The sequence below is a fragment of the Antechinus flavipes genome, chromosome 5, assembly GCF_016432865.1.
Source record: "Antechinus flavipes isolate AdamAnt ecotype Samford, QLD, Australia chromosome 5, AdamAnt_v2, whole genome shotgun sequence".
In the NCBI taxonomy this organism is placed as follows: domain Eukaryota; kingdom Metazoa; phylum Chordata; class Mammalia; order Dasyuromorphia; family Dasyuridae; genus Antechinus; species Antechinus flavipes.
In genome coordinates, this window is record NC_067402.1 from 290,606,618 (window position 1) to 290,839,836 (window position 233,219).

At 45.2% G+C, this 233,219-nt stretch overlaps 1 protein-coding gene and 1 pseudogene across 2 annotated transcripts; one reads left to right on the forward strand and one right to left on the reverse strand.

The window, feature by feature from the left end:
- Positions 1-6,890, reverse strand: part of LOC127538775 (rab GDP dissociation inhibitor beta-like) — a 10,352-nt pseudogene extending 3,462 nt beyond the window's left edge.
- An 8,314-nt stretch (positions 6,891-15,204) lies between these two features.
- Positions 15,205-213,211, forward strand: EFCAB6 (EF-hand calcium binding domain 6). 2 transcript variants are annotated; one of them, XM_051962249.1, is made up of 31 exons: positions 15,205-15,267; positions 48,304-48,452; positions 53,655-53,866; positions 59,891-59,979; positions 64,358-64,421; positions 87,000-87,136; positions 97,200-97,312; positions 103,858-103,973; positions 107,741-107,889; positions 111,726-111,836; positions 114,777-114,885; positions 116,939-117,109; positions 119,904-119,969; positions 120,568-120,728; positions 122,478-122,636; positions 125,293-125,461; positions 136,951-137,065; positions 139,780-139,928; positions 144,956-145,188; positions 149,828-149,924; positions 155,699-155,817; positions 163,991-164,185; positions 173,479-173,634; positions 179,775-179,970; positions 184,014-184,205; positions 199,235-199,462; positions 204,102-204,353; positions 205,949-206,126; positions 207,384-207,568; positions 211,419-211,568; positions 212,985-213,211. In XM_051962249.1, the coding sequence occupies exons 1-31, from the start codon at positions 15,242-15,244 to the stop codon at positions 213,105-213,107; spliced, it is 4,569 nt and encodes a 1,522-aa protein (XP_051818209.1). In that variant the 5' UTR covers positions 15,205-15,241; the 3' UTR covers positions 213,108-213,211. The 2 variants fall into 2 exon arrangements, with proteins under 2 accessions (XP_051818209.1, XP_051818211.1); XM_051962251.1 differs by lacking the exon at positions 163,991-164,185.
- Positions 213,212-233,219: the final 20,008 nt, after the last annotated feature.

The window sequence follows — 233,219 nt, forward strand, 5'->3', positions numbered from 1 at the left end:
GGGTGGCTAAACATTGCCATCCCTGTCTTCAGAGGCAATTCACAGGACCACAGCCATCTACCCCAAAGTCATTTTACAGAGGAGGAAGACTGAGGCCCAGAGAATCACCAAGGTAGCAAGTGTCTGAGGCGGGAGCCTCCTGGGAGGTCATAGGCCACTCCTAACAGTGAGCTGTGGTCATAACCTCCCCAAATAGCTGGCCTGGAGAGCCCAAGGCTATCTCGGAGGGCCAGAGACCTGAAGGGCGAGTGAGGAAGTGGACAATTTGTGCTCTAGTCTCCAAGTGTTTGCTTACTGGTCAGACTCAGAGCCTACAGTCCTGGCCTGATGTATAGCATTAAGTTGGGCAGGAGGGGTACTCCACTACCTGGCAGGGGCACCTGGAGGGGCTCACTTCGGGGCAGCCTCATTTGAAAGCCAACTATTCCCCAGCTGTTGTACTTTTTTTCCTCCTTAAAGACTCCTTTCCAGGACATTTTTGTTTTCATTTTTTGAATTGCAAATGAGAAGCAGCCTGGCACAGGGGATCAAGAGCTGGCCTTGGAGTCAAGGCTCATTCTTGTCTCTGATACCTACTGGTCCGTCACAGTCCATCTCAGGACCTCAGGCAGTTCTTTAAGACTATTAGGTCCAGGGGAAAAATCGAAACATAAGTGAGTGCAAGGGATAATGTTGTAAAAAATTACCCTGGCATGGATTCTGTCAATATAAAGTTATTATTAAAATAAAATTAAAAAAAAAGACTATTAGGTCCAGAAAAGTTGCTAAGCTGCACTAGGAAGGGGGAAGGCAGAGAAAGGAGCAGGCACTGTGTTAAGCACTTTTTACAAATAACTTTCTCTTCTGATCCTCATGACAATCCTATGAGATAGGCACTATTCCCATTTTACAGGTGAGGAAACTGAGGCTGAACTCAAACTCAGGTTTTCCTGACTCCAGGCCCAGGTGCCAAGAGTTAGCTCATTCAAAAAGGGAGTTACCTTATCTGGGAGTTCCCTTAATCATAGGTTCAAGAGTCATGAGGCTCTTTCCAAAATCAAGTTTTTTATTCTGATCCTAACACCAATAAAATGAGCATCATCCACACATGTAATGGAGGGCACAGAAGGAAGAGGGCTGTGTGTGAAATTCGTCTCTGTTGCATGCTGTTTGCACAGAATCAGTGCAACATGTAACTTTCTAAGCAGTCCTGCTTCCTGCCTCCTCCTCCTCCTCCTCTTCTTCCTCCTCCTCCGCTTCTTCCTCCTCCTCTTCCTCCTTTTTCTCCTCTTCCTCCTCCTCCTCCTCCTCCTCCATTCCCTGTGTGAGCCTCAGTTTGCTCATCTGAGTTGAACTAGATGAGTTCTACTGTTCCTTGTGGTTTTTGTCTCTCACGAGGCTCTATCCATACTAGCAAGCATGATTTGAGGAAGAGGAGCCAAAGGTCCATTATGGCTTCTGCCTTTAACTGTGGTCCTGGCAATGCAGACCTCGGTCACTTTCAAAGGATGCCTTGCTTTAGTCTTCCTTCAGTTTACAAACAGCTGGTCAGCACCTGATCTGAGGCCAGGTCCCCTTTAAGGGATGCCATCCATCAGCACAGGCAGGGGTCTCTTTTCCTTTTCTCTCTCTCCCTGCTTCTGTTCTTTGTCTAAGAAGCAGTGCCCTTTACTTTGGGCATAAGATCATGTTCCTTTGCCTAAGCAGAGATCCTCCCCACTCTTTTATATGAAACAAACTCTCTTTTTTATCCAAGTTTGTGAATCCCTTGAAATACAGAGGGGATCTGTAGTCTCCAGGTCAAGAAGCCCTTTCAGAACAGTGGGTAGCAGACAAAGCACGGCCTTGGGACAGGTTTGTAAAACTTCACACGGCTCAAATGAAAAACAAACAAAACAAGAGTTTTTGGCTACAGGGAATTGAAAAACTTTTCCATTAAAAAATAAGATGAGTCGAGTAAGAGATGTGATGATCTGTTGGGGGGAAAAACACTTTTTTTTTTTTTTTTTTTTGCTGAGGCAATTGAGGTTATGTGAGTTGCCCAGGGTCACATAGCTAGTAAATGTAAAAGTATTTGAGGTGAGATTTGAACTCAGGTCTTCCTGACGTCACACATAGCTGCCCCCAAAACACATCTTTGTGATAATATCTCTGATATGGGTCTGATACCCAAGAAATCTAGACAATAGAAATCTAACAGTAGTTAAGGGCCCAAATGAATAATTTTCAAAAGATTTGCAGACTTAATAGCTTTATGAAATAATGCTCCATCCACTGAGGAGAGAAATGCCATTTGAAACCACCCAGAGGTTTTACCTCTTAATCAACCAACTAATAAAGATGCCCAGAGATAAGACTAGACAATGTCATATGCATTGCGGAAGGATGGACACACTGATGCATTGTTAGCGGAGCTGAGGACTGGTCCAGCACTTCTGGAAAACAATCAGGATTATGAAAAAAAAGGCCTCTTCTTTTTTTAGGGCAAATGCCCTAAACTGGTGAATCTACTGGTGAATGACTAAATCCGATTTTGGCATTTTAATATATGAGGCCGACAGAACTTGGCAGAGCTGGATGGAATGAATGTGATTAATGCAGAGAAACATGGGATGACATGTAAACTGGTGCAAAAAAGAAGCGGAACCGTGGAAACAATATTCACGGTGATTTCAGTGCTATAATCAGCGCATAGAAAAACCAAAGAAAATGATCGAAACTGAATATAAAGTCACGAGATCTGAGAGAAGACAGACGCTTCTCTTGCTTCTTACAGAAGTGAAGGAACATGGGTGTGAAACAGTGAATTTAACAGTAGGCTTTTTTTTAAATTAGTTCAGTGAAACTTTTTTCTTCCTCTTTTTAATTCCTTATAATGGCTCTCTGGGAGGACGTTGGCAGAGAGATACATGGGAAACAAAAGGGAAACAATTTGAATTTATATTTAGAAAATTTGGAAAATAAATTATACATAGAAAATGTTGTCTAGTGGATGGAGAGCTGGGATCCGTCAAGCCTGTCTCTGCTCATTGTGGGCAGTGCTCTAGGCTTCTCTCAGCCTATTAAGTTACAGAGAAGGTGCCAGCCTGCACTGACAAAGGAGAGCTTTTTCTCCCTGAATGTGCCCCATGCTGGGGGAACTGCAGGTCCAGACCTGATCCCTCTTCAATTAAGTCCCAATGCTACAAAGGAGAGAGAGGGAGGTGCTAGGGAAGGAAAAGCGGATCCCTTGAAGAGCTGGGAGCAGTTCTTCCTGCCCCTGGTCTTTGTTCTTGTATTTATGGAATTCTGGGCTTTTTATGCTGATGGAACCCATCCCACTGACCACCTTTGTTGCTGATTCAATCTAGTAGCAGATAGTTTCAGGTGGTGGTGCAGGGGATAACCTGAGTTCAAATCCAGCCTCATATACTCCCCAGCTGTGTGATCCTGGGCAAGTTACTTGCCCAAGTCACCACATGATCCTGGTCTTAGTTTCCTCATCTGTAAAATGAGTTATAGAAGTCTAATTGATTACAGAGAATTGAATATTTATGTTAATAAAATGAATTCTTGGGGTAGACATCCCCCTCACTCACTAAGTTTGAAGCCTGTTGGTTACCGTGAAACTGGTTTAGCCCTTTTGCTCAGTTTCCTGGGATATGGCCGCTGTGTGTGCTACAGCTTCTTAAGAGCCACAGGTGAGAATTGGATGTATCAGGTGGACCCCAAGAGTGGAAGAGCAGCTCTGATAAGGGCTCGGCAGCCTTCCCAGAAGAGGTGCTTGTTCTGAACATCCCTCTCAGAGTAATTCTCTTTATATATAGCTCTTGCAAACAAAAGCTCTGGGGAAGGAGATGTCCTGTCATTGAAGAGAAGTCAGTTGGGCCATTTTGGTGAATCCATGGACTTTCAGGCCAGCACGTCCTAGTTCCTAGATCTGACCCCTTCTGGGGGCCCCCAGTTATATCCCACCAGCCCAGAAAGCTGTCCCTCATGACTCTGACTCCAAATGACCCCTCTAGACTTCCCCTCTCTCATTGCTCTCCCTCATGCTAATGTTCTGCTCCGCAGTGCTCTTGCTTCATCTGTGTTTGTCTCATTTCCCCAAGGAGATAAGCAGCCCTCTGACAGCCAAGGATGGGAGGCTGGAGGCTTCTCAGGGACTAGGTTAGAGAACAGCCCCTCCTGCCATGGGCTCCCAGGGCTGCCCACTGTCCCGCCTTCTGCGCTGCTGTCTTGTCTCTCTGCTTGCTTGGTGGTCTCTCTTCCCCCATCTCCCCCTTCCTTTGGCATGGTTCCCACAAGCTTTCTTCCAGGGGTGTTGAGGGGAGGACCAAGTTAGGGTCCAAGTAACTGTCTCTTCCGTAATCAAGAAGCTTCTCCAAGTCTCTGCTCTCCAAAGGTAGGTTGCAGAGAACAATAAGGAGTAAGAACGGTTTTGAAGCTAGGTCTTCTGAGTTTCAAATTAAACACTTCTCCTGGGGCAGAACTGGCCTGTATCAGCCTGCAGTTCCACTCTGGACTTGTGGCCTTGGGACTCATGCCAGGCTCACCAAGAGCCTCCTGGAGAGAAGGGATCACAGAACCAGCTCCATTTTCCTCCTCTTGCACCTGCCATTTTCAGGGCACTCATGAAGTGCCTCATGGGAGAAGCTGGCTGCTCTTTTGATATCCTCCGGGGGGCTGAGTGCGCTGTCCTTGCCAGATCTGGTTCGGTGACCTCTGCATTCCTGCCCCCAGCTCACAGCTGGGGTTTGTACTCCTGGCTTTCTGCCCTTGCCCATGCCCAACCCAGCCCCGTAAGTCCCCCCTGCTCACTGTGCCTGTAGTAGTAACGGCAGCTGCCATTTAGGGAGCTCCTATTATGTGTTCAGCAAAAGTGCTACCCACAGGATCTCATTTGGTTTTCCCAACAACCCTGGAAGGTAGTGCTGCCGTTATCCCCATTTTGAGGAATCTGATGTGGACAGAGAGAACTGACCTGCTGAGGGTCCCTGAGACCAGAAGTGACTCCATGTCTGGTGCTCTATCCACCGTGTCCTGTAGCTTCCTCAAGGCTCAGCCAACATGGCACCTCCTTAAGAAGCTTCCTTACCACCATCCCCGTCACTGCCACTTATCCTGTATGTATTCTCTACCTGCTTGTCTGTGACATGGTAGATCCCACCAGTAGACCCTAAGCTCCCAAAGACAGGGCCATTTTATTTTCATCCTTGTCTCCTAGCGTTGCGCCTAACACATAGTAGGCACTTAATGTTCCCAGTTTTATAATGCTATGATTCTTCTTCTTGGGCAAACTGCATATTGATTAGGCTATAAAATCAGTGTACCTTTATCCTTCCTGATGGATATGAGACTCTCAACATCTCCCTGCACTGGTGAATTAACTGGAAATACCTACCACATAGCTTGGGCCCAAAGTCCTCATCTTGGAGATTTAGGGGCTTTGCCAATTTTGAACATCAAATGACAACTTGGTTCTCACACTTGGATCTCTGTCAGCCAGTTGGCACTGAATCCCTGGAGCTTCAGCCCTTAAATCTGTTTCCTCACCATTGGGAAAGGGAATCTAGACTGTATGAAAAGTGTGGAGTGTTTTTTTTTTAAATGAGAGCTGAACCTGTGCACAAAAAAATTAAAAATCACCCAGTAAAGTCTTTCCTTGTGTTCACAATGTTGGGGAGCAGCAAGGGTTGCAGGGACCAAGTCATGAGAGCAAAGTGGTCTCTGGATGCCTTGAGTATTCCACCATCTCAGGACCAAGGAGATATGATCACAAGTCAGGCTCCACAGGTTCAGAGAAGCTGGAATACCCCTTTGTCTCCCCAAGCTGTCTGCTCTAGCCTCCTATTACCTATAAGGAAACGTGGCCAAGGTCACAAAGGTAACAGGTGAGGAAAAGGTCCCCATGAAGCTCCCCATTGGGGCAACCTGGAGGCAGTTTTCTAGCTGGCCTTTGCTTCCAGGCTCTCCCCTGTTCCAGTTTCTGGTAGAGTGGGAATGTCTGGACCTTTGGAGTCCAATGTTGGCTTGAGTCACTGATGCTCATGGGGAATCACTCAGTCTGTGGGAGCCTTGGTTCCTTTATCTGTAAAATGAGGGGCTGAAACATGACCATCTCCAGAGTGATCAGACAATAGGCCTGTGGAGTGCAAGAGCACTTTGGTATCTTTGCCAAGGAAACCCCAAAGTGGGTATGAAGAGTTGGACGGGTAATGATTCTTCTCTAATGGTCAAATGGCAGTGACTGGAAAAGGGGGGGGGATTAGTGAGTGTGCCCCCGGATCAGGAGAGGGGCACCCAGCCCATTGTTGTATTGGCATGGTAAAGCACCTGGGTGGGCAGGGGAGAGTCAGCCCTCTCATTTTACAGAGGAGGCAATTGAGGCCCAAGGAGCAAAGTCAGAGTTAGAGGAGGCCCAGCATGAGCCTGTTCATTCACTCAGCAGAGTGACCTTGGTACATCAGCATCTACTGCATACAGAGCTCTGCAATGACTCCTGGAGTCTGGTGGGGACTAGGATCACATGGGATCACACAGTAAAGTGCTGCGAACCATGATGGGGGAGGCTTTTACTTAGGGGGGATCAGGGAGCTGGGCTTTAAAGGACGGGTGGGAATTCAGTAGGTGAAAGAGGGGGCAGGAAGTCCTTTTGTGGACAGGGCTTCTGTCTCCCTGTTCCCAGGGCCCTGACTATTTGTTGTCCATGTGCCTTGGACTCTGGCCTCAGTTTCCTCGAAGGTATAAATGAGAACCTTGAAATGTATGGCTGACCATTCCTCAACATCTGTTTTCTAGCCTCTGGGCCTCTGTTGATTTGCAATGGACTCTTTACCTTGGCCAGAAACTCACCTTCTCCTATTGACCCGGAGGTGGGAGAGGGAATATCCACTTCAGGTCCAGTTCGGCTGAAATGCAGGGCCTGCAAAAGGGATTATGGGAAATAAGTCTGGAAAAAGATCATACTGTAAACGTCTCTAGAGGCCATCTACTCCAAGTCCCTCATTCACTGGAGACCAGAGACATAGAACCAAGATCTGGACAGAAGGAAGATCCTCTGGCCTTGGGATCACTAATCTTTCCATTGTATCCATTGCCACCAGGCTAGAGAGATCGGTCTGAGGTGAGGGGGCTTCTCAGATAAGGGAGATCTGTGCTCAGCCCTGTGCAGTTGTGTGGACCCTGGACTGGGAGAGAGACCCTGGGCACTCAGAGCCTGACTACCAATAGATCCGGTGAAGAGGTGAGGAGGAGCTGAGCCAGGGGGTGATCTGTTTACAGAACAACCATTCTAGGGGCTGGAGCTCAGGAAAATACCAAGTCTGGAAATGTATATTCCAGACGCTGTGAAGGTAGAAAGGAAGACATTGGATAGGATTGGATTTGGAGGTGGGAAGGACAGTCAGGAATGGAGGACGTCGCCTGGGTGGTGAGCCTGGTGACTGGAAGAATGGTGGTGATTTGAATATGTAGGAAGAAGGGACAGCACTGGGGGAAAGATACATGAATTTCGTTTTGGACTGGTTGGGTTTGAGACGCTAAGAGGGCACCTAGCTGGGAATGACCAAGGATATGTAGATTTGGGAATCATCTGTATAAGGACACTAATTAAATGCGTGAGAATTAGAAGTGCCTTCCCACACGTGTTTTCAGGTGTTTTCCCTCTCCAGACTTGTGCTCCTCGAGGGCAGGGGCTGTCTTTCCTCTCCTTGTATCCTCTATGGCACAGCACAGCGCCTGGCACACAGTAAGTGCTTAATAAATGCTGATTGATTGACTGATGAGATCATCCCGTGAGAGGATCTCCATTGAAGGGAATGGATCACTCATCAATAATCAATCAGTCCTGGGGTTGGGTGTAAATTTTTCCTAATTTATAGAGGACGCAGAGGAGGGGCTGCCCCTGTTAATCCCGCTTCCACGTCTGCGCTTTTGGCCCCCCGGCCGCCCCAACCAGACTCACAAGCTCCGCCGCCGTCTCCCGCTGCTTCTGTTGGTGTCTCTGTCTGCGTTTATGTCGCTCAGACGTTGGACCTCCTCGTGGGGAGACGGTTGGGGGCGGTGCTTCCAGCTCGGGACCTCGCCGGGACCCACCAATCCTGGCCCGCCCGCGTCAGGCCACTCCCCCTTTCTGGAGGATCGGACCAATCGGTGGGCGCTCCCGTCGCCTTGGCAACGGCAGCCAGGACGCGAGAACCAGGTCTCGGGACAGAGGGCTTCTAGCTTCCAAGGTGGGAGACGCTTTGGACTGGACTCGGACAGGCCGGGACTGGACAGCGCTCGGGCAGGTGGCAGCGAGAGCTAGCGCGGGGGCGTCGCGAGGCAGCGACCCCGCCCCCTCAGGAGACGGAGTGAGGTGGGTACGTGCGGGGCTGGTGGGGGAGTGGGGACGCAGCCAGTGCGGGGCGAGAGGGGGCGGGGCTGATGCCCAAGGGGGCGGGGCCTGGAAGGAAGGAGGGGGGGGAGGAAGAAAAAGGAGAAGAGGAAGAAAGAGCGTGGAAGAGGAGATGAGAAAAGAGAGAAGGATCCTCTGAGCTCCCTGGGGACCAGGGATTGAGCCCTGCAAACAGCATCTCCGAGTGCCAAGAGACCTCAGATGCTTCCAAGCTGATGCTTCGGCCGGGAGGAGGCTCCTCTACGAGGTCACCCACTGGCCCCTTGGACATTGCCAGGCGCTCCAAGGCAGCCCTGTGTCTTGTGCCAATGGCTAGCGCTTCGTGCATGGAATTGGAATAGCGCTCCCCACGGTGCCCTGTCCCTGGTCCTGCCTTCGGACAGCAGCCAGACAGCCGGACAAAGCCAGCTCTGTCTCAACACTAAGCTGTCTCTGCCAGAGCTTCAAATGTGGGTCAGCCGGGCCCCCTGGCCCTGGCCCCTTCCCCTGCAGGGAGGGTCAGAGCGGGCGGGCCGCGGCTCCGGTTCCCAGAGTCTGCAGGAGCTTTCCCGAAGGACTCGGTGGAGAAGGCCCTGAGATCAGTAAAGCTGAAAGTGCGGGAGAGACTTCCCTGCTGACACGAGGGCGCCATCTTCAGCGGGCCCTTTGCAGGCCACCCAAGCACGTGGCAGGGCTCCCCACTTTAAGCAGCGAGGCTCCGGGGTGTGACTCGGCCCTCGCTGCTGATGCTCCGGGAGCTGGGATTCCAATCCTCCTCCGACTCTAGCTCTCGGGCTCATTTCCCCCACTTTCATCGGGTGCTCTGGTATTTGCTTGCTTCTTGCTTGGAACCAAATACAACCCATGGATCGACTGTCCTCAATAAATTTGTGGTGCAATGAAAAAGAAGTCGGGCTTTGGAGCATTAACTATCCACAGGCCCAGCACTGTTATGGGGCCCTCCTCAGTTAGGGGGCTAAGGATCCTCCCCCAAGAGGGCTGTTTCTGAATATTATGCAGATCCGACAATACGCTTTTTGCTCCAGCTTCTCATTGAGCACCATGGTCAAGAATATGCATGAATACAGAACGGTATAGCTTTCCATCTGTTAAGGAATAAGTGGAGAGATAGGGTGGCCTTGCCCAGGTTAGAGAGAGACCTGGGGCTCAATGACTCTAAATCTGTGGTCTAGCCCCTGTGCTCTCCCACATTATCCCACCCCACATAGTCAGGAAGACCCTCCTCTGACGTTCCTTGGTTGTGTGATCCTCGGCTGCGAATGACTTCTCCAAGATTGGAGATTACTTTTTGAGCTGCATTGGTAGAGCGAATTCCCTACGCTCTGGTCAGAGGCCAGATCTCCTTTACCCTTCCCTTCTTTTCCCAAACATGAGTCACTAATGGTAACTCCCATTTCTTTGATCCTTTAAAGGCTGCAAAGCACTCTCCGCATGATGATGACAGTCAAAGAAAGTGTAGACATATTGATTTTAAGGGCAGGAAAGGCGAGACTTGGGGAGAGTTAAGAGATCTCCCTGACATTTTAGATCAAATTAGACCATTCTCCATTCATTGTAGGTGAGAGGAAGGATTGTGCAAATGCTCAGAGGGGGAGATGATGACATATCACGTTTGGGAAACAACTTGTTTGGAGTCTAAGAGAGTGGGCAAAGTTCAGTTTGGCTGGAATGTTAGCGAATAATGGCAAAACTGTAAAGAGAAGCTGGAACCAGGTTATGGGGAGCCATTTTTAAGTGCTAGGCTAAGGAATTGGACTAGGAGAACACCGAAGTTCTTTCTAACTTCTGGAATGGTGGAAACAGCCAGGGCTTTAAAGACAGTAGATACGGATTCTAATATTTACTCACTGGAAAATGCTGAGGATGACTTTTCCCTTCTGGACCTCAATTTACTCCTCTGTAAAATGGAGGCTTTGGACTTTAATCTTCTTTCAAGACACTTCTAGCTTTAATGTTCCATGGTTCTAGGTTCTAAGTTATCTTTCTGCTCCAAACCTTATGGTTCTGAGAGTCGGTGATTCATTAACCTATGGAGAGTGTGTTCCCTATAATATCTTCACTTTAAGTTCAATTCAACTCAGAACATTCTTGAGTTTTTCATCCATCTCATCTTTAACATTCCAAGGTTCTAGGTTCTAAGTTCTCTTTCTATTCTAAAGCTTATTATTCTAAGACTCTATGAATCATCAAACCCACAAAGAGTGAGTATTTTCTATGATGTTTGCCACTCTAAATGTTATTCATTTAAAACTTTCTTGCACTTTCCATCTATCTCTTCTTCCCTCATAGGAAGAATCTATTCTGGTGATGCTTTCAAAGTTTCTCACTTCCTGAACTTGGGAAGTCTCTCAGAGCCCCAGCATAGGCTTCCCAAAAGAAAGATTTCAACATTTGAGGGACATCAAAATACTCATGGCTACAACCTGGTACTGTGGGAAAGGCTTCATGGGTCCAGTCCTTGGGAGGGGGAAGGCTTGGCTGAACTGTCAGTGTTATTTATGCCTTCTATTCTGTGTTTTCATCTTCCTTTTGGTTGCCTTGTCTCTTTTGGACTCTCCATTAGGCTCTTGAGTTCTTTCTTACTTGGATTTGTCTTTTTAGCAGATGACCTTGCCCTCTGCTTTAATGAAACTGAAGCCACTCTAGGGGAGTTCCCTCTTCTCTCCATCTCATTTTCTGATATCTTCAGGGTTATCGCCCATTCTTGTTCTTTCTTCCCTTTGGCCACAGCAACTAGAGATCCTCACTCCTACTGTCTAGCACTGTATCTGGAACTTAGTCAATGTTTATTGAGTTTATGATTGATGAAGAAGTTTGGGGACTGGGTTCCTAGATGTGATTCTGCCTTGAACTCACTGTGTAATATTGGGAAAGTGATTTCTTCTCCATAGGACAGTTTCTCCATTTGGAAGATGAGTTAGTTGAACCAAGTCAAACTCTATGTTCTGGAATAACCTGAGATTTTTCTCAGGCTGTCAGAGTGAAATATCCATCCAAAGCCTTTTATATTACTTTTCATAGAGAAGTGACAGATGTTTCCCAATGAGACCAAGGTCCTCTGACTGACTTAATGGTGCCATTTTGGATTGAACTGGGCACATGTTAACTCTGACGTTTAGATTTGTGTATTTTTTGGATGCCGAGGCAGAGATGAGTGGAACTTTTGCTATGAGTCTGAGGGAAATGACATTGGTTAGAAACTGGAAATTGATATGCTTCTGGAACATCTATGAGTGGGCACCTGCTTGCTTATCCAGTCCTCATAAAGTACCTTCTCTAGGATAAGCTACCCAAACTTGGCTCTGGAGGAATACAGAGATAGGGAAGGCATGGATGCTACCCCCACTAGCTTCCCCTTCACACCTCTGACATGAATGCTGAGTAGAGTTCAGCATGATTAGGTATGGGGGTGTGTGGTATATTTGTTTCCATCTCAACCCCATTTGTGTTCCTGATTTGCGGCCATTGTCCTTGCCTAGATCCCTGTCCATTTTCTTTTGTAACTAATACAATTAAGTCATAGCTGTATCATAGCTATCTTTGTCTTATTGCTCAATCAGCCAGCCAGCCACAGCATGCAATTCCCTTTCTTCCCCCCCAACTAGTATCTTATTTATTTTTCCAAATACACATAAAGATAGTTTCCAACATTCATTTTTGTAAGATTTTATGTTCCAAATTTTTCTTCATCCCCAAGACAGCAAGCAATCTGATATGTATTAAACATGTACAATCCTTTTAAACTTATTTCCATATTTGTCATGTTGGGAAAGAAAATTCAGATCAAAAGGGAAAAAATCATGAGAAAGAAAAAGCAAACAAATACAAAAAGGTTGAAAATACTATTCAGCAGGCATTTCTTGTCTGTGTAGAGATAAAACCCAAATGATCCTTACCCTCCAGAAGAGGCCATAAACCAAACTACAACTCTTTGAGGGAGGGCTTATCTCACCTAAGTGTTGGGCTAAACAGTGCTTTTTGCCCATGGCACATGCTTAGGAAATGTTTATTGGGTGCTGATACTCTCTCTGTGTGTGTGTGTGTGTGTGTGTGTGTGTGTGTGTATGTGTGTGTGTGTCTTTGTATGTGTGTGTCTACTATGAGAACAGAGCCTGGAAAGTAATAGAAGGTACATAGTAAATTCTATTGAATTGATAAAATTGAAATGTAGAATAACTAGAGTGTAGAACTGAGAGGCAGAACAGAGACAGAATTACCCTGGAAGCCAGGAAGATCTGTGTAATGTCCAGGCTAGCTTTCGGGAGGTCCTCCGGAAGGGCCTTGGGCTCAGCAGGATAGACACCACGAGAATGGACAAGAATAGGGGCCCAAGTCTTTATTGCCTCTTACACAGTCTGTATCTGTCATAGTCTGACCCAGTCTCCTCCAGCAGTCTGCCAGTCTGCCAGTTTCAACCAGCCTCCTTCTGACTTTGTCCCCAGTTTATATACTCTGTTACAATTACATCATTAAAGTATACTGAGTATAAGCCAATCTAAAGTGATTATATCATTATATCATACTAAATATATGTGAACTAGAGAACCATTATCCCATCAATTCCACTGAGTTAAGTAATACCTTGTTTCAAGTATACTTCTCCAGAGTTCTGTATAAGTTGTGTTTCTGACCCATCCTGGCTGTGAGATCTTGGGCAGATCCCTTAATGTCTCAGGTCCCCAGGCAGAGGTGAGCTGACTCACACTGATAGACAAAAGATCTGGATTAAAATATTCTGGCTGTGAGATCCTGAACAGATCCCTTAATGTCTCAGGATCCAGGCAGAGTGTGAGCTGACCCACACTGATAAAAGGTCTGGATTAAAATATCCTGGCTGTGAGATCCTGGACAGATCCCTTAATGTCTCAGGATCCAGGCAGAGTGTGAGCTGACCCACACTGATAAAGGGTCTGGATTAAAATATTCTGGCTTTGAGATCCTGGACAGATCCCTTAATGTCTCAGGATCCAGGCAGAGTGTGAGCTGACCCACACTGATAAAAGGTCTGGATTAAAATATCCTGGCTGTGAGATCCTGGACAGATCCCTTAATGTCTCAGGACCCCAGGCTGAAGTGAGCTGACTCACACTGATAGACAAAAGGTCTGGATTAAAATATGTGTATGGGGATGTCCCCAAAATCACATGCAATTTTAAGCCTCAATAACTGGTACATCCTGTATATGTATATACATACATACATATGTATATGTGTGTGTCTTTGTATGTGTGTGTCTAGTATGAGGACAAAGCCTGGAAAGCAATAGAAAGTATATAGTAAATTCTATTGAATTGATAAAATTGAAATGTATAATAACTAGAGTGTAGAACTGAGAGGCAGAACAGAGACAGAATTACCCTGGAAGCCAGGAAGATCTGTGTAATTTCCGGGCTAGCTTTTGGGAGGTCCTCCAGAAGGGCCTTGGGCTCAGCAGGATAGACACCACGAGAATGGACAAGAATAGGGGCCCAAGTCTTTATTGCCTCTTACACAGTCTGTGTCTGTCTTAGTCTGACCCAGTCTCCTCCAGCAGTCTGCCAGTCTACCAATCTCTACAAGTCTTCTTCCAAGTCTGACTTTGTCCCCAGTTTATATACCCTGTTATAATTACATCATTAAAGTATACTGAGTATAAGCCAATCTAAAGTGATTATATCATTATATCATACTAGATATATGTGAACTAGAGAACCATTATCCCATCAATTCCACTGAGTTAACTAATACCTTGTTTCAAGTATACTTCTCCAGAGTTCCGGCTCTCTACACATCTTGCTATAAGTTGTGTTTCTGACCCATCCTGGCTGTGAGATCCTGGGCAGATCCCTTAATGTCTCAGGTCCCCAGGCAGAGTGTGAGCTGACCCACACTGATAGACAAAGGGTCTGGAAGACAAAAGGTCTGGATTAAAATGTGTATGGGGGTGTCCCAAAAATCACAACACAGTTTTAAGCTTCAAAAGCTGGAACATCCTGTATATTTATATATAGATATATAGATACATGTGTATGTGTCTATAAATATACATGTACATGTGTTTTGTTTCACAAATGTATGTGTGTGTGTGTATGTATGTTTATGTGTGTGTCAAGTATGAGGACAAAGCCTGGAAAGTAATAGAAGGTACATAGTAATAGAAAGTACATAGTAAATACATACATATATAAAAGTGTATGTGTTTGTGTCTACATGTACATATACATGTGTTTTATTTCACAAATGTGTGTGTGTGTGTGTGTGTGTGTGTGTGAGACAGAACACAGAGACTGAGACAGAAATCTATAGAAACTGACAGGTGGACATGGAACAAGAGCAAAAAGCAGACCCAAAATCCAATGCAAAGAGGAATAAGATCATTCATTTACCCAAAAGGGAGCTATCAGGGAAGGCTTCCCTGAAGGATGAGACATTGAAACTGGATTTTAAAGGAAGGCTTACTGGGTTTTACAAGTATGGCTTGGGGACGGGAGCAGCGGTCTTGGGGTTCCAGAAAAAGGAGAGACTCTGGAGAGATACAAGAGATAGCCACCTGGTCTGATACACTGTCAGGAGCAGTGTTGATGTTTTGGGAAAGAGATGGAATGGGATGTTCCTGTGACTTCATTAGCCTAGGGAAGCTCTCCTGTGAGGATGTGCCCTCCATCAATGCAGGTTGACACCTGTTTTCTAACTTAGTTTTAGAGTGTGGCCTGGGATACTGAGAGATTGACCCATCAGTATGTTTCAGAGGTGAGACTTGAACCTAGCTCCTTGACCCCCAATCTGGCTTTCTATTCTTTAAGCCATGCTGTCTTTCTGGGGCCTGGAATGGCAGATTAATACATCTATTCTGTTCCTTTTGTTTTTCAGAATTTTCAAATTTGGAATTATTAAGTTTTTTTGAAAATGAAAGGAGGAGAAAGGAAAGCTAGGTAAGTATTTCTGAACCTTGTTGGGCCCTTACATCTCCTTCCTTAAAGAAGTAATGACTTCATCCTTTCCTTCATCATATTCCTTCATCCATCCTCCATATCAATCATGAAAAGCCTACTGTGTGCACAGGGTCATAGAAAGATGACCAAATGATGATCTGGTTGTGGCCTAAAGCCAAGTTAGGTGGCCTGTGATAATCAGAGACATGCTACAAACATGTTTGTAGTTTGGGGGATGGGCTCTGGGCCTTTCATCTGTGTCAGATCTCTGGGTGTGGAAGCTCCCTCAGTCCCAGCAGCAGGTGATCTATCTGTCACTTATACTCTCAGAGAGGCTGAGTGACTTAGTCATGACCACTTAGCTAAGATAGCTCAGGCAGGACTTGGACAAGGTCTTCCTGATCCCTGTATCCACTGCATCCATTGCCTCTCATCCAGTAACTATTGTGTGGGTAAGAATATGAGACAAAAAGAAGGATAAAAAAATCGCACTTGGTCTCTGGGGAGGGCTAATTTACAACTCATCAGCTTAGGGAAGCTTCCTGGAGTAGGTGGCTTTTGGGCTTTGAAGGGTGAGCAGCCAGGCAACAAGCATTTATTAAGCACTTATTTTGTACCAGACATAGGCTAAGCCTCAGAGTTACAAATAGAAACAAATAGAAAGACAGTTCCTGCCCTCAAGGAACTTACAATCTAAAGATAGTAGATAACACATAAATAAGAGAGCTGAATAGTAGGGGGGAGAGATGGGGGAAGGAATATATTCCCCAAGGGTGAGGTCCAAAAGCCAGATACACATTTGGGAGGATGACTAGCCCGAGCTTGCCCCCAACAAAGAGATTTTGAAGGGAATGCTCAGGAAGAAGGGACCAGCATGGTGGAGGGATGCTCCAGGCTGAGAAGGCAAGAGTGAGCAAGATTTTAACAGTTAAAGGTGGCAAGGAATGATATTCCAAGTAGAAGGGATGTTGTGTGAGTGTAAGAATAGGAAAATAAGGAACAACAGAAATAGAAAAATACAATAGGTTTTTTGGGGACAGGGGAGATGACTTCTATTTTGGATAGGAGTTGTAGATTTTTTTTCGTGTATGGCCTGGATGAGAAGGCAACAGAGGTTCTTCTAAAGCTATCATTTTGTGATTCTTTGGGCAGGAGGTAATCCCTGGGTAGGAGGTGGTGGGAGGATAGAGCACTGAGGAGCCAGAGTGTGAGACAGTGAAGTTGGATTGTTCAGATTTCCTTTAAGATGATGAAGAAAGGAAAGAGAGGTCAGAGCATGAAGGATGGGCTAGGAGAGCAGCAGGGGTTGGAAGACCCTAGGGGTGGAGGAGAGGGCAAAAGAGTGAACTGCAAGACTAGGGTGTGACATTTATGGGGACATGGGAGGTAAAGAAGGAGAGCTTTATAGGCCTATGCAGACTTATGAAGACGGGAGAGGGAATGTTACAGGGAGTTCTCAGTTTGGCCCATATTTGGTAATATGGCAGGCATGATGGTGGGTACCATGCACCCATCAGAGGAAGGAGTGGTATGAGGTATCCCCAGCCCTAATCTCCCTTGCAAGATCATAGTTGACATTCTGGTTGTTTGAATAGGGGATAAGAACAACAAAAGAGCCTGATCCCCATTCTATTCTTGCTCATACAGAAATGTTCCTTAATGTGTCAGGAATTGAGAAGCAGTGTCCTCTTTATACAGCACTATGGAATCCAAGAAGGGACTGGATCTGTCCCTTAATGGGCCTTCAGTGCCTTTCTGACAAACTGATTTTCTTCCTCTGGCAGTTTCCAGGGTGGACAGAGCTAAAAGGGAACATGGGATTTGGTTTGTGACCTGGTCTGACCAGAAGTAGTGGTCAGGAATTCAGGAGCCTGGCTTGATCAATATGCCTCCTTCCTTTCTTCCTTCTCTCCCCAGTCTCATCCCCTTGTCCCTTCTGCTTCTCTTCCCTCTTTCCTCTTCTCTATTCCATCCCTCCTTCCCCCTCCTTCTGCTCCTCTTTCTCACCCCTCTTTTTCTTTTCATCCCTCCTTCCCCCTTCTTCTGTCTCTCTTCCTCTACTCTTCTTTTCCATTTTATCCCTCCTTCCCCTTCATTTTGCCCCTCTTCCCCTGCCCTTTTTGCCTCTTTCCCCCTCTTTCCATTCTCTCCCAATCTTATTCCTTTTCTCCCCATCCTTCTGTCCTTTTCTGCCACCCTTATGCCCTTTTCCCCTCCGCCTTCCTTTCCCTTCCCCCTCAAAGGGCTCATGAACCTGAAGATTTTTCTCTGACTTTTCCTATTTACTTTTTTTGTAAGCTACTGAAGGAATAAGAATGTGGAAGCTTGTGTTTCTAACTTCCTTCCCTTTCCTTTCAGTGGTCAAGGGGCAGTCTGGGTCTCTATCTTCCTTGTCTTGATTTCTGTCTTAGATCTCCAGCAAGTGGGCCTTGGACCTCCTTTAAATTTTTCTGTCTGCCTGTCTGTAATTGGTCTGTCTATATCAGTCTGTTTGGCTTTCTCTCTCCTTCAAAGGTCCTTGGGACCTTGGGACCAAAATGCTCTTGTGAATCTTAGAGAAATAATTCAGGGTCATCTGCATTATAGGAATACTTGTTTGCCTTATATTCCTGGGATTGTGTCTAAGGATTGTTAAACCAGTGATTCCCCTGATGGTCCTTATACACCAGATAGGTATATTCACTACTGAGCCAAGTTTCATTGTGGCCATGGAGACTGTTTATAGAAGATGAAAAGATTCTCTGCTAGACCACTATTGAAGAGAAAGGATTTTCAGAATATGGAAGTCCAATCCTCGTCAAATCTCTTTTCTCCTTTCACCAGCCATGACCTACTGTCTGGTTACTGCCCTCAACCCTACGTATACAGAAGCTTTGTTATGTGCATTCGTGGAGGAGAATGATGGGTTTGGGTCCCAGGATCACTACAATATAATTTCAGCCTATACCCAAAAAGCAGTAATTATCAGTTGGCCTCCAACTCGGGGGTAATCCTCAATTCATCTTTTACTTCACTTTTGGAAATTCATTTAAAAAAAGACCCATGAGATTCTCTTTCATATAGTTTAGGAGCCCCCATATGGGCAGAAGAACTTTTCTCTACATCTGCCCCAGACAATTCAGACAGAGAATCTGTGTGCCTATTTATTTCTGTCTTTCTGTCTGTCAGTCTCCCTGCATGACGTGCCTCATTGTCTCTTTATCTTTTTTACAACTCCCTGTTCACAAATAATAAAACACACCAACCATAAGCGGTTATGATCAATCAAAACTTTATCTAAGCCTGCAGTCAAACTAATTAAACAGAAAATGTAAACAACTTTAAAGAACAGGAAAACTTTGGAATTCACATCTGCTACTAGAGGAAGGGGGGTGAGTGGGTAAAGAGAGATAGATTTCACCTTCTTTTATCAGTTATTTCTGAGGGAAAAGACTCCCACATCATTATACTCCAGATATTGATTGATGATGTTCCTTGGGGCTGCTGTGCCCATCTGTGGTTCAAATGCCAGTTCTACTGTCCTCTTCCCTGCTCATTCCAACCATCCCATCAAGCCCTGGCACTAATTTCGTGCCCTTCATCCTTCCCCGATCCCTCATCCTATTTTGGACATTCCTCCTCAAAGGCAAGGGTAGGGGAGGAAGCAGAACCAGGTGTGTGCTGTTACTGTCTCTCTTCAGGGCTAAAGGATTTCTTTTATTCAGCAGGGACTTCCTCTATCTTAGAGACCAGTGTCTGGCCACTTGAAGATCACCTCAGAGTTCTCATTCTGATATTTCCATATTTTTTTTATAGAGCAAAAATTGGGAAATTATTATGTGGGGTCATTTTCACCAATATGTTGAGAAAGACCAAAGAATTCCAAAGAGATCTCAGGAGTTTTGGAAGCTGCCCCCAGTCCCCAGCCTCACTAACAAATGCTTGAGATTGACGGATAGGAGGCTGGGACCCAGAGCACTCTAGTGGGAGTAATAGATAACACTTCTGGGAAGAAAGGCTGGACCCATATGGTGGAAGGCTTTCAGAGCCACTTACAGCTGAGTCAGGAGGACCTGAATTCAAATTCTGCCCCAAATACTCATTAGGTGTTTGACCTGTGGCAAGTGTCTTCACCTCTTAGTTTCTCCAACTATAAAATGGAAACACCTGCCTCCCAAGGTTGTTGGAGGACACGTGAGAGCATGTAAAAAACTTAGCAAAGAGTAGGTGCTTAATACATGCTTGTTTCCTTCCTTTATTGTATTGTAGCCTAATTTTTGAGCAAATTAGCAATGTGGTCATATGAATACTTTAACATTATTTTGGGAACTCCTTGGGTTGGAGAAGATTGGAGATGGAATTGGAGAGGAGAGGAGGACAGAAAATGAGAAGGTAATTGGAAATTGGAGATGAAATGCAAATGTTGAGGAATAGCTTGTAGGACAATGTGGTTATCAAACAATGTGGATAGAGAATCCCTATTGTTCAGATGGAGGACCATACACAGAGCTGTTTCTTTAAGTGTATATTATACATATTCCACTTCCTCACCCCACTGGAAAATATACACTCACAATATGCACATACACAAATGCTTTTTTCCATTAGTGTATTTATAAATACAGCATTTATACATTTTGTATAAATACATTAATGGAAAAAAAAGCCTTGACAGTTTTGTAACACTTTAAAATTTACACTTTATGTCCCTTATGTCATTTGAACATCACAACAGCTCACCTATGTGGAATTGTCCCCATTTTTAAACTGAAGAAATTAATGCTTAAAGAATAACTTACTTACAGTCAGTTATTTTCTCTGTGATTTGTTCTTTAATTCACTTGTTATTTAAGATTGTTATTTAGTCTTCATTAAATTCTGCAACTTTAGTATATTAAGCCTTATTAGTTAGAATCTTATTGTTTTGAGAGCTATAAATAATATTTCTGCTTTTCTGGATTTATAAGTCCTTTGTATTCTGTCACATGATTGATTTTTGTAAATGGGTTAAGTGATTTGATATACTTCTTAACATTTCCATCCAGTCAATGCAAAATGATTATTATATTAAATTTTCTAGAATTTTGTTCAGATCCTTAGGTTTTTTTTTTTTTTTTTTTTGCTTAGCTTTCTGTTAGATTTGTCTAAATCTGAAAGAAATATGTTGCCATCACCTATAATTATTATTTTATTACCTGAGCCATTTTGCAATTCAGTTTTTTAAAAAGCTTTAAGCAAAAATGCCATTGCATACACAAATATTTAATTTTAATAGTTTCATTTTATATGGTCAAAACATCATATGTACTACATAAGAGACATTATATTTAAGCACAATGTAGTTTCTCTTTTTGTATCTCTTGACTGTATCCATTTCTAGTATTGTCTTAAATGACATGACTGTCCTTCCTACTTATATAGCTCCAACTGAAGCACAATAAATTCTATAATCCTTCATTTTATTTGTATGACTTTGTTATGTGTATTTCTTTTATATACCCAAATCTAATTCTATTTTTTACCTTCTTCTGTTTGGTGGACAAATTCAACTCATTAACGTTGATGAGTTTGATTTTTCTTTGTTTTTATTCTCTGACAAATTCTATTCTGTGCATTTCCCTTTGCCAGCATAACTGCAGTTTATTATGCTTGGAAGAGTTTGATACTAGTCTTCCTTCATCTCTCTGTTCTCCATCTTCCTTCATTTGCTAGGGCATTTCTTCTCAGAAATACATAAAGTTTTTTTTTTCTTATCTCATTGATTCTTGGACAATGTGGGACTCACAAGGGACAGCATTCTTGTCTCTCCTTTCAGTATTTAAGCCCTAAATCATCACCAACCTTTTTACTTTCTCAAGTTTTTTTTTCTTCTGTTTGCATTCCAAGGACTCAGTTCAACTCTGTTTTTTTCAAAAGGAATGCTTTGAACTTTTAATTTTGTTAGAAGACTATTCTCTCCTTCCTTCTCCCTCCTTCTTTCTAATGTTTGCAGGACAAATTATCCTCTGGGGAATCTATTTCCCTTTGCTTTTTAGTTTAGCATGTTCTAGCCTTTTCTTTTATTTCTCATTATTAATGATTAGTTCTGGGTGATAATGGATGAAATTCCTTGGCATATGAGCTGCCATTTCCTGGTCACTTTTAATGTTTTCTCTTTGACTGAGCCTGACTACTGAGTGTTGGCATCAGTTCAATAGGGTTACTCTCTGATGGCATCCTATGGATCTTGAAAATTTGCACCTAACCCTCTGGTTCCAATACTTTGGGGTAATTAAAAATGACTTCCTGAACTCTATTTTTATTTCATCACGTTTTATAGGAAAGGCAAAGTTTTTTTTGCTCTTTCTTCATGTTCTGTTTTTCAGCTTAATTTTCTTTGCTTGTAGAAAGCTCCCAAATTCCTCTAATTTTGTATCTTTTGATAAAGTGAAAAACTTGTTCTTTTATGGCATTTAGAGTGCCCTCAGTACAATTCTTTGATTCAGGATATTGACTGCTTTGTTAAGATTTTCTGGTTTCTATTCTAAACCATAAATCTCCCTTTTGAGTTTTTCATTAAAAGCTCTAATGTCACTTCTTAGCTCTTTTTTCAATTATTTTTTTAAAATGTTTTTTCCCTCACAAGTCTAGGAGTAAAGTGGTCATCTAATTATCTCTCCCTAGGGTTAATTTATTTTCATTCTTCTTATTTTATCGTGATTAGTGGAAGAGGCAGGATAAAAAAGTTATGGTTTTCAAAATTCAGAATCCTGGAGGTGCTACCATTGCATGGGACAGTCGGTCTAAGGTGTGACTGTGTTGGTTGATGGTGATGTGGGGTAATAAAGACCTGGGAGTGGAGAAGACTGAAGAATCATGAAGCATGCCAAACATGAAGTAGAAGGATAGACCATGGGATAGAGGTGACATTTTTTGCAATTATTTTACCTTTTAAATGAACAATTTATTTTTCTTTCTCTTACCCTGCCACTGAAAAAAGGAAGAAAAACAAAACCTTTGTGACAAATATGCATAGTCAAGCAGCCCCGATTTCCATGTCAGTCATGTTGGTCTGGCTCCTGAGTCCATCCTCTGTCGGGAAGGGTCCTGCCTCATCTGACCTGTTGGTCAGAGTTCTAGTCATTCATATATATGATTGCAGTGGAATACTTTTATGCTTTAAGAAATGACAAAAGGAACATGTTTAGAGAAACCCATGAATCTAGTTGTATGAACTGGTACAGAGTAAAAAGCCGAACCAGGAGAACTTCTTACATAGTCACCAGAAATCTGTGCTTAAAATCAGGGAGTAGGGGAAGAAAGTGGCTTGGAACTTGACAGAGAGTAGCAATGATGTGGAATAAAAGATAACTTGCAGCTGGAAAAGATTTCTTGGAGCAGGGGGCTGGGAAGGACGGCTGCCCAATGGGGCTCCCAGTCTAGGCATAGTGGGACACGAGTCTGCACGGGGTACAGGTGACAGAGGTGTGAAGGAAGGTCCTAAAGGTGGCTCCACCCTTGACCTTGTAGAGCCCGGGCCCTGGGCCCAGCTGGCTGGTGTCCAGCATCCACCACGCTGAGCTGCACAGTTGAGTCCATGGAAGGGGACAGACAGTAGGTGGCAGCAGCCGCAGCGACATTTTTACCTCTAAACAAGTTTAAAGATGGAAAAACTCTGGATGGGCGCTGTCCTTGGCGATCCCAACACCAGCTAGAAGAGATTCCTTGTCTCAGGAGACAGAAGGTTTCCCCCTTTGTCCTATGGAAAACAGCTCTAGTGGAGCTAGGCCAGGCAGGAGGGCGCTGTCCAGCGGCTGGTGCTGGAGTCAGGGATTCCTTCTGAGGGACCTGGGGCTCAGCCTCCTGGGTCAAGGGCTTGCTTTTTTTGTCTGTGTCCCCAGGGATACTTATTCAAGATCAACTGATTGATTCTTGTTCATTTTATATCATACTTAGAGGTGGTTGGATTCCCTTCTTCAACCATCCTATGGGTTCCTGGTTTTCTCTTGCAGCCTTGGGGTGTTGGGAAACTCACTGACTGCCAGGCTAGATGGCTCCATTCTGGAAAAGGGCTAACTATTGGACAATTGTCAGTCAACAAGCATTAACGAGTGCTTATTATGTGCCAGGCCCTGGGCTGAGTGCTGAAGAGCCAAAGAAAGGGAAAAACCCAACTCCTGCTTTCAAAGAAGTTACAGTCTTATAGGGCAGATGACATGCCAGTAACTGCATTGAAGATCTATACAGGGCAAATAGAAGGGGTGAGGAGGCAGGAAGTAGAGATGAGAGGAGAAGTAGCTCTCTTGGAGTGGGGAACAGGAACCACCAAGGCCTGGATTCAGGAAAAGAGCCCAAAGGCTGGGACAAAATGTATGGAGGGGAGTGAAAAGGGGGGGAGGGAAAAGGGAGGAGGCTGGAAAGATAGGAAGGCGTCTTGAGGTTAACTTCTCACATCCCATGTAGATGCTATGTTTCCCTTTTTTTGGTGAGGCAATTGGGGTTAAGTGGCTTACTTAGGATCACACAGCTAGGCTGAATTTAAACTTGAGGCTTCCTGACTCCAGGGGTGGTGCTCTATCCACTGCACTGCCTAGCTGCCCTTTCTTTTTTTAACTTGAAATATTTCTTGGTTGCCATCCCACAGGGTCTAGTACTGTGGTCTGAACTCCCCACAATCTTCACAAAACTCCAGAGACCAACATGTACCCTCAAACTATACCATTTTGAAATAATGTCATGATGTGTGCTAGTCTCTACATTATAATCCAAACTGATGGCTTTGGTTCAGGTGGATGGATGGGTTCATAATCTGGTCCATTAGGACCTATCCTAAACAAGTCCTTGGGCGGACAGTGAGTGGGACCAGAACAGAAGGAGAGAAGGCTGATTGGCCTTTGGAAACTTGCAGAATGCTTTTAAGGCCTCAAAGTTTTCTTCAGAGCAGATTATTAGAGCCAATTCTTTTTTATTTTAAAGACATTTTAAAACTAAGCTTTTTTCCCCCCTGGTGAGACAGTTGGGGTTAAATGGGTCACACAACTAGAAAGTGGTAAGTGTCTGAGGCTGGATTTGAACTCAGGTCCTCCTGACACCAGGATAGATGCTCTATCCATTGTGCCATCTAGCTGCCCCTTCTTAAAAATTTTTTTTAAAAAGTACTTTTTTTTGTTTGTTTTCATGTTGCCTAAAGTATATATCCTTCCATTTCCTCACCATTTTAAAAGAAAAAAGAAGCAAAAAAAAAGAGGAAAAAAATCACTAAAACTGATCAATATGTTGAAAAGAATTGGCTGTTCCTTGTCAGGTTCCCATATAAGGGTTCCATTCTCTATAAGGTGTGTATATGTGTGAGGGAGATGTCTTCTCTTTCTTGAGACCATTCTTTATGATTTCATCATTTTGTAGTGATTGCTCTTTCCATTTTTGCAGTCTTAGCCCTTATATCTAATGCAGATTTCTTGGTTCTGCCGACTCCACTTTGCTTCTGTTCATAGAGATCTTTGCAGGCTTCTTTGTGTTCATCATATGGCTGATTCTCAGAGCACAGTGCTGCTCTGTTCTCTCTGTGGGTCCCAGGCAATGGGCTTCGCCTTTGTTGCCGGTTCTTTGCTAGCCCAAAGAAGGTTGCTAGGGACTTGATGATCTCCTGGGATCTAGGCCAGTCAAAGGGTATGGACATTTGGGTTACTCAGTTTGCACACTAGAGACAGCTATTTGGCACAGTGAGCAAGAAGGCTGGGCCTGGAGTCAAGAGGACCTGAGTTTAAATCTGAGCACTGATTTGGGCAAGACATCTGTGTGTAAATGAGGATAAAAAAAGCCCTTCCTCCCAGGGTAATAATTATCAGGATCAAATGAGATGATATTTATAAAGTATCTATCCTAGTGCTTAGAATATAGTAAATGCTATATAAATGATACTATTATTAATTTCATATTGCATGTTTAGAATGACTGGACCCACTTCTAGCTCCTGTACAATATTCTTTGGAGGCTGTTGTTTGATTAGTAAGCACGGAATGCCATGGCTTACAAAGAATGAAAGATGAGGACCATTCACAGGACAATGGGGATGTAGAGGTGCTACTGGGCTGCAACACATTACTGGCTAGGAGGGTAAAGGATGTCACTAGAAAGATGGATGGCCAGGCTGGAAGGTAGGCCTTCCATGTGGCAAGAGGGCAGGATAACTGAGGGACGGTCCACACAGTCGATTGGGAGTCCTGTTGGCCAGGGCTCTCGAGGAAGTGGTGTGGGAGGACAAGGAGAAGACTTAATACAAATAAATTTCAGGGTATGTCTAGGCAGAGGACTCACACTGATGCCTTCACAGATCTGTGGAATTATCAGAGTAGCTCAGTTCCACCATCACACTGTGAAATCCTGCTCTCGCTCCATGTGGCAGATGCGTGGCTGCCCACAATGCAGATTGAAATCTTGGCTGGGATACAACTTAGCACTTGCTCATCCATTTGCTGACCATTCCATTAATAACATTGTTGATATGGAAAAAAGTCTCCCTGCCCCCATTCCATTGTCTCACCCGACATTGTGATTTTGTGGAACCAATTAATTGCATTTGGCGAGGTACGCTTATATTCATGAGCGAACGATATATCTTTGAGTCATTAGTTAAGATTTACTGAGTGTCTGTGCTATCACAAGCATCGAACAGAAAACACAACTTAATACTCCTACATGTTTCATCCTAAGGCAGCATGACACACAGGTCCTCCTGACTTTATGTATAATCAACATTTTAAAAAAAAGCCAAGCGAATGTACATTCCCTTTTTAAAGGTTTGTTTGGTATTTTGAGTTTGATCTTCGGTTTTCTCTCACAGTTTCTTTTAAGTGTATCTCATGGGAAAAGGTAATTGCTAAGTGGAGGTTTGGGAGGTAGGATTGGAGGAGGATTATGGATGAAGGGAGAGAGGAGGCTTGGCGCATGGAAGGTGGGCGGCTGTTCCAGGCATATGGGACTGAATACCATTGAAACAAAACTTCTCTGGCTTCTGAGATGGGTCAGTTTTTTACTCATTTAATTTTCTGCAGAACAGAATGTACAAGAATGCTTAACTAAAAGTTATGGCCATGTATAGTACATCACCATTTGGGTCATCTTGGAACTCGGCAGGCAGTTAACAAAATCATAGGCCCATACTGAATGCCTTCTGTGTACAAAATGGGAACGTCAGCAGTGTTGAGAGCCTGTTGCGGAAAGTCAGGATCTCAATGTGGACTGTATAGATTGTTCACATGAATATTCATGGAGTACTTAAGTGCCCCATTTGCAGGTATATTAGCTACCCTTTTGTATGCCAGAGACTTTCTCCTAGATATGTTCTCTTCCTTTCTTCCTTTTTAAACCAGAGTTGAAACTTGAATATTAGATTCAGGGCTTTTGGAGACTGAGTTTTTGGGCTTAAAGTATTTTATTTTCTGGCAAATTTAACAATTTTTCATGGTTTATCAGGGAAGTGAAGGGAAATGAAGTGTTCCTTGGGGGGAATGGAAAAAATGCTTTAAGAGTAAAACAAAGAAGGAAGTGGATCAGAGAAGTCAGAAGGAGACTTCAAACGATGATGGGAGGATGGAAGAAATTGGGAAGGATAGATGGAGGACCAGTCAACTGTTGGAGCAACATCCCCCATCTGAGGTTCTTCTCACAAAGGATGGAGCTGGATCTCTTGCCACTCCTCTGCTTCTCAGTTTCCAAGGAGGAGAAGAAGGAGGACAGTCACTAAGTTACATGAAATAAATGTGAAGTTCCATAAATGCCATTGGGAAGGAGGACCTTTGGGATGGGTCACAGGAAAAGGAGCTAAGTGCTGGAAAAGAGTAGCTTTCTGCAGAGAGAAATGGGCATGAACACTTACCAATTGGATGGGATCAGTTGAGATGCATGTTTCCTTCTTTGGGGAACAATCTAGAATGAAATTTGAGAGCTCCTCAGCCTTATGCAGCCTGATTACCAAATCCCACTTAAAAGATGACAGAAGAAACATAGAAAGCAGTGCATCTAAGGCTTCATTATCCCAGCATTCAAAAATACTGACAGTGTTTTGTGGGGACTAGCTTTGAGTTCCAAAATGCATTCCATCTGGGGCCTTACATTGTCTGATAATCCATGTGTGAGAGAGGCAATTGGAGTCAAGTGACTTGCCCAGAGTCACACAGCTAGGACATGTTAAGTGTCTGAGGCCACATTTGAACTGAGGTCCTCCTGCCTTTAGGGCCAGTGCTTTATCCACTATACCAGCTGCCTACCTTCCCATGCGTGATCCCCTGAGGTTCCTAGTGCTTCTACCTGGACACACCTGTGCTGAGTACTCATAATCATCCTGTCCCAAATGTTTAGGGGCCACCATTTTCACTCCACCCCCTACCAGCCACAAGACAATGACTACTTTCCTCCTAAAGCCTCCGGGTTGGGGCACCAATGTGTCTTTTTCCCTCTAGAGACACGTCTTGGTTGTTTGTACATTGGATATCCTCAAAATCTGACACTTAAAGATGTGCCTCCATCAGAGGGAAAAAGGAGGATGTGGGAATGAATAGTTGGTTGCCAAGAGAGGGGAGGGAAATGGACTTTGAATTTTGGGTCAGAGCTCAAGGAGCAAGACTGAAGAGGGTAGAGACGTGTATCAGGTTGTCAGGTTTGCGGGTTGTTTTCTATTGTCTTGCTGAAGCTTCACAATGAATGGCCTTGCCGCCATGGCTCGATGGCACACCTCTTCTTCTGTGTGTCCTGGAGCCCTTGGGCGGGCAAGCCCCTAGTCAGACTGGGGCAGCCTTTGTGTCCTATTTAGAGTCAGGTTGATCAATGCAGAACATGAAATACAGAGGATGACAAAGGGAACCAACCAGATTGAAAAATGATCATCCAAGTATGAAAGAGAAGATGGTATCTTTTAAGGGGTATACAAAACAATATGTTATTCATATCAGATAAAATAATATTTGTAAAATGCTTAGCACTGGCACATAGTGAGAGCTGTATAAATGCTTATTATCTTTCCTTTCCCTTCCTCTTCCTCTCCTCCCACCCCCACCCCCTGCCCCCCTGACTATTCTGGACCTGATTGTGATGAATAAGAAACTTTGAGAGGAAGTGACCATACCATCCTAGTACCTATGAGAAATGAGGAGGAGGAGGGTGGGCCCATCTGAGAGATGGGGCAGGTTTTGGGAAGACAGACTTTTAAGAGCCATGAGAAAGGACAAGTAGGTTTGCATGGCTGAAAATTCTACTGAATTATCTACTGAAGTCGATAGAAGATGCATAAGGTGGTCTCAAATTCAGGCTTCTGGTCTCCCCAAAACAAACACTTTTAGTAGTAAAGGAAAGGGACAATAATTCAAACATTTGTAGGCAAATACTTGAGTCTTCTTCAGATATTTTATCAGGCTACGTCCTGGGGCATAGAGTCATGGATTTTTGAGAGCTAATGATTGCTGTATGGCCTGGTTGGGGATCCTGCCAAGGTCCAGGTCTTCTTTCCTTGGACACGGTCCAGTTTGTCAGCGCCTCATCACTTGCCATTGTCCAGACAGAACTGGGCGTGTAATACTCCCTATGTGATCTGAGCAGGGCAGAGGGGGCTGGGCTGCCACCTTCTTCCCTGGGGGCTTCGGTCTTCTATGAAGGTGGGCTCATTGATGGGATTTTTCTTTAGTGAATCCATGCTGGCTCAGAGGAATCCTCACTTCCCTTCCTGAGTGCCCAAGAGTCACCTTTTTACAATTTGATGCTCTGGCAATGCCAAGCTCAGGAAGGGCACTGCAGAATCATGTTAACATTTAAATGTAGGGAGAGTTGGGTAGACATCCCTGACATGGCAGGAGGACTCTACCAAATGTTCACAGAGTGGCGCCATTTTGAGAGTCACCCGCTGTATTTATTTGGAACTCTCATTTTTCTAATCTGAGATGCGGTTCAATTCTATTCAGCTCAATAAGCAATTATGATCAGTTCCTTTTATGACCCCAGGACTAATAGATATTGAAATTAGAGACAACCAGCAGATGGATCCTCCTGGTCCTCCTCCTCCTGCTCCCGATGGTCCCACTGAGGTCTTCCTTCCTCATCTGTGCCCTTTCCAACTAAGTGCGCTCCGGTTTGTAACACTCTGTATCGGAGTAATAAAATACACAACAGGAAGTGCATTTCTGGTGATTATGCCTCTCCTTGGGTGGTGCAATAAGGCACGAGGCCAAAGCCCTGGAAGGCCTTGTTGCTATTAGGGAGAGAATTTATGGAGAAATTAAACAGTTACATTCTCCTCAGCAATAACCACAACAAGGTATGTAGTTATAGCCGAGACCCGCGCAGCTGAAAGACTCATTGTGCAGCAAAGGCCCGAGCGTTTTTAATCAGCAGTGGGTAGCAAGGAGGATCTTAGCAGCAGAGTAATGATAACAGCACAATATAATGCTCGGAGCTTTGCAGATTTTAGGATTTTAGAACTAGGAGGAACCTTAAGTGTCATTTAGTCCAATCCTGTCATTTACAGATGTGGCGGCCGAGTCTCACAAAGGGGCAGTGGTTGTTCAGGGTTGCACATTATTAAACAGCCGACTGGGCTTTGACTCCAATGCCTTGGTACCAGAAGGGATCTTAGAAGTTTACAGGGGGGAAAACTGAAACTTAGAGCATGTGGTAGTGAAGGAGAGGGCGACATCCGTCTCTTAGTTCTAAATGGGGTGTTCTCCCTGAACTGCTTGTTTAAGGCATTTGCGATTGACCTGGGCAGAGAAAGAAATACAACATGTTCAGTGTGCGAGGTACATGTCATGCACATGGGATGTTAGAGCTGGGAAGAATCCCGGAGATCTGGGGGGAAAGGAAAGTTGGCCTTTCCAGGCCAGGAAGCCAGGACTGGCTGTGGGAGACAGCTCCCCCTCCCAGCTTCTCAGCCGTCTCCAAACTGCCCAAAGCCACGTTTCCCTGAGTTACCTGAAGGAGTTCTACATATTAATGAAATCTCCTATTTGTACTGGACTTCAAGGACCACAGAGATTTATTTCACATAAGGAACCTGAGAGCTGGTGCAAATAAATAATGTACGTCCAGCGCCAGCTAGGTCAGATGCAGACAGCACTCACTTTCCTGATGATCAGGCAGCAGGTTCTTTCGTGTCTGTACTAGTGCTTTTGGCTATGAGACCTTGTTTTTAGTCCCTGTCCCTCCAAGGCTACAGTCTCCTCTGCACAAAATGAGGGCGTTGGAGCCCTGAAGTCCCTACAAGCTCTCCATCCTCTGTCAGCCTTTAGTGCTCTTCCCACTGTAATTCTGTTATTGGTACTTTGGCTTGATCAGGAAAGCTCCATGAGGCCAGGTGATTTCATTTTTGTCTTGTCTTAGCGTCCAGGACAGGGCCTGATACACAGGGATCGCTCAATCAATGCTTGATGATTAGTAATAGACTCAGAGTCATCATTGAGTTGGGTCCTTTTTCCTTTCAAATAGAGTTCAAATTCTTTAGTTTGACTCTTCAGTACAACTGTAAACTTCTTTCCTTCCCTCCCTCCCTCCCTTCCTCTCTCTCTCTCTCTCTCTCTCTCTCTCTCTCTCTCTCTCTCTCTCTCTTTCCCCTCTCTTCTCTCTCCTCTCTTCTCTCTCCTTTCTCTCTCTCTCTCTCCTCTCTTCTCTCTCTCTCTCTCTCTTTTCTCTCTTCTCTCTCTCTTTTCTCTCTCTCTTCTCTCTCTTTTCTCTCTCTCTTCTCTCTCTTTTCTCTCTCTCTCCCCTCTCTTATCTCTCTCTCTGTCTCTTTCTGTCTCTCTCTCCTCTCTTCTCTCTCTTTTCTCTCTTCTCTCTCTCCTCTCTCTCTTTTTTCTCTTCTCTCCTTCTCTTGCTCTCTCTCTCCTCTCTCCCTCCTCTCTTTTTTCTCCTCTCTCTTCTCTCCTCTCTCCCACCCCCTCTCTCTTTTCTCTCCTCTCTCCTCTCTCTCTCTCTCTCTTTCTCTTTCTGTCTCTCTATATCTTGTATATTAACTTTATGTTTAGCTATGTGAGCTCCAAATGGACATATAGCTAAATATAAAGTTCACACATACACACATAAACACATACTTTCCAGTTTTCTCAGCAGTTGTTAAATAGGGACTCTTGTTTTTAGCCCTCCCACCTAGTTTGTGTTTTTGAATGTTGCCTATGATGTCAGACATAGTGATTTTGTTGCTCAGTTTTGCTCAATTTTTTCTTTATTATAAGAGAGATTCAATGGGGGAGTGCATGTTAGGCACTGAGTTTGATGTAAAAAATGCATAATTAAAAATCTATGAATTGTAAATGTATTTAGCCACATCATATATTAAATAAAAGGTGTCAGAGGAGAGAGGCAGCACATTGTATTTGATTTAGGAATCAGGATTGGAATCATAGTTCCTTATAGCTTAAAAGTTATATAGGCTCAGGCAAATCATTTAACCTCAGCTTTCTTACCTATTAAATGGGGATAATATGCTCTTGCCTGATTACCTAACAGCCTTCCTGTGAGTACTCGATCAGTTGAAGTTATAGCACTGACATATCTCCCTCTAACCATAATATTTTGTCCTTTTATCTCCTTTCTCTCCCAATCCCTTATTCCCCTCGAACTTGCTCTTTTTCGTCTTCACAGTTTTAAAATCTCCCCATTCTTCTACTTCATTAATCCCTTTGTAGCTTTAACTTCCCTTCACGCATGGTCTTAGTTCATTATTCAGCCAGTTAAACCATGCCATCTTCTCTACTTTTGAAGAGAGTTGGAATTAAGTGACTTGTGCAGGATCCTATTGTTAGTATGTATCTGAGACTGGATTTGAATTCTGATCCTCCTGGTTCCAGGGCTGTTGCTTATTTTACCATTCCTTCCCTATTAACTTTTAAATCTAGGTAACCCTCACATTTTGCCTTTTCCTTTCATGAACCTGAGCTATCCATGTCTGTATGGACATATTTTATCCATATTTTTATAGAAATGCACAGAATCTGGGGAGTAAATAAAATGAGATCCTGTCCCAATGAGGTAAATTTGACCTAATAGTTATCATGAAACTTTACAAAATGTTGCTCCTGAGTGGAATATGGCAATGAAAATTTATATTTTATTGAAAAGGAAGCTATTAGATTAAAAAAAATCAGTGGAGTAATGTATATCAAGAAGACAAACAGAGGAAACCTTTAAACTCTAGGGGGACCATGATGAAGGACATTTGGGTAAGAATCATTGAAGAAAGAAATAGAAGTAATATTATGGAGGGAATATGTTATATACTATCTAGCCAGAAAGAGGAAATGGATATGCTTAAGAAATTAAACTGATACACAAGCATAGATTATGGGGAATTTGAACTATTTGGACATTAGTTGCAGCTCTTTCTCTCTCTCTCTTTCTCGCTAAAAACAGAGTAGTTGGAAACTTTTTAAAAATTGAATTTTATTTTATTTTCAGATATGCCTTTCTAAGTCCTTTTCTCACCCCACCCTCATTGAATAAAGTAGAAGAATACCTTCACCCATTAAAAATATAGTCAAGCAAAACAAATTCCTAGATGGACAATGTTAAAAATAATGTCCAAAGTGCAATCTGAGTCCTTCACTTTTCTTTCAGGAAATGATTAACATGTTTCATCATGAGTCCTTTGGAGTTATGGTTGGTCATTGTCTTGGTCAGAGTTCCCAAGTTTTTTGAAGTTGTTTGTTTTTATAGTATTGTTGTTATTTTATGCATTATTCTCTTGTTTCTGTTTACTTTACTGGGCATCAGACCATACAGATCTTCCCAGGTTTCTCTGACAGCATCTCCTTCATCCTTTCTTATAACACAATAGTGTTTCATTACATTCATATAGCATAACTTGTTCAGCTACCAACTGATGAGTACTTCTTTGGTTTCCAATTTTTTGCTATCACATAAAGAGTTGCTATAAATATTTTTATACATTTCTTTTCTCCTTTTCTTGATCTCTTTGGGATATAGACTTGGTATTGGTATTTCTGGGTCAAAGGTATGGATAATTTAATAACTTTGAAATTAGCAACTGTTATTTAATTTTTAAAAATAGCCTTTTATTTTCAAAATATATGCAAAGATAGTTTTCAACATTCACCCTTGCAAAATCTAAATTTTTCTCCCTACCTTCCCCTCACAAGTAATTCAATATAAGTTAAACATGTGCAATTCTATACATATTTCCACATTTATTATACTGCACAAGAAACAACAAAAAGGTGAAAATACTGCAAACCACATTAAAGTCCCCACAATCCTCTTTCTGGATGCAGATGGCTCTCTCCATTACAAGACCATTGGAACTAGCCTGAATTATCTATTTGTTGGAAAGAGTTAGTTAATCAGAATTGATCATCTGTAATCTTGTTATTGTCATGTACAATGATCTCCTGGTTTTGCTCATTTCACTTAGCATCAATTCATGCAAGTCTCTCCAGACCTTTCGGAAATGATCATCACATTCATATTCTATAACTTGTTTAGCCATTCCCCAACTGATGGACATCCACTCAGTTTCCAGTTCCTTGCCACCACAAAAAGGACTGAATAGCAACTATTATTGCCTAAAGTTGTCTTAATGCTGATTTAATTCTTCAAAAAAAGAAAAAAGTGGTAAAGGGAACTTGATTCTTTACCTGCTTCTGAACTAGTTGAAGAGAAGAACTTGTTGCTAATTTTGACATAATGGGAAGTTTGGGAGGAAGTGACTTATTAAAAGGTCATACTTGGTAAGGAAGGGAAAGTTCATGCCTTTCTTGAGAGCTGAGAGAATTCAGAGGAAGGACAGGTAGCATCGTGAGGCTCCAAATTGGTCAGGAGGAGATAGCCCAAGAAAAATGGGGTGCTTTTAATAATAAAAATTTGATGGCAAAGGGAAGAAGCAAAGAAGGCATTTTTCTGAGGAGACTAGTATGGATACACAGGGAACTAACTCATGGATGAACTTAGACTATAGAAAGACACATCCAGGGTGGAAAGCCAAGAATGATCAGCAGAAAGCACACATCTTCTCAGGATGGCGGCATCAGGTATGTTAATGAACTCTCTTAGTTATCCTGAGCGCAGAAGGAGGGTTGAGGAAGGGCTAGGACCTCTCCTCGGTAGACAGGACCACAATGGGGAGAAAGCAGAGTGACATAACTGCCTTTTCCACATTAAGAAGAGGAACCATCAGTTTGGGAAAGAGATTCATTTTTAAAAAAACCTAGCTATTCTCAGTGAATTCATTCATATCAACAGATCTGGATGGATATTGTCCAAGTATGACAAAAGAAGTGGTGTATGTGATTTCTGAGCTGCTGGTGATGATCCCTGAGCCAAGGTGGAAAATGAGAAGGGCTGAAAGACTGGAGATAGTCCAGTGTGACCCTAGTCTGCAGGAAGAGAGACACAGTGCCCTCTTCATAGAGTGTGGCTCTATGAGTGTGGCTCAGAACCTAGAACCTTGAACACTCCTTTCCCCTTCCCCTTCTTCTCTAAGTCTGTATAGGTTCTTAATGCATTTGGTTGTATTAATGTATTAATACTTCCTGTATTCAAGACATTATGGATATAGAAACAATTTTTAAAAATTCTCTTCTTTCAAGAAGTTTACAATCTCTTTATGTCTTCGGCTTTCCTTGAGTCTTTTCTCAGTTACTGTTGACTATTTTCTTCTCCCTGCTAGAGCCCAGAGCTGACATGGCTTACTGTTTTATTTTCCCAGTTACATGGGAAACAATTTTTTACATCTGTTTTTAAAATTTTGAGTTCTGGTTTCTCTCCCTTTCTTCCCATCCCCTTCCCTCTTGAGAAATTACATGTGAAGTCATGCAAAATATGAGCTCACATGTCTATTGCATAAAGTGAATACCTTATCATGATCCAATTGCTATGATCCTTGAGTTCTGATCTTCTGGGCTCCTGGAGCTGCTGACTCCTTCTTCAACTCTGAATGGGGTTCTCCAAATTTCTTTCCTGACTTTTTGGCTTTCTCTTTTTTCACTCTCTCCATTAAGAAGCTCATCTGCTCCCATAATTTCTTTTTTTCACTCCAATGACTTCAGTGATCCCTCCACATGGATGCATCCACCTTGGCCTGTTGTACTCTTTCCAGTTGTACTCTTTGTGTGGATGCTTTATTGGCTCCTGAAATTCATCATGAACCAAATTGAGCTTCTCATCTCCCCAAATCCTCTCTCTACATCCTTCTCTCCTCTGTTGATGACATGGCTATTCTAGTTATCCAGGCCTGGCAATTTTGGAATCATTTATTCTTCCTAACTTCAGTCTAATGACTTAGCAAATCCTGTCAATTTTTCTTCAATAGCATCTCTTGCATCCCTTTCCTCCTCTTCAGCTATCCTGCAAACACTTGGGTCCTCTTCTCATTCCCGGAAGCTCTGTATTATGGTGTCAAGACACTCTTAATCTGGCACCTTTTCAAATGCAATTTTTCAAGCTCAACACACTCTACTTTTGCCTCACATGTTATAATGTGGAAGTAGAGGGGGAGAGCCTTGAATCTTCCCTCTCCTATTTTAAGCAACTGAATTTTAAACCTAAGTACTATTTTTGGTGCCAAATGTCCCTCTTTCTTTTGATGGTTCCAACATTCTTCCAGTCTGTCAGGTTGGAAACTAGACTGTTCACTAGTTCCTGCTCTCTCCTATCTCTATACTTTTGCTTATGTTTCCCCTCATGCCTAGAATGGAATAATATGGAACAGTGGCATGGAAGATTGGGTTTTGAATTGGAGGCCCTGGTTTCAAATTCTGGGCAATCCTCTTGCTTCTCTACATGACCTTGGACATATTATATGGCTTCTCTGAACTTCTAATTTCTTTATCTTTAAAATAAGGGGGTTGTACTTGGCGGCCTCTGTGTACCTTCCATCTCTTAATCTAGAGTCCCATATTCTATCAGTCCCTCATGGCTGAAATCCCTTCATTCCTTTTAGTCCCAAATTAGATGCCATCTCTCCCTTGAAGCCTTCATCGAGTTATGCTAGCTTTCATTTCACTGGCTCTTTGGACATCTCTATTGCACTTAACCATATTCTGTCTTGTATCATAGTTCTTTCTACATATCTTTATTGCCTTCTTGAAGGCAGGATCTGTATCTTCATGGTTTTTTCCTCCCAAGCAAAATGCCTTACAAATAGTAAGTGCTTAATAAATGTCCATGTAATTGAAAGGAAGTAGTGTCTGTGACTGAACTCTCTTGCTCTATATTTATGGAAAGAGATCTCATCAATTGGTGAGGGTCATGTTTACTCAGATTGTAGTTGTGCATTGTAGGTTAAGAGGTGGGGTGACCTACCAGTCAATTCCTTTCATTCACACGAGTCATTTTGTCCCTGATTTTGTAACAAAATCAACTACTTCTTTGTACATAATTCTGGAGTTGCTTGCTACACATTTAAAATTTTTCATTATTTATTTATTTTAACATTTTTAAAAAAATTGTGCTCCAAATTCTTTCCCTCCTTCCCACACACTAAGAACATGAGCAACATGATATCAGTTATACATGTGAAATAGGTTAAAACATTTCCATATTAGCCATATTTTTAAAAAGCAACAAAATAAAGGAAATGGGAAATATTTATTTCAATTTGCACTCAGAATCCATCAATTCTTTCTCTGAAGGTGAGTAACATTGTTTTTAAAATCATGAGTCTTTTGGAATTATCTTGGATCTTTATATTGATCAGATTATCCAAGTCTTTCACAATTGATCATCATTATGACATTACTGTTAGTGTGCATAATGGTCTCCTGGTTCCTAACATTTCGCTTTGCATCCATTCATATGCATCTTCCCATGTTTTTTCTGAAATCGTTACCCTCATAATTTCTCATGGCACAATAATATTTCATTCAATCATATGCTATAACTTGTTCAGCTATTCTTCAATCGATGAGTATCTTCTTGATTTCTAATTCTTTGGCACACAAAAAAGATCTGCTATAAATATTTTAAACATATAGGTACTTTTCTTTGATCTCTTTGGGATACAGACTTAGGAGTGGATTTGCTGTATCAAAAGGTATATACAGTTTTATAGTCTTTTGTCAATAGTTCTAAATTGATCTCCAGGAAGGTTGGACAAGAACCCCATTAACAATGCATTAGTGTACCTATTTTCCTTTATTCCCTTCATCATTTGTTAGTGATAAGTATTTAGGTAATATCACAGATTTGTGATTAAGTATCACTTAATTTGCACTTCTCTAATAAATAGTGATTTAGAGCATTATTTCATATGACTAAATAGTTTTGATTTCTTCAAAATTCCTGTTCAGCTCCTTTGACCATTTATCAATTGGGGAATACTCTTTTTTTTTTTTTTTTTTTTTTTTAAAGAAATTCGATTTCATTTATATTTAAGAAATAGGGCCTTTATCAGAGAAACTTGTAAAACTTTTTGATATTACTATGGTACCTTTTAGCAAAATACAATTTCCCTGGTTATCCTTTTCAATTAGGTCAATTTGTACTTTTCCTTTGTCTGAGATCATGATTGCTACCCCTGCCTTTCCCTCCCAAATTTTCTGATGCATATGAGATTCGCTCCAGTCCTTTATTCCCTCCCAAATTTTCTGATGCATATGAGATTCGCTCCAGTCCTTTATTTTAACTCTGCATATCTTTCTATTTCAAGTGTGTTGCTTTTAAATAACATGGTTGAATTCTGGTTTCTAATTCATTCTTCTATCTGCTTCCCTTTTATGGGTGAATCATCTCATTCATATTTATGATTACTAATAGTGTTTTTTCAGACAATTTCCAGATGATGAAACTAGAGCCAGTTATACTTATGTGAAGAAATGCTCTAAATCATTATTGATCAGAGAAATGAAAATTAAGGCTATTCTGAGGTACTACTTCACACCTTTCAGATTGGCTAGAATAACAAGAAAAGATAATGATGAATGTTGGAAGGAATGTGAGAAAACTGGGACACAAATGCTTGTTGATGGAGTTGTGAAATGATTCAACCATTCTGGAAAGCAGTATGGTACTGTGCCCAAAGGGATATAAAATTATGTATACTCTTTCATCCAGAAATGTCTTTACTGGATCTCTATCCCAAAGACATCATAAAAGAGGGAAAAGGTCTCACATGTTCAAAAATGTTTGTAAGCAGTTTTTCTGTGGTGGTGGAAAGAAACTGGAAATTAAATGGATGGCCATCAGTTAAGGAATGGCTGAATAAGTTATGGTATATGAACGTAATGGAATATTATTGTTCGATAAGAAATGATCAACAGGCTGATTTCAGAAAAACTTGGATGTCTAGGCTCTTTCTTTGGCTTTAGATAGTCCAATAATTATTAAAATATTTCTTCTTGTCTATTTTCCAGGTCAGTTGTTTTTCCAGTGAAGTATTTTACTTTTTCTTCTATTTCTCATTCTTTTCATTTCATTGTTTCTTGAGGACTTATGGGGTCTGTAGCTTCCACTTTCCTAATTTTAATTTTTAAGGAATTTTTTCTTCATTGAGATTTTGTACTTCTTTCCCCATTTGTTCAATTTTGCTTTTTAAAGAAATTCTTTTCTTCTGTGAAGTTTTGTATCTTCTTTTTCATTTGGCCAATTATTTTAAAGTAGTTCTTTTTTCATTAATTTTTTGCACTACCTTTTCCATTTGACCTATTCTGCTTTTTAAGGAATTCTTTTCTTCAGTGAATTTTTGTACATTTTTTATCGTTAGGTTTTTTAAAGTATAATTTTCATTAATATTTTTTGATCTTCTTTTACTAAGCATTTAATTTTCTTTTTATTATTTTCTTGCACAACTGTAATTTCTTTCCCAATTATTCCCTCTACCATTCATATCTTTAAAAAAATTTCCCCCAGGAATTCTTGTTAGGCTAGGTTCCAATTAGTATTTTTTATTTGAGACCTTTTTTTTACATTGTAGTTCATTTAGGTTTATGTCTTGGTCTTACCTACCAACATAGTGCTTTAAAATCTTTATTATTATTATTATTTTTTTACTACATTTTGAGTTCAGATTTGCCTTCTTCTTTCCTCCTTCTTCCTCTTAAATGAGAGAAGATCAATGTTTAACATATATATTTGATAGATGTGGAACATACATTTCCATATGTCAGTTCTTTCTCTGAAAGTGGAGAGCATTTATCCTTCATAGGTGATTTGAATGTTCATATTACTCAGAATAGCTTAGGCATTTACAGTTACTCTTTGAACATTATTGCTTTTACTATATTTGATGTTCTCTTGTTTTTGCTTCATTCTTCCTTATTTTGCACAAATCTTTCCATTAAAAAAATCAATCTGCTTATTATTTCTTGCAGTATAGTAGTATTTCAGCACAATTATATATCACAGCTTATTCTTCTATTTCTCCAGTTGATGGGCATCCTTTAAATTTCCAGTTCTTTGCTACCACAAAGAGAGCTGCTATAAATATTTTAGAATGTGCAGGTTCTTTTCCTTTTTTCTTGATCAGATCTAATAGTGATGGCTGTTAGGCCTTCATTTTTGAAATGGACCAATGACATCATGATATTGGGGTTAGGGGACAGTGTGGAAAACTGTAGCTGATCAGTCCACTGAAAGTTCAGAAGACACTACTACAGCTTGGGCACAAATTGTCCCTTAGAACATTTAGATGGAGACTCGCACATCTGGATTTGCCCAACTCATATTAACTTTATGCTACGGTGCTCCTGCTTTGCCTGTGTTTGTCTCTTTGATGCAGACATGCCATGCTGTTCTGTGCCATTGTCTCCCATATCTCAAACTGATATTGAAGTTCTTTAGAGAGACCTTGACAGTGTATTTGTATTGCCTTTTGTGACCACTGTGTGAGCACTTACCTTTTGTGAGTTCTCCATAAAATAGTCTTTTAGGCAAATGTACTTTTGCCATTTGAATAATATGGCCAGCCCATTGGATTTGTACTCTCCGAAGTAGAATTGAATGCTTGGCAGTTCTGCTCGAGAAAGGACCTCAGTGTCTGGTATCTTATCTTCAGAAACTTCTTAAAGCAATGCAAATGGAAATGATTCAGTTTCCTGGCATGATGCTGGTACACTGTCCAGGTTTCACAGGCATACAACAATTAGACCAGCACTCTGTAGACCTTTAGTTTGGTAGGCAGCCTAATACCTCTTCTCTCCCATACTTTTCCTTTGTAGCCTCCTAAACTCCGATCTAGCTCTGGCAATACATGCATCAACCCCATCTAAATACACAGTCCTGGAAAGTATACTGCCAAGGTAAGTGAACTTATCCACAGCATTAAAATTTTCTCCATTTGCTGTAGCCAATAGTTCCATGTATGGATAGTGTGGAGAATCTCTGTTTTCTTGGTAGTGAGTTTCAAGCCATAATTAGCACAACTATCTGGCAGGGAATCGATCCATACTGTTCCTTATATCTCAACCTCAGAGGCTGCATTGAGTGCTCAGTCACCTGCAACAAATATACAAACTTTGGTAACTCTTTGGACGTAATTCCTATTTGCTCTCCAAAATCATTGAATCTGTTCAAAATTCTACCAACAGTATATTAAGTATTCCAAGTTTTCTGTATCCCCCTACTATTTGTCATTTTTCCTTTCTATCATTTTAGCCAGTCTGATAGGTGTAAGACAGTGTCTATGAGCTGTTTTAGCGGGCATTTTTCTAATGAAAAATATTTAGAGTATTTTTCATATGACTATATATAACTTTCATTTCTTCTTCTGAAAACTTCCTTATCATATCCTTTGACCAATTGAGAAATGACTCATATGCTTAAAATTTTGACTCAGTTCTCTATGTATTTGCAACATGAAACCTTTATCTGGAAACTAGCTATAAAATTCCACCCTCTTCTAACTCCATCCCATTTTCTGCTTTCCTTCTAATCATGGCTACATTGGTTTTATTTTTAATTACACTTTTAAAATTTAATATAACTAAAATTATCCATTTTATATCTTATAATGCATTTATTTCTTGTTTATTCATACATCCTCCTCTTTTTCATAAATCTGATCAGTAATATGTTCTGTGATCTTCTAATTTACTTGTGATAGCATCTTTTATGTTTCTCATGTATCCATTTTTCCTTCTTTGAAAATTGTGTAAGATATTGATTTATACATGGCTTGTGTTGGCCTACTTTTCAGATTTCCCAGCAGATTTTTACTGGATAGTGAGTTCTTGTCTCAAAAATTTAGATCTTTGTATTTATCAAATACTAGGGTATTATAACCAATTGCTACTGTGTGTTGCATGTATGTTACTCTATTCCACTCATCCATCATTCTGTTTCTTAACCAGTTCTAAGTAATTTTGACAATTAGTACTTTATAATAAGTTTAAGATCCAGTACTGCTAGACCTCCTGTCTTTACATTTTTTTTTCATAAATTCTTTTGATATTCTTGACCTTTTCTTCTTCCAAATGAATTTTGTAGTCAGGAAGTAGATTAGTTTAAGAAGAATTATCATTTTTATCATATTGACTTGGTCTACCCATAAACAATGAATATTTCTCTGATTATTTTTTTAATTTTAATTTAAAAAATGCTGGAAAAAAAGCAAAAAAAACAAAAAAACCAAAAACCAAAACCAAGGAAAGTGAGAAAAAAAAAAAAAAAAACCTCACGTATGCTTGAATCTATGTTCAGATTCCATCAATTTTTTTTTTTTTTTCTGGAAGTGAATAGCACTTTTTTTTCATCATAAATCCTTTATAATTATAGTTTTGAATCATTGTCTTAATCAAAGAAGCTAACTCAATCATAGTAAATTATATAATATTGCTCTTACTGTGTACAATATTCTCCTGGTTCTGCTCATTTCACTTTTCACTAGTTCATTCTCCAATTATTTAAATCTTTATTTGCATAAGAAATGTTTTATAATTATGTTCATATAGTTTTTGGATTGTCTTAGCAGATATATTCCCAGGTGTTTTATATTATCCATGGTTATTTAAAATGAAATAACTTCTTGAGAGGCTTGGTTGATAATATATAGAAATGCTTATGACTTATGTGGCCTTATTTTATATTCTGCTACTTTGTTAAAATAAATAATTCACTTTTTTAAGTTGAATCACTAGGATTTTCCAGGTATACTATCATATCATTTGCAAAAAGAGACAATTTTAATTTCTTCATTGCCCATGCTGTTTCCTTATTTCTTTTTCTTTTCATATTGCTATTGCTAGCATTTCTATTACAAAATTAAATGATATTAATGACAATGGGCATTCTTGCTTCACTCTTGATTTTACTGGAACGATTTCTGGCTTATTCCTATTACAGATAATGCTTGCTAATAGTTTTAGGTAAATGTTTCTTATTATTTTAAGAAAAACTCCTTTTAAACCTATGCTTTCAAATTTTAAAAATATGAATAAGTATAATATTTTGTCATAAGTTTTTCCCTCTGCATCTATTGATATAATCATGTGATTCCTCATTTTGTTATTGATATAATCAACTATGTTAATAGTTTAATTTATATTGAACCAGCCTTACATTCCTGATATGAATCTCACTTGCTTACTATGTAAATTCTTTATGATATATTGCTTCAATATTCATTAATGAAATTTGTCTACAATTTTCTTTCTACCTTTTTGCTTTTTCCTGGTTTAGGTATCAACATCATATTTATTTCATAGAAGGTGTTTAGTTATACACTTTTTTTGCCCATTATTTCAAATAATTTATTTAACATTGAATTAGTTAATCTTTAAAACTTTGGTAGAATTAATTTGTAAATGCTTCTGGTCCTGCCAATTTTTTCTTGGAAGTTCATTTATAGCCCGTTCAATTTATTTTTCTAAAGTAGGATTATTTAGATATTCTGTTTTTTCTTTTGTTAATCTTAGTAGTTTATATTTTTATAAGTATTCTTCCATTTCACTTAAATTATTACATTTATTGGCATATACTTGGGCAAAATAATTCCTTGTAATTGCTTTAATTGGATCTTCACCCTATTTCATTTTTGATAATAATGATTTAGTTTTTTCTCTTTTTAAAAAAGTCATATTAACATTTTAACATTAAGACATTAACAATTAACAAACCGTTATTTGTCTTATTTTATTGTTTTTCTTCATAAAACAAGTTAGTTTTGTTTACTAATTTGATGATTTTCTTACATTCAATTTTATTAATTTCACCTTTAATTTCCAGGAATTTTTATTTGGCGTTTATTTGGGGATTTTTAATTTGTTCTTTTTTTTGTTATTGTTATTGTATACTCAATTTATTGATCTGCTCTTTCTCTATTTTATTGATGTAAGCATTTAATAATATTTTTCCTTTGATTACTGATTTTGCTACATCCCATAAGTTTTTGTATGTTATCACATTATTGATATTCTCTTCAATAAGATTATTTTTATGTGATTTCTTCTTTGACCCACTCATTCTTTAAGAGTAGCTCATTTAGTTTCAAATTAATTTTTAATCTGTTTCTATGATCCTTTACTAAATATAATTTTTTATTGCATTATGATTTCAAAAAGATGCATTTAATATTTCTGCCTTCCTACATTTAACAAAAAGATTTTTATGTACTTCAGTTTTTGTAAAAGTGCATTTACCACTGAAAAAAATGATATTTTCCTTTCTATTCCCATTCATTTCTCTCCAGATGTCTATTTAATAGACTCAGTTATCTCTGTTTTATCTAAGATTCTATTAATCCTCTTGATTTTTTCTTACTTATTTTTTCATTAGATTTATTTAGTTCTGAGAGGAGCAAGTGAAAGTCTCCCACTATTATAGTTTTGCTATTTCTACCTCTAATTCATTTACCTTTTCCTTTATAAATTTGGGTGCTATAGCATTGGCACATAAATGTTTACTATATTTTTTCATTGTCTATAGAACCTTTGAGCAAAATGTAGTTTCCTTACTTTATCCTCTTAAATTAAATCTATTTTTTGCTTTGTCTGAAATCATGATTTCTACCCTGATTTATTTTTTAATTCAGCTATAGCATGATAAATTCTACTCCATCCCTTTATTTTTAGTCTATGTGCCCCTATTTTTTAATTGTATTTCTTGTAAACAATATATTGTCAAATTCTGTTTTTTGATGCATTCTGCTATTCATTTCTGTTTTCACCTGTATTCATCATCTGTTAGATGAGTTTATCTCATTTTCATTTAAAATTATATTGTCTAGTTGTATATTTTCCCTCACTGTTTATTTTCTTCTCTCCTCTTATCTTGTCTTTTCTCTTTTCTTTTCTTCCTTCTTCCTCTTCTTCCTCCTCCTCCTCTTCTTGTTTTTGTTCATCTTTTTCTTTCTCCTCCTCTTTCTCTTTCTGTCTCTTTCTCCTTTCCCTTATCAGAAAGTCTAATTTGCTTCTTACTACTGCCTCAGCGATTCATAAATCCTTTTGAATTGCTTCCCTTATTTTATCCCCTTATACGCTTTATTTCTTGACCTTCTAAGAGTTCTTCCCTTTTCCTATTTCCTTGCCTTCTTTTTTCTTTGTAAGTTAAGGAGAACCTTTATACCCAACTAAATGCGTATGTTATTCCTTCTTTAACCCAGTTTTGATGAGAATAAGTTTCTGCAAAAAAACATCATTCACTCCCTCCATTGAATTAGTCTGTCTATTTACTCCTCTTTCATATGAGATGATTTGCTTCATTTTACCTTTTTGTACTTTTGTATTTTTATAAAATATTAAAATTTAAGATTATCGCATCATAATCAACTTGACCCCAAGCCATCTTTCTATGTATATACACTTTTGAATGACCCTAATAATGATAACATTCTTTAAGAATTACAAATATTACTTTCCCAGTTAAGAAAGTAAATAGTTTAATCTTAATTAAATTCTTTATAATCTTGCATGTTTATCTTCTTATGTATCTCTTGATTCTTTTATTTTTAAATTTAGTTCTTTTCCTCAAGAATATCTAAAAGTTCTTTAATTCATTAAATATCTATTTTTCTTTTGCAGGATTACATTCAGCATGGGTTATTCTTAAATGCAAACCCAACTCCAATTCTCATACTCCATACCTTTTAGTATTTTAATGTAGAAGCTGCTGAATATTGTGTTATCCTGATTATAGTTCCACATTATTTGGGTCATTTCTTTCTAGTAGCCTGCAATATTTTTCTCCTTTACCTGGGAGTTTTGAAATTTAGCTATAATGTTCCTGTGAGTTTTTGTGTTGGGATTTCTTTCCAGATGTGATCGATGGATTCTTTCAATTAAATTTCAATTCAAATATTTAGCCCTTTAGTTCTAAAACTTGAGTACTTTTCCTTAATCACTTCTTGATGTATAATTTTTGATAATCATTTTAATATAATTAATGTATAATTAATTTAATATATAATTAATACAATTAATGTAACCATTTTTGATCATGACTTTCAGGTAGTTCAACAATTCTTGCATCATCTTTCCTCAATCTGGCAGTTGTTTTTCCAAAGAGATATTTTATGTTTTCAATTTTTTCATTCTTTTGATTTTGTGTTATTATTTCTTGATGTTTTATGAAATCATTGGCCTCCCCTTCCCCAATTCTAATTTTTAAGGAATTATTTACTTAAGTAAATTTTTTTGAATCTCTTTTTCCAATCAATTGACTTTCTTTTCATAATTTTATAATTTTCTTGCATTACTCTTATTTTCCGCCCCCCCCCCCTCCAATTTTCCCAATCTCTTATTTTTTTTTTTAACATCCTTTATAAACTCTTCCAAGAACTCTTTTTGGGCTTGTGAATATGTTATATTTTTATTTGAATCTTTATAAGTAGTTGTTATGACTATATTGTTTTCTGAGTTTGAACTCTGATTTTCTTTATCATTAGATAGTAACCATCTATGGTTGGATTCTTTTTCTATTATTTATTCCTTTTTCTTTTTTTTAAACAACATATTTCTTAGCTTTTTGGATTGGGTTTTGCTCCTGGGGAGTAGGGGAAGGTTTTTTACATTTTCATTTTCTGAGCTGTCCAAGAGCTTTTATCCTTTTGGTTTTTCCCATGTGCTACAATCCAAGTCCAAGTATGGTCATTGCTCTTCCAGGTTACACATTAGTTTATGAGTGATTTCATGTATTCTTTTACTCTCCTGAGCTGCAACCAAAGCCCTTACACCATTGTATGGCAAGTGTTCTCACTTCCCTAAGTCCCAGAAATGGCCCCATATCTGTTGCCAGCAGAAGCCAACCAATTTCTCCTGATGAGCTCCCCTACCCTAGTATTTCCCTTATTAGATCCTTACCTCAACATGCTCCAGGTCCTGAATCCTCTGGATGCAGCACTGCTACTTCCAGATCTTGTTGTTGGTGATCATGCACATTTCACTTTCAGCCAGACCACTAACCCCTAACATCCTCCCATCCCTTCTTAAAGAATGATGACTGCTTTTCTCTTAACTTTCTAACTGCCACTCTAAAATTCACTTTGAGGCATTATTTTAATAATTTTTTAATTTTAATTAATTTTTTTGGAGAGAGATTTCAGAAAGCCAGATAATCTTCTGCCTCATTTCATCATCTTTCCATAATTCTCTCTCATAGTGGTTTTTTAATGGTTGTTCTTTTATTGTTGTTGTTGTTTGCTCCCTTTTTAGCCTTTCTTTTTTTTTTTTTAATTCTACTTTTCAAAATGTGTTTTCTTCAGTGGATTTTTTTTTTTTTGGCATTTGACCTATTGTGTTTTCTGAAGGCATTGTTTTTTTCAATCAATTTTTGTATTTCCTTTTCCAAGATGTTGACTCTCTCACTTGCATACTTCTCATTTCTTTTCTCATATTTCTTTTATCTCTCTCTTTTAAAATATTCTATGAGCACTTCCAAGAAGCCTCTTTGGGCTTGAGACCAATTCATATCACTCTTTGAGATTTCCCTTGTGGGCATTTTGTCTTCATCTGAGTTGATAGTTTGGTTTTCCCTGTCATCATAGTTCTATAGTTAAGGTTCTTTTCTGTTTCTTGCTCATTTTCTTCTTTCCTTCCTTCCCTCCTTTCTTTTTTTCTTTCTTTCTCTCTTTATTCTTTCTCTCTCTCTCTTTCTCTTTCTTTCTTTTCTATTTTGTGATTTTTAAGATTGAACTCTGCTACTGGGGTGCAGGGAGTACTGTCCCACGCTTTTTGTGCAGCTGATCTTGCCTTTGAGCACAAGGCCCCTTGTGTTTGGTAACTTTCTCATAGCAGAGGAAAGTACTACCTGGTCAGTGGGTCTCTCTCTCTCTCTTTCTCTCTCTCTCTCTGTCTCTCTCTCTCTCTCTCTCTCTCTCTCTCCTCTCTCTCTCTCTCTCTCTTTCTCTCTCTCTCTTTCTCTCTCTCTCTTTCTCTCTCTCTCTCTCTCTCTCTCTCTCTCCTTCCCTCCCTCTTCCTCCCTCCCTCCAGCAAAAGCCTGATTTCCCACACTGGCAATTTGCCTTCTGTGCTAGGATTGGAGGCTACCCCTACCCCCCAGCCCCAAGTGTGCTCTGCTATTGAGCCAGGATTGATGGTCTCAGTTGCTAGTTTGCTGTGATTAAGACCCTCTTAGTGGTTTTGCTGGATACCATCTGAATTGGGCTGAAACACCCCTTTCACCCCAGTGAGACTGCCCTTTCTTGAAGTCCTTCTATCTATCTTTAGCTGGAGAGAGGTTTCATTATGTTATTCTGTTCATAGACTTGGTTTCATGTGGTTTTAGAGGGAAACTAGAAAAGCTTGAGCGACTTCTTGGCATTACTCCGCCATCTTGGCTCTGCCCTTGGAACCTTTTTCAGCCTATTTCTGGACTTTGAACTTTATATTAAAATTGGGCTCTGACCACTTGGAGGGGTGGAGGCAAAAAATTTCAGGATTTGTTGTGCTGCTCTTTTGAGAACTAATTCTGGGGGTCTGCAAGTTTTGGGTGCTTCCAAGGTGGTATGAAGCTGGGACAGATGCCATCATTGCGCTCTTAGTCTGTGAATGGGCCTGTTGAGGCTCCCCCAAATCTCAGTGTATAAAGGCCCCCACAGACCCTACAGGCAGATCACGAGTGGGCCATACCGTGGATCTTCCTGTTTCCATGCAGCAGAAGCCAGACCGTGGCCCAGGGACGCCCCACTCATGGATGCTATTTTCCTTTCTGTCCCAGGGAGGTGATACGAACAGTCGTGAATTCTGTGGATTTGGGGAATTTGAATTCCCCAACTACTGGGATCAAGGCAGATGTAAGGCCTCATTCTTCACCTCTTGGAATCACTACCCCTAACACTGGCAGAAGTCTTGTCAAGTCATCTTCATGTAAGTACCCAGGGCTGTTAGAAAAGCAGGGTCAGTGAGGTTTGGGTTTCAAATCGGTCACTGCTGGCTTGGTGGTCCTGGAAAGCCATGTTCCCTCTGGGACTCGGTTTCCTCATCTGGAAAATGGCACATTTGGGGAGACTTTTGTTGGAGGTGCCTTCCGTGCTGACATTCTGGGATTCCAGTCTTTGTATAGAATAGAACACATGGAGTCACGGTGGTATTGCTTTCATTGATGCCGGAAGGGGAAATTCCTTGTTCTCTCCTGTCCTCATTTTAGGTGACTGAATCTAACTGAATGGTTTTCCTCTCTGAGACCATCAGCAGTATTTTCTGGGACAACTTTTCCCTCTATGTGTCATACTGGTCTACAATGAGGGAGGAGAAGGAGGAGGAAGAAAAGGAGGAGAAAGAGGAGCACAAGTGTCCTTAGATCAATACATGGCTTTCCGCTGAAAAGAGGGAGAGCAGAACTAACGGGATTAATGGATGCCGGCAGGTTCATCCAGTGCTTGATGCCCAACTAGCCTCCTTTTCTACTTTCTTCTCAACTACCAGAGACTTTGCTTTGTCTCCCTCCCAAGAAGTGCTAGCAGGCTAATTGGATTTTTTTCTTTTACAAAGTATGTCCTGGTACCTTTTTAAAAAATGGTTTAACTTTCAAAGAAAGATAAATTAATTGATGGTGGCTTCAGGCCGGTCCCCCTAGAGGTTGAAACAGGGCCAAATCATTCAAAAGCAATTTTCAGCTTTTGGGAACTTGGGGAAAGAAAAAAGATTGGAGGCCTGGGAATGAAATCTTTCCCATCCCTCAATGCGAGGCTTCTGGTGACCTCCCCTTCCTTCCTGGCTGAGAATCTTTCTCCCCCTCCCCCTCCCAGACTCACCCCTGATGGCCCCGGGCCGGAGGGGACACGAAGGTTCATGTTACCTACCTGCGTGGCGGGACCGGATGACGCTAAGACGCGACACTCCCGAGACGAACCATTTGTCCCCAGTTTACAAATGAATCCCCACTGTCCCAGCACCCTCTGTGATTTTAGGCTAACAGTATTTTAGCTCAGTTAGTTTCCATGCTCCTGGCACCGGCCAGCATCGCTTGGATGGGGACCAGCTTGCCAACATCTCTATTCTGATATGGCGCCGGCCCCGGCCATGGCCCAGGTGGGAGCGGAAGGCTTGGCCTGCGCCCCCTGAGCCGATGCACCTCTTCTCCCGTAGGTATGGAGGCGCACGCGCTCTCTGTTTCAGTCTTAAAATGGGAAAGGGGCCCAGGCAAGTTAAATACAATATAGAATAAAACTGATGGACACAATACAAAGGAAAACGTACAACATACAGTAATGCACGTAGTAGCAACAGCACCATGCAAACCAAATAATGTCATATTATCGTATCAAATATTACATAAAATGTAACATATACAACATATGCACACATGCACAATGAACACTTCATTATGTACATACACGTCGTTGGATATGTGTCTATGCAATAATAAATTCGTACCATGTGACAGCCCATCTTAGCGACAATGTTTACCGGACACAGCGTGTATGTATGTGTAATATATGTGTGATAATACACGTTATTATATGCATAATGGCCCATATGCACACTATGCACCAATGTGAAGTGCACTCTGTACAACAATATTCACAACACACCATGCACACGGGACCATATTACCACCATCACCCTCACTGGGGGGTTGTGTAGCGTTCCGCGGTCCTGCGGCCGGGCCCTGAAGGAAGCTCTGAGTTCCAGCCTCTCCTGACCCCAGGCTTGCCCCCTTTCCTTCACCCACACGCGCCCAAGAGAGCTGGGTACCGCGGGTGCACGTAAGGATGTCCCCGGCAGCCGCTACAGAAAGCACTAGCTCAGTGTCACGATGACTGGTCTGCTTGGCTGGGACGTGTAACCTTCCTCTGGAGGTGCTCCGGGGAGGACCTTCTCCTGGGCAGGGATTTCATCACCCCCTCCCCGCAGATGCTCCATCGGGTGCTCCAGCCCAAGCCTCTCCCCGACCTCCGCTCCTCCTCGGGCTGTCTGGAGCCGCCTCCGACACTCTCCTCAGCTTCCCTGATGGCTGGGGGCGCCTCCAAGGCCCCGCTCCCACTCTTAGCCTTCCGCTCCCCTCTGCCTCCCCAGCATCCCTCCTGCGAGTCCTCGTCTCCGCTCTGTGCCCGGGACCAATCTGGCCCATCCTCATCACCCTTTCCCCGGCTGGGGCAGCGGCCCTCCGACTGGTCTCCCCCCATGGCCCCCTCGCCGCTCCAGGACTCCCGCTGCTCGGCTGTTAGAGGGTCTCCCAAAGCGCAGTCCCGGTTCACCCTCCTGCTCATCCACTTGCCTGGTCCCCATTGCTCCAGGATCAAAACCCAAGTCCCCCATTTGGCCCTGCCAGCCCCCCGGCCCGGCCGACCCCAGCCTGCTGAGCCTGGTCCCTTAGCTCCTCCCCTCCGAGCATCCCTGCTGGGTCTCCGGGCCTCCCTCCCAGGCTCGAGCCTCTGCTCCCCTGCTTACCGACTCTCTTCTCCTCCATCAGAATGGGTCCCACTGCTTCTGCATCCGTTTGTAGCCCAGCCCCTCCTAAATGCTGCTCTGGGGTCGGAGGCCGGAGTGAAGGCCGGCTTTCCTGGCCCAGAGAGGCCCCGCCGCTCTCATGGAACATGATGGGCCCACGAGGAGGCTCCGGGACCGCGAAGCTCGGTTCTGAGGCAGCTGCTGACATTCTAATGACACTGTAGCTAGCTACAGGCAGACACTGGGAATGGCCCGGGGACCGCCAGGCTTTGGGAAGCCTCTGCAAGCAGCCCTGGCCATAGCAGGCCCAGGAGTTGGGGAGCAGAAGGCCGTGGGGCGCCTGCCTCCTTCCTTCCCTCCCCTGCCAAAGAGGACCAAAGAAAGCTGTGTGATGACTGGTTGTCCACTGCGATAATCGAATAAACCCAAAGAGCTGCCACGCGGGCTCTCTTAGCTGGGATCCAGTGTCTGGCAGGGTTCTCGGCCCCAACCAGGCTGGACCTAGAGACCCGATTGGGGCAGGGGAGGGGGCGGGTCCAGAGGGGAGGGCCAGGCCCGGGAGGCCTCGTGGCGCTGATGGGCCGGGAAAGCTGGCGTGAGCTGCCTGAAGCACCAGGAGGAGCTTTCTTACAGAGCCAGCATCCAGCAGGGCCGGGATGTGTCCCCAGGGAATGAGCTCCCCCTGAAGGCCTTCGCCGGGGGCCACCAAGTCACTTGTTACAGATGACTGAAGCCAGACAAGATGGCGCCCAACTCCCTTCCATTTTGAGATTGGGGGAACAAGGGCTTCAGGGAGCGCTGGGAGGCTTGCCGAGGTCTCCCTCCTTCCCACCCAGTGAGGGGCGGGCTTTGGGGTACGGTTGCTATTATCCCCATTTTATAGAAAAAGGGACCAAGGCTTCGAGAGAGGGGGAACTGACTTGCCATCCAAAAATGGCAAGAGGATTCCTTGGAGCCAGGTCTTCCGACTCCCAGCGAGGAGACTTTGCACCCCCTTGAGAGGGATTCGTTCAGTCTCTTGTTTGGCCGTGTCTGAATCCATCTAAGATCCCAGGTGGCATCGCGTCTGTGCCCAGAGGGGTTCGGTGACTCGGAAGTGGGGGTGAGGCGTGGGGCCCAACAATCCCCCCTCCTTCTCTACTCGCCCTCGCATGGGTGTTCTAGGGGAGACGGAGCTTTCCTAAAATCCGTTTTATGTCTGCCCGGAGCTTAATAAGTGATGGACAGAGCTAATAAATAAACTGTAATCACAAAACCATTTACAGCCTTGTGTGTAAAAGCCCAAGATTTACCAGCCCACAAACATTCTTTCCCGCCTTCTCTTTCTCCCTGGTAGCTAATAAAATAAATGAAATTCCATGGTAAAAGAAAATTAAGTCATTTGTTACTAATTTGTGCCATCAGTGGGCACATGTGTATTTACCCGTAGTGTCCAGGCCCCCCTCTCTCCCATTTTTAGCCAGAAATGGAGCGTGTGCGTGTGCCCACAGACATGTAGCCTGTGGAGGGGCCTATGGGCCAGATTTATCCCCGGCCGGCTCTTCCCAGCCGACTCGCTTTGCTGGACCCCTGCCGGGGAGACCGTTAGCGGCTGCCGGGTGCTGTGTTTGAGGAGAGACTGTGGCAAGGGGAGGACACGGACAAGGACTGCCCTGTGTCAGCCTGGGGGAGACCGGGGCAGGTCACGTGGAGGAGGGGCCGGCTTTTCTGGGTGGCTTCAAGGCTGGCCTAGGGCAAGGGGGTGTCAACGATAGGAAACGATCTGCAGAACCAGGGATCAGAGCTTTCCCCAGCGACTTTTGTTTCTAGTGTTGTGCTCACAGGAGTTGCCTCATAAATGTCTGTCAGTTGTTGGTTGTGTGTGTAGCTGTTGTTTCCCTGGTAGAATGTAAGTTTCCTGAGCGCGGAGGGTACCTCCGGCCCCTAGCACTGCCCCGTGCACACAGTAGGCACTCACTGCGTGCTTGTGGGCCGGTCGGTCGCAGGGCAGCCAGCAGAGGCTGGGAGCCGTGGGAGACGTTCCCTCACGACCCGGCAGGAAGCCCAGCTTCGCTCAGGGAGGTCACCGACTTTAATGAGACCGAGTTCTGGATGAGCCTGTTGAGCTGTGGGGACCTCGGTTTCGTCTCCGTGCCCCAGAAGCGGGCAGGGGGCACTAGCAGAGCTCCAGGGACTCCCGCTCAGAATCCTAGAACCGTTACGGCCGAGCCTTTTCACTCCCCACGTGGGGGGGTGACCTCCCCCTCTTAGCCCTTCATTGCTCCCTGGTCTCCCGCCAAGGAGAGTGGACCCAGGGGGGACTCTGGAGAATGGGCGGAGAGGATCCCGAGGGGGGGAAATAAATGTCGTCATCATCTTTGTGTTTTCTGGGACCCTCAGGAACCCCCGAGTCATTTCTGGTTGTGCAGATTCCCCTCTCTCCGAAGTAGATGGACAGCTTGGGTTTTGTGCCTGGGGGTCCCCAGGGAGGGAATACCAAAGAGCAGCTGCTGTGGTCCTCGGCCCTCCGAGCCCCAGCGCTGTCTGGGGCCTCGGCCATGACCCACGGCCCCTCCACTGCTGGGACTCGGCCGCTACGGGGAGGCGCTGGGGAAGCTGAGCCGGCCGGGCCGCTCTGAGCGCGTCTCGGTTTTCTGTTGTAAACACGTTTATTAAGCGGCTGCTTCTGTTTTCCAGCTATAAGTGTTGTGAATCCTGTCTTGTCCTTTGCCGATCTTGACCGAATCTTCTTTCAAAAAATTCTCAAAAAAGAAGATGAACTGAAGAAGGCGTTCAGCATCATTGATTCCGAGCAAACACTGAGGGTGACCAAGAGTCAGCTGAGAAGGATAATCGAAGTTTACCTTCTGCCTCTCACTAGAAAGCAGTTTAATGAAGTGTTATCACAGGTAAGGACGGGGAGGTGGGGACCACCCCCTGCTGGGGCCCTAACCCTCCTTTCCTTCTTGTCCTGTGCATGCTGCCTGGTCCTTCAGGGTGTTGTCAGGGAAACGAGGGAGCAAGGGACCAGGATTGGGAGGGAGCTCCCCATAGGGCTTTCGTTGCCTCATCTGTAAGATTAAAGGGTTGGACCAAACTCCATCAAGCTCTGACATCCCCTGTTCTAAGTCCCTTCCCAGCTCTGACATCCCCTGTTCTAAGCTCCCTCCCAGCTCTGACATCCCCTGTTCTAAGTCCCTTCCCAGCTCTGACATCCCCTGTTCTAAGCTCCCTCCCAGCTCTGACATCCCCTGTTCTAAGTCCCTTCCCAGCTCTGACATCCCCCGTTCTAAGCTCCCTCCCAGCTCTGACATCCCCTGTTCTAAGCTCCCTCCCAGCTCTGACCTCCCCTGTTCTAAGCCCCCTCCCAGCTCTGACGTCCCCTGTTCTAAGCCCCCTCCCAGCCCTGACCTCCCCTGTTCTAAGCTCCCTCCCAGCTCTGACATCCCCTGTTCTAAGCCCCCTCCCAGCCCTGACATCCCCTGTTCCAAGGCCCCTCCCAAACTTGACCTTTTCTGTTCCAAGGTTCCCCTCCCTCAGATGTTCTCCGTTCTATAGGTTTGCCATCGCTTTAATATCTTGCTCCCCTTTGAGCTGACTTCCTGTGAGGAAGCTCTGGGAAGAAGCCCGCTGTCATGTGACACAACTGCTTCCGTAGCAGGGCCTTCGTGGAACCCGCCCTCACGGCCCTTACAATCTGGTCAAATAGAAAATAAATCTGGGTGATACAGTGAGAGCGGAGGGGCAGCCGGAGTCCCGGGGAGGGGGCGCTGGCTCTGGGAGTGGGAATCCCCCAGTTCAGATCCAGCCTCAGACACTTCTCAGCGCTGTGACCCTGAAAGAGCCCATGACCGATTTTTGCCTCAGTTTTCTCATAAGTAAAACAAGTGGAGAAGCAAATGGCAGATTACTCCTGTAACTGCCCAGAAAACCCCAAAGGGCGAAACCCCAAAGGGATCATGGAGGGTAGGATGTCACTGAGCAAGCGGTGGCAAGAACGTGCACTGGGTGGTTAGTGTGGTCAGAAAACACACACACACACACGTGCACACTGTACACACACATACACAACACACACTGTACACATGTACACACACATATACAACACATTGCACACATATACACAAACACACAACACACAATGCACATTCACAAAAAGCATGCAAGTGCACACACACCACATACATACACACATGCACACTACACACATACATATACACAACACACACACGCACACTCACGCGCACACACACACACACACACACACACACACACACACACACACAGACTCCCGTGGTTGTAGACGATACGGTAGCCGGTGTGTTAGCTGGGCTTTGGACCCTGGGACTCTGGATTCTTCCGAGGCTGTTCCACTTCTCTGAGACTTCCTAGGCGTCTCTGATGCGATCTTGCTCCACCTCCACTTGACCAGCAATCTGCTTGCACCCTCTTGGACAGGGGCTTGCCCAGCTGCTGTGTGCACCCTCTGGGGATGGGGAGCTCATTACCTCCTGCCTGAGGCCCCCCCTTCTCTTTCTGAGACAACTCTTGGCGAGAGGAAGTCTTTTCTGATCCAGAATCTCTGTGGGTGTCTCTGTCCTTCCTCCTCCTTCTCTCCCGGGTCACCAGAACCAGGCTAATCTCTGGGTGCTGTCAGTCCTCCCTGGGGCCCCTGATCTTCAGACTGGGGAGCCCTGTCTGCTCCAGATGCTCTCCTTCCCCCCATTTCTGGCTCCCCAGCCACCGGCCATCCCTTCTGAGCAGTTTATCACGGTCTGCAGAGATTGGAGCCGGGCCTGCCGCCCACAGAAGCAGCCCCCCTCAGCCAGGCTCTCACGCAGGGGACAGACCCCGCCAGCAGGATTCGGCGGCCATTCTCGAGTGGCTGAGTCACTTGCTATGAAAACAAACACGCAAAGACAGATTTCTGGCAGGCTTCATTTCACTCTTGACCCGGGGCCTTGCCGTTTCCTGTCCTGACTTCCCCAGCTTTTCCTAGCTGCTTCCACCCTCACAGCTCCTGTCTCTGAAAGCCCCCCTCATCATCCCAAAAAGGGAGCCGACTCCCCAGGGACACTGCAGGACTCCTCCGGCCCCGGTGGTCTGTCCGCTGGTGCTGATTGAGACCCCTCCCACTCTAGCAACTGGTCATCCTTTCAGCCCCTTCCAGCCCGGGCCTGCTGGGCTAGCTCCCCGAGCATTTGGGCTCCTTCTCCAGGCCTTCCCGGGTCAGTCGTGAGAGCCTGGGCTCTGCTGCAGAGCCTTGAGAAGGAGGAGGAGGGGAGGAGCTCTGCTCCGATGTAAGGAAAGTGGCAAATGTTCCCCCAACGTGCAGTCCCGGCCCGTCGGAAGAGACAGCCTGAGCTCGGCCTATCGGGCTTGTGCAGGCCGGCTTGCAACAGATGCTTTCTGGAAATAGAAATGTTCCCTGCAGGGCCTCAGGCCGGGGGGCTTCCGCTTGTGGATCGGGGCAATAGGAGCTAGATTTTCGGTCGGCATGTGCCCCTTGTAGACGACCCTCTGCTAGGGCTGGGGGGCAAAGCTGAAAGAAGTCCCACCACAGCCCCAGCCTTCCTCAGTGTGCGGCCTAGAGAGAGGCAGATACTGCAGTTGGACCAACCTGACATGTGGCGATTGAAATGCCGTTATTATTATTGATTATAACCAAACCCAGGTCCGGACTCCCAGTCCACGATCTACATCCTCTCACCTGGAGGAGGAGGGGCCAGTGGCTTCCTTAAATAAAGGAAGTTGCCGCTGCAGAGTGGCCTGTTGAGGGTTGGCCAGTTTCCCAGTGGGACCGGGCTAGTGGAGGGCCCGCCGCTATCCTTCCCGCCTATCGCCAAAGCAAGTACTGGGAAGGCCCCAGGGGCGCTCAGGGCTGTCTGTGAGAGGAGTGGCCCAAGGCTACAAATTCTGGGTCTCCTGTGGGGACCTGTTCAGCCGGGGAGACGGGCTTTGTCATTCTCTCGCCCATCGTAGTCGTCCCCAAGCCTGACGGCCACACGTGATGAGCAGAGATTGCACATGTTCTGTGCCTAGAGTCCGAGGGGCCGCTGAACCTGGAGGGAAGCAGTAGCAGTGTTTAGAAGGAATGGCTGAAAGAACTGGCACTATTTAAGACAGAGAAGAGAAGACTAGGGGGCTTCAATATCTGAAGGACTATCATCTTGAAAATGGATCAGATGGGTTCTGTCAGGAACTCTGGAGCATTGGGTGGAAGGCAGAGAATGAAGGCATTGTCCCAGATTGTGAGATGGCTAGGATGGGGACCCTCAGGCCAAGATCCAGTGGTCCCTGAGGGGGAATGGAGTAGTAGGGACTCATGTTTCTGATATCTCCTTCCTGTCCCTGCTGACTCCTTGTTTTAATTCTGCTCCTTCACTTGCTTTGTTATTACTTAACCTCCCTCCACTCATAGATCCCTCCCATGTCTTCTTCCCACACCCTTTGCTTCCCCCTCTGCCCATCCCTTCCCCTTATTTCTTTATAGATTTTGGAAGGTGCTATACCCTTCGTGACATATGTGTAGGTTTTCAGAACAATGAATCCTCCTCCTCCCTTTAATGCTTCTGTGTCTGTTCTTCTGCACTTCATTTGTATAAATCATTCTTTTGAACTATCCAATTGCTGATATCAATCTTAAACATATGCTATACATTTCCATGTAATAACCACAAATAAGTTATCCATGTTAAGTTCTTTGAAATTAATCTTGGATATTGGTTCTTATATGTTAAATTTTCTCTTGAATTTGGGTTTGGTTGAAAGAAAATCCAGAAAATCTGCAAGTTTGTTGAATGTCCTTTTTTTCATTCAATATTACAGATAGTTTGTTGGATATGATATTTTTCATCATGGACTTAGTTCTTTTGATTGCCAGCATATATGATTCTAGGACCCGTGGTCTTTTATTGTGGCTGCTGCAAAGTCCTGTACAATTCTAATTGTAGATCTGGTGTATTGGAGTAGTTTTTTCCTTGTTTCTTTTAGAATTTTCTCTTTGATCTGGGCTTTTTGAAATTTAGCAATAATATTCCTATGTGTTTTCCATAGAGGATCTCTTTGAGGTAGTGTTTGGTGGATTTTTTTTTTCTATTTCTACTTTCCCCATATGTTCCATTACTCCAGGACAATTTTCTTGAATTATTTCTTGCATTATTGTGTCAAGGTTCTTTTTTCTGGTCACAGATTTCAAGTAGTTTAACCACTCTTATTTATATTTTCTTTTCTTGATCTGTTCTCCAAATCTGTTGTTTTTCTTATAAGATGTTTCACATTCTGTTCTATCTTTTCATTCTTTTATTCTGTTTTGTTATTTCTTGGTCTCTTTCACTAGCTTTCCCTTGCCAAATTCTAATTATCAAAGAGTTATTTTAGTCTTTAAGACTCTTTTCTAATTGGATAACTTTTTCCATATCTTTTTGTTTTTCTTGGATGGTTTTTATTTATTTATTTTGGTTTTTCTTCAATATCTCTCATTTGATTTTAAAACACTTTTTAAAGTTCTTCTATGAATTCTCTCTGAGTAGGGAGCCATTTAATGTTACTCTTTGGGGTAAAAGAAACTTTCTTTTACTTCAGTGTCCTCCTCTGAAGATGAACCCTCGTCTTCCCTATTTCCATAGTATGTTTCAAGGGTTAGATTCTTTCTTCTTTGACAATTCACTTTTTTTTAAAATGAGAAATATTAGGGTAAGCAACTCTAATCTGGGGTGAGGGGATGAAGTTTCACTTCAGCTCTCCTCTGTGACCTGAAACTCTAAAGCAAGAGCTCACTACTCCTGCAAGTGCCCATAGCCATCAGTGTTCCGCTCCCCTGCTTCTGCACTCCTGGTGTGCTGGTTCCTTCTCTGCTTCTGCAGCACAGCTGGGCCTGGTGTTCTTAATCTTAAGAGAGACTTAGACCCCCGGCTCCTCATCTGTCCAGGAAGTAAAAGTTCCTGTGCTTCCTGCTGAGGCTCCAGCCAAACCCAGCTAGCCCCAGGGTCCCCACCCGATGTTTTTCTGGAGTCAGCCTGGAGGTGTGTGCACTTCACACTGGTCAATCCCTGGCCCAGGGTCTGTCTTCAGATATTCTTGGGTTGTACAGGAGGACCCTGTTCTGCCCCAAGTTTTTTGATTTTTCACCAGCTTATGTTCGCCTTGAGGCACAAGTTTGTTCTATGTATGGGGGAAATCTGGAGAGCTTGAAATTGACTGACCTGCTTCATCCATCTTCCCAGAATTCTCCTCCATGCTTCTGGCCTGGATGGGGCCAGGTGACTCTGAGTCCTCTCCCGACTGTGATTCTAGGAAGCTTCCCAGGTACTGTGGTTGGTAGAATCAGTGAATCCATCCCTGTCCTGCTTTTATTAGGCTAAAAAAGCCAATGGAGAGAAAAAACAAGCATTCAAAGATTGACTCGGGAGCAGAGCTAGGGAAAAGGATGCTGGCAGAAATGAATTGAATGGATTGATCTGTCTCTTCCAAATTTGCATCCATTTGGAGTGTGGGCTAATTGCTTGGACTTGTAAACCCTCCTTTCTACAGTAATGGAAATTGGAGTTCATAGATATGTTTGGATGGGAATCAAAACATATTTATACTCAGTTTATTGTTTTCAGAAACCAGTGACTATAATATAGATAAGGCAGAATCTTTTCTTGCTCCACATTTTTACTGGAGGACAGAGAGTCCCCTAGGCCCTCTGAGGTGCTGTTCTAGATTCTGCTGGGTCCTCAGCCCCTCAGGAGCTGCTGGACATCTAAACTAGCCATCTAAGAGAACATGCACACTTGGATTGCTGGGGATTTCTGGTCCACTTGATTGCTGAAAGGGATGGTGAGCCTCTGAGTCAGTGGTCTGCCATGCAAATCAGGAGTGTGAAGACTGGTTCTGGGTTTCCCTCTTTTGGCCACAGTCACTTTACTGTTGTTTATCTTGCATTGTAGATACCCCTTACCAGCAATGGGGAAGTGCCCTACTTGGAGTTCCTGGCCAGGTTTGGCAGACTGATTACGAACGTGAATTCCCTCAAAAGGTAAGGAATGGCTTGCTTTAATGGAATCCAGTGTTGGCCCTATGGCTTCTATGAACATATTGAGAATAGAGACAGGTGTAGATGGTCTCCTTGGATGCCTCTTGTTGGCTTGAAGTGTCCCTGGCTGTAGGAGTTGGACCAGAGAGGTTCAGAGTCATAGCTTCTCCCTCTGGTTCTGATGCCTCATCAGGTGCTGCCCAGCTGGCAAGGCTGTGAGTGCCAATCTAGTGGATGGATTGGTTCTGTCAGAGAACCAGCCCAGCTGGGGATGGGCAGGCCCAATCCCAGGGCAGCGGTCACTGACTCATGATGGCTTTTGGCCACGGCACTTCACATAGTCTCTGCTGAAGGGCCAGGTCCATGAGAATCTGTGAAATGCTTATTCTACCAGGTGAGGGGCAAGATGGCAGAGTACATGGAAGACAGCTTGGTCTCTGACTCAGACTGTGGGACCCTGAGCAAGTCATCTCCCCTCTGAGTTCCCTGAGTCTCTAGGATGCTAAGTTTTTCACGTTATGCAAGATTGAAAGTTGTCATTGTTAGTATTACAATTTATACTAATGCAGTAAAATATTCTGAAAAGTAACTCTAGGGCTAGTTCTCACTCTAAAGTCCAAGATTAGATGTCAGAAGATCCATAAACTTGGATGGGAAAATGACATCCTGATTTCACTCTACTTGGTCTATTTTGCAATCCTCCATATTTTATTTTATGATTTACATAAAGGGATGCATCTATGGGCTACTCCAAACCAACTGCCCATGGGGCACATGACACATGACCAAAGGGAAGAATCCTGTTTTAGAGCCAGAGAGCTGAGGTAAACAGAAGGCATATCAGTAATGAAGGACTTAAAAGAAGGAAGCAAAAAACAAATTTTAAATTCTTAAATTTGTATATGAGCCATCTGCTCTTTGTTTCCTCCTGAAAAGGCTTGGAGGGACGTGGTTTAAATCTAGGAGGAACTCACAAGGTGTTTTGTTCAATCTCTTTGTTTTTTGGTGAAGGAAACTGAGGGGAAAGTAATCCAAGGTCAGGAAGATCAAACATCAGAGAGAATTGGACTTGGAGGAGGCCCCCAAAGTTCTTTAGACCAATTTCACAGATGAGGAAACTTAGGTTTATATTGGGAAAGTCATTTGCCTAAAATCACACAAATGACAGAAATGGGATTTGAACCCAGGTCCTCTGAATTAAAATTCAGTGCTCTTTGGGGATTTCCTAGTTCTAAATGATCATGTGACAAATTCACAATTACCATTCTTTTTGCCAAAAGATAGGATTACTTAGGGGAGGAAGTTACAGACAAAATAAGAAGTAAAATAGGCGCAGGAATGGCAAATATGAAATAAGAGTTGGGAGAGCATATAGGTAGACTAACCAGTTAGCCAGAGTAGGGAGAAAGATATCATTAGAGGGAAGGCATTATGAGGATGGAGAGAGAGTAACCTCCTAGTAGGCTCAGCCCTGAGAAGGACTTAGCAAAGATCGTCATCATAAGCAGATCTTTTATAGGGGAAATATAGCCTTCAGGTTTTCCAAGTGTAAAAGTTTGAAATTAAGAGGGAGGGGAGACAGCTCAGAGATGGGGGAGTCAAGGAGCCAGATGGACTGCACCTGGCAGACCAGGTCCCAGACCCATCAAAGACACACTAGTCAATATCCCAAAGGTTACTTCAAGGTGTCCAGAGTTTTAAGGAATAGATCAACAGTCCCATCTTCACAGCACTCTCTTTAATCAGAATAGTCTGGGAACTGGTTCTATCTGATAATAGCTGGGGGGGCTTCTTCCTGATGGGGGAAGATAGCTAATTCACATCAGTGATCTTGGCTTTGTGGTTTTAAAATATGCCAACAAAGCAAAACAGAAGCACAGAGGCAGGCCTTCTGTAAATGGGTCTCATTTTCCTCTGAAATGAGTTACAGTTTTAGCGAGGAAAGGAGGCTGACAGGGTCCTTCTGTTCTGCTCCAAGGAGCCCTTTGCAACATGCAGAATCTGCTGGAGGACATTTTCACCCCAAATAGCCCATGACCCTTTTGGAAGTTGGGATTCTTTTTGCACTGAGCTTAAGTCTTTCTCTTGCAACTTGTGTTCCTGCTCCTCCTGCCTCCTGGCAACAGCCTTGTCCTGTCTCTCAGGATGGAGAGGCCCTGGGTTGGAATCCCAGCTCCTCTTGGCAAGTTATACTTTTCCTGGGCCTCATTTGTAAAATGGGAGGAATAGACTAGTTTAAAGCTTCTTAAACTGTGGGTCATGACCCCATATGGAGTCTTAAAACAATGTGGGGGGTACAAAATTATGATTTGTTATCAGTGAATGTTGGGTCTGTGTACCTATTTGCCTGGGGGCATAGAAAGATTTCTTGGGATCACCAGTGGAGACAACTTCATGGCCTCCTTGTGTCTTTGCTTCTCCAAGATAAATATCCCTGATGTAGTATCTTAGCCCAGCCTAGAGGCCCCTCTCCTTCCCGGCTGTCCATCCCCAAAGCATCAAAGTCCTTCCTGGACTGCGACACCCAGAAGTGAAGCCAGCACCCCGGATGGAGTAGGACTAGGGCAGAGAGCATCTGTTCCCTGTTCCTGGACCTAATCATGGATCTGTTCCTAGGTGCCCTGCTCTCCCTTTCAGATTCTGCTTCTTAGAGGTGACCCTAGGAAATTCATTCTTGTAGGAAATTACGGACTCGTTACACCCTTTAAAGTGCATGCACTTCCCCATTTGCCATTGGGAGCTGATAACTGGCCAAAATTCAAAGTTAGCTATTTAGTTTAAGAACATCTCCTTTCTTCAAGCGAGCTTTCTTTTCCTAGGTGTACCCACCGCAGAGACACTCCAGAGACCTTAGCATAAGAATGATTTCCTAATTCCCACAGAGCAGGGTCTCGCATTCTTCCCATTCATGGGCGGTGACTCACCATTCGCTTCTGGAAGAGTCTGATGATTTTTGCTTTAAAGGGCCCCATCTTAATCTCAGATTTCATTCGAAGGGATTTTTGTTTGTTTTGCAAACATCTAAGTGCTCATTTGAGAAACTCCTTTTGGGGGGAAATGGAAGCTACCATCTGAGCTGGGTTCTAAAAGGGGGCTAAGAAAAGGACCCGGATTTTTGGATTTTTCTTTGTTTTGTAATAGGACCCACTGACCCTTACTTCCTGGGAGGTGGAAGAGATAGAGATCCCTCCCCGCTCTTTTTTTAATTGGAAAAGTTACATATATTTTATTTCAGCTGAACCTAAATTGGGCCTGGGCTGTGCTGGAGGACAGGCTTGGGTGATTTGAGGGTAGTGATCTTCCGGGCCTGCAGCCAGATCATGACAAGGTTCTGATGGGTCCTGGAAAAATTCCTTCCATCTCGGGAGCCCTTTATACATTTCAAAGCAGTTCTGGCCCAGCTCTGTGACTCACCCTGATGGCTGCCCAAGGCAATGGGACTACTTGGGTCTAGAGACTCATCACTTGACTGCCATGGGCCTTCCTTTGCCTGTCTGTCGATTGAGGGGCTGACTGGCCCTGTCCATCTGAGGCGCCTGCTCAAGGGGACCATTCAGGAGAGACAGAGCTGCAGTGCCTGGGACCCAGGCAGAGGACCTGGGTTCTACCACACAGCCTCCTAGCTGGCTCTGGGCCAGTCACTGTCCAGTCCCAAGCCCTACTTCCTTATCTGTAAAATGAGGAGATTGTACAAGATGGCCTCAGAGCTCCCCCTCAGGAGCCCTGCATTGAGCCCGAGGACAGGACACATTATCCTGGAGTCAAATCATCTTAAGCCTCTCCTAGTGCTGGCTATGAAGCCAGAAGTCCTGGGTTTGAATCCTGCCCTTACTCCTGAGCCTGCAGTCTCTTCCCTTTCTTGGGACCTCTGTTCCAAGAATAATAAAAGCTTTATAAATTGTAAAGGGCTACTCAAGTTCAACTATTAAATAACTATTAAAAGTTGCCTAATGTTGGAGGGCCACCAACCTGTCAATGACTGAGGAGCTGTAATTCACACTTGTTTTGGTGGACAAGGTGAGGTTGGTGACTGGTGGGGAGCCTCCGGTGCCCCCGCCCGGGATGGCTTTTCTTGGTCTCCTGGGTCCCCAACGATTAGAATACAAAAAACACACGGGTTCTTGTCATCATGTCCCTGGTGTTCTCCTTCCTCTGATCCTTATATTTGATGACATTCTGATAGAAGCCATTATTTAATCATTAGAGTTGTCTGTGTCTGTTTGCTTTTATTTGGTTTTCGAGTTGCAGATTGAACTTAAGTGACAATTATAAGATGCAAATGGAGCTTAAGCGTAATTCTACTACAAGCGTTTTGTCTCTTCCCCCTCTGTTTTGTATCAGGTATTCATCTTCTTGTCTTTTTTTATTTTTTATTTTTCAGGACGCCTGGGAAACAGTTTACCAGCAAGTCATTGAATCAACTTGAATGCATGTTAGGAGAAAAGGTATAATCATATTAGAATGTTCTCTAAATGCTTCCCCTCCAATCTTGGCCCAAAGTAATAGCTACCAGAGGTAAATGCCAGGAAACAAACTACATGTTGTCACTAGTTCTCATGTCAGGCTCTTCTTGACTGAGAAGGTACTTTTGTCCCGATCTGATTGGAAGCCCATCTTCGGCTGCGTTTCTTGCCTTTTGATTGGGCTGAATGACAAACGGATGATTCAGAATCTTCGTGACATTGTGTTAACTCTTGCTGCGGTTCCCTCTGTGGTCTGGCAGGCCTGGCTTCTCGGAGGCCCCATCCCCGGAGTCCCTATCCCCGGGGAGGTGCATGGAGCCCCGGGAGTGCATGGAGCCCAGCATGCAGGGTTTAGTTTCTGCTTGTCTCCAGCCTGGCCCCCTGGAAGGAAGGCTGGCTTGGGCTCCAGCTTGAACACATCATTTTCTAGGGCTCTGTTTGCTCAGCTCTAAGATAAAGGCGTTGGGTAAGAGGCTCTCGGAAGTCCATCAGGCTGGGAGCCTCTCATCCCAGGGCCCGCTCCCTCTCATCTCTCTGCTCGCCAGCTCATCCTTTGTATAGTGTCACAATATATATAGTCAGAATCATCCTTGTTATCTGTCCATTGGGGCAATAGAATGGAAGCTCCTAGCGGGCAGGGACAGGCTTCCTTTGCTAGACATAGCTATTGAAACAGTGGCTGCTGTTGTCCCTTCTCTGCTCAAAAGTCTCACTGGCTCCCTGCTCTTGGGAGACAATGCAGATTGTGGTAGGTGCCCCAGGTGTTCCAGAAACAAGGCGAGCCCCAGCCTCTGCATCCTTGGCTCACACGGGCATTTCTCTGGTCCGATCGGACAGCTCCTGGTACCTGAAATGCCTTGCCTCCCTTATTTAAAGCTCCATTTCAGGGCTGTCTCCTTCATGGAGCTCTCTAGGCTTCCAACTCCTAATGTCCCACAGGGCTTGGTCTCACAAGAAGGCACTCAGCAGGTAAGCTTGTCTATAACTGGCAATGGGATTGGTTCCTTTCGTGGCCCCTGCTCAACAGGAAGCTCTTTGGTGGAGAGGGAACTAGGACCTCTCCCTCAGTACCCAAAGAATGGGCTCTGCAAACAGTGGGTGCTGAATCAGTGTTTCTGGCTCAGCATAGTGATCTCAAAATCGGGGTCTCTGGATGTTTGCTTCTCCACCAGAATGTGAATGAGGATCAGCCTCTCTCTGAGCCATAAAGCCGGTGAATTATATTAACAAAGTGGGGACTGTGGCTGCTGCAAGTGCTCCATTTAAAATGCCAATTTGAACAGTGCCTAATTGATTTTCCTCTGCTGAATTCTTCTGAGATTTTCAAGTATTTTTTAAAAAAACCCATAACAGTTCTGAAGTCCTCAAATTATCTGTGAAAGCCCCGCTCTCACTGGTCATCCCAATGATCAGTCGTAAGGGAGAGTTTGGGGGCCTCCCGAGACATTTAGCCTACTTTCCTGACTTCCTGACTAATTTTACACCACCAGAAACCCCTGGTTGGAGCCAGGCCCACTGCCCATGACTTTGGATAAGTCCCTTTAGGTGTCAGGGTCTCACCATCTCCTTGGCAGAATGAGGGGTTAACTTGGGTGGCTTTGGGGGCCTCTCTGAGCCCTGTGTCCACAGCTGCTCACTTTCTAGTCTGCAGGAAATCTGTTTGACATGAAGGCAAAAGTGTCTCTTGTGTCCTTCCCAAGCTGGCTTTGTCAGGGAATAAGTTAAGGCAAGGGGGAGTGGGCTGATACCCACCTTGGTCAGATAATGGGGATTCTCCACTGCGGTTGGGAGCACCCACTATTTACCCAGAGCTTTGAAGTCTGCCAAGCCCTTGGAGCCTCCTAGCATCCCCCGGGAATCAGGGACCACGCTGGGTGTCCCTGTTGTTCTATCAAGAGCTGAGATTTCCTCCGGGTGGGGAGTTCCCCAAGACGGAAACCCCCTCTGCCAGTCAGTCTGGGAGGCCTCTGCAACCTTGGCTTCCAAAGCTGGGAAATGAGGTTATGTGATGTTCCCAGAGACACAGTGGAAAGCCTTGAAGTTGAGTCTCCCTGATTGCCCCCACTTTCCTTTCTCTAGCTACCGTCATGCTGCCTCTCATGGCCAACCCCCTGATTCTGGACACAGAGATGTAGTCTTGGTCTTGGGGTCAGGAAGTCGGGAGTCTTCTCCTATCCCACCCACCCCCTGTCTGTGAGCCCTTTTTCCCTCTGAGTCTCTGTTTCCTCCTTTGGAAAATGATGGGGTGGGACTCAGTGGCTTCTAAGATCCCTTCAAGCTCAAACTCAATGCTTGCGTCTCACCTTGGACACTACCTGTGTGACCATGGTGCTGCATCTCAGCTGATTCAGTAAAATGGGGGAGGGGAAGCTTGGCAGATGGCCTTGGAGATCCCAGCTAACCCTGGCTGCTCGATAATCCCAAGTCATTTCCCTTTCTGTGCCATCATTTCCTCATCTGTCAAAGGAAGACGCTCCCTTAGATGTCTCAGAGAGCCCTTTCAGCTCTAGATCCGGAATCCTAGAACCTGGGGGTTCCTTTCCTTGCAGTGCAATTGGAGCCCCAAATAAAATTAATAGATATGGGTGAAGTGCCTACTTTGGAGAGGAAAGTACTACCTTAGGAGAAACGGGCCCTGCCCAGCGTCGAGGGCAGGGCAGAACAAACACCATTGAGACTCTGTTTCTCGTTCCATTGTCAAGACTCTTAGCTTTGAGGCAGAGGTCTGCCTTTCCTAGGGCCATTAGCGCTGGCGAAGGAAGGCGAGTGGGTTTGGATTTCCCTCCAAGCGTGTTTAAATTTCACACACCTTGCATTTTCCACCAGGGAGCCCAACCCTGCCAACAGTTTCATCTCTAATCAAGGCCTAATGTCTCACTTAAACTAACAAATGATTAGCCTTGAGAATAGAAATGTTAATTGAACCACAATTCACATGTTGGCTAATTGTTGTTTCCTGCTGTGCATGTTCAAGGGTGTTAATATTCCTACGTTACACAGACTCGCTCTTATGCTGACTCAAGACTGTCCCTATTGATCAGCAGACTAGGGCCATAGAACTTGTCGGAGGCGCCAACGGGAGAGCGCCCGAGCTCCAAGGTCATTCGGCGTCTCTGAGGAACACTCCAAGCCCGGGTCTGAACTGCTGGGACCGCGCCTCCCGCTTGGGGGTCCCAGAGCTCTGCCCCCTCTTCAGGACTGGGTGGGAGAGCTTAAAAATGTGCCCTTCAGTTAGGGAAGCTAAGACCCCCCGGGAGACCCCTGAACCGTGTTCGCAAAGCTTGTATGGGAGTCAGTAAGGGAAGAGAAGGAAATAAGCATTTGTACAGGGTCACACCGCCAGCCAGTGTCTGAATTTGAACTCGGGTCTTAACTCCAGGTCCAGCGCCATCTAGCTGCCATTTTGCAGAGGAATTAGCTATAGGCTAGAGAGGGAACGGGAGCTGTTCATCTGCCCAAGATCACCTGGGTAAGGTGCCAAGGTCAGGCTGTAAGGCAGGTACCCCCTGCATCCACCTGGCTCCCCCAGAGAATGGCTTCAGAGAGGGGGCCACGCAGCGCCAGCCCCCGCTCAGCTCCAGGCTAGCAGAGAGTTCTGCCGCTTTCTCAGAGCCCGAGTGACACAGCCGAGCCAGCCCGAGGGGATGCCAGAGATGAGGGCACTGGGGTCTAGAGGGCATGGATGGTGTCCGGCTGCCCCTGAAGCGCATGCAGGGTCAGCAGAAAGTGTACTCCTGGAGCTGGGCCCCCAGCTCTGCTGCTCATTCCTGGATAAGTCTGGGCCAATCAGGCTGGCAGCCAGCATTTATGAAGTGCCGACTGTGTGCCAGGCACAGTCTCTGGGCTAAAGTCTCTGCCTCTGGGAAATTAAGATTCCTCCGCTCCAAAACCGTGATCCTGCTCTGGAGACCCGTGGAGGGAGGCAAGTCCTAGCGAGTGGCCTGGAGCTCTGTGGACCCCCGGGGCCCCCAGGTGTGAGGGGCAGCACTCGAACCCAGACCTTTCTGATTCAAAGCATGTGCAGTTGCTGGCTTTTCTTCCTTGCAGCAATTAATGAAGGGACTCGTGCAAACTTCCTTGTCTATTATGCCCTTCTATTAAGTGCTGGGTCTGTGGTCAGGAAAACTTGAATTTTAATCCAGCCCTGGACACTTCTTAGCTGTCTCCCTAACTCTGTCTGCCTCTGTTTCCTTGTCTGTAAAAATAACTGTTTCTACCAACTTGGGTGGTTGTGAAGATCAAATGAAATGACATATATAAAGCACAATATACTTCCTTCTCCTCCTCCTTCTCCCTTTTTTCCCCTTCTCCTCCTCATTCCCCTTCCTCTTTTTCCTCCTCCTCTTCCTCTTTCTCCTCCTTTTTTTCCTTTCTCCTCATTCTCCTTCCTCCCCCCTTTTCCTCTTCCTCTTTTTCCTTTTCTTCCTCTTTCTCCTCCTTTTTTCCCATCTCCTCCTCATTCTCCTCTCTTCTCTCTTCCTCTTTCTCTTTCTCCTCCTTTTCCTCCTCCTCCTCCTTATTCCAGTGATGGCAACTCACATTTCAGTAGCATTTTAAGGTTTGTAAATGCTTTTCCTCAGGAACACCTGCAAGTTATGCAGCTGAGGATTCTTCCCCCCACCCCGTTATCGAGGGGGAATACAGAGGCTCTGAGAACTTGACCAACTCAAGGCCATGTGGCTCCACATCTAGAGGAGCTTCCCCTCTGCAGGATGCAGAATCATGGGCTCCTCAAGCTAGGGCTGGACAAAACTCCAGAGGTCCTTTACTTCAACTTTCTCATTACACAGAGGGAAATTGGATGAAGGCTCGGGGAAGTTTATGACCCATTTATGGTCCTAGAGGTAGCAAATGTTGGAGGCAGGGTTTGAACTCAAGTTTTCTGACTCTGGAGCCTGGGGCTCTTTCTCTACTTGAAAGAAGACATTCTGAGATCTTGTCCTGGACATGCAGCTGGAAGAATTAAGTCTTGGCTGACAGCTTAGAAGGATTAGACCATCAAGGGCTTTTGTAGAGGTGGTGGAATGCCCCCTGTTTCCATAACAGACTTTAGTTTCACAATGGGGCGATTGATGAAGCTCTAAGCTCTGGCTTTAGCCGCATCCCACTCTAATCCCACTTTCCTCAGCTCCCCGTTGGTTGGCGCACTTGGTAGTGACTGACTGCAGCAGATATTTGGACGCGGAGCTCCCCTCTCTCCTCCCCTCGTCTGAGGAAAAGATTAACATATCGCAGAGCTGTTAGGACAGATTGCATCCCGAGATTTTCTGCCTTTGCTGCAGAGAAGTCTATCAATCATAACTGAATATGGTGATTAATAATGTCACAGCTTTTATTCAGTTTGTCTGTGTGCAAAGGGAAGACTAGCATTTCCATTTTGATGTTGAACGTTTCACATCACAAAATAATCAGTTGCCATTTTATTTTTTAAAAATTGTTCTGGAAATGCCTCCGCCCCAAGGCTTACTTTTGGTTCCCCCATTATTAATTTTCTAAAGCCTTTGAAGGAAAGTGGTAATGAAACCTTATTCTTTGGGACCGGACTCATTTGAAATTTGAGATGGTTTCAGAAAGGAGTGTATTCTTGCTTAGCAAAAGCTTGCTGCCCCATGTTAGTAGTGCAATGAATCCTTCCCTCCTTCTTTCCTTCCTCCATTTATTCATTCAATCATTCGCAGCCATTGCTGAGTCTCTGATATTGGAACTTGGAGTGGGAAAGATAAGCCATGGGAAGATGGGAAGTTTCGTTCTTGTTCTCAGGGGGCTGAGAGTCTAGCAGGAGATCCTTGAGTCCAGAGCTCCAATGAATCCGTGTTCTCCCTCCAGTGATGGAGACCAAGGCTTTTCCATGCTGCCCATTCCCATGTATCTCTCCTCTAGTTCCTTCCTGGCCACAGGGGATCTGTCCAATGTGCTGACAGCCTTAAGCTCTCTTTGTCTTAGGGATGCCAAAAGCTTAGGAGGAAGGGGCCCATCAATTGCTTCGCTAAATGACCAGAGCCGGAGCCCTACTCCCCTTTTCCTGGTTATACATTTTCTGATGATATTATTTTCATTGTTTCCCTGGCAAATGTAATCTTCAAAAGAAACAATCCTCCCTAATTCTCCAGACAGAATCCACATGCCTCTGCATGGTCAGTTCCCCGCCTTAACTTTTGTTTTATGTCTTGGCTTTCCCTGTTAGATGTAAGCTCCTGAAAGGCAGGATTATAGTTTAAAAAATTTTATACTATTTTAATTTATTTAATCATTTAATTTAAATTCATTTAAATTCAATCTATTTAATAATTTATTTTATTTAATCTATTTAATTCCAGGCAGAGCACAATGTCTAACACATAATTAGTGCTTAATAGATGCTGGTTGACTTCCTGATTGAGAAACAACAGCACAGATACATCTGGTAGTACACGGAACTAAATATGAGGAGTAGGACAGTGAACTTGTTATTGCTGTGGTCTTGGGTAAAACATTTCAACTCTCCAGGCCTCAGTTTCCTGAGCTGTAAAGTTAAGGGGTTGGACTAGATTGTATTCTGCATTTTTGTGGACTCCTGTGGCAGGGAATATGGTAAATCTTCCCAGAATCTTGTTTTCAAGGGCAAATAAGAAAACATATAGATTACAAAAGAAATCAATGACATTGAAATGCAGGATTTTAAAAGCTAGGTTTCTGAACCCCTGGTTAAGAACTCCTGGGCTACAAAGGGCCATTTAACTGTGCATCTGTTTTGAACCAGCAGTGTTTCTACTGGGCCTTTATCCCAAAGGGATCATAAAGGAGGGAAAAGGACCCACATGTGCAAAAATGTTTGTGGCAGCCCTCTTTGTAGTGGCTAGAAACTGGAAACTGACTGGATGCCCATCCACTGGGAGAATGGCTGAATAAATTATGGTCTATGGATGTTATGGAATATAATCGTTCTGTAAGAAATGACCAACAGGATGATTTTGGGGAGCCTTGGAGAGACTTACAGGAGCTGATGCTGAGTGAAGTGAGTAGAACTGGGAGATCATTGTATACAGAAACAAGAAGATTATATGATAATCAATTTTGACAGACGTGGCTCTCTTCAATAATGAGATGATTCAGGCCAGTTCCAATGATCTTGTAATGAAGAGAGCTATATATATATATATATATATATATATATACACACACACAGAGGACTGTGGGAACTGAGTGTGGATTACAACATAGTATTTTCTTTTTGTTGTTCGCTTGCATTTTGTTTTCTTATTTTTTCCTTTTTGATCTGATTTTTCTTGTGGAGCATGATATGTGTGGAAATGTGTGTAGAAGAATTGCGCATGCTTAATATAAATTGGATTACTTGCTGTCTAGGGGTGAGGGTGGGAGGAAAGGGAGGGAGAAAAAAATTTGGAACACAAGGTTTTGCAAGGATAAATGTTGAAGATTATCCATGCATATATTTTGAAAAGAAAAGATTTTATTTAAAAAAAAAAAAGAAGTCCTAAGCTAGACAGCCTCTGAGCTCCCTTTCAGGACTATCTCCAATGAGCCCATAAGAACAGTGGTTCTGGAAGGGCAAGGATCCCATCAGGCTGGGGGCGGAGAAGTTTGGTTTATGAATCTCTGGACAGCCCTTCTCATCTGAGGGAATCCCCCTCCCCCCCAATGTCTCTCCAGACTCAGAACCCTCAGCTGCATAATGTGCATTTCCTACCTCAGCAGTAGTATGGAGCCCCCATCACTAAGGTCCTGAGAGCTGGCTGCTGGGGGCTTTGGGTGGGCAGATGGAGGAAGATGATCGGCATCAGGGAAAGCTATCTGAAGGAGGTGGTATTAAACCTGGGCATTAAAAGGTGGGTGAAGATGAGGGCAAAAAGGCTTGAAGATAAGATCCTTGTACTTCAGACTTAAGGGCAGGCAGAGAGCTGGGGGGCTTGCTGACTGTGAGTGTGTCCTACCTGTAAGGCACCAAGAGGACTTGGAGGAGAGCACTGATGTGAGCGTATTTGTGCCTAGAGAACATGAATCTGGAAACGGTTAAAGGAGCAGGGGAATTTCATGTCCTATACTAGTGCTCACTTTTGTTATTTTTGCCTTAAAATACTTGTAAAAAACAGTAGCTACAGGGATGTGGGCTAGATTCCGTGAGAGACATCAAGAAACAGCCGACCTGGCCCAAGACTGTCCTCTGGGAGTCAACTTGGCTCCTGTCAAGGAAGCCAGACACACATACACATATCTGCCTGTTTATGGCAAGACCAGAGGGATTGAAGGCCAGAAGAAGGGCCTTGACTAGGGCTTCCTTGACTATTTTGACCTTGAGAGTTGGGATTTTGCCTATTTTTTTTTTTTTTTTGTCTCTGTACGTCTAAGAATTAGCAGAACTTGGCCCACAGTAATAACCAGCACTTTAAGGTTTACAAAGCACTTTATTTGGGAGATAGGGGTTATTATTATTTATATTTTACAGATAAGGAAACTGAGATAGGCAGAGGTCAAATGACTTGTTCAGGGTCATTCTGAATTCCAAGTTGGCTCTTTTGTTACCCCAGGTCCAATGCTATTCACCGAGCCACTTAATTTTATGGACTGATCGTTTACCCCCTCAGTAAATATTTTTTGAGCACTCCCAATATACATATTTATATGTACAGAGTTCTTCCAGGTTATTTTGATACATGGTTAAAAGGAAGATGACTCAGAAATTTGCATGGATCCAAATGGAGGAAGTACCTTGATTGTACATATAAAATTAGAAGCTTAGGCTTTTTTTCCCCATCCGCCAATTATAGAATTAGGTTGTTGAAATTAGGAGAGTAAGTTTGCATCTTACCAGAGGTTTGCCAATTAGTCTCTGAAACCTTCCTTCCCCCCAGTGCCCTGGGTAGTTGATTGTTGGCCCCTGGAGTGCTCCCAGGACCTCTCAGTTGTACTGGGCCCTCTCTCCAGAGGCCACAGGTTTGGACGGTAAAGGTTGGAGGAGTGGAAATGTATGGTATTAGGTAGAGAAAGGCCCATGGAGGACTTTGGCCCTGACCTGTGACCCCTTGAAGGATTCGAGTTCACAGACATGCAGTGAGAGCTTTCTGCAGATCCTGGGATGGATTTTGAGAGGAGATGGACAATGACGGCAGCCCCCAGGCAGCCCAGGATGGTTTTCCATCTGCATCCCGAACCCGAGACCTTCGTTCCAATACAGCACTTCTGTGTATATGGCACTGGGAGAGGCCCTGGAGATGCCAAGATGTTTTTTAAAAAAAGGTAGTGGTCCCTGCTCTCAAGAGATTTCTGGAGAAATTCTCCTGAGGGCCTCAGTCCTCTCTCCAGATTTAGTTCAGCCTCTTCACCCAGCCCATTCTCCAGGCAAACCGGTTCTTTCAACAATCCATATCCCAGCTGCAGGCATTTGCACGGGATGACCAGGAACACACGTCTTGCTAGGTAAGGCTCAGGTGCCTCCTTCCACCTACCGAACCACTCAGAACTGCTCTTCCTTCTCTCCTCCAATTACTGGGACATGGATTGTTAGAGCACCTGCTCAATGCAGGGAGCTCAGAATTAGGGATAAGAAAGGATGGGCAGGATTGGGATTGAGAGTTGTCGCAGTGGAGGGTTGGGCAAAGGTATGGAGGTGGGAATGTTCAGGAGACAGAAGAGTCTGGCTCCTTGGGAGCAGGGGCTGTGTTTGCCTTCCTAGTACTTGTCTCAGAACCTGACACAGGAGGTATCTGTAAACATTTGGGGTTTGAGGGGAAATACATTTCAAAAGGAAAGGTGTTCAGAGCTGTTTCATCTGTGAAATGGGTGTACTTGTTTTTGCCCCTCTTGCTTCAGAGACTTCTGGTGAGGATTAAATGAAATGGAAAACCCTTTGGTCATTCTGGAAGTATAACCACAGTCTCCCTCAAAACATCTGTTCGAAACAGAATGCCGGGCTTGCCCAATTAAACTGACAGTTGGAAATAGGTCAACTAGAAGGAATTATGGCTATATGGTGGAACAAGGCAATTTATGAAAATTGCCTTATCATTTTTTTCAAAGTGGGTTGGAAAATACAAAGCGAATTGCAGGATAATAGAATGTCAGGGCTAGGAAGGTCTTAGAACAAGCAGGAGATGTCAGGGCTGGGAGGAGCTTTAGAACAGGGGATGTCAGGGCTGGGAGGAGCCTTAGAACAGGGGATGTCAGGGCTGGGAGGAGCCTTAGAACAGGGGATGTCAGAGCTGGGAGGAGCCTTAAAACGGGGGATGTCAGAGCTGGGAGGAGCCTTAGAACAGGGGATGTTAGAGCTGGGAGGGAGCTTAGGACAAGGGATGTCAGAGTTGAGAGGGGCCTTAGGGTTTTCCTAGACCACCTGATCTGCCACCTTTATTAAAAGATGTGGAAGGTCTGGCTCAGAGGGGGATGTCCTTTTGCTTTCAGGATCCTGCCCTCCTTACAGCATGTGACATCTCCCTCTATCCTGTAATCATGCCAGTTATTCTCAGAATATTTTTTTAATGTTTAATTTTAAACTCTTGTTATAACTAAAATAACCAGAAAACTTGTCTCACTTTGTACAGTGTATAGAGTGCTGGGTCTGGCATTAAGAAGACGTGATTTCAAATCCAGCCTCAGTCATTCACTAGCTGTATGGCTCTGGATAAGTCACTTTACCTCTTTCTTCCTCAGTTTCCTCATTTATAAAATGGGGATCAGAAGAACACCTGCCTCCCAGAATTTTTGTGAGGTTCCAATGAAATAATATGTTTGAGATACTTTGTAACCTTAGAAGGCCGTGCAAACATTATTCTTATTACTCTCGTCATTGATCACCGTGCCAGGGGATGGGTGATTTGTGTGAATCTAAGGTAATAATAGCCTCTGTTTACCTTCTCCTATTGTGTTTAGACTGGTTAAGCATGACCTGGTCCATCCTTGTAGACGTAGATCGTTGTAGAAACATAATCTCAATGAATGGCTCATGCTGTGAAATGGATGGGGAGGCCATTGAGGCTGATATTATGCCATGTTAGCAAGGGTAGTGTTAGGAGCTTCTCTCTGCGGTTGATGGGCTCTGTGTTCTGGGAGGGTCTTCAGAGGCAGGTGGAAAGCCGCTCATGATTGCTTTGGAGCATCCATTCAGGGATACGGCAGATGAATTTTACAGGTGGGGAAACTGAGACCCAGAAAGATTAAAATGCCTTCAATAAGAGTATTAGGATCACAGATTTAGACACAGGGGAAAGTCAAAAGCCATTTGGTCCAATGATGTCATTTAACAAATGAGGAAATTATGAGGAAAGGGAAGTTACACAAGAAATGTAGAAAAGCCAGGATCTGAACACAGATCTGGGGCTTCACACAGTGCCTGACACATAGTAGGTACTTAATAAATGTTTGTTGATTGATGGATAGTGATTCTCTGCCTTCCAGTCTCATGCTTTTTCATCCCAAAGGCTCCGGGTCTGTAGGAGACAAGAGCCTTCTTCCTATACCTTGTCCTGGGAAAAGACCAGCAGAGCTGGATAAGTAAGTCACCCCTGGGTACCCTCAGCTGGCAGAAGGAGGGCGAGCCCCAGGGACCGCTTTGTGCCCAGGTACCACCTGAGGCCAGACTAACAAGCTGGAGCGGGCCCGAGGAGGGTGATGTATCCCTTCAGTAATATTGGGCTCTTGCTCCTGGAGAAGAAAAGGTTGAGGGAGAGGCAGGATGAGATGGAACCTGCTTAAGTCCAGTGCCAGAATTAGGACCAGTGGAAGAGGGAAGCAGAGGTCGGCTTCACACAGGAGGAATCCAGGAATTATGGTTGTCAGATAATGGAGGGGGAGCTTGGGTTCCTCTGGGCTCAGCTCTAAGCCCGCCTTCTGCAGGAAGTCTTTGTATGCCCTTCTGCTGCCATCCATCTAGTCCCAAGTGCCTTGTAAGGACGGCGTAGTCTGCGTCTTGCCTCTTGTCCCCTTTAGAATCTGGGCTCTTCGAGGGCAGGTTCCGTGTTTGGGCTTGGCCCGGTGCCCCAGGGCTCAGGAAGGGCTTGCCGCTGCCCTTTGACCTGGGGGGTTGGCAGAGGGTGGGTGCCTGCTGCAGGCAGGGCTCGGGCTTCATGCCTTTGCGCTCCCCCCACTTTGGGGCTTCTCTGAGAAGCAGTGGCTGCTGGCCGCCCTCCTTGTTACGGTCCGGAGCTGACTTGGCCCCTTGAAGGCTTGGAGCCTGGATGGGGTGCCCCATGATTGGCACCTGCCGGGGGACCTTCTCTCTCTCCCACCCCCACTCCCTGCCCCCCAAATTCAGGCCCTCGCCACTGCTCGTCCCCATGATGGCAACAACCCACTGAAAAGTCTCCCGCTCCCACCCGCCATCCCCCAGTCATCTTCCTTTGTTTCAGGCACTTGCCCTCTCCTTCTGGCCACCGCCACCCACAGAATGGAGCCAGGACTCCTTGGGGAGATGACCCAAACCAGCAAGGGAGCCTGGGGTGGGGCCTGCTGCTTGGCCCTTTCCTGAAGCCGTGGGGGTGGTGATCAGAGCAAGAGGTGGAAGGGGAGGGACTGGGGGGGTCCCGAGGACAGATGGGATCACTAAGGCTCCAGTGATGTCTGGGTTTCCTCTTCTAGGAGCATTTGAAGCCCAAGTGGCAAACATTAAAAAAGTACAGAGGCCATTTGGAGGCCGGTTTGTTTGTCCTCTTGGTGACAGCCCAAGACTCGGGGCCAGACACGGAGGCCCCTTTCAAGGGGTGGCGCTGTCCGGGAGAAACTTTTTCCGAGTTCTTGTTCCCTGTCATCTCCCTCCCCTGACGTGTCCCCTGTTTGCAAGTTTGTGTTTATGGGGTTCTGAATGCAGTCTAATTTTTTCCGATCTGGTTTGGCCCATCTCTACCAGCTGGTGAATAGGAAATGTTCACTGTAGGAAGCCAGCGCTGGATAGAGTGTAAACAGATGGAATCAATATAAAGTGACAAGTCAGACTGCGCTGCTGAGAATACGGAGGCCGATCTCCCCACATAACCGTCACGATGCTTACTCGGTTCCAGTTCATTTAGTCCTGAATAGTGCTTCATCGCTGCACAGCTGTGTTTTTCTCTCATTTTTTTCTCTCTCTTTCTTCTGGGTTGATAATGACAATTTCAAAGAAAAACTTTAATTAAAGATTTTATACAAAATCGCCAAAAGTAGAATAATAAGGAAAATGAGCATTGATGCGTTTATTGTAAGAGCGATCCTTCTTCATGATTCCATGGGGGAGGGTTTGGGGGGAGGTGGGGTTTGTCCTTCGAAATGTATAGGGATTTAGTAGTTAGCAAAACAAGATATGCTCCATTGGCAGCAATGCAGTATCAGGGCTTCCATTTTGCTCTAGATCAGAGAGAGCTCGCAGAAGGAGCCGCCTCTCTTTGGGCAAAGCAGGGCTTTGCTCTCGCCCTCTGGGTCACAATCATAGAAATCCACGGCCACTCCAGGCCGTTCTCTTGGGAGCCATCATGGAACCCAAAAGTTACCTGGTTGGGGTAACCCACGATGGCATTGGGAAGGAGCTCAGTAGTCCAGAGGGCTCACTAAGATTCCCATCCCTGACAAATGACCAGCCAGCCCCCGCCAAAGACCCTCAAAAAGAGAGCGTGGAGGCTCTATTCTCTCAAGGAAGCCTGTTCTATTTTTAGATGTCTCTCAGTGGCAGGAAGTTTTCCCTTTGATCCAGTCTCTTTTGACTTCTCTGAAACTTTCTCCTGGTTCTTCCCCCTGGGGCAAAGACTGATCCAGCCTCCATGGAGGACCCTTCAGATAACCAAGGCGGCTAGCTTCCCTCCTGAGTCCTCTCCTGAACACTACCTGGCTCTTTCATCCTCGCATCTGAGGAGACTCGGGGCCCTTCACTCTCTCGGGTCATCCCTTCTTCCTGCCTTGCCTTCCGGGACACTTACCCTCGGAGACCATGCCCGCGGGCACTTGATCCAACTCTGGGGCTGAGCTGTCCTGATGGGTGAGTGTGAACAAGCACAACGAGCCTCCTCTCTCTGTCTGGTCCCGGCCATGCTTCCTTCCATCTGCTAATCAGCAAACCAGCAAACCAAGGCGGCGGAGCTTTTATTAAGTTCCTACAATGTGTTAGAGGTGCAAATGGAACGTTGGGGGAGGGATGACAAGCTCAGATATGTGTAGATAGGATAAATATCAAGAGAATAAATGCATATGAAGCCAAAGGGGCTGGATACGAGGGAGACAGGGAGGGCACCAGGAAACACTTCAGGTAGAGGACGGCATTTGGGCTGCACCTTGGATGAAAAGAGAGATTCTGTTCCAGCTGCCATCTTGCCCATGTCCCTGCCTGTGTATGCTCTGTGCTCTCTCTGCTCCCCAAACGTCACCTCTAGCTTTGGGAACTGTAACCCGGTCAACACTAGCGTTGCACCTGGAAAGGGCGTGCTAATTGACTCTGCTCCGTGCCATTCTTGCCCCCCCTTCGGGACGTCTTCAGTCAAAACACTCTGTCCTGCCTCCTCCCCTCCATGCCGTCTCCCTTTTTAAAACGTCAGGTCCTCTGTATGCCCAGGAGCTGGCACAGTGTTTGGCAAATTCTTTTTCTTTTCTGGACAGGAGGGGAGGATGGAGTGCGGGAAATCCTGTGATTTTATGAGCATGGGAAGCCCACCTCCCCTGTCCCGTCCCTGTGTGAGGACTCCCATCACCACTGCAGGCAGGCAAGGTACTTTTGATCATTTCTTTCTCCTGTGGATTTAACGATCATCAATGGAGGTGACTCCCAGGCCTTCCTAGAGCTTTAGCCCCAGCTCATCGACTGGATGTTTCAAGCTGGGTGATACAGGCATGTCTAGACAGAACTCATTATCTTTCTCTCCAAACCCTTCCCTCTTCCAAACTTTTCTAATTCTGGTGAAAGCCTCCCTATTCGTCTGGTCTCCCAGGTGTGGGGCTCCTCCCTTTCCTTCACCCCACACTGACTATCAGTGGTTAAAAAATCCCCACATTTCCTGACTCCTTCATGCCTAGAGACACCTTGGAAATTCAGACCCTGGTCAGCTCTCACCTAGATTATTGCTGTGGCTTCTAGTTGGTCTACGGGCCTGAGTCTTCTTCCTCTAGTCCACCTGCCAAAAGCTACCAAAGCCATATTTGTAAGTGCCCGTCTGACCATAGGGCTGCTCTACTCAGCCAGCCTGAGTGGCTTCCCATAATAGACTGGAAACCTCCCCAAATCAGTGATTCCTCTCTGTTAGTCATATTCTGTTCATCCTGTACCTAGCCTGCTTTGTGTTTATCTGCTTGCATATGGGGGTCTCTATCAGATTGTCTTATAGATGGGGGCTGTCTTGTGTTTGACCCATTGCAGGTGCTTGGTAAATACTCAGTGACTGATGGGTTGATATTTGTAGCTTAATTTTAGCGAGATGCCCAGAGCACTAAGGAGTTAAATGTCTAGGTGTACTAGAGCTAATATAATTAGGATTAGATTATCTGATTTTATCCTCACAACAACCCTGAGAGGTAGATGTTATTATCCTTTTAAAAAAATAATTGTTTTATTTAAAATAAAATAAATTTATTTTATTTATTTATAAATTTATAAAGTTTATATTTTAATTATATTAAATTTTATTTATTTATATTGGTTATACATGTATATTAACCTTCTAAATGCACATTTCTTTATGAATTATTTTAGGCAAGAAAAATCAAAACAAAAGGGAAAAATCATGAGAGGAAAAAAAAAGAAAAAAGTGAACATTGCATGTATTGATGTACATTCACTCTCCATAGTTCTCTTTCTGGATGCAGATGGCATTTTCCATCCAAAGTTTGTTGTGATTGCCTTGGATCATTGACCCATTGAGAAGAACCAAGTCTTTTGTAATTGATTATCACACAATCTCACTGTTGCTGTGTATTTCTGGTTCTCCTTGTTTCACTTAGCATCAGTTCATGTAAATCTTTCTAGGTCTTTTTAAAATCTGCTTGTTCACCATTTTAAATAGAATAATAATATTCCATTACTTTTATATACCACAACTTGTTTAGCCATTCCCCAAATGATGGGTATCTACTTATTTTTTAATTCTTTGTCACCACAAAAAGAGCTGCTACAAATATTTTAGCACATATGGGTTCTTTTCCCTCCTTTATAATTTCCGTGGGATGCAGACCTAGTAGTAATACTGCTAGATCAAAGGGCATGCAATTTTTGGTCACAGTTCCAAATTGCTCTCCAGAATGGTTAGATCATTTTACAACTCCAAACTCCACCAACAATACATTATTGTTCCAGTTATCCCACATCCCTCCAACATTTATCAGTATTTTTTCTTGTCATCTTAGCCAATCTGAGAGATATGAGTTGTTTTAATTTGCATTTCTCTAATCAATAATGATTTAAGGCATTTTTTCACATCACTATAAATGTATTTAATTTCATCATCTGAAAATTATCTTTTTCTATCCTTGGACCATTTATCAGTTGGGGAATGACTTGTATTCTTATAAATTTGACACAGTTTTTTATATATTTTAGAAATGAGGCCTTTTTCAGAAACACTGGCTATAAATTTTTCCCCGGCTTTGTATTTCCCTTTTCATCTTTTTTGCGTGGTTTTATTTGTACAAAAACTTTTTGATTTAATGTAATCGAAGTTGTCAATTTTGCATTTCATAATATTCTCTAGTTCTTCTTTGGTCACAAATTCCTCCCTTCTCCAAAGATCTGATAGGTAAGCTCTCCTAATTTGCTTATGGTATCACCCTTTATGCCCAAGTCATATACCTGTTTTGATCTTATTTTGGTACCCCATTTTACAGTTGAAGAAAATGAGGCAGACAGTTTTGAACTCAGATCTTCTTGACTCTGGAACCAGTGTTCTATCTACTGTACCACCTAACAGCTTGAAAAGTACTCTATTCTATTATTTCTGGACAATTTTCCTACATGGTTTCTTGTAGGATAATATCCTTAAATAAGATGACTTTGCATCTTGATTTTGTTCAGCGCCTTTTCCTTCTGCCTTTGCCTTTTTATTTTTTGTCTAGATTCCCTTTATCATTGTGTTCTGAAGCTGCCTCATGACTCATGTCTCTGTCTCTTGAGTTCATATATCTCTAGTTAAAGTTATGATGATTCCTACCTTAAGAGTGCAACTTTGGTCCTTAGCTCTGGGAGATTTCCCTTGGTCTTTGTCTCAAGTCATTCTGAAGGTTCCTAGAGCTGTTTCATTGTTATTTCATGGGATCCCCTGTGGGGTGCTGGGAGTACCAGCACCTGCAGATATGGAGCCACCCCTACTTTGTGACTTGCTTTCCTCTGCCAAGTGATCTAACACATTTCTTTCTAAAACTTCAGATTTGGGGATCTTTCTAGGGAACAACAGATAGACAGTGTGACAGATACGAAGATTGTTATTTCTATCACTTCTCTCTGGAATCTTCGATTCTCTTCTGGACCCACCCTAGGTGTTGGGTCCCCTTTACTTTGTCCTGCTCAGATCCAGCTCAATATCTTACCACATCACACTGTCCTGCCTGATTTCTACCCTCCCATGAACTCCCCTTTATGTGTTGTCCTTCTCCATTAGCGTATTTGTATCCCCCTCCCATCTCTATCTCATTCTCTCAGTTGTAAGAATCCCTTTTGGGAGTTTTATTGTTACTTTTTCTCCATTTCAAAATTACATTTGTTACATATGGATGCATTTTAAAAAGTATCTTTGAGGATGGAGGCAAGGTGGTAAAGAACTGTGGCATGGGTCGTGTTTCCCTCCACCATCTTCCCAGGATTCCTCCATGACGTTTTTGACTAATGTTTGATTGATGTCAGTGGTCACTGTTTCCCTTTCTGGATAACCACGAGCCATCCCTTTAATAATATGTTCTCTACACCTTGGGATGTAGAGAACACATTCTCTCCAGTCTTCCAAAGGTCAAGAACTCTCACATTTGCAATTCTTTCAGGACTCAAGGCTGTGTATGCTGGGTCTGAGCTCGCTAAACTGGTTTCTTACTCTGTCTGTATTTACTTTGGGTTTAATTTGTTGCGTCCTTTTTGTTCTGTTCTTTAAAGTGCAAGGAGAGGGAATGGACCAATAGTGCCAATGGCACAGGGAACTCCCAAGTGGGGAAAGTCCCGTGATCTATGTAAGTCAATACCTTGTCTGCAACTTTGAATTACCGGAGGCCCTTTGAAGGTCTGTGACTTAGCTGGGGTCACACAGTCAGCTTGGGTCTGACATGGTTCTGGAGCTCTATCCCCTCTGCTCCATCGTCCTTCTGGAAGAGAAAATGAGCAAAATTAAAGGGAGATTGTTCTGTCTCTTTTCTTTTCTCACTGTCCCATCAATTCTGAGCCATAGTCCATGCTTCCCTTTCCCAGTATCCTTCCCCCCACCTCTGGCTTTGCATTTCTTTTGCTTAGTGTACCTACAATGTCCTCCTTTCCTCTCCGTCTCCTAAATTCCTTCCTGTCCTTTAAAATCATTCAGGTGCCTCTTCCTCTGGGAAGTCTCTCTGATCTTTGTCCTCTTCCCCTGTCTGGGACAGCTTTTGCTCTCAGAGCTTGGGGGGCATTTTGCATTGTAATTTCTACTCTTTATGATTCTGTATATCATCGTTATTTGGGTTGTTGTCTTGTCTTCTCACTGAGCTTGTGGCCTTTGGAGAGAAGGGCATTTGTCACTCTGACCCTCGGTATCGCCCCTAGGACAGTTCTCTGTGAATTAGGGGAGCATGATAAGTGTTCTTCTTCAGGACTCTTTTTCTGGCTGGCCTGCAGAGCTGGACAGAACAACCCGCCTTCTCTTTCCCTGTTGAAATCCTTGTTTGCTCTTTCAGTCCAGCAAGTTCCCAGATTTCTCCACCTAATGGGTTGAGGGCTTATTAAGTATCTGGGGTATACAAGGTGCTGTGTTCTCCTCATCTTTGACTTTTTCTGTATCTCTTTGTCCAGATCTTTCTATTGCTCTTAACACCTTCTGTTGTGCCTTGAGCTTCTTCCCCTCCCTCATTGGTATTTTATTTTTCCAATGACATGTAAAGATAGTTTTCAACATTCATTTTGTAAGATTTTGAATTCCAATTTTCCCTCTCCCTCCCTTTCCTCTCCCTAAGACAGCAAACAATCTGGTATAAATTATACATGTACAATCATTTTAAATGTATTTCCGTATTTCTCATGTTGTGAAAGAAAAATCAGAACAAAAAAATTATGAGAAAGAAAAAGCAAGCAAACAACAAACAAACAAAAAAGTGAAAATAGTATGCTTTGATCCCCATTCAGTCTCCATAGTTCTTCCGCTGGATATGGAGACATTTTCCATGCCAAGTCTCTCGGAATTGTCTTGGATCACTGCATTGCCAAAAAGATCCTAGTCCATCATGGTCGATTCTTACATCATCTTGCTGTTATTGTGTACATTGTTCTTCTGGTTTTGCTGACTTCACTTAGCATCAGTTCACGTAAATCTTTCCAAGCCTCTCTGAAATCATCCTGCTCATCATTTCTTAGAGAACAATAATATTCCATAACATTCATATACCATAACTTATTCAGCCATTCAGCATCCATTCAGTTTCCAGTTTCTTGCCACAACAAAGAGCCGCTACAACATTTTTGCATATGTGCATCTTTTCCCCTCTTTTATGATCTCTTTGGGATTACCGATCTAATAGAGATAGTTCTGGATTACAGAGGATGCACAGTTTAACAGCCCTTTGGGCACAGTTCCAATTGCGCTCTCTCAGTTCACAACTCCACCAACAATGTATGTGTCCCAGTATTCCCACATCCCTTCCAACATTTATCATTATTTTTCTTTTCATTTTAGCTAATCTAATAATGCCTTGAGCTTCTCTCCTGCTCATCAGAATGTAAGTTCCTGAAAGGCAGAGGCCAGACTGGTTTTCTGTTTTGCTCCAACCCACCCATGTTTTGTTTTCTCCTACTTTTTTCTCCCTCTGAAGTGGCTGTGGTTAGAGGCCCTGGTCTGTTAGGCAGAGATTATAGGAACCTCTCCATCTTTTTCCTTCTCTATTTCATCCCACCTCCTGCCTATGGTCACTGTGAGGGACCAGGGGCTTAATGTTGCTGCGATTGTCTAATTCTTACCATTTTCAGTTGCCATGCTGTCAGGCTTCCTAAGCAGACTTGAAGACTGACCTCAAGCAGATGCTCCACCAAGTCCTATCCTCTTAGAGAGGGAAAGGAGAGAGAACTTGGTGGGAGAGAGGAAATAAGATTAGCCCAAGTCTCTGTAAGCTTGGAGGATGAAGCAGTACTCTCATGGGGTCCACCAGCATTTCCTTTCCCTTCTGAGAATAGTTAGCTGTGGACAAAGGAGAACAGATTCCCACACTGATTATGTCCCAAAATGTAGGTCCCATTCTGCACCTTCTGTCCATCATTCCTTTGCCAAGAGGTGGGTAACCTGCTTCAACATGTGCCCCCTGGTATTGTGGTTGGTCGTTGCATTCATCAGAATTATCTTGGTTCTTTCACTTTGTGTCTATTTACACTTGTCTTCCAGGCTTCTCTGAAGCTGTCCCTTTCTTACTACACAGTAGTATTCCATCCTATTCAAATACAGGAAACACTTGAGCTCTGATTAACACTATGACTAGTCACAATTCCAGAGTATGGATAATGAGATGGGTGACTCACTTCCTGACTGAGAGAGGATGGATCAAGATGCATAAGAATGCATTTGGGGTCTCTTGGACATGGCCAATGTGGAAATTTGTTTACAAAGAAGTAGATAATGCCTGTAGCAATGCTACTTTATAAGGTTGTTTGTGAGGCTCAGATAATGCTAGAGATTCACAATTGTAAATGCTTATAAAAATGCCAATTTTTATTTGCTTCCCTATCTTTCCATCCATCTATATTTACCATCTACCTATCTATCCATCTCTCATTTCTGTCTGCCTATTCCTTTTAATCTCTCTCTCTCATTTTGATCTCTCTCTCTGTCTCTTTTTTTCTCTGCCTCTCTGTCTGTCTTTGTCTCTCTGTCTTTCTCTCCCTTTCTGTCTCTGTCTTTGTGTGTCGCTGTCTCTCTTTGTCTCTCTCTGTGTATATCTCTTTTTCTGTCTCTCTCTGTCTCTTCCTCTTTCTCTCTGCCTCTCTCCATCTCTCTGTCTTTCTCTCCATCTCTGTCTCTGTTTCTGTCTATCTCTCTTCCTCTCTGTCTCTGTGTGTCTCTCTCTCTGTCTGTGTTTGTGTGTTTCTGTCTCTGTCTCTTCCTCTTTCTCTCTGCTTCTCTCCATCTCCCTGTCTTTCTCTCCATCTCTGTCTCTGTTTCTGTCTATTTCTCTTCCTCTCTGTGTCTCTCTCTCTGTCTCTTTCTGTCCCTCTCTACCTTTCTCTTTCTGTGACTTTTTATCTCTCTCTTCTTTCTTCTCTCTGTCTCTCTGACTCTGTGTCTCTGTTTCTGTCTCTGTCTGTTTCTCTCTGTGTGTCTCTGTTTCTGTCTCCCTCTTTCCCTCTCTCTGCCTCTCTGTCTGTCTCTCTGTCTCTGTGTCTCTCTCAGAAAATTCCCACAAAGAACCTGCCCTAAAACATAATCTAGAGGTTTCCAGTCCTGTATCTGCCATGCCCCATTGTGTCATCTTTATTATATTATTATTCATGTATATATCTCCCCAATATCATAAAGTGCATTGTATGTGGTAGATGCTACATAAATATTTACTGGAATGAATGAATGAATGCCCTCAGCAGCCTATGTTAAAACCAATTTATGGAGAAGAGACACAGCAGCTGTTTCTGTTTCTAAAAATTAGCTATGTGGCCTTGGGCAATGTCTCAGTTACCTACTCTGTTAAATGAGGGAATTTGGACCCAGTGACTTCCCAGGTCCCTGAATCTTTCCTCCCATGAGCCTCTGATGGCTCATGGGTGGCGGGTCAGGAGACTTGGGCTCTCTCTTCTGGGCCCTCAATTGCTCCTTGAACTTGAGCAATTTGGCCTGATATTTGGAGCCTGGGTGTGGGTGCCCACAGAACTGAGCTGACCCTTAAGGTTCTCCCTTCTATGAGAAGTGTGACCCCCCCCCCCCAGGGTGGTTGGGAAAGTGAAAGAAAAGCATGTGTGGGACATCCTCTGTCGACTCTAAAGTGCCATAGAACACAAATGGTTATGATGGTTCTCTTGTTTAGCCCAGCTTACAAATGGGCTGTTGTTATTTAGCACATGCACATGCCCGTGAAAAATCGCTATTTACTAAAATTGAAATACTTTTAAGTTTCAATTAGCACGAAAGGTTTTTCATGTATCTCTAAAAAGGATTGAATTGTAGATGAAATGTATTGCTTTACATCAAAGGGAGTTGTTTTTTTTTTTTCTTTTTTAAACTCACCAATACCATTTACCGAGAAAATTGCCTTGAAAACATTCAATAAATGCAAAGCGGTGCTTCTCCACTGATGGCTCCCTTTGCAGCTTCTCGCTTTGGCAGAAAGCATTCTCCTGTCTGGAGCAGACATATTAAAAAATAATACTAAACCACACCCGGCGCACTTCCTTTTTGACGCTTTTATTTGTGGCGCTCGGGCCATAACGTGATCTCCTTTGGTTTTGTCCTGAAATTGTCCAAATCGTTTGTTTAATCCTAGATTTTCAAGAATGTAAAAAGCATCACCAAGGCCTTTAAGCTCTTTGATTGCACTCAGAGTGGCCAGATTCACCCAAGCGGGCTGAGACAAGTGCTGGAGAACTACTGCTTCAAGATGAGGGATGAAGAATTTGAAAAGTAAGTGCTGGGATGACCACGAGCAGGCCCCCAAGGCCAGAGTCGGGGGATGGGGCTTCTGAGAGGGCGGGCTCAACACGAGCTCGTGGGTCGTCATGGGACTGCCGGACACCTTGAAGCACGGGGCTGATTGAGAGGCAGCCACTCCATGGCATTTGTCTGGGATTCATGCGTCTCCCCATGAATTCTCAGAAATGATTGCTGATGTCTCTGCTGTGGCATCCGCCAATTCCTTAAGTACCCTCGGGTACGAGTCATCTGGCTCGCAGATTTGAGCGGATCGCGTTTATTTAAGTCATCCATCACCAATCTTCTCCCCCTTTCCTGCCTGGCTTCCTGCAGCATGTCCCCTGTGTTTCTGCTCACATTTGACTTTTCCCATGAAGCCCAGGGTTAGGAAGAGACTGGAAAATGTTTCCAGTGTCAGAAGGTGGGCTCCTGGCCCCGGATGATCAGGGAACCAGTCAGCACATGTTTACTAAGGCCCTACTATGTGTCAGCCACTAATTTTCTTTGAGGCTTTTTTTTTTTTTGTGGGGGGGAGTGTGTGTCAGAATTCTTCTTAGTGGCAGCTTACTGTGAAAGAGTTTGCCTTGAGTTTGGTATCAGAATTTGAATTCAGACGGCTGCTTTTGCTATTTCTGTGACAACAAATGGTAACTGCAGTTTTCTGACTGCACCTCAGTTTCCTTCTATGGAGGCCAATGGGGCCGATCTGTGATGTCTGAGGCTGTTTTCACATCCATAGCTGTAATTGTAGTAGAAACTGGCATCAGGGTCTCCACTGCGGGAGGCTCCGTGGAACCCACTTGGCCCACTGTGGGGGCCCGGTTCTGGCTAAACCACAAGTTTGGAGGTGGGGCCTCTGTAATGCGGGAGGAACTCTTCGGGCAGGCAGTGATTATTGGGTCTTTGCAATATCTTCATTTCCAGTGGGACAGTAGAAATCATTCTGGTTACAAAGGCCATCTCTTACATTTGCTACCTGTGTGACCCGGGACACCCATTTTCCCTCTCCTAAACCTCAGTTTCTACTTTTGTGATATGAAGGGACTAGTCTCTCTCTCTGACCTCTGAGGTCCCAGAATCCCAACCCTTAAGAGCTCTGACCTAGCTCCTGAGGATCCTTCCAGCTCCTGACCTTATCTAGGCTCCTTCCCTCTGTTTTTAAGGGAATTCATTTAAAAATGCATTATTGAAAATTATTTTTTAATTTAATGTCATATTTCGAAGACTCTCTTTCTCCCTGCTCTTTAGAACAATAGAATCGTCTCCTAAAACAAAAGAATTAGCAGCAAGGAAAGCAGAGATGTGTGATCTTGGATAAGTTCCTTAGTCCTCTGGGGACTGGGCTTTCTCATTTATAGAGTAAGAGGCTGGACAGAGTGAGGGGCTGAGACAGAGATTAAATCTCTTGTCTCACAAAATGTGAACAAGGTTAGAGAGGGCTGGGAGTCTGGACTGGTCTTTTGGTCCTCCTCCAATCTGTGAAGTTTTTACCTAGGAGGCATGGCGCTGGCCAGCTCCAAGGTAATCTGAACAATGAGAAAGGTCTTCTCTTTCTTATCCTCCCCCACCAGCAAGGTGACCAGAAGTTGTGGGATGCATCTGTGGATGATAGTTGGGCAGGCTGGGGGGAGGGGGAAAAGGAGAACCAGCTTTGGGATATTGCCCCCCAAATGCAGTCCTCCCTGATCCTTCAACAGCATCTTCCAACCCGCTTTTCTTTACAAGATGCCACAGTGGATGTTTTAATTTCTGCATCTATCTGGGATGGAAAGTGTCCAGGACAAAATGCAAACACAACAAATTAAATCCTGTTCTTGTGATGCCCAGGTGAGAGTGGGAGATGAGCTGAAGCCCCCTCCCTTCCTGCAGCCACCACAAAAAGACCCACAGACTCACAATAGATAATAAACCTTGTGTATGGCACTGTGGTACCAGACCTGAGCCTCTGATAACTAATGTTTCAACAGCCCTAAGTAATGAATAATAGAGAACATCACCCATTTTTACTGGAGGTTTTTTTATGCTGAAAAACAATGCTGTTTGTCTGATCCAACTTCAGAAGCTTAGCATAATGGACTGGCTTTCTCAGCATGAGAAAAACAGAGCATCAAAAGCTGAATCTTTCTTAATTTGATTTAAGGCTTTTCTTGTTGAATCTCAAGAAAATACTATCTTCCTGAGACGTCTTTACATTCATCTTGTTGCCTTTTTAGTTACTTAACAAGAAACACCATGAATTTTGAATTCCTTCCTTTGTACCATTACTTTATATTTAATGTCAGCGTTCATAGACTCACAGAATGTCAGAATTGAAAGAGACCTGAGATCATGAAATGTTGAATGGGAGGGAGTCTTAGAAGAGAGGAGGTCAAAGCTGAGGGATGGGAGAAGAAGCTTTGGAATACTGGCAGACACAAGTGGGAAGGACATGAAGCACAGGATATCTTCCAGGAAGGGGACCTTGAATACAAGATGTCGGACCTTGAAACATGGTATGATCGAGTTGGGAGAAGACTTAAAAATGGAATGACAGAACCCAAAATTGGAATACACATATCATAGAACATCAAAATTGGAAGAGATTTCAAGATGGAGAATGTCAGAACTTAGAAGAGCCTAGGAACATGGAAGGTGAAAGCTGGGAGGCAGACTTAGAACTGAGAATGACAGAGATGGAAAGGATCTTAAAATCAAGAATATGAGATGAGAGGGGCCTTAGAATGCAGGACACTAAATATTAGAGAGAAGAGGAATTGACTTAAATTATTAGAGCTTGACCTTGATTGCTAGAAAAATTCTAGAATGCATTAATAAAAGGATGGTTCTTGAGCATTTAGAAAAGGAAGCAGGGACCACAGAGATCCATTCTTTTACTGACAGGGTCACTAGATGGGTGGTGGGATGAGGGGACTGCTCATGGGTATCATTCACCCAGATTTCAGCAAAGGTCTGACAAAATTTCCCATGGTACCCGATGGAGAGATACAATAATACAGCTGTTTGGATTTGTAACTAGTTGTCACCAGACCCAGGTAGGAGTCATCAGGTCTGGGAGGAGTTGGTTGTAAGAGGCTCCTGGAGCTCTTGTGTTGCATGTTCCATGGCTGAGTATTTCACTTCTTGGAACTCAGGACTTGGTATTCAGCCAGAAGGGACCCGAGCAGTCAGTGTCCTGCTAAGTCATGGCGACATTTATTCTGATGTAATGGAGTAGGAGGCATCTTCATGACAAGCTACCATGACAATAGGGGATGCCCTCAAGAACCATAGTTCAAAGACAATCTAGTTTTTATTTGGTTTTTCTGAAAAGCATCTGAAGATTGTAGTGCCTTCAAGTGCAATTTGAGTTAACAATGTGATAAAGTTGCCAAGAAAGCTGGTGTGCTGTTAAACTGCATTCAGAGGGTCAGAAGGACGGTTGTGACTGCACTCATAGAATCCCTCCTAGAGACTCTCTCTTTCTTCCAGGCCTTCTACTCAAAGACTCCTGTTAGAGTCCTCCCTCCCTTTTTCACTCCCATGTATGTAACTGTAAAGGGCTGAAAACTCTTGAGTTCATGCACTGAGGTCGGACAACCGAGTACTTAAGGCTAACTACTGATTGGTCAATACTCTATAAGCATATGCTTGGGAAATGGCCCGCCCCACTATTCTGTGCTGGCTCGGTCTGTTAGTAGGGAGATTGTGAGGAGGGACTTGAGGGTGGAGCAAGACAAGCCAGAGTGACTCCTGGCCGGGAGAGGAAGAAGAGAGGGGTGGAGATTCCTGTGTCCATTGTCTCATTTCGACCAAGAATAAAGACCAAGGATTTTTGTTTATCCTGACTCTGGCTGATTCTAAAGTATCCAGGGTGTTAACTCGGTTCTCACATGTGATTACCTTGCATGTACTTTGTATTTATTCTGCATATAGTTATATGCACATTTTGCCTTCCACTGATATTTAAATGCGACAGTCCCTGTGCTCAGGGAGCTTACAGTTTTGGGTGACGGTACGCCTCCAAGTGTATTGTTCATGTGATTATATGCATTGAAATCCTTCTGTACATAAGGGAGATATCGTGTCCAGGGTTACATTGCTGGGAAGAGTCAGAGCTGAGCTTTGAACCCACGTCTTTCTGACTCGACTCCCTGAGACACATGGCCACTATAAAAGCGGCTTACAGACATCACTGTGAGCTGCATGGGTGGAGGGGCTGCCCATGGGCCCCCACCAAGAACCGTATCTCCTTCATGGACAGAAAAGATTTCAATACATGTAATCACATAAACATGACACTTGGGGGCATATTGTTACACAAAACTGTAAGCTCTCTGCGGACAGGGACTGTTACATTTAAACGGCCCCGGAAGATGATCTGTGTGTCCGGGGACTTCCCAGTTGGGCCCCAGTTGTGCTGAGAGATAGGTAGGGTGGTCTTTGCTAGAGCAGTGGTAGGTCCTTAGTTCCCTCCAGGAAGGATGTCAGTGATAGCAGAATACTTCCCATTTATCACCTCACTCGAGCTTGGCAACAATCTTGTGAGGAAGGTGCCCTGGCGATGGTTGTTCCCATTTCATAGAGGAGGAAATGGAGGCTGTGTTGGGACAGACCTCGAGCAGCTTTTACATTTTGAGATACAAAGAACTTTTTAAAAAGCCATTCTTGGTTCATTGGTCACACAAAGAGCAGGCAGGAGGTGAGGTTTGACCCTCCTCATATGTTTCAGCTGGCCCCATGCTCTCGTGCCTCCCTGAGCCTTCCCTCCATGGTCCCCTTTCTCCAGTGAGACTCAAAACTCAGCCTGGAGGCTCCTCAGGAACTGAGGCACTTACTGATCTTCTGGTCCATTGGAACCTAACCATGTGTAAGATACACCTGAGACCCAGGAGGTTCCACGACATGTCCTTGCTCAGTCACAGTGATAGTGAGTGACAGAACTGAGATTCGAACTTGGGTCCCGGGCCTTTACATTCAGGGTCCTTTCCCCTGCCCCGTGAGGGAGATGGTATAAGAATCAGTGATTGCAAATCGAGGCCATGTGGCAGAATATTGGGAGCTAGAACTACAGGGGAGGCCTTGTACTCTGACTTGCTCATTTTACACAAAGGAAACTTAACCCAGGCCCGGAGCTTAAGTGACTTCCTGACGTTGCCCAGGTGGTTAGGAGCAGAGTCTGGGTCTGCACTTGAACCCCACTAGACTGAGGCTTCAGAGACACTCTTCCAGCCTCCACATGTTGTGGGGGTCTGGGTCCTCAGCCCGTGGCTGCACCACCACAGCAATCAGTCAGCAGGCATTTATGGGCCTGTGGGGGACATGTAGCAATGGGGGGAACCACAGTGCGCAGTCAGGGAGACCTGAGTTTCCCTGTGGGCCAGGCACTGCTCTAAGCACGTTACCAACATCTCACTTTGTTCTCATAACAACCCTGTGAGGTAGGTGCTGCTGCTATTGCCATTTCACAGTTGAGGAAACTGAGGCAGACAGAGGTGAAATGATTCGCTAGGGAGCCTCCGAGCCTGCAGGAGACGCAGGTCTCCCTGACTGCGCACTGTGGTTCCCCCCATTGCCACATGTCCCCCTCAGGGTCCCACTTCTCAGTGGATTGTTTTTAAGGCTAGCAGCTCCCGCCCCCATTCTGACGAATGTTTCCCCAGTCGGGCTCCCAGGCCAGTTAACAGTCCTCCGTATAATCTCTAAGCAGTTCCTTCCCACCCGCTTTTGCACTGGGCTTTGTTTCTCACTGCGAAGCTAACGCAAGGCCAGCGCAGACCTGCTACCCACCCTTGCCCCCCTGAGCTCAGGGACGCCCCCTTGTGCCCAGCGAGAGGTGGACCGGGCCCCGTTGAGCTCGCTGCTGGGCGGGTCAGCTCGCTGCCTCAGGGTCGGCTCCTAAACCCCACTGATAGTCTCAGTGCCCGCCCGGGCTGGCCCTTATTAGCGGGTCAGGACCAAGGACAGAGGAGGGTTTGGGCCGTAGGCTTGCCCAGGACGCCTAGGGCTCGCGGGCTGGGTGGGTGAGAGGGGGACTCTTCCGGGCCCTGCGCTGATGGAGCTCTTCCATGAGATCCCATGAGATCCGGATCTGCCCCAGTAGCCCCTCTAAAGGCCGCACAGTAAACAGGCAGCCCCAGCACACCTGGCTTAGGGGCAGCGGCCTCTTCTGCAGGTTCATCCGCCCCGTCCTGCGAGAAGCGTGTCGCCTCCCGGTGCATGCTGGTCCAGACCCCCATCAGCTAAAGTAGTCCCTCTTTTTCTCCCCTGGCTAAGCAATCACTTCGAAAAGGGTGACACTGAATTAACATTTTCTGCCTTTGAAGAGGGAGGCTGATGCCACTTTTACATCTGGTGGCTCTTTTCTCTCAAGATTATTTTTTTTCTGGGCAGAACAATAGGCGAGCTCCATCCGAGGGGGAAAATAAAGTAGGTGTTTAAATGAATAAATGACATGACTATCGGTGGGGTTTAGAAAACAGAAAAATAACAAATACTTTAAGTGATAATTACTCCATTTTTAGAAAGCAGCAACAAATGTAGGTAATTTTAGAATCCAACATACGGAGGTAACGATGTGACGGGAACACTTAGGATGCTTCCATTTTCGGTGCAAATGTCGAAAAAAGACTGGGAGTGGCGGGTGCAGCTTTGATTTGGCAGGTTTGATAAAGAGATGACCCCTTTAAAATAAAAACAAAGTCTCTTGCTAGAGAAGCTTTCGAGTCACTTCTCTGATATTTTAAAGGCCGGTCATATCTTTGAGCATCTTCACTCTTTCTGAAATTTTTTTCTTGGAATGTCCAAGGAGTAGGATATTGTTTTTCTCTCTCCCCTTCCCTTCCTCTCCTCTCTGCCATTTGTGTGTTTTTCCTGCTTACGAGCCTCAAATTCGAATTCAGCAAACATTTTTTGAGCGTCTGTGTTGTTGAATCTTGAATCTATGAATTGCTAGCGGTGTGACTCTGAGCAAGTCCCTTGTCTGGGCCTCTGTTCCCCCTTATGTAAAATGAAGGGTTTTGACTGGGAAAACTCTGAGGTTCCTTCCAATTCTAAAGTCTGTGATCCATTAACCTTGCACAAAACACTGAACTGGGTAATAAGAATGGTGATGGAGATCAGAGAGATGTCAAAATATATTAAGATGGGGGCAGCTAGTTGGGGTAGTGGATAGAATGTTGCTGAGGCAATTTGGGTTAAGTGACTTGCCCTGGGTCACATAATTAGAAAGTGTTAAGTGGCTGAGGTCAAATTTGAACTCAGGTTCCCCTGACTTCAGGCTGATGTTCTATCCATAATGTCTTCCCTTTAATGTCTTCCCTTGACAGGACATAAACTCCTTGAGGGCAAGGACTCTTTCAGGCTTGCCTTGATACCTCCAGCAGGTTTGTCTTGACACCTCCAGCTCCTAACTTGGTTTCTGGCTAGCACCAGAGCAGAAGCTTGTTAGATGTGTGTTTAGTGATTGATTACATAAACTAGGAATGTGAGAGAATCGTGAGAATGGATCAGACTTGTGATTCTTTCTATTCTCCTCTTTTTTTTCTCAGTCAAAATATAATGGCACCAGATTCTCTCTTCAGTTAAATCTGCTAAATACTTGAGCAGAAGAACACTGGGCGAGATTCTTGGGGAAACACAAAATTTTGTTAAGACACAAGAAGCTTATCATCTAGATAAGAACCTTTGTTTTAGGGAGAAGTTTGAGCAATTAAGGAATGGCACAGTTTTCCAGAAGCTATCCATCCTGCCTTTCCCCTCTTGTACAACCCTGGGCCCTGTGTCTGCCTGAGCTCTGGGTGCTGTTGGACTCGACAGTCCCTTTGATTGCCCATTGGAACCTCCTGGGAGATGTTCTAGTCTATTTGCTTGGCAAAAAGTAGTTTCATAAATACCTATTCATGATTGCTAGGTCAAGCTTTTTGAAACAGTTTTTTTTTGAACTGGAACTTTAATTTTATCAGTCTAATGAAACTTTCTCCTAATAAAGATCAGCCCTTCCCAGTGGCTGAAATTCTTGGGGAGTTACCTTGATCACTGAAGAGTAAGGGGACCTGCCTGTTAAATAGTAGAACAGGATTTGAATGCAGGTCTTCCTGGTTCTGAATCTATCTTTCTACAACTTCCTGGTTGTCTGTTTTTCTGAATGGTTTTGACCCTCTCCAAAGACCTCCCCAATGCCATCAGCACGTGGAAGGCCCCTTTCCTTCCATGGGGACTCCAGGCTGTCCTGCTAGTGGCAGTCACCCTTGGTGTGCAACTGCTGTCCAACACCCAGAGCCAATGAGGAGCTGCATGGTGAGTGTCAACAGTGATGGATCAGGCAAGGAGATGTCCTCAGAGAGACGGGAGCCGTGGAGGGAGCGTGTGAGTTACTGGTGGACAGGCTATGACGCACTGGTATCCAGATAATGAGAGGCAGTTCTAGCACATCTGGTGGGCCATCCATCACTCCAAGGAGGATCAAGTCTCACCGGATGGGCTGCCTGTGACTTGCTTCTCTGGAGGCTATCTCTACATCAGTGTGATCATGGATCTGTTAAAATGTCTGGAAAGTGCCCCAGACACTCAGAGGGTAAAAGATGTGGAGGTGGCTGTGATTATAAGTGTGAAGACCTGAGTGTAGATCCAGCCTCAGACAATTCCTGGCTCTGTGGCCCTGAGTAAGTTACTTAAACCTTATGTCTCAGATTCATCATGTGTAAAGTGGGGATAATAAAAGCTCCTTCCTCCCAAGCACCTGTCTCCCAAGAAGAGAAAATTAAGTAAGATTTGTAAAGGTCTTTGCAGAGCTTAAAGCACATGATAAATGCTAGCTGTCCTTATTCTTATTAGTCACAGACTAGGAGGGTGGGAAGGGACCTCAGTGTCCAAGTCGCCAGGCCAGACCTGGAAGGTTTCCCTCTTCTGCCCCCAGTTTGCCAGGAGACCCCCAGAAGGATGACGCCCGGCCCCTCCAGAGACGGGCTGCTCCACTCTGGATGGAAACTCCTGATCTCATGGCCCAGTTTCCATTGGGCAGCTTCCCTACTCACTCCTACTTCTGCCCTCAGGAGGAACAGCACATGTCTGATCACTGATTGGGCCTCGGCCCTCAGCTGCCACCCCAAGCCTCTCCCCAAATTGTCGGTCTGTCAACTCTGTCACAAGGAAAATGGGGGCTCTTCAGGCCAGGGGGCCACTTCTTGCTAGTCAAATGACAGTGCTGATGCTTAGACACCAAGGTGGGCTGATCCACCAAGGGCTGGAAGATCCTAGACTAGTGAGGGGTGAATCTTGTGAGTGAACATTGGAGGGGGGGCCCGAGAGACCCTCTGGTCCAACTCCCTCATTTTACACATGAGAAAGAGGTAGGATTGGAACTCAGGTCCTCTGACTCCAGAGCCCATGCTTAACACATGGTAAGTGCTTAATAAATGCATCCCTCCCATCTGCCTCCCTCCTTCTCACCTTCCTATTTTCTCTCTTCCCCTTCCCTCCTTTCTGTCTCTCTGTCTCTGTCTCTACTTTCTCTCTTTCTTCCCCCACTCTTCCTCTTCTTCTCTCTCCTCCCTCTCCGGTGTGTCTCTCTGACTCTGTTTCTCTCTGTCTCTTCGTGGCTTTCTACCTTCCCCCTTTCCCCCTCTACTCCTTTCCCCTTTCTTTTCTCTCTTTGTCTCTCTTGTACCTCTATGCTACCCATGTTGCCCTCCCCCTCCTCACCACACGAACAAAGAAGAACAAGTAAATCACCCAACATGACTGTTTCTGATGGTGTGTGCCATATTTCACACCTGTGGTCCCCAAACTTTCTATTGAAAGGAAGTGAGAGGCAGAGTCCAAGTTTTAGAAGGGATCCCCATCCTCTACTTCCTCACCATTCCTCCCTCAGCCCCTTGCAGTCTGGCTTCCACTTCCTGTCCCTCCACTAAAGCCATTTTCTCTAAGATTGCCCATGTCCTCATTCGCCAAATCCAGTGGCCCTTTCTCCATCCTGCCCCTCCTCGGTAGCACCCCACCCCCTCCGTTGGCGGCCTTCTCCTGCCTTGGCTCGGAGCTCTCGGGCATCCCTCCCACCCAGACACCCCTTGTTTTTCAGGCTCTGGAATCGCTACAGTCTTGGGAAGGACACTGCCCTGGACTACAATGCATTCCTAAAGAACCTGGCCATGAACATTAACCTGAACCAGAAGTACAACTTTGTCAGCAAAGGTGGGTGCTGGGTCTCCAGGGCCCTAGGGAGGGCCCAGGCCCCCGGAGGCTGATCCGAGGCAAGCGTGGCACCTTTATCTGACAACAGCGGGGCGATCCCTTGGGCGGCATGTTGTCAGGGCCGATGGGCTGGTGGGCTGTGGGCTTTCTGTATCATGGGAAAGGGTGCCCGCCCTGCTGGAGGGGAAGGGGTGCTCGTTCCAAGTCCTGGCTCGTACCCTCAGACACATCATAGAGACAGTATAGACTGGACCACAAAAAGCGCATCAGATTCAGGTCGAGCACCGCCTGTGTGCCAGGCCCGTGCCAAGTGCTGGGGAGCCAAAGAAAGGCTGAGTTCATGGTCCAGTGGGGGAGAAGCAAGTGAACAACTGTGGCCAGAAAGCTGCATGCTGCTCGGGCCATTCACCACTTAATCCCCCAACCCCCAAAATCCTGTGGTCATGGTGAGCGACAGACCAGCAAGTGCGGATACCCTGGGAGCAGTGGCCCCCTCCTCACACATAGGTCAAAGCCCCCCACCCCAAGGCAGCAGCCATTGTCTGTGGCACCTGTGACAGAGTCTGAAGAGGAGATGAAAGGGAATCACTCAGGACAGAGGCGGTTAGGGAAGGCTTCATGGAGGAAGCACCAGAGCTACAGAGAGCTGCAGGACGGCCCTTTGGGAGGGCCGCTGCATGACTGCCTGCAGGACCAGAGCAGCATTGGGCCGGTGATGGCTTGAAAGAACTGAAGCCGTGGGCCCAAGGCAAGGTCAGATGCCCACGTGTGATCACTCAGAAGATGGCTTCAACCAGCCCTCGGATTGGATGGACGCAGACTTCCTTCATCCATCTAACAAAGGTGTCGGTGCAAAGGGAAATGAAAATGTGCAAATTGTGAGGTGCTGATCTGGCTCCGGCAGGGTGGACAACAGTGGCCAGAGGGAGAAGGACGGTCCAGAATCCCACATTCTGGGCTTCTCTCTCCATGGTCTGAGGCCGGGTTTGCATTTAAAGTCTGGTTCCTAGCCCAGGGAGGGAGGAGAGGGTCTCCAGAGTTCTGCTCAGTCACCCATCACCCAATAGAGGCTCCTCCGGGAGCAAGGTGGACATGGTGATGGTGTAATAGAGACAACGCCTGAGTTCAAATCCCATCTCTGACTCGGGGCAGTTACTTCCCCATATCTGCTATAAAATGAGGGAATTCTAGATGATCTCTAAGGCTTTGCTGAGCTCTGAGTTTGCTAATCGCCTGATTTATTAAAGCCAGAAGAGAAATCTGCAAGAAGAGGGTGAGGGGCTGCCCTTAGAAGCAATATCTCTACCCATGAGACCACAGATTCTCCTGAGGATGATGGATTGAGAAGCGCTCCTAATGGGCTTTGAGGAAGTTGCTTCCAAAAATCATCTTGAGATTGAAAGGGATTTTTTTTCTTCCTCTTCTGCTGAAATCATTAGGGAAAAAGAATGATTGAAACCACTTTCTCAGCCATATCCCTTGGTTCTTTACTTTTTATTTTTTATCTATGTCGTCAATGGCTGTGTGGGCTTGTAATTAGCATCATAACACCCACGGTTATGATGGAGAACATTGATGGATCTCTTCTAGAAAATAACATGAAGAATGACAGTCTCCTCTTTTCCCCATCCATGCAATGGGGAATGTGAAGTGGGAACAGATTTGTGTTTGTCAAGGATCCTTAGATAAGATCCATCAGCCACTTCTCCTTGAGCTCCTTCTGGGTGGTCAGTACTGAGCTAGGCACTGTGGGGGGGGACAGAAGTCTGAGACATGACTCCTGCTCTCAGGATGTTCCCCTGAAACACTAGGGGCAATAGGAAGCAACGTTCTGACTTGTGGGCCAGGGACTGTAACTGGACCCTGCAGCCGGGGGACTGGGATGGATGCTGCCTCTCAGAAGGTAATGGAGCTGCTGTGGTTTGGAGCAAAATGGCTCTGGGTGCAGACCAGGAGCTGCAAGGACCTCGGGGGCCATCTCTGGTCCTGCCCCCCTCATTGTCAGCGTCTTCTCCAGACTCCAAGGACTGCCATCATTGGGTAGCTTAGTTGTGAGCCAAGCTTCTACCTCTGGGGAGTTCCGTTGTGACGTAAAAAGAAATCCAGAATGTGAGCCAGAGGTTGAATAGCAAGGGTGAGTAGGAGCAAGAAAAGGTTTTATCAGGAGAGCAGCACTCAGAGTCGGAGCCAGTGAAAAATAACCCAAACCTCCCCCACACAGCTGTCTGGAGGAGTTGCCTTCACTGCCCCTTGCTTGATTGTGATGTTGAGCTGTCACTGCCTTTCTTGGGTTCACCTCTTTTTCTGGGTCTGGAGTCCGGAGTGCCTGAGTTCAAATCTCACCTCAGCTACTTACTAGTTCTATGAGACAGGGCAGGTCACCTCACCATTTCCCACCTCAGTTTTCTTAACTGAAGAATGGGCATAATGGCAGCTCTCACTTCCTAGGGTGGTTGTGAAGATCAAATGAGATGGGTGTAAAGTCCTTGGCTCAGTGTGTGACACACAGTAGGCCCTTAATAGATGCTTGTTCGCGTGTCCCCTTCGCTCTTGCTCTAGTAATACCAGAGTCCACTGCCTCAGGGCCTGTAATGAGCCTTAGGACTAAGAAGTGCGTTCTGAGAGCTGGCCATGGTCCTGAAGGCCTCCACCCGGTGGATGGCAGGGCAGGCTGTGAGGTAATGTGGGAGAGTGATTTATAACCAGAGAGCGCTGCAGAGATGCGGGCTATTATTATAATTAAGCACTAGTGCTCGTCACCGTCCTGCGCTCATGAAATATGGCATCACATTTTCACCCTAATGGAATGTGAAGGAACTTGTGATCTCATCCACAGCGTCCTCTCTCCACCAGCAATGGCTGTCCTTCTGCACCGTCTCATCCGTGTCCTCCCACAGGCCTGCCTGGGTGTCCTCCCGCTGTGCCGAGGACCTCCTCCATCCCTTGACATCTGGGGGTGAATGTCTACGGACCGCACAGTCTGCTTGTCTTGCTCTGTCACTTGATGATGGGCCCATTTTCTTTCTAGACTTTTTAATTTCCCCCTCCTATTTTTATACATTTCTTGTGCACTGTTCATTACTAGAAATATGAACTTGCCACAAAATACCTTAATGATTTAGAATGAGTTAAAATCCAGGTACGAAGTTCTTCCCAGATCTGACCTTCCCTGTCAGTTCTGATATCTCTTGTTCTAAGCTCCCTCCCAGCCTTGACATCCCCTGTTCTAAGCTCTCTCCTAGCCCTGATGGATATCCATATTCTAAGCCTTCTCTTAGCCCTGACATTCCTGTTCTAAGTCCCCTCCCAGCCCTGACATCCCCTGTTCTAAGCTTCCTCCCGGCTCTGACATCCCCTGTTCTAAGCTCCCTCCCAGCCCTGACATTCCTGTTCTAAGCCTCCTCCCAGCCCTGACATCTCATGTTCTAAAGTCTTCCTACTCTGCCATTTCCTGTTCTAAGGCCCTTGACTTTCTTTGTTCCCGGGACATTTCCAACCTAACATCATATGATTAAGTGACACTGAGTGCTCTCTGTAAAAGGGGAAGTATTCTTATCGAGACAGACTCTAGCATCCAATGTTGCCATGTTATGTCCCAGGACATGCTCCTAAATGGATTCTTTAGGGCTTTCTTAATTAAGGGCACAACAAAATGTCCTAATCAGGAAATCACCATCCAGGCAAATTCCTGAGACATAATGCCAGCTCGCAAAGTCAGGACCCGGATACGAATCTTGTCTCTAAAGTACTCAAAGTGAAAGGTGGCATCTGGCACGGAAGCTGCCCTAAACCTGAGGGGTGGAGGGGCGGGTGAAAGGCTGTTCCGCTGAGGGAGACGGTGGGGTCAGGTTGGACTGAGGGATCTCCACGTGTGCCCTCCCTTCAGCATCCTAGCTGCCCCCCCGCTGCCAGTCTCATTTGTCTTTATGCCCAAGGTTTGTCTCAGCAGCAGCAGGCAGAATCTCCAGGGCAGTAAATTGGTGACAGCCAGTTCATTTGTCACTTTTCAAGATGTCAAACAGTCGGCCCCCTTTTTTGTTTCTCTTTGATGATTGTGATTTTGCTGTCTAGCTCATCATGAACTGTCAGAGACATCTTTTTAGTCAGGTACCTGGGTGATATCAGTAAGGTCTGAGATCCTCCTCCCCTATTCCCGCCAGTACTTTCAGGCATCCTGGCAATCGGCCCCTCGATGTCCCCAGAATGGAGCCCCCTCAGACAGAGGGGTCTGCGTGCCCCGGGGTTAGTCCTGTTTCCTTCCGGATCCGGGTCCTGTTTCTTCCTCCTGCTCAGGGGCTGGGCTGAGAGAATCCAAATGTGGCGCCATCACTGTCCTTGACTGGGAAATCTTGATGGATCTTTTCCATTTTTCACCTTTGCTTTCTCCAGTGCTGAGGGCACAGCTTTGGTTGCTACATTGCACTGCAAAAGCCTCCAAGAGGTCTGCCTGTCTCTACTTTCCTGTGTCTCCAGAAAGTTGCCAAAATCAGCTTCCCAAATGTAAGGTCACTCCCTGATTCAAAATCTTGAGTGGCCCCTCTCATTCATAGGATAACATAAAACATCCTTAATTGCCATCTAGTCTTAATGGGCACTCACCGCAGCAAAGCAATCCATTCATCACTGCTCCCATTCCCTCCACTGGCTGTTCTGGATCATCTCTTCCCTCCTCTGTCCTTCCTCTCACGTACCAGGGGCAACGAGAAGCATGTTTTCCCCCTACATTCTGTAATTTCATCAAGTGGGCTGGGGGGCCTGGGGACTCCTGTTCAGCCCCCCTCTATAATTCTTAGCCACAGCTCCTCCAAAGCCTTTGTGGCTCCCTGTGGCTGCTTCAACTCCTCACCCTGGTGTTTCAGGCCTCCCTTGTGTACGTTCCTTAGTTTCCCTTCTCTCTGACTTTGGTTCTATCTATCCACAATTCCCCTCCGTCCCCCCTCTTCCACTCCTTGCCTTGTCCCATCTCTGCCTCTTCCTACCATCTTTTATAACCTAGATAGGTTCCTTCAGAAAATGTTTCTGCTTTCTTTGCCTAGCCCTTTCAGTAACAGTCCCACCGCCTCTTAACCGAGCGTCCCTGTATCCCAGCAGCCCCCCCAAACGTCTCTGAGGCCCTAAGTTGACTTATGTTCAGTGTGTGTGTGGGAGGGTTTTTGGATGGTCCTGATTATGGATTATTAGGACTCAATTCCATGGAGGCCAAATCAAATAGTCACTCACAGGACATAGTTACAGAGAATGATTATTCTCTTGCCCTTTTTTTCCTCCCTCTGCAGAATGATTATGTTCTCTGGGTACAGAAGGAACAGTGTCCCACCAGACTCACTGGGGAATGTGGGGGGAAACTGTCCCTGAGATGGGGTGGGGGGAACGGGTGTCAGCCAGGCATTCCCTACCTCCTCTCTGCTTGGTCTCAGCAGCCAGTGTTGGGAGGACCTGTAGGGCTAGGCGCTCGGTTTCTGACTCCAGCAGGATCAGGATTCTGTGGGCACTCCTGGGACGGAGAGGGTTTCTCAGATTTACCTCATAGTTCTGTTCCTTCTTTTTCTCTTCCACCCCAACCCATCCCTCTTGGCACAGTCCCCTGGACACTAGCCTCAGTGGCTCCTGAAATCCTGGGTAAGTTTTCTGCCTCAGCCCCTAGGGGCCAATGAGGGCAGGTCTGAATCACCCATGATGGGGAGCCCCTTTTCCAAGGTAACGAGGTGGATCTCCTGGCATCCTGATGGGTGAAGGTGTGGAGTGCAGGGAACTGGGCGTGCCTTCACCAGCCCCAAGAGCATTCTGGACCCAGCCCAAGCTTCTGCGGAGCTCTAAACTCTTGGCAGGGTTGGCTAAGTCTTTGTTTCATGACTTGTTCACCTCATAGCACATCCAGTTGAACCAAGGCCCTCAGAGTCTGCTTCCAGATGATCTCACAGGTGCTTTCCTGCTTTAGCTCTGGGGCTCCTTCTCTCCTGACATCTCCTGGTTCTGATTCTGGCCCTGAAGGGGCCTCATGGCTCCCTGTAAGAACTGGGGCAGTGGCAGGCAAGCCAGGGCCAGGGAAGTGTCCCTCCCGGGCTTCCTCTCGAGGATGGGGGAGGGGAATGACAGCTCTGAAAGTCGTTCTTCTCCCACCCCAGATCATGTTCTAAGTGTGCTTATTTGGGCTGGAGCCTAAGAGAAGTGTGATTTACTCGTAGCCATTTTGGGAAGTCAATCTGTAAAGCCATTTGGGATTCTTCACAGACCTCCTCGTGTTTCAGGCTTGTTGAACAATCTTATCTGAGAAGACTCGAGTCAATCACTGGGTATTTTTACTTTTGTCTTGCTGGCAGCCAGAGAGGTGGACGGAGGGCTGGCTTTGGAGTCCGGAGGAGTCCGTTTCCAGCCTTGCTCTGGCCCCTCACGCCTCAGGCGGCTCTCAGGCTATGACCGGCCTGGGTGGGTGGGATTCTCCAAGCAATGACATCCCGAGTGTGGACCAAAAAGTGAGCAAAGGCAGGTGGCCCATAGCCAGCCAGGGTAATCCACGAATGCCATTTCTCCTCCTTCCCTGACAGATTGTGCATGGAGGGTGAAGCCAGACAGCAAATATGTGTTCTCCTTCTCCTCAACTTCTGGAGATGGTTGGGAAAACTCCTCTATGGATGAAATTGAGGCAGCGTTCTGTAAAGAGGTGAGCTGCGGCTTGGGGCATCTTCCTTCCTTCCATCTGGGAAGACCCCAACCTTGCTAAGAACTCCCCTCCCAGTGCTGGTATGAGGCCCCAATGGTGTAGTCTTTGTCCAAAGCTTATTTCCTTCCCCTTCCCCTATGACTTAGTGCTGACCTTTCTGAGCTGAGCTGGACGGGGGCTCTGATAACTGGGAGGATCTTTGGCAGAGCCGTTCTTCTGGCCTAGCCTTGCCCCAAACTAACACAAACTGGGCCTAAATAATTTTATGGGCAAGTACATCCCATCCAAAGAACATGGTTTCCAGTCATTCCTTGAGTCACCTTGAGCAAGTCACTCAATCTCTGAAACGATTGGACTAGATGACTTCTAAGGTCCATAACTTTTAAGCCTATAGTTCTGTGGTGGTGAGGAGTGATCAGTTGAGTTCCTCAATCCCTTGGGGACACTTCTCAGCTTGTGGCTCTGTCCCGAGACATATGTACTTTTCTGAAATAACAGCAAATCCTGATTGGTCCCTGTGACTGTGGAACTAGGGTTGAAGGCCTCCAAGTCAAAATTCATCCTACCTTCAATGGTACTTAATGCATGAGTGGGCATAGATGGACCACCGTGGCAGACTGAGATATAGATGCAGAGATAAGAAGATAGATGGAGAGAGAGACATACACAGGGAGACAGAAAAACAAAGACTGAGAGACAGAGAAACAGAGAGACAGAGAGACAAATAGAAAGAGACAGAGACAGAGAAAAACAGAGAGACAGAGAGACAAAGAGACAGAAACTTAATTTCCCTGTAATGATCTCCCCTCAATTATATATCTCTATCCCAGTAAAGTGTATGTACCTCAGATTGTCCAGAGCACCCTATCCAGCTTCCTACGGACAAAGGTCCATAGGCCTTATAATTTTATTAAATGGACTCTTTGATCCTCCTGTGCCCACATCTGTTATTTGATGGCCCCGAGTCATGGGAGGCCACAATAAGGCCATCGAGGCAGATTTGAATAGAAATTATAATGTCAGCAATTCCAAAGTTACTATTGGTAAGTCAAGAAGCAGGCCTTCAGAAGAGTCTTTGAAAATCGTTAGCTCAAGATATCTTCTTTGTCTTTAAATGTCGAATTAGCTCCTTCTACCTTTATTACTAGCCCAGCTTTCCAGCTCAGGTAACTTTGCTCCTTCTCCCTCCCTCCCCACTAAGCAGATTGGGCTGCCCGTCCTGTGCCAGCCTCAGCTACTTTGAATCTCTCACAATATCTTCTCTAAACTAATAAGATAGCACAAAAGGAGAGGAGGTGTGTGTGTGTGTGTGTGTGTGTGTGTGTGTGTGTGTGTGTGTAAGAATAGAATAGATATAGAATTGTTACTTAGCTTTCTGCCTGATTTTCTTGAGGGTGGGTGGCAGTACTGGGGGCATGAGGGTGAGATCTGAGTTCCTTTAGAGCATCTCCCACAACCAGAGCACTCAATGGTTTGTAAAGTGCTTTTTTTTTTAAATCACAACCCTTCGGGGACTGATGAATATCTATCTTCTATTTGGGCAGAGGAAGAAACTGAGTCTTGGAGATGAAGGAGCTTGCCCATAGTCATGTGGCTAGGGATTGGTGGAGCTGCCGCTGTGGCCCAGAGCTCTTGGTTCTAAGTTCAGAGATCTCCCCCTCACACCTCTTCAGCAGTGGTGAGGAGAAAAGAGCTCACCGAGAAGTTTTCAGTGGTCAGTTCTTAAAAGGGATGCCCCTGTAGCAGTGCACAAGCAGCTATAGTTTCAGAAAGTTTTTTCTAGTTCTAAAACATCTGGAACATCTGAAAGGGATAAAGAAGTGCTCTAAGGGCTAGATACCTTGCACCACTGGCAATGTACCTCCATTAGAGGCTTACACTATCTAGGGGCCTCTAAACCCAGCCCCATTTTGGGTTTGTCTTGCACAGTAGGGAAGGAAAGCCATTTATGTTCATTCTACATGATAATCTGTTATTACTTGTCATGGTCCAAGCATAGGTCTACTCAACATCAGTGCTGAGGTGTTTCTGAGCCTGGGAAAGACAGATACACTCCGCCTGCTCTTTCTATTAAGCTTTCAGGCTCCTGACCATTTATGATCTCATGGCATCAGATCCATTAGCGCACTCTCTCTCTCTCTCTCTGTCTCTCTGTCTCTATCTCTCTCTGTCTGTCTCTATCTCTGTCTCTCTCTGTCTCTCTCTGTCTCTTTCTCCTCTTCTCTGTCTCTTTGTCTCTCTGTCTCTGTTTTTCTCTCTCTGTCTCTTTCTATTTGTCTCTCTGTTTCTCTGTCTCTCAATCTTTGTTTTTCTGTCTCCCTGTGTATGTCTCTCTCTCCATCTATCTTCTTATCTCTGCATCTATATCTCAGTCTGTCACGGTGGTCTATCTATGCCCACTCATGCATTAAGAATGAGCCCTCTTCTTATTCCTTCCACCAGGAATTCTTACCTCACTGACCAAGAAGGACTTTTTTCTTTTTTTTTTTAAACAAAATATTTTAAATTAAATTTATTTAGTATTTTATTTTTCCTGTTATATGTAAAAACAATTTTTAACATTCATTTTTAAAACTTTTGAGTTCCAAATTCTCTCCCTTCCTCCCTCCCTACCTCATTGAGAAGGTAAACAATTTGATATAGGTTATACATGTATAAACCCATGCAAAACATTTCCATAATTGTCATGGTGTTAAAAAAACATAGACCAAAAAAAAGGCCTTGAGAAATATAAAGTTAAAAGAATCTGTTTCAATCTGTTTTCAGACACCATTAGTTCTTTGTCTGGGGACGGGTAGCATTTTTCATTATAAGAAAGGACTTTATTCTTAGAGCACATTTTCCTTCTGGTCAGTGAGCCTGGCTGACAAAGCCTAGATCCCTTGCTCATCCTGCTTCCCCCAGCAGTCATTAGGGACTGCTAGAAAAGGGGACATGGAGGCAGAGTAGAATCCATCCAATTCAGAGAGGGAGAGACAGGCAGGAGGCCAGGCTGGAGACTGTCATTATTGCTCAACAATAAACAGCAGGAAAATCCTCAGAAAAAGCAAAACCATCTTCATATTATTTTATGTGTCCTCTCCCTACTGCATGCAGTTAACCTAGTTTACTGAAATTTTGGAGTCCTATAAGCAAAGCTCATTTTCCCAGTTTGTTTTGGGTGGGGGGGAGCAGAGAAGGTAGGTCTGTGTGTGTGTGTGTGTGTGTGTGTGTGTGTGTGTGTGTGTGTAAGTTTTCCCCATGAAAAAAAAAGAACAAAATGAGAACAAAAAGAAACAATTAAAGAACTGCTTTGTGCCAACCATGTTTAAGTAGCCTTTCCATTTGTTGTTTTCTTTGTGGTTAAAAAAAAAAGAGTTGTTTTTTAATAAGACGTTGCTGGCTTTTATTGTTTGATTGACCTGATTTAATGGAGAGCAGCCTGGCATGGGCTCACAGTAGGGATGGCTTGTAAGTATATTAAGGAAGATGTATCAAATTGGCAGTTTCCCCAAGTATTTTTAGCTCCTTGAAATGTGAGGCAGAGTGGCGTCCCAACGCCCCATCTTCCCTGTCTGCCTTGTCACTCGGGCACAGCAAAGCTGGCTTTGTAGCGAGCTCATTAATTAAACATCTGAAGGTCAGTGCATGTCACAGTCCCCTTTTTGATCAGTTTTGGGAAAGAGGGAATTGGAAAAGGCCCTGCAGAAATAAAGCGTATTGATAGTTGAGGTTCTCCACAAACACGGCTCTGCTGAGCCCGCCACTCTAAATTGCCTTCCTTCCAGTTCGGTGTGTCCACGGCGAATATCGAAAAAGCCCTCAGTGCATTTGACACCACCAAAAGAGGATACGTGTCCCTGAATTACTTAAAGGTGGTTGTTGACAACTTTATATTCCCGTTACCAAAAGGGATTTTTCTGCAGCTACTGAAAAGGTAAGTTTTCCTTGGCAATATTTGGAAATGTTAACCGGCGACTGGAAAAAGGCGACGGGCTGGGCAGGCGGCAAGAGCTGGGGAAGAGATGGCCCGGGCCGCCCTGGTCCCCCCGGTCCCCTCTGGTGGATCTCTGGGAAGATCTGCCCAGGAAAGCACAGGGGCGGCAGGCAGGGCAGGGGGTGCCTGCATTGGTGAGCTCTCTGATTCAGCCTCGGAATGGATGGGGCAGCGAGGGCGCTTGCTCGCTGGGACCCAGGCGTTGCCTCTTCTGGCCTCCTGGTTTGGGGTTCCAACATGGCCCAGGCACGGGGGGCGGAGATGTCACCCGCAGAGCCCAGGGCAGCAGGGAGGGAGGGGTGCGGGGGCTTGTTCAGGGATCTCGGTGGATCCTTGAGCTCGCCTCTCTCAGAATAGACCACAAGACTCCAAGGGATCTAAAGAATCATTTGGAAGAACAGGGGCTGATTGGCCCAGAGAGAGGAAGTCTCAGACACACATCCTGGGACTGGAACAAGGAACAACCCAGGAAAGTCCCAGAAAGAACAAATTTCAGTCTAGTGTCTAGTCAGTCTAGTGAAGGATTTCCTCGCAGTGAATGGTCCTCTAAGTGGGATGGGTTATCTCAGGGGTTAGCGAGTCCCTCGCCACCAGAGGTACCCAAGCAGAAGATTTGTTGGGGATGCTGCACTTAGCAGTTTGATGGAATGACCCGAGGGCCTTTTTACTCCAGGCTCATGCACTCTGGGACTTTCCCATATATTGGTATCTGCGGAGCCCAAGCCGGGTTTACACAGGTCCACAGAGCAGAGGGCTGGGCTTCCTCTGCAGTCACAAGCCCCCCGAGGCTCTGTTAGGCACCAGTTACGGACCAGAGAGGAAAAATGACCCCCTCCAGATCCATGCGGCGCTGTCCGGCGGCGGGCAGCCTTCCGAGACTGCTCTCCTTCTCGACACAGGAAGTCCTAGGAGCACAGGGTCAGAGGCGTAATTATCGTGTTCAACCTCCTCATTTTCAGATGAGGAAACCGAGACCTTGAGGGTCAGAGCTGAGCCTTGAACGAGGTTTGTGCTCTTGCCTTCAAGGAGTGTCCCGTTTCCTGGGGGCAGGACAAAGAATATGAATAATTGCTTATTTCCGAGTCCACAGGGCAGTGAATCCACAGGCAAGAGGGACCAATTACTTTTCCATGGGGCTGTAGGGAAGGGCGTAGGATAAGGGAAGCTTTCCTTGTGGGACCCTGCCTCATTCTCCTGGTCTCTCATTGCTGAAAAGGAAGGTTGGGGCTTTAGTTCGTGTGGACCTTGAGCATTAAACTGTCATCTTGGTGCATGCTCTAGAATCCTGACTGATTTCCCCTCCTGCCTCCCAACTTACTTAGGGGTGGCTCAAGGCTGAGCATTGAACATGCTTTGTGGGCCTTTGCCTGTTAGGTAACTATGATATTGTTCTTTCTTTCATTCTTTGAGATGTGAGTCTTATTGCTTCAATGGAGAAAGTGCATCTCATCTGAGAAAATGCCCCAAACCAAGTCCGGGATGGTTTGTCCCCTATTTCTCTGACATTCAGTGTCCAGAGGTCCCCTTCAGCCCTGACATCCCCTGCTCTCAGGCCCCTCCCAGCCCTGACATCCCCTGTTCTAAGCTCCCTCCCAACCCTGACATCCCCTGTTCTAAGCTCCCTCCTAGCTCTGACCTCCCCTGTTCTAAGCTCCCTCCCAGCTCTGACATCCCCTGTTCTAAGCTCCCTCCCAGCTCTGACATCCCCTGTTCTAAGCTCCCTCCCAGCTCTGACATCCCCTGTTCTAAGCTCCCTCCCAGCTCTGACATCCCCTGTTCTAAGCTCCCTCCCAGCTCTGACATCCCCTGTTCTAAGGCCAGCCCATCCCAGAGTAGAAACCCTCACTTTGATCACCACCAGGAGCACAGCAACAGCAATAATATTATCATTGTGACAATGGTGTCCCTACAACTCTCACTTATTCTTACATTGACAGGGAGCCCACTACCTTCCAAAGCAGCCTCTCCCATTTTAGAAGAGCTTGATTTGTTAGGAAGTTTCCCTCAGTCTGGTGAAAATCTCCCAACTGAGTCCCAACATAGCTTTTTCACTCTTTCTGTTGTTTGCTTGCATTTGGTTTTTTTGTCAGATTTTTTTCCTTCTTGATCTGATTTTTCTTGTGCAGCAAGATAACTATAAATATGCATACATATGTTGGATTTAACACATACTTTAACATATTTAACCTGTATGGGACTACCTGCCATCTAGGGGAGGGAGTGGGAGAAAGGAGGGAAAAAGTTGGAACAGAAGTGATTCCAAAGGACGATGTTGAAAAATTACCCATGTATATGTCTTGCGAATAAAAAGCATGAATAAAACAAAACAATCTAGTCCCAGAGGGTCCAACCTCCCATTGGTGCTCATTTCCCTACTGGAAGGCTGAGCCTCTATAACTCTGCAGACTTGTCAGTAGATGAAATACAGCTGTTGGTAACTTGGACTGTCCCCCCTTATAAGCCACAGTGCAGCTCCCCTTGGCACATGGCCCCCAGATGAACCTGGCTCGAAAGGGCTGACCTCTAAAAGATTCCCCGGCAGGAATCCATGGCCAGCTTGTCCAGGTTGTCAGTGAGATGGTGTTTTCAGTGGACAGGAGTGTCTTGGAGCGTATCTGGAATCGGAGCACCATGGGATGAATCTGGGTCTGGGGCCCAAGTGTCTGTAGAGCAGCTGCCTGGAACTAGCAGCCTCCCCATCACTGCCGCTCCTCTTCCTCCCACTTTTGTATCGGCTGTCGCTGTCCGAGCTTACCAACAATCTGACTTTGCAAAGGAGGGAAGGGGAAAGGAGTAAGCATTTATTAAATGCCTACTGTGTGCCGGGCATGGTTCTAGGATAAGATAAGATTCAAAAGTGAAATTCAGTAGGAATACATGGCAGGTCTTAGTGAATTCACAAGCACAGGAAGGGAGAGTCATGGTTTGTTGGGAAGAGATCTGGGGGTCTTAGTGAATTGTAGGCTCACTGTGTCTTGGGATATGGTAGTCAGAAAAAGTGGGCTGAATTAAGAGGGATGTAAATTCTGGGGTAGGGAGGTGATGTAATCCCCCCTCCCTTTAGCCTTCATGAGGAGTCTTGTGCTAGCACCAGGGGATAGGATGGAGTTTGGTAAGCTGGGAAGTGTTGAGAGGAGGGAGAGTAACCGTGATGTGGAAGGGTCTCAAGGCCAGGCTGAAGAAAGACTTGTTGGCGTCAGTGGGAATTTTAGACTGAACTGAGGCACAGGACGAGGGTGGGGGGCAGAGGACTGTTGATTGAGAACTAGAAGGGCCACGAAAGCCTGTTGCCTAGAAGAGGGGTTAGCCCCTCTTGGGGGCCCCAGGGTACTGAGCTAGGCACACTGTGGGGAGGCTACAGAGGCTAAGACTGGAGTTCCACATCAGGGAAATACCCCCAAGATGAGTGCTTTCTGGGCGCAGAGTGGGCTTCCTGGGAAGGCGGTGACTTATCCACCTTCTGGGGCTTTGGGCAGCGCCAGGATGGCTGGGGTAAGGGCAGGACGGGGTAAGGGCGGCGGGGGACCGCTGGCGTCTCTCCTGGTTCGCCTCTGGGTCGGTGTCCGGACTCTGAGGTTTGGGATCCCAGCCCCTCCTTCCTCTCTTGCTTCACTCCCCACAAGCCACACACTCTGGACTCCATTTTCTTGAAGTTTTTTGGTGGCTCCTCTGTTATGATGTAGCCACCGACCTGCTGCTTTCCTAACACTGAATTCGGGGTGCCTCGAGTAGAGATAAACCTGTTTAAAACAGCATTTCTATTTTACTTGACCCAGATTAGGATTTAAAACCACCGGTAAAATTGCTTGGAAGCAATTTTTAAGAAAATGTCAGGACTGTGCCTTAGCTGAGAATGGAAACATGATTCCCATGAGGAAAAAGAAAAGGTATGTTGTATATTCTGCTCCCTTTATGAAGTGAATTTGTTTAAAACGCTGTGGAATACGGAGGGAAGTCATAAGGGTGGAATTCCTTTGGTGGTTATTTGAGGGATGGCAAATGGGTCTCGCTGAAAGAGCTAAAATGCACATAGACATAGAAATATTCTGGGCAAATAATTCCCATTTTCAAAGCCTTCACATGTGTCCTCTCACCTGATTCTCAAAAGAATCCAGAGAGGAAGGGAGGGCAAGGAGTTTTATGCCCATTTTCAGATGAGGAAACTGAGGCAATGAGGTGACAACTCCTATGGGCACTCAGCCAATAGTGATAGAGCTGGGATCCCAAGAGGGGCCTACTTACTCTTTAAAAATCCTTCCTAAATCTAGGTTTTTCTGAGCTAGTGGACCTGTGCTATCAAATTTAATAATAAAATATAAGTAAACAAATAAATAACTTGTAATTATAGAGCTCTTTAAGGTTTGCAAAACACCTTACAAACTATCTAATTTGAACCCCTTGTTAATTATCTCACCCAGGGTCTTCTGAACTCAGCTCTTTCTTCCTCTAGGCAAAGTGGGAGACCAGCCCTCCCTTACCTCAGCCAATTGCTACATCCCATCTAGGAACTCCTTTCTTTAACTGAGTTCTCCTGGTGGGCTAGTGGAGTACAAGTGATAAGGGAATGTAAATTGGGCTTCTGCCCCTAGATCCGGTTCAGAAGCACTGAGCTAAGTGCAGGACAGGTGCCATGTGCCAAGACTGGTAGGATCCCTTCTGGGGTTCTCAAGGGAAAACACCCACATGTGAGGATTTAGGCTGCAGGGAAGCGGATGGCCAAGCTCCATGGCCCTTGGGGCCGGCGACAAAACAGGTAGCCATTCTGCCTCTAGTGCCATTTCCGTCAGTTTGGCGATGACAAGGACTGGGGGTGAGGCAGAGAGTGGTCGAGCCCCCACTGGCTCCTGGCCATTGGTCCTGCCCAATACCCACATGCTGCTCCTCCTTTTCCTGGTCACTGAGCCTCCTCCTGTTTCAATATAAACTCTTTGAGATCAAGACCTGTTTCATGTTTTTAACTTTATACCTGCAGCATCTGACATTGCACCTGGCACAGGTGAGATCAGTCAGTCATTCAGCCGATACTCCTGAAGTACCTACTATGGGCCAGGGGCTGAGGATGCAAAAGAAAAGGACTCAATAGCATTTTAATTTTATTTTATTTCAGTAAGTGCAGGGAACACAATTGTGTATGTATGTAAGCGGAATATATTCTCCTATCGCTTTCTATTTCTATTTTCCAAAAGAATTTTTCTAATTGTTTCTATTTTAATTTTAGAGTTATGTTCCCAAAGTTAAAAAAAGATCTCATGTCAATTGACGAGATTCGGCACCAAATGTTAGGGTTTGGCACCGGTGATGAGACTGGGGTAGCAATTCCTAGTTTGAATAAGGCCCGAGGCCCAAGGCGTTCTCCCAGTGGTGCCTTTATTTATGGGAAGAGGCCACGGACAAAACGAAGAGGTAGAATGGACCTACCAGAAGTGGCAAATAGGAAATTGTATGGAGAGAGCCCACGGTTAGCGAGGAAGGAGGGTTTTAACTATTAACAAGGGGAAAGGCAAGTTCCCCAGGGAGAGTTTCCAGTGGAACTCACGATTAACCAGGAGAAAGGGAGTATACCCCTAACTGGCAGGCATAAAGGCATTTAGCAGACAAAAGGGGCTAGGAAGGGAAGAGGATCACCCCAGTGATTGGCTGACTAACCCCCAAAGGGATTTGTAGTTATACCAAGGAGAAAGACCCCATGAGGGGAGGGGGTGAGAAGAAAAACACCGTGGAAACAGAACATCATGATAGGCTAACCCCAAATGGATGGAGCAAAGGTCTAGGTCATGGACAGATTTATGGGGAAATTTAACCTGGGGGTTTGGCATCATAACTTGGCTTTCTGATTGATTGTAGTAAGGTGGGGTCTCCCAAGACCTCCACAGGGGTGGGACTTTCCAGTCCCATCAGTGCTCTCCCTGCTCTCCTCAAACAGTATTATAATCTTATCAGGTGCCAACCCCACCTAGTGACCCGGGACCCCATCATCAATATTGTAACAAACTAGCTATGGTGGAGAATGATGGGTAAGTGCTAGTCAGGAAGGCTTGAGTTCAAGTGTAGAGCTTTGCTGACTGTTTTTTTCTTGCTGAGGCAGTTGGGGTTAAGTGACTCGCCCAGGGTCACACAGCCAGGATGTGTTAAGTGTCTGGGGCCAGATTTGAACTCAGGCCCTCCTGAGTCCAGGGGCTCCACCCACTGCACCACCCGGCTGCCCCTAAGCTTTGCTGATTGTGTGAATTGGCCAACTCACTCGATCTCTGCCCATCTCAGTTTCATCTTCTGTGAACTGGGGCTGATAAATATGCTCTAGCTGTTCAAATGAGATAATATTTGTAAAGTACTTTGCAAACCCAACAGCGCTCTTTCCCAGAACCGTGCACAAGCGCACACCCCGACACGTACAAACATGTGTTTGCAGGTACTTCTCGCTTTGCTTGTTTATATATTTATGTGTGTCTGGATTTGTATGGACAAGACACACTCCTTGTCTGTGGCTGCTTTCTGGAAAGCTCTTCCACTTGCCCTGGGCGGGATGTGCCCATCGGGCGTCTGTTCAGTGGCAGAGCAGAGGAGGGGCTTACACCCTGTACCTGCAGGGGGTGAGCGGCTGCTGCATGGGCTGAGGCCTTGGCTGCCGGGAAGGAGACTCGGGGACGGGAAGGGATGCCGCTGGAGGCACCGGCAGCCTCTGGCTTAGAGCTGAGGCCCCAGCTCTGCCCTAGCAGGGGGACCCCTGGCTGGCCGGCCGAGCTCGGAGGAGGGTCCCCAGGGTCTCCGGGCTGAGGGCAGGCTCAGCGGCAGGAGAGGAGGACCTTGCCTCCTTTTGTCCCCCTCAGGGTCTGTGGATCAGAGCCCGTCTTCAAGGAGAGCATTCTGGTGAAGCTATGCCGGCTGGTGGATGACAACTTTTTCGCCTTGAAGAAGGCCTTCCATTCGATTAACCCGGTAAGTCCGAGGCTGGACCCTCGGGACCCTCGTCTCTGTGGGCCCCCAGCAGGGATGACTGACACCGTCCTGCATCCCTGCCCAGGGCCTCCCTGAGGGCCTACACCGGCCTGGCTGCCCAGAGCGCCCCCATACACGTAACTGGGGCACTGCCTCTGGCACAGCTCGGGCTCCCAGATTCCAGTCAGAAGCCACGGGAAGGACCAGTCCAACTCCTCTCACAGATGTGGCCCAGAAAGGCTTACACTCGCTTCTGCCTTGATGCGTCTTTTTAAAAGGCAGGCTTAAAAGAAAGAGGACAAGAGGGAGCCCCTGGGCTTCTCAGGGCCTCAGTTTTGCTCAGGGCCCTGTCAGTCTGGCGGGGCTGAGAGTTGGCTCTGTGAACATTAGGGGATCACACACATCCAACCCCCTCAGGGGCCCGGAACTGGAAAATGGGTTGATTTACCCATTAAGGTGCGGTAGAGCAGTGCGGTAGCCCAGTGGTTCCACCTTGGGCGTTAGTTGTGGGATCCCACACATGTTGGTCAGCCTGAGTCTCAGTTTGGGAATATACTAATAATGCCCGCGGCTCCTCCAGCCCCTCAGGGGGTGTCCTGGAGTCTCCTGGGGGACTTTGGGAACAAGGGCTATTGAGATACCCATCCTTGCTGCTGGATGTTCCTGGGCGGACCCGCCGTTAGGGCCTCCCGACTCCCTCATGGAGGAAATCTCCAGCAGCCCGGGGTAGGAAAGCTACACGGAAACCCAGTGGGAGAGGGCCCTCTTGGGACCTGAGACAGGCGAGCTCTGGTGGGATCATTTGCTGGAGAATTTCTACGGGGTTCGCTTCATGCTAAGCCTTCTAGACACCAAGAGAAGGGAGAGAAGATGCGAGCTTGAGGAGGCCTTGGGATAGAAGGGATACAGGGCCCCAGGAGCAACAGGAAGAAGGAGAAGGGGCAGGATGGGATGGCTGAGGCTAGAACCAGGGACTACAGGAAGAGGGAGAAGGTCTGAGCTCCCAGAGCCTCTAGGGCAGGATGGGATGGCTGACGGAGCCCAGGATCCCAAGATCCTTTGTAGGTTGGTAACCACATCTCTTGAGAGCAAATATGGGTGTCTCATGATGCCATGAAAATAGGTGGCTTTCTTAGTTTTTTTTCCCATGAAAAAAATAAGTTTCTGTGCAGAATAAGTTTACTTAGGCCCTAGAAGGACGTGCTGAATGGAACACCTTTCTGGGTAATTAAGTTGCTCCTTTAAAATAAATTAAGCCCTTTGACTAAGGAGAACAATATAATATAAATAATAAATAGGTGACATTTATAGGGCATGTTGGATAGCAAAACATTTTTTTAAGGTAAACATCAACAAACACCTAAGTTCTATACCTTTGGCAGCAATCCAAGACTCCAAACAAAACAGTCACTGCCTTCAAGGCACTTACACTCATTGGGTAGATGCCAGAGGCAGTTAGAAAAATGAATGAGAGGATTTAAAGGGGAGGAGAAAGGGAAAGGGAAAGTAAAAGGTGAGGGAAAGGGAAAGTAAAAGGTGGAGGAGAGGGAAAGTAAAAGGTGGAGGGGAGGAAAAGTAAAAGATGGAGGGGAGGGAAAGTAAAAGGTGGAGGGGAGGGAAAGTAAAAGTGGAGGGGAGGGAAAGTAAAAAAGTGGAGGGGAGGGAAAGTAAAAAAGTGGAGGGGAGGGAAAGTAAAAGGTGGCGGGGAGGGAAAGTAAAAGGTGGAGGGGAGGGAAAGTAAAAAAGTGGAGGGGAGGGAAAGTAAAAAAGTGGAGGGGAGGGAAAGTAAAAAAGTGGAGGGGAGGGAAAGTAAAAAAGTGGAGGGGAGGGAAAGTAAAAGGTGGAGGGAAGAGAGAACAGCCTGGTTTTGTGATTTCCTCCTCTGTGAATCAGGGTGTGGAAAAGAGCTATCAGCAGTAGGGTGGCAGTAGTGGGCAATAATGAAGAGTTAGGATTTGCCCACGTATCTTTTGGGAGAAGACAATGTGAGCTTTTGTTGACACAGCTCTCTGTTTCCCTCCCTTTCCTCCTTCACACCTAATGCCCAAATCAGAAGCAGGATGGCAAGATCACGGGCAAAGAAATGCGGCACATCCTGAGCACCGTCCTCTGGAAGGTCAGCGACTCAGAATACAAAGAGCTCATGCAGATCCTGGACCCCACAGGCTCGGGCTACATCAACTACATCACCTTGCTCTACCTGCTGGAGGAGGACAGCTCCATGGTGAGTCTGCTGAGGGCTCCGCCAGCCACCAGGGCCAGCCTTCCTGCCCTCCCCGAAAGAAAGGCCGGTGAAATGTGCTGGGTGCGGGTGCGCTCCGGGACCTGCCCACCCAACCTGTCGAGGACTGACCCTGCCTGAAACCTGCCCGGGCTCCCGACATCTCTATAGGAGCAGGGAAAATAGAGCTTCATGGGGGGTTCTAGGGCCATACATATCGAGTCTATCTATGTATCTATCTCCATCCATCTTTCTATCCATCTATCTCCATCCATCCATCTTGCCTATCCATTTATCTATTACCTATCTATCTATCTATCTCCACCCATCCATCTTTCTGGGGTGTGTGTGTCAGCAATTGTTGAAACACAAAATGGACCCCAGGGTGGGGAGGAGGAGTAGTGGGTGGGCACTGCAGGGAGGGTGGGTCAGCCCCGAGGAAAAGAACTTGTGGAAAGGGTTGGCCGATGCCAGTGAATGTGTTGTCACTGTGGACATCCCACCCGATACCTGCTGGCCACTTGTTGGGACTTCTCACCACGTGGCTCATCCAGCATTTCCAGACTTTCCAGGTTCACAAAGTCCTTTTCTCACAATCTTCTGAAAGATGTAAGATTAATTCCATTTTACGGAAGAGGAAATAGAGGTTTGGGGTTGTTAAGGGACTCACCCATGATCACATTGCAGAAATGATGCAAACTCAGGGCTTTCCTGGCTCCAGATGTAGGCAGGGCTCTCCTCATCCTGCCCTGCTGCCTTTCTAGAGAGGATTTTTCCATCCAGTGTGTGAGCACCGATCTCTTTAGGGCTTGGTAGTGCTTTTAAAGGCTTGTTTTTAATAAAGAGCTCTTCCCAGTTCTCTTTAAGGCTGCTTTCCATCTGAGAGTACCCTGGTTTCTCCTGCCTAGACTTGTACGCAGTTGCTTGTCTTCCCCATTAGCCTGTGAGGCCCTTTCTTTGTAGCTCCTGCACCTGGGGCATCATATATGCTTTTTTTTCTTTTTTTAAATAACTTTTTATTGACAGAACCCATGGCAGGGTAAATTTTTACAACATTATCCCTTGCACTCTCTTCTGTTCTGATTTTTCCCCTCCCTCCCTCCACCCCCTCCCCGAGATGGCAAGCAGTCCTTTATATGTTAAATATCATACAAGCTTCTTAAAGGATTTGAACCCTTCCTGACTTCCAGTAGTTGGATTCCTCAACAGAGGCACCCTCTCTCCCCCCTCCTCACCGACCTGGAGCATTCAGAACACTCTGGTTTAAAAGGGGCCTTTTCGAAGGGAAAGGGACCTGTATGTGCCAAAATGTTTGTAGCAGCCCTGTTTGTAGTGGCTAAAAACTGGAAAATGAATGGATGCCCATCCATTGGAGAATGGCTGGGTAAATTGTGGTATATGAATGTTATGGAATATTATTGTTCTGTAAGAAATGACCAGCAGGATGAATACAGAGAGGACTGGCGAGACTTACATGAACTGATGCTAAGTGAAATGAGCAGAACCAGGAGATCATTATACACTTCGACAACGATATTGTATGAGGACATATTTTGATGGAAGTGGATTTCTTTGACAAAGAGACCTGAGTTTCAATTGATAAATGACGGACAAAAGCAGCTACACCCAAAGAAAGAACACTGGAAACGAATGTGAACTATCTGCATTTTTGTTTTTCTTCCCGGATTATTTATACCTTCTGAATCCAATTCTCCCTACGCAACAAGAGAACTGTTTGGTTCTGCAAACATATATTGTATCTAGGATATACTGCAACATATCCAACATATAAAGGACTGCTTGCCATCTAGGGGAGGGGGTGGAGGGAGGGAGGGGGAAAAAAATCGGAACAGAAACGAGTGTCAATATAATGTAATTATTAAATAAAAAATTAAAAAAAATAAATAAAAAAAATAAAAAAAATAATAAAAGTAACAGCTAATCACAGGAAAAAAAAAAGGGGGGGGCCTTTTCATTAGGCCCAAAGTTTGAATCTGATCCATATTGGGGTCCATTGAGTTTGTATGAGGCTTTTTTGAAGGCGTGTGTGTGATCCAGACATATCACTTTATGCAATCTGACTTCAATGTGACCCATCTCATCAACTATTTTGCTTTGTAAAGGGTGAGAATTGGGGGACAACCCAGTCTGGGGTTAGTGTTAACTGAAGCTGTTGAGTGTAGCAGGCTTTATTCCCAGAAGTAGTTTGCAGACATTAATGGATGGGACAGCTTCATTGCTGGACACCCTGGAAGAGATAATGTCATAGCAAACCATCTTTATTGAATGACTTCTATAGGCAGCCATATATATCCTGAATATATTCCATTCAGGAAGCATCGATTTATCAAACTGCCGTCTGCCTCACGTAGGGCTGGCTCTCAGAGAGATAGAGAATAAGAAGATACCCATCCCAAACCACTGAAAAGCCCCAAAGTCTCCAGCCTCACTAGGAGTTTCCATTCTGGGGTGCGTGTGTGTATGTGTGTGTGTGTGTGTGTGTGTGTGTTTTAGATAAGCGCATAAACAGAGAAGCAAATGTAGCATACATTGAGGAGGGAAATAGAACTCAACTGAACGCATTAAGGCCTCTGTCTTAATGTACCTGTGCATAGCCTTGAGGAGGGCCGAGGAGTGGAAAAATGGTCAGGACGACATGCAGGCAGAGTCTGGGCGGTGGCAGACACAAGGGATGGTGTGGGGAGATTGGAAAAGGCATAAAAGAATCTCATGCAATTAATTTTATAACGTAATCAGTTTTAATTTGCCAATATGCTGCCTCTTCTTCCTCCATTAGATGAAAAAAAAAAGACCGAATGGACTCAAAGATGAAAAGGCGCCTCAATTTCTAGCCTGGGATTCAGTAAGTAATATTCCCTTTCTTGTTAAATAAGATCGGTAGCCAAACTATCAACCTTATGCCAGCAAGGCTGGATCAGGACTTCAAGGGCGCGAGGGCGCAGTGAACGCACCAGATTTTGGCCCCCGAAAGCCTCCATCCCCAAGTAGCTGTCACTCTGGTGAGGAGCCTCTCCATGCCCGGGGACAGACAGACACACGGTGGGACATCCCCATTGGCACTCGGCGCTCTCTCACCTTGCCAGCAACTGCCAAAGCTTGTGCCCGCTGGGGTGGCTGGTGGAGCTGCAGGGCGATTACACCGAGGAATCACTCATGAACTTGACAGTGAATTAAGCATGTGTCTCATCAGCACCCTGTGATACAGGCCGGGCAAATGTTAGCCCTACCTCCATCTTACAGAGGAGAACACATACCCAGAGAGCAGACGGGACTTGTCGGGGGCTACGTGTATGTCAGAGACAGGACTCAAACCCCAATTAAAAATTCAAGGCCCAGTTTTCATTTTGGCTTTAGTTCCTTCATGTTCCTTCAGGGGACATTGCTTCCCTTGTCCTATGAGAAGGATCATTAAATAAAAATGTTCCTGATGTTTGCATTAGGTGGAAGAAGTCCTTCAGGATGCCATTTCTAAAAACCTGCAAGACTTCCACGTCTTGTTGAAGACCCATGACATCGGAGACACGGGACTCATTAGTAGAAATCATTTAAAGAAAATCTTACAAACGTTTTGTCGGTATTTGACTGATGAGCATCTGACAAAGTAAGTTGTCTGGTGACTGATTCCAAGCATATCACTTCATCATCTGGACTGACCTAAATAATCTGCTAAAAATCAATCCCAAGTCGAATCACCATCATTTATTTGGTCAACTCTGAATGATACTCTAGGCTGTTCTTAGCTCGCTCATTGGCCTTAGGAAAATAGGCAGTCAGCAAGGTTGACAACTCTTGCTCTAGATAATTAAGGCCAGAGGAAAATTAGCATGGCCATTTTATTTAAAAAATCTTTAATTTTTTTATAAAAGCTTTTTATATACAAAACATATGCATGGGTAATTTTTCAACATTGACCCTTGCAAAACTTTCTATTTCAACTTTCCCCCTCCTTCTCCCCCCTTCCCCCTGATGGCAGGTAATCCCATACATGTTAAAGATGTTAAAATATATGGTAAATACAATATATGTGTACATATTGATAGTTATCTTGTTAGCATGGCCATTTGGGGAGTGCTTTGTCAACCTCAACCACCTAAAAAAGGGGAATAAGTGTAAACCTGTGTTTGTGTCTGACTTAATTGCCTCCAGACTGGTCAGCTCTTGCCTTTTCACTTTGTAATCCTTTGTTTCGGAATCTCCTATGCCAGAGGAAATTGCTGCAAACTCACCTGTGGCCTTCTACAGGATGAAGTCCTGCTTCCCTCCAGGAGCTTAGCCCCCACTGAGTGCAGAAGCTTGTCTCTGCTGCTGAGAGAGAAACACAGACCTTAGTGAAGTTTCTCACAGACTTGGGGCAAGGCAGCTCCAGGAAAGGAGAACCAGAGCCTCTTGACTACAATCTGACACCTGCACACCAGACCACTTCCCAGTTATGTCACCTACACATGTGTGTGTACATAGCCGTGTCCATGTAGAAATGCACACATACGAAGAGGTGCTTATTAAGTGAATCAGGATGTGCTAAGCTCTTTACAACTATGATCCCCACAACCACCTTAGGAGGGAGGTTCTATTATCCCATTTTAGAGGTGAGGAAATGGAGGCACATACAGTCTAGGAGAATTATTAAGGTCTTGAGTTAGCATTTGAGACAGGATTTGACTCAGTTCTGACTCCCCCAATGCATATCATAGTAATTGTGAACAATTACATGATATATTTTGAAAATGCTTTGTTAACTTCAGTTAAAAAAAGGGGGAGTGGGTGTAACTGTAAGCTGTGTCTCTGTGTGACACTGACTTTAAAACCCTTCCATAGAGATGACATCTGTGTGTGTCCGTCCATTCTCGAGGCTTGGAATGATCTCGGCTGTTGCTCCTTGAGTTCCTGTTTTTTTTAAAGTTCTTTATAAAGCGCTCCCCTCAGCACTTTCCCCCTGCACATCTCTTTACATTCATACTGGGATAGTGTTCTGTTATCTACGTGTCTCACTGGTAGTCGGGGAGCTCTGGGAAGGCAGGGACTGGGCTCTCATCAAAATTTGCCGTCTCCCTCCGTACCCAGCTCAGGGCTCCATACACAGTTGGAACTTAATGCATGCTGATCGCTTGTTGTGTTGGCTGTGTCTATGAGAAAATTAAAAAAAACCCATTTCTGTGTTATCTTAACAGGCAAAGTGTTTCTGATAGAGAAGGCCTTGGTTGAATTGGTTTGGAAATGCATGATCACCTCTGCAGACCCTAGGGCTGGTTGGGCTGCTTACCTGGTTCTAGAATATTTACAGAGGCCAAAGCGGTGGAGTTAGCTTTGCTTTTACTCCCCGGAGTTCTGATGGTTTCTTTCTTTTCTTCAGACTCTGTGATAAGTTCCAGGATGCAACTTCAGGAGGAATCCTTTATAAGAAACTTTTGGCCAGTATCGGAATCATGAGCCCAGTCCAAGATTCTGTAGTCACCATTCAGAGCTTCCAGTCACCAAATGGAAGCGGTCGAAGAGATGATACTTCTGACAGGTAGACAGACAGGCTTTTGATTGGGGGTAAAAATAATTATTCATTGGCTTGACTATGCTGTTATTGGTTAAATGAGACTAATAGCACATATGTTACAAATCTTTCGGGGGTAATTGATGCGTTATGACATTTATGGAAAATCTGAGAAAAACAAAGCTTGCCTTCTCCATGGGGGAGGGAGGGAGAGGACTTGGAACTCAAAATTAAAAAGGTGAATGTTAAAGAATCCCAAGTAATGAAAAACAAAACAAGCCCTGCCTTCTGAGAAACAACCTGGCACTTGGAAAGTTGACTCGAGTGGAAGCTCCTTGTGGGCAGGGACTTTTTTGTTCATTTTTGTCCTGTCCCAGAACCTGGCAGAATGCTTGGCTCTCAGTCTATAATAAGGGAGGGGCGATTTCATTTCTTTTATCCCTGACACTCAGCACAGTACTGGGCATATAGTAGGTGGCTAACAAATGCTTGTTAATTGACTAGAGCCTAGGTTTTAATGTTAAACCTATTATAGTTCCCTCGCATGTCAGAACTGGAAAATACTTTAGAGTCAATCTATTCAAAACATTATATAGAAAGGGACTTAGGCTCATGGTCGCACATAGTAGATAGAATTCTGAGGCAAGCATTGACCTTGGTCTTCCAGTTTCCAATCTGGGCTCTCTGGCAGAGGCTGGACAAGAATTTTCTATATCCATGTTGGGTGTGGAGTTAGTCATTGGACTAATAATTCCAGCCAAGAGTCTGTCATTTTAACCCAGGATCGCTTCTTTTATCTTTCCAATGGCCTGGACTTCATCTTCTTTGGGAAAAGCTCCCAGTTTCTGATTTCCAGTACAAGTGAGCAAGCTATTAAAACACCTGCCAAATCTAAGTCTTAGCATAAAACACACTCAGTGAATCTATTAAAAAGTCCAACCAATGAATATTCTGGCTCTTCTTCGTTTTGAAAAAAAGCCATTGAGTACTAATGAAAGAGAATGATTTTTAACTTACTTGTTCATGGGTCATAATAAATCCATAAAGAAATGTTAAATAGATGTGAGGTTTTCGCTTTGTAACCTCCCTTGGAAGATATTCTGGGATAAGTAACAATGGATTATCTTAATGGGCGGCTGATGAAATCCGAAGATGTTCCTGTTAGGGCGGAAGCTTTGGCAAGTACTTCCAGAATGGGACAGATGGATCAGATTGAAAAGGTTAAAATCCCTGTAGGATAGAAAGGGGACAGGGACAGGGGCTGGAGTTATGGTGATGGCCTTGAAGCTCCACGCATTAATGATGGTCCTGGGATCATGGTGCTAGAAAGACCTTCTCAATATGGATGAGAAGTGGGCCCAGAGGGAAGGGACTTACTCTGTTCCACTTCATGGACTACCGAGACAAAAAAAACCCTTCTGATTCTCAAGCAGCTGATTCTCAAGGTCCAGCTATGTGACCCCAGAGACAAGTTGTTTCACGCCTCTGTGACTCAGTTACCTCATCTGTAAAATGGGGATGATATCGGTCCCTATCATCCAGGGCTGTTGTGAGGAACAAATGAGGTCATGTGTGTAAAGCACTTTACGAAGAGCTATAGAAATGCTCTTGTTCTTACTATCATTATTGTACTTTACCATTTGCCCCAGGGAGCCCAGGATGCCCCGCCATTCTCTGTGGCCACCCGATGGCAAAGTCACCGTGATCCGCAGTGGTAGGAGTCGCTCCTCCTCGTCACCTCTCCGGGTCTCAGCCTCCTCATGTGTATAAATGAGGGGGCCGGACACAGTGGCTGCTGAAAATCTGGAATCCCATAGACTCTGGTGCCTGTTTCCCCCGATGGTACTGGAGTAATGATTCCCACAACCGCCCTGGGAGGGGGTAGATGCTGTTTGGATCCCAGCACCACTTTGTATTTGATCTTAGTTGTTCCTCACAACCACCCTGGGAGCTAGATGCTGTTATCTCCCCCATTTTACAGGTGAGGAAAAGGAGGGGGCAGTCATGAAGTGTTTTGCCCTGGATCATACAACTAAGTGACTGAGGTGGGATTTGAACTCAAGTCCTTCCTGATTCCAAGAGCACCATCAATGACTTAGTAATGATGGAATATGTGGGGCTGAGGTCAAGTTGCTAAGCATTTATTAAGCACCTGGTATGTTCCAGGCCCTGTGCCAAGTGCTAGGAATACAAACTAAGGCAGAGCTGTTCCTATCCTCAGTCAAAAGGGGAAGAAACATGCAAACAGCGAGGTACAAATGAGATTTAGACGAGAAAAACTGGGGGCCCAGGGCTCGTCTGTTGGCCCGAGGGTAGGGCCTGTAGCACATTAAGCAAACAGTTCGACATGACATTGTTACAGAATACAGGGCCAGTGTGGGAGCCTGCAGCCGTCCAGACCAGGTAATTTCTGAGGAGGCTTCCTCTCTAGTGCCCTATAAGCACCTGCCTAAAGACCTCCGCCATCCCTGGAGATGCCTTTTCCTTCTAAAAGCATCTAGACCACCCCCTCCGTGGGCAGCTAGGGAGGACTGAGATGGACACTGACCAGCTGACACAGCGCTTTTCTGCAGCTGTCCGTGGAACACTGAGGGGCCGTATAGTTCAGCTCAAGAGCTCCCCATTCATGACTGCCCGTGTGCCAACATGCTTTTGTAAATCTGGTGGGCCTCTGTGTTTGTAGGAGCAAGCACTCCGATACTAAAAATGAGCCAGTGAGAAACAAGTCTCTCGAAGAAGTGATTGAGAGTCTCAAGAACTGGATCCAACAGCAGGACACTAGCTTTCGAGACACCTTCCTTGAGTACAGCAGGCATCCCCTGGAAAAAATCAGCAAAGAAGAATTTAGGAAGGTAGGAAAGTGGGAGGGGTGTGTGTGTGTGTGTGTGTGTGTGTGTGAGAGAGTGTGTGTGTGTGTGTGTGTGTGTGTGTGTGCGCGCACGCACATGTACATGTTTGGGTGTGTTTCTTGGTTTCCTCAGGGTGTCCAGCCTATGGCCACCCAATAGTCTGGTGTAAGCCCCAAGAATCGGGCCTGAGAGCATCACATAGGAAATCAAACAGCCCTGTCTTTAGGAGCCCTTCTTCATTCTTGACATTTCCCTAAAGAAGACACCCCTGGAATACATTTACATTGGAGAGAGAGGAGAGAGAAACAGAGACAGAGACAGAGAGAGAGAGGGTTCTGTTTGACCCAAACTTGGTCCATTTCCTAGTGTATAGAACATACTGTTCTTTATGCAGTAGGTACTCAATGAATGTTGAATTACATTGCCCATCCCAGTTTTGATACATCACAGGTCAGCATAAGAAATCAAATGGGGATTTTTGGGGGGGCATTTGCAGACGTTCAATAGACAGCACAGAACAATTTAGAAACTCAGAAATGTAGAAAATGTATGTATAGTATTGAATGATATCAACTCAGATTTTGCAATAAGTCATTTATTTATTTATTTATTATTAATTATTAATAAAACACTCCATAAAAGAAAAAGAAAAAATTCAGATTTCTGATACAAAGGGAGAGCCAAAAAATTTGTGGATTTTCCAGATCTCAAGGGTACCACACCCTGAACCCCTGGGATGAGGAAATTCATTTGAATCTTTGCCTATGTACATCAAGAACTTATTTCATCTGAAACACAGAGTTTTCATAGATTTTAATACAATTTCATATATCAACATTTTAGAATTTTGAATTTTTAAAAGTCATGTTGCAGTTTCACAACTAAAGGCACAAGCAAAAGTCTTATCTTTTGGTAATTGTTTTTGGCTCAGAAGACGTTCAAACTGGCACCAAATTTAGACCAATCTTTCACGTTCCCCGTTTGTGTTCTATGGCTCAACGCTGCTTGGGTTTATCAGAGGGTCAGTTCTATATGTGACCATATCCACGTCAAGCTGTTAGGAATTTGCTGATTTTCTTCTGAATACATCAGGCAAACGGCCCCATTGAGAATAGGATACTTTCAATATTGTACAATATACATGATGCCGGGATTCTTTCTTTCCCAGGAGAGATAGTCCCCAGGGCCCTGTTGTTGCTGTTGGCTTCTAAACGTATCTAGAAGGTTAGCAGCTCTACAGGGCATTGTAACCTGGGCTTTGGCTTTATTGTCTTGTTTATTTTTATTTTTTGCCAAAAGGAAGGTTCTTTAGGAGAAGAGTTTACAGATTAAAAGTAAGAAATAAAACGAGAGTGGCAAATACAAAATAAGAGTTGGGAGAGCTTAATAGTAAGGAAAAAGACACATTCCCCAGGGGAACTCATAATTATTCAAGAAAAAGGAAATATTGTATGGGGTGAGAGAAAGCCATTGAGTGATAGGTTAGATTAGCTAGAAGTAGAGTAAAGAGAGAGGTGCTATTAAGGGGAAGGCACTATGGGCAAAAGAGAATACTTCATAGGGAGCTTAATCCTGAAGAGAACTTGGCCTATGGCCTTGTTTATTATGAGGGTAAGTCAATCAACCTACTTCAGGCAGTGTGTGGTGGAGAGAGCAGTGAAATATGGCTCTGAAGACCGAGACTTAATCTTGCCTCTGCTGCTTGATCCCTGTCTGACTTTGATTTACCTTACTTCATCTATACAATTCTAAAAGTTCTAACTCCAAACCCAATGGATTACCTTAATGGATTACTTAATAATGGTAATTGACATTTACATAGAAGTTTAATATTTTGAAATCACTTTATGCACATCGTTTCATTTGATCCTCCCACTAACTCTGTGAGGCACATGTCCTACTGGTATTACTATTCCCATTTTATATCTCTAACATACCCTTCTATGAATGATGCCCCAAATTGCACTCAAGATTTTTTTTCAAGCAAAATAATTTACTTTATCGACTATGTCCTTCTATCCTGCTATAGACCTTTAACGCTATTTTTAAAGTATCTTTGCTGCTTTACTTAACATGTGATATGAAAGGACTGGATCTTAGTCTACACATTTAGTCCTAAAGAGGCTCTGCTGTTTAATTGGTTCTTTTAAAATAAAATTATTTAGTAATTTATTTTTCCACAATTATATATAATGTTTTTTTTAAACATTTGTTTTTAAAACTTTTGAGTCTCGAATTCTCTTTCAATCCTTCCCACTTCCATCATTGAGAAGGCAGGCAATTTGATATAGGTTATGTGTGTAGTCATGTAAAACGTATTTCCATATTAGTCATGTTGTGAAAGAAAACATAGAACCAAAAAACCTTAAGAAAAATAAAATAAAATAAGTATGTTTCAATCTGTATTCCAACACCACCAGTTCTTTCTCTAGGGATGGATAGCATTTTTCATCCTTAATCCTTCAAAGTTGTCTTGGATCACTGGATTGCTGAGAATAGCCAAATCATTTACAGCTAACAATCTTACAATATTGTTGTAATTTTGTACATTATATTTAATTTTTCATCAGCTCTTGGAAGTCTTTCCAGGTTTTTCTGAGAGCATTCTGCTCATCATTTCTTATAGGACACTAATATTCCATCACAATCACATATCACAATCTATTTGCTTTTTCTTCAGTTGATGGGTATCTCTTCAATGTCTAATTCTTTACCCCCAGAAAAGAGATGCTACCAATATTTTTGTACATGTAGGTCCTTTTACTTTTGTTTTTTATTTCTTTTTGGATGTAGACATAGTGGTAGTATTGCTAGATCAAAGAGTGTGGAGAGTTTTATAGTCCTTTGGACAAAGTTTTAAATTACTTTAAAGAATGGTGTAATCATTTCACAACTCCACCAAGAGTGCATTAATATCTCATTTTCCCTACATCTTTTGTCATTTTTTTTCCTATCCTATTAGCCAATTTAATAGGCATGAGGAAACTACCTCAGAATTGGTAATTCTTTCTCTAATCAGTAGTGATTTAGAACATTTAAAAAATATGGCTACAGAGTTTTTTGATTGCTTAATCTGAAAATTCTTAGTATCTATTGATCATTTGATCAACTTTTGAACATTTGTCAATAAATTTGACTCAATTCTCATTTGAGAAATGAGGTCTTTATCTGAGAAAGTTGCTTCAAAAATTTGCTTCAATTTTGTTTTCACAGTTATGATTACCAAATGTGTTTCCCTTCATTTTATTCCCCTCATTTATTCTCACCTTTCACCCTGTTCCTCCTCAAAAAATGTTTTGATTCTGATTCCTTCTTCAAATTGCCTTAATAATGAGAAGGTTTTTATGAGTTACAGGTATCATCTTCTTATGTAGGAATGTAAGCTATTTAACCTTATTAAGTCCTTTATGGTTTCCTTTTCCTATTATTTTTAGTGTTGAATCTTATATTTGAAAGTCAAATTTTCTATTCAGCTCTGTTTTTGTCATCAAGAATGCTCAAAAATCTTCTGTTTCATTGAATATCCACTTTTCTTCCTGGAGAATTACACTCGATTTTGCTGGTAGGTTATTCTTGGTTATAATCCTAGCTTCTTTGCTTTCTAGAATATCATATTCCATGTCTTCTGAACCTTTAAAGTAGAAGCTGCTAAATCTTATGTTATCCTAACTGTGACTCTATGATACTTGAATTGTTTCTTTCTGGATGCTTAATAGTTTCTCTTTGGCCTGAGTGTCGTGAAATTTGGCTATAACATTCTTAGGAAGTTTCATTTTGGGATCTTCTTCGGGTGATCAGTGGATTCTTTCAATTTCCATATTATACTCTGGTTCTAGAATATCAGGGCAGTTTTCCTCGATAATTTAAAAGATGATGTCTAAGCTCTTTTTTTGATCATGGTTTAGAGCTAATCCAATAATTTTAAAATTGTCTCTCCTTGATCTGTTTTCCAGATCAGTTATTTTTCCAATGAAGTATTTCACAGTGCCTTCTATTTTCAATTCTTTTGGTTTTATTTATTGTTTTATGATTTCTCATTAAATCATTAGGTTCCATTTGTCCAGTTCTATTTTTTAAGGAATTATTTTCTTTGGTAAGTTTTTGTACCTCCTTTTCCATTTGGTCAATTCTGTTTTTTAAGGCGTTTTTTCTTCACTGAATTTTTGTGCGTCTTTTTTTCTCATTTACCCAATTCTTTTTAACATTTGGCCTATTCTGTTTTTAAGGTATTATTTTTTGTATTTTTTGTGTCTCCTTTATCAAGCTGTTGACTTTTTCATGATTTCTTGCATCTCTCATTTCTGTTCCCAGGTTTTCCTCTATTTTTCTTACTTGACTTTCAAAATTCTTTTCAAACCTTTCCATGATCTGAAACCAACTCATATTTTTCTTGGAGGCCTTGAATATTGTGGCTTTAACTTTGTTTTATCTTCTGAGTGTGTCTTTTGATCTTGTCATCATAGTAACTTGCTATAGTCTTGATTTTTTTTTTCTGTTTGCTCATTTTCTAGTCTATTTCTTGACTTTTAACTTATTGTTAAATAAGTGAGGCTTTGCTTCCAGAGTAGAGTGAGTCCTGTCCTAAGCTTCAAGGATTTTGTGCAACTGTTTTGAGGGCTATTTCTAGAGACTTGAAGTTTTCATTTCTTCCAAGGTGCTATGATTTAAAAAGTATGTTTACCACTCTTCAGGTCTATGTTCTGGTCTTTGAGTGACCACGAGTACTCTTTTCTGCTTTGAACTTATAATGAGGGTCCCTGATCCACTGTGGCTGTGAGCTCTGGTGTGCTAGTACTCCTTTTCACCCTAGGACTGCCACCCAGGATTTCAATCCAGATTCTAGTATGGTCAAAGGAATAGAGTCCTGCCACAGTGCTAGCAAAGAGATTATATAATCTCCTTCTGATTAGTTGGTCTGACCTCCTTAATGCCTGTGGCTGAGAGCTCCAGAAGCTATCATGATGATAACGTGGCTCCCTGGTCTCCACTGTACTTCCTGCATTGGACTTGTGTTCCCCTTTCACCCTGGTGAGACCTTTCCTGTTCGCTTTCCAAGTTATCTTTGGCTGGAAAATTAATTCACCCCATCCTTTTGTGAGTTCTGTTACTCCAGGAATTGTTGTATGGAATTATTTAAAGGGATTTGGGGACCAGCTGCCTTTTCCCCACCATCTTGATTCCATTCTACCTTTCATTGAGCTTTGAAGATTGGGTTCCCAAGGGCAACTGTTACCTGAGCTTCAAGGGGAAACCTTGTGGGTGGCTGCTCCTACTCCTGTAGATTATGAATCCCCATTGAAATGTTTCACATCAATAATAAGCCCATAAAACCCAGTTAACTCTTAGCAAAGGCATTTTTCCTAATGGCATAGAAAGAAAAAATATTCCTCCTGTAAATCTGTTTTGCACTTTCCTATAAATGAACAGAACATCTGTAGGAAGAATGGGCATAAACCTAAACTATGATGTTAAAGAGGAACACATATAGGAGACATATATGGCAAAGGTAACTTCATAATTTTTGGAACAAAGGCACTGAAAGTGCTTTCTCACTTCATAAAGTCCTCATGAAGTTCCCTTTGGTAGCATCTCTGCTGGGTAGTTTACTCTCCTGGGTCCTCAGAGCCTGCCCTTTTCTCAGCTCAGCTCTCAATTCACAAAGGTTCTGTTTCTTGAAGCTATTTTCTTTCACAGGTGACCTGTCTGTCTCTATCTGTGTTTGGCTGGAATGGGTCTTTGAAGTCACAAATGACCTGATTTGTGTCATGTCATCTAGCTTGCAATCACTCCTATCATTGAAGTGAACTGTTGAACTTCACTTAGGGCTTAGCCATTTAAAACCCTCAGATGCTGTCAAAGTTATTTGTTCAGAGCCAGTCACTCTGTTCCCCTTTGACCCAATCAGAGAGGCATCCCACCTCAAAAAGGAATCAGAATAAAGTGGGAGCATGGAAGGAGTCTTGGGAAGAGTCCTGAGGTGTATAAAGAATAGAATCATAATGATGATGAAGAATAAGGGTTAGGGAGAGGTGTCAAAAGCATAGGGAGAGAGGGACTGATAGAAGTTATGGTCAGATAGAGAAATTTTAGAATTCTGGGTTATAGAAATGAATCAGTAGGTGATGGTGAGAGGGAAAACACAGTCCCTGCTTTCAAAGAGCTTACAATCTAATGGAAGAGACAGCATGCAAACAGATACATACAAACAAGCTTTATATAAAATAAATTGGGAATAATCTGGGGGCGGAGAGCACTAAAATGAAGAGGGAGTAGGAAAAGCTTCCTGTAGAAAAGAGGATTTTAGCAGGTACAAGTAGTCAGGTTAAGCTGGATGTGGCTTTGAGAAGGGAGAGCCTTTCAAGCAGGGAGGGGCAGTGAGAGAAACTACCCAGAGCTTATGAGAGGGTGGGTCTTGCTGTGGTGGACCACCCAGGAGGTTAGGGTCCCAGGAGCCAAGAGTGCATATTAGGGAGGAAGAGGAGAGGGGGCTGGGTTTGCAAGGACTTTGGATGTAGAACGCAGCTTCCTATTTGATCCTGGAGGTCACAGGAAGCTGTTGGAGAGGATTGCATTGGGGAAGACACTACAGTGTGTTTTAGGGAGACATTTCTACTCTGGCTTCAGACCAGTCTTTGGGAAGACATCTCCTAGTACAGACCCAAGGGAAAGGGGGCGGATGCAAAGCAATTCTGTTTTTTGCCCCAACTTTCTTTAATATCGATTAACAGAGAAATCTTCCCTCAAAGACTCTGATTTTTAACTACTTCTATAAGGCTTGTAATCTCATCGATTTGCTGTCCTTTTCTTCTTAGAAATGTCAGTGGATCAAGGAGACCACGGAGGCATGAGAGCCCTTCGTATTTGTCAAAGTTTTAGCCTCTTTCTTTATAATTGTGCTTCTCCCCCCTTTTTTTCCTCTTGTTTCTGCTTGGTGATCTGTGCTGATCCCATCCTGCACAGCTATTAGGCAGCCTTCTGGAGGCATTCAGAACTGTACTTCTTTTCCCAGGTGCTGTCCAGCATTCTGGGGATATTTCTTGTTTATTCTGTGTGAGTATTTTATGAAAGAACGGGGCAGGAAGAATCCCCAATAAAAAATCTACATGCACTTATTTGCCAAAATTATATTTTAAAGGAAGCAGCCAATATATCCATTTGGGGAAGGGTGATGCTTTTCTGGAAGCCTGCAGCTCCCTATTTTGATTATTCAGCTTGAGCCCATGCTCTGCTTTCCGGTGGGCTGGGTTCCCTTCTAGAGCTAGGGCCTACTTGACCAGATGGGCAAGCAGCATGTGCTGGCTGTGAACAGAGCTTGGGTACTGCCAACACATGTGCCCACTTCCCAGCTCTTGTCAGTAGATTGATACCTAGGAGCCTAGGATGTGCCTGCAAGCTGGGACCAGCTTACAGAATGTTTGCGAATTCATTTGCCATGGACTGCTACTAATCTACCGGCTGCCCTGATCCTTCCTGGAAGAAATGTAGGGCTTTGAAGTAGTCATGGATTGGAAGCTGGAAGGAACCTTAAAAGCATTTCTAGTTCCCCCCTCTCACTACCATTTTACAAGTGGGGATCCAGAAAAGAATCTTAGGATTATAGCTCTAGAGCTGAACCTGATCTAGAACACACTTATTCCTCTCGGAGATCTTGAGAGGCTCCCAGGGACCCTGACATGAGAATTGGAAACTCCCATGGCCAACATTTAAGACCCTTTGAGTCTGGCTCCCACTTCTTTTCCAGCACTAGTCACTACTCACACACCATTTCAGCCACACTGACCCACTTGCTGCTGCCCATCTCTAGCATTCTCTTCTCCCACTGTTGCCCATGCCTACAAAGGTCTCCCTTCTCACCTTTGTCTCATGGAGCCTCCAGCTCCCTTCCAGGCTCAGCTAAACACGTCTTCCTTCAGGAGGCCAGTCCTAATTAACACCCTGCTCACCCCCATATCTAGTCTGTAGAGACCCTGTATATATACTAGCTTGTACACATTGGGTGACAGGTATGGCGCACCATGGAAAGAGCACTCAGTTGCAAACCAGAGGAGCTGAGTTCAATCCCATCGCTGATACAATTTATTTGTGGGACATTGGACAAGTCACTCAGCCTGCCTTGGGCCTCAGTTTCCTCATCTGTGAAATGAGGGAATTTACTTAGGAGCCCTTGAGAGCCTTGCTAGCTACAGGACTGAAAGTATGGGTGGTTTCTTCAATATGTGTTCCTCGAGGGCAGGGAATATTTCTAAAATTTCTGAATCTTCACCTTGAGCTCCAAGCATATGGAAGGTGCTTAATAAATGCTTGTTTTTTAAAAAAATTTTTTATTTAATAATTACTTTATATTGACACTCGTTTCTGTTCCGATTTTTTTCCCTCCCTCCCTCCACCCCCTCCCCTAGATGGCAAGCAGTCCTTTTTAATAAATGCTTGTTGAATTGGATCAAAACCCCTTCTTAGTTATTATTTAATCTAGAAACAGGCCTGGAGAGAAAGTCATGACTTGCAATGTTTATGTAGGCAGAAAGTGACAGAACCAGAATTCAAGCTCAGATCATTTGATTCCTTCTTTTCCCACTTCATCTCACTCCCCTTGTCATCCAATACCCGCTGGTGAATGCTGGGTTCATTTTCAGCTCCCTTCCTTAGTCCCCATCAGTTCTTCAGCACCGAGTCCTATGATTCTCCTCCTCCATCACCACCAGGGGCTTTTCCTTCCTCATGTCATTGCAATGACTGGTGTCATTGCCTTCGGTCAGCCTCTGAATCCCTTCAACCTTAAGACTTTGATATTTTCATAGCCAGTCAATAAACATTTATTAAGTGCCGCTACTTGCCAGACCCTGTGCTAAGGACTGGAGGAAGAAAGGCAAAAGTCCTTACCTCAAGGAACTTATAGTCTGAGGAAAACAGGTTCGTATTTGAACAAGCTTGTACAAAACAAGCTCTAGACAGAGTAGTTTGGAGCTAACAGAGGGAAGGTGTCGTAGATGCAGTGATGGAGATATCCTTGGAAGCCATCTAGCTCTAACCCCCTGAGCCTCAGACAAGTGTAAGTCATACAAGCTAGGAAGTGTCAGATTATAGAGTTATAGACTGAGAGTGAGAAGGAGCCATCCAGTCTACCCTCACCTCCTTCATTATATAGGCCCAGAAATATTGCCTGATTTGCTGAAGCTCAAATAGATAGTAAGTAGCTAGTCCTTTCTCCAGTGTAGAGCCCAGGGCTTGAGTCAGGAAGGCCTGAGTTCAGATTTCAGGATGCCAACTGGGTACATCTCTTTTCTATGCCTGCCTCAGTTTCCTCATTTGTAAAATGAGCTGAACAAGGAAAGGGCAAACCACTCTTTGCTAAGAGGGTTCACGGAGAAGCAGACATGACTGGCAGACAACTGAACGCCAAGCTTCCTTCTTTCCAATTCAATGAACACCAGTTATTGTCCTTCAACTGGCCTCACCAGGGAGCTCCCTCCTCCTCATCTTTCTCTCAAGCTGTTTTCTCCATGGCCAATCCAGACCAGCAAAGCTGCCTTCAGTTTACCTCAACATATGCTTTCCTGAGGTCGTTCCCCATTTTCTTTCTCATAAGGACAAATCTTTTAATCTGGACACTTGAAACTTATTGTAATCAAGCTCCAGACAGTCTGACCTCTGGGTGCTCTTCCCATGCTTTTGGGCTCCCTCTGGACAGCTCTCACTTCCTGCTGTTCCCCAACTTTGAGTTTCCTCCCCTTCTCTAGCTCTCCCAGCTGATATCCCCGATCATTTCATCATCATTTCCTAGTTACTTTTTGGTGGATTGCATTTATCCCTCCTGTAGAAGCAGGAGACCGTTTTTCATCTTTATTCTCCCCATGTCTTGCACATAGTAGGCACTTAATAAATGCTTTACATCTTCCCTTGGTTGGGAGTGATGTGTTCCCATCTCATCTCTGTTTCTTTATTATCCTCTTACTTATCACAGGGGCAGGTAGATGGTACAGAGAGGATAATGTGCTGGGCCTGGAGTCAGGAAAATTTGAGTTCAAATCCTGCCTTAGGTGTGTACTAACTATGTGGTTCTGGGTAAATTTCTCAGTTTCCTCATCTGGAAAATGAAGCGGAAAAGGAAATGTCAAATCACTTTAATATCGTTCCCAAGAAAGTCCCAAATGGGATGATTAAATTACATATGACTGACTACCACCATCACTGGTAGAATCATCAGCCTTGAGCTGGAAGGGAAATGACTTGTCCAGCGTCACACAGCTAGTAAATGTTAGAGCCAGGATTTGAATCCAGATGTTCTTGACCAGTACTCTATCCTTCATTCTATCCAAGTTCCCTCCAGGCACTTATAATCCAAATTGTATTGATTGCTACAATTATCCTATCTCTCTCCCTCCATCCCTTCCTCTTCCCCCAATATTGCAGACTATGAGCTTCCTGCCATTTGGAATAGCACAAAAAGACGTCTGAGAAAATTGTGCTCTTTGTTTCTTTCTGTCAATCATACCTTCCCTTTCTTTGGCACTCAACCTGTGCTCACCTTCCCAAGGTAGGCTGTTCTCCTCACCTCCACCTGGCTCTTGGCCCTCTGTCCGTGGTTTGTGCTCTGCTCCTTCCTGGGTGTTTGTATGTTTCTTTGGGCATGGGGGGCTGGACATGCTTCTCCCCAGCCCTCTCTGTCCCCTTTAGACAGTAAGTTCTAGGAGAGCAGAAGCTTGGATTGGTTTCCTTTCCCTTGCCTTCAACGGGTGGGGCACCTAAGAAAGTTAGCTGACTAACTGACCGTTGGGCATGGAGTGTTGTGACATCACCGGCTACTTTGATCTGATCAACCAATCAGCTTCTTCAGGGGGACTCTGCTGTCACATTTGCAAAACCTAGGAAGTAGAGATTTTTTTTTTCCCTCCTTGCCTCACCTGGTGTTTCAAGCCAGAAAGCAGGTTAGAATCTATTTTGTGATTATGTTCTTTTCTGTGTTTGTGAGGGTAGAGACAGAGATTGAGTTGGAGGCCATTGGGTGATCACACCAGGAAAAAAAAAATCCAGCCTGGCCGAGTTATAATGAGCAAATGTTTGATTGAGAGTCAGATGTTTGACTGAAAGTGACAATAAAGCTGACATTTTTTGTTAAGAATGAGAGCGGTAGGCTTCCTGCCCCACCCTGCCATTTTCCAGAGGTAAAAGGGACTCAACTAAGGTCACACAGATGGGTGCACGCTGCCCTGCTCTCTGGTCTCCCAAACTGATGATCCCCGCCCCACACTTTTTTCCTCCCAAGAGGCAACTGAGCCTGGCCAAGCATATTTGATTTAGTTTTGAATTCTTTGCGTAAAAGTGAAATCAATCCCCTGTCAATCACAGCTGGCACTGGGGAGCCATTGGCTGAGACAAGCATTCCACTCCTCCACCAGCTGTCGTATTGGGCAATGCCCATTCCGAGGTGCCAGCTGAGCCACCCAGTGGAGGCAGTGACTTAACTCTCTCCTCCTCTTTTCTCTCTCTGCCAGGTGCTAGAAGATAATGGAATGCCTATGGATGATGAACAGTTTGGTCTACTGGTTAAAAAAATAGGATATAAAAATGAAGGACTGAGTTATCTTGATTTTGCATCCGGATTTGAAGGTAGCTAAACGTAAGATGCAAATGTTGCCTGAAACAATCTTGAAGGAACAGCTGGGCTGTTAACACCCTTTGTCCCGCAGCCATCCCTCGGACTCTGAGCTGGAGCCCGTGAGCCATCAGTCGCCGGGTAGTGCTAGCATTCGCAAAGGGCTGAGCTCCCGAGGACAGTCAGTGCCACGATTGTCCAAAGGATATTGTTGGAGTTGCCACAGACCCTGAGCTGGAGCTTGGGTGAATGAACAAACAATGTGACCAATCACTCACTCTACCACAAATGTTTAGCAAGTTCCCATTTACATTTTATTGGGGGAAATTATATTTTCACATGTACATAAATGTAAAATCTTGATTATAATGTAAACTAATGCAAAGTAACTTCAGAAGAGGAGAAGTCCCTGGCTATTGGGAAGCTCAACAAGTGGCCCTTGAATTGGGCCTCAAAAGGTCTAAAGATTCTACAAGAGGGAGGCTAGAAAGTGTGCGTTCCAGGCATAGGGGACAACTTGTATGAATTCCAAAGCCAAAGGAACGTCCCGTGTGTGGAATAGCAAGGCAACATTTGGGCCGGACCATGGAACAGTAGAACTGCTGTGGTTCAGGATGTGCCTGTAATTTCAGCCACATCCTCTCAGGGCTACTCACTTAATCTAACCACGTTTGGATTAAAAAAATATTCAGATGATGGTCTTTGATGGCAGTGATCAGGCCCTGACTTGAATGAGATCTGCACCCAGTTAAACCAAATTAAGATGAATAAAATTATAAGTGCAGAATGTGAAATTCACAGTTTCCTACAAATTTAAAGATTCCCCTCCACCCAGAGTCCATAAATCAAGGCTTGCTATTCATAGACTAGGAGATCCAGAGCTAGAAGGAACATCATAGGCCATTTGGTCCAAGGCCCTCATTTGACAGAAAAGGAAACTGAGGTGCAGGAAATGAAATGTCATAATTTGGAGCTTTGAAGGAGTTTAGAGAATGTCTGAGGATAGATTCAGATCTGAACTCCTCAGTTTTACAGAGGATGTTAATGAGGTTAAGGGGAAAGGATTTTCCATGTAAAGCACCTTGTTCTTTAGTCTGTCATCTAATGGCAGCACCAATGCTTGGCCCACCCAGCTGTTTGCTTCCTTCCACCATCTTTATCTGGTCCTTGGTTCTGATGCTCTCCCTAGAGAAGACAGATGAAGATTTCCTCCCAAATGTAATGGGGTCCAGAGCAAGGGGGAGTGGCTGCTTGCATGCTCCTGAATCTGTGTTGATGGGCTTTTCTCCAGCATCCCATGATATTCCAGTTAGAGAAGGAGCTCTTGGGAAGAGCTCTAAAGATGGTGTAAATATTAGCTCGAGGATTTTTCAATTTCATTGTGAGGTGAGCGACAGAGCTCAGGGACCCACAAACACAAGGGGTTTGGGAGTGGGAGCAGCCAGATCCTATGGGAACGAGGCTGTAAGGCCTGGGGCGAGGAGGAGATGTCTTCCCCTAGAGGGTCAGGAGCTGAGCAGTGTCAGGGCGAGAGCCCCAGCTGTTTGGGCAGGATGAGGCCTTGACCTCCCTAGGGGGCTGGTCCCCCTGAGGGCACTGCCAGCACATCCCATCCTTGCTGTCAGTCTCCGCCCATTCTGGTTATTCTTCTGTCATAATGATGTCCCATGCTGATGGGCACCTGCCTCCCACACTTAGTCCACTGGGTAGCACTTTTCCATTTCTCTCCCTGTAGGACCAGAGGTTGGCATCCATAGGCCTTGAGGTCCCTTTTAGCTACAAGATTTATGTCCTCAAGTGCTGGGGGTGGACCATGAAAGCTTCTCTATAGGATTCAGGAGGCCTGAGCTGTGGCATCCCAGGGTAGGGCTGGACTGGATGGAGCCCACCCTACCACCTGGCAGCGAAGGAGACTCTGACCCAGACCCAAGGCTCTTCCAATGGAGTTTTGTGACCCCTTTAGCCAAATCCCTCACTAGCTGTGAACTGTGAACAAGCCCAGCTCCAACCCATTATGGTGCAAGGTGATGTAGTGGTATTCCATCTTCTTAACTGGGAATTTTTTTCATCCTGGAACATTCTGTTTCTCAGGATATCAACATTTTTATCAGAGATCATCATTTCTTGAATAGAGACAAGATTGTCGGGTCCATTGGTCTTAAAAATTCTTAAAATATATTGATAACTGATTCAATGTGATGTAGTTGCTTGCATTTTGTTTCATGCATTGAAAAGTGTGATTCTGAGAAGGGAGCTCTATGGGTTTTTCCACTCCCCATGCTAGGTGATTTCTATAAGGTTCCTCCCAGCTCAAACGTTTCAGTAAAGATTCTAACTAAACCATCCAAAAAGTGTTTAACAGGCATTTATTAAGCATCTACTGTAAATACTGGGGATATAACCCCCCAAAAGAAACAGCCTTTGCTCCCCAGGAGCTTATATTCCATTGAAGGGAAACCACATGAATATAGATGAGAAAATACAAATAACTAAGAAATATGGTCAGATATCATGGGGGACATCAGGCAGAAGTTTGGTATGAGAGGAAGGCCTCATGGGGGAGGGAGTCACTTATTTTTGACCAGTGTCCCCCACTATATGGATAGGCTTGGGGGGGTCCCCACCCTGATGGACTCCCTGTACAATCAGAGCAAATATGGTGGGCTTGGCTCCAAAAACATCAAGCAGGGGCTTTCTGACCTTTGGCCTTTTCTAATTTCTTTAATAGCTTCAGATGCGAAACCCAATGGACTAGAGTCTCCCGGGACCCCGGCAGTGCCCGCTTCTCTTACTCCAAAGACTAGTTTTGAGAGTCATTTTACAAGTGCTGAAGAGTGCCTGAAGATTTTCCCTAAGAAGATTAAGGAAGTATACGGGGTAAAGAGAGCCCAAATGAGCCCTTTGTCCCTCTGCTTTCTCTGCCCTTCCCCTTCTTCCTGGAAGTCCTGCTCCATCCGTGAACAATATGTCCATGAAACTTACCGTTTCATCTCATATAATAATGAGAACAGTGGATTGTACACCTTCAGGTGCTCCATGTCTTCGCTGGTACCCCAGGGCCAGGCTGAGTAGGGACTGGGGAGGCGTGAAAGGACAGCAAATCTGTGTGCCCACCTCCCCCGGGCTCAGCCAAGCTGAAGTCTGCAGCTGGGCCTCCTGCGCCCCTTTCTCTGTCCCACTGCCCCTCTGAAGGGAAGGACCAGCCGGTGGGGCCCACCCCCCATTCCCATCTCCCGACTCCAGCTCTCTCCTCCCTCCATCATCACCCTGTGATTCAGCTTTCATTAGATTTTCAGAGGGGAGGGGAGGGCAGTGGGCAGAGGAGCCCCTCCCTGGGACCTGCTCAGTGCTCTCTTAGGCCCCTCCAAAACACATCCCTTACGTACTTACTGCTCTGGGTGGGTTCTTGCCCTGGAAGCAGAATTTTACAAATAAAACCCTCCCCAAAAATCAAGGACAAACCCATGACAAAGCTTAAGATGACTTGTGAAGGACTACAAAGGAATTGAGAAGCAGAGTCAGGATTTAAACCCAGGGGGTCTGGTGCCTGCCATTGTGCCACACCGCTTCCTTGGCATCTAATGGGCAAGAGGCAGCATGGCATAGGGGAGACCTGGGTTCTGTGACTCTGGATAAGTCACCTACCACTCCATGACCTGTGGACTGCTAGCCCTAAGGGGCTCATAGTCTTCTTTGGGGTCAAGTTTGAGTTTTATCATTTCCTAGCACTTGTTTTTGATTTCTCTCTGTGTGTTCCTCTTTCCATTTACATGAATTTAATGATTATTTATGTGTTTTCCAGTTCTGCACACTTCACTTTGATCAGTTCATAAAAGAGTTCCCATACTTCTCTGTAGTCATCTGTTCATTGTTTCATACAGCACATTGATGGAGCGTTGTCCCACCTGCTAGCTTCTAGTTTGTTGCCAGTTCTGCTCCCCTTACTTTGCATCAGTTTGTTTAAGATTTTTCATGTTTCTCTTAATCTTTTGTTATATGAGAAATGGTGCAAGGTGATGTAGTGGTATTCCATCTTCTTAACTGGGAGTTTTTTTTATCCTGGAACATTATGTTTCTCAGGATATCAACATTTTTATCAGAGATCATCATTTCTTGAATAGAGACAAGATTATTTGGTCCACTGGTCTTAAAAATTCTTAAAATATAATTTTTGGGAGTGAATATTTTAGCATTTGATTACACGCTTAGGTATTCCTATTTTAAAAACTTTATTAAAAAAAAGAATAGAAAAAGAAAATCAGAAAAGGAAAACAACACAAAATAGAAGATTATCAAGTGCCCGGTAGATCATCAGGGAAGATTCAAAATATATAACAATAAATTACAAATTCAAGAAAGGACATATAATGGGAGAAGAAATTATATTCATAAATATCCATCTTTTCTTTGCTTCTTTGTAGGTTATTCTTTTGTTCTCTTCTATATATAATTTTTTTAGTTTATTCTTTTTTTTCTCTTTTTCATTCCCCTCCACCTCCCTCAAGTAGGCTATAGTTAAGCACAGATATGTGTTATATACATAAATAGATATATCCATAGATATACATATCAACACATGCACACTCACATATGTGTATGTGTATATATATAAAACATACATATGCACATATATGTTCACACCAACTCACCAACCCACTCACACATCTCTACACACAGATACATACATATCTACATGTAGTCAGACACACATACACATATCTACTGCCATGTAAACTATATCCAAAACAACATCTCTATGGCTTAGACACATTATGTAGATTTCTCTCTTAATTGAATCTTTTAAGTTTGACTTATCTCTTCTTTCCTGTGCGTGCTAACTCTTCTGCTATAAATCTGCTCTTTAGTTTGCCTTGCTATTACTTAATCTCCCCTTCTCTTTTTCCCCCACTTTGCCTTCCCCCTCTGTCTATCCCTTCACCTTGTTTCTTTACACATTTTGGAGGATGCTATACCCTTTATGGTAATATGTAGTGTTGCCTATTTAACCCATTACCGAATGAGTAGGTTTTTAAAACTACAAGTCATCTTCCCCACCTCTAATGCCTCTGTGTCTGTTGTTCCTCTACACCTCATTGGTATAACATAATTTTTTTTTTACCTTTTTCTAGGGATTTTTTAAAAGTCTACTCAACTCTGCCCCAAGCTTTTCATTCAATGTTATGTATAGTTTTGCTGGATATGATATTTTTGGCCACAGCCCTAGTTCTTTTGATTGCTGATATATAGGATTTCATGACTTGTGATCTAATTGTGGCTGCTGAAAAGTCCTGTACAATTCTAATAGTAGCTCAAACATATTTAAGTTGTTTTTTTCTTGTTTCTTGCAAATTTTTCTCTTTAATACGGAGTTTTTAGAAATTTGACAATAATATTCCTATGTGTTTTCCACAAAGGATCTCTTTGAGATAGTGATTGGTGCATTTTTTCTTTTTCTACTTTTCCCTCATGTTCTATTACCCCAGGGCAATTTTCTTGGATTATTTCTTGCATTATTGTGTCAAGGTTCTTTTTTTGGTCACAACTTTCAGTTAGTCCAATTAATTATTCTTGTATTTTCTCTTCTTGATTTGTTTTCCAGATCTGTTGTTTTTCTTATAAGATGTTTCACATTCTGTTCTTTTTTTTTCATTCTTTCTGTTTTGTTATTTCTTGGTCTCTTATAGTTGGACTGGCTTCCCCTTGCCCAATTATAATTTTCAAAGAGTTATTTTTGCCTTTAAGACTCTATATCTTCTTTTCTAATTGGTTAACTTTTTTATAATCTTGTTTTTCTTGGATGGTTTTTATTTTTTTCCTTTTTTTCTCAGTCTCATTTGATTTTTAAATTCTTTTTTGAGTTATTCTATAAATTCTCTCTGGGCAGGGAGCCATTTGACATTACTCTTTGGAGTAGAAGAAACTTTTTTCCTTAAGTGTTCTCTTGTGAAGATGAACCACAGCCTTCCCTATTCTCACAGTAAATTTCTGTGGTTGGGTTCTTTTTTTTTTTTTTTTTTTTTTTTTTTGCTGGGTTAATTTTTTAAAATTAGAAGTATTAGTATAAGTGCCTCTAATTGTGGGGTTGGGGGGGATGATGTCTCCAGATTCACTTCAGCTCTCTCCTTTGATCTGGAAACCAAACCAAAAATTCCCCCCTCCTGCAAATGTCCATAGCCAGAAGCATCCTTGACCCACTGCCTCTGCACTCCTGGTGGGTTGGTTCCTTCTCCCCCCAGGGCCATTTCTGCAGTACATCTGGACTTGGTGTTCCTCTTCAGTCAGGTTTCCTCAGTCTTCCTGGATTCAGACCCTGGACTCCAGACACAATCTAGGAGGAGAAAGTGTCTGTGGTTCCTGCTGAGGCTCCAGTCACATCCAGCTAGCCCCAGGTCCCCATTTGGTATTTCTGAGGAGCTAGCCTGGAAGTGTGATTTTTGTTTTTGTTTTTGTTTGTGCTTTGGTAGAACCAATCCTATTGCATTGTGGACTTGAATGATCCTTGAATTGCTCTACTTCTCCTTATTCATAGATCCTGTCATTTCTCTAAGTCAATGTCATGGAAGCACGAGTAATGTGAATTTTTAAAAAAATGCAGAAATAACAATAGAGAAATGAAACGTGAAGTTTGACTCAAAAATCACCCCTCGGCTTATAGAAAACTAAAGCCAGTGAATGTGGCTACTTTAATCAAAGTTAGATATTCTGAGTTAACCTAGTGTCAGCGAAACATTACATATATGGTTATTGCTGTTACCACATCAAATTATTTTTTGTTCCGAATAGCTTGTATATGATTGCAAAAATTTGTGTTTTATTATTATTATTATTATCTTGCTGAGGCAATTGGGGTTAAGTGATTTGACAAAAGGTCACATAGCCAGGAAGTGTTAAGATTCTGAGGTCAGATTTGCACTCGGGTCCTCCTGACTTCAGGGCTGGTGCTCTAACCACTATACAAACTAGCTGCTCCCAATTTGTATTTTATTTTCCTTTTTTGTAGTACCTGCCCTATGTAGCATTTACATACAGGTCAAAGGTTATTGGCAATTTTGACATTTTTGTCACTTTATTTGTATAATTCCAAATTATTTTCCAAAATTTTCAGCTCTACCAACAATGTATGAGTGTGCCTATTTTCCCACAATCCCTTTAACATTAACTATTCTCATCTTTTGTCATCTTCAATTTTCTGGGTGTGTAATGAAGTCTCAAAGCCTTTTGATTTGATTAGTGTTCTGAAACAGTATTTCAAATAGTTGTCAATAGTTTCTGATTCTGATTCCAAGAACTATCTAGTCATATCTTTTGACCACTTAGCCAGTGGAAGCTAGTTTTATTTTTATATATTTGTGTTAATTCTCTCAATCTCTATTATATATACGTATATATAGCCCATGTAATATAATATCTTGCCATTCTTTACAGAGATATTTAATGCAAAAATATTTTCCTTTGTTATCTGATCTTCATTGATTTTGCTCATGTAAAAGCTGTTCAATTCCATGTAATCATGATTATCAATTATGTTTTTTCTGATGACTTTTCATTTCTTATCTAGTAGTAATTCTCATCCTGGCTGCTGGAAGTACTTGATCCAGTTAGTATTCTCCATGTTGATTTTATTAGATCATATGGTATAATATGGGAGTTTAAACCCAATTTCTGTCAAATTGCTTTCTTAATTTTCCCAGAAGTTCTTATCACCTAGGAATTCCTTCCTCAAGTCTCAGGTTTTTAGAACATTGAGTTATTAAATTCAGTTGTTTCTGGATGTAAAATTCAGAATGAGAAAAAAACCAGGTTCCTCTACAACCACTATTCTTTTGGGTACTTCATTGATAATAGAAGCACCATCTTGATTTAAAACAAAGTCCTAAGAAATCCTACTTTTTGTTTTTTAAAAGGATGCCTACTCTGCCTTTTACAAGACGGACACAAACCATGATGGCATCATTAACATGGCCGACTTTAGAACGTTGTTGCATCACATGCTGATCACTCTGAAAGATGAGGAGTTCTTACGACTACTTGATGCAATGAATTTGAAGCCAGGTTTAACACTCAACTACCGGGAGTTTCGGAATTTGTGTGAAAAGAAACAGTTCAGAAAAGATGACCCTCCACAAAGGCTTATCAGGTAAAAAGAAACTCCTAGGGAAGGATGACTGTCTTTCTGCTTTTACATTAGGAACAGAGTTAACACAGAATGTGCTAGCTATGGTCATAAAAGGAACAGGACAAAAGGGTTGCCTTACAGAGGGGACTGCTAATCCGTACCATTAAGCAGGCATGCTAGAATGTGCTTAGAACAGGGGATGTCAGGGCTGGGAAGGAGCTTAGAACAGGGGATGTCAGGGCTGGGAAGGAGCTTAGAACAGGGGATGTCAGGGCTGGGAAGGAGCTTAGAACAGGGGATGTCAGGGCTGGGAAGGAGCTTAGAACAGGGGATGTCAGGGCTGGGAAGGAGCTTAGAACAGGGGATGTCAGGGCTGGGAGGGAACTTAGAACAGGGGATGTCAGGGCTGGGAGGGAACTTAGAACAGGGGATGTCAGGGCTGGGAAGGAGCTTAGAACAGGAGGTGTCAGGGCTGGGAGGGAACTTAGAACAGGGGATATCAGGGCTGGGAGAGAGCTTAGAACAGGAGGTGCCAGAGCTGGGAGAGGGCTTAGAATGCAGATTCCCAATCCAAAGCTTAGACCACAGAATCAGCCCTAATTAGGAATTTGGTTCAGTGTGGTCCGAGGCATGACCATATAACCAATCCTTTGTATAGCTGGAGTGTTTGTGCGGGTGGTGGTGGTGGGGAAAACAGAAAATGAGGCTTTTAAAGAGGCAGGGAGTTGGGATGGAAAAAACGGTGACCCAAGCATGAGCTGATTGGGAAGGAGGAGGGAGAGTGACCAGAAAAAGTCTGTAAATGATAGTGAAAAGCACGTGGACAAGATGGAGGGAACTCGAAAGAAATGAGTGATTGGGGAATGCTGGTGCTGACGATGGCTATGGATGTGGGGAAGGGCTCTTGTGTGTGCCTTTTGTGTCTGGGGCAGGAGAGTGGGAATAGCCCGTGTGAGTGAGGGGACTTTGAGATGTGGATCTTTAGACAGATCTTAGGGGCACAAGAAGATGGAAAGAAGATGAGAGGAAAAAATGTGAGCTTGCTGGAAGCTCCAGAGGTTCAGTGGGAAGGGAAAAAACAAGGGCTAGCACCTGAGTCTGGAGGGAAGAGAAGAATCCTGATGGGAGGGAGCACATTAAGGCACAGAGAGTGCCCAGGAACAAGTGACAGAGGAGACACGGGCAGTCCAGCGGTGGGGGGCTGTGATAACTGAGCGGGGTGGATGCCGGCTCACGGAGGGCCTTCACCGCCCGCCCCCAAGGGAGGGCTCGCTTGGATTTGCCCATAGTTCCTAAGGAGCCACTGGTAAGGAGTCATTTTTGAGCAGGAGGATGACAACGGTTTGATCTGGTTTCTTCTTAGATTCTTTTAATAGCTGTTTCAATGGTGGGTTATAGAGGGAGAAAGGCTGATGCCATGGAGACCAGCGTTATTTGGTTTTGGGAGTTATCCAAGTAAGAGGTGGCAAGGGACTAAGTGAGGGTGGTAGACGTGAGTGGAGAGGGGGGAGAAACACAAGAGGCGTCGTGGCTGCAGGACGGGCTTGAGTCTAATGCTCCTTTTCTGGGAGGCTGCATAAAAGCCTGAGCCCCGTGCGGGACATTTTCCTCCTCCTTCACCCCAGAACCCAAGGTTGAGCACAGAACGGTGAGAAAAGAGCTCCTTGGGGTACAAAACATACCAAGGGGAAGGCAGAGATGGCTCCTAGGCATGATTGCCTTTAATTTACAGTCTGATTTACAAAACTGTCATGGGCATTGTGAGGTTGAAACTGATGACTGAGACAATATCATGTGGCTTGTGTGACACTGATGGAAATGTGGATTTTGAGTTTCTCAACCTAAATTCGAGTCGCATTAGACCGTGAGCAGACCCTGATAAGAGGCAGGGGAAGCCAGAGGAAAAGCCAGGGACTTGGGAGGTTGATGCTTTCATGAGAGACTGGATGTGAGTCAAAACCCCACAGCTCTGAAGTCACAGAGGCAGGGAGAGCAAGGGGAGCAGAAGAGGACAGCAGGGCTGCTGAGGGGGCGAGGGACAGACCCCCGCGGGGGAGAGGAGCGGATCTGACTGGGGGAGAGCCCCGCTGCTGGGAGCAGACTAGAGAAGCCGAGCTGGCTGGAAGAGGGCTGCTTGCCCATTATCACCAGTGACGCTTGATGGAGAAGTCCCTCATGGCTTTGCCTGCGTTGCCCTTCATGGGCTGCCGTAGCTTGGGAAAGCCGTCCTGAAGAGCTTTCCAGGTTCCAGCCTTTGGGAAACCACTTTCCATGAGCGCTGCTTTTCACTCGGGACACGGCCCAGAGAGCAGACTGACCAGGAAGCTCGAGGGTCCCCAAAGTGAACTTACCGGAAGCCCCTAATCCCACTCAGTGTCTCACCAGTGAAGGGAAGTGCATTTGTTTCTGCGGGAGGAGACAGGACGTTGCCATTGCCGGGAAGTGACACAGGGGCTGCCATTTCCCAGAGGTCGGGCACATCCAAGCCCTCGGTCCGGGCCCTGAGTCAGCACAGGAATCCCCCAGCCTCACGGGCTCGTGGCCACGCTGCCTAGCGTGTGATCCCGGCTATGTCAGGGACTTGTTATTGTCCCCTTGCCTTTCGTGAGGAGGGTTTCCTGATTAGGAATTAGTGTCTCTGGCAGTCTGTGTAAATGAGAAGCACCGAGAAAAGGCTCGGGAGCTCCTGCCCCACCCAGGGCTTCCTGAGGACTTTTGGGGGGAATTGCCCCTCTGGGGGACCGCCTGACCTGCCAGCGCAAGTGCGGGCTGGGAGCCGACCTTCAGCCCATCCCAAGGAAGAGGGAGCCCGGGAGGGTCAGGGGAGGGGGTGCACTCGGGTCCCCGTCACCTCCCCTCCCACGCCACCTTGGAGAGGAGAGCCCTGCACTTTGAGGGAGGAGGACCCATGTTCAGGCCCTGCAGGGGGTCTGAGCAGGCCTTTCTACCCCTAGCACAGAGGGGCTTCTGGACGAGCAGAGCAGCGTGCTCATCACTGTGCCTGGCATCCTCAAAGGGCACGGACAGACAGATTTTAAAGCCATCTCTAGTCACATGGGAAAATGGTCTAAATCCCTACGGAATAGGGAAGTGAAAACCAAGCAACTCTGAGGCGCCGCCTCCCGCCTCTCCGACTGGCTAGGATGACAGGAAAAGATAGTGACGAATGTGGGAGGGGATGTGGGAGAACTGGGGCACTGATACGTTGTTGGTGGCGGTGGGAACGGATCCAGCCATTCAGAAAGCAGTCTGGAACTGTGTTAGACTGTGCATCCCCTTTGACCCAGCAGTGTGTCTGCTCGGTCTGTATCCCAAAGAGATCATGAAGGAGGGGAAAAGACCCACAGGTGCTAAAAGGTTTGTGGCAGCCATTTCTGTGGGAGCAAAGAATTGGAAAATGAACAAATAGCCATCGGTTGGGGAATGGCTGAAGAAGTTGTGGTACATGAAAGTAATGAAGTAATGTTATAAAAAGGATGAACAAGCTGATTTTGGAAAAATCTGGAAAGATTTCCATGAACTGATGCTGAGGGAAACAAGCAGAACCAGGAATACACTGTACACAGTAACAGCAAGATTGTGCGATGATCACCTGCGGAAGACGGGGCTCTGCTCAGTGGTTCCGTGAGCCAAGGCAGTCCCAATAGCCTTTGGACAGAAAATGCCGTCTGCATCCAGAGAGAGAACTGTGGAGACTGATTGTAAATCAACACATACTACATTCACTTTTTTTTTTCTTTTTCTTCTGTTTTTTTTTTTCTCCTCATGATTTTTTCTTTTGTTCTCATTTTTCTCCCAACATGATTCATAAAGAAATGTGTATTAAAATTAATGTACATGTAACCAGAATGTTAGCATCTGAGGAAGGAGGGGCTGAGCACAGAGACCCCGAGATGGGGAGAATTTGGAAAGATGCCACGTGATTAGATGGGCAGGAAGAGAGAGAGCCGGAGCTGGCCTGGTGCTCCTGGAGCAGGATTTAGGGCCAAAGGTGGCCTTGGAGCTCCCCTATCCCGTTTCATTTTTTGGAAAGTGATGCACTTGCCCTAGCTCACATTAGGAAGCACTGGACCCCCAATCCGCCCTGCCCTGGGAGGAAGTGAAGGATGTATCATCTTCATTGGGCTGCATTTGGTGGTTGGGGGGCATGAAGTGCCCAGAGAGAGGTGGGCCAGAGTCAGAATTTGAACCCAGTTCCTCCTGGCGAGTGCAGTGGGTGACAACGCAGTGCCCGTGAAACAGTATCAGGCCCGAGGGAGATCATGTGGCCTAGTGGGGCATGCCCTCTGGCTCCAGCTCAGCTACGCAGGGGGAAAAGACGCTTCAGGTCTCTTGCTGAGACATTAGACATTTTGTTATTGTCGTGGTTGGTTTTCACAGGGAATAAATGAGTTCTATTTGTTTTGAGGGGCTGCAAGAGAGCTGAACAGCATCCGTCTGAAAATAAACGAGGACAAAGAAAATTTAGAAAGGCTCTCCAAACATGCAGCTGGGGAAACAAGAATTAAGTTAGACCAGATGTGAAATAGCAGACGTGAAACTGCGTCTTTGACACTGAGGGGAGGGGGTCCCTGGAAGGGGGGGCGCTGGGCCCCCGGGAGCTTCGTGATCTCCTTTCATCGAAAACACACTGATTTATTATTATTTTTCCCTTTCCAAGGCCCAAGCCCAAGACCACAGATTCAGAGCTGGCTTGTGATCAGGCTCATAACTATCTGGTCTCGGAAGCAAAGAACAGGTGGTTTGACTTGTCTAAGGTAAGAAGGCGCGTTCTCTAAGGCAAAGAGCCTCTTTCCATGTGGCAGGGATCGCGGCGCCCGCTCTGCTGGCAGGGCAGGGACCCCTGTTGTGCCGCGACAATCCCGACCCGGCTGACTCTGCGCCCCAGCTCGGCAGGGTCCGCTGCGGCCCCCAGGCCAACGTGGTGGGGACACGTGCTTACCAATGGCGCGCTCAAGATCTTGGGTGGGCAAGTAATTCTCTGCAGGAGTTTGTGGATGGGGATGCCCAGAGAGGTGGGTGCTGGACAAAGTTTCGGATTTGGAAGGTCTGGGGTTCAAATCCTACCCCAGACACTCACTGGGTGACCGGGCAAGACACTTCACCTCTCTGTCCCTCAGTTTTCCCATCTGCAAAATGGAGAGAATAACCTCCCCTCCCGCTTTATGAGGTTGTTGGAGCTTGTAGTAAAGTGTTTTGCAGACCATGTGCCGGCTGTTTTTTAGCACAGCTGCATTGGGCACAATTAGGTTGTCCAGGGAAAAGGTTTCTGAGGTTCCAAGGCAAACAGAAAGACGAAGGGCCCCTCTAAGAGAGAAGCATGGCAGCGCATTCATTAAGTGCCTAATGTTTGCTCTGCTTCCTTTGCGGGGGAGGAGCACCCCAAGAATTTTATAAAACGTTTGCATGTCGTTCTGGTCCTCGGGGTGTCCGGGGCTGCTGGGGGCTGCAGTTGGCTGGATGACAGCCCTCCTCTCTGTTCCCTTTCTGGAGAGCTGTAAATCTGGAGCCCTGTTAAAATAAGGAATTCTTTCTTTAGTATGGACACCATGATCCATGTGGTCCCATCTGTGGCTGCTTTACAAAGTTTATGTTAAACAGGAGTCGGCAGGACCGTCACCAGGGCTCAGAGCCCCCGGGATTGAGGCAGAACGTTCGCTCCCTGCCCTAATCTGTTACTTCCAGGGACCCGCAGCCTTGGAACGATAAGGAGAAATTCAGGGTACGGGGAGGGAGTCGGTATTGAATAGACACTAGGCTTTGTACCAGGGGCTTTGCGGGTGCCCACATTAGAGATGATTCTGGGAACATTGGGTAAAGGACAAGTGAGCCAGCTTGGAGTGAGGTGGAGGATGGGGGAACGTAGGGCAGTTTTGGGGAGCTTTCCTCAGGCCCTGAAGAGGCAGGAGTCCCTGTGGCTTCAGCCCATCTTCTCTGAGGATTCCCAGGTGGGGCAAGAGCCCCCCCCAGGAGACCTTGGGTGATGGCTGCTCCCCACAATGCCTGGAGGGGGGCGATGGCTGCTCCCCAGGATGTCTGGAGGGCAGCAACAGCTGCTCCCCAGTCTCAGGACATCCTTGTCTTTCTTCTTTCTCCTCTTGCCCCCAGTTCTTTCTGGATCACTTGCTAATCGAGGCTTGGGAGCAGATTTGGGGATGGCTGACCCCACTTGCTGCTCCTCCCATCTACGAAGGTCTCCCTCCTTGCTCTCAGTCTGTCTCTTTTAGAACACCGGGCTGTGACCCAGCTCTGCTCAATGATGGAGCCGCGTTGCCCTCTACGTTGAGGAGGGAGGCTCATCCGTCTGAAGTAGACATTCAAGATCTCACTCAGATCCTTATTATGGAGTTAACAATTGGAGGATCAGGAAAGACCCCATGGAAAAGCAGCCCTCACGCTGAGCTTTAAGGGGACTGGAGATTTAGGAGGAGGGAGAGCATTCTGGACCGGGAACGGCCCGGGCAAAGGCCTGGAGGCAAGAGGGAAGTGTCTTGTGTGGGGAAGAGTGTGGCTGGGAGCTCATGTGCAGGAGGAGGAATAAATGAGTCTAGAAAGAGAGACTGTTGGGAGGGAACTACTTTATAGGCCAGACTTGAATTAGAATAATCATGTAAATTATAAGTGCTTAACATATAAAATATTTACATAATGTCAATCCAACAAATACTTAAGTTCTTAATACGGGTAAGGAACTCAGGCCTGGGAGCTGCAGGGCAGCGGCTGTTCTGGGTTGATGGAAGGACTTCCCTAACCTGGAGTTCCCCGTCTACTTGCCCCCCCCCCCCAAAGCGTGAGACCCCATTGGTACAGACTCAAAGATGAAGCCGTCGTTGGCTCGGAGGAGTCGCTTCGGCTTCTTAACCTGTGGGTAACACGGCTTGTTGTAACGAGAGGCCTCCTGGACCAACGGTCACCTCTCAGCCTCTTAACGCATCTCTTCTTAGAAGGGGCAGTGGGAGGGGCAGGAAGCAGGGCAGAGAGGGTTCTCTGGGTCACAGTTAAAGGCACAAGCACAGAATCGGGTCACGGCCAGCCCTTGGATTAGCTTCTTTCTTCTCTCGGGATGCGGATGGACAGGGGAAGGGGACAAAGGGGAAACATGGGAAAGGTAAAAGAAAAGCCTAGCAGGGAGGGAGAAGGAGGAGGAGGTCCACCAATTCCTTGGGAACCTCTTATTCTGAATGTGTCTCTGAGACTTAGCGTGTTCAGAGAGTCAGCGTAAGGTTAAAAAAGTACAGCCACAGAATTCTAGAACCAGAAGGGAAGAACCAGCCACGTGCCAGGCTCTGTTCTAGGTGCCGTGCAAAGAAGGAACCGAGCCCTCCTCACAAGGGCCTGGTGTTCCAGAGGGAGACGCAAAGGTCCGTGTAAATGTGTGCAGCACAGCTGCAGACACAAATATGATAACGCACGCTACCAAACTACAGACACGGACGGTAGGGCAATACAGGATCGGGAGGATGCTGGAACCGGAGGGGGGATGCGGAATGACCCCGCGGGTTGCGCGAGCTGTGTGTTAGGGGAAGAGGACTCTGAGGAGAGAGGAGGGCACGGCAGGCACGAGGGGTAGCCATGCAAAGGTGCAGGGTGGGAGTGGGATAGGTTGTGTAAAAAACAGCAGGAGACCCGTCTCGTGTCGCCACAAGATCCCCCCTCCCCGGCCCCGAACCGATGTCTGCTGAGCTGAACTTCAGTCTAACTGACTGAAGGGAACTGAGACTTGGAACGGTTTCCGTGGAAGTGTTTCGTTGACTTAGCTGTCGAAATAGCCGAGATTGGCTCCTACGCCCTCAGTGTGAATCTTCCAGAGCATTTAGCAGCCAAATGGAAAATTCTCCACTTCGACTCAGATGGCAATTTCCATTTTTGTCTCCTTGATTTGGGGAGCTGAAATGTCCCGGCATAGCCTTCAAAGTGGGCACAGTAGTCATGGCAGCTAGAGCTAGCCCAGACCTCGCCGTCCAAGCCCGCCAGCTTTAGATAAGGGAACTGAATTTCCAAGAAGTGAATTCGCAGCTCTCCTGCTAGTAAGTGCCAGAGGCAGAGTTTGAACCCAGATTTCTTTAGACTCCAACTCAGCACACTTTCCATTATTCTCCTTCCACTTTTCTGAGTTTAAGGTGCTCCTAATTTGAAGTCTTAATGCACCGAGGGGAGACCCTTCTGGAAGTCAGAGACTTTTGCCAGTCTCGGGGCATTTGGGAAAGCCAAACAGCATTCACTTATTATTAAAGATATTGAATAAAGCAAAAGTAATTTTAGTCTTCCTTACTCATGCAGTAACTGTTCTCCCCAACTTGCAAATGGGCCATGTTCCAAAAATTAATTTGCAAGTTGGTTGTTGGGAACTTGGAACTCATTTCCCCATAGAAACAACATTATAAATAGCGGCTAAGCCCCCAGGTTGATCCTGAAAGGTCCATGTTATAAGTAGAAGGGAGGGCAGCATGGTTCGGTGGGAAGAATGCAGAACTGGTAGTCATTTTCCACTCTCCAGAGGCTGTGGGGTCCATGTTTTACAGCCCGGCCACACCCTGGAAAAATGAACCCACAGACTTGTCTGCTCTCTTAAGATGGCACGGAGCCCCCGAGGTCATCTCCCTGCCCTGTGAATCATATGTGACTCCCTCTACAGAATTCCCAAGGGACCGTGCAGCTGCTGCAGGGACAGGGAGTGAGCTCACCAGCCGTCTGACTGCCCCTTCTCCCCCTGAGCAGCTCTGAGGGGAGGTAGATCATGCAGATACTGTACCCCTCTGCCCATTGCTCTGAATTCTGCCCTCAGAACCATGGAATCTTAGAGTTTGTGTTAGAATCACAACTCTAATCTGATGATTTCAGAATCATGAAATCTGAAAGTCCCGGGGTCTCAGAATCATGAAGCAGGAATTGGTCTAAGCTCTTTCCTGGGTTTCCTTCCACAAAGGCAGCAGTCATCCTGGCCAGGCAACCACCTTGCTTACTAATACAGAGCTCCCCGGGCACCCACACACCCAACCACCCCAAGCCAAGGAGGTCTGCCCTCGGAGAGCGCTCCTTCTCGGGGAGTCCAAAGTGATGGACGGGGTAGATGGAAGACAATCTTAGAAGGGAAAAGGCTAGCCTCTGTGTCAGGTCTGTGCTTCCCCATCCAGAAGAGCAGGAGACCCTTCCCCTTCCCCCTCTCCCTTCCCCATCTCCCACCCACTGATATAGGCAACAGTATTGCCCAGCGGCTGATAGAGCCCTGGGCTTGGAGTCGCTGATCTCACCTCAGTCTTTTAAGCTGGCTCCCAGCTCTGACGATAGCTCCATGAATTTGTGAGCACAAGTATCAGTAGCCCCATTTTACAGATGAGAAAATCAAGATAAAATGGTTCCCAGCAAATCCATGCTTGGATTTCCAGTAATTCTTGCCTTATTCACTTCACAGGATTGGGAGAAAATTTCTTTGTAAAAAGTGAAAGAGCCAGAGGAATAGGAGGTGGGGTTATGGTCTGTCAGCTGTGGGCTCTCTGAGCTGCAAATTATTCTTGTAATGAGATTTGAGTTGTTCAAGATTTCCTTTTTCTTTCTTTTTGACCATGGCAACTCCATGCAACCATTAAAACACGATGTCTTTTTCGTGTTGTCTGTTCACGAGAATAAAAGGAAAGGAGCCAGACCTACCTCTCATCCCCCAGTGGTGAGAAGGAAGAAGCAGGGGAGGTGAGGAAGAAAAATGGGATGGGGGCTCAAACACCAGCCCGGAGCTCAGAGGACCTGATTTCTAGTCCCACTCAGGGCACTGGCTTGCTGCGTGTTCTCTCTCTGGGTCTACAGATAATGTGAATAGTTTTGCTTTTCTTTTATAACTTAGCACACTGGTTGATATGCAGTAAGTGCTTTATGCATGTCAACTACCAGCATCTTGGACTATGCTTACTCTTGAGTTGTTGACTAACCTCATTTTAAAAATAGGAACAAGTCTGTTTTGATTGTAGAGAACTTGGGATGACCATTTTGATGAAGGGATGTTGAATTGGTGGAGGGCTTCCATTTCCAGAAATTGCTCCCCCACCCAGTGGCTATGAAAGCGACTTGTTTTGACTTTACATCTTGGTGTTTTTTTAAAAACTGAAAAGTATGAGTGGATCCAGTACCAAAAAGACTAAACACAGAAAACCATATATTAGTTTCAGAACCATGGAACCTTAGAGTCTTGAGGTCTCAGAACCATGGAATCTTAGAGTTTTGTAGTCTTAGAATCATGAAATCTTAAAGTCTTGGGGTCTCAGAATTATGAAATCTTAGCGTCTTGGAATCACAGCACCATGGAATCAGAATCTTGGGATCCTAGAACCAGAGAATGTTGGACTTGGAAGACCCCAACCCTCAAAACATAAACATGTTTTAAATTGTTCCTAAAGTTTATTTTTAACAATGACGAAGAAAGTAGATACATATTTTGCATGATACGCAGTTCTATTTCTATTTCTCTGAAAAGAAATTCTGAATCTTACTTTTTTTTTTTTTGAGTTCTGACTAAATCCCTTTTTTGTGTGTGTTGCAGAATTTTCTGGAAACTGATAGTGAGGGCAATGGGATTTTGCGACGAAAGGATATACGGAATGCTCTGTTTGGGTTTGACATTCCCATCACACCAAGAGAATTTGAAAAGCTCTGGGCGAAGTAAGTAGATCCTCACTCTAGTTCTCTGCCATTCTAACTGTTTCAGGCAATTTGTCACTGCAGCGAAGGAGTATCTTTAGCTTTTCCTCCATAGCATCAGGGAGCTAGAGATAGTCATAGCTCCAGATAGAGCCGGGACAGATGTGTGATTCACCGGTTTATGGAATTATGACTGAGAAAAGCTTCCTCCCCTTATGCAGATAGTGGACACCTTCTTGCCACACACAGAGGATGTGTGTCCTGTCTTTAAAGAGAAACCTCTCATGGTCTATAGATCTCTTTCAAATAGACGTAGCCCCAGTATGAAGGGCTCAATCAGTGTTAGTTGTCTGAAGAAAAATGATATGGAGACAAGAACCCAGGAAGTCAGTACATCTGTGCTCAAGCTCTCAGCAAGCTTCCTCCCATCCTGTGTGAGAAGAGGCAGGAGTTCTGCTTGCCTCAGGGATAGCTTTTGCAAAATGAGGGGGTGAAAAGGCTATCTATCTATTTATGTATGTATATATATAAATATACAATATATTGTATATAATAAATATATATTATATATCATATAAAATATATATATATATCACATATATAAAATATATAATGTATATCATATATGATATATATGTATTGTATAATATAATATATATAAACATAAATATATAAAATGTATATATATATTTATAAATGTGATCCTGAAATCTTGTTGTCTGATAGGTTGGTTACATTATCTGCCATAAGCTTTCTCCAAGCTCTGACATCCCTCATTCTGTGGAATCCCCTAGCTCTCACCATCCCTGTTTTAAGGTTCTTCTCTGCCAATACTGATATTCCATGTTCTAAGACCCTTCCCAGTTCTGTCTGACATCCCCTGTTCTAAGACTCCTCCCAGCTCTGATATTTCATCTTCTAAGCTTCTTTCCAACTCTGACATTCCCTGCTCTAAGCTCCCTGTCAGCTCTGACATTCTTTTTATGTCCCCAAACTGAGACCAACATTTATAGACTCAATTAATATATGTCAAGACCTCACATCTTTCATATTTATTTTAGTTATGGAACCATTAGGCTAGAATGTCTATTCTTTTAAAACAGCGGATGTCAGAGCTGGGTTTGGGGGAGAGAGATTAGAACAGGGAATGTCAGAGCTGAAAGGCCTTATGTTATGGGAGAAATTATCTGCTCTCTGAGTGCATGTGGTAGGTAACTGCTGCCAAACAGAGATTTAGCACAATGCTGAAATTTTAGAGGTAGAAATCTCGGTTTTCTTATTATGCTCAGTCCTCAGAGAAAACCCAATCTTGCTTAGGACCCTTCGTAGCCCTTTTAATGGGCAGAGTTAAGACAAAATGACAGAGGAGTGATTCTTTTCTATTTGGTGGTCCTGGACATTCCTCTTAAGCCCTAAATGTTGGAAAGAAGCTGAATCCACAATCCCACCCTTCCTTCCATGGCATAAAAAGAGAGACAAACTGAGTTAGAGTTATAATCTTATACATTGCATAGGAAACAAACATCATCCAACTCTATAAGGAAACCAAGTCAAACTAGAGGTAAAACGACATTTAGAGGCTTCACAAAGTGGCCGATGGAGGGGAAAGATTTTCTAAGATGTTGCCGGGAGTCAGGGCCAGTTGAGATTCTTCCTTTGATTACTTATCTAGGGAGTAGTTAGAGCTCTGACAACAACAAACTAAATCTTCACACACCATGGAACAGGTGTGACCAGGTGAGGGTGACCATTAATCCAAATTTGCAAGAAGGAGTGCTTCTGATCCCCAAATAATAAAAGGAAATAAAAAATTCTTACAACAGAGCAGAGGATGTCAGTGCTGGGAGGGGTCCTTAAGCTGGTGCCAGTGGCTGGGGTTGGGAGAAAGGGACTTCCAAGATGGGACATTTACTATCTGTGTGAACTTTGGACGGAGTTCCTTCATCCTTTTGTCTCTTTTTTCTCTTGTAAAATCAATTAACAAGATTTGAGCTCCCAGTCTCACTGAGCTGTTGGGAGGAAAGTGGTTTGTAACTCTAATGTGTAGTGTTAGAGTAGTAGAGGCAGAAAAAACTTTGGGGATCACCTGCTCTGGTCTCATTCTTTTGAGGGAGAAACTGAGTCCCTGAGAGTCAGTCAGCCAATAAACACTGTTTGTTATGGAAGCCTTTTGCTTTCTTATTTGGCCCTGTCCGCTGTCCACCATTGCTTCCCTGCTCCTTTGTAAGACCTGAGCAGTGACTTGTGTCTCCAATAGAATGTAAGCTCACTGAAGGCAGGCAATCATGTTTTTGTCTTTATGTCTCCAGAGCTTAGTATGCAGTAAATAGTAATGATAAAAATAAAAGATTAAAAGGTAATAATAAAACAACAATTTATTATTAACTAATATTATTAAGATGAGTAATGATAAAAGCCATAATAAAAATTAATAAACAAGTCTTACCCCTGCCCTCATGTGATTGAGCCATAGGTTTGTTTTTGTTTTTGTTTTTTAAGTCTGGAAGAGACATTGGATGTAGTCACGTCTAAGCTGGTTTTATAGATAAGAGACAGACTCCCTGGGAGGAGGAGAAATGACTTCTTTGCTTGTCCTGCATCCCCTGACTCATCTGCTCTCCGGGCTGTCCATGTACTTTTTTACTTTTCTTCCCAGTTCTCTTGAGTTGAGGCTAAAATGTTGGCTGCATTTTGAAACAAGTGGGCTGTTGTGGTTCTAATTTAGCAAGGCAGTGTGACATTCTTTCACACCCCTTTTTCTATTTCTCCTCTTTGGTTCCAACCCTGGGCCAAATTAGACTGCTTCTTCATTTGCCTCCCCTTTAATTACAATCAACAGTCCAACTGGTTGAGCAGGAGATAGGAAGTTTAGGACTGTCTGAAAGTTACTGAAAAGGTAATGACAGTAGACTGTGGCATCTACAGCAGGGAGGGGGAAGGGAGCCGCCCCAGAGCACCGAAGGCTCATTCTTTCTGGGCGGCTTTGATTTCAAAGGGGGCTGGGCACAATGGCTCTCCATGACATCTCCACTGGAATCCCTGCCCGGGACGCCATCCTCTCTGTGGATTCCCCTGGGTGCCAGCCTGAGGTCGGAATGAGCCTTGGGGAATGAAGCCCGGCTCTTCACTTACTGCACACCTAACTGTGAGTGAGTCATTTCTCTTTGTGAGTCTGAGTTTCCTCTTATATAAAAGCATGGTAGTGAATCAGGGGGCTGCTGAGCACCTTCTAGCCCTAAATCCCATCATGTGTCTTCATGTGCATTCTTTCTTTCTTGGTCACACTGGGTTCCATTGAACTTTAGTTCCCCTTCAGGACCCAGGACAGTTCCATGTCTCCAGTTGGGAGGGACCCTTGAGAACAGTTTATTGAATGAATGAAATGAGTGTGGCCTTCACCCTAGCCTGGCTCTGTGGCCAGCTTTGCTTTTGCTCTCTGGATCTGAGTCTGGGCTGCATCTTACCTGGGTATCCCCCAGCAATGCATTTAAGACTTAGTTCCCCCACCTGTAAAAAAGAAATAAGAATAACATCTCCTTACCAAGGTTGTTAGGAGAGTCAAATGAGATAGGACTTGTAAGGCTTTCTGCAACCTTGAAGGGCAACATAAGTGCTAGTTATTATTATTATTTCAAGGAGCTATGACTTTGTCAGCATGGGACTGCCGTGTTTTAGCAGACCATCTTTGTAGAGGATCCCGCCCTCAAATCCATCGCCCCATAACCCATCTTCTCAGGCTGAGCCTTTCCTCTTGGGTAGCTCTGGTTCACCAATGGGACTTGTGCTTGAAGCTTTCCCAGCTTGATATGGTCCACCAGAGCTTGGGTTCCACTGGCAGAGCCATTTCAGACCTTTTGGAATTGCCCAACCAGGAGACACAAGTCCGAGCTTCTGTAGTGACCGAGGAGGTATGTTTTCACATGGGGCTGGATCTTTAGGAACGTATGCTATAAGGGATTAGAATCTAGCTGGCTTGTGCCTCCAAGCTTTGGGTAATGTGCCAAATATGAAACCTCAGAGATGGAAGGGACCCTAGAGGGCACCTGCTCCATGCCCCCTGTGACTCAGGATCCCTTGGAGAAGGAGGTGGCAGAAGCACTCCAGTGATTCTGCCAAGGAAACCCAATGTGGGTTTGTGACTGACAGGCCCAAACCACAGTAGGGTCCCTCAGAGGAGTGGGGAGCCCTGGGCTTCATACTCAGCCTCTGACTCCATACTCTGAGAGCTCTCCATGGGCTCACAGAGAAGAGAAATGATTTGCCCTGCTCCCGGCCATCTCTGTGTTCTAGTATTGATCCTGAACCGTCCACCTGACATAGGAGAAAGCTCTTGGGGAGATTCCCAGATTGTGTGGACACTTAGGAGGGGGCAGAGATGCTGTTGGGAAGACGTACCCAGTGCCATTGTCCTCTGAATCCCGGTGCTGTGGCCTGTGGCTCTGTCCCACATTCCATTCAATATTTGTGATTTTAGGCTGAGGTTGTGGTCAATAAATCAAGGCCCTCTTATTCCCAACCCAGGCTGCTCTTTTCTGATGATAAGAATGGGCTACTTATTGTTTTAATAATAGAATTATTAAAACACAACAAAACAAAACATGTTTTCATTTAATCTACACATCAGGAAAAATAGGGTTGTGCTTGGGCTTAGGCTCCTGGCACAATAGCTGAGTCTTGAGAGTTTTCCTAGAAGCGAGTCTAAGAGGTGTTTTTCTTCTTTTTTTCCATAAAAAAGTAATGAGAATTCCTTGCAGAGGTAGGGAGCTGCAGTGGCTGAATGTTCAGCATCTCAGGCTAGTGAACCGGAGCAGAGATTCAAACTAAGACAAGCTAAATCAATCTACTAATTGTTTAAAAGACCTACTATGTGCCAGATTCTGGGAGTACAAAGACAAAACCAAAAAATGAGCCAGTACCTGCCCTCAAGGAGCTTACACTCCACTGGGAGGAATACAGCCCAAAATGGCAGTCATGCTGAAGGAATGTCAGGGGAACGGACCCTGGTCCATGCCCTCTGAGTGGTCCTCCTCTAAATATATATAGGGACACAAGGCTCAATAATAAAGCCCCTTGCAGGATCTCCTGAATGTCAGGGCTGTGATAGAACCTAGAACAGAGATGTCAGAGTGGAGAGGAAGCTTAAAACATGGAGTATTAGTACTGGGAGGGAGAGTAACATGAAGAGTTAGAGTTGGAAAGTAGATTAGAACATGGAGTATTGGACTTGGGAGGGAGCTTAGAACATGCAGTTGTCAGAGCTTAAAACACAATTTGTTCTTCATTTTCCAAATAAGTGAATGAGGGAAAGAATAAATAACTAAATGCATGAAAAAGCATTTATTAAGCACCTACTTTGTGCAAAGCACTCTGCTAGGCATTGGAGGGATAAAAATAGAACAAACTAAGCAGCCTCTGATTTGGCGGATGATGATGAGGAAAGGAGAGATCCAGAGAAAGGAAAGTTAAGTGTTTGCTGCATTGAATGGTTTGTCTTTCTGAGCTAGTGAGGGGCAAAGCTGAAATCTGAATTCAGGCCTCCTGGGTCAATCATATCCAGAGTCTTCTTGCTGCTCCATTCAGCTGAAATCTGAATTCAGGCCTCCTGGGTCAATCATGTCCAGAGTCTTCTTGCTGCTCCATTCAGCTGAAATCTGAATTCAGGCCTCCTGGGTCAATCATGTCCAGAGTCTTCTTGATGCTTCATTCCATGTAATCCAGAAGAAGGTGGACAGCTGGCCCCTTGTGCTTCCAGAGGGAACCTGGATGGGAATGATGGAGGACTGCCTTCTCATAAGCAAGTGCCTCCCTCCTCCTCCTCTGAAGCCCATTAATTAATTCTGAATGTCCTGTATATATTTCTATATGTCTCTGTGTGTTTCCCATGATAGAATGCATATCTCCAGAGGGCAGGGACTTTTTCATTCACCTGGTACACAGTAAGTGCTTAATCAATGATTGCCTGAGTGCTAGCAGCTGTTTGTTCATAAGCTCACAGACAAGAGTGGCAAGAGACCTAAGAAGTCTCCTAATACAGAGCCCTCATTTAACAGTTGAGCAAACAGAGGCTCAAGGACGATGCTTTGTTTAAGGCTATATGGGTTCTGAGGGGCAGAGTTGGAACCCAGCCTGGGTCCTGTGACTTTGAACCTAGTATTCTTGTTAGTCTGCATCTCATCAGGCCAGGGAGAAATGCTAAACTAACAGGAGATTACCCATCTCTTGCCCAGATACTGCTGCCTAGAGATCCCTCACTGGCCGCCATGGGGACTGGGAAGGATGTGACCAGAGGGTCTTGTGGCTTAGGTCTGAGGTCTTTCCATGAAAATAGACTTTTCCTTTTTTCTTTTTCTAAAAAAAAGGCAGATTGGCAATTTGCCTTGAGAATTTCATAGAAATCATTCTATTCTGTTAGAATAATACTGGGAAATCAGATGCTCTAGAAACTCTGGTTTTGAATGGAGTAGAATGCAGAAAAATTCAATGGTGGAAAATGAGATAAGAAGCCTGGTGGGCGTCCTTGAGATCCCCTCTCCTGTCTGTCCTCCAAATTTGGGGAAACTAGAGGAAAGGATTCTTACTGAATACTTCCTAGAGGAATTCAGAGGTGGGGGGAATGTGAGTCCGTCAGAATCCCTTTCTCTTATTTTACAGACCAGAAAATAGAGACCCAGAGAAGGGGACGCACTGTGCCCACGATCGCACTGGTTCATCACAGACAAAGAGAAGGGACCTCAGAGACTTAACTACTCCAAGCCCCCTATTTTTGTTCCTTTTTGTTGTTTGAATGTTACAGCTGTATCTAACTCTTTGTGCCCCATTTGGAGTTTTCTTGGCAAAGAAACAAGAGAAGTTGGCTATTTCCTTCTCCAGCTCATTTTACAGATAAGGGAACTGAAGGAGGCAGGGTGAAGTGACCTGTCCAGAATCACACCTACTGAGTGTCTGGGGCTGGATTTGAACTCAAGTTTTCTTGATTCCAGGCCCAGGATCCCACCTCTCCTTTTTCTGCAGAAGGGTCAGGAAGCTCAAGTAACTTCCCTTCATGAGTAGTCAATGGCTTTCTTGTGTTTAATTTGGAACTTGAACCCAAATCCACTTGTTTGTTTACAAGAGCTCGGATTCTGTTCATTGTTTGGGAGAGGGTTGTGGTATTAGGGGCTTGGGGCCTGTGGAAGTTCTCACTCTAACCTGGGATCTTCTCCACAGAAAGGACTCAGAAATTATCCATGAAGTGAATGAACTACCTGGTTTTTAATTCTATCTCACAAGTATATTTGGTGAAATAATGGACTCACAGAATCAAATGCTGAGATTTTTGGGAGGATTTCCCATACAAAAAGTCCCAGAGCATCTTGGGAGCTAACAACTTGGCCTGCCCTAGTGAGTGGAGGCCTGGACGTGGCATCTAGAACCTCTGAGTCCACATCCTGCCTTTGACACTTAATCCGAGCTCTGGGTCCAAGAGGCTTGCTTACCCATGTGAGCATAAGGAGCTCAATAAAATCGATCGATCAAAATGATCAACTAATAATGCAATCTATCAGCCCCAGGCCTCCAGTGGTGGAGTCACAGAGCATGGGGATCACCTACAGTAAGTGACCAGAGTGCAGGACAAGTAGGTAGAAGACCCGGGTTCAGCTTTCTGCCCCGTCAGCTGACTAACCTTAATTGCTTCTGGACTCTTAGCCTAGATGCACACTTCCTTACTTTGTTGTTTTCTTCTTGTGTGTCAGCTACAAAGTCAGGGGACTCAACTGGTCCAGGAGTCCTTAATTGGGGGCCTCAGGTTCAAAGGGCCTGTGAATGTGGGTGGGAAAAATTATGAATTCATTTCAAAATAATTGGTTTTATTTGTAATTTCTTATATTTTATACATTTAAAGACATGATTCTGAGGAGTTCATGGACTTCACCAGACTAGCTACAAAGGGATTCATGATTTAGAAAAAAATTAAGAACCCTTAGACTAGATGGTCTCTAAAGCCTCTCCCAGCTCTGACCTTTCCTGTTCGAAGCTCCCTCCCAGCTTTGACATTCTCTGTTCCAAATTCTCTCCCAGCTCTGACACCCCCCCCATTCTAAACTCCCTCCAAGTTCTGTCATCCCTTGTTCTGCCTCTTTCTCATAGAGACAAAGCCAGTCCAACCTTCCTCTGTACCTTCTTCAGATAGTGACTGGAAGTTTACTTTTCACAGATATGACACTACTCAAAAAGGGTATATTACTTACCAAGAATTTTTGAGTCGATTGGGAATCGAGTACTCACCTTCTATCCATCGGCCGTACGCAATGGAGCACTTCAATTTCATGGGCCACTTCACGAAGCCTGAACAGATCACGGAAGAGACTAAGGAGCTGCAGCAGTACATGGAGATGAACAAGCCCATCAAGTGAGTGTGTGTGGCCCGTGAATGAATGGGGCAGGAGCCCCAGGGGGTCTGGCTGCATCCTCCCAGTCATCTCCAAGCACATCCCTCACCTATGTGCTTGATGACTGAGAGGCCATGACCTTAGACTTAGAGATGACGTAGAGGCCTCAGATTTAGGCCGTGACCTGTACCCCCTTTTGTCTTCTTCCCTCCCTTGGCATATAATATTCTTCCCTTCTCTCTGCTTTGGTAATCTAGTTTCCCCCAGGGCAATAGTCTTCTTTCTGGGTCCAATCTCTTCCAAAGTCATCTAAAACTGTTCACTGCCTCAGTTTCCTCTGCTGCCAGATTGGGGAGAGCTAGATTCAGAGACCCTTTCAGGCTTGGACCCTATTACCCTGTTGGCTTTCATTGGTCTTCGTCTTACCAGTCTAAGTCAAACTCATCAGTTCCTCCCCACCACCCCCTTTTAAGAGATTATGACATCATCTTTTATGATTACTCTTTCTTTTACTCTCTGCTCTCAACAGAGTGTTCTCGAGTAATTTCATAAATGTTTACATTGACAAAGGATGACAGAAAGGAGGATTATATGCGAAACTAAGAATGTCTACTTCAGACAGTTTGTTTGGGAAATGGATGTTAAATTTACCATCATAATTCATTCCCCTCAGCTTTTCTTCTGTGGCTTTAACAATATTTCATTGATATTTTCTTTTTCTTGTCTATCCCTGCCTCATTTCCCTTCATAACTGTCCTTATAAGAAAACAGAAACCTCTCTTAGAGCAAATGTTTCTACTACTACTACTACTGCTGCTGCTGCTACTACTAATGACGGCACACTCTTATCTAATACTTTACAAATATCTCATTTGAGCCTTACAATAACCCTAGCAGGGAGTTTCTGCTGTCCTCTCCAGTTTACAGATGACTAAAATGAATTACACAGAGATCAAGGTCAATTGCCCAGGCTCCCACAGCTAGTGAAAATCTGAGACTAGATTGGAATTCAGATCTCCCTAAGCGCCGGCTTGCTGCTCCCTCCTCACCGAGCTACCTTAAAGCAAAACAGATCCATACATTGAACTGGCTGCTCTTTTTCTTCCAGGCCCCACCAGAGGTGGAAGGAAGGTTTATCCTCAATCTAGCATCAATTTCCTTAGTGTTAATTTCTGAGAAGAGTTTTTTTTTTTTTAATCATTCCCATTGTACAGATGAGAACTCTGAGGGTGAGAAGTCCTGTGATTGTGGTGGGAGAAGCATTCTGCCTGAGAGTTCATTAACTCTTTCAGCTGCTATGGCACTACCATCTTAAATACCCAGGAGTTTGCCAGGCCATGTCTTTCTTGTTCTGGGGGCTTTTACCTTTGTTCCCTGTGCTTCAGGAATTTATATATCAAAGTGTTCAGAAGAAAGGTGGACACAACACAGACCTCTGAGAGCAGGTCCTAAGAAAACCCATCCCCAAAGACACCTGCTCTGGGACCCCGCCCCCTAGCCGACTGAACGGACTCCCTGCAGAGGCAGAGGGTGTAAGCTCTTTCTCGTCAGGGGGCCGTTGGGGATGACTGTTGGGCCAGGGGGCAGGCCAGACGTATGAAGCATCTTCTGGCTTTCAAGCTTCTGTGGCTCTTGGGAGAACATCAAGGGGAGAAAGCTGGCTCAGGGTCTAGATGGCTGAGACTCTGTATCCAGCCATAGGCTGAAGGCCTCCCGCTGGGAGGAGCCAGCTTGAGTTCTTATTCCTGCCTTTGCCTCTCTTATGGCCATCTGTGAGCACTGAGGCTACGGAGGTAGGTGGCCAGTATTTGCTGTTGGGCCCTAATCTCCTGCCCCTTGAGGGGGTTGTTTGGCCACTGGAGTTCCGTCTCTCTGGACCACCTTCCCACTGGCCTCAGGGGCTTTGGCGCTTGGTTCCTGGGTTTCCTTGGCACCCCGTTCTTTGCTTATATTTTCTTCAGTGCCTTCCAAGGACCTAATGATGACCTCGGCACTTGGGGATGGAGTGGTGGACTGGGCCCGGGCTCAGCTGAGTCCTGGCTCAGACTATGGGACAGTAGGCAAGTCATTCTGTCTCATTCCATCGTCTATAAAATGGGGGAATAATAGCACCCATCTCCCAGGAAGATTGTGACAATAAAGGGAGGTAAAATGGGCAAAGCAAAATGCTTTTTTAATCCTAACACCTTCTATAAATGCCAGCCATGATGATGATGATGATGATGATGATGATGATGATGATTCTTCAGCATCTGATCCTGTTTCATCAGGCCTTTAGCTTCGAGCTCTTCCATCTCCATCTGATCTCTTTGTACCTCAATCTGGAGCCCTGAAAATTCTCTCTCAGTGGCACCTCCTGCCTCTCTCAGAATCCCCACTTTACCCTATTGGGGAAGGAAGGGACCTCAGAGGCTTAGATTCAGCCCATTTAGCTGTGTCTGCTCATGGTTAGATCACATTTCAAGGACTGGGTCTTGTTTTAGAAATGAAATTTTAAAAATTTCAAAATCTGGAGCACTCCCTCCCCTCAAAAATGTCACTTAAAATGGGAGAGAAATGAGCTTCTCTGGAATCAGTCAAATTTGGGGGTCTTGTAGGCTAGAGAAAATTTGGGGAAGGGGGAAGATGTGATCACTGTGCTCAGCCATCAGAGGGTCTGCTGCCTCCCACAAAAATGACTCCATATTGACTCTCTAGTTTATATGTGCTTATCTGTGTATATGCTATCCCTAACATCAGCATGTTCATGAACTCTTTCAAAGAACTCTTGATACAAGAAGAGCAGCATTGTAAAGCAACATCAACTGAGCCAAGAGTGCTGGATTTAGAATCAGAAAAAAACCCCAAGTTCAAATTATGCTTTACACTCTTTCTGGCAGGGTGACCCCAGACAAGTTGCTTAACCTGTATCTGCCTCAGTTTCCCCAATTGTAAGATTGGGGGGGGGACTGGCTCTTCTGCCTCTGGGCTTTCTTTCACTTCCAAAGCTTTGATTTGAAGATTATTCATTACCAATCAATTAACAAGCATTAGTTGCTACGTGCAAAGTGCTGATCTAGGACAGATACTATTTTTCTTAATAAATGCTAGAAGGAAGGAATAGGAGGCAGTGAGCTGTGTGAGCCACTGAAACCAGCCAAGCAGATCACAGCCTCCCTGATGCAGAGTTGGAGAGGGCCGCAGAGTCCCCTGAGACCATCCTCAGTTTACAGATGGGGAAAACGAGGCTGTGACAGACGTGACAATTTGTGGGCTTGTGCTTTCTCAGGCCGTGCCAGATCTGGACCTCTCCCTGGACCCCCTGGGGTGATCTGAACTCCAGTGTTCAAAAAGCCCTCTGATGTTTGTCACGAATGGGAGATTCTTGCCTCTGTGACTTTTTCCTGACTTAAAACTTCTCACTCGCTTTCTCTGCGTACACATTTCCTTCTGCAAGAGGAATAATTACTGCCTGGAAACCATGGCTTCGTCCAGGAAACGTTGAATGCCTCAATTTTCTAAAAATATGTATCTCAGAATTGTTTTGATTTTCTGCCGTCATTTGCTTTCATTTTGAAGGATTAAGTGGAAGATAATAGTAGTGGTGAAGAGAGAGCTTTGTGCAGCCTGAGATAGAATATACCTGGAGCACACACACCTGTAAAGGGCTTCTACTGGAAGTGTGGGTGCCCCCCAGAACCAACAGTTCCCAGGAGACTGTAGCACTAGAGTCATTGCAGTATCTTATTTAGGCCAGCGTATGGAGGTAGGGGCCAGGGACATTCATCTATTTGTTTTCCTCAATTTTAATTTTAAATTCAGAACTTATACACAAAAGGTCATTTCTGTACTCATGGCAGAACACAAAAAGGGGATTTTTAAAGAGATCATGAATCTCCATTTCATTCCCCTGACTTTCAAAAAAACAAGTATATAATTTTACACATCACTTTGAAAACTACTGCTTGTTTCTGCATCTCTGAATGTCCTTTTTCTCATCCCCCCCCAATTTTTTGGCATTTCTGTTGCTTACCTCTCCTCTCCTTTCTCCACCCCTGATCAAAAATGGGACAAAGAAACAAAGTCAAGCAAAACTCATCCCCAAAGAGGCCACATCCAGAGTTCTGTGACTCTGTACAACTTGCTCAGATCTATCACTTCTTGTTGGATTGGCAGTAGAGTTGGAGAGGAAGGGCAGTCTGCTCCATAGACCTTCCTCCATATACATGACTAGTCATGGCACAACTAAGAGTCTTTGTTTTCTCCAATGAACTTTCTTTACAATGCTGCTCTTCTTGTATCAAGGGTTCCCTTGCTTGGCTCTCCCCACTTATGACATCAGGTCATAATGCCCAGAATTCTCCAAAATCAACTCTTAATGAAAAAAATATATCCCATGCTCATTTATTGGTTCATTTTGAAGTCATATTGATAGCTACACATGTTCATATTGAAATCATATTGATAAAGTCTTAGCTGCATGTGCTTTCTCTCTCTAACTAGACTGGAAGCAGTTGGAAGACAGATCTTTTTCATTTTCATCTTCCTTCCCTCCATGCCCAGTGTTTCGTGTTTTAAGTATAGTTGGTACTCAACAAATACTGATTTAATTGTTTCTTTTGTTATCCCATCCCTCTCATTACTACTCCTCTATTGTATGATTTTTTAAAAATGAAAACATAAAGCTCTTAATACACCGTAGTCCAGCAAAACAAATCCCCATATTGGCCATGACCAAAAGTGTGTATCTCTTTCAGTTCATTCTGTGTGTCTCTTATGAGGTCAGTGTTATGTTTCATCTTTTGGTTTTGCAGGTCAGAATTCATTACAAGGTGTTTTCCTCTTATTAATATTGATATTATAGAAATTGTTCTTCTTGTCTTGTTCTTTGCTCTGTATCACTTCATAAAAGTCTTCCCAGTTTCCTCTGAAACCATCCATAATTTATTATGGTATAACAAGATTCTCTTACCTTTATATATCACAGTTTGTTTAGTCGTTACCCAAGAGAAGGAGTGGGGTCTTCCTTTCTCCCCCCTTCCCCAATAGTTTTCGATTTTGTGTTACGCTAAATAGAGCTGCCGTGGGAGTTCTTTTCCTCTTGCTTTGATTTTTTTGAGTATAGACCTAAAAGTGGTATCAATGGGTTTAGGAGCATCCACATTTTGATAACTTTTTGGGCATAGTTGTAAATTGTTCTAAAAAATGGCTAAACCAATTTATAATTCTAAAGTCCCTCTGACATTTGTCATTTTCCTCTTTTGTTATTTTTGTTAATCTGATGTGTGTGAGGTAGAACCTCAGAGTTGCTGATTTTGCTGATGCTAATCAGAATTTGCTGATATGAATGATTTTGAAATTTTTTTATATGATTGCTGATAGCTTGGATTCCTTCCTTTGAAAATTACCTATTCATATTCTTTGAGCATTTATAAATTGGGGAATTGCGCTTAATCTTATACATTTGAATCGATTGCTTACCTATCTTGGTAATGAGACTTTTACTAAAAAAATTTGCTACAAAGATATTCCCCCAACTACTTATATTCCTTCTAACTTAAATTATATTAGATTTGTTTGTGCAAAACCTTTAAAAATTTATACAATAATAGCTAACACACTGTATGCTAATCACTTTACAATCACTTGATTTTCACAATAATTCTAGGAGAGAGGTGCTGTTATTATCTCCATTTTACAAATGAGAAACTGAGGCAAACAGAGTTAAGTGACTTGCCCAAGGTCATATAGCTAGTAAGTTTCCGAGGCTGGATCTGACATCAGACCCGGTGCTCTATTCATGGTGTCACCTAATTAATTCATTTTGTCTTGTGATCCTTTCTATTGCTTCTTTATTTAGTCAAGAACTCTTCATCAACTCAGAGGTTTAATTTATTTATATGACTATGTTTCCATTTGGAGTTTATCTTGTGTGAGGTATTGGTCTAAATCCATTTTCTGCCGACCTGCTCTCCATTTTCCCAGAATTTTTTCCTCAAATAGAGAGTCCTTTGCATAGTTACTAGGGTTTAGCAAACATTATGCTAATGGTGTATACTTAATCTGTCACAGTGAACAACCTCTTTATTTTTAAATCAGCATCAAAGCACTTTATGGTTACTGCTTCTTAATACAACACAGACTCCTTTCCTTCCCATTAAAAATTATTATCCTTGATATTTTCAACTTTTTATTCCTTCACATATATTTTTCATTATTTTTTTCTAGCTCTATAAGCTATTCCTTTAGTGGATTGATTGGTATAGCTCTGAATAAATTAATTTAGGATAGTATTCTTGTTTTTATTATACTAGCTCGACCTACTCCTGAACAATTAATGTTTCTCCAATTACTTAGTTCTGTCTTTATTTCCTCAGAGGGTGTTTTATACTTGAATTTATATAGTTCCTGGGTAAACATTTTGATAGATACCCTCCCAAATATTTTATACCTTCTGCAGTTAATTTGAAATTGAAGTTTTTTCCCCCTAGTTTTTCTTGCTGAGCTTTTCCAATTGCCAATATTCAGGAAGGCTTATGATTTATGTGGAAATTATTTCTGGTCATTTCTTATAGTACAATGATATTCCATCGGTGGCTGCTAGGGTGTATCATAGTGCACAGAGCACTGAACATGGAGTCTGGCTTCAGACCCCTAAGTAGCAGTGTGACCCTGAACAAGTCACTTCACCCTGTCTGCCTTAGTTTCCTCATCTGTAAAATGAGCTGGAGAAGGAAATGGCCAAGTACCCCAATATTTTGGCCAAGAAAAGCCCAAGTGAGGCCACGAATAGCAGCCAGTTGTTCCCTTTCTTTATTGCTCTATAATGAGGGAGTTGGACTAGATACCCTCTCAGCTTTATAGCTCTCAATCTGAGATCATCATGAGTTCAAATCCTGACCTCCGTTCTCTGGCTTTCTAGAGAATAAGGAGGTTTAGAGTAATCCCCTATTTTTACACAGAGGTAACTGAGGTTCTGAAAAGGAAAGTGACTAGACCAGGGTTACATGGAGAACGGTCAGAACTCTAGGTCAGAGCTCTAGAACAGAGCTCTCAGTCTTGGGTTACAATGCACATTTGTCCACTTGGGCCAATGCAGGAATTTGTTTGGCTTGAATATAGTCATATTGGATGTAAGAATTTTATTTTGCTTCTTTTGGAAAGGAGTAGTGGGAAGGATAGAAAAATTAGTTTTTATTGATTGAAAAGCTAAAAGAAGAAATTTGTAAACATTTTAAAAAAGAAAAGGGATTCTACATGTTAAAGACATTTCTCCATTTTGACCCCATGACGACTTTGCACATACATATTCTTCAGAAGAGCCCCGGGCGAGAGGGATTGAAGGATTTCACAGGTGGGGAAACTGAGGCCCAGGACACAGCAATTGACTTTTCTAAACCAGGCAACTGCACAGCCCTGGTGCTTTCCATGGTGCTGAATTTCTTCTTGTGCAAGAATACTCCAATCCTGAGGTTGTTTCCAGGATACCACAGGACCTGTCTGAGAGGGGAATGAGAAGCTGAGCCTATCAGATGGGGGAAGGCACCTGGAGAGAAACGAACTGCACCAAAACATTGGAAGACGTGGTGTGGGGAACGCAGGGATTAAATGTGCTCTGTTTAGTCCCAGAAGGCAGCACCAGGAGCTGTGGGAGAAGGGGGGACAGGGGCAGATTCTGCCTGAATATCGAATGAGATGATGTTTGTGAAGTCTTAGAGCACAAGGTTGTGTCATCAATCACGATGATAATGACAACAATAATACGATGAAGAACTTCTTGAAGGTCCAGTCTGTACGTGGATTCTGGCCTCAGACAGATCCATTTCCAACACTGAGATGCTCGGATTCTAGAAGCAAAAGTGTATGGGCCAGATGCTCATGGCGACTAATACCCTTTCGCACACATAAAACTCTGTGCTGCCCTGACTGGTACTGAATTATTTCCCCTCCGGCTTATTTATAAGAGAATCTGGGACGAGTCACAGTTTAAGGGAAGATGTGAAATTCACTAGCGACGCCCGACTTTGAGCATTGAGCTAAATGCATCCTACAACTCACAGGGAAATCATGCATGACAACTGAAGATCCCGAAGCCCCAGGAGGGCTGCAGGGTGAACAAGCCCCTCAGTGTCATCATTAGTCACATACATTTAGATTCTCAATGTCAAGTTTAAAGCTTGTTTCCTCCAGAGTCTTCCTGTCCTTTAAAATTCAATTGAAGTGTAGTACTCTTCTTCAGGAGCTTTCCCCAATCGACCCACCCCCCTCAGACCTACCATGGCCCTCTCTGGTGCCCCTGGGACCTGGAGACAGGAGACCTAGGATCACGTCTACCTGGGAAACTTCTCAGCTGTGTGGTCCTGTGCAGGACCCTCCTCTCACCTGCCTGTTCAGATGGATTTCCCCTTATTCTCCTCTATAGGAAAACTGGCTTCCCTGCTGCTCTTCTTCCCGTTCTTCTGCCTTTGCCCAGACTATCCCACAATGCTCTCCCTTCTTCTTGCACCTACCAATCACTAACCAAACAGTTATTAAGTGCCCACTGTTTACTAGGTGTCAGGAATGCAAGCACAAAAAGGAAGCAGACTCTGTCCTCAAGGAGCTTATATCCCACTAGAGGAAGACAACGTATAGAGACAGGGCATTCTCAAAGTCTTAATGCAGTTGTAAGCTATAGCATGAAACTCTTGGGACTCGCCATATAAGTACATATACAACAAATCAAGTTAATTTGGGAAGGGGGCCTTAGCAGGCAGGCCGTCACAATCCATTCAGTTCTATACCTTCCTTCCTCTCACCCCAAATTTTGTTGTGTTTGCTTTTTGTATATTTTTTTGTGTGGACTTATCTGCATATATATTGTGCCCTTGAGGTAGAATGTAAACTCTCTGAGAGCAGGCAATGTATGTTTGTCTTTCTGCCTCCAACACTAAGCAAAGTGCCTAGCTGCCTTGTAGTCAATTAATACATGTTTATTTACTTGATTTGTTGAATTTCCCACAAGATTTTTCCCTTTATTGATCCCTCATCCCAGCTCCTACTTATATAATATAGCATTTGGTGATCTAACTTTGATACTCCAACACTCCTGTGGAGTTGGTACGATAAATATGCCCATTCCTGTTTAATAGATAGCATAACTGAGGGGCTGAAACGTTAAGGGATTTCCCCAAGTCCCTTAACTGGTGAATGTCACAACCAGGTCCAAGACTCCTGATCTTGCCCATACGCCCACTGAAGGACCCCTCTGGTCTGTCCTTGTTGCAGGAACTCTCTTAAGTTAACATTTATAAATTAATGGGAAAATGCTCATTTTCTTTGTTCTTTCTTCCAGGGACAAGTTAAAGGACCATTATCAAGACATCAACCAGGCCATGGGAAAATTGGACAAACATAAAAGTTCCGTTATCTCCCTGAACGAGTTACACAAACTCTTGCAAGAATATCATCCAAACATAACAGAAGAGGAGATAACGGCAATGCTCAAAAGGTCTCTCTAACTTGTCTCTTGTAGCAGAGGAGCCTCCTCCTTCCTTCACAGTCACTGCGGTAATTGAGGGTGCTCTGACCTTCTCAAAGTGGGCCCAGTGTCCTCTGAGGCTGATTGGGGCCCCCAATGTGGGCCCAGTCTCCACTGAGGCTAAGCAAAGCCCCCCAGTGTGGGCCTAACCTTCACTGAGGCTGATTGAGATCCCTCTGTTACTCAGTAGAGATCTCTGAGAGTTGCTGACATTATGTGGAAAGGAGTCTCTCTGAAATGGGCCAGTTACTCATCTACCTCAAGCAAGGCCCTGGTCATCCTCCTGAGTCTTCTTTTCTCCCAATAGAGCTAAATAGACTCCATCTACTCCTTCTCTCTTACATTTCTTTCCTTCTTTTTCCTCTTCCTCCTCCTCTTCTTTTTCCTCTTCTTTTTCTTCTTCTTTTTCTCTTCCTCCTCCTCCTCTTCCTCCTTTCTCTTTCCCTCCTCCTCCTCCTTCCCCTTTTCTCTCTATCCATAACATTGAAAGAAGAGAGGAAAAAAGTGCTGTGTGAGGTCTAAAAGGAACATCATGGACAGAGTGGGAATCGTGATTGACTTTCTGGAGGAGGTGGGATTGGAATCGGGCTTTAAAGGATGGTAAATTATTGAGAATAGCTATGATATGTAGTGTCCATGGTAGATGCTTAATCAATATTTGTTGGTGCATTGGTTTATTGAGTAGACAGGGAGAATTGAAGCCATTGCAGGACAGGGAATGCCCTCAGTGTAGATTAGGGTTGGACCAAGTGGCCTTGGAAGCCATTTTCAGCTCTCCCGGGACTCTGGCTTTGACCTCTGGGTACCTCCTGCTTTTGGCCGGCCACCACGTTATTGTTTTTGTCTGAGTCGCCTCTCTGAAGCTTACGGAACCCTTTCTTTAGAGAAACCCTTGGAGGACTGAGCTGTGCACAAAGGGTGACCCCTCTGATAGATGATACTAATGAGGCTTCTCAGTGTCAGGAGGAGTGGAGATGGCCGCTAACACTTTGGGTGGCACCCGTGGGCTGAATAAGAGCCTTACTCTGGGGCAACCTGGATGGGTTGGGGTCTGCATGATGGAGAAACATCCACAACAAGGAGCTCGTTAACCTACCAGAACAATTTTTAATTCTAATAAAAGCTTGCCTTTTCTATCCCTTTATGACATGCCAGCTAGTGAGTGTCAGAGCATAGTGTTCAAAGCCAACCTCCTAACGCCACATCCATTCCTGACACTTTCCTTGTTAAGGCACTACTGACCTACAGAGCTCTCATTTTCCTTGTCCTAGTCCTTAAAGGGTGAATTTTCATCTATTTCTTTCAAGGGAGTTTCATCTTCAGTGTGTGGATCTCTGACCCACAAGTTCTGGCCTAAGTGATCATCTACTTCCCCAGAGCCAGACCCGATGCCTTTTTGACCAGAATCCCACCCAGCCCACCTTTCAAAGACTTGATCAACTTTTTCATGAATTACTGTCCTAAAAAGGAATCTATCTCTCCAACGACATTTGTTTTTCTCAAAGCCCTCCTGATGAAACCATCTCTTTATCTGTAATTATCTGGGTCCAAAATAGACTTTTTCCCTCAATAATGCAAAGGCAATTAGCATATGCATTTGATTTTATTACTAAATTTTAATACCAACTTGGCAATTTATCTTTTCGATGAAATACTGTTGATTATTCTTTGGTGCTCTGTCTTTGGCGTTTTAGCCAGCTCAAGCCTGGCAATATGGGAGGCTGCTCTGCAGCTGTGGGGAAAGAAAATAAAGTTGCACGTTGTTTACTCGGAGAAGCAGACACTCAGCAATAGTTTTTCATTCCTTTCCGCTCCCTCATCCAGTCAGCATATATCAAGCACCTACTCAGTGTCAGGCACTGGATGAGATTCTAGGGAGAGGAAGACCAAAGAGACAAAGTTGCCTTGCAGAGTGTAATGGGCAGATTCCTAAATATTCAGCAATTGGGAATGGAAGGAGAGAACACTAAGTGGGAAGGGCACGTGGACAAACTTAAAAGGAACTAGGGGGTTTTAAGAGGTTGGAGTGAGGCCGTAGAGCATTTTAGGCGAGAGGAACAACCCCATGCAAAGGCCTCTGCCATGGAAGGTGAAAATCTGACTGGGGGGAAGCACAATAAGTCTGAAAAGCCAATGGGCACCAGATTGTGTAGACCTTTAAAATGTCAGGTGGTAGACTTTGTATTTTATCTTAGTGGTAAGTGGGAGCTGTGGAGTTTATTGAGTAGAGGAGAAGGAAAGAAGAAGAGGAAGGAATAAGCATTTATATAATGCCTTCTGTATGCCAGGCATTGTGCTAAACATTTTTTTCCTACAAATATTATCTGATTTAATCCTCACCACAATCTTGTGAGGCAGGTGCCATTATTGTTTCCATTTTATAATAGAAGAAACAAGCAAATAGAGGTTGGCTTGCCCAGTTAGTAAGTTAGTAAGATGTAACACAGAGAATTCTGTACTTTCCAAATATCAGTTGTATGGAGGATGAATTGGGACAAGACTGGAAGCCAAATAACCTTTATTTCAAATAAGCTATTAGTTCAAATGAGAGTGAAGGGGTCACAAATTCAGGAGTGATAGTGATGGGCATGTGGCTAGAAGAAACTGGGAGCCATGGAGACAGAATCAAGCCTCCATGTCATTTTATGCAATGCATCCCTCCCTCCATCTTCCATAGTGGACATCCCCAATGTGCAATTGGAACTCATCTTCCCATATTACAAGAGAACATAAGTTCCTGAGAGAATGGGCTGATTTCTTTTTGCACACCCAGCAGCACCTGAGTGCTCTATAAATGCTTTTGAATGAACTGACACTGGGTGTTGATTGTATCAGGAAGCAGCAGGTCTATTACTTTTTATTCCTTGCTCTCACTCCTTAGTCGTAGGAAAGATCAGGATGTTGAGTTAGGGTAGCCTACAAGACATCCCAGTAGATCTGTCCAGCAGACACTTGAAGCTCAGGAGAGAAGAGGCTGGAACTAGACTAAGGAGCCATTTTCATAGAAATGGTTTCCTATTGCTCCTTCCTTTAGAAAAAAAAAGAGAGACAAAGCAAACAGAGAGTTCTGCCTTCCTGGTTGAGCAGAAAGGAAGAGAGGGTTGGAAGAGAAACAAAACCAAGTGTTTGTTTCCCTTCTCAGTGGGAAGAAAATACAAGGTCCAGCGAGAGCCCTCCAAAGAGGCCACGCTTGCTCCCTCAGACCTTGATTCTAGTTGGGTTAAACAATCTTAGTTCTCTTCTTCCTCCATAGGATCCAGGCTTATTCCACTCCTCACAAGCTGGAGGCAATCTCTTACTTTCTGCTTTCCAAACCAGCCACCTCTGAGGGTCAGTTTTGAGTCAAGGAAGTCTGATACATGACAGAAAGCCAACCCCTTCAGACCTATTGACATTCTACTTAAGATCGTGTTTTCTTAATTGATGCTAAGTTGGGGGGAAGAGATCCTGGAATGATAGATTTAGTGCTGGCAGCACCTAGCCCCATTGTCTCACACTCTAAACAGCAAGGAGGTAGCAGAATTCTTTTGATGTCCTTGAGGCTGGCTAGTCAGGCTCTAGAGTTCTACTCTACCCACCCTTGTTTTTCTCTGTCACCCTTTGGTTCCCCAAAATTGTGATTATTCTTTTTAAAAATTCAACTTTATTTTATTTTCAATTTTGAGTTCTCTTTTTCATCTTCCCATACCCAACGAGAAGACATATGTGTATATATATATATAAATGTACATACACATGTATATCCAGTCATGCAAAACAAATTCCTTTATCAGTCATATCCCTATCCCTCAAAAGAAAGAAATGAAGTAGGGGAGAGAGAAAGGGAGGGAGAGAGAGAGAGGGAAGGAGGGAGGGAGGGAGGGAGAGAGGAAGGAAAGAAGGAAGAAAAAAGGAAGGAAAGAAAGAAGGGAGGATGGGAGGAAAGAAGAAAGTAAGGAAGGGAGGGAGGGAGGGAAGGATGAAGAAAAGAAATATGTTTTAACAGATTTTATCATGTGTCCTTTGCAATTGCTGTTGATCTTTTGTTGATTTAAGTCTTTCATAGTCAGTTATCTTCACAAAGTTGTTGAAATTATGATTCTTAGGAAATGCTAGGGTTCTAAGTCTAGAGCTAGAAGGGATCTCAGAGATATCCAGTCCAATTTTCTCATCTTACAGAAAAGGAAACTGAGACCCAGGTCACAGTTAGTAAACAGCAGCAGAGTCAGAATTTAAAGTTCTGTTTCCAAAGCCAGTGCCATTTCTATTGTGTTGTCATATTGTCTCTCCATCGTGGGATCCCATGTAGGAGGATACACAATGCCAAGTTCATTATCTTATTTGATTGTTCAAACACCCCTTCAGAGTTAGGCTGTATAAGGATTGTTTCCATCACACAGAGGAGAAAACTGAGTCTCAGGGAGGGAAATTGGTCAGCCAGCCAGAGGTTGGCAGTACCAGCTCAGAAACCCTGTTCTTGTTCCACATTCATTCATTCATCCATTCACCAAGTCTTTTTTAACTGGCTTTTGTGGCTAAGGAAGGTCATGGGAATCAGAAAATAGTTCTTGCCCTCAAGGGTCTTACTCTACAATCTTTCTTATTCAATCTCTGAAAAGTAGGCAGTATAATGGATATTAAAAACATGGATCCAGGGTCAAAGAACCTGGTTTCGAATCCAAACAGTCTCCTTCCTGAGTAACCTTGATGAGTAAGCTGTTTAGCCACTGGGGCCCCTGATTTCTCGTCTGTTAGACTCAATGACATCTAAGGTCGCTTCCAGCTCTGAGCCCTCTAATCTTGGGCTTCCCAGGGTCCTTTTTAGCTGTAAATATGATGAATGACAGATTTGGGGCTAAAATGGGATCTCTGCTCCTCAGAGAATTGGGAGAGAAATGAGAGCACATTTATACATGGATGTCTATATTTAGATGCACAACCAAACAGATTTTTTTTTTTTGAGAAACTACTAAACTGCCGAGTTTCTGGTTGTAAAAAATATTTTTGAGTATTTTCTGCCAGGGTTTTGAGAGCAAAGTTTGGCAACGTCACTTTCAAGCCTGGAAGAAAAGCTTTTTAAAAGGACTTTAACTTGGATTCTCACCAGGCACTAAGCCTTGCCAATTCAATCTTCCTTCAAGGTGTCTCTTAAATCTGTCCCTTCTTTCTCCCAGCCCCTGGCCTAGTTCAGCCTCTTATTACTTCTCACCTGAACTATGGAAGTAGATCCTTAAGAGGTGACCCTCTAGTTTCTTGCTTCTCCAGTCCACCCAAGTCGCAAAATCAGATAAATTACCCTAAGAATTTGAAAGGTTTCTCTAATCCAACCCCATCATTTTCTCTTTTCTCTCCTCTCCTTCTCCTCTCCCTGTTTTTTCTCCCTCTCTCTGTCTCTCCACTCCTTCCCTTTCTTTCTCTTCCCTTTCTTTTCCTTTCCTTTCCTTTTTTTTTGGATTGGGATTGTGATTTTTTTTGGTGTTGAGAACTCCCAGTGAAGACCATGAAACCACCAAGAGTTGATACTGTTCTGATTTTATGCTCTGGAGAAGTGCGAGGGGGCTCTTGGTGAGATGACTGGGTCACCAGCCGATGTGTATCTGAGGCAAGGCTTTCCGCCAGGTATCCCCCCCTTCCAGCCCAGCCGTCTTCTCATCGAGCCGTGTTGGGAGCCCAGAGAAGCCTCAGCTGGGCCAGCCCTTCTCCCCAGATTGCCTGATTCTGAGTCCTAATGCTGCTGTGAGCCGCTATCACTATAACAGCAGCCTCACTTATTTAGTGCCACCTGTATGCAGGGCTCAGGGAAGTCTATTACAAAGAATTACGCTTTCCAAAATAGGTTTTAAAAACCGACTTCACAGATCCTAGTTTAAGAACATTTGTTGTAGACAAAATGTGTTGTAGTTGTAGGTAAAAGAGTAGGGGGATGGGAATATGTGTGTGTATGTTCGTAGATGCGCGTACACACACGGGCCAAGCTCTGCGTCTCCAGCTGGAAATAAGTGGTGACGTCGGAGGAGAGCGAGCTCGTTGCCCACCGCCATATTGCAGGAGAACTTGCGGAGGAGGCGGCCCTGTGCTCCCCGAGAGCACGGCAGCTTTTGAGGCTTCTTTGTGTGTGTTTCTCCCTCTAGCTTGGGGATCGCCTATAATGACAATCTCATCTACTATCACGACTTCCTGAAGGCACTTGAAAACTTAAAACCTATCAAGTCCCATTCCAGGGAGAAGGAAGAGCCTCAGCCAATCAGCTTCTCGGCCCTGACTCCCGAACAGGCCCTGAAGAAGATGAAGGAAATGGTCACCATGAACTGCCACGCATTCTGCAAGGTACGGCCCGCCCCGCCCGCCTCCAGGGCTCGCTGCCCCGGCTCCTGCCCTGCCCCTCCCGGCCCCTCCACGTGCTCCATCCCCCATATCCGTGGCTCTCCATGGCTTCTAACGTGATCTCTGGTGGGCTAGGGGAGCCAAGGGAGGTAGGGCCCAGATGCACTCCGGAAGGACGCCCAGGGTCTCGAGGCTCATACATACACTCCTTTTGGTTCTAGAATGCTGCGGGGTTATAGAAACACTGGGGGACATAGATTAGCCTGGGTGACCCGTCATTTTTTTATGAATCATGGCAGAGTGGATGGAACCAAGCCTTTGACCTTTTTGGAACTGCAAAGAGAGGAGTTTGAGTCCTGCTTCAGATACTCAAGAGCCGAGTGACCCTGAATAGGTCACTTTGATCTCTTTTAGCCTCAGAATGGGTGATCCAATCAGATAATAGATGTGAAGTGACTCATAGACAGGAGCTGTCACTTTTACAAACCAGGATCGTGACTAGTGAGGGTCAGAGCCTCTCGGAGTGGGGGCTCTTCCCCCCTCCCTCCTGGGTTTTCTAGAAGGAGAGTTCATCTCCAGCTCACGAGGGGCTGTAGTTGAGGCAGGAAGACAATCTGGGGACCCCTGGGGCAGGGATGGCAGGAACTGAAGCAAGGCTGCACAAAATATGCAGAGGGTTCCTATGCAGCTTGTTCAGCCATTCCCCAGTGGATGGGCATCCCTTCAATTTCCAATTCTTTTCCATCACAAAAAGCTGCTGTCAATATATTTGCCATTTTTATGATCTCTTTGGGATACAGATGCAGTAGTGGTGCTGCTGGATCAATGGGCCTGCATACTTTGATTGCCCTTTGGGCACAGTGCCTGGACTGCCTAATAATTAAATTGGTAGTACATCCCTTGGTTGACAGTGCCTAATGGTATAGGATGGAGGAGGGCCCAAGAGTATCCACACTCCCACAGAGATTCACGGGGTCTAACGCCACTCGGGACTTTTTTTCCCTTAGTCGCCAAATGTCCCTGTATTCTCCTACTGGTCTGATTGCTGATTGGACACCGGATCCAATCCCAGAATACTGCTTCTCCGCTCTCTCCGAAAGCCAGACTAATGGGAAGAGCATGAAATCTGGAGTGAAAAGACAGATTTTAATACCTGCCTTTGCTGCTTTGCTCTGAGTTTTCTCATCAGACCCTCCTTCATTCAGATCTCAAAGTGACTTTTGTTTTTTTTTTTCAAATTCTATAATTAAAAAGAATGATTATATTTTATTTTAACATTCATTTAAAATTTTTAAATTCTCAATTCTCCCCCTCACTCCTGACCTCCTGCAACCCATTAAGAAGGCAAGCAGCATGCTATCCATTATACAGACAAAATCATGCAAAACATATTTCTATATAGATCTGCGAAACTCCCGAAATAACCCAAGATAATTTAAGTAAATGAAAAAATCTGCTTCAGTTTGCATTCAGAGACCAAGAGTTCTCTGGAGGTAGACAGCATTTTTCATCCTGGGTCCTTTGGAATTTTCTTAATCATTGGATTAATCAGAATAGCTAAATGATTCACAGATGATCTTTGTTCAGTAAAGCTGTTACTGTATATGAGGTTATTTGCATTCTGCCTCTTTTGCTTTACATCAGTTCATATAAGTCTTTTCAGGCTTTTCTGAGAGCATCCTCATCATCATTTCTTACAGAGCAATTGTATTCCATCACAAGCATATACCATTCTCCAATTGGTGGGATTTCCTCAATTTCCAATTCTTTGCCACCACAAAAAGAGCAGCTGTAAATATTTTTGTGTATGTAAATCCTTTTCCTCTTTCTTTGATCTCTTTGGGATATGGACTTAGTAGTGATATTTCTGATTCAAAGGGTACAGTTTTAGAGCCTTTTGGGCACAGTTCTAAATTGTTCTCCAGAATGATTGGATCAGCTCACAACTCCAAGAGTGCATTAGTATCCTTTCTTTTTCATATTCCCTCTCTATTGTCATTTTTCTATCATATTAGACAGTTTTAAGGTATGAGATGGTACCTTAGAGTTTTAATTTGCATTTCTCTAGTTAACACTGATTTAGGTCATTTTTTTCATAAGACTATAAATGGCTTTAATTTCTTCATCTGAAAACTGCCTGTTCATCTCTTTGACCATTTATCAATTGAGAATAGCTCTTGTTTTTATAATTTTGGCTCATTTCCTTATATGTTTGAGAAAAGAGGCTTTTATCAAAGAAATTTGCTGTAAAATTTATTCCTCTGTTTCCTGTTCTCCTTCTAGTTTTGGCTGCATTGATTTTTTTTGCATGAAAACCCAGTGATCTTTCCAAAGTCCGGGTCTGACCACGTCACTCTCTTTTCTCAACAAGCTTCAGTGGCTACCTAGCGTCTTCAGAAGGTCCAATTTAATTGCCCTTTTTGGTGTCTGTAGCCCTTCATAACCTGGATCCTTCCCACCTTCTGAGTCTTGCTCACCTCCCTTCCCACCTCCTATTCTTGGATTTAGTCCCACTGTCCTCCTTGCTGTTCCATAGACAAGATTCTCCATCTCCCAGTCGTGCACATTCCCACTGAATGCCTTCTGTACCTGGAAGGTTCTATCTCCACATCTCTACCTGTCTCCCTTCAAATCCACAGAAATTCCACCTTCTTCTATTGGACTGAGAAAGGCTTCTACAGGAATCTTTCTTGGGAAAGGCTTCTAGAAGAAGACCTCTTCACCCAGCGCCTCCCCCCATTCGTTATCTCCAACGTCTCCTGTCACCTTCTGCTCTGTGGTCACTTGTATGTTGTGTCCCTGTGACCGTGAGCTCTCCGGGAGCTGAGGTTTTGTGCTCCTTCCCTTTCCCTAGCGCTCAGCCCAGCGCCCCACACAGAGTACTGTCGCCTTGACTTGGGAAATGAGGATGTTGGGCTGGACTGGTCCTTGCTGGCTCTGGATTCAGGATGCTGTCGTGATCGACAGCTTCTAGGGCGCATATGGGTTTCCTTCAGGTGGAAGACGGCAGCTTTCTGGGGTCCCTTTTGGCGCTCCTGAATTTGCTCCCATGAGCTGGGTACAAAGAGGAAGTCCTGGGGATCCATTCTCCTGATGCACTGGAAGCTTCCCCTCTCAAGGATTCCAGATCCTCGGGGTAGCTTAACTGCCATTTCTTTCTTTAGAGAGATACTCCAAGAGAGTTGTGTTCAGTTTGGCCCGACCCGGGCCCGCAGAGAGCCAGCCTGAGGAAAGCAAAGGGCATGTCTACCTTGGCTTGCCCCAATTCAGGCTCCTGATAGTCTGAGCCTGAGGTTTCTGAAGGGATCAGATCCCAGCCTGGTCAGCCCGTCAGGGCTCAAGGTGGGTCTGACTTCCTGCAGGGTCCATGCAAGGCACCGGCCGCTGTCCGGACGCTACTCCAGGTGACTGCACTCGGGCCCGGGAGGGGCTTACTTACTCAGCTTCCTGCTTAGGACAGTTAATACCGCTACCTGTTCTTGCTTCTGAAGGACTCCCATGCATCTCGTAGAGCACTGTCTCATTACTGCTACTTTACAAGCGGGGAAACCGAGGCAGCATGCTTGCCCCCTCCATCTGTGAGGACATCAGAAATGGAACTCGGCCTCGGTCCCGTTTGCTTCACACTGAGCAGCCTGTTTGGGAGTCAGGGATGATTTCTGGCCATGGGCTCAATCTTTTGAAAGTTATTTGATAATATTCCTGCTCTCCTCCTCTTGGGGCTGCTAAATATCAGTGTGTGGGGGCTTCCATCTTGGGGTTTCCTGGGAGGCCTGGCAGAGCGGAGAGAGAACCAGCCTTGACATGAACTTGGAACCCCTCTCTGTGACCATCATTGGCGAAGTGAGCTTGGGAGGGGGGAAGTCACCTCCCCCCTTTGTAAATTCTGGGACGCTATAGAACTGTCTAAGTAAATGAATATTTCTCCAAATGGAATTACGGATTAACTTTGTAGTGTATTTTTACATGGCTCTTTCCTCCCTTAGAAATAATTCTGAAATCTGTGCCTGCCTCTGACAGGTCTGCATCCTTTTTTTCTTTGCCAGGCATTTTCTGCATGTGATAAAGAAGATACAGGCATAATCAAAGCATCCGATTTTGCACAGGTCATAAAAGATTTATGCCCTAAGCTCAAAGACTCTCAGTATTCTTATGTGCTGAAGAAATTAAGACTTCATCTCAACACCCACATAAACTGGAAGTTTTTCCTCCGGAACTTCCCCTGTTTCTTTGAGGAGGTAAGAATGTCAATGAAATGTGCACCACGTTTGTCAAAATACTTTCTAATGATTGTTTAAAATATGAGAGGATGGACTAATAGCATCAGGGGATTCTTAATGCACAACGAGTCTAGCTTGCATGTGGACCGTTGGAAAGTGAATGTGCACTGTTGGTGGGGAGAGAGTTTTTCAGAGATGGTTTCGAATCATGGGGTCTCAGCGTGAAAGAGACCTCCAAGATTATGAAGTTATCCTTAATAACTTAGAAACACAGGATTTCCTAATCTCTAAGTAAGTTGGCTCTTAGAATTTCAATTGCTTCATTTATTATCTGCATCTAAAAAAAGGGAATGTCACTGTCAACAGTTATACATAGTATTCAACCAATTAGGAGCTATCTATTGACTTTTTTTTAAAAAAAAGTATTATTTATTTTTAACATTCTTTTCTATTTGAATTTTGAGTTCCAAATTCTCTCCCTTCCTCCTCCCCCTCTCCCACTCATGGAGAAGGCAAGCAATAGGATATCAATTATATATGTGAAATCATGCAAAACGTTTCCATATTAGCCATATTGCAAAAAAAAATAAGGAAAAGTGAGAAAATGATACTATCTGCGCTCAAATTCTCCTGCAATCCTTGGTTGTTTCTCTGGAGGTAGAGATCATTTTTTGTTGTGAATCCTTTGGAAATTGAAGGCCTGAAGCCTGGATGAGGGGTCGGGGCAAAGATAGAGATGTGAACATTGTCTGAGAGAGAGGAGCTGCAGATTGCAGCTAGTCTTTCAGGATGCCTTCACCTAGAGAGAAATCATCCTAGGGAAGAGAAGGCCCAGGTGAGGGGTCTGAGGAGGAGCAGGAAGGTGCAGCTATGGAAGGAGTAAGGTTTGAGGTCACAGAGATGGCTGAAGTGGATGTGGAGGGAGAAGAGGCCATGGAAGCTCTTGGCAATCTTAGTAAGGACTGGCTTGGTAAGTGGTCCAGACCACTGCAGTGCCCTAATGGGGTCCGTGCTATGTGCAGGGGATGGGGGGCACCTCTGGGCCCCCCCAAGCATCCCAGACTTGCATCCTGGGAATAATGCAGAGACTGGGGAAATGGAAGCCCATTGGCTCGGGAAGCCAAAGCTGTTTGATAAAGGAGAAGGTAAAGTACTCTCCTGTGAGACCTCATCAGGATGGCCATCCCCAGTTATCCTGTCCAGGAAAGGACGGGGCAGTTACTCAAGATTAACGCTGACACTCGGCCCTCAGTGTGGGGGCTCCGCCATTCATTCTCTGGGTGACTTGTGAGACTCTGCCTCTTGGGACCTTAGTTATAAATAGGGACAATGATGATGATATTTGTGCCACTCATTCTTGGGAGTTGGAGTTGTGTTGGAAACTACAATGAGCCTTAGAGCTGCATTATACAGTTGTACCCAGACAGCAAGATGAATGCTAGTCCTAAGCCGCCATCTTGTCCAGAAGCTAGCCATATTCACAAATGAACCAGGCTGTGGGGGAGAGGGAGCCAATGCAAATCCATCCCTTTTATTCTGGCATTTAAGAAATTGTCCATTTAAAATGAATATTTCTACATTTTTTCCCTCCCTTCTACCCATCAGCTACTCAATGAGAAGGCAAGCAACATGATATCAATTATACATGTGAAATCATGAAAAACATATTTCTGTATTAGCCATATTGCAAAAAGTAAGAAAAACAAAGAAAGTGAGTAAATTATATTTCAATTTGCATTCAGAGGTCATCAGTTCTTTCTCTGGAAGTGGAGAACATTTTTTTCACCATGAATCTTTTGAAATTGTCTTGGATCAATTGTGTTGATAAGAGTAACCAAATCTTTCACACTTGATCATCATTACAACATGGCTGTTAAATTGTACACAACAATCTCCGGGTTCCTCCAATGTCTCAGTTCATAAATGTCTTGCCTGTTTTTCTGAAACCTTCACCCTTATTTCTTATAACACAATAGTGTTCCGCCCCAACCATGTGCCACAACCTGTTCAGTCATTCCCCAATGGATGGGCATCCCTTCAATTTCTAATTTTTTTTGCCACCATTCAAAGAGCTGCTATAAATATTTTTGTGCATATAAATTCTTTCCCTTTTTCTCTGAGCTCTTTGAGAGACAGAACTAGTGATGGCAGTTCTCATTCAAAGGGTATGCATAGATTTAAAGCCCTTTGGGCATAGCTTCAAATTGGTCTCCAGAATGGTTGAGTCAACAGTGTTTTAGAGTACCTATTTTCTCCCATCCCCTCCAGCATTTATTTATGATGGGTGTGAGATAGTATCTCCTTAGGGTTGTTTTAATTTGTATTTTTCTAAGCATTGGTGATTTAGAGCATTTGATTTTCATATGACTACAAATAGCTTTGATTTTTTTCTTCTGAAAATTGCCTATTTATATCCTTTGACCATTAATCAATTGGGAATGACTCTTATTTTTAGAACTATGACTCAATTCTCTACATATTTTGAGAATTGAGGCCTTTATTAAATAAACTTGCTGTGTTTTTAAAAATATTACTTCATTGTCTATGGTATTTTTACCAAAATGAAGTCTTTCTGATTATCTGTTGTAATTAGTTTAAAATTTTTTTTAAAATTTATTTTGTCTTTTGCTTTTGCTTTATCTGAGATCATGATTGCTACCTCTGCTTTTTTTAAAATTTCAGTTGAAGTATACTAGATTCTGCTCTAGCTTCTTATTTTAACTGTATATGTGTATATGTCTTTCTGTTTGAAATGCTTCTCTTGTAAACAACATATTGTTGGATTCTGTGTTTGAATTCATTCGCTATCTGCTTCCATTTTATGGGTGAGCTCATCCCATTCACATTCACAGTTTTTATTACTGTATATTTCGGAACTCTATCCTATTTTATTCTGTTTCTTCTTCTCTCTTTTTATCCAGTCTCTCCTCAAAAGTTCATTTTAATTCTAAGCATTGCCCTCCTTAATCTGTCCTGCTTTTTATCGTTATCATTTTCTCCCCTTGCTTTCCTACTGGGTAAGATAGATTTCTGTTCCCAACTGAGTTTGTATGTAGATCTAGGCATGTGTGTATATATATATATATATATATTACATATATATACACACACACTTGCACACATACATATATACATATATATACACACATATACACATATATTATATTGCCTACCTCCCTCTTCTTCATTTTTTCCTCCATTGAAAAAGCTCTTTTGCATCTCTTTCATGTGAGAATATTTGCCCCATTCTACTTTCCCCATTCTTCTGCTCCCACTGCATCCTTCTTTCTCATTCTGCTTTTATTTTGAAGATTATCTCAACATAATTTACTCATCCCCATCCCCATACCCTTTGTCTATATAGACTCCTTCTAACTATTTTAAGATTGATCAAGTAGTTAGTAATTACATATATCATCTTCCCATATAGGAATGTAAATGATTTCACCTTGAGTCCCTTATGATTACTCTTTCATATTTACCTTTTTATGCTTCTCTTGAGTCTTATGTTTGGATGTCAGATTTTCTATTCAGTTCTGATCTTTTCATTAGGAATGCTTGAAAGACTATTATTGCAGCAAATGTCAATCTCTCTTCTTCCCTAAAGGACTAAACTCAGTTTTTCTGGGTAGGTTGAGGTTGTAATGCTAGTTCCTTTGAATATCATATTGTAAGTCCTTTGCTCCTTTAACGTGGAAACCACTATATTTTTTGCAGTCCTGATTGTGGCTTTGAATTGTTTGTTTCTGGCTGCTTGCAGTATTTTCTTCTTGACCTGGGAGATTTGGAATTTTTCTGGAAGTTTTCATTTTGGGATCTCTTTTAAGAGGTAATTGGGGAATTCTTTCAATTTCTATTTTATCTTCTGGATCTAAGACATCAGGGTAGTTTTCCTTTCTGATTTACTGAAATGATGTCTAGGCTCTTTTTTTTTTTTTGTTGAGGTTTTCATATAGTCCCATAATTCTTAAATTATCTCTCCTGGATCTGTTTTCCAGATCAGTTATTTTTTCTGGTGAGATATTTCACTTTTCTTCTACTTTTCATACTTTTGACTTTGATTAATTATTTCTTGATGCCTTATAGAGTTATTAATTTCCCCTTGCCCAATTCTAATTTTTAAATAATGATTTTCTTCAGTAAACCTCTTTTGTACCTCTTTTTCGTTTGGCCAATTTTGTTTTAAAGGAATTCCTTTCTTCATTGCACATTTTCATTTGGACTATTCTGCTTTTTAAGCAGTTTTTTTCTTCAGAATTTTTTGCGCCTATTTTACCAAGCTGTTAATTCTCTTTTCATACATTTCTTGTATCATCCTAATTTTTTTCCTCTACTACTGTTATTGCTTTTAAAAATATTTCCAGAAATGCTTGTGCTTGGGTCCAATTAACATTTTCCTTTGAGGCTTTGTTTGTAGCTATTCTTAAATCATTGAGTTCTGGATTTATTTCAAGAAAAAAACTACCATAGTAACTTTTTATGGTCAAGGTTTTTGTTTGTTCACCTTCTCATTTCTTGATCTTTCATTTTCTATTTCTCAACATTGAACTTTATGTTAAAGTTGGACTATGTTCCTGAAGTTGGGGAGAGCCACCATCCCAAGCTTCAGGCTTTTTTTGTATGTGTGCTGCAGAATGAGTTCTGAGGCTTTGCGAGATTTTAGTGCTTCCCAGGTAGTGTTATCCTGGGAGAGATATGGTCACTGTTTTCCTGGTCTGTGTTCTGGACTTTATCCAGGAAGGGCTCCTACTCTCCTTTTGGTCCTAAACTCTGACTAAAATCCCTGCTCCTTTGTGACTGACCCTGGAACTACAACCCAGAGCTGTACATGAGCAAGAGTTACCAGTCAGTGCCAGCTGTGCCCAGTGCCAGTGTCTTTCTGACACTTCCCTGTCTTTGAGAGCTGCTGAGGTTGCCACCACTGCTGATTCATCAGCATGTGTGGGCTCGGGTGCTATGGACTTCTCTTTTGGATGACCTATGGTTTCTTAGTCCAGAAAAAGTCCCATCTGATCTTTCCTTGGCTCTGCCATTCCAAAATTTGATTGGAAGAGATATTTTAAAGTTGTTTGGAGGGGAATATTGGGAGAGTTCAGCTGGGTGGCTAGCTCCGATCTGCCATCTTGGTTCTGCTTCTCATGAATATTTCAATATGTAATCTTCCTTTTCTATTTTCTGTTTTCTTTTTCTTTTCTGTTTTTCTTTGTATATGAAACTGTGAACTTCTGTAATGTGCAGTTGGTGGTTTCTAAAGAAGCATATCCATTTTTGAAAGGTCCCTTTTCTGCCAGAGACCTAGAAACTAAAATGTTTCTATAAAAATATCATGTGGAGACAGCATGAGGGAGAGGAAAGAGAGTTGAATTTGAAAAAGACAGAGGGCTTGGGTTCCAATCCTGACTCTGGACATGTTACTTTTTGGAGTCTCATTTTTCCTTCTGAAAATGAGGGGGTTGGGTTAGGGCCTTCAGATATATCTCTGGGGTCCAGCATCCTCCCTAGAGGGTCTTCCCGACATGCTGGAGGCCACTCCCTGGCTCCCTGGGTAGCATGCGGGCATCCTCCTGTTCTCATGCTACGTCAGCACTATGGTCTTAGCCGCTGCCCTGGAGGGGCCCTCACAGGGCTTCTCTGTGGCTTGCCGATGATACCCCCCTTTCCCAATTTCCTCCCCCATAGAATGTGAACTCCTTGAAGTCAGGGCCTGGCTTGCTTTTTACTGGAGCTTGGCACAGTGATTGACACTCAGTATGTGTTGAATTCATATGTGTTTTCCACGTTTCCTATGTTACCAGGAGAAGCTCCCTGAGGGCAAGTTCAGTGTTGCTCTCCTAGTGTAGGAGCCTGTGATGGCTCCTGAGGCAAAGGCTAAACCACCATAAATCCCTGTTAAATAGGATCGATTGGATTCTTGATGCAGGTGGTGGGTGGCTGGCTCAGTGGTAGAAGGACCTCAAACTCAGGGTGTCTGCCTCTAAATCAGGAATCTCTTCCTATGCCATAGTTGAGAAGTAAATCGAATTGCTTCCAAAGAACATTTCCTGGAAAAGGTGGATGGATCCGGGAGATGGGGAGAGCTAGATAGAGACAATGATAGAGACAGAAGGAGGGAAGAAGAGAGGAAAAAAGAGAGGGATAAGGGGAGAGAGAGAAGGGGGAAAGTGAGAGAGAGAGAGAGACAGAAATGGTCAGGTATGGACACAGAGGGAGGGAAGGAGAAAGAGAAATAGGGGGAGGAAGGAGAAGAGAGACATAGAGATGGAGAGCATCATTTAGCTGTGCATCAGCTGCCCTATTTACCAGTCCCTCTGTTCTTCCCTGAAGAACAAGCAACTGACTCTTGGGTGAGGTTCCCTCCCCATCTCATCTCAAACAAGAGATACTTTTCTTTCCTTTTTTTTAAACGTCACGATCCAGCAGAAACCCATCTGCAGCCTTTCTACTTTTTTTCCAATTTTATTGCCATGGAAGTAATAAGCTTTGGAATGAAACCATCCATTCCATCCTTAGGGTAATTAAATGGATCATAGAATGTCAGAGCTGGTCCCACGTATCCTCGCTCCCATTTGGCAGATGAAGAAGCAAAACCCCGGGAAAGGTGAATTGATTTGTCTTGTAAGCCTCTGAGTTAGAAGGCACTGGGATCCCAACTCCATATCCCACTCCTGGGAAGTCATAGACCCATCCCTGGGGGACCAATGGGAGCCTTACCTGCTTGCTGTTTCATGCCCGAAATTTTTAAAACTGTATTATTATTTTTTAAATGTTTATTTTTTCCAAATTTTTTAAATGGAAAAAATAGTTCTGATTAACATACTTCTGCTACACTTCCAGAGAGAGAAGAAGTTTAGAATTTAGTTTTCCCATTGAGGAAGATCCCATAAACCCCCTCAAGATATCTGTAATCTTTTATTGCCTTCGTCTCTTTATATGGGTCGCCAATGGTGTTGCTTGGATTTATTTTTCTTTTTACAGTAAGTGTTACACTATCTATGTATTTTTAAAGAGAGTGAAAGAGGGTGTGTGGAATAACTCATAATAGAGGGACAGTCCTGGAGATTGTAGTGAGCTAGATGGAGTCAGGGGTGTCAATCTGTCGCAGTGATGACTTACTTAACACTTCCTCTGCTATTTCCCTCCCTGCTCCCCCAATAGATTCTTGAAGGAACCATGTTTCATTTTTATACTCACAGGACTTAGCACCAGCATACAGTAGGTGGTTAATGAATGCTTATTCGATAGATTGATTCAGAGGAAGATCTCCAGCTAGCAAGGCTTCTCTTTTCTGGGCCTTAACTTGCTCACTCACAAGATGAGACCGATTGGGTTGGCTGCACTGGTGCAGGAAGGGATGTACTGGAGCCAGCTCCCACCAGTGGAAGCCCAAGTTGGGAACTATTCAGTGTGAGCATTTACACCTTGAAAGTCACAAACATAACAAATCTGCGCTTGATTGTTTTGTAGGTGTCTAGACATAATGTTAATAATGCATATTAAATTGAAAAACATGTTGTGCATACAAAGCTGGTTGTGAAACGTTCACTAGCAAACCAATGCAAAACTGGTTGTTAAACATTTTGGTCTGAAAGCTCTACCAGGTTTATGACTGAGGGAACATAGAAACCTGATTTTCTCAGACAAATTCCTCCCCTTCTTCTGGCATGAGCTTGGGCTCCATAAGTTCTAGGGTCCTTTATTGCTGTGAAATTCTGTGATCTATTCATTAGAGTTACCTTAGTTCTGACCCTTAACTGAATTTGGAGCAAGACTCCTTCACTCTTGGATCTCAGTTTCCCTATTTGTAAACAAAGGATAATCATACTCAGAATCTACGTGGTCATGCAGTTGGAAATCTTCTCATGAGGATGGAAACCTATCCCCTCCTTAGAGAGTCGAATTCGTCTTCAGGCTACTCTCAATGGAAGTTTTTCCTTCCATTCCAATTCCATTTAAATTCGTTTTTGCAGCTTCTTCCTCACTCTGTTCATTGCTTTTCCTTCAGATCCCTGGAAGCAGTGGTCTTGCACATCCCCTTCCCTTATAAGCACTCATAGTTCCCTCTACCCATACTCATGTGTGGGATGGAGTGGGGTGCCAGTTCTTTCTTTATTCTGGATACTTATATTATTCTCGTAAAATACAATCCCTACAGGTGAACACAATGCTATGGATAAGACTTGTGACCTGGACAGGTGGCTCAACAGAGCCACGTATGACCTGGCTTGCTCTGGACACTGCTTCGCAATGCTTGCCACTCTTGAGTCACTACATTTTCACTCCGATAAGACTGTCGGATCTGCGTCTAGCCAGACTTCCCACATCTTTTATTTATGAAATTGATTTTTTGAATCCAAGAATAGAACTTTTCATTTATCCTAATTTCATTTCATCTTATTGAAGCTAGTCCATATCTAGCCTATTGATGTATTTTGGAGATTCTGTCATCCAACACTCCTTTTATTCTGTTCCTATGAAAAAAGATCCAATGCATACTGGGGAGTCCCATCCTTGGGTTACACAAGGTGCTGCTTCCTTCTGAGATTTTCTTCTAGGAGTAGAGACTGAGGAAGTGAACAAGCATTTATTAAGCTCTTGTTGTGTGCCAGGGATTGTGGTAAGCATTTTACAATTCTCATCTCATTTGTTCCTCACAACCCTGGCAGGTAGAAACTATTATTATCCCTATTTTACAATTGAGGAAACTGAGGCAGCAGATGAAGTCACTTGCCCAAGGCCATGCAGCCCCCAGGCAGTCCTGAGACTACCCATCTTGCTTGTGGATTGGACATTTGTGCCCCTCGCTGACTAGCATGGTGTAATCAGGTAGTGGGGCCCAAGTGCATAGGGGGCTGGGCCCCTCTCTGTGGTTCAGTCCTAACTCTGTCTCTTGTTTTCTCTATAACCCTGTTTGTGCCTCAGTTTCCTTTTTGGTAAAATCCCACGTCCCTCCCTCAGAGTACTTACTTATGAGTAAGTCACATTGTGTGCCATGGAGAGAATTATGATGATGACTGCTGCCTCCTGCTCCTTACCCCTTTTTATTACTAGGAATGACTGCACAATCGCATTTCTTTTAAGCCTTAGTTTACTAGGTGCCGACTGCATTACTCCAACGTGATGAGAACTGCTAGTAGCGTGTGGTAGCGTGGATAGGACGCTGGCCTGGGGGTTAGCAAGCTGGGGCTTAACAGCACTCCGGACACTTACGAGCCGTGTGAATCTGGGCCACGGTTTATCTCTTGTGAAGAGAAGGGTCTGCCCTGGAAGGGCGACTCTAAGGCAAGACCCTCTCCTCCTCGGATCCTGACGGGCAGACTCTGCCACCAAGGGGACGGGCCCCTGACCAGCTGACAGGTGATGACGGCACGGGGAACTCGGCTCTCCCTGGCCGGCTGGCTGCCAAGCACCCGGGGGTGGGGGGACTGACTCCTGTTAGACTCGCCCGAGCACTTTGCCCACAGCAGTTCTTCGAGGTAAACGGACCATGGATTATAGCAGGCGGGGCCCTCAGAGGCCATCCAGGCCGCTGGCTCCAGCTGCTGCCCCCTTTCCCAGAAAGGCCTGCAGTGGGAATCTCCTTGCGCTCCCAGGCAGTGACTGGGGAGCTAGAGCTGGAACCCAGCTCTCCAGACTTCAGACACAGCCTTCCTTAACAATGATCGGAGAACTCTTTTTTTTTGATCCCCATTTCTAGGTTAGAATACTAAAGCTGGGGCCGGTGGGGCTGGAAGCCTGTCTCTCATTCAAGGTCCTGCTCTTGTGGCACCCTTTGCAGCAGGGCCTCTTCCCCCCCACTTCTCCCCAGGGGGAAGGCCCCGCTTGGAGGAGCCTCACACACCCATTATTTTCATTTGTATGTTGGGGATGGTTTGTCTTTTCTTTATTTCTTTTCTTTTCTTTTTTTTTTTTTTTAATGACAAAGCTTTTTTTAAACTGCTGTTGTTTCTTTAAATTCCCATTTCTTCCTGGTAAATACAAATGAAGATACAGTACAATTAATTTGCTTGCTAATCAAAATATTTGATCAAATGAAGCAATTTTTCAATTCTTAGAAGCAATTACCCCATTCTTCAGGAGGGAGGAGAAGGATTCTTTCCTGAGTGATTCCAATTAGGATTCTTGCTACCTGCTGGGGCTGGCCTCTGGGGAGTGGAAGCTTTCTTCCATCCCCCCCCCCCCCAACCCCAGCCCTCCATACACACGTCTGAGACATATACAGATATAGATGCACTTAAAAATGGGCACATCTGCATCTTTATATGTGTGTATAATGTATATGTGCGTGTATATGGGTGCATAGTGCACACACATGTATGTATGTATGTGCATGTGTGTGAGGAATATATATGTATGTATGTGAGAGTGTGTATAATGTACAGATATATATGTACACATGCAGGAATGTTATGCATGTGTATAATGCACAAACGTGTGTACATGTATATGTGTGTATGTGAGAATGTGTGAATATGCAAATACACATGTGTGTGTGTATGAAGTGTAGATATATATGCATGTACAAGAGTGTGTGTACACAGTATCACATGTGCACAATGTATATATGTATGTGTATGTAGAATATATGTATGTGTAGAATGAATGTACATGTGTGTGAAAGCATGTGTGTATATTCCTAACCCTGAAATTCATGAATCACGCAGTTTAATTAGTAAATTGTACCCTTTATAACTGTCGAACTCATGTCCTGGAAAGGTTTGTATCCCAGGATTCTAGGATGGGCACACACAGTGATAAGACAGCAGGTTGCCCCCCCATCCTCGGCCCCCGTCTCCCCATGATTAAGCATCCCGGGCCCCCCGGTCGTATCTGGGACGCCAGAGCTGGAAGGCCCCCGGGTCCCCCAAACACGCCTCTCCTTTCCCACAGGAGGAGGAAGGTGACTTGGAGTCTCTCAGTAGTCAGTGGGCCGGGGGGATAAGAGCCAGCCGCCTGCTGGGTGGCCATGCTTTGGGCCCAAAATCCCACCATCTCCTGTCCCATGTGGGGCTTGCTCAGAGGGTTCTCCAGAGGCCGGCTCATCCGCTCCCCTCGTTCCTCAGGGGATGCATGAACAGGCAGAGAGGCCAGTTATCCACTATCCGGCTCACACAGGTTGTGAGTGACCCAGTCAGGATCTGAGCCCCGGTCTTCCTTCTCATCATTTCAAATGGCCTCTGAGGTTGCTGCCAGGACATGCTTCTGTGCCATCTGGTTCTTCCCCTGCCTGACATTCCCCATGCCCACGCTGGAGGGGGCAGCCTGGGAGTGAAGTGGATCAAAGGGAACTGAAGTTAAAATAGTTGCTCATGGCTGGATCCTTTAGCAATCAATCATCAAAGTGGGCCTCTGATAACTGATTCAATCATGGAAACCATGAGCCCATTTGTAAGCAGCAACTCAGGTGGAAAGATCCATTTTCTCCTGAAAAACCCAGACGAGGGAGGAGTGGTTGTAGAAGTTAGATGCATCATCCCTTGTATTTTGCATGGCGAGACAGACCCAGGCCACGAGGGGCTTTGGATACTTGAGAAAGGGCTTTGAAGCTTGGGGAAGTGGCGGCAGACCTCTGATGGACTTTGCCATCTTGGGCATGAGAAGCAAAATAGAGACTCTTGGAGCTGAAAGGGATCTTAGAGCAGAAGTCGTAGAGCTGGGAGGGCCTTAGAACATGGGGCGTCAGTGCCGGGAGGATGCTTAGAACAGGGAGTGGTCAGAAGTAACCTTAGAACTGGTGATGTGCAAGCCGGGAAGAACCTAGAAAATAGAACGTTGGAGCTGTATATGTTAGAGCACAGAATGCTCTTAGAACACAGGATCTCAGAGCTGGGCGCAACCTTAAAACACAGAATAGAGCTGAAGGTTTTCCAGTTGGACGATATGTCCTATGCCCTCGTTTCCTGGAGGAGAAAAAAGAGATCCAGAAGGCGGGTGGACCCAAGTCTCTCCCTGTCCCTCCTTATAGCAAAGCCCCTTGGGATGTTTCCCAGAGAAACCTCAGAGTCTGGCCAGCTTGGTGGAATAGAATTCCATAAATTCTCTTAAAATGGATGGAAATCCCCCGAAAATGTGTTATAAATAGGTCTCGACTACAACCCTAAAGTTCCGCTAATAACTTTAACTGTTTAAGAAGTAAGTAGCTGCTCCTTCCTTGTTGGCCCGTTGTTGACGGGAGGCGAGCGGGGAGGCGCGGGGTGCCGGAGCTCTCGTGAGCAGTGAGCACCAGCCACAGTACAGACCTGCCTCCCACATCTGCATGCTCAATCCCTCTCCTCATATTTCTTCTCTTAATAATACAGCTGTAGCTCCTATCCTGAGGGGACTTTTTATGTAAAGCGTAGTTAATATTGGAAAGTGTTATTTGCATCTGAAGATGGTGGTGTCTTCTCTGATTAGGAGAAGCATTCCGTCTAGTCAGGGAAAAAGCATAATTTTTTTCCATTCAGATATAATGATCCCGGGAGAAGTGACAGAGAAATGATCGGGCCAGACCAGCAGCCATCTGCCGTTCCCGGCGTCGCCTCCCCCTCGGAGTGCGCAATGGCAAGACGGGCTGGGGGGGCCGCAGAGGAGGACCCACTAACTCCCCTCAAAGAAATCTGACTCAGGAAAAATCCTCCCAGGGCCAACAAGAGCCTGGAGAAATGTTAGATAACATAACAGAAGCGCCCGGTGACCGAGCCTGTGAGAGGGAAAACATGGTTCTAATGGGCTCATGTTAGGACTTTGGGGATCATCATGTTCAGAATCCTCATTTGATAGGTGAGAAAGCTGACCTTAAAAGTGACCTCCCCAAGATGGTGTGGGCAAGTGGCAAAATGTGTTTGGATCCAGGTCCCCGCTGCCAGGTCTGGTCTTGTTTCTATACACTTTGGAGAGCCGATGGTTGATGGAGAAGATGTTTTCCTTAAAAGTGAGCTAGAAAAGTCCTTCAGTTCTCAGATTAGATTTCCAAAGCATCTGTTAAGCACACATTGATAAGGATGGGGGAGGATGGGTCCAAATATATGGCAGCTGGAAAGGGTAAGTTGGAGCAAAGCTAGGTTTGGAGACCAATGGAGAGTCACACGAAGTAGGAAAGCTAGTCTGGAGCCCAGCTCTGGTCCAAAGGCCTTGAGTGTCAAGCTAAGGGGCTGCTAGTTTAGTTTGGGATGAAGACTACAGGGGAGGGGAGAATTGAGGGGAAATTTGCCAAGAACTTCCCCAAGTGTAGGGGGAAGCCCGTATGGCTGGAAGTCATGGGGCTCAAGGATGACCTCAGTTTGGGCACTGGAGGATGCTATGAAGATGCACAGTGCTTTACCATAATGGGCTCTGAGGCCTTTCTCTCCCTGGAACCAGGCCTCCAGTCATAGCTCTCCATCTGGTCCATCTTACAGATGGGAAACTGAGGTCCAGGGACACGGTTGTTAGTCTTACAGGTGGGAGTTGAACCGTGTCCCCTAAATCCAGAGCTGGGGTCTTCCTGGTGGCTCGAAGGCTTCCTTCCAGGCCTGGTGCAGTGGTTCTGTGTGGTCATTATCCTTTCCAACGTGCAGTGATGAGAACAGATTTTGCAGAAGGTGCTGAAATCCCTTCTTGCTGTTCCTGCTGTCCCACCCCCGGAGCACCACTGATGAGGCTGACTGTCCTGGGCACGCGATTATAGCTGCTGGGATTCCAGAAGCCCTGAAGCCTGCCTCTCCACCATTGGTGCTTTTCCTGATGGCAAAGGTCCAGTCGTGTCACTTTTAGTTCCAAGCTTTCATCAAACACGATGCCTTCTGATTGTTGATGCTCTGGGGCGGAGGGACTGGACCTCACGGCACCGTCACGGTGACTCCAGGACAGGTGATCGTGATGATTTTGATGATGAAGATGATGATGATGATTTTGTCCTCCCCTTCTTAGGTGGGGTTCACCTGGGACAAATCACCATTCTGTCCTATGATGGGTTCTTGTTTAGGTGAATCGAGGGACTGTTTTTTGTAAGGGGACAAAAGTGGGCTGAAAGCTGATCTTCTGCAGCTCCCTGAGAAGGTCCCCGACAACCTGTGTGGCAGGTGGGATAGAAGATGATCGTGCCGATTTCTTCCCCTCGCTCTCTAGGTTTTGAGAGCTTTTTATTTCCTGGAGTTTGGAGGCCACATGTATCGAGAACGGCAACTCCTATTTAAAGCGTTGTTCTTTAAATGTTTGTGAATCCATGTTCCATTTTGGCAGTTTACTAGTGTGATAATAATACTACTTCTATCATCCCATTTTGGTGTAGTTCCGATAGAAACGGTTCTGGAACGAGTTGCTATTTGACAGTTTTTCTTTTATATTTAATGTGCTGTGGGCAATTATTGCACAAGAGGACAAAATGACTGCTTTTTATCACAGAATAAAAGTAGCGGCTACTATCACAATGAATGCTAGAATAATAAATCTCCAGGCAGTCTGTTATCAATAACAAGACTCACAATATCTCGGATGGCGCAGCGGGGTAGCTTCTGGGAGGGGAGTTAAGAAAACCTGGCTTCCAGCCCTGCCTCGGACCCAGCGTTAGGTGTGTCATCTACTCTGTGTCCCTGACGTCGGTCTGAGACCAGGTGCCTATTTGCATCAGGGGAGGCAGATCCACTCCACGAATTCTCTGTTCCTGGGAGATCCCTTCTCGGGAGCCCCTCCGGGTCTGGAGCGTGCGCCAGGAAGTAGGTGCTTGGTCAGTGCTAGGGGACTGAACGACTGGCTCCCACAGGGCCCTTGTCTAGTTTAGAAGGTGCCTGGGTGGGGGTATGGCTGAATACCGAGGCTCAGGGATGAAGGGATTGACCTACGATCACACGGCGAATTTTGTGGCTGAGCCAGATTTTGAATCCAGACCTCCTCCCTCCTCTTCGTTGTCCATGTCTGTGTTTGCCATGATTGTTGGGGGGTCCTTTTCTTGCTTGGGCAGGTCTTCCAGGAAAGGGGACCCCGCTTGCTAGCCTCCAAAGGCGGCCTCCCGGGGGGGCAGCCTCCACCACGAGCTGAGCTGAGCTTTATTCTTTCTTACGTGAACCCCTTACCACTTCTCCTTTCTCTAGACGGCTGCCGAGTGGACCGAAAAAATGCAGAGGGCCTCGAGGCCCAAATCTCCCAAAGACCAGTTCTTGAAGGAGATCCTGATGCGCATCCGGGACGTGGTGACCACGCGCTACCTGAACATATCCCAGGAGTTTTCCGACATTGATTGTTGCAAATCGAACTTGGTAAACAGAGAAGACTTCAGAATCGTCTGTAATCGTCACTTCCAGGTTCTGAGTGACGAGCAAGTAAGACATCCCCCCCCCTCTGGGTGTGCTGGGGACGGGTGGGGGGTCTCCCACCAGAGCTGGTGCTGTACAGTGGGATCTGCTGCCTGACGTGGAAGTCGGGGGGCAAAAAAGCAAAGGAGACCGTGTCAGAGCCCGTTACAAATCCCATCACGCGGGGTAACAGCAATGTCAGCTGCTCTTAAAATTCTAACACAGAGTGGGGAGTAGGGGGAGGGAATTCTCCCGCTCCGGCTCTCAGGTATAATTAGAGGTATTTAGAAAGTCTGGACCAAAATGAAATATGCTCCCAGATATTAGGGTCAAACTCAAATCTGAGAAACATTTGCAAAGTCTCAGCAGGATGTGCTCGGACCTAGCCCCTGCCTCCGAGAAGCTTCCATCCACCTGCACATGAAGAACCAGGCAAAAGCTTCCGGCCCCCACAGAGAGAGGGGCAGAGCCCCAGGGGAGGCAGAAGCAGGAAAGGTGGCAGCCTGGGAGGGCTTCTTGTCAGAAGCAGCGTTTGGGCCTGCCTGGAGAAAGCTGGACGGCGGGGCTGGGGCAGGGGCGCTCGTGGACACAGGTCACATAAAGCAGGACCCGGGTGTGTGAGGAGCTTCTGAAAGGTTCAGATACCACATTTTTAAAGGACTAAATGAAATTTAGAATTTGTTTTTTAAACTCATTATGGCCAGTCTTCCGCCCATTCCTGTCTCAGGAGCCCTGCCTATGAATCCTCCAGAAGCCAGCTAGTCAGTGTCTGGGAGACCAGTGGAAAATCTTTAATTCATCTCCTGTGGCACTTGAGACTTTTAAAACCTTCCCCCTCAGCAAATATGGTTACCACCATTTTCAGGTGAGGACACAGGCTTGGAGAGAGGAAGGGGCCACCATGCTCCGAGGGTCACTCAGTGGGGGATTTGGAGCTGGGAGACAGGGCTCAGAGAGATGGTTCAGCCTGTGATCCCCTCATCCTGAGAGGAGTTGCATAAGGTCACAAATCCCCACTAGAGCTGGGAGGGACCTCACAGGCCATTGGGTCCAATCCTTCAACAGGGAGAGGAAGAACGAGGTAGGCGCAGGGAGGCCGTTCGTCCTGGCTCGCGGAGGTGATGGGCTGCAGAAGCATCCTCTCTGGCCTTCAGTTTCCTGGTCGATCAGATACAGGGGTGGGGTCTAGTTGCCTCCATGGACCCTCCCAGTTCCCTCCTGCCAGAGCTCACAGATCACCCTCCTCAGCACCACACAGCAAAGGCAGCCCCCCCATCCAGGATCCCAGGGCCAGTATGGAGCCCCGCCTGCCTGTGTACCAGAGCTGGAGTGGAATGAGACTTTTGCCTCCAGCCTTTGGAGGGAGGAGGACTGGTGTAGAAGAGCCTTCCCTCTGACCCTTGCCTCCCGTCTCATGCTGTACTTAGCTCCAGCCAGATCCCCAACCCTCCAATGAGAAGTGTGGGGTCCTCTCAGACCTGGTCTTTTCCCACCCTGCACCTCCCAGCGACTCAGAACTCTTGGAAACCCCCATCCAAACTCCATTCCCTGATTCATTCCACCCCCCTCAGTCCTCCTCCTTCCCGGCCTCCCGATCCAACCCCACTCTTACCGAAAGTTTTAACCAACCACCACCCAGCCCTCCCACGGTGCTCTCTGCAATGCCTGTTCCATATGCAACAAACTTTCCTTGATCGGAATCTTTTCCTCTCCCAGTCCTCCCATCTATTATTGAAACTGGCTTTTCCCTGGGTACAGTCACCCTTTCCAGGACTGGCTGCCCCTTCACACACTCTCTTTGGCTCACAGGTGAAGGTGGGGAGCACCGCAATACCTCCCGCTCCCACTGCTTCCCACCTCCATCACTTAGTACCTCCCTCCCTTTGGGTTCATGCCGTTCATCTTTCCAACAAAATCCTGGCAGATGTTGTTTACAGACCTTCAGCGGTTACTCTTTCTTTTGAGTTTGCTATTTGGCTTGCAAGCCTTCTCTCCTTCCCAGCTCCCACTCTCATACTAGGGGTCTTTGAGATACATGTTAACGCTTTCTCAGACATCCTGACTCATCCTCCTCACGCAGTCCCGACCCTTGATCTCGCCCTCACCCACCTCTAGGTTCGGAAATTCTGAAATCCTCTCATCTAATCCCATGTCATTGGCCTTTCACCCCTGCCTTCCCTTCCAAATCCCTACTCTTCTTCATCTGGACTGATATCTACTCCTGATACTTCAGTTCTCTCCCAGGCCAAATCCCCGCACTAAATACTCTGCTTTTTCCCACTTGGAGGCCTTGGTGAGCCAGTTCATCTCTACCCTCTCCTCTTCCCTTGGATCCCAGCTCCTTGTACCACCAAGTGTGCCCAGCGAAGGCTCGGCCTTGGATTGCTCCCACTATCCCCTCTTTGGTCTTGTACATGCACTAGGGACACAGGTGGGGAAAATCCACAGCCACCTGTCTGGGTCCATTGCACATTAGTGCCATACAGCCTCAGCCAGGCCCTCACGACTGCTTTGCCTCCCCTATCGACTCCCTCTCTCATGCTCTGCAACAACTCTTCCAAAGCTTTCCCTCTCTCTTCAGACCTCCCGGGACCCCCACCATCTTCTGCCCTCGCTTTGTATTTTACAGAACAAATGGGGGCCGTTGGCTGTGAGCTCCCTCTTCTCCCCTCTTCTCCTGCTCTGGTCTGCTCTGCTGCCCCTTCCTGTTTCACTTGACAGAGTGTCCTTACACCCGCTCAGGTGACCGCTCCCACAATCCTCTCGGGCACCTCCACTCTTTGGGTTATAATTCTCAGTCTCCTCCTGTGTCCTTCCTTGTTGCTTAAGGCATTCCCGTGCACCTTCCATCATAAAGATGCCCTTCCCTGGACCCTTCCACCACCACTATGGCCCTGTATCTCTGCAGCTGACCCCCAGAGGCCACATACACCAAGCACTTCTACCTCCTTCCCGCCTCCCCCTTTCTTCCACCTCTGGCCCTTATAGTCCTGCTTCCAACTATATCATTTCACCCAAACTTCTCTCTCCAAAGTCACCAAGGAGCTCTCTCCTTCCCCCCAACCTCTCTGCAGGTTCTTATCACTCTCCTTGATATTCTCAGCTCTCTGACTGCCCCTTCTCTGCCTCCTTCACCAGATCCTGCTCCGGATCACATCTTTTTAACTGGCTGTACAACCGCTACCCTGAGCCTCTTCTCTTCTCCCTCCTTCCTTTGGACATCTCTAGTCAACATGCATTATTGCCCCTCTCTGTGCTCTCACTTCCCTTTTCTCCAGTTTCTCATCCAACTGGAGGTCCACTAGATACCGTAAGTTCAACATCCCCAAAGCACTTATCTCTTTTCTCCCAGACCTTCCCCCCTCATGTCCAATTGCCTGCTGCTGAGTGCCCCCTCCTCTCCTCTGACACTGGGGTAGGAGTCACAGGTGGGTCTGCCCTCCTCCAGTCTCTCTCCACTGCAGGCCATCTTCTGCTCATCCTCCAAAGCTCAGGTCTGATTGTACGGCCTCCCTTTTGCACTTCAGTGTACTCCCGGGACTTAGGGATCAACTAGAAAATCTGCTTTTGGCATTCAAGCCCTTCCTGCTTTCTCAGCCTTAAACTTTGCTCTGATCCAATGGATCCAAAGATGAAGCAACCTCCTCATTGCTTTTCTGTCCAGCTTCCAGCCCCCGCTGTCCCGGGCCTGGAATTCCCTTCTTCCTGCCTTCTCTGCTGAAAACCTGCTTTCTCCCTTAATTCTGGTGATTTCCTTTATCGGTTATTTCCAGTTTATCACGTCTCTGTCCTGTTGTATTAAGGTGTTTGCGTATTGTCACCTCCATTATCCGGGGAGTGCCTAGAAAGCAATCTTGCACTTGGCCTTTCTTTGGATCCCCTGGCCTAGCATAGTGTTGACACCCACTGACCTGCCCTGAACATTTAGAGTAGGGAGAGGGCGGAAGTGGGGGGAGCTTGTTGAAGAGGTTTATGCTGTAAAATGCTAGGCCGGGGGGCTTGCACGCCTGGCATTGGGATGGAGGCAATGGGAGGATGGGCGGAGGCTCCTGCCCACTCTCATCTTGATACTGTCACCCGTGAGGGGAAACCGGTGTGAAGATGAAAGGGAGGAGATTTGCTGCTCTGTGCTGGGAGGAACTGCAGCCCCTTGGGATGCTGGGCTCTCTGAATGAGACGGTCACTGATTGACCTCAGTCCAATCCCCTGCCCGGTTTCCTGGTGGCGTGACTCCTGGGCTGTTAAACAACAGAGCTTTTCCTTTTCCCCAAATGTTCCCTGTTGGTTTTGTCAGGAGCCCTGCTTTCCCTCCGGGTGAAATGCCCTCTGGTGCTGAGGCAGCGCCTGTCCTGTGGGGATGTGGGTCCCAGGGACAATGAGCCTGCACCGGGAGGCCCTTGGCTGGGACGAGGCTCCTCCGGCGTTCATCTCTGTGAGCGACCACGGGACTGAATGGCCTTGACCTGCCCACCGAGGTCCCCACGCCATTTGAAAATGTCCTGCGGAGGGTGTGGACAATCCATTGCTTCTTTCCCAGGGCTGAAGCTGGATGGGACTGGGGGGAGTTGGCTTGGCTCTAATGGAAGTGGGTCCCCAGGGTTCTAGCCTAGAGACGGCTTCCCGGTCTCCTCCTGCCCGGCTGACCCGGCTTTCCCTCTGTCACCAGTTCGAGAGCCTGTGGAATGAGCTGCCCCTCAACAGCGAAGGGAGGCTCAAATACCAGGAGTTCTTAAACAAGTTCAACATGGAGAAAACTTTGAGCCCTCCGGCCTCGGTGGAATCACTCAAGAGATCTGGAGGCACCACTCCGGAGGCTGAGGCAGCCCCGCAGGGGCCTGTGCCCACGGCCCCAGGCAGCTCGGCCCCAGGCAGCTCGGCCCCAGGGTCAGCATCGCGCCCCCAGACTATCCACGAAAGTGTAAGCCGCCCCGTGGAGCTGTTCCATCTCTTGCTCAGGCTTTCCCTGCCGGTGTGGGACCCTTGTCCTCCTTTGGCCCGCCTTGTGGAGATACATAAGGGGGGAGGGGATCTCAGCTGGAGGCTGCCCCTGACCTGGGACACTGGGTAACCACTTCACCTTGCTCTGGGCTTCAGATTTCCCTTCCATAAAACAGCCTTAATCCCACTGGCATTAAGCACGTTCTAGAAAAGTGGGATCCCAGGGCAGCCCCAAAGTTCCTTACGGGTCATCTGCTCCGAGTCCTCATTTAGGAGGTGGGGAAACTGAGGCACGGGGGGCTCGCTTTTGTGAAGTAGGTAGTGGAGCAGGCCCTCTGACAGCAGCCACCGGGACCCCTCCGTCTCTCTTCCCTCCACAACCTACCTCAGTGGCCTTGAACCTTGGAGTCAGTAAGTGGGGGTGGGACAGAGCCAGCAAGGACAGGGCTGTGGACCCCGGAGCGGCAGATCCCTCGGCCTTTTGCTCCGCAGCTTAACCCAATTGTTGGGCCTGTTGGGGGCTGGCCCGCGGACCCCCCAGGCAGTCCCTGTCTCCAACCTCTGCCTGTGGCCCACCGACCTGGCTGCCCCCAGCCACATTTGTTTGCTAATTTTGATGGTATCTGGAGATGTTTAGTTGTTGGAAAGTGACTGAATAAATGACAGAGATACCATGTGAGGACCCATTCCTCTAAATGCTGACCACCTCAGGGGTATGGCTTCTTGCTGGGGAAACAGTTGTTTTCATGATTTGATTCAATTTAGTAAACATTTATTAAGTACCTACTGAGGGCAGGGAACTTCCGAAGGCTAAAACAGCAGCCTCGGAGACGGTGTGAGGGCCACAGCTGAGGAGAATGCAGAGGGAGGAACATCCAGAGGAGCAGAAGAGTTTTGTAGTTGTGGAGGGGAAGGGTCCTGGAAGAGCTGGCATTTTCACCGGGCAGGGGGAACAGCAAAAGCAAAGGTGTGGAGGTGGGAGAGGCACGTTATGGGACCCAGCCTGGGTTACTGAGTGCAGAGGACGTGGGCAGGCTCAGTCGGGACAGCACCAGCTCCTGCCCCTTCTTTGCCCTCAAGAACTGGAAGTCAGGAGTCAGCTCTGTGGGAGGTGCCCCAGTCCCTGCCAGTTAATGAGCTGTGGACATGTCTTATGTCCCTCCTGGGTTCCCATTCTCTGGTACGAAGCACAGTGCTCTGCACCCAGCTGCTTAGTCCCTGTTTGCTGCATCAGAAGGCATTGGGACACGGGGGCAATGCTTGGGGGTTAGAAGATCGGGTCCCAGACCGAGACCTTGGGCCAGGCCGTCCCCCTCTCCGAGAGAGCTGCTGACGGGAGCTCCCCCGGGATCTTCCTGTCCTGGCACATGAGTGTAGCCAGTGTAGGTCCCAACCAGCAAAGGCCAGCAGCAGCACGGAAGCCTCCTGTGTGGCTAGGGGCAGTGACATCCCCTCCCTGGCCACAAGGAAGGCATCCGGCTCCTTCCTCCCCGGGCAGGCTGGGAGGGGACTTCCCTTGAGACCTCTCCAGCTGTCCAGCTTCCCTGTCTGACTCCTCCTTGTTCCTGCCTCTAGGCTCCAGCGACTGCTAGCTCCACGGCTTCCAGGGCCTGGGTCCCCCCCTTGCAGAACCTCGAAGTGATAGAAACAAAGTTGAGAAAGAAGATGCAGGGCTTCTGGAAGGAGATGCTGAAGGAATGCAAGGAGAAGGACGTGGACAAGCAGGGGGAGATCACCGTGGCCGACTTCCAAGGTTCGAGCTCCTTTCCCTGCGTTGGCCACAGAGCGTGAGAGAGCCAGAGCCAGGAGGGACCACCTGGTCTAATCTCACATGGCACATAAGGAAACTGAGGCTGGAGAAGCCCTGATAGGGGGCCCCGGCTTCAGGACTAAGGTCTGACTGTGGGCCGGACTTCCTCGTCTGTAAAAGGGGCCAGTTTTGGGACTGGCATTTCCCCTTTACTGATTATTCTGTTTCTAACCCCATCATTCCCGGAATGCCCCATATCTCTGCTGTGCCATCAACAGACTAATAAGCCCTGACTTACATAATTAGATGGCCAAATACTGAGGAAATGCTCCAGCTCCACCCACCACATGGATGCCCCGGAAGTCAGTGTCCTTGCCAGGCTCCCCCTTCTCCCCGCCAAATCTAGAAAGTTGTACCCATGGAGCTGATCAAACCCTATAATGCCGTTCCCTCGACCACCATGTTTTCATGGGCACAGTTGTCAGGGCTCTGGGAAGGTGAAGCTGGGATCCACACCAAATAAGTCCTATGAGTCCCCCTGAGCCTTAGGGATCTATCTGTCCAAGGAACACAAGGATGTCTGCCCTCCTCCTATAATTGTGAGAAGTGCACGTGGAGTAAGGTTGATAGTCCCCTGGAGAGAGTCAGGCGAGCACGGTACCTGACATTCCCTGGCAGTGTGATCTTCCTTTAAGCTTCCCCATCAACCCGAGGCTTTGCCTATTTCGAGGATTCTTGAGAATGTGTAGAAGGATGTGGAAATGGGAGCAAATGGATGGATGGATGGATGGGTAGATGGATGAATGGATGGACAGACAATGGATGGACAAGTGGATGGATGGATGGACAGATGTATGGATAGATGGGTGGGCAGATGGATGGATGGATGGATGGATGGATAGATGGAGAGGCAGATGGATGGACAGGCAGTTGGATGGATAGATGGTTTCATGAAAGAATGGATGGATGGAGGGATGGATGGACAGAAGGAAGATGGATGGATGGATGAATGGACAGATAGACAGTAGATGGACGAGTGGATGGATGGACAGATGGACAGGCAGATGGATGGATAGATAGGATCATGGATGGATGGATGGATGGATGGAAGGATGGATGGGTGGATAGATGGACAGATGGATGGATGGGCAGATGGATGGATACATGGATGGGTGGATGGGTGGATGGATGGATGGATGGATGATTGGGTGGATGGATGGAGGGATGGGCAGCATCCTGATCTCCCCTTTTGTGCCCTAGCTCTGGTTGACAAGTACAACTTGGACATCAGCAAGGAGGAGTGCCAGCATCTCATCACAAAATACGATCTGAAGAACAATGGCAAGTTTGCATACTGTGACTTCTTCCAGAGCTGTGTCCTCCTTCTAAAGCCCAAGGAGACCTCACTGATGCAGAGGATGAAGATCCAGCAGGTCTACATGATGGTATGTATGTGCCCGTGGCCCACAATGGGCCACACACAGTACCCCGGGCCCGGGAGCCTTGTCCTGCCAATTATGAGACATCGAACAAGTCCTGGTCCTCTTCTGATGGCCATGCTGCAGTATTTGCAGAGGACTTAGATAAATGACTGCTGTGGTCCTCACAACAGCACTGGGAGATGGCTCACTGGACTTCTGGAGAAGTGAGTTGAGATAGCCCGAGGCTGACTTGCTTGGGGTCATGCAGCTGGTGTTGCCTGAGGCTGGGTTGGTGATTGTGGGTCCAACACGTGGGCTACGTTCTGTGCTGCAGCGGAGTGTTCTCCCAGAGTTGTGAAGACCGAGTTAGCCCCCGGATGCCTTAGAATCAGCCAGAGTCAGGATAAGCACAAGTCCTTGGTCTTTATTCTTGGTCTTTAGGGGTAGGAGTGAAGGGAATGGACACAAGTTCTCTACAACCTCCTATCTGCCTCTTCTGAGAGAATGGGATTATGGGTTTTCTCCCATAGTGCTCTCTGGCCCAATGACTTTAAGGGAGGTGTGAACTCTCTTGAAGTTAGAAAGTGTACTTTGTGAAGCTAGCATACTTGTGGAGTCCAATGAGTAAAGGTGGGAACACAAGCCTTGTCTTGATTAGTTCTACTTAGTACCTTGTTTCAGGTTCTGGCCAAAACAACTTCTTGTAAGATTAGATCAACTCTAATTACTTAGCAGTTAGTAAGGATTCCAACATCTCCCCCTTTCTTTTGTTTTAAAACATAGGGGGTTTCTGAGGGGGTACACATAAATCCATCAATATGGGCCAGAACTTTGTAACAGATATACATGGTATACATAAATCCATCAATATGGGAGGCATTATACATAATTTACATGAGCACATAGCAATATAACACAGGCTAGTAGTAATGTAACAAATAACAAGAATCAATCTGAAAATTTACACATGTCCATAAGTCCTAGAAACAGTCCAATAGGATTCCATTGTCCATTAGTTCATGTGCCAGGAATCTAATAATTCTTATGAGCACAATCAGCACCAGAACCACCCGATATTTCTTGGGTCTTCTCCTTTGTTTCAAGGGTCTGCTCCATCTTTCTGCGATGGACAAGGCGAATGCGGCTCGTAGGCACCCATCTGATTCCTTCTCCACCTGTAGAGATGCAAGCAAATCCTCTCCCCCAAGCAGTTAGTCTATCTGGTCCCTTCCATTCACCACTTTCTGGGTCTCTCCACATCACCTGGCGATTATCTAAAGATAGTGGAGCTGCTCGCACTGGACACTGCTCTTCTGGTGGGTTATAAAACCTGTCTGCTGGAGCCAGTGCATCTTTATCAAAGATTAAAAAATTAATGGTATAGAGAACTAAATTTAGAAGTTCTCTAGGGTTACCCGTGGCTCCTCCTTTCTTTTGTTTTTGGAGGAGTGTCTTAATGTCTCTGTTTCTTCTTTGTAGTATCTTAGTGTTTCTATGGTTTTTTGTAGACATGCTTCTAGAATTTGTTCCCCAGGTGCACAACCCAATATATCATCCATATAATGTAATAGCATAACTTTTGGAAATGCTTTTCTTATTGGAGCAAGAGCAGCAGCAACATACATTTGACACATAGTGGGGCTGTTCTTCATACCCTGTGGCAAAACCGTCCATTCATATCTTTTATAAGGCTCAGCTAAAAGTGTACTTTGTGAAGCTAGCATACTTGTGGAGTCCAATGAGTAAAGGTGGGAACACAAGCCTTGTCTTGATTAGTTCTACTTAGTACCTTGTTTCAGGTTCTGGCCAAAACAACTTCTTGTAAGATTAGATCAACTCTAATTACTTAGCAGTTAGTAAGGATTCCAACAACCTCCCTTCTCGTCCGCCACAAAAATGACTCTGGCTTGTCTTACTCTACCCCCTCTTCCCTCCTACAATTGTCTGGACACACCAAAAGATGGAGCCAGCACAGAATAGTGGGAAGGGCCACTTTCCAAGCATATGCTCATAGAATGTTGCCCAATCGGTAGTTAGCCTTAAGTGCCTGGTTGTCTGATTCCAGTGCCCCCACTCAGAGTTTCAGCCCTTTACACAGAGACTCTATTCTGAGATCCCTCCTTGCTGTCATTCCATGTTCTAAGCTCCCTCCCTGCTCCGACACGTGAATGCCTTCCCTCTGTCCATTAGCTATCGCTTGCTCTATGTCTTGTTAGTGCCTGGTGCCTGCCACATAGTAGGTGCTTAATAACTGCTTCTGACTGACCGGGTTCCAGTCCTCCCACCTCTGACGTCCACGTTCCGTCCCCTGCTGTCCCCTGAAGGGGGCGTTTCAGGCAGGTGAACCTTCCTTACTCCCACCTCAGGCCCAGGGGTGAGCACGGAGGGAGCCCTCTGTCTTTGTTCATGAGGGACAGTACTGAGTGGGGGGGAGAGGGAGAAATGGAGCTGGCCATGTGCTAAGGGGACTTCTACGGAGAACCACGCGGGAGAAGGGCCACGAAGGGCCACAGAGAGACGTGAACGAGATGCTGAAGAAGCTCCACGAGATGCGGGGCCAGAGGGAACTTCCAGGAGAGTTAGAAGCAAGGTGTTAGAGGCCCAGAGGAGAGAGCAAAGAGGAGATGGTGATGATGACCCTCCCTGAGACCTGGAGAAAAGCCCATCTGGAACGTCGGCCTGGTCCTCAAAGGGGAAGCAGGATTGGAACGGGAGAAGCAGCGGCCAAGACTGCCCCATGGCTTGTTACTCGTATGGACTGTCCAGGTTCTGAGGGAAGGGAGGACACACTAGCAGGGAAGCTCGAGTTTTCCTGAGGCAAAGAGCTCCTGATATGGATTCCCTGTTGGGCTGAGTCATTCCTCTTCTACATCCAATGTCTTGTTAGCTCTAATGCTTGTGTGGGAGCTGATGGCCCTTTTTGGAAAAAAACAAGTGACTTCTTATTCTCAGACAAGTAATCCCCAAATGTCCCTGGGTGGGACTTGAATGAAAGAAATTATGTGAGAGGTTCTCCCTTCATCACCCCCCCCCAGTTACTCAGGTATGAGGTATAAAGGGCTAGAGCCTAAATGACCCCAGCGTCCAAGCCAATGGGTGCCGACGGAGCGGGTTGTAGCTGTAAAGGCCAATAGGAACGTGAGCTCTCTTCGCTCGCATCCTCGAGAACCACTGGTTGGCTGTCCCTTATTTGGGGCATTTCCCCACAATCCCTGTGAGGAAACTCAGCCAGAGCCACTCACTGTGAGTGAAGGAGCTTCCCTGACAGCAAAAGCCAGTCCTCAACAGACAAAGTGCTCAAAGGATATGAACAAATACGTCTCCCAAGTTGCGAATGATTGACAACCATATGAAATAACGTCACAGATTGTCAAGAGAAATAGAAATCAGAACAACCCTGTGGTATCGCCTCACTCTAAGACTGGCAAAGATGCCAGAACCCGAGGCTGGTCAGTGTTGGAAGGCTTGTGGGGAGCTGGGCCTGCCGGTGCATTGTTGGTGGAGCTGTGAACGAACTCTCAATGTGAAAAAAGCGGCCAAGTGTCTCTGTCCGGACCCGGGGGGTCTTCAGGGCAAGCAGGCCTGGGCCGGCATCTCTTTGTCTCACACTTGCAGCACTGGAACATAGTAGGTGCTAAATGTTTGTTGAGTTAATTGACTGGGCAGTATTTGAGGGCTGGAGATCTGGGTTCAAGAAAAGGGAAATGGAGGAAGAAAAAGGGTTTCTCCCTAGTTGGGCAGCTGTCCTCCATGTCAGGGCTTCCAGGTAGGGGCTGTGGGGCAAGGGACCAAGCACGGAGAAGCTGCTCCGGGAGGGGCTCTGCCCCGAGCGTTGTTACAAGTCTCTGCGTCTCCTTCTGTCTCCCTTAACCAGAAAGGGGCAGGAACTCAGAGTGCTTCCTTTTACGCGGCTCTGCTGAGAATTCAGCCCAAAATCCTCCACTGCTGGAGACCCATGCGGCGCACTTTCAAAAGCTATGATGAATCTGGGACTGGCCTCTTAAGCATAGCTGACTTCCGGAAGGTAAGCAGGGCCCGGGGCCTCTGGTCTGGGAGAAGGGGCCAGGAAAGAAGGGGCCGAAGTCGGAGCGGTCCCTTCCCACCCGTCTTTGCTGCTAGCCCTTCATCACGGGCTGCCCCTCCTCCAGGGCAGATTACAGCTTCAGCTTGCTTGCTCAGTCTGGGTGATTTTGATCTGGGCCTTCCCAGGCATTCTCCATAGATGAGTGACTCAAGTCCTGAGTGCTTTCTCAGGCTCATTTCATATCTTAGGGTACCATGAAAAGTCACCCAGAAAAAATGAACTCCCTTATTTAAATCTAAGGGACTGACAACTCCCGTATCTCCTCACAAGGGGACTTCATTTTGAGGGACATTTATTTATTTTAGAAAGTTTTATTATTGGTTTTTCACCCTATAGTCCTCTCCCCTTAATTCCTCCCCATTCACTGTCTTTTTCCATAATAAAATCCCAATCTTTGAGCAAAGCCACGGGGCATAATGATGGCATCTATCATGTCTCTATGACTCTCGAAAGGGAAAATTATACCAGGAGGAAAATAGGGGAAGGGGCAGGCAATTTGGCACCAGCAGCAAGGATGGCAACTGGTCTGAAAATGTGTCCCTTATTGTTCAAGTGATCTTAAACGAGTTGTCTTCCGATACTGCCTCGGTGACCCCATCTAGTTTGCACCAAATGGATTGTGAGGCTCCTTCCATCTCTAGAGCTAGGATCCGGGATTTCCCCAAAAGCCACTTCTCCCCAGACCTCAGTTTCTTCAGATGATTCTGCTTCTTCATCTGACTATATTGCTGGCTGGCCCTGGGCAGATCACTTTCCATTTCAGACTCTGTTTCCTCCTGTATTTGAGAGTAAGCCCCCCTCTAAGCCCTGCCCCTATTCTAAGCTCCCCCCAGCTCTTACAGCCCCTGTTCTAAGCTCCCTCCCAGCTCTGACATCTCCTGTTCTAAGCTCCCTCCTAGCTCTGACATCCCCTATTCTAAATTCCCTCCCAATCCTTACATCCCCCATTCTCAGGCCCCTCCCAGTTCTGACCTTCCTTTAGCCCTAGACAGGACTTTAGCGATTACCTTAATAATACAGGTATCCTTTCTAAACTGGAGGTTGGAGCTCCTTGCTCTTTTGTAGCATCCCAGAGATTCCCTAACAGTTGGAACAGACCCTAGAGTGCACCCAATCTTGCTGGAGGATCCCTCTCTCTCACCTGTGTGCTAAGGGTGTTCAGCTCTGATGGACCTGTTTTCCATGTTTTGTCAGCCGGTTCCACTGTGGGATATTCCTTCCTTAAACTGAGCTGAAAGCTGCCTCTCGCTTCCAGCCTCCCCAGGAGAACAAGCTCAGCCTCCTCCCTGAGCCAGCCCCAGCTCCTTGCCCCCCTCATCCCCTGACTCCCCTAATCCCATATTCTCCGTTCTCCAGGTTCTGCGGCAATATGGGATCAATCTGTCTGAAGAGGAGTTCTTTCATATTTTGGAATATTACGATAAAACTTTGTCTTCAAAAATATCCTATAATGATTTCTTACGAGCCTTTCTTCAGTAGGTGATGATGGGGGCTCAACTGCAAATGTCAGCCAGCTCATGAGACGGTGGGCTCTGCCAGAGATGTATGTGGATGCTAAGAAACTAATAAACTCATGAAAGCTAGCTAGTCTCGTTTCCTTTTCCTTTTGGAAAAAGGGCTCCCCTCCTTCACCTGTGAGAACCCTTCCCAGTTCTGTTCCCTCCTTCTCCTGTGAAAAACCCTTCCCAGTTCTGTCCTCTCCTTCTCCTGTGAAAACTCTTCCTCGTTCTGTCGCCTCCTTCTCCTGTGAAAAACTCTTCCCAGTTCTGTTCCCTCCTTCTCCTGTGAAAAACCCTTCCCAGTTTTGTTCCCTCCTTCTCCTGTGAGAACTCTTCCCAGTTCTGTTCCCTCCTTCTCCTGTGAGAACCCTTCACAGTTCTGTCTCCTCCTTCTCCTGTGAGAACCCTTCCCAGTTCTGTTCCCTCCTTCTCCTGTGAGAACCCTTCCCAGTTCTGTCCCCTCCTTCTCCTGTGAGAACCCTTCCCATTTCTGTCTCCTCCTTCTCCTGTGAGAACCTTTCCTCATTCTGTCCCCTCCTTCACCTGTGAAAAACTCTTTCCAGTTCTGTCCCCTCTTTCTCCTGTGAAAAACCCTTCCTATTTCTATCCCCCACCCTCCAGTATTTGGTTGTTTCTACTTGATTCCTGGATCTCTGACCTCATCCCATCATTCTCTACCCCAGGACCCTTGACTGCCTACCACCTCATATCTTATGTGATTTCTAGGATCCCACAGAGACAGCTGGAGAGAGCATCATTTCACAGATGAGATAACTGAGACACCAGGAGCCTAGAGCCAGGAGAATCATCATCAGAAGCCCCATTTCTAGCCTGACCCCAACCACAGCCTCCAGGTAGACATGAGCAACTACTAGAGAATTTTCAGATTTTCACATATGAAATTTTGGCTTTGGGGTCAGGCTCCCAGACACAATCCTATCTTACAGATGGGCAAAGTGAGGCACTTTTGGAGGAGAGAGAAATGTACCTAAGGCCACACAGTGATAAAGGATAGAGGTGGCATTTGAACCCCTTTCCCCAATGCTGTCCAAAGAATGCTGGATTTGAAGTCAGGACCCTTGAGTCCTGCTTTGGACTGTGGTCTTGGACACCAAGTCTCAGTTTCCTCTTCTGCAAGCCGAGAAGATTGGTCTTGACAACCGTGACTTCCAGCTTTAAATCTGTGATTCTAAGATCTCTGGCTTCTGTCCACACCCCTCATCATCTCAAGACTCCCCTCTAGACCTCTACCTTCCAGTCTTGCCTTCAAAGGGCCCAGAATGAAAACCACCTGATTTGTCGGAGAACAAATTTTGGGCCCTTGGATGTCACAAACACTCTTGGAAAGTTGGTTTTAGGAAAAAGAATCTTGTAGGTGAGTGAGAAGTTCGCTTCTTTCTCTCCCCAGAGACCGAGTTAAGCCAAGAACATCCAGAAGTGGAATCATGTTTTTTCCAGCCTCCACCTTCCCTCATCCCTTCTGGTGACTCAGTTGCCAAATCTTGTTTCTACCTCAACATCTCTTGCATTCATTTTTTTTTCTCTACAATATAGTCACCCTAGGCCAGGACCTCGTTGCTTCTTGCCTTGATTATTTTTTTTGAAAAGTCCTCCAAACATTTTTTATTATAGCTTTTTATTGACAAAACATACACATGGATAATTTTTCAACATTGACCCTTGCAAAGCCTTTTCTTCCAAATTTTCCCCTCCTTCCCCCACCCCCTTCCCTAGATGGCAGGTAATTCCATACATGTTAAATATGTTAAAGTATATGTTAAATCCAACATATGTCTACATATTTGTAGTTATCTTGCTGCACAAGAAAAACCAGATTTAGAAAGAAGGTAAAAATAACCTGGGAAGAAAAAAATGCAAGCAGACAACAACAGAAAGAGTGTAAATGCTATGTTGTGGTCCACACTCATTTCCCAGTGTTCTTTTGCTAGGTGTTGCTGGTTCTGTTCTTCACTGATCAGTTGGAACTGATTTGGTTCATCTCATTGTTTAAGAGGGCCAAGTCCATCAGAATTGATTATTGTATAGTCTTCCTGTTGCCGTGTATAATGATCTTCTGGTTCTGCTCACTTCACTCAGCATCAATTCATATTAAGTCTCTCCAGGCCTCTCTGAAATTACCCTTCTGGTTGTTTCTTATGGAACAATTAATATTTTATAATATTCATATACCACAATTTATTCAGCCGTTCCCTAACTGATGGGCAGCCACTGGAAACCCAGTTTCCAGTTTCTGGCCACTACAAACAGGGCTGCCACCAACATTTTGGCACATACAGGCCCCTTTCCCTTCTTTAGTATCTCTTTGGGAGATAAGCCCAGTAGTGACACTGCTGGATCAAAGGGTTTGCACAGTTTGATAACTTTTTGAGCATAGTTCCAGATTGCTCTCCAGAATGGTTGGATTCATTCACAACTCCACCAACAATGTATCAGTGTCCCTGTTTTCCCACATCCCCTCCAACATTCATCTTTATCTTTTTCTGTCATCTTAGTCAATCTGACAGGTGTGTAGGGGTATCTCAGAGTTGTCTTAATTTGCATTTCTCTGATCAATAATGATTTGGAGCACCTTTTCATATGGGTAGAAATAGTTTCAATTTCATCATCTGAAAATTATCTGTTCATATCCTTTGACCATTAATCAATTGGAGAATTTGCCTTGATTATTTCAAGACAAGTCTGGCTGCTTCAGGTTCCTCCCCACTCCATCATCCACCCAGTTACCAAGGTGATTTGCCTAAAGCTCAAGCCTAATGATGCTAAACTCTGATTTCTTCCCATTGCCTAGGAACTGCTCTGGCATTTAAACACTTACACAACCCATCCCCACTCAACCTTTCCAAGCATCATCACTCTTTCCTTCTCTCCCTGAAGCCCAGGGGTCAGCCAGATTGCTCTCCTTATTCCTCAAACATGGCACCTCACCTCCCAGCCTTCGCTTCAGCTGTGCCCCTGCTTGCGATGCATGTTCTGTCTCAGAATTCCCAGTATCCCTTAGGACACAAGGCTGCCCTCTCCATAAAGCCTTTTCTTCCTCTTTCCAACTACCTGTCTCCCCTCTGATTGCTAACATTTTTTGATATATATTTTATCTATATTTATAATGAATGTTTTCCCTAGATGGAAGCTCCTTGAAAGCAGGGTCTTTGCGGTTTTTAAAACAATCTAGTACCTAGGTCAGTGCCTGGCACACAGTGCTTGATAAATGTTTGTTGACTGACTAGTGTTGGTCATTCATTTGGTCTTGGAGTCAGAAAACGTAGCTTCGAGCCCCAACCCCCATGTTGTTTTCAGTTGTGTGTCCTTTGCTGACCTCCTTCTGGTAACTATTGCCTAGCCTACTTTATGGAGCAGTTCTCCGAAAATGGTTGCCCACCTTACTCTATGAGGCAGTTCTCCATAAAGGGCTGCCCGACTTACTCTACGGGGTATTTCTCTGTAAAGGGTTACAAATAGCATCTCATTTTATTTTCCTTTTAAATTTTCTTTTTTATAAAGCTTTTTATTTTCAAAACACATGCATAGATAATTTTCAGCATTTACCCGTACAAAACCTTGTGTTCCAATTTTTTTCCCTCTTCCCCCTTCTCCTCCCCTAGATGAACAGTAATCTAATATATGTTAAACATGTGAATTCTTCTATACACATTTCTATAATTATGCTCGTCATTTATGTTTGTGTAAAGCATTCTAGGAGATTGTAAGCTCCTCAAGGGCAGGGCATCTTGCATGTGCTTAATACTGTTTGGTGAATAAATAGGAGTGCTCATTCTTTCCTCCTAACAACCCTGGAAGGAGGTGATTGCAGTTGAGTTGTAATAACTCATATTTCCTTTATTCCTCAATGGACTTCTTCTCTGGAATATTGCTCTGTTCTACAGCTTCCATTTTGGGCAAGTGCCCAGTCCAGTTGTGCACACTCCTTCACTCTGCTCCTGGCTTTCTCCTGTTACTTTCTGGACTTCCCATAGTCATAGGCATATTCTCAGGGCTTAGCACAGCCCTTGGCACTTAGCAAGTGTCTAAAAAATTCTCCTTGATTTATTAATAATCCCGTAGTATTTAAAGATTGCCATATAACTATAATCCTAGCCACTGGGGAGGCTGAAACTTGGGGATCTCTTGAGTTCTGGAGTTCAGAGATGAGATGGGCTAAGGCAGTCAGATATCCTGCATTTCCAACCTGAGCAAGATAGAGTTAAAAAAAAATCGCTAACAGTTTGCTTTTCAACAACCCTGGGGACCAGGTATTATAATTATTACCTGTGTTTTGCACAGACTCAGTGAGGGCAGTGACTTGTCTAGGTTCTCACTCAGGATAGAGTAAGTGGAGGTTTTCTAGCTGGAACTCTTTCTCAAATGAAAGAAGAATCTTTTCTTACATCATCACTGAAAGAGGAGCCTTTGGGGACAAAGATACTTCTTGACCTCCAGAAGCAGCTGCTGGACAGCTCCAGTTATTGGGAAGTTTTTCCTCACATCAAGCTGACTGTGTAGAAAAGGGCAAAATCCTTCTCCCTCATGAATGAACAGTGACTTTGTGTCCTCTTGCCCCCTCAGCCTTCTCTGGGCTAAACATCCCCATTCTTCAACCCATTCAACTAGGAATGGAGTTCCTAGTCAACTTCTTCCCAATTTGCCTTGGGAAACAGAAGTCGATATGGGCAGACAGACCCAAGATGTGGGTTTTATAGTTTTACCAAAACCAAAATCCTTCCTTCTCAAGAGCCATTTCAAGCCTCTGGGACAAAATTGCCAGTTGATGGCCTTATTTCTGAAGTCCATGAAGCCTGGACCTCTTTTTTGGACATCTACCTTCTTGTGGAATGGATTCTCTCCAGCCCAGTGGATGCAGGTAAGGCTGGGCCATGGGAAACCTGCTCTAGTGGGAAGATATTTGTCAGAGTATTATAGAACACTCACTAAATAGTCCGTAAAATACTTGGCGTAGCACCTGGCCCATAGTAAGTGCTATACAAACCCATAAAAGCATTAGCTAGGTGACATGGATAGAGACTAGACTTGGAGTCAGGAAGCCTCTTCCTCCTGAGTTCAAATCCAGCCTCAGATTCTTACAAGCCTTGTGACCCTGGGTCAGCCACTTAAGCCTGTTCATCTCAGTTTCCTCATCTGTAAAATGAGCTGGAGAAAGCAATGGCAAATCACTGCAGTGTGTGTCTTTAAGAATACCTCAGAAGGGTCACAGAGTCGGACACAACTGAATAACAACAAAATTTAGACGACTACTGGTACTGCTGCTGACTACAGTTGGCTGCCGCTGACTGCTGCTATCTGCTGCTGCTGAATGCTGTTGACTACTACTGCTGACTTGGGCTACCATAACTGCTACTGACTGAAGTCTGACTACTGCTGACTGCCACTGTTGACTGTTGCTGCTGACTGTTCACTGTTGCTTCTGCTAACTGCTGTTTCCTGTTGACTGCTTTTACTACTGTTGTTTCTTCTATTTTTACTGCCGCTGCCGTTACTACTACTAAGTATCTATCGAAGACCTACTGTGCACCAGATATCATGTTAAGTGCTCCAAAGGGCCAGACCTTAGACAAATGACTTCTTTGTTTGAAGACAGCTCTCTGGAATGGATGTGACAGGAAAGGTTCAGGGCTGTCAGAGCTGAAGGGGCCTAACTGCCCTGAGACCTAAGAACCCCAGAGAGAGAAAATGAGGTAAAAGGAGAGCAAGGGACAAAGCCAAGGTTACTCACATAAATGAATTGGGGGTTGATCAGAGATGTGAACCCAGGAGAAATTCCATCCCAAGCTGCTTCTGATTATATTTTCCTCTTTACCTTATTCCTAAGCTGAAGGTAACTGAAGCTATGCCCCAGTGTGCACTGTAAGCCACTTTTCCTCCAAATTGGCTTTCCTGTATATTAACAGACACATCCTGGCCACTCATTTTCTCTTCTTTTATTCTGCTCCAAAGGCTCACTCCTGGTCTCAGGAGCAGCTCCTGCTGTCTATGTTTGGATAAGGTGGGCTGCTCTTAATTGCTACCCATCCACCCTGGGCTGCTCTGGGAGCAGCTATAAAAAAGCTTGTTTCTAAGCTAAATTGTGATGAGCTTTGGGGTGGATGAACTTTTTTTTTTTTAATAAAGTGAGTTTGGAGCCTTTTTCTCCAAATTACTCAAATTACAAATAGCTTCCATATAAATTCAGTGCTTTATGATTTGCAAAGCACCCCATAGGAATCACTCCAAGTAAGCCTCACTGTCACAGTGAGTAGGGAGGTAGAGTCCCAGGCATAATTGTTCTCATCTTACAGACAGAGAAACTGAGGTTCAAGAGATCATTTCACACAGATTATGTCAGAGGTGAGATTTGGACTAAGGTTTTCCTGACTTTTAAGTCTGCTAAGCATGGCGCTCTAAGGTTTGATGGGTCTTTGGGAAACTCCTCCATTGGCAGTGGGCGTGCTGGATGGGAGACTTGCTCTGCCAAGAGTGTGCTCTACACACTTGCTCTGTGTAAACTGGCCAGCTGCCTAACCTCTCTGAACATCACTTTCTAGATCGATAACGTGCAATTCTCCTTAATGAATGGAGACAACCATAGTAAAGACTCAGGAATCCTGTACTGTAGTTTGGCCCAAGACTGTAGTTTGACTTTGGCCCACCTGGTCCATTGACTTTCCTGTTTTGGACCTTAGCTTGCCCATCTATGAAATGGGCAGAGTGCATTAAATGGAAGTTTTGTTCATCTCTGACAGTTTGGGATCCGGGGACAGTTTGAGAATGAGAGTGGACACTACACAAAACAATTTGAAAACTTATCGCCTATTTATCTTACAAAGGAAATCAAGTATGTTGAAATGAAGATGCCTTTTTCCATTCAGATTCATGGACCCCTTGAAATCTCTCCATGTACTCTTTGGGGATCCATGGATAGCAGGCTAAGAAACCCCCTGGGCTCAGGTCCCTTAAGAAGCATGTCAAATAACCTTTTCCTCTGGACCTCAATTCTTTCATCTGTAAAATGGGATAGAAGGTGTTATATTATGTGACTCCTACAGTTCACCTTTCGACTTTGGATACGGCATCCTGGATACTCAATGGGCCGACCTCCTCTGACTCAGGTAAGCCGAACTAGACCATGTTATACAGCATGTTCTTCATATGCAGTCTCCACTGGCATACAACGTGCAGACATGGACTTGGCAGGAGCAAGAAGCCTAACTCAGGTTACTGTGGCACCCTACCTACTTACCCATCTACCACCATGACAAGAAGGCTAAGGGACTCTCCTATCTTGGCTCCCAATTTCTCCACACCAAGCACCTCTTCCTCAGTTTCACTACCCAAGCCCCTCCCCAACATATTTCCTAAGATATGGGCCCCCAGAATTCCACAGGATACCTCGGTTGAGTCTCCTATCTGCACTACAGTAGGGTAAAGGACAGTGGGACTTTCCATTAAGTTGACCATTCACACCCCATTGGGGCAAACAGGGCAATGCCTTGTAAGTTTCAGAACTTGCTGGTTCCTCCATCCTGTTTTTAGAAAGGATGCCCGACTTATATGATTATTTCTGTTCTCTGAAGTGGCTCTTCAAAGAAACCATCTATGGGTTTTTTATGGGTTCTGAATGAATGAGGCATTAGAGAGGAAAGGAAATAGACTTCTTCCGTTGGTTGCCTAGTGTGAAATGGAGAACTGGGTGAGGGCGGGCGAGCTGTGGAAATGGAAGCCAGGTGATTTCTTCAAAGAGTTCTTGAGTTCTGGGACCGAAGAAGTCTTTTCCAGTTATTCAGTCAGCACATATTCATTGAGCATCTACTGTATGCAAGAGAGCAAAGGTCAGATAGTGAGGGTGATAGTGGAAAGGCAGAAATTATTGCTCAGAGTAGTACTGTGAATTATGAGGATAGAATTAGGAGATTGGAAAATTGGTCTATTGAGTGCTCAAGAAGTTCTAATACTGGCAGAAGATTAGGTTCTCAGGGCCCAAAGGGTATTGAATGGGATGGATGCTTAATGGGACCCCTTTCCTCCCCATTTTAACCCTCCCACTCATTTCCTTGCCCCCCACTTCCATCTATACAGATATGTGTATGTATGCACATGTATACACACATGTAACATGTATATAAACACATGTAATAATCTAAATATAGATTTATTACATATAGATAGACTATACATGAACTTGGACAATATTTATTCAGCAAGCATTGAGTAAGCACCTACTATGTGTCAGGGACTGTGGGGGTCCAAATATTAAAACAAGGCGATCCTTTCTCTCAAGGAGCTTCCATTCTTTCCCAGCTTTACACTTCTCTTTTTGGCGTTCTCTAGCTTATCTCAGCAGCTTTATCCTGTTCCTCACCCCTGTGGCGTCCTCTTCTCCAATTGCCTTTCCCCCCGAAATCACTGTCAGATTCTCTTCTCCCAGGGTCCCTTCCTCTTCCCTTTCTTTCCACCAAAGTCTTGGGCACTGTTCAAAAGTTCGTGTCAAACCGATGATTGCAGCAATGGAAATGACATTAAAGAAGAGACATTAACATCTGTTTTGCTGCTGCAGCCTAAGGATCAGGGGACTTTTCCAGCTGACTGGTGGCTGGAACCTTCCCTAAGTATTGTCCCCTCATTAGAACAAGAGCCTCTTAAGAACAAGGACTGATTTTCCTATTCATATGTCCAATACATTGCTTAATAAATTCTGGTCACTCACTCACACTTTCATTCACTCATTCATTCATTTATTCACTCAGGGGGACAGAAAGGGAAGGGGAAAGAAGAGGGAGATTCAAGAAGTGGAAAGTCCAGTGGTGCTGAAGAGGAGCAGAGATCTAGTGTCTTGCACTAGCATCCTGGTGGCTGGCGGGAGGGGTGAGATATGGATCTGCTTTGGCATTGTAGAGAGGGCTAAGGCTGAAGGATGACTCTGACTCCAGTAGGGTGAGTCCCCAACCACATAGGATTAGGTGGGCTTGAGAGGCTCCTTAGGAGGCTGGATCGGTCAGAGGGGCAGCAGCAGCCATCAAGGTAGCTCTCCCAGAGCTTATTCTCACCCCCAACACATAACTATCCAAGAACATCTTGGGCTAATGCCTGCCTTGGTGCTTTTAAGGGTCTGTCTCCTTTCTCACTTGCCCTATAGTACCTGGCCTCCTTCCTCCCCTAGGAAAAAATAAAAAAGAGAAATAGTTATTCTTTCTTCCAGTGTAGAAGTCACTTAACCTCCCCTGTGCCTCAGTTTTCTCATCTGTAAATTGACTTCTGAGGTCCCTTCTAGCTGGTATTCTAACTCACATCAGCAAGAAGAAGATGAAAGAAATGACAGGAAAAAAAATCACGCTTTGCCCACCCCCCAAATCTATTTTCAAAGCCTTATGCTTGGTGTAGGGTTAGGGTAACAAGGATGGTGGGAATTTCTATAACAATTCAGGGCTTACCAAACATTTTCGTATGCTATCTCATCCGATCCTCACAGTGGCCCTGTGAAGACGGTGCAATCATCATTCCCATTTTACAGATGAGGAAACTGAGACTGGGAGCCATTAAATTACTTTCTCAGGGTCACACTGCACCTATCTGAGGCAAGATTTGAGTGTAGGTCTTTGCCAAGGCAAGTGCCCTGCCCACACTACCCTTGAAGGAAAAGATAGATACAAAGATACAAATGAAATATATAAAGAAACTCTGTAGAGCTCTACAAAGAAGATACAATAAATATACAAATGAAACGAAACCCAATACTAGCCTTCAAGGATCTTATGGTCTAAAAGGGTTGATGTAATCTGAATAGACAGTAGCCCTAGGAAGTAGAGTGTGAAAGGAACAGAACAGATCCAGATCCAATGATCAAATGGTTTAGGAAGATTTGGTAAGGGAGAGATCACTTTCCTCTGTGGGAATCTGGGAAGGTTTCATGGAAAAGCGGTACCCGAGAGGAGCTTTAAGGAAGACAGATTTTCAGACATGGGAGTTGGCTGCAGAAATCACAATGGTACTAGAGTGAGGAATTCAATTAGAAAAGGAGCCTTTAGTGTGGAGAGCCTTGAATGCTAGAATAATGAGGTCAGACTTGATCTTATAGGCAATAAGGAACATTGAAGGTATATGTGTATATCTGTACATATGCACGTACATATGTTTAATATATGTGCATATAAATAGTTCTCTAGAATAGTATATATATTATTACATGCATGGATTGGACAAGATTCATTTATTCAGCAAGTACCTACTATGGGCAAGGGAGTGATCAGAACTAGCCACATAAAAGTCGAGGCAAGGAGAGGATCGTAGGGCAATAGATGGCGGCAGGGAAGGGACCTTAATAATCATTTAGGCATGAGGTGATGGAAAGTGTGGAAACCAATGAATCTGAGATACTTTGCCCGCCCATGGCGACTGCATGAAAGTGTGATGAGGGACGGGGCTGAGATGGTCCTCGGGGTGTTCTGGGGGCTGGGAAGACATCAAGGGGACTAGGATGGTTGCCACAAATGCTTGTTATAATGCTCCATTTTTTCTGAGACTCAGAAGAATTCACTTATTGTTTTTCAAATTCAGTTTTCCTGGGGGAGGAGGGAAGGATGTCTGACTAGAGGGGCTGCTAAGTTCTGACAGGATTTCCACGCCCCACGCTAGAAGCCATCTGGCTCTTCTATCAAATGCATTCAGCCCTCGAATCTTGCCTTATGTTACCAGTCAGGAAGGCAGGACGTTATCGATCCGAGGGACAGAAGGGCATCGGCTGTTGCCAATGATCCTGGCAAGGGTACCGGCCTCTCTCCCCTCTGAGGGGTCATCTAGCCAACTATTGAAAGCAGTGATAGCCCAGGCGTCTGGGTGGCTATCTCCAGTCTGGTCTATAGGGCTGAAGGCTGACAAGAAGAAGAGCGAGGGACATTTGGGGGCATCGCGACATAACCCTGAAAATTGATTTTCTGGGGCACTTTCCCTGAGGCCTATGTTTTGATACTCTTGTGTCATGGGTATTCTTTGGAAGAATCTCATGCTTTGGGCAACCCCCTCCCAAAATCTTTATATAGTCTGTATATACTCATGTGTACATGTTCTCTCACCATTTGAATGGAAGATTAATTCTCCTTCTCTCTTTCTCCTTCTCCTTCTTTTCCTTCTCTTCTTTTTCTTCTTCTTTTCCTTCTTCCTCTTCTTCTTCCTTTTCTTCTTCTTCCTCTTCTTCTACCTTTTCTTCTTCCTCTTTCTCTTCTTCTTCCTTTTCTTCTTCCTCTTTCTCTTCTTCTTCTTCTTCTCTTTTCTTTTTCTTCATTTTGTGAGATACCACTGGGGCCAAGGCCACAGAGCTGTTAAGTGTCTGAAGTCGAATTTGAATCCAGGTCATCCTGATTCCAGGACCAGTGCTCTCTATCCCATTTCACCATCTAACTGTCCCCTGGATGGAAGATTCTTGAAGGCAGAGACGGCTTCCTTTTTGTCCTTTATCTCAGTGCTTAACATAATGTCTGTGACACAGTAAGGGCTTAATAAATGCTTATTGATTGACAGGCTGACCTGTGAGTTGCCTGAGCTCTTTGGCACACTATAGCTAAACAGATAAGGGACCTCTCTGTGTCATGAGCTGAGGAACGGTATAATTCTTGGCAACATCTTCTGAGAACCTCCCCTCTTCTCTTAGAACTCACCTAAATTTCTTGCTCTGGAAATCTTTCTGAGAAAACAATTTCTCCAAAGATACTTCCTCTGAAAAGGAAGCCACCATTTGCTTCAACTGAAATATGGTGTGTGTGTGTGTGTGTGTGTGTGTGTGTGTGTGTGTGTGTGTGTGTGTTGGGGAGGGGGAAATGGAGGGATTTTTTCTTTGCCTTAGGACTCACACAGCCTTTCCTGGATCCTATTTTGAATTCCCATCTTTTTAATCTTCTGCATTGGAGTAAATGCGAAACTTTTCTAATTACCATTTTTAATTTGCATCTTAATTGCCTGTCAGAGTGTGAAAAGACATGGTGGTTAAGGGAAGAACATTTTTCTTAGCTCTGATGGCATGATGTGAGCCAGCAGGAAAAACACCCGACTGCAGAGACAGCTTCGTCATCTAGAACTCTTTTTCCTGGCTGCCCCCCCCCCCCAAGAACAAATCACTTTGCCATCCACAGCAAACATATTTTAACATTTCCCTTATTTGAAAGCACTGTCTCCTGAAAAAGCCAGCCCAGTCCTGACTGCCAGAGCAACGCAGGGGCCCCGGGGACCCCAGAATGTCTCAATCTTGTGTGGGCACAGTGAATGGCACGGGGTCTCAGGGTACCAGTGGACTCTGGGCTCAGTTCCTCTATTGGAACAGGGCTTGGCTTGTGTTTCTGGAACCCTGCTCTACCGGGGAATCATGGGAATGAGGAAACTAGCAGATGTGAGTGAGTGGGGCAGGAACAGCGACTCTCTCCTGTAACATTTGATGTAGATAGGTGTGTGTGTGATCATCTTCAACAAGATTCATTGGAGAGAGAGACAGAAGGGGAGAGGAAGGGAGAGAGAGAGGGAGGGAGGTTTTAGTTCAGTACCAGGAAAAAAAGATCACTCCTGGGCAAGGAGAACTCTCCAATGTGGAGAGCTTCATATCATAATAGAGTTCCCTAGTACTGCAAAATGACCATGTGCAAAATGACTCTCACTCATTTAACTTCAGTGGCTCCCTATTACTTCCAGGATCAAATCTGGCATCAGAGCTCGTTATGACCTGGATCCATCCTACTCTCCAGCCTTATGCCATTTCTCTCCCCTCTTGTCACATAGTCTTTCTTGGGGTTCTTCACACGCCACCTTCAATCCCCCATCTCTGAGCTTTTGACCTGACTTTCCCCTCTGCTTGAAATCCCCTCTTTCCTCACCTCTGGCTCATGGGACCTCTGGTTTCCTTCAAGACTCAGCACAAACTGACTTTCCTGCAGCACCCCCAGCTGTGGCTGCCTTTCTCTAATGCTTACCTTCCATCCTGTCTCACATATTTAGTGTCTACATGTCTAGGTTCAGGTCCTCTTCTCTGCTAGAATGGAAGCTGTTTGCGGGCAGGGATGTTTCCCTCTGTCTCTGTATCACCAGCACATGGAGTTTAATAGATCCATTCCTATTAATCCATTGATCGATTAAGCCCTGAGGATTCCCAAAGGGACCCTGCTAGGACTCCTGAGCAGCAACATATGGACTAAGTGCTGTTCCTTCCTCTGAGGGTCTATCTCTCTGTGTCTCTGCATTTCTCTCCTTCTCTCTGTCTGTCTTGCCTTCTCTGTTTCTCTGTTTCTCTGTCTTCCTCTTTATCTGTCTCTCTGTCTGTGTCTCTGTTTCTCTGTCTTTGTGTCTGTCGCTCTTTCTGTCTCTCCTCCTTCTCTGTCTCTCTACCTCTCCTTCTCTGTTTCTTTGTTTCTCTGTCTTCCTCTTTATCTGTCTCTCTGTCTGTGTCTCTGTTTCTCTTTGTGTCTGTCTCTCTTTCTGTCTCTCTCTCCTTCTCTGTTTCTTGGTTTCTCTGTCTTCCTTTGTCTCTGACAGTCTCTCTGTCTCTGTGTCTGTCTTTCTATATATCTATGTCTCTCTCTCTCTTACACACACACACACACACACACACACACACACACACACACACACACACACACACACTGCTGATAGGAAGTTCTCCCTCCCTGGAAGAAAAGGATGAAACATTTATCTCAGTTCCATTGTCTTGTATTCTAAGCCCCCTCCCAGCTCCAACCAATTCTAAGTTCTTTGTATAAGCCTTGAGTGGTCCATGAGGAAAACTCAAAGGGCACCTTTGTGCCCCTGGGCCCGTTTATCTCATGCCCTAGGCCTTGGGACAGCACAGCTTTAGGACGGGGGCACTGAGCTTTGCTCTTGCTCTACCATTCTGGCTCTCACAACCAGTCCTCAGACTGGCCCCTCTGACCGAGTCCCTCTTGCACCCCAGTCCCAATAACTAGGCCCTTGCTAATCCTTCCTGCCACCTGTCATTCGAGGCCTTCCACGATTTCTGCCTTCTACCCCGGCACTCTGCTGTGCATTGGTCCCCTCCGTGCCCTTGTTCCCTTCTGCTGCCAGAGAAATGCCACTGGCCAAGGAGCCTCCTCTCTTGCTCCCTCCGGTACTTGGAGCTCCTCTCTTCTAGAATCACCTTATGTTCATCTTGGTGCATAGCAAGGCTTGTGACTTCACCACTTACCTTAGGATCTAGCACTTAGTAGGTGCTTAGTAATAATGTGCATTAGCTTGATGGATTTCCCTCTTCCTCCCTGTGTGCCTAAGGCTCAGCCCCAAACCTCTGAGTCTCCAGGACTGGGTCCTTCCCTGTCTTTGGAGCTCTTTCTGGGGACCCTAGATCTGGCTGACTCTTTGCTCCCCTTGCCAGATTTCCCTGACTGATGTCTACCAGTCACCTCCAAATTCTGTGTTCTGTTTACCTGCAGCTAGCCATTGGGCCCTCCATCCAACTAGCCCTAACGGCTTCTCTCTAGAATTCCATGCTGGGGCCGTACCCCTCCTTGCTCTGCTCCACTCCCCATTCATGCCTACCCTGTGTCGGGCCTGGGCTGCCAGCCACAGAGTACCTCCCGTGACCCCAGCTCTCTGGAGATCCAGGCTTTCTGCAGTTAACCAAAAGGGACCTTAGCCAGACCCTCCTTCATGACCTCAAAGTCCCCCCAGATCAAGCACCCCTGACCTCCTAAGGTTTATCCCGGAGATGGGGCTCGACAACGGGGTGGGCTCTGGCTTTCTGGGATCTCAGAGATTTTCACTATTTGTTTTTTTTACATCTTTGGGAATGGCAGAACTTGGCTGGGAAAGCTAACGACAAGCCAGCCTTCGTTCAGCCGCCCTCTGCAATCTTCCCTGGCAGCTGGTGCGGGCTGATGGTATTGCACAGAAATGGATGGGTGCTTCTTGCTTTAGTGAGAAAGAGAGAAGATGAGAAAGTGAGGGAAAAAGCCAAGAAGAAAAAAAGGAGAGAGAGAGAGAGAGCGAGAGAGCGGCAGGGACAAAGAGGGAGAAGCAAAAAGACTGACAGGGAAAGATAAAGAAAGGGGGAAGAAAGGAAGCGAGGAGAGAGAAAAGGAAGGAAGGAAGCACAGCTGGGGAGTATAATTTTACATGTATTTCAGAGCCAAGCTGAATGTCACAGAAGCAATTTGGGGCGGGTAGATACACTATCTACGGGGACTGTCTGCTACTTGGTTTTATTTTATTTTTTCAAAATAAAGAGACACACACAGAGAGACACACAGAGAGGCACAGAAAGGGGGGAGGAGAGACTAAGAGACACAAAGAGGCAGAGATGGAGGGGAGACAAAGAGACACAGAGAGGACGGGGGATAGTTGGAGAGATAGAAAAAGACACACAGAGAGACAGAGACAAAGAAAGACACACAGAGAAATAGAGAGACAGAGACAGAGATACAGGGACAGATACACACAGAGAGTGAGAGAAACAGAGAAACAGAAACAGATATAGAGAAACACACAGAGACAAACAGAAACAGAAAAAGACACAGAAACAGACATAAAGAAATGTACACACACACACACACACACACAGAGAGAGAGAGAGAGAGAGAGAGACAGAAAGAGACAGAGACAGAAACAGGAAAGAGATCAAGACACAGAGAAGGGGGGCAGTTGGAGAGATAAGGAGAGAAAGACAGAGACACAGTCAGAAATAGAGACAGAGACAAAGAAAGATACAGAGAGACAGAGATAGAGACAGAAACAGAGAAAGAGACAACGAGAGACACATTCACAGAGAAAAAGAGTGATAGAGACAGAGAAAAAAAAATAGAGACAGAAACAGAAAGAAACAGAGAGCTAGAGAGAGAGAGAAAGAGACCCATAGAGACAGAGACAAAGAGAGAAACACAGAGAGACAGAGATAGAAACAGAAACAGAGAGACAAAGAGAGACACATTCACAGAGAAAAAGAGTGATAGAGACAGAGAAAAAACCAGAAAAACAGAGACAGAGACAGAAAGAAACAGAGAGCTAGAGAGAGAGAGAAAGAGACCCATAGAGACAGAGACAAAGAGAGAGACACAGAGAGAAACAGACATAGAGAAACAACACAGAGAGAAATAGACAAAGACAGAGAGAGAGAGACAGAGAATTAGATAGAAAATGAAAAGGAGAGAAGAAGAAAGTAGAGAAAAGGGGAGGGGATGACAAGAGAGGGGAAGAAAGGATAGGAGGAAGGAAGGAACTGGAGATGTTTAATCTGGTTAATAGAAGTGAATTTCAGAGAGCACAGAGCTTGTCTCTGAGCACTTAAAAGGCCATGCATGGCATAGGAGAGAGATGGTCTTATTCTGCTCCATCCCATGAACAAAGGAATTGTGGGAAAGCCACAGAGACCACTGCCTGACCTGGGCTTAGCAAAAGGGAGGACTGTCCAACAATTGCCCTGTTCCATAGCATCCTGGAACCTCCTGGAGGTGATCCCTGGGACTCTTCATGATTTGTTAGGGAGATGAGAGTTTGGACGGATGGCTCCAGGATGAGTTGGCAGGGAGAGGCAGGAAGACAGAAAGGAAGAAAGGAGAGAAGGGAAGGAGAAGAAAAGGAAGAGAGGGAGGAAAGGAACATGGATGTTTGTTGAAGGAACTAAGGAGATTTAGGACAGAGAAAAGCCAGGAGGGACATGAGAACTCTCTTCAAATGTTTGAAGAAGGGACTGGCTTTCTGTTTGCCCCAAGAGGGCAGAAGCAGAAGCAGTGGGGGGCGCTACAGAAGCACATTGTGGCTCAATTTCAGGAGCCCTTTCCTATCAGAATGTCCTAAAATGAAGTGGACGCCCCTGCAGAGAATAGGCTGCCCAATAGAGCTGAGGCCCAAGGGTGGCTATATGAGCCTTTGAGGGAGGGGATTCCTGTTGGGGGGGGATCAATGAAGTCAGTTAGCACTTATTGTACACCTACTGTGTGCCAGGTTTTGTGCCAAGCTCTGAGGATACAGCAAAACCCCATAACTAGTGCTTGCTTTCAAGGAACTCACAATCCATTGGAATCCATGGGACTGGTCACCAAAGTCCCTTGCTGCTCTAAGGTCCCATGATTATTTGAATGAAGAAAAGAAAGAGAGGGGAAGGAGGGAAGAAGGAGGCAGGGAGAGAAGGCGGAAGGGGAAGGAGGCAGGGAAGGAGACAGGGAGAAGAGTCAAGGAAAGATGGAGGCAGGGAGAGAAGGAGGCAGGGAAAGAAGGAAGGAAGGAGGCAGGGAGAGAAAGAGGAAGGGAAGGAAAAAGGAAACAGAAAGGAGGAAAGAGGGGAGGAGAAGGAGAGAGAGTAGAGAGACAGAGAGAGAGAGAGGAGATGGACACAAAGACAGACAAGGGTAGAAATAGGCACAGGCACAGAGAGATAGAAATAAACAGAGAGAGGGACAGACAGACAAACACACACACACACAGAAGCAAAAACAGGGGCAGAGGCAGAGACACAGACAGACAGACAGAGACTCTGAGAGACACATACACAGACAGAGATAGGCAAAATGAGAGAAGGTAGGGAAGGAAGGAAAAAATGAAAGAAGGAAGGGAAAGAAAGAGAGGAAAAAGAAAAGGGAGGGCTTAATTTCCCTTGGCTTCAGAGCCACAGAGACAGTGAGGGGATGGCGGATACACTATGGGGGCCATTTGCTCTTTGAAAGATTTTATTTGTCTAACATGCTTGACAAAAAAATTACAGGAACAATCCAGTTCTGCCAGAATGATTAAAGAGCGCTCTCTAATCGTTCATACCTCAAGTCCTTTTAATGAATTTTCTTTTAAAGGAGCAGCTGTGTTCAGAACGGTTTCCACATAAAAATACACAATATTTTGAACATACCTTAGGAAAAATGGTTTCGTAAAGGAATATTTGATGGTTGACATACAAATGGAGGAGAGGCTGATGAGACTGCCTCTTGACCCCCGCCCCCTTACCTGGTCTAATAGTTTGAATGTCTGGAGCACCGAGAGGGTCAATGTAAACATTTCGGACTTCTTTCCCTTATAGCCGACTCCCAGGAGTGGGGGCCCTTGCTGGCCATGACTGGTTCCGAGCTAAGGGGAAGCCCCGTTCTCAGTGATTCCTTGGTAGTTAATGAAGCCTTGAATGATACCTGAAAACTATTGGGTCGTTAGTTCCGCAGAATGGGCCAATTCCGGGCCCGAGAGAGGAAACCATTGTCTTCTTCCCGGAGAGCTGATCCAAAGAAGAGAATTCCTGGGAGATTCCAGGCCCCGAATTTTGGCCCCACATGAACCCAAAGCTCATCCAAACAGGGACCTTTAGATCTTCCTATAAATGGAATACTAAGTGCAATTGGCTTGTTAGCTAAGGTCATAGAGTATGGAGTACCAGAGCTTGGAGGGAATTTACAACAGGGGATGTCAGAGCTGTGAAGGGGCTTAGAACAGGGGATGTCAGGGCTGGGAGGGGGCTTAGAACAGGGAACATCAGAGCAGGGAGGGAGCTTAAAACAGGGGATGTCAGAGCTGCGAGGGGGCTTAGAACAGGGGAGGTCAGGACTGGGAGGGAGCTTAGAACAGGGGTGTCAGAGCTGGGAGGAACCTTGGAATAAAGAATATGAATATTAAAGCTGGGAAGGGCCTTCAAATAGGGAAAGTTAAAGCTATGAAGGACCTTAGAACAAAGAATTCCAGGGCTCAGAGAGATCTTAGAATATGTAATGTTAAAAGTGGAGGGGCCATATAACATAGAACACAAAATATTAGGGTAATATCTTGGAATCTAGAATATTAAAACATGAAAAGACATTAGAACATGGAATATTGGACAGAGAAGCTGCCTTAGCATGAAAAGTGCCAGGACATTGCATTTGGAAGTGGGAAAGCATCTTGTGCAACTTCCTCTTCATTTATCAGAGGGGGAAACTGAGAGCCAGTGGGGAAGCAGCCAGGGCTCCCTCTGGGCTCTAGATTTCCCGGTCCTGTCTGTTGACAAATAGTCAAGGTTCTAAGCTACAGGTCACTACTGTGGGGTTCTAGGTCTGAATGGTGAAGAGGAGATGGAATAAAGGAAGCATGCCCTGTCCAAGGACAGTGCGCAAAGGCAGGAGACCCATTTCCCTGAAGCTTCTGGGGGCGTGTGCCCGGTGTATGTGTGTTTGTGAGCTGGGTTTTAAGCCTATCTGATTGCCCGTGAACACTTCCAGACTCAGCTCCCAAGCTGTCTGTTTCTGCGAGCAGACACACAGTATGGACACCCACATGGCAAATTTCCCCAAATAAAACTGTTTTCGGCCTGACTTGGAGGGATGGCACTCAGGCCTGGGCAAGGTGCGTGGCCCCCCGGCCCGGCCCGGGGCCGCTGGAGAGCGGGCACGGGAGCCTGGAGCGGGAGGCTCGGGCTGGGGCGCGGGCCGGTCATTCCTGCATCGGCACGGCGCAGCCCAGATGGAGTGGCGGTGGCCCCCTGGGGGAGGCTCCTCGTTCAATGTTTGAACACTCTTTGGGGATGGCACGGGCTTGCTCTAATATTTTCATAACAGTTACAGATTACAGCTTTGCAGAAAAATGGCCCCAGCTCCGAGGGGAAGAAAATAAAGGGCCAACTAATTGTTTCTGGCAAGCCGGGGTAGAGACTCCCATGGGGCTGGCTCCTCGCAGACGGCCTCAAGTTCCCCCGTCCGAAGGGTCAGGACAAGCCAGGCCTGGGAGGGACACGGGGGCTTCTGGTTCAACCTCCAGATCCCTTTCTGGATGAGGCACAGAGAGGGGGACCTGCCCAAGATCCGGCAAGGGGACTCTCTGGGACGGAACTGGGGCCAAGGAGCCCACCCTGGGGAGGGAGGGCCTTCCTCCCTGCTGGGTTTTAAATAAGGTGGGAAGGGTAGTACGTGAAGGAGCAATGGGAGCGTGAGGGATGCAGTTGGAAGGAAGTCACTGAGTGCGACCCCCTCAGTCATCACAGACCAAGTCACTTCCTGGTGACTTGAACCCGAGTCTTTCTGACTACAATCTCAGTGCTTGGCCCGTGAGAGTAGCCTGCCTCCCTTGGGTTGTCTTTGACCTTTCTCACAAGGTCTTCCCCCATCAGCTCTCCCTCCCGACCCACCCTTTCCCCCTTCCCCATGCATTTATCCTC

Excerpts from the sequence above, each read along its gene's own strand:
- EFCAB6 (XM_051962249.1), top strand. The coding sequence starts at position 15,242 with ATGAAAGGAGGAGAAAGGAAAGCTAG. Across the intron at positions 15,268-48,303 it reads GGAGGAGAAAGGAAAGCTAG|GGAGGTGATACGAACAGTCG; the intron begins GTAAGTATTTCT and ends TTTCTGTCCCAG. Across the intron at positions 53,867-59,890 it reads TTAATGAAGTGTTATCACAG|ATACCCCTTACCAGCAATGG; the intron begins GTAAGGACGGGG and ends CTTGCATTGTAG.